Raw genomic sequence first — 288,358 nt, 5'->3', positions numbered from 1 at the left:
TACTTAAAATTTTGTCGTAATTGCAAAAAGTACTTTACAAAATCTGTCAGCATAACAAAAACTTTACATTTTAACTGCGAGAAGAACTATGTGTATCTTATAGTAAGGTGTGTGTTATTAAGTAAAAATAATTAAAGTTTGGTAAGAAAATATGACAAACCGGCCCTTGATTTTTATTATAACGTACATATATATATTTTTTTTTTGTAAATATTTTGCTCATAAAATCATAAATTGAATCACATACGAAAATTTAAAATAACTTGTTATTAATTTTGGAAGAATTTTTTTTCATTTTTCGATAATATTTATGATAACTAACGAATGAACCAATGATTTTCATTATTTTAATTTAGCGAAAAGAAAAAATATAAATTTTAAGAAGTCATCGTGTCGATACCATCAACCAATAAAAAAAATTTTTTATAATAATTCGAAAAAATATGAGTTTTATTAAAAAAAAATTTGAAAAAGAAAATTTATTGAAAATTTTTAATTTTAAGGTTTTTATGAAATAAAAATTCTGATTCGAACTATAAAAAAAAATTTAATTTGAGCATCAACACTTTAAGAATATTAGTGAACATTTAAGAATATTTCCGTAAATTCTGAATTATTTGAAGAATCTGTGAATATTATAAAGTTAAAATACCCAAGCCCTCAGACCACAGTGGTTGTGAACTTGGGTAACAACACATATTTAAATTTTTCAATATCTAAATGCATAATTTAAAATTTGATTCAATTCTGCAGTGCTCCAACAAAAATTTTTAAAAGAGCTTATTGTAGCTTGTAAAATCATTAATTTATTCCCATTAGGAATAGAAGTTATGGGAGAAAACTAAATTCCCCAATCCACGTAATATGGTATTTCCGCGTAATATTATATCTGAAACTGCATATGCCACAAAATAATTTGAAAATTAAAGTAATTTTTCTCAAATATTCTTACAGTTAAATTAAAAATATTCAATAAATATAATTCCTTACAACTACATAATAACAAGAAAATTTCCAGTGAACTTGGAATATCCTTGTATAATTACTAAGTGCGAAAAGAAGAAATATATATTTTGAATACACAGAGATGCAGGCATGAACTTAGAAGTTCTTAATATATCCTTAAATATAAGTGCCTAATAATAAAATATACGTAAAATTTATAAGTGCTAAACATATTGTTTGCATATGGCTGCATTCACTAATACAGAAGAATACTAATTGTTGTTAGTTTCCTGAAAACAATAGTAAAACAGCAATAGAACTACCTGTATTTGCACACGTTCCACAGCATACGACAACACCAACAAACATATACCTATAACCTACTTATAAAAGGTCTCTTAAGAAATTTTGTTTTTACCTAACAAATCTATCAAAAAATTCTCGGAATTAACAAAATAATTATAAAAAACTTGTACAGTTCTAATAATAATTCAAGAACTACTTACCTACACGGCACTACCTAAATATATATATTTAATTTTCATGCTGTCTTATATAAAACAATTTTTTTTTCAATTTTCTAACATTTCAGAATTAAAGTGTTATCGGTTCAGTTCGTAGTCAAGAGTGAACTTATTTAAAATATTACATTTAAATATTAAAAATTTTGTGAAAACAATTTTTTTCTTTTAAGAGTTTACAAATAAATATGGCAAAATATTTGGATATTATTGGTCTTCTTACCAACTTATTTATACCATTTAGATTTCAAATTAATAATGATCATCACAATACCGAATTTACAAGATTAAATCAATTAAAAACTGAAGAAAAAGGTAAAGAAGCAACTGAACAAAATACAATGAATTTAGATGAACGTGATGAATTTGATGTATTTGGTGAAAATGTTGCAACAAAATTACGTATGATCCATAGTACAGTTTTAAGGGAACAAATACAAAATGAAATTGATAATATAATTTGTGATGCAATATTAAGAGAACAACAAGAGAATCAAAATAAAAATCATTCAAAAATTTATATTAGAAGAAGGCCACATAGAACTTTAGAAATTAATAATCAAAAACATGACCAAATACAAGATACCATGAATAATGAGAATGAATTTTCTAAATTAGATGAAGCATCACAGCAATCACAATTAAATGATCCTAATATTACAATTACACATGATGATGGGAATGAAACTATTATTAAACCATTTTCAACAAAACTTCCTACTGTCTATTATTAAGTAAATAATATTGTAAAATTTAAAAAAATGGAAATTGTGATTTATTGCCTTTAAATATTAAAAAAACAAAAAACCTTAAGTAATTAATTAATATAAATTGAATTAAAAGAAATGTGTTTAATTATTGAATGTGAATAAATAAATCTTGACTTAATGTTAAAATGTCTTTAAATTAAATTCATATTTTGTGGTTGTTACTGCAATTATTAGGGCACATACTTAAAATAAATTAATATTTGAATTTGAAATCACAAAATTTTTCTATATTCGATGGGATGACATGATTTTTTTTTAAATATTTTGCTAATAATTATTAAAAATTGGGAAAAGAATCTTAATTCATCATTAAATTATGAGAAGATGTAAAAAATATGCTTATTGCTTACAAATTTTAATACACTATGATTGTTGCTTACAAATTTTAATACACTATGAGATTATAGACTATGGGTTAAATGCTCCATCTAAACTAAGTTATTTATGACTTCGAAATCGTAAAAAATGCGAAAGTTAATACATAAATCAGCAATAAATCAGCTTCGAAATTTCCGTAATTCAAGCATTTCAATGCAAAAAAATTATTATTTGAAAATCAATCAGTTAATAATTTCTACATTGACATGTAGAATTTGTAATACCATACATAAGGCATTTAATTCAAAATTTATTTGTTTTTGAAATTACTCATAACGTACATACATACATATAACAGCGTGTTTCGTATAAGATGACAAATAATTTCAGTGAAGATTCTTTAATCAATTTTTTTTAATCAATCAGAAAAAAATTTGTATGGTGCAAATATATATGTTTTCGAGCTTCTGCAGCCTGTTGAAAAAAAGTATTACCAAATTTTTCCTGTTCCGAAGCTATAAATGCTTATAACATCGAAACCATGCAACATGGTATAATCTTCGGGAGCTTGTTTAATTTGCAGTTAATTGCTCTCTACTTTCGGTCCTACAGTCAGTCAGTTGAGTTACAGTTTTTTAAATAAAGCTCGCCAAAATCAGAATTTTGGTTAATTTTATGAATTTTTTTAAAAATTTGAAATTTCTCGAAAATAAAAACATTTATAAGTATGGTATGGTCCGTCCTTCTCCACCCCCACACCTTCAATTTTTTGCTCAAAATTCAATCAAAAAATCATCACTAAAATTATTTATTACCTTATTGTGCGAAACATCCTGCATAAAATAAATGTGTATCTAGTGTCTATAATTAAATAAAATTTCGCGATGAAACAAAATAAAATTAGTAAATTTATTCTCATTTTTAATCTCAACAACCTGAATTAAGAAATCTTAAGAGTATTACATGTGTACCTATTGTCAGTATGTTATGTATGCAATAGTGTACGCGCAACATAACTTGAACATCTTATTAAAAAATCTTATCGATTTTTTTAATTTTTTTACATTAATGTTGTAATCAGTCGACTTAAGATTTTTACAATTTGTTATAATATTTTCCACGTCCACTTCTATTTAAACTGGTTATTGTAGATTATTTTAATATTTTTAATTAAAATTTAATAACGTTTGATCAATTTTTATTAAATTAAGGTGTAAATTACGGATTATGTCACGACTAAATAAATTTATCTTAAATAAAATTTGATTTTCGTTGAATTCGAAAAATTTGTTTTAGTTTTCATGATATTTTCAATTTTATTAATCTCAAGTCTTATAAAAGGATTTCGATAACGAATAAATATTATACAAATATGGTGTGGTATAGAACAGGTTGCGTTAATTTGTGAAGATTTTAACAGTAGACAGTTTTTTTTAAAGCTGTGAAATAATAATTAAAAAATAAACTAAATTGTATTAATAAAATGGTTAACAATGAGGTGATAATTTAATAATGCTATTTGATTTGAATTGTAAAAAAATTAGATTTTGGCTGCTAAGATTTCGAATTTAATTAATACAACAACATCCTACTGAATAATTTAAAATTTACTAATCTCATTTTAAAGTTAAATTGAACGCATTTTAAAGTTTTAGAGAGTTTTTCCAAATCAAACAGCATCCGTAAGCCAAATGACACAATTTACTTAAATTGTACATTAATCGACCGCACTGCATGCAATAAGAGAGATGATGTGATGACACCAAATTTCGAATGTCGAGTTTTCGTTGTGAACGTACTCCGTTATAGTAGGGAAGCGTAAATAAATAATTTTTAGACAATTTTGTCGGTCTGTCTGCCTGACTGATCGGTCTAACTGCCGGTCTGTCGGTCTGAATATGTACACGTGTATTTCAAGTTCAGCTAAAGAGATTTTAATAATATTTTCTATAAAAGTTCATTTCGGCTATGTTACAAATTATACAACTTTTGGGATATGTCAGGCCGCCGGAATATAAAATGACATTTTACTAAGAGCCAAATTTATTATAAAAATTTCAATTTTTTCCGGGTATGTTAACTAAAAGTTTACGAATTTCCTTAAAATTTGATTTAAAAGTAATTTTCATAACATTTTCTTCTGTAACATTTTCTAGACTAGACTAAGCCATACACATTGTCGCCGGTTATGTGTTAACCACACATATATTTTTAATATAGATCATTCTTATAATAATCATGAGACTATAAGAGGTGTGATTCTTCTAAATTAAATAAATTGAAAATTTTTTTCTCACAACATCAAAATTAAAATTCAAATTTAAAATAAATTTTGATTTATTTCAAAGTCAAGGAAATTTTAAAATTTTCATTTCAAAAAACCATAATAAGTTTTATTATGCCAATCGAAAAAATTGAATATTTTCAACCAAAATTCACTTATCTGAGCATTCAAGACCTTATTGATTTATCAGTAACTCCAAATTATATTAATTTAAAATATTTACATGCTATTCTACATTTAATTTCTACAAAATTACCAATTGGTAATATTGCTATCGAACAAACTCAACAAAATTCTGAAAATACAATTCAAAAATTTATTGAACCAAAAATTTATAAAATTCTTCATGATGGTAACACTGAAATAATTAAGGCGAAACGAAATCGAACTAGTTGTACAAATTATATAATGAAGATACCAAAATTTGAAGAAAATTCCAAATTTAAATTAAATAAAATTTTGGTCCATAATAGTAGCAGCGAACATTTAAACTCAACTAATCTTGAAACCACAAAACAATCAATTGAAAATCGTTTGAAAATCTTAGAGAACTCCTTAAATTTTTTAATTTTAGAATTTAAAGATTATGAGCAATGTCAAAAAATTAATCAAAAAGTTATTGATAATACAAATGAGATTTATGAATTAAAGAAACAAGAAATATCAATTGATAATGATATTAAATATCTTGAAAATAAATTTAATTGTTTGCATCAGCAATTTATTGGATTGGATAAGAAAATTCTTGAACTAAATAAAATTCATAGCATTTTTCATGATATTGGTAACCTATTTGAATGGCAAAAATCTATAAATTTTCAATTGGAAGTTGCTAATGAACGTTTTGAACTTCTTAAAACAATTAAAGCTGATCAACAAATTGTTCAGGAACTTACAAATGAAAAAGCTGATAAAAATGATTTATTATTTTTCGTTGAATTGGAAATGTTTAATTCTGTACAAAATAATTTTTACAATAAATTAGGAAATTTGCATGAAAAAATTTATGAAAATGAAAAATTATATAAGAAAAATTTTAAGGAATTAGAAGAAAATTTAAAATGTAAAATAAGTAGAACAGATTTTGGGGCTGTTAATGTCAATTTACAAAAAGAATTATTTAAAATCAAAAATAAAATAAGGATTTTTGAAAATTGTTACAAAGAAACGCAGGGAATGTATAAGAAATTTCCAAATGAAGAGAAAGCTTTGTGTAAACCATGAAAGGCGTTCCAAGTAAAAACTAAATGTAGGCGAACCAAATTACAAAAATAGAATTCTGTTTTTCGATTATATCAAATTTGTTCTAATTTTAATACCATTAATTGTCTGTAGACACTTAAAAAGAAAAGAAATTGTCTATTTTGCACCCATTGCTCTTGTTGCAGCGTTTCTTTTTTAAATAACATATGGCCCGGAATGCTTGTATTACACATATTTACACAAAATTTTTAAAACATTCATTTCGAATTTTAAGATTTTTTTAGATTTTAAAATACTCAACTGATTGCCCATGGCATTACACATGTATACCTCTCAATCCTCTCAATAGAATTAATAGATTCCACAAAATCCTTAATACTTTAAGCATTTAATTTCAACTATAGCTCTCATTGAAAAATCAACAATATTCACTCAAATCAGAATTCGAATCTAATTACCATTTCAAATAATTTTTGAAAATAAATTAAAATTTCAATAATTTTTTGTATGACAATTAAGAAAAAAAACTTATAATACAAAAAATGTCATCAAATACTAAAATTATTTCAAGTAATATAAAAATATTTACCATACAAGACACAATTAATTCAATTGCAACCAAATCTGAACTGAATCCAATTCTCTTGCATAACATTCTCCATTTATTGGCTAATAAATTAAATTTTCAAAATTATTTATTTAAAATTTTAATAAATGATCAACAAGAATTTGAAAATATTAAAAAATTTACAAGACCAAAAATTTGTCAAAGAAATTTTTATAAAACACAAAATGGATTAGAAAATCTAAAATTTATTGTAAAAATGTGTAAATTTCGGCAAAATAAATCAAAATATGATCAAGAATCAAATGAAATCCTGAAAAATTCAAGCAATATCTCTAATTCAGATGATTGGGAATTAAATATAGAAAAAATTTTAAATAAATTAGAAAAACGATTGAAAAATTTTGAAAATGCTTTTAAAAAATACGAAAGGACACAACATTTAAAACCAAAAATTGATAAAAATATGAAAAATATCTGCAATTTAAGAAAAAAATTTTCATCACTCAAAAATTTTACAGAAAATTTAAATGAAAAATTGAAAACTACACAAGATCTAATGAACGCTATTGAAAGCAAATTGCTACTATTAAATAAAATTTCCGAAATAAATAAAAAATTAAATATTTTAAATGATTGGAAAATTTCAGTAAATCAAAATTTTCAATTACAATCGGAAAAATTTAATAAATTAATGGAAAATAAAGCGGATCAAGAAATTGTTAATGAATTAAAAGAAAGCAAAATCAATCGAGACAAATTGAAGAAATACACAACTACAAAATTATTTAATTTTATGAAAGAAGATCTTCATATTGGTATTGAAATTGCTATTCAAAAATTATCTGAAAATACCAAAGTATTGTTGGAAAAATTCAATGAAATAAAAAATTTATTAAATATTAAATATAATAACAGTGAACTCTCGAATATCAAAACGGAATTCAATTTAAATTTTAATGAAATAAAACAGAGACTAAATGTTTTGGAAATGGAACAACAAAAATAAGATACCAGCGTATTAGTTTTGTCCCACCAAATTTTAAATTTTAATCTAGTTATTCTAAATTCTTAAAAATTAATAATAACTGTACGAATTGAAAACACCTGAAAAATTTTTTAGTTATGTTTTGGAATTCTTACGAAATGTGTTAATAACTCTTGAGTACTTCAGCTAAATACAGGATTTGTAAAAATAAATATCTCAATAATAGAAGATGAAAATCACTAATTTATGGGAATTGCTTGTAAAATAATTAAATTGCAATTTTATAGCTAGAAAACAAAATTATTCAATTACATTTTATTGCATACAGTTTACAAAGCAAACCCTTAAGGCCTAATCTTATATCTCACTTACATATTGAGTAAAAAGATCGATCCGTCGAGAGGCCTTTTAATATTGGAACTCACCTGCATATGGGATCCCACTGAAACGGTTATAAACAGTATGTTAATTGTAACTTGTATTACCGCAACTCATAAATTTCTAGTGTCTTAAACCTAAAAGACACCCTGGAAACTTGCAGCTTTAATGAATCCGAGAAATTTTCCGGAACTGATGTTCTTCACTATTCTTAATAGTTGACTGTTTTTCATATTTTGTGAAAAAACAATGCTCTGTTAAAAAATTCAGGAGCATTTTTAACTGATTTTTCGTAATTTGAGAGCTCTAGATGGTTTATGTTTAGCTTGCTCCATTTACTTTCTGCTACATACATCAGCTTTTCACTGATACAGCTCAAACATGTAAGCGGTAAAAATACTATTGTTTCATTGAACAAGTATTGTCCTCCCACTTAACAAGCACTCATTGCAATATAAAATATACAAAATTCTCTTTTTCTCCTCTCAAAATTCCAGCTCCTACAAAATCTTCTCTAAATACATAAATTTCATATTATGTTCGTTAGATTCATTCAAAATGTAAAGGAGATTAAAAAATTCAAAAATGAAAACCAGTTTTTGCTTAACTATTTTATGAATTTTTATTACTAAAAATCCTTGTTTCCTGGTTTTCGTTTCGATTATTTACATATATTACAACTACAATTGATTATACTTAAAAATGTCACCCTGTCTGTTACATATTTATATTAAAGAAATATATACATGCATCTAAAATATTTCTTCTATACATCTTATACTTACAGTATGTGTAATTAAGATTATAATCAACATCCGAGGCTCATCGTCTTCATGTCATTAAAAAAATTCTATTCATATTAGCATAGACGCTAGAATTTTGTAATAATAAACTGTGCACTTTATATAATTCTATATATAGGAATAATAATTTAACTATAATATTTAAGATTAATTAAAATATGAATTTTATGAACAAATTCTACATATGTAAATTAAAAGAAACAAGCTGCTACCAGATTTGTTACTAAAACTTAAATCACATTTATATTATGTAAATCCTCACTTCTTTTCAGACAATTTTGCTATGTACATACATGAAGTGTATTTCGTATGAAGTGTGCGTTATTCTGATAAATTGAAATTGATTAAAACCGGCTAATACTCGTATAGACACTTAGAAATGACAAGAAAACTAAAATTGTACTAAAATTATATTAAAAAATTATTTTAATAGTTTTTATAATGCAATTTTACATTATTATTCAAAAATTATGATTTTTATTTTATTAATATAATCTTATATATTTATTTAATTAATTAATAATCTAAATTAAGTAAAGTTAGCCGCCTTAGCGCTGTAAGACTCATACGAAAGAATAGTGTTAGAAAAAAGTAGTAACAACTACCTTACGAATAGGCGAATAATGAAATATTTTTGAAATTTGAAACAAACTGAGAAAATTTTATAGAAATGCCTTTATATTTGATTATCCGAAATTTGAATACCTTGATAATCTCATGAACTTAACTGAATAATTGAAGCTAGAAAGTAATCAGAGCGTGAATTCAAAATTTCCCACTGAATTACATAAAATTTTATATTGCAGGCTACTTTTTTTTTTTGATATTACAAGAGAAACTACAAATTTATCAGGTCCCCACGAATATTTGGCACGATAAATGTTCCAACACGAGTTCGAACAGGTGTAAATATTTAATAATTTGTATATATACATTTCAATTTCTTATAAATTATATTTTTTATGTTTACAATTGAGTTTTAATTTTTTTCAGCACTTTAGAAATGGTAGAGTAAACGTTGCTGTTTCAAAAATAATTGCATATTTTTTTTAATTTTTCTCTGTTTTTTTTTCTAATTCATTCAAAGAATTCATTAAAAATAAATTTTAAAACAATTTTAGCATTGATCTAGTACTCGTAATAGATTTTGAATTTTCTTATAGGAACACGATTATTTTTAATAATAAATTATAAAACGAGCTCTGTTTTACAATTGCCATCGCTGTCCTCTATTCGTAACTAAATATGTATGTATGTATGTATCAAATATTTTCGCAGTATATAAGAGTCCCTTTCAAATTTTTTGACGCTTCTACATGTATATACAGATTTGTTGCACACATATTCTTTTATAATTTGCGTATATTACTCGAGAGGTCCTCTCTCTCTCTCTAAAAGTTGATTTTTTACAATTACCATAATTACATAATTAATTTAAATTGAATAAATTAAATTAAAAATTGAGATTTATATTAAATTTTTTTTGTAAATAAATTGTTCCAAATAATCAGAAATTCCAAATATGACAAAATTCCAAATAAACAAAAAAAAAATTATCAGAACCACATGTGCTTAAAAAAAAACTAAAATCTTATACTTGTTCCTCCTACGTTAATATATTATAGACCCTGATACAATAGCTCTAATACACATGCTCTTTAGAAATCTTAATTTAAATATTTTTTAAGAAAAAAAAACTAAATTTCTCCAAAAAAAAAATTAAAATTCTACAAAGGTACTCAAAGTCATATTTTTTATCCAAAAAAAAAAAAAATAAAGAAAATATTTTAGAACTCTCATTTTATATACAAAGAGAAGTAAAATCCATAATATTTTCCTTATCATAAAATAGGATCAATTTGGTATCAATAGACGAGGAAAGTTTTCAACAAAAAAAAAAATCAAATTGTGCAGCATAAAATAATTTTCTTAAAATGAAATTGCAAAGAATAAATTTTATTTAAACATTTTCTTGTTTTCCCTGTTTTATTTTTTCCCAAAAAATTCACAAAAATAAAAATAAAGTTTTAATCATAAATTTAACTGAGATTTAACACGTATTCTCCTGTTCGTAGTTATTTAATGGACTTTCCCAAATATACATGACGTATGGTTCTCTATACCATACAGAATACACAAACTATATTTACAAATGTACACACGCATGCACTTACACGTAAAATATTATAAAAATGGTGAGATGAAAAACGTATTATAAAAATATATTCACCCTTCTAAAATAAAAATATAAAATATTTTTTAAAAATAAAATAAAAATAAACTGTTAAATGTTTTTTTAAAAACAAATTTATTCCCCCCTCACCCTGTCCCTTAAAATACAAAATAATATTTTATATTGAGTGAATTTGAAAAAAAAAATATTGAAAGTGAAATAGATATGAACCTACTTGTTTTCACCTACTGGACAATAGTGTAATTAAAATAATAATGAATTTTATTATAATTGTGAATAAATTTAGAATTAAGCCAGAATTGAAAAGTGAGAAAATTAATACGTCTATGGCAGGATATTAAACAAAATATCGTAAGTCGTGATTATTATTAAGACAATTTTAAAAATGGAAATTTGTACAAGGCTTTATTGTATGTATTTTTATTTAGATCGGAGGCTCAATAATGTCTTTTAATTCAAGATTTAAAAAAATTTTGCTTTTCCGATTCGGACAATTACAAATTTCAGATATAATTTGAGAGTTTAATTACGAAATTTGTTAATTTGAGCTCATATGTTCATTAAGACCCTATTAGCTGCAAATTCACTATTGATTTATTCTTTGACATATTAAATAGCAGCTATATGCAATTATATATGTGTAACACCGAAGCTTATCGAAATGAGAGCATTTTTATTATCTGTCTAATATTTAGAATTAAATTAAATTTAAGCCCATTTGTTCACGAATTTTCAGCTACGCAAATATTATTGAGTGACTTTCCATCAACAAATTTTTATTGTTTTCAATTGAATTTAAAGTACGCAATATTGGCAATTCACCTTACAAAATTCTTTATAATGTAGTTGATGTCCCCAATGAGACTACATTCAAAATTGTGTATCATAACAAAACAAAAATATTTTTAAAAAATTTTATAGTCCTACAATTGGATTGGATACTTTAGAACAAATGCTAATACAAATCTTAAATTTAATATCGTAAAAAAATACAACAACAAAAAATTGTATCTAAGTACAAAAATTTTCATATATGATTGTGTGATTGTATGCATATTGCTGTTTCAAAATCCAAGTTATGTGATACATGTGTAAAATATATAGAAAAATCAGTATTAAATTTTTTTTTTTGAAAAAAAATTTCCAATATTTTTCATTTTTCCATTTTTTTTTTTTTTGTTTTTGTTTTACTCTATTAGAAAATTTAAATTGTATCGGGAAAATCTTTTAAATTCACTATTATATTTTATATATCTATATGTGTGTATAGTATGTACACTACAATTGTATATATATATTAAATAAAAACTTATTGTTGTTCAATTCCACTATAATTTTTATTTATTTTTAAAATTTTTGTCACGTTCTAAATTTCCTCAAACATTCATTTATATTCTATGTACTTGTATGTATACAAGTATTATTAATAGTAACAATGTTGCAATAATATTTGTATATATAAACGTATTGAACGTATAGAAAAAAAAAACATCAAAATCTTTAAGAAATTTTTTAAGATAACCAAATTTTTATAAGAAAAATTACAATAAATGTTAAGTTAATGATAAAGGGTGATTCAATTCCAATTAAAAAAAAATATCTTAAATAATTTTAACAATAAGAACACAATATTCACAAACATTCATGTGTCAGTTACACTTCGGAGTTGAAAATTGAAATAATTTACGCAAATTATGGGCCCAGTAAGTTTGGCAACTAAAAAACAATGTTTGAAACATATTGGGTTGAATAATTTAAAAAAAAAGCATTTTGAATAGCTTATTGTTACCTTTTTTTGCTAGACGCTATATAGATGTATATCTAGGACTCAATGAGCTTCTTAAGAACCAAAAGGCGATTTTCAATAAGTTCGCTTTCCAAATTATTTAAAAATTTTTTCAACTATTTTTTTATACGAAACTCATATTGTCCTTCAGAATTCTTAATGAATCTTAAAATTCTTTAGACCCTCTTTTTGAGATGTATGGTCCAACAAGGCCACTGCCAAAAATTTTACAGAACTCGATATTTCACACAACTCACAACATGACTATTTTACTCCAAACTACAGAGATCCTGATCTCAATTATGTACCAGTTAGTGCTAAATTTGTTAACAAATTTTCTTCATATTTTATTACCCAACAACTCCAAGTGACCCTTTACTACATGTACGTAATTGTAGAAAATTATCTTATGATTTTACTTAACTTCATTGATACAAAACAACTGTTTTTTTATTCTTATTTCCCTTTATTTTTGTTCTCTCATTTTCTTCTTCTTTTATGTTGACTTAATTCTTCTCTTTAATTTAGTTCCGCACCTTTTAATGTCCAATTCAAAAGAATGATTATCTTAATGGTTATTCATGTACATTATCTTTGTACATTAAATTTTTATATTTAAAACTAAACTAAAAGAACAAAAGCGATATACAGAAGAAAAAAATAAAAATTATCGCAGCTACCTACCTCTACCTACCTACCTAATTCACTTTCCTCTACTTCTTCATCATTTATACTTAAATTTGCTTTAATTTTATTTTCGATTACATATTTTCCGATTGATACAACAGAGTGGTAAAGAGAGTGAGAGAAGGAAGGAGAAAGCGAGAGCAATGAAATCTAATTTTCATTTATTTTAAAATTCGATCAACGAATCGAAGATTAAAATTTAGCTCCTTATACTTACAAAATAATATAAAAATCTGAAAGGAGGTGGTGATATTGATAATAATGGTAATGATATTGATAATGATTTTAATATATTATATATATATCAATGTTAGTATATACAGCCCTATGTAATACAAAATTGGTAATGGTAATTTCCCCATTTTCGTCTTTTTGTGTGTGTGTGTGTGTTCGTCATCAGTTTTGTACACCTTATATAAAAGTATAATAATGCCATTAATTTGAATTTTTTGTTAAAGGACGATTTGATTTTAAATGCTCGCTACTCTAAAAGAATATTTTATATTTATTGAGAGTTGTAGAGGTATTCAAAGTTAATATTCTTGTATAAATTTTAAGAACAACAAAATAAGAAAAAAAAAAAATTTTTTTCAAGAAATCTTTATACTTGTTTAAATTCACTGAAAAAAAAAACGATTTAAGGATTTTTTTTATGATAAATTCGAATATTTTTTTCTTTCTCTTTTTCTTTTTGTTCTCTATTCTTTTCTCGATTTCTTTAAATGAAAGGATAATAAATGTTTTTATTCGTAAAAGTAAAAAATTTATCGTCTGAAATCCTTTATAAATTTCATGATTTATTTTTTTATGTGAAATGCTTTTTAAATGCAATTGTCATTAAGGATTTTATGTTTTTGTTCTTCTGTCTCTTTCGTTTTTGTCTTGTGCTATTCTAATAATAACATTTATATAACAATTTTTGTGATATCGTGCATTACAATTAATTATTACTAAGTATATTTGTTGCAAAATTGCGACAAAAAATTTTAAAATATTCTGTACAGTGGGAAGCTCTTTTAGCCATGTACAGTGGGAAGCTCTTTTTGGCTTAATTTAAGTTACTTACTTAAAAGAAACAGAAATATGTTGTAGTAGAGTGTTTGATAGATAAGTTTGATTGATTTTGATTTTGATAGTTACAAACGCAATTTCAAAACGTAATATGTTTGATTACGGTATCAAGGAAATTCCTCAAATCCAGAAAGTATTTTTTTCCTTTTTTACATCTTGTATAGCGATATAGAACTACTACCTGAAATCATAGGAGTCATGTTTAATAAACTAATTGGATTTCATTAGCTGGGTGACATATTCTGGTACCTTTATTCATTTCTTATGGACACAAACTTCATAATGGTTTATACTGTTAATAAATTTGCTATTCTATCTGTTAATGTTAAATACTTCTGCTTGACGAAATACAAAATTATCAGCTTACTTGTAATTTTGTAATTAAAATTTAATTTTACAAAGTTCCCAAAAATTTTCCGAAATTTTTTTTTGAAATTGCTTCAAATTCTTTTCTTATATACTCGTAAAAATTTCAAATTAATTTGCAATAATTTTCTCTTTATAAATTATTTTATAATCATTTTTAATGCTTATATAAAAAAGCTCGTAAATTTAAATTATTAAAATATATTGTTAAAATTTTAAACAAAATTTTCATCTTCTGGATTTTATGGTTAAAAAAGTACAATAATCTTTTGAAGATTATTCCAAATAATCTTTCTTTAATTTGTTTTCAAAAATTCTTTTTTTTTTGATTTATTGTGCATTATTAGAAAATATTTTTTAAAACAAGTTAAGAGCACGATTTTTTTGTAAATAATAATAAAATAATGACTTAGTGGATTGAGTACAAGGATAGAATTTAAAATACATCGAACTGGAACGTTTCCAAGCAAGTTAAATACTATATATTTTTAAGTATATTATTGAAAATTTCATAAATTCTTATGTTAGAATTTGCATGATTTATTATTGCCTTTTTAAATATTTCTAAGGTTGTGAAAAATTGTGAACTGTACCATTTGAAAATTATTAAAAATTTCATTGAAAGTAATTTTGTAACCAAGTCTTATTGCATTGCTCAGCTCAGACTTGCCAATATTTTTTCCCACTATACTACTTCTGTGTAATAAAAAAGAATTTATGCTGCGTAATATGAATACGGATTGTTACCAATATTTAAATTAATTTATTTACTTTTTCTTAAATTTTTAAAATAATTCCATATTTAATTAATCTTACGATTTCTTTTATTTACAAATAATTATTAGCATGTTGTCCATCACATTATTTTAAAATTAAAAATTCTTACAATAATCAAATGAAAATTCACAATTAATTTTATAGAAAAATTGAAAAATTCATATTTCAAACGACATAGCTAGTGAACAAACCCTATAATTTTTAATTCGCCAACAAATAGGTTTTTGTATTAGATTTTATTTCTCAACCAAATATATCTTAAACAACAACCTGCAGGAATATTGATATAATATTGTTGAATATTTTTTGTAATTGTTGAAAGGAAAAAAAACAATTACACTAGAAGCATTGTGACATCTAGCAGTTAAAAGAGAAATTATTTTTAGCGTAAATTTATTTATAGCTGCGTTCTTTTCACATTAAAAATTTTAGAATTATTTTATAACATTGAAAATTTTAATTTTTATAAAAATACAGAAATAGAAACCAAAATTTTTAAATCAATTTTTTCTTTTTTAATTACCTTATTATTAAAAAACTAATAGATTCATACAATGTATAATTGTTATTTAATCTGATTTCAGTAATTTTGCAATATGAAAAATTTTAAACTCAATTGGAATTGTAAAAGTTAACCAGAGCGATTCTTTCATTATTTTTCCCTTATAAATTAAATTTGGGTATAGTTTACTCACCTGTAATTTTAAAGTGTCAATATTTTAGGACAATTTTTAGAAACAATAAAAAAGGATGTTATTAGAAATTTTCTTTTAACACTTTGCCGAAATAATTTTAATTTCACCTGAAAATCAATACTAAGACATCTTCCGAAACTTTTTTTGATGATTTGATTTTTTCTTTAATTGTAACATTCTTTATATTTAAATTTATTTTAATTAATAGTAATAAACCGGAAATCAACAAAAAAAAATATAAATTTAATAAAATTCTTATAAAATGTTTTAAAAATTTGATCTCAAACAAACTTTTATACAATCTATAAGTTAAAATATTTACATTTCTTAATAATTATTTTGTATCTAAAGTTCTTAATTATGCATAAATTTATAAGAAAAACACAAAAGACAAAAGAGATTCAAAATAGATAATTTAGATATTGTAGATATTCGAAAGATGGTTAGTAACTCGAAAATTATTAAATTTAAATATTGAATTTTTGAAAATTAATTTTATAGATAAAAGTTAGAACGTGGTTCATTTTTTTATTATTTTTTTATCATAATATTATTGATACACGATTAAATAAAAAAAAACACAACTAAAAATTTTGGCCAAAATTATTATAATTTACGGTTGGGATTGACTATGTCACTTCAAAATTAGATACTCACAATACAGAATATGTTCTCAGCTAGTTTACCAATTTCTATTTCGTTTCTACTAATATGAGTAGCTCTGCTCTATTGATATTTGTACTAGCAGCGTACTAGCATAAAGGCGAATACCCATTAGAATTATTTCAAAAACCTCCTATTGTATTTAATCCGAAACATATCATACAAATTGAAAGCAAAAGTGCAATAATCTAATTTACGACAAAACTTATTTTGAATAATTGTTAAAGCAAATTAACAACACAAAACAAAAAACAAATATATTTGTTAATAATTTTTTTTTTTCTATTTTCTAAAAACATTAGAAAAAAAAATATATAGAATTAACATCACAGCCTTGACGACATAAAACGTCAACCTTCTTCTTAATTTATTTTGTAACTAACTACATATACGAGTATACACTAATACTCTTATATTAATTGTGTGTGTGTAATTAAAACAACGTGAACTTCCTTATTAGCACTCTTTTTTTTTTCATTTGTTTTTTGTTTAAAATTTAATATTATAACAATAGAATTATAAAAAAAAATAATAATAATAATTAAATACATATTTAACAATTTCATTAACAGCATTTAGAACAAATTTTAATAAATTTTAATACATTTGAATATTGTTTGCATATATCGTACATCAATATGAATTGCTTTAAATCATGTGAGTTTCTAAGCTTATTTAGTAGATTTTAATAGTTTCTTTTTTTTTTGCTTGAAAACTTTCAAATACGAGTACAAACTATCAATTAAATTTTTAATCTACTATTTTGTAATATTCTAAATACACAAGCAAGTGCCTATTATATATTATTATACATATACACGTAGGTCCGGTTACAATGTATATAATTATATACAAATTTCTTATACTAATATGTGATTAAATATTTTTACATCAATATAAAATTCTTATATTTAATTGATGTAACAAAAATACATTGTAAAATTGGCGTAAAAATGATAAATCGTTAAAATTATTTTCCTGATATTTCAGATCAGGAATTGAAACTTAATAATTTACTAAATTTTTTATAGTTTTATTAACGCATAAAAAATTTAATTGTACTTGTATTAATTTTAGAATGATATTGGCAGATTACATAAATTAATTTAAAAAAATTTGTGTGACTATTATTCAAGCCATTCAGAAAACACAATTTGATTTTGAACATACTACATACTATGTAGGCACTAAACTTCACACGTTGCCCGAAATTACATTAAACTTAATATGTATAACCATTTACGATAATATGAAGAGATGTCCACCTTGTAACAGAAACAACACTTTGTAATGGATCTATCAAAACCTTTAAGCTCTTTTACGCAGAGAACTTGAAATTTTTTAAATTGAAATACTGAGAAGCATACTTACTAAAGAATCGGTGACTTCCATTACTAATTCAGAAAATTTAAAAAATATTCTTGCATTTTCAATAATTTTATCTTTGCATCTTTTATTTTATTTTTTTTTATGAATATTATATTTAAACATAAATTAATAACATATTTTTTTTATAATTAACTTTTAAATAATCACCTTGCCTATCACATATTTAAAAGAAAAAGTTTGACAATTAACGACAATGCGATATAGTGTTGGAAAATACTCCCAACTATTGACAATTGAAAAAATCAATAGTCTGATTGTTGCTCGCTTTTTGTTCACTTTCAAATCAGAATTATCATTTTTTCATAGAATACAAGAATTTTTATTGTTCCATCTCATCCGATAACTCATTTTTTCTCAAATTCCGTATCGTCTAAACCTATAAACAGCTTTAAAAACTGAGTGAATTAATGTTAAGTAAATTTTTTCTATATGTTAGAAAACACGAAATACGCAATACGAAAAAATTCTTCTCACTCGAAAATTATGTTATACAAATATAGGTTAGTTATTAGTAACTCACTTTCTTCTCACTTGGCGAGTAAAATATTGAGAAAAAAACTTGAAATTTGAGAATTAAAAATGTGCAACGTTGCAGCATTGTAAAATTTTTATCATCAGAATGTATAATTTAAATAATATCAAATTTGACGTTTGCTTATAATTTATTTTATTTTAATAAGTTTTATTATTATTTTTAAAAAGTATTTGACATTTTTTTAAACATTCGCCCTTTTGACAATTTCGCAAGTAGTTGTTTTTAATATTAATTAACATTTATGCAATATTTTTTATCATAATACTGTTATATTTATGTATAGTTACGTGTAATACCCTTTTATTTTTAAATATTACACATAAGAAATATTTTCAAATGAAATCCTTTATAAGACTCTTTAACAATATTACAAATATAGTTTATGAATAATTTTAAAAACAAAAATTAATATGTAAAAAATAAAATATATAAAAGGAAACTCTAAACTTTTATATATAGTTCTTTATAACTTTTAATGGGCTTACGAGATAAGTTAAATGTGTTATATGAAAATAAATAATTTATAATGAACAATTGCATTATACATAATAACAAATAATAATTTAAAAATCAATAAAAAAATTATATCACACATATTATATTCTGTCTTTTATACCTCTTATATACATAGCTTTCCTATATTATGCATAATTAAATGTTATATTCACATATATTTCTTAAGATATAATTCATATTCAATATAAAATTTTAATTAAGTGTTATACAAAATTTATGTTTATAAGAATCTATAATATACACAATACACCTACATTTTTACTATAAATTCCTATAATTATAAAATATACAAGAACTCTTCTTCTGTCACTGAGTGAAGTTTTTTTTTCTGCTTTTTTTTTTTTTTGTTTTTTTATTCAAATTTAATCGTACAAATAGAATTACGTAGTATAAATATTGATTGATCCGGTTATTGTATTTTCTTTTTTATTTAAAAAGAAGTTGATCGCTTTCTATAAAGATGCCAATGTGGTTAATAATTAATAAACCGAAAAATAAAGAAAAAAGAAAAAAAAAAAACAAAACATTCTAAAACTTTAATAATTAATTTCTGACGCTACAAATCATTAACATAATTTTTTTTTTTTTTCAAAATCAATATTAATTGTGGTTAAATTTAGGTAAATTACGTTTTTTTTATATAATTTTTAAGAGATTTTTGAGGGGTTATTTTATTAAGCTTGGATAAAGCTCATTATAGCGGGTATTTTTTTTGTTTTTGACAGAATTACTAGGTAGTACAGGTAGTATACACAAAATTAATGTTGATTAAAATTTAAGAACGGTATTTTATATATTGTGAACCACTGATAAATTTACTCGAGTATATGCAAACCCCTTCTGGTGAAACGGGTGACTGCAGAATCGGCCGTACGCTAGAGAGCTGTATCACAGTAATTCGATGGTTCCGTGGGACACCCGGCTGTACTTTGAGATAATTAACTACATTTCTCCTGCCCTTTTATTTACGAAGGGCATTTAATACTTTGATACCGCCGACGCAAAACTAGTGGGCGTAGATCAAACATATGTTGTGGATCTATCCATTTGTACACCGATAAATCTAAGCTGAATAACAGAGCTGAGGCGGAAATCTAATCCGAGCAACTGGGCATGTAGATCTCCTTGTGTTTTGAGACAATTGCAGCGTCTTTCAGGGTAGGGTGGCTGCGATAACACTGTTCCTTACGGACTACGGTCTTAGCGAATATAAATACCAGGGACCTTAGCTGGTGTTTGAAATTTCCACCTTCAAATTTTTGTGCAATCCGGCGGTGTCAAAACGAGCCTATCTGACCTATGTGTACCTTACAGTAGTTGCGTTATCCTAACCTAACCTAAACAAAGAAATAATTTTAGAACAAAAAGAAGTAATCTACACTGTGAGTGTGTTAAAGAGTTTAATAATATACCATTTATAGTTATTTAAATTTTCAGCCTGTAAGAAACTTGAAATAACATGTTACTCAAAGCACAACTATTTTAAAAAATTTAATTTATAATTCACTTACTTTTTTAATACTTTAAAAATAAAAATAAATTTTTAATTTACTTCTTACTTTGAATTTCAAAATTAAATTCGTCCAACAAAATTGAATGTTATAAAATTCTATAGAGAATGAGTAAAATTTTTGAGCAAAAAAATAACTTACCAAAAAAAAAATCTCATTTTTGAGAAAAAAATTTTTAAAATGTCAAAATTTTCAAATCAAAAGAATTAAATTTTGAAAAATTTAAGTACACATAAATAGTTGGGCATTTTTTGTCAAAAAATAATTTTTATAAAATTTTTGAAATTTAATATTTCTTTTTTTATTATTTTTTTCTTTTATTTTTAGATTGAGCGGATTTTTTTCAGAATTTATAAAGCCAACAATAAGCATTTTATCAAAGCATTCCCACCGCATCCAAGAAACAAAATTGCATTTATCATAATTTTTTTTACAGGAAAATTTTGTTAATCAAAGCTGAAATGTTTAAAATTTTAACAAATGGAGTTTTATTAATTATTATCAACTAAATATGGAATTCTCCAATAAGTATATATGTATGTATATACAATATATGTATGTAAGTAAATAAATCGTTTTTATTTAAATAATAAATTTAAGATGCCTTCAGTATGTACATATATGTTTTAATTATCATCATTAATAAAGTTAATTACTTTAATTATATGTAACCACAACCTATAGTACTTACAAATTGTTCTCCTACGTGAAAAATTCCTCATATAAATTTCACACGTTCACCTCTTAAAAAAAATTCCATAAAGTTCTAATACAAAAGTATGTATGTAAAGAAAAGAACAAAAAATCAAAAAGAAGATGCGAAATTTTTATAAATTAAATTTTTAACCAAATTTTATATTATTTATTTACTTATTATTATAAATAAGTAAATAAATAATATAAAAATTGATTTATATAACAAATAACAATAATTTACTTGACTATGTAAATTAATGTCTGGTTTAAAGTTGTTTTTATTTATTTACAATTTATATATGTACATAATTTAACATATTGTATATTGATTTGTATTTATGTTCTTAAATCACTCTTATATACATATATATTTATATTGTATGTATGTACATAAGAAACATGAAAAATTTTGTATAAAGTTGCTAAATATTTATTAAAATTTTTCTAATTAATCAAAATTTAGTATGTATGTTCAAATTACAAGTACCTTTATAGATTTTAGTTATAAGAAATTTCATTAAACATTCATCAAGAAGTCTTAATTGAGAATATAAGGCCTCCATACAAATCAAATATTATTCTGAAAATGCAATTATTTTGCACAAAAATGCCAAATTATCTGTAAATGTTTAGAATTATTCACAATATTTTTTATAATTGCCAATTTATTCCCATAAGACAACTTTCAATTGTCATTAACTTCAGATTCCTAAACAATATAAACCCTTAGTTTAAAGTTCAGACAATTAAACAAAGGATGAAATTTTGGAATTTATTTCGAAATCTAAAATATTCAAATAAATTTTAAGAACGCATAAAAATTTTTATTTTGTAATTTTTTGTTTTCTAAAATTTCTTTAAAATCAAAATTCTTTTAAAAAAAAAAAAAAAAAACAAAAATTCATTTTGATTATTGATTTAAGGTTTATAGTTCAACATTTTATATACCAATATCTATTATATAAACATATACATATACACATATTATACTCGTATTATATGTTATAATTTTTTTTTCTTCGCCTTTCTGAATATTTTGTGTGAACTAGATGTTTTAAAAAGTTGATCTGCTACTTTTTATATCTAAAAAAAAACAACATCCGTTTCTCATATAGTATAAATTTTAAACGTAATATAATATCCTATATAATATAAATTTTATATATAATTATATAAAATATATACGATAATATTAAATTGAATAATTAATCTATGACAAATTTTAATATTAAAAAAAATAAAATTAACATAATGGTTCTTATTGAATTGAAATTAAAAACAATATACATATGTTATATATATATATATAAGAGGGCAGATCATTTCTTAATGGCCGGTCTATAATTTTATAAAATGAAATGAAATGAAAAAATAAATATTTAATATCAATTAGGTAGAGAAGAATAGGATAATTTTTTTTTTTTTTTTGATTAAATTTTGTATGTTTGTATAAAATTTCTTTAATTTTATTCTAATTTATAATTTAATGCCTGTATACAAACCAGTTGTATGTGTAGATTTTTAAAAAATTACAATTTCATTAACGAAATTATTATTACCCTGAAATTTTTATTAAAATGTCCAAAATTTTTTTTAGAAGTTAATCTAAATTTATACTTATGACACCAATTTAAAAATCAAATTTTTATTTATAATAATGCCATTAATATCTACTATGATACTGTGATATAATAAATTTTTGTTATACTTTCAATTTTTATATTTTTATAAATTATATCTAGTGTGTTTACATAGACGCGGTCATTAAAAAACCCCCATTATCTTCTCTATATTTATGATTAATTTAATATGCTAATGAGCTATAAGAAAGAGTATAATTTCTCTATATACATATACTCTCGTACATATATATATTTAATCAATAAATTCATTTACTCATATAGAATAAAAATGAGAAATCAATCATTTCACAATTAATAAAAATGTTCTTCTTTTGTTATATTTATGTATATTAGATATACAATATGCGAGATTTTAAAAATTTTTGGAGCACTTTTTGGAGCATTTACGATTGTATAATTGTTAGTCCCATTAGCTTGTTTGTTATATGAAAACTATTAATATTACAATGTTAAAATCATTAGTAACATTACTTACAGATGTAAACATGCCATATCGATTTTGTATAAAAAAATTTTGAATCAAAATTCATTATTTAACTCTAAGATGTTGCCAATTGCTCCCATATATTTGTAATAATAAAATATTTTATTAATTCTAAATAAATTAATTAAGATGCAATTAACACTGCACTGCAGTTATTATAAAATAATAATTTCCAAAAGAGTATATATTTAATTAAAATTCATTAACCTCAACAAAAATTCAGCTGCGTAATTAAGGATACTAAAAAATACAAAGCGAATTTACTTAAAAATTTATTATTTTCCTGTATGTGAGATTAATGCTACAACTACATAACTTGAAAATTTTATATTTTCAGATAATTAATCTAGGCATTATAAAATCGAATGCTCTTTCATCTGTGATCAATATCTAAGCTTAAAAGTATTCTTAAATACCTGAAAATGATAATGTCAAAACTAGATGTCTTCATTATAAATTATTTGCTAAATTTTGTATTTTTAAAAGTCAATATCTCTAAACTAAACCAATAATTGCGCATTGTAGTTGTAGCATTAACATCACGATATATAAACCCCTTGTAGTTATGCAATATTCAAATTTTTAACGAAAAAGATTTTATTAATTATTATTGTACAATCTGGTAATTCTAAAAAAAAATTTACATGTTTGAAAATAATTGATTATTTCTAGTTTTAACCGAATATTTTAATTTGCTTAAATAAATAATTTGAACTTGATTGTTAATTTTAATGTGATAACAAAAACAAAGTATTCAATTTTTGAATTGTTTGAAATTTCTGATTTTATAGTTGAATTTTTCTGCTACTCGTACTTATGTATTTTACCGTTAGCATATTATGTAAGTTATTGAATTTAATATTTAGCAGATATAACATTAACAGATTTTAGTGCACACAAATATTATATAAAATCGCAATACGAATGTAATTAAAAATTTTTTAAAATTTTAAACGTATTTAAAATTTTCGTATACTTTTAATAAATAAAGAATTTATAGAATAATTTAAAATATTGTAAATTGATTCTTGATTTTACAATCTACAAGTAGAAAACTTAATCTTAAGCACCCAAACTCATCTTCTTACTCTTTTCTATATGCAATTCTATTTTTAATAGTTTAATCCAAAACCGCATCAAAAGAAAATTATGTATTAATTCATATAAGTCTATTCTCACAATAAAATAATACTGTTATACCATAGTTTACCATTACTCTGTTATACCATTTTAAAATAAGTCCCACATTCATATTATTTCTAAATATTCAAGGCATATAACAGAATTTACATAATATATTTGCAGTTTTTGAATATAAACACAATACAATTTTATATTTTAAAATTCTATTTTATATCGGATTATATATACTATTATATAGGGTATTAAATATATTCAATAAGCAATTTTCATGTAATTTAATTAAAAAAAAAAACATAAACACGTATTAAGTGGCTTAAGTCCACTTAAGTGTAAGCGATGCAGAAAATATATAATAAGAAATATTGTAATCCGTTATACTGTTATAATACATTTCTACCACAAAAGCATGAGGGCAATATTTATTTAAGGTAGCACGAAATTTGAACAAAATATTAGACTGACTCATGACAAATCTAGGCCATTACTAAAATGAAGACAGTAAATTTCAAAATGTAAATTCTCTTGCAAATATGCATGCGTAATAAATTTCCAGAGATTAAAATTTTTAATTCTTATTACAAATATTTAATACGTATAGGGCGTATTAATTCGAAACTAGCTACATAGGACTTAAAAAAGGTTAACTTACGAAGGGCTATTAATTTTATTTTAGTTTAAATCAAAAGAGCATTATTAAATTCTTATAAAAATACAATGTATTTACTTTATTCATATAATATTCATTAACAACCTATATATATATATATAGGTTGTTTGTTTCATTTATTACTTTACATAAAATTTGAATCAAATTTCATAATTATATTTTAAACATAAAGAATTTCAAATTTTAAAGAATGATTAATATTAAACGCTTACAATAAATAACGACAATTAATTAAGAATATCTTTATTGAATAAATATAATTTTATGTATATGAAAATTTCAAACTGAGCAAAAGAAAAAAAAAACAATATCATAATATAGAAATTATTTATAATTATATAATAAATATTCTATATATATATAAATCTATATTGTATATAAGTACTTTATATTATACATATATATATATACATTAAATGAATTTCATTCAAATGATCATTAATATTTATACTTTTGTTTTTTTTTTAATTTATTTAATTAATTAACAGACTGTATTTGTCCAACTTTTCTAGCTCTTGATGCAAATCCTTTACTACCATCTGGACCAATTGGTGTTCTTACAAGTATTTCAGCAGCAGTTTTATGTTGACTTGGTAATATAAAACTATTTGCTCTTGATCTTGGTGATGTACTTGTTGAACTAATATCAGAACTAAATGATAATTTACGATCATAACCAGAATCAGTTGAAATACGACGTCCATTAAAATACTGATCGGTATAAGATAATTTACGATTTGGATCAAAACCATTTGAATATTTTCGATAATGATTATCACAAATATATTGGCCATTTTGTTGTTGCTGTTGTTGTTGATTATTAATATTATTGTTATTATTATTATTTAATGTATTATTATAATTATTTATATTATTATTATTATTATTACTATTGATCGATGATGAAGATATTTTACGATCATAATTGGAATCAAATGAAACACGTCTCATTGTATTATTACTATTCATATTATTATTATGGCTATTTGATAAAAGTATTGGATCATTTGTATTACTATATTGTCGTTCAAAACCATGAAATGAACCATTTGAAAAACGACGATTTGGTGATGAGCTAACAATGTCAGATTGTTGTGATATTTTACGATAAATATCTGAACATTGTGATGTACGTCTAGAACATGGACAATAATCAGAGCAACTGGCTGATGTTTTTCTTGATGATGAATCTTGAGAAGATGATGTTAAAGATGCACGTCTCGAATAATCTGAACAACTGGAATAACCTTCAGAACAAGATGAATATTTACGTGATTGTAATTCATTAACTGAACAATTACTTAAACGACGTGGTGAATAATGACTAAAATGTAAGTTATTATTGTTGTTATTACCAACGAAATTGCTTGTATTAATTTGATTATTCATATTATTCATATTTTGAATATGTTCTCGATTATTTTCTTGATCATTCACTGAAAATCTTCTCTGTGGTATATATGGTGGTTGATATATATGATTTTGTAAATGTGATTCTTGATTTTGTTGTGGTTGTTGTTGTGAATTTCGAACATCATAATTAGATCGTAATTTCGGGCGATATTCATTTTCAAAATTACTATTATTATTGCTTTGTAATATTTGATTGTGATTTAAATTATAATGATTGTTGTGACCTTGTTGATTGTTACTATTGTAATTAATATTTTGCCCGTGACTACTATTATAACTTTGATGATAATGGTGGCCATTTTCAATACCGCCACGTGTACGCTCATAATTTGCATCTGGATATTTGTAATTCTCAATAAATTTCGTAATTGTGGTAATTGATTTTTTACCAGTTTTCTTTTTAGGTGCAACCATTTCGAAAATTTTATAATTACCTTGCATTGTTTTAGCAAAACGTGCTGATGCTGAATCAATAAATTCAACTAAAGCACACTCTTTTTGTTGCATTTCCGGATATTTATTCATAAACTGACGTACATCAACTGGTATTTGCATACCAGGTTTTAATATTCTTACTAAAGCGATTTCACCACATTTCGAAAAAATATCAGTTATCTTATCAATTGATAATTTTTCAAATGGTAAATCACATACAACAATTGTTCTTGATGGCATTGTTTCATCAAAATTTGGTAATGGATCCAATCGACGAATTTTTGTACCAAGAGAATTTAATTCAATTTTTTTACTTTTACGTTCAATTGCAATACCGACAACACGCCAATCTTTTGTAAATTGACGTACCCGTTTGAAACTTGATACCAACTTTAAGCTAACAAATCCTTCTTTATTACGACGTACATGTTTTAATAAGAATGCATCTTTTAGAATGCTATCATTTGAGAAATAATATTCAACTTGTTCGACAATGTCTTCACATAATTTATCATCTGGAATTTCAATTGGTGACAATGTATCAATTTCACGAATTTCATTTTCTTCTGATTCTTGTTGCATTGGATTATATGGTACATTATTAGCCATTATTGGAACACCAGTAACAGGAGTAGTCGCTGGAGCTGGTGGTATTGGTTCAAATTGTTTTAAATGAATCTCTTTTGTAGATGATTTATTAATGAATGGTTGTGATAGAGTATCTAAACCAGAATCATTATAATCTTCTAATGAATTTTGTGACATTGTTGTTAAATCACGATGATCAAATTGGGTTGATAAATCACTATCAGTTGAACTACAAGTGTTACTATTATTATTATTACTGATTAATCTTTTATTTAATAATATATCATTATAGCTTGGATTTTGTTGATATTTATCATTACTATTATTGTAAACAAAGAATTCATGATTAACAACAATTGTATGATTATCTTGCATCAATGGTTTTAATTGATCATCTTCTTCTGATTCAGAATCATTTAATACATTTGTTGAACATAAAGATGAACCATTATCTGATGATTGAGCAGTATTACTACCATCAAATTCAATTAATTTCTCTTGTATTTCTGTTACTGTTGGTTCAACAGAATTCAAATATTCTAAAACACTTTCAGTTTTGGAATGAGTTCTTTGTAAATTTAATGAATTTTTTAATGAGTTTTCAGTTAATAACTGTTGTTCACGTTTTTCTAATGATTCATTAAGTTCCTTTTCTAATTGCTCTTTTTGTTTTTGTTGAGATATTTTCTTATTAAAATTTTTTAATAATTCTTCTTGAAATTTCTCAAATTCAACATCTTTTAAATTATCCATTACATTTTCATCTGTTGAAGAAATTGTTATAACATCAATATCAATACCTTGATCATCATTATCACTTAAAACTTGTTTATTACTATTATAACATTCACTCTTACTTTCATTATTTTCATTATTACTACAAACAGCTGATATTAAATTTTCAAGTTTTTCTGCTGCTGTTGCTGCTGCTTTTGCCGCTTCCATTGCAATTGTTGCTGTTGTTGTTGGCAATAATTCATTATTATGTTGCTCTGGTGATTGTTGTTGTTGTTGTAGTTCAAAATTTTTTATATTATCACAATTAATTTTTTTATTATTTTCTTCTGTTTTTTCTTTCATTTCATACATTTTATTAACATTTTCATTTCTCAGAGCGTTTATGCTATTATCGTTGTTATAATTTTGCTGTTGTTGTTGTTGTTTTAAACTTTCACTTTCTTTAGTTATTTCAATAATAGCATTATTTGTAGTTTTGTCTTCTATTGTTACTGGTATTATGGCTGGTGTTGTTGATGTTATTTCAATTACTGACGTTGTCGGTTTATCATTATTATAATTTTGTACTTGTTCAATTAATTGATTATTTTCAGTATTTAATATTAATACTGATGATGATGATGATGATGATGTTGATGCTGATGATTTTATTGATTTATTTAAATCGATCGATGATGATAATGGAATTAAATTAATTTTATCTTCAATATTATCACTATCAGTTTGTTGTTGTAAAATACATTCAGATTGCAATTTTTGATTATTTAATGAAGATTTTGTAAATTCTAAATAATCTCTATTGATTTGATTATTGTTTGCATTCAAATCATCATTCAACATAATTGAATTATCAATAAATAAATTTTTATCTATTGATTGTAAGGGTGGTAATTCTTGATTAGTTTCGTAATGAACAAATTGATTTTCTTGTTGCTGTTGTTTTTGCTGTTGTGAGTTTTCTTGATTTTCATTAGCGATAATGTCAGTCTCAGAGTTATTAACTTCATTTACATTTACAATCGAACATGTTTTATTTTTTAAATCCATTTTAATCTGATTTTCCATTTTAAATATATTACTGCTGTTATTGCTTTCCAAAAAAGATAAATGGATTATTATATGATTTTATAGATTATATATGTATGTATATGTATATGTACTTGTATTATAGTTCGAATAGTTGAAAAAATTAAAATAATTTTTGGAGTACAAAAAAAAATTGTTCACTTAAATTATTGATTGTTATACACGAAAATAAAAAATTAAAAAATTTTGTTACTTTTTTTTTTCTTTTTTTTGTTGTTTGTTTTTTTTTTTTGATTATAAGAAGTTCACTCGCTTCAATAGCATTAAGAAAAATTATTCCACGTTTTTTTTTTCTTCTTCTTTTTTGTTCGGTTTCTTTTCTTTTAACTTTTATTCGTTTATAAGTATGTAATATGAAAAATTTTTACTTTCACATTTAATGGTTTTTATGGTCTGTTGCGAAATAAATCATACATAAAATAACTATCTCTATATATACACGTAAATCTATTTATCTATATATATATATATATATACAAGGTATATACAGTCTTTCTTTTTTAATTTCTTCAAAAAAAAAAAATTATATAAATATATATTTATATGTATGTATAATTTTTTTTTTATTTTACAAAATTTTTGAGGTGAGTAACTTTGTTACCGAATGTTTGCTCTTTATTTTTTCGTGTTTCTTAAAACGTTAATAACCAAAAATAAAGTTCAATATTTTAATAAATCCATTATCGTTGTTACTGTTACTGTTGTTGTTGTTGTTGTTGTAACAATTGTTGAATAATTTGGTGAGACTTATGTAATTTGAAAATTTTTCAAATTTAATTATAATTAAATTTTCCAAATAATTTTAAATAATTATTTTATTAAATATTATTAATTTTTTAAAAAAGATTTCTTTTTCTTATTTACTTTTAATTGTGTTTATGTTTTATTAAATATTTTTAATTTAAAAATTTAATTACTGATTAAAAAAATATATAAATTATAGCACACAGAAATTATTTCGAAGTATCCACTCTCTTAATTTTTCATATGTTGAATATTTTATCCAAATTGTTATTTGTTCATACAAAAATTTTTAAATATACTTCCTTTCTTTTCAATTTTTTTTTTCAATTTTTAATAAATAGCACCAAAAATATCACATCAGAATTTTAATATTATCCAAAAATTATTGTTAATTTTTTTATTTTATTTCCTTCTTCTTCTTCTTCTTCTTCTTCTTTTTATTTGTATTATTTTTTGCAAATTATTATTTAAATTAATTCCAGTATATCCTTTTCTATAATTAATTATATGGTATAGTATTCGAGTCTCGAACTATATGAATATTAAAAATACAAAATTATTTTTTAATAATGGTTAAGGCATTAAAATTTTAATTTCCAAAAAATTAATAAAAAAAAAAACACATACGTAACAAGATGAGAATATTTTTTTTTAATTTAAATTTTAATTGTTAATATAAAAATTTATTTATTAAAATTTTCTTTTTGGAAATATATTTCTTTTATTAATTAAATGTGAAAAATAATTTTGAAAAAAAAAAAACGAAATGAAATAAAAGCGAACAAATAAATTAGTATCGAACAAAATAGAGCTTTTTAAAAACCGTTTTGTTTTTCTCAATTTTTCTTTTTCTTTCTCCGAAGTTAACTCGACTGTGGTAGCGAAAAGACTGAAATTATTGAATTGTTTGAAGCCGGTTATATACTTTCGGTTCATTATTTTCTTTCCTTTTTTTTTTCTTCTTTTAATTTTTTTTTTTCTCAACAGAGCTTTTATTTTGAGTATACGTTGCATGATCTACTAATTTTATAATACATTCACTGTTATTGAAAAGCTTTTTTTTACTTGATTGTGATTGTAAAATTCACTTCGAAAATACAAGATAGTTATTAAATTTATAAAAGTAGTAAAATTTTTAATTATTGAATATTTGGGAGTACGCCTCTGAAAATGCAATAATACATTTAATATTGAGTTGGGTTAGTTTTTTTTTTTAATTTTTTTTTGTATTTCAAATTTTGTAGTAGTCGAAAAATTTATTTGCTCTTATATTCTCTCTGTCTCTCGTTGTTTTTCGCGAGCTTTTGTTATTTTTAATTTTATTATTTGTGAAAATTTTTTTGATTTTCTTTGTTTTTGTCAATAAACTTGAATTTTTAGAAACTGAATAAAAAAAAAATTTTTTTTTTTTTTTATGTCATATCTCAATTGCCTTGATTTTAGTCGACTTTTTTTTTTCGGGCACTCATTGTTGTTAGTTAATCACATAATATTTTTGCTGTTAAATTTTGAAAAATAAATAAAAATATTTTTATATGTTGCTTATTATACTGAGATTTTTACTAATATAATATAAACTATTTGGTAAGGATTAAATTTTTCATATAGGGAAAAATATAAAAATGAGCATTACTATATACTTACGAGGTATAGGTGAAAATGTTTGCACAATATCGAATTTTTGTTGTATTCTTTTTGAAATTCACTTGTAAAAATACAAAAGGTTTTAAGTCTATATACTCGTATGGTAAAAATATAATAATATTGTTAAATAGAGTAGTGTATCCTTGACTAAAGAAGATAATATGAATTTAAGCTATTATAATGTAAATAATTATTATAATTATGTATAAGAACTAAACTAATTTCATATACTTATGTAAACATAAAGCCCTAAGCTATATTATGCAATATAACTTGTAAAGTCCTAACATTCATTTGGACTCCTGAGTGTATTGGATTTAAATATGTACGTATGTTGGATAAAATATTGTAATACTGTTTGTAATACTGTTTTATTGTAATACAAATATTGTAATACACGGCAAACAAAAATGAAATTTTAAAAATTAACATATTCATATGTTGCAAGAAAATATCGGAAAGGAGTGTCTTCTAATCACTTAGCATTTCATTTTAATTAAACACACGCTCAATATATTTACATGTAGTTTCAATTATTAAGATTGTGTAAGAATATATGAAAAGAAGTTATAAAATTTTTTAATTTATAACTTCTTTTCATATCTTTAGATGACCTCGACCTTTTTGTTTTCCAAAGGATTTCTTAAAATCAAATTCAACTGATTTAAAATATAACAAAGAATTAAGGAAATTTAAATAGCTTAAAAATAAATAGTTACTAATTTTATTGCTCAATTCCATGCAACATTTTCACAATAATATAATATAAGCCTATATAAGGGAAATAGGTTTCATAATAACTTACATACAAACATCTTTTTCTTTTTTTCTTCTTTTACAATAATTGATGTAATTGTTTTGTAATGAAAATTCAATTGAATTCATAATTATATTGTGAGTAAACGATTATTATATTATGCATTCTCAATATATTTCATTAAATTTTTATTTTTTTCAACTATCACAAAACTTTTCAATAATTTAAAAAAAAATCTATTAAATATTTTATTCTCCAAAATGCAAATTTTTTCTTTATTATTTTAAATGAGAATGCGAAAAAGAGTTTTTCTTTTTAATCTCTCTTTTTAAAAAATAAAATACTATCATAACACAATACGCAACACAACACAACACTATACTTAAAACAAAATGTGTGAAAGGTATAACATTATGTATATAAAATTAAAGCTTTTTAATTAAACCACGTGTTCTCATTTAACACATATACAAATAACACTTCCATACATATATATATTTTTATTATTATATTGATATTTACAAAAAAATTGTGAATGCAATTTTATAAAAATATAAGAAGAATAAAAATTAACAAGAAAATAAAGAAAATATCAGAAAATTTAAGAAAAGAAAAAATCGCGATATAATTAAAAAAAAATCGTGGAAAACCTTGTTTTCTTTAATATATGTACACAACGGTTACGCACAGTCAATGCTATTTTATTATCTCATGCAAATAAAAATAAAAAAAAAAAAAAAAAAAATACTTTAACAAATAAAATCATTCTATTTAGACTAAAAAAAATTCTGGTTTTTTTTTATTTTTCTTAGCAAAATTACGAAAAAATTTCATTTGCTTGTTACAAAAAATAAAAAAAAAACTTACTCCCCAAAACTTTGATATTTTGGTGGTGTGTAAATGAAAACCATTTTACAATTAAAAATCACATGAAATTGCACAGGTGTTTGTTTATTTTCTTGTTTTTTATGTACTAAGGTGATTGCAAAAAAAAAAAAAAAACAAAACATGTTTTATAAAAATAATATTGTATGCATAAATTTTCTAACATACCCTATAGCTGTACACACAAATAACACACAAATTTTATTTCGTATAATTTTCATACATATGCTTTTGTATTTCAAAAAATAAATAATTTCAATGACATAGCAATCATTTTATATTTGTATATCCTTTAAATATTACGAGTATTATGGTAGCGTAATATATAAATCATTGAAATTTTGAAAATGATCGTATTTATGCTAAATTTTAATTCAACACATACAATAAACATGTTGTATATTACACTGTTCATGCAGTGCAAAAAAAACATTCAATTCGCGGAATAGATTACAATAAAGTATAGGTGTAATTAATATTTTGTGAATATTTTCGAAAATTACAATAATTTACATTCAAAAAATGATTTAGTTCTTTAATTTAATTAATATTAAATATTTAATATTAAAATCAATTTAGTTTAATATAATGAATATTAAACAAAATTAAAATTCTTGTAAACAAATTCTAACAATACAAAAAATTGCAATTTGTTTTTAGGTTTGCTTTTCTAAAATAAATACATACATATATATATCAAAATTATTCAATAATTCTATATTTATTGTAGGCATAAGAGAATGAAGCAAGATTTAATAAAGTAGAATAGGAAAATCGTTCATAATATTTTAAAATAAATAAATCCTTTGCCAACACTTTACAATAGATCATTATGAAAAGAATATTGCAGAAATTTTACTAAAAGAAAATATTTATCTCATTACGTATACGTATGCAAAACTTGTGTATAATAATGAATGATGAAAGATGGTTAGGTAAAATATCGAATTTTCTATTGATCAGTCAGAATTGAACAATCTTCATAATATTTAGTATTATAGAATAAAGCAAAAGTCCTTACTTCTGCTAAAAATAATATTGAAAATTGTGTTCTTTTATAAAATATTTTGTGTTCGTAACACATGCTTTACTGTCGACAAAGTTAAAATTCTATAACAAATTTCTTTGATAATTATTTCTGTATAATTAAAACTGTAATCAGTTTTTGGACATTTTTCATAAAAAAAAATTATATTTTAATAAATTCATGAATTAAATTCTTAAATAAAAAAAATTTAATCTATTTAACTGAAAATTTCGTAGCACAACAATATTTTTTGTTATAATTCCAGATAATATAAGCAGCTGCCTTACCGTAATTTCTTTATGATTTGTTTTCGACCCATATTAAATGAAATTTTATATTTGATCCGAAAACTCCTTATATTTAAATTAGAATAATAATCATTAATATTTTATTTAAATAAAAATTTGCTTTTAAAATTTTTAAAAATAAATGTTAAATATAAAAAAAAATTACTTTAAATATTAATTAAAATTTTATTCAACTATGAATTTGTTGAAAAAAAAAATTAAACAAGATTAGCTTAACAAATTTCATTCTATCGAATTTCTAACTCATTTAATTACTTATTTAGAATTGTGTATACAAAGTATAATTCAGAGGAAAATTGTAAATTTTTCATATTATCTATTAACTTTATACTCGTATAATATTGTACATGGATAAATAAATTGAATTAATTTGAAAAACACTTGTTTACCTAAAATAAAATAAAAAAAATTAATTATAATAATTAAATATTTTTAGGAAAAATTCTAAAAACACATGTACGTAAATGTGTTGTTTATAGGCAATTTATTCCTAATTTTAGTATAGTTATTTTTTTGAGCTTAAAATAACAATTATTATAGTTAAAAAAAAAAAAAACAATTGAAAATTGTTAAGATTATAATTTTTATTTTTAAAACAGAAGAATTATTATGAACACTGTTATTTTCTAAATAACATCTTGTTTCGATATGGTCTATGTAATAACAAGTGTTATTCGCTAAATGAAAAAGAAATGAAGAAAATATTTATTGTAATATGATAAAACATTATATACATATTTGTATACATTTATAATTTTTATATTTTAAATAATTTTATTCATAAATTTAACCCTGGAATTCCAACCCACTTTTGTGCTCTTATTTTTCCAACTGTGAGTAAATTTTACTTACACATGAAATTTCCAAAAAAAAAAAAATACTAATTATTAAAGTATAATAATGCTTAATCATTCAGGCAGAATTGTAGCCCTTATTTTTTTACGCTAATTGCCAACTATGAGTAAATTTTACTCACACAATTCTAGAGGTCCCCTTTTTTTGGATTTTCTTGTTACAAACGAATATAATGCATTAATAGCAAGAGCGAATATATTATAGAATGCATGCAGAAGAGACAACAAAATCAAACACGACGCTTTTAAAGTGAGTAAATTTTACTCGTGGCTGGCAATCTAGGGTTATCAATTCAAAATCACTACTACATTAAATAAAATTAGAAATTATTCTCTCAACTTTGAAAACTTCATATGAATAATTTCAAGACCAAACAAAAAAATATTGTTTAATTTTTTGTTTCCGATCAAATTTTTCATAAAATATTCAAACTATAAAAAACGAAATATTTAATTTTTTGAACAATTAACTTAATTCACTTAAAATATTGTTAATTATAAATATTAAAATTTAAAAAACAAAAAAAAAATATTTACTTAAACTATAGCATACATGCATATTATAAGCACACAATTGTGAATATGCAATTTTTACTTGCATATAGAAAAAAATAACATTAATTACAAATATTCAAATTTTTTTTATGATTTTGAAGTAATTTTTCATATCTCCAATTATAAAATTTTTCTATATAATATATACATGCATATTAAACAAAAAAAAAAGTGAATAATTAAATAAAATTTTACAATGATTTCAATTATAAGCACACATTAGACACACATCGCATACATTATGCGATTGTGTCTAATGTGTATATGCAATATATGCAATACGACTATTTAAAAATTAACTTTTAAATTGCATTTTAAACTGCAAAATTTTTTACTTTACCAGTAAAAACTCATTATTATATTATTTTATAAATTTAAATCATATAAAATTAGCATAAAATTTAATTTTACAGCAGTAGGAGAACAATTCGAAATTTTTGGTGCTATTTCGAATTTGTGACGTGTAATATGGTTATGATATTCCAATTCTGGAATATCCGGCGAGAAAACAGTCATTGGTCTAGAAATTTGTCACGTAAATTTGAATTGCATTTAAAAATCTTCTTTGTCAATACAGAAATATGCCATTTCATTATTAATAATTTTCAAATTCCCCCGCCATTCCTTCAAATTGTACTATTTCTTAATACTTTATTTGTATAAGTAAAATAATATATATTACTTGATCCGTATGCCAAAACAATTTTATATGAGCAACTTTTATACCATAACAAATTGATTCGTTATCGATCTCATATATATACACATATACATATATATGTATAATTACAGCAATATAAATGCGTTCAAGAGTCCTAAAATTAATTGTTACCAAATACATATAATTTTATCATTTTATTTTTTCAGTTTACTTTCATTAAAATCATTATTATTAAAGTAATAAATTTATATTAAAATAATTTTTATACTTTAAGAGATATGCAGGGTGTTTCGCAAAAGGTGACAAATAATTTCAGGGTAGATTCTTTGATCAATTCCATCAAAAAATTGTATGATTACTGGCAAAACTATAAGAGATAGATCTTATCGTATCGCATCGAAAAATTTTGAATTTTGTAAAAACAATTTAAAATTCTGACTTTGACGAGTTGTGTCTCGAAAACTATGGCTCAAATCAAATTAACTATAAGACCATAATAAAATTCTTATTAAAAATAAAGAAAAATCAATCGTCTGTAAAAATAACTCCAAATGATAACACTATTTTGTATAGTTCTGAAGTTATAAACATTTTTTCAACAGGCTGTAGCTAGAAATCGAGTATATCTGCATACTCCCAACCATACAATTTTTTACTGGAAATCAATCAACGAACCACCCCTGAAATTATTTGCCACCATATGCGAAACACTCTGTATAAGAAAAATACATATAGTTGGTATATATTTATTATGCATTATACGGAATGGTGTACTTTTCGCGGAATTCATTTAAATTTCGTAACTGCACGCAAATTTCAACAGCTTTTCGTGTTATTTATATACAAACGCAATTAAATTAAGTTTTCAAACCTTGTACAATTTCGTGTTAAATATGCCTAATCAGTTTATATATCACACTTTTTTCTACAACAATTATATTTCATCTATGTATTGTGCAAAAATAACACGGTATCTAGCCTTATAAGCCTGATTTAAATGGGTAGGCTGTTTTTCGCACTATTTTCATGTTATACAAAATTGAAAAAAAAAAAAAAATCTTTAAAAATTGAAATTTTAAATGAATTTTTTAAAAAGTTTTTAGATTAATTTTTGATTAATTCAATAAAAAATAAATAAATTTTTTTATAAATTGCACTTTAGGAATTGCATTGCGTTTTCTTATTTTTAATTTTTTTTTTGTTTTTTTTTTTTTTAAATATAGAATGTGTATCTACAAGATATATTGTAATTAAAAGTAAAGATTTTTTTTTTGGGGTTGATTTACAGTTATTAGATTGCAAGGAGACAAAAACAAAAATTTAATCGAATTTATTATAAATGAATTTTATTGTGTATATTGTACTCATATGCATGTAAAATATATATATACATATATATCTACATTTTACATACACATATTATTACATAAATTCATTGTAGATCTAAAATATATAAACAGAATTAGTAAAAATAGACAAAAAAACTCGAAATTATGTCAATAGGACTGGTTTTATGATTCGATATAAAAAAAAAGAAACCTGAATTTGCGTACGTATTGGAATATACTTATACGTATGTAATTATAAGATTTATCCCCAAACTAAAAAATAAAGTAGATTAAATGTGATTAAATAATTTCTTTAATTTCAAAATTCTTAAACATATTTTTTCTTATACAGTATAGGAATTATAATTTATTTAAAAATCGCTCTAACAACCGACGTACTAAAATATTTTGCGTTAAAAATATGAATTTCAAATTATGATTAGCAATCTCATTTTAAATTCTGGCAATATTATTTATGAATTTTAATATTAAAAGAATCTCCATATATGCTATTACAATATTAAGTAATTTCTAAATTCTATACACAACGTTTCTATAAAATATAGACCGATCAGAATTATAAAAAATAATTAAAAAACAAAATAAAAATCTTATGTGAAAAAAATTATAAAAATTTACTTTCAACATTTCTTTAAAATTTTTAGTTAAAATTCCTAAAAAAAATATAAATTTAATTCTTAGTAGAGGTTCATTTTATGCTATCAGAATTCCTTGCAAATTTTTTCAGTTATAGTTCCATTTGGCAAAAAGTGCTCAATATTAAATTTCGGCTCAACAAGAAATTCTATCAATTAGTTACTAAGATTTGGTGGAATAAAAAGATTCGCAAATGAAAGTTTGGTTTTCGGGTTGTGATATTCCCTGATTATAATTGATTATTTTTATCTTTGAGCGAGAAAAATTTCCTGTAATGCCTATTTGGGAGAGGGAACAATTGTATGTTTGTATACTCGTATTGAAACGCATTTAACGCGGTTGGTAGTCAATTAAATTAAATTTTTAATTTTAAAACTCTTGTTTTAAAATTTAATAAAAATAACTCAAAATATTAATATTTTTATTTTCTTCTCTTTTTAGATCAGAATAACCCTCATTTTGCATAATTACCCTCTCTTTCACATTTTTGATTGCAATAAAGAAAAGTAAATGAGATGAGGCGTGGTATTGCAGCAAAATATCAAAAAAACAAATGCATTAAACATTTTATAACTTAATTAATTTCTATTTAAAATTAAAATGAGTTTCATATTTTAGAATCAATTAATTTGTTTTTTATCCTTCATTTAAAATACCCATAATATTAATTTTCTATTCTATTCTTTCTATATGTTAAAACAAATCTTAATTCATTTATAATAATCTGTTATTTATTATCAGCTATATAAAGTATACATATAAAATATTATAAAATAAAAAAAAAAAATTTTAATAACCATGACTATTAGAACATTATAACGGTACATTAATAGATTTCAATGTTCTTGATATTTTGCAATTATTATTGAATTGAAAGCTTTTCTATACTTATTTTATTTTTATTTTGTTTTTTCGTTTTTTTTTTTTGTAATAAAATTTTCTCAACATTTTCATTTTTATTCAACACGGAAGTCAGGAAATACTTCCATGATGCACTATTATAAATATAAACATGAACGTATTATGTATGTTTGTATAAAAATTCAAGCACATTTATTTAATATATTCCAATTTATAAAAATGGGAGAATAATATTAAAATATATACAATATAAAATATAAACAGAAATTGTTGAATATGTATATACACTATAAATTTTATATGCAATTATATCGGAGATTTGTAAATATTCGTTAGGTGTAGTAAATTTGCTACAATATTTATAATATAAAACAAAATTTCGATTATGATTAAAAAATTCAGATTAAATTGTTGAAAGTTTATATTTAATTTACACATGTAAATAATATTTCGTACCACACTCGGTCGCCCAGATATATATGAAGTTATTGGTGGGTGTACTCACTGAACATTGCCCCTCGATGGTTCATTTGAAAAGGATGGGCAAGGGGAAGGGCGAGGTCTGCCGTCTCTGCCTGGAAGAGGACGAAACGACGGATCATTTATTGAATGAATTCGAGCGGGTGAGTCGCCTACGATTGAGATCATTTCGATGGAGGTCCCGCGGCTTGAGGTGGCTGTTATGCTGTAATTTATTAGTGACCGAGATATAGTGCTAATATAGATGAAGTGTTGCTGGGAAAAGCTAATAATAGTTGATTATTAATATTATAAAATAGTTGCTGGCACACTATTATATACTCTGTAGATGAAAATCAAAATCAAATTATTATAGTTACGATAAAATATTTGCCAAATAAGAAAAATTCTTTAAGTTTTTCAAATTGATTGAGTTCGAAATTTGGTTACACTTATAGGCTTAACTCCTTCAACTTATACAATAATTTTGTTTTGAAAATGTAATGTTCTAAGAAAGTTGCAATATACAAAATGTAGTTTGATAAAGAAAAATAAATAATTCTTATAGCATGATATGAGTGCGGATTAAGTTGCACTAGAGTCTTTTTGGGTATAACAATTTGTTCTAAATTTGTTTCGAAAATTCTATTTTGAAAAAAAGTGGAATAATTCGCTGATTCTCGAATAAATTTCCTTTATTAGTAAAATTATCTAAATTTAAGCTACTTAATTTTATTATTGCAACTTTCCCTCCATTGTCATTTGCTTTCGTTTAACATACGCAATAAAATGCAAGCAATTTGGGTTGTCGTTTATACAACTACATATATTAAATAATTCAATTATACCTTAAAGTTGAACTGAACAATTTTTAATATATTTCCTCATGATATTTTATATAAATCTAATACATATATACAATTTTATAATTTAAATTAAGATCGCTTCACCTTGTTCTTAGATCTCTCGGAATTGCCGTGAAAACTGTAAAAATAGAAATTGTTTTCATCTTAAAAATACAAGTGAAAAAAAATATATGTATATGAATATGTAAGAGTATATGTATGTATAAGCAATATAAAATTAAAAGGAAATTATTTTACAATATTAAAATAAATAAAGTATATTGTTTGTATGTTTATTGCTTTATCATGCTGCATTTTGCTTTATCTTTGTCTAAAATATTATTGAAGAATATAAATTGCATTTTATATATGTGTGTATGTATATATATAAAAATATCTCAAGTACAAATCAAAGCTTTGATATTGGATGTTTTTGTTTTTAGATTGTTTTTTTTTTTGTTATTTTTTATGGAAATTTCAGAATTTGCTTTGTTCTAAAAATTGACATTTTTAGTAATTTTATTTTTTATTTTTTTCTTACTTATATTGTATTATGACAAATTAAAAATATTATTGTGTTAAAATGAAAATTACAAAGAGTTTATCTTTTGATTTTTAATATTCTTGTCCATGAGATTCCAAAAACGTTAGATTATACATCTATGCAAATATAAAAGGCAGAAATTAAAAGTAAAATAAAGAAAAATAATTTCTTATTTTTAATTAAATATTATTAGAAAATAATCTGCCAAAATATTGATTGATAACAGAAACTTCTTAATAAAAATATAGATTAATAAATGTAAATGAATTCCTCAAAGTCTGTGGTATGTATAGACTGTTATAACAATATTTTTCATATTTTATGGAAATTTCATTTGAATTTCCAGACAGAAGTGACATTTTTATGTTAAATAAAACTTTAATAATATTGTGACATTTATATGTGAGTTCAAATGTAAGAACAATAATAAAGTTCCTTATTTTTATAATGCAATAAATAAAAGGTCTCTTCATAAACGCAATATATTGCGATATATAGCAAAAACTGCAATATATATGTGTTCATAAACAAATGTTGCTAACCTAATTTCTTCATAGACATTGCTTTTTTTTATCAAAATCATGATCGTTTGGCATTACAGTTCGAGGTAAATTTTAGCCTTGTTCACAATATTTCTCCAGACAATTTTATCCTTCGCACAATGTTGCCAGTTCTGGACACCATATGAATCATACGAATAATTCCGGTTTATAATTTACGAGTTTCGATTGTCTTAAAAGTCGTTTTGATTGCAACAAGTTCTAATTATTCGTATGTTACCGTTTTTAATTAATACTGACAGATATGTGAAATTTATCACACCTTTTATTCTTATATTTTGGGCGGACCTTCTATGTTCTTGTTCCGACATTTTTAAATATTTTTTTTTCTTTTAATTTATTTTCTATCCTACTTATTTAGGCTTTTCTTCTAATATCACGAATATGTCTACCAATGTCCTGTGGTTTTTCGATATAATTGCAATATCATCAGCTTATGCTACTATTTGATAGGATTTTTTAAATATATTTCCACCTTTGTCCATATAGCTCTTTCTATTATCATGTTGAATTGATAAAGCGTCACCATGCCGCACTCCCGAATTAATTTCAAAATTTTCTGAAGATGAATTCTGAATAGTTTTGCTTTTATATAGAATACAATAAAAATATATTTAATATTTATGACGTTTTGCTTTTGTAGTATTGCGGTTCACAGTCATTATTTGCAGTATTACGTTTATGAAGAACTCTAATGTTAAAAGGGGGAAAAGTATTAATATTAAACTGTTAACAATTTGTAAAAAAACGTTTATTAGTTTTGTTTCTTGAAAAATTTTTAAAAAAATATTCTTAAAACCTAATGTTTAATTTAAAAAAATTGCATTAATAATAGCAGTAAAAAAAATCACTACTTTTACATCATAACAAAAAATAGTAGAAAATATTTATTTTTTTATTATTTAATTTCAAATAATAATATTCAATTATAAAAAAATGTTTTATGCGTCTGGAAAGTAAAAACATCGTGACTATGAATTTTTTAACATTCTTTTCTCAAATAATTAAAAATAAAGTAGTTATGTACATAATTTTTTACAAATACTTATTTATTAGCTCTTCAAAATAATTTATTAAAATATTATTATTAAATTATAATTATATTATACAATGTTATTTATCGCATTCTTATAAGTCTGTTATTTAATATAAAAATTTACGTAATTTATTCATTAGTATAAGTTTTTCCATGTATTAAAAACTACAATATTGCACATTAATAATATAAGAATAAATGTTCATACATATTGAAAAAATGTGCGCCTTACGATATGCAAATTTAAATTTTTATTGAATAATTGAGAAAATATAATAAATAAGTTAAAATTATTTCAATCGCATCACTTCATAATCCATATTTTGAAGGTGAATATTAATTATTTTAAATTGAAATTGTAAAGATGACGTTTATTTTATTACTTTTAATTATATTTTTATTATTTCTATGTACAAAAATATACAACACAAGTTAGGTATACTAACTAAGCTTAATTCTAAAAGTAGTTTAACTTAATTACTAGTTAGGTGAAATATTTACATAATATCATTATACTATTAGTTGAACAACTAAATCTAACGGTAATTACTGCTAGTCGCGATCATTGTTACATAATTATGTAAAAATAAATTAATTGTTATAAAAGTATATTTAATTTATATATTATAGAGGATATTTCAGTTGAATTTGATCATTTTGTTTTCAAATATGAATAAAATTTATTATTTTTTTTTTGTAAAACTTTAAATATTTTTGTATTTATATTATATTTTATACTTTTCTTTAATTGTATAACATGACCTAAAACAAAGTCTGGTAGGCTCAACCATGCCGAAGAGTTCGAGAGGGAGGTCTGAAAACCAAGAGAATATCAATGGGCGTGAAGCAATGGCACTAGCCTGTCCTTAATAAGCCCCACCCTCACAACCAATGGTGTTATACCTTCCGTGCCCAGTGGACTAGTTGGCATTCGGGGGATATAATGGCTGTCGCGAATGGAGTCTCGCCTTATAACACCGAAAGTGTTATGACCTTACTACGTCATCTGGGGCCCTAACGTTGCGAACAACCCTTTCCCTTGCTACTCGTGGGACCAACATATGGATGGAAAAACAAAGAAAAAAACAGACAATAAGCAGGACAGTATGGTCAGAATTCAGGAAAACGGCGATGTGGCAACCCTGAGAAAGGGCAAGTCTGAACAAAGCCGATCATATGAAAAGTGGCGGGAGAGATCCGCTTGAGATGGTTGAGGACTTGAAGCTGACCCCCTTAGTCTGAAGCAGCCATCTCAAGATGATGTTGCTCCGATGGAAGATCACCGTCTCGGCACCCAGAAACAATGAAGAACGGGGCACCAGGGTGGGCCAGGGGAAACTCCACAATGACAAGGTGGCATTTACTGTCTTGGGAAGAATATTCACGAAATAACATGTGGTCATAGCTATGGAGCAGGAGCCTTCGGTATATAACAGTCATCAAGATTTAGAATTGATCTAAACTTTGGTAAAGATCTTTATCATCAATAAGAAATCAAAAAGTTTTTATTATAATAAATCCTTATAACTAAACTGTTTGAAAGAAAACCACTATAAGAGCTTGTTTGCACTTTACATTATGTTAAATTTAATTACTAATCCTTAACAAATTCAATGAGAAATAATCAGATAGAGATGAGAATCAGACAGAGATACATTCAGTAGTTATTATGCAAAGAACATATTTTAACAGTTAATAAAAAATTAACACATTTTTATTTATAATATCCAAAAATAATAAGCAAATTTGTTATTGTAAATTAAATGATAAAGGCTATTTGCTATTTATTCTATGTACTTATATAATACAAAAATAAATAGTTATACAATAAAAAAAATTCATTTATTTATAAAATTAATTTCTACTTAATCACAGCTGTTGTGTATCAAAATGTGATGTACAAATTATTTATCAACTATATACGAAAAATAAGCAATATAAATTAATTATTCCATTTGTAATGCTAAAAGATATAGGAATACAAGCAAATTGGGTATAAAAATTTTCAATATGCCAGTTAAAATTTAGTCAATTCTAGTGTAAATTAGAAATTTAGTTGCTCATACAGGCTGTTCACATATTCATTGGATCTTGTTTTAATTTGATGTTGAACATCTGTACGATAAAGAGATAATTCACATGTAATTTGTTATCAGCATTGCAAATGTAGAAAAATATTTTTGATAATCAAATCTTAAGATAATTACCTTAAGCCCCGTACTTGCGATATCATAATAAAATTGCTGAATTTTGTCCAAAATACATATTGCATATTAATTATTGCTCTGAGTTTCATGAATTGTTCCAACCGAAATATTATCAAATTAATTATAAATAAAATCATATAGATATAACAATAACCTTGATTATATTTAAAAAAAATTATTTATTTCATGATTTTTATGATTATATAAAATTTGCCACCCATCATTAGCAAGTTTGTTAAAAAAAATTTATAAAGAAAAAAAATTGTTAATAAATTTTAACAATTAAAATTAGGAGTTTTTTTTTTTTGCATTCTATTGAATATTCACTTATTAATTGAAGAGGGAATTATGTGGGTAAAGATTTTTATAATAAACTCATATTATTACTTCTTTGCATAAAATTTATTATTTTGCAAATCATTTTGCAAAAAAATTCAATATCTCATAACTTAAATAAATCTCAGTATATACAAATAAATGTTATTAATATACAGTGTACATAATTATAAACAGTAATCTATCTAACATAGGAGTAAATTGTAATTGTGATAAAAAAAGCACATTTATTTGAATAATATTAGTTTTATATTTATTTTTACGTGAATTCTTTCTTATCTTGTTATTTTTCTATGAGTTTTCCGGTATATGAAAATGATTCCGGATTGATTGTATATATATATATGTTATAGAGAAAAAAAATGGTACGAAATAATTTTATAAAAATTATTAAAAATACTCGTAACTTTTAAAAATAACAAAAATAAATCGAAGGTTATTGAAAGAACCAATAAATGATTTTTGCCGACAAATTACCCAAAATTTTAAAAAAAATGTAATTGTGTCATTATAATATAGGACTATATCTTAAAGCATAACCATAAATAAAGCAATTTATTAAAAATTATCAGTATAATAATTGTTATACTAAATTTTAATTGAAATTTTTATCAATACACCAAATTTTTATTATATTTAAAATTTCTTAATTGCAATTCAAAAGGAAAACTAAAAGTATAGTTATGTAAAAAAATCTTATATGGTTCGCCACATAACCGATCATAATGGGATTTAATAACTTCTTTAAAATTTTAAAGACACTAGTAATTGTTTGTGCCGTTCAAATTCCCTGAAAAATTCGCCAGTTAGTTTCGGTAACAACCAGAACTCAAATATTAAATTTCAAGAAATTCCTTCAATTATTTCAGTAGATATGGCAAAAAATGTAAAATCGGTTTCCAAATAATGATTTTTCCAAAAAATATAAAATTTACTTGTTTTAATTTCGACCTGAAATAGCCTACGGGTTGATCAATCTATGATATAGTTGAAATAAACCAATATACAAAATTTTAACAAAATCAGTTAAGGCAAACTTTAGATACAGACGTTCACACACAGACCGATAGACCAACATCTCTCTTAAAGTAGTTTATTTACGCTTGCCTACCTATCGAAAATTCGACATCCGATATTTGGTGCCATCACATAACCTCTCTTCAAATAATTGTATGCAATGCGTAAAAAAGCGAAAGGAAATCATAATAATGCCGTATCAGAATCATATTAGTCAATAAAAATCTTTGTATTCCAATATCATACAGTTAATTTAGATACTTAATTACTGAACTGATTTTAACCATAAAATTTAGAATTCAAGGAAACTTTTACGAATTTTTTTTTTATAATTTTTAAGAAGTTTAAACATATATTAAGCCGTGGAAAATTACACGCAATTCTTGGTCAGAAAATGGAACAAGCTTTCAAATGAGCTTCAATTTTTTTAATATTTTGCCGAAATGAAATTAGTTTTTTGCTCGGTTCAACATTCTCAATTACACCCGGTAACATTTTTCGCTATTTATGTGGTATATCTTGTGTGAGAATATTTAACAGCCTGTATTTCTTTAATTATTTTGCTGGTACACACTTCCATGTAAATAAAAATTATATTAAAAAAAAATTTAATTTTTTCAGTTAAAATTTCTTGAGCAAAGCTTTTTTTTTAATAAAGCAATCGAATTTAATTTTATATAAAAAAAAATTTGATATGTAAATGTAGAACACTAAATTTTTAACAGAGTTTCATTAAATAAAGAAGATAACTGTGATTTATTTGCTTTAATCATTTTTACACCTTCATAAAAGAAAAAATAAGCAAAAAATAAAACGGTTTATCCGAGCAACTTAAGGATAAATCGAAAAAAAGTTAATTTCAAGAAATTTGGTAAACAAATTTAAATTAGAAGCTTCTAATTACAACAATATACTAGAAATTCTACAGGTATTATATAGGAAAATAATTTTTAATTAAAAATGGGGATTATTTACTAGTATTACTTTGATATTTAACAAAACATTTAAAATTATTCTCCAATTTTCATTCAGAATTTTCGATAAATCATAAGCTCCAACAATTTGCAAATTTTCAGAACTCTTAATAACATATTTTTCTTTAAACCTACTTTCCTCCTGGGAGGAGCATAGAGCTGATGGAAGATATCATAAATAGCCATGAACCAATTTCTTGCTTCTATACATATACTAGGCAGGTGACGAGCCTACCGTATCTTACTAACACAAATGGTCAACTAAAATCATAAAATTACACGGAAAATTTTCGCTTCTAGCATTACAAATTAAAAGACAAGCTTGTAATACTCACCCGATATACACTTCTTCCAATTTATAAATAAAAATGAACATAATTACAATGTGTATATTTAAACAATATAAATGTGTATAATATCCCGATGTTTGGAAAGCAAAATAAATATACATACATAAAATAAATAAAATTACAAGGCTACCATTGACCTAATTGATAAGAACATACACAACAGTGTATTGTATATGAAGTTAATTGGCAAGCATATTTGTATATTTGTACACATATTATTTACAAAATTAACGTATGTTTATCACATGTGCAAATATTTAAATAAATAAAGCTATATATAGGTAAGCAATAAAATAAGTACTATATGTTTTAGGAAGCAGTTAAAAAAAATGTTGATAAACATTTTATTAAATAATTTCCTTTTTCTTTTCGTGATTTCAATTTATCGCAAAATTATCTAGAGTAAATTTTAATTTTACCTTGATAATTTAGTATACACATTAAAATTACACACATCATTATTTTGTAAATATTATTTTTGGGGCACTTGGATATTACTTATGATAATGAATGTCGATAAACGCAAGAAATTTGGTGTTTTCATCTATCTTGTTTTGAGCAAGTTACTAGAATTTTACGATAAAAATTTGTAAATTACGATATAACATTCCAAAAAAAATTTTATACGATATAGTTGTATGAATACTTAAAATCATATAATCAAAAATTTTAATACGAAGTATGATATACTTCAAATTCCCGATAAAGGTTGAGTTTTCTCGGTTCAGATCCTGATTTTCATAATAAATTCTATTGGAGAGTAAAGTGTGCTGACACCAGAGATTCATGTAGTATTGACCGAAATTCGTCACATCTACAAAATAAAGTCAGATACATTTTCGATTCATCCAAAATTAAGACAAAAATTTGAAGGAACAGGCTGGTCAGCAGACACATTTCTATAAATATAATTTTCTTCTGTTTCTGTTACGTACAGGTCAAATCTCGACATATCAAATTTCGTACCATTATAATACCTTATTCTTGGTACACACAACGCGATCAGTAAAAGTTATTATTAAATTAATTTATCTATTTTATTGATACCAATTATAATAACTGAAAATTACGTTCTTCTTAATATTCACTTGTTATACGTGCTTAGTAATATATTAAGAGTTGTGTTACAGTGTGAAACAATTTGGAATTTTTAAAAATATGTACAAAACAAATAAAATAAATTGTAATCACGTGCTCCTAAGAAAAATTCATTATTTACAATCCATTTTAAATATTCATGATATAAAAAATAACTTCCCCAAACAAAATAACAAAGCAAAGAGAAAAAATTAAAAACACTTCATATTATTACAAAAATAGTAAATTCTAATAATTTTAAACTAGGAAGTTTTTAATCCAATGTTATTAATATCCTCGTATATAATATTGTATTATATACAAACATAATACATATATATACAATCATCGAATTACTATAATTTTAATTTAAACAAAACATATTATTATGAATCAACGTTGTACATACATACATAAGATACGTGTTTATATATACATAGATAATAAGTAATATACACTTATACTCATATATGTATTATTGTATGCGCTTATTATATTAATTCCACAACAATAATATCTCTTTCTCCCTCTCTCTCTCTCTCAATATATACAAATATTATATTATATTTTATACACTATAAACTAAACTTAACCAAGGTCAATGTCAATATAAACGCATTTATGTATATACACTTGTAAAAAAAATAAAAAAAATGTATACTATATAAGAGTATATAAAATAAATTTTCATTTTTTTAATATTAAATTAAAATTGTTTTTATATATATATAAAATTTCTAAGTTTTATTCTCATGATATTTATTGTATAACATTTTACATTTATCTCATAATAAATAGTATGTATAACTTTTTTAACTGAAAATAGCTTTCAATCTATACAATTTATTAACATACATTTAAACATATTATATTTGTATAACATTAAGCTCATTTGTATAAACATATATACTCATAAAATTTAATGTAATAAAATAAATAATAATAAAAAAAAAACAATATTATAATAAACGACGCGCGCATTTCAATTTAAATCTAACTACAAATTATTTTTTATAAGCATAATAATTATGTATGCACATATATGTAAGTGTACAACCAAAATACACACTATATCAAACTAATACAATACTATATGTATCGTGTAAATTACACTCACTTTAAATATACAACTAGAGTAGCATCCATATAAAATATTATGTGCAAGTTTTATTATAGAAAAGGCATTGAACGATGTCTAATATAACAAAATAATATACAAATATAATATAAGTAAATGTATATATAAATAATTTAATTTAAATATGAGTAACATGAAATCATATAACATAGGTACATACTCATAAATGTTTTTTTTATAACTAATAATAATTTAACTGGAAAAATACTAAATAAATAAAATATTAAAATTTGTTAAGGAAAATATGTATACATATTATATGTATATGTAAATGTGTATGATATAATATCAGTATATTTAAATAAGAGATCAGAATAAAAGTAATTTTAAATAATATAAAATTATGTTAATATATTAATCAAGCTATATTTGAAAAAGAAAGAAAAAGACAAACAATTCGCTCTTAAAATAGTTTTTACAATAATCAGTTTTTAAAAAAAATAAAAGGTTTATTACGGATAACAATAGGAAAAAAAATATTAGAAAGAGAAAATTTTCTGCATAAAACTTGAACAGAACTGAAGATAACAAGTTTTAATGATGACCGAATGATCGGGAAAAGCAATAACACATGTAATTTATAATTATTATTTAAAGTATAACTTACTCAGCAAATCGACAATAATATCCACCTAGAAAGCTGTATATCACTGAATGTAATTCAATGATACTTCGTAAGATCCCCATGATTGAGTATTTTCTGACAATATATAACTCATACAAATGCATTGAGTGTCGGTCGTCTAGCCTAATATTGTTTAAGAAAAGTTTCGAACACAAAATAATCACGTAAATTAAAAACTTAATCAACATAATATAAAAGAAGTTCCTGTTCTACAGCTGATCTCTTAAAAATTCTCAATATTCTTATATGAAATCGATTTATGTTTAATAAACGACGGTGTTCATTCTTAAACGATTTTAAAAGTGTCTGCAAAAATGATTTGCAATTAAAAAGTGAAAATTAAGTAATAAGCAATATTGTAAATTGTATTTGAAAAATCCTTAACGAAAATTTTCACAAAAGCTTTAAAATATATTTATTGCATAATTTTAGGCAACGCAAATAATTTCGTATTTTAAAACTCTCATAATGAACTCGAAATTAAAATTGAATTTTATCTAACACAAGATTTTAATTCAATTACTTAATACGTGCATAAAGCTTATAATACCTATTTAAAATCAGCAAATTTCTACATAAATCTCGAAGTGTATAGATACACATGTAAGTATGAACATACTGTTTTATACAAAATGAATTAAAAAGAAAAAAATAAAAAAAAAATAAAAACAGCAACCAGACATCATTGAACCCCGAGTGTACTGAAGGTAATCGTACAAAATTTTATGTTTGTTTGTTTTGTTTTTTGTTTGACTCTTTTTTTTTACCAGACGTGATCGCGCGACGAATCACGGTTTGTTTTGGGTTTTTCTTTTAATTTTATTTTTTCTTATATTAATTTTTTCTTTTTCATATGTGTGCCCATACATAGCATACAAATTATTGGTGAATAAACACCGTTCTTCAAATAAAATATAATTGAAAGTTTTTGTTTTTCACTATGAAGCTTTAAGTACCTACATAGATAAATTTTTGCAAATTAATGTGCGGTTTCATTATGGAAAAGATTGTTTGTGTATATAGAATATAAACAGTAATAGAATCTATGTATCATATAATTGCAACAATAGTTATGATTAATTTTTGTTGATTTTTGAGCATTTACGAATATTTACGAGCATTTACAAACATTATAATTATTCTTTATGTTTTGATTTACTTGTCATTTTGATGATCGGAGGCTTTTATGGTAATTTTAAATTTTTTTTTTGTTTGTTATATTTTTTTAAGAAAAATAAATTAGAATTAATAGAATTAAGTTAAAGAAATATGAGTGGAAAGAAAATATATAATGTATAAATATTTTTAATATGTTAAACTAAATTAATTTTTGACTTCAAGTTGATATAGAAAAATTGTGATTAACTAAATATGCTACAATATAAATTGAACCTGTGTAAGATATAAATAATGGCAATAAACAACTTATTCCTCAATGATTTGATATTGTACGAGTATACTTGCATGAAATCATTCCAATAAGGCAATCGAAGACAATTTGACTTATTTATTGAAAATTTGTTAACAATTAACTGATAGGAAGAAAGAAAATTTTAATTTATCAGCCCTATCATGAATTCCATTCGTATATCTTTGAAATTCGGTGGAATTTGTGAATTCCGAATTATTAAAATTCTACTCCGAATATTTGTAATAGATTCGTAATATACGTACAGTAATCATAAATTAGGGTCGTATTAAAAAAGAATAAATGCCAAAAATCTACGAAAGAAATAATCACACATAACAACCAATACAAAAAGACAACCGTCTTAAATTTTTAAATTTTGAATTTTCTTTTTGAGTTTGAGTTCCTCTAATACAGCTATCGTGAAGGGAAATGAATTTTAATTCTTTTAAAAAATATCTTATAAAAATTCACTCAAATAGCAATAAAAAAATAGAAATAAACATTTTAATATTGAAATAAAATGCTGATTTCGATATTCCGAAAAATGGTGCTGCCATTGCTGATTCATAATCTCTACGTTGTAGCTAAGTTGTAGGAGTGGAATTCATATAATAGGGCTGTATATAATTTATTTAATAGCTTAAAATTATTGTATATCATTATTAAATATTAAGGATTAATTTCATATTTATTTCATATTTTTAAATTTTAAAACTTGCTCTAGAAATGATCCGATTCAAATCACTAATTTATTATATTCATTATTTTAGGGTTTAAAAAATTTGATGAAATTATTGGATTATATGCCAAGAAATTTTATTAAAATGAAGTCTGACCCGAAATTTTAATAAAAGAAGAATCAGAAAAAACAAGACAATACAGAAATGAACTCTAAATTTTAAAAATTTGGACCTATATTAATTTTAGAATAAGTACATTATATAAGTGAATTGTGTATTTTAAAATTATGTATTCAAGAAAGTAAACCAGCACTGCTATTTCATGCAAATAAACTTAAGAAATATTATTAAATTTATTTTTTAATACAGAAATTTTGGAATTTATAACAAATTCCAAAAAAAAATAATTTAAAGTTGTTGTTTTTTAGCATAATATTAATTGATATTTAAATTTCAATGTACTTCAAAATAGGATCTACATAATGCAAATTTTATGTACACAAAATCCTTGGCCTCCTTAACACATTACAAGTTAAACTAATTTTCGGAAATTTAATAATTAATATACATAAATAAATTTTATTATTGATAATTAATTAATGCTAATTTTATAAGGTTACATTTTTTATGATGTCATATTAATATATGTATGTAAGCTACTCAGGCAGACATGCACATTAAATGTAAAGAACATTTTATAGGCATTGGTTTGTGCATATGCACAAATTACAATATTAAATTAATTTATTAAATCAAATCCACATCATTTTTCAATAATAAGAAAATAAATTTTCTATAATAAAATTTAAATTTGTGGTAATGAAAATTTTTTTTGGTGTAAATTCAATTTCTTTTTTTTTTTAAACCATTTTTAATAATTTTTAACTTTTAATAAACTAATTAATTAAAGTTTTTCAATAAAAGCTACCGCAATTGCAATTATTCAAGTTGCAAAAAAATATATGCAAATTCAAATTAAACTAATTTCCATAAAAAATAATTTTATTGTTGAAGGACTTATTTAATTTGAGAAAAAATAATTTAAATAAAATGTGTAGTTTATTAAAATTTTGTCCATTTAAATTATATTTATAATTATTTGTTGCATTTTAAGTACAAAAAATGGGCTTGAATACACATGGAAATTTAGCAATTAAAATTGAGTCAAACGACATTCTTATTTTTATAGCCAAAATTTTCAATAGTCATAACTTAGTTTTTAAGTCATCTCTAACAAAATTCATAATGATTCTCTTAAATAAAATCAAAAGAACATGTTATTTAATTCGAAACACACAGAATGTATCCAATCAGGCGATATGAAATAACACATTTTGAGTTTAATTCTTAACAAGGGTTGGTGTTGTTTGTAGCAACTCAGACAGTTTTACAGATGGAATATACTATTATAATTTCAAATAGATCACTAGAATTTGGCAATATCTTACTTCAAATGTAAAATTCAAAACATTCCTTTTAACGTAATACGGCGTAAAACGTCATTGACCAGAATTATGGAGTAGTTGGCGCTGTTTCCCGTACGAGTTTAAATAACTCACATAATCTTACAAGATAATTGTAAAGTTTTTGCACTAACAAAATAATAAATTTATAAATTTATAAATTATGGATAAAAATTATATTTATTATACTATAATTAATAAATATATTAAATAAATATATGTTATTAAAAAATCCATTACCACAGTAGAGGCTTTTATTGGCAAATTAATATTCTATGTAGTATTTACTGACATAGGAAGGCCAGAAGTAATTACACGGAGTATCCTGTTTGCCAGTCGTGTACTAACCATTGTATGCACCGCATGACTTGACGATCCCCATACCCTTACGTAATTTTTTTTAAAACGTATTAAGTATAGAATACCATTGATTAACATACTAGAACAACTTGATTAAAAACTCATCTTCATTAAAACTGCTTGTATGTATTTACAAAATTTTTTTCAAATTGTATTAACATCATTGAAGCTGTGCCAAGACCTTCATAACACAATTCAAATTGAATTAAATTCAGGAAATAATTACTAAGACTAACATGAAGTACTTTATCAAATATCTTTAAGTATATTTAAGATTTTTAACAAAAATAGATTTAGAAGCAAGAAAAAAAATGGCAATTCGATTTACATTGAATTTTTTTTTTCTATTTTTTTTTTTTCTAATTTTTAAATCCAAAATTTATCTAAAATACATAAAATAACGCATAAAATGAAATTATAATTTTTTTAATTCGAAATTTTTATATCGTAAATTCATTTACTTACTACACAAATTTATAATATTTTTTTTAATTGATTCTTGAAAGTTCTCGATCTCGTTCTAATTGATATTGACATTCATTGGAGGTTAAAATTTAAAAACTAAAACAAAATGCAATATTAATTGATTTTAAAAAATTAAATAACAAAAAAATCAATTTACACACATATCGTGCCAAAATTTATGTTTTGATATTTTATTGCTTTTTTGAATATAAAATACTTTCAGATCCAAGCATAATAAAGTCGTGTATGTGAACATGTAATGTAATTGAAGTTTTAAATACAATTACATTTAAAGTGTAATATTTAACCGGATTTTACTTTAATAACCATATATGTTGCAGTTTTTTTTTTTTTCAAAATAATTAAGATTTTAATCGAATTTATTGAAAAATTATTGAACACTTAATAAAGAACTCTCATTTCACTAAAATGAAATATTTTATTTCGAAATTTTTAATTAAAAAATAATGTGAGAACTTTATTAAAATTTTGTTACTGCAACAATTTAAAGCTTTAAAAATGTAAGAACTCAATTCTACTTTTCAATTTTGTTAATTATTTTTTATACGATATATCAATTTAAACCACAAAATTAATAATAAAATTATAAAATTATAATATTATAATTTTGTATAAAAATACAAAATTAATAATAAATTAATGATAAATTTGTATACCGTAAGCAATAACTCATCACCTTATTTAATTAAAATGAAATAAAATTTAATTATTATTTCAAATATACTAAATATTTATATAGCTCAAATAAATTCAAACTAATTTATTGATTTGAGTTTTCAGAGATGCATAAACGGTGATGACTTCAAACAATACTTATGAATATATACAAAACACCCACAACTCCCACACTCTAAAATTTAAACGAAATTTTATATGCTACTCTAGCATATATATATATACAAACATATAATATAATAAATATCATTAATTGCCACTGTTTAATAAACATATTTATTAACAATATAAAATAGAAAGTCCCCCAAAACCATTAAGCTGAGCCGATGAATTAAAAAAAGGAAAATATAATATTAAAAAAAAAATTCTTCACAAAATATGCCCACACATAAATTATGTGAATGTATAACAAAAAAAATTCATAAATTATATATTATATACACAATTATATGAATAGTTATGTAATGTATGTCATATAATATAAAAATCTCATTTCAACATCGAATGAATTAATTTATTAGGATAGATTGTGGTGGGCATATAATATCGTTTTATAATATACTAATGTATAATTTCAATTATCAATATAATGATGTTTAAATCGAGGTAAAATAATTACATGAAAGATTTATTAAATCCAAATAATGTCAAATATAATAATATGTAAATTATATTAAATTTTCAATTATTCATACATATATGTATAATTATGATTTGATTAATGACAGCTTATAAATTTTTTGTAAATAATTTATCAATTGTTATAAAAATTTTTACATATCTACATATACATATCAATAATTAACTTCTAGAACAGTTAGTTAGTGATTAATTTAAAAAATTTTTATAATGGTATACAGATATATGTTTCAAAAGGATTAGGTATAAGGAGTTGGATATCAAATATTTGAACAAGACATTCAAAACAAATTTTTAAATTATTTTTAAATTCATGTTATGTAATTCCCAGAATTTCAAAAATATTTTATTTGTGATAATAAAACAAAATATTCGCTAGGCAAGTACAATACATTTCACTTTGTATCATTGCATACAACAGGGCGTATACAATATTGTATCATAATCTTGTCGTATATTTCAGGTTTCGTTTTACAGTAATTGAAATAAAATTTTATCAAATAAATCAAAAACAAAAAAAAAATATAATTATGAAGGAAAAAAAAATAATTTTTCGGCATACAAGCCATACTGAGACAAAAAGAAATGACCAATACTGGAGTAATTTTAAAATTAATTTTGAACAAATTTAAAATAGAAGTGGTTCACATCTATTATTAAAAATATTCAATTTACTCTTTGAATAAAATATAAGTATTATTTCTACGTATTCTTCCAAAACAGAACTCTTCTTTGAGAATATTGTTTTTTCATAAAAAAAACTACATGTTGAATCTGAAAAATCGGCCAAATGAGTAACACTTTTTCAGACTGATCAATTTTACACCTCTTGCTTTTTCTTTTTTAATTACGAATTATTTAGCAAAACTTTCTCATTTTCTCTCATATTATCTGTGCCTTCATACTGTTATATGCTCTCTAATTTGTTATCGTGTGTACAACACTTACAGGAAAACTTATAAGGGAATTGTATGACCTCGAGGAATATGTTAAACAATTTCACTTCGTAGATTTATAAGCTATAATATAATGGGTTCAGAACTTTGAACTCGTAACACACAAGGGTTAAAATCATCTTTAATCCTAAAAAACAATTATATATATTTTTGTTTAATATAACCAAATTTTTCGGAAATTTGATTGCAAAATTCTCTTAAGAAAAATTTTAAATCAAACATAAAACACCATATTCGAACCAAAATCCTCTCTGTTATTTCCCGAAAATTTAAATACATATTTTATTTTTCTTTTGAAATCTTGAATAGAAAACAAAATTTAACAAAAAATTAATTTTCAAATTTATGTTTGTCAACAGTTTCTTCCTTATATTTATAATAAAAATAAATAAATACATATACATATATACGTAACAATATTTTTCAATAACAGTTTGTCAAAAAAAAAAAAATTAAAAAAAACAAAAACCGCACTGTAACTTTCAAACAAATTTAAATCTTCATTATTAATCAGATCGGGTTTTTTTATTGCTGTTAAACAAATTATTTAATATTTTTATTCAAAACAATTTACTTATGTATGTAAGTATATATTATATATAATTTGTATATACATGAATACAAAAAGGTCAAACTATTAAAATGTCAATTACCTCGCGCGTTTTGTTGAATTTACTTTTCACTCACTTTAATGTAAATATGTAGGTACGCACGAAAAATAAACAAAAAAAAAAACACAGAAAAAAAAAAAGCTGCTTCAAGCTAAATTATGACTCTGTGGATCATTTTGAATTTTTTTTTTTTGTTTTATTTATTTCTTTTCCTAGTTACCTACCAAAATATATGTAGTACATATACAGATAAAATCGAAATCATATGCATATACCCTTATATAATAAATTGAAATAAATAAAAAGAAAACAAAAATCACTTGAGAACATTACGTAACTTTTAAGTTCAGCCGACACTCAAAGAAATAATGGTAAAATTTTTATTTCTCTTATTATTTTTAATATAAAATGCAAAAAAAAATAAAATTATTATACACGATTCGCGAAAATTCTGAAACACAATATTAACTGCGAATAATAGTGTCATTGAAATGCATACGCAACTAAATGAAAATTCATTAACCATTAATCAATTGTCATGAATTCACTTTTGGTATTTTGTATAAGGTATAAGAAAAATGTCTACATGTAAATAAAATCAACTACAAAGAATTTAACAAAATGTTATACAAATTTAAATTTTTGGTTTTTACAACAAATTAAAATTTGCAAATTCTTACCCATGAATACGAAATGCGTGTATATTATGAAGGACAAGAATCTTTTGTTTATTTAATATATTGATGTGATATAGAGGATAGCATGGCAATTTATTGATTTTATACAAATTAAAAATATTACATTCTGTTATATTAAATATTATATATGTATGTCTTTACCTATTTATCTTAAATATAGCATGCTTAGAAAAGGTAAAGACATGTTGTATTTTTAATAGATGTAATATATTTAAAATTTTCAATAATTATTTGAAAATTTTTAATTCAAACTTTTCAAATGGGAATAATAAATTGTAATGAAATCATTTTTGAAATATAATAAAATTGTTGGTATAAAAGTATAAAGCATACATTAACTTGTATAATAATTGTACAATTAGGCAATTATATAACAAAATTATTGTAAAAAGTTATATAACATACACCTATTAATACAATTCTGGAGTTATTTAGTTCCTCGTAAAGAGTATATAAAAAGGAATTGAATGCCAAATATCGAATTGTATACATATAGGTAATTATGAAATTGTTGATAAACATGAATACAGAATAATTTAAAGAAATTTGCAGATTAATGTAAAAAAATTTTGCCCAGATTCCTTAATATATGCTTTCTGTAAAAAATTAGTATAACACCTTTCATTCTTATTTATATTTAAAATATAAAATGTAAAATGACATTTCCTATATGTGTGAGTCACTTTTAAAAATTCTTTTGATTTCCATTCGCTCCATTTTTTCCCTTCCTTTTAAATAAAAACTTCTAATTAGCCTAAAATAAAGTGAAATTTATATAAATATATCAAAAGTATGAATTTCGTGGCCTAAAATTTCAATATGTGAAACTGTAAAATGCTGGTAAATGTCTTCTTATGAGAAATTAAAATGATACACTTTTGCTCATCTTATATTTCAACCGTATAATCTCATCATTGTGTTAATACCTTTTGTAAATTTTATTGTTATCCTAAAAGTATGCAATAAGGATATACGTTTATAATAACGGAATAATAGAATGAAAAACCGAGTTTGGATTGTATATTCATACTGAACGGTTGCAAAAACTATTTTCCTCTTACAAAGTAAAAAATTGAATTGATAATATATTAATAACTTCAATTTTTTTTTTTTTTTTTTCTCTTGGTTTTTTGAAAACAAAAAAATAATATTCTAAAAATTAAAAATATATTAAATTTAAATTTTCAATAAGATATTAAACTAACATTATACTATAAAGTGTGCATGTGTATGCATATACGCTCTGTGGATGAGTGTGTCTGTATAAAAGCACATGGTTAGTAGTGCACCTATTAACAATGAAAGAAAAAATAAATTATCTGGTAAAATAAAAACGCATATTATTATGGATAAAAATGTGAATTCTGCTAGAAAATTAGCAGATAAAAATAAAAAAATACGAGCACTTTCACTCGATAACGCAAATTTGAAACGTGAATTAAATAATATAAAACTGAAACTTAATAAATTACTTAATGAAAATGCTAATAAATCTCCAAATCGTTTTGATATACTCGACGAAATGGAAACAGAAAATAATGCTAAATCACTAAATGTTGAACTATCTGAGAGCATTAATGACTGTGAATTGGTACATGACAACAACGATGAATTCATCGAGGAACATGAGAACAACAATGATTTTATAGAGGTACTAAAAAAAAAAAACACCATAAAAAAATCAAAAAATAATGTACAGCAACAATCTAAAGCACATAATAATAAAATTAGCAATGAGAATATAAACACAAAAAAACCTACTATTAAAAAACTTCCACCTATAATAATCACTTCTGAAGACATAAATACAATAAAAAAATTAATTAAATTGCAACTAAAAATTGATAATTTCATAATAAAATCTAATAATAAATATAAACACGTTTTATATGCTCAAAATATTGCAGAATATAAAAGTATATTTGATGCACTAAAACAATCAAACGTAGAATGCTATTCGTACACAACTAAAACCGATAAACCGATAAATCTCGTGCTAAAAGGTTTACATGACAATTACGAACCAGAAGTAATACTAAAATTACTAAAAGAAATGAATATCGAAAATGTTAATTTCACCAAAATAGTGAGAATGACAAACAAGAAATCAACAATTGAAAATGTAAAGTTACCAATATATATAGTCCAAGCGGGACCCGAAAGTGTTGTAGAAAAAATTTTGGCAATCAAAGTTTTAGACAATCAGATAATTAAATGGGAAAAATTAAAAAAGAAATCAATTGTACAGTGCACTCGATGCCAGCGATTTAATCACTCTTCATTCAATTGTAACATGCAAGCTAGATGCGTGAAATGTGGACAAAATCACAGTGCAGATTTGTGTGAAATAAAAAAGAACAGTCCGGCTAATTTATTGTTTTGCGTTTTGTGCAATACAGCTGGTCACCCATCTTCTTATCGACAATGTCCGATATACAAAAAGAGACGGGAACAAATAGAGATAAGTAAACAAAAAAAACAAGAAAATGATATTAAGAGAATTAATGTTGTTGATAAATTTATTAACCCTCATATTTCTTTTGCAAATGTAGTATCAAATAGTAAAAATGTAATTAATAACAATTTGAATAATAATGTAGATTCTAATACTAATAAAAATTCATATCCCATTAATATTCCCAATAATAATCCGAATTTTATAGGTAATATGATGACCATATTAGATCAACTTAATAAAAACGTTACTACACTTTGCGAAAATTATAGCAAATTAGAAAACGAAATTAAAAATCAAACTTCTAGAATAGATTTTTTATTTGAAAAACTGTATGATTAATCACAATTTATTAAAAAAAAACATAAAATTTGTATCTATAAATATAAATTCATGTCGTTCTTTGGGAAAGCAATTATCACTAGTCGATTTTTTAAGTAATAACGATCCAGATATAGCAACATTATGTGAAACTAAGCTAAGTCCAAATCAAAAACTAACCTTAAAGCATTATAATATTATACGAAGTGACAGAATAGGTGAAAATATAGGGGGTGGGACAGCTATCTTGATTAAAAAAAATATTAAATATGAAATTGTCTCTCTAGTTGCTCTTAATAACTTTATTTGTTTGGAAAACTGTGTAATTAAAATTCAAATGCAAAATAGAAAGTTGCTATATATTGTGGCAATGTATGCTTCGTTTAGAAATGACCATTTATTTCAGACAGAATTCTTGAAACTTTTTGATATTTTGAATTTGGGAAGCACTGATGTTTACTATATTTTGGCAGGGGATTTAAACGCCAAGCACTCATTGTGGGGTAATTCAAAACATAATCCTAGGGGTATTTTTTTAAATAGATTTTTGCATGAGAACGCTATTCAGTATAGAAGTACCATATATTCTTCTATCATACCATCATACACTAGGGGTAACTCATTTCTAGACATAATTGTGGCTGACTGTAGACTATCCCTTAAGGCAACAAACAACAAGTTAGAAACTTTAATATATGACAGTGATCATTTAGCTATTTGTACAGAAATACTCTCTATAGACAACGAAAACTTTATGTATGACGTACCACATAGTAGAAAGTCATTCGTATATAAAAAGGCGAAATGGAACCAATTTAAAAAATACATAAGACATGAAATCAGATTAGATGAAGGACTTCATAACCTCCCAAATAATAGAAATTTATCAATAGCTGAAATAGAAGGGTCCTTGGAAAAAATTAGCTTTATAATAAAAAGTGCAATGAATATCTCTATACCAACTTATACAAATGAAAATAACAGTGTTGACAAATATTCCAATCCAATTATAGAAAGATTAAGAAAACATAAAGGTCAACTACTTTCAACCAAATTCAGACTATTGAAATCAAATACAAATACTAATCATTCTCAAATTGTAAGAGTTAATTCACTTCTTAAAATTATTTCTTCTTTGATTAAACAAAATATTAAAAAATCTGTTAATTGTTATTGGGAAAACCGACTTAGAAACATAAAAATTTCGAATAATAAAAGTTTATTTCCTGAAATAAAAAAAATTTTTAGAAATTACAACCAAGAAAATATTTTGCGCTTGAAAATTCCCACAAATAATTGTTCCATTTTAACAGAAGCTAACATAGATACGAATTCATTGCAATTAGATGACGGAAAATTCATAATTGAAAAGGAAAATGACTTGGTAAATACCATGGCCTCGCATTTGTCACAAATACATAACCAAACAGATCGAAGACTTTCTTATATACATGATACCGTTAATAATACAATAAATAATTTTAATAACTTGTTGTCAAATTACACAAATAATAATAAATCACTCGTTACTTTTAATAACACCACACGATCAAATGAACTAAAAGAAAATCAAACGCACAATTCCTATTTTACAACATTTAATAACCTAAAAAGCATATTTTCAAACTTAAAAAACAAAACTTCATCAGGCATGGACGAAATTCCAAATATAGTACTAAAACATTTACCGGACGAGGCTATAAACAGATACTGTATAATTTTCAATAACAGTTTAAATTTAAGTTATTTCCCGAAATCATGGAAAAAAGCGAAAGTTATTACAATAAAGAAGCCTGGAAAAAATGCAAATAACCCCAACAACTTTAGGCCTATAAGTTTACTGCCTAATATAAGCAAAATATATGAAATTATAATTAACAGATACCTAACTGAACAGACCAATGAAAGAAATATTATTCCCGAGAATCAATTTGGCTTTCGCTATAAACATAGCACAACGCATGCCATGACGAAGTTTTCCTCTGATATATGTAGACATATCAATGGTAACAAATGCATTGCAGCTTGTTTTATCGATTTGGAAAAGGCCTTTGATACTGTTTGGTTAGACGGCCTTATTTATAAATTACTAAAATATGAATTTCCACTTCATTTGGTTTTCTTACTTGCTGATTCGATACGCAAGAAATCCTTTAGTGTAATTTCTTCTAGTGGGAAGCTTTCTAAAGAATTTAACTTGACCAATGGATTACAACAGGGAACTGTGAATTCCCCAATCCTCTTCAATATATATGTAAGCGCTATGCTGGATTTTCTAAACAACGGTTTAGGATTTAATTACAGCATAGCTTTTGCTGACGATTTACTCATATATTCTGCCGACGAAAACGTAGATTCTGTTCAATTTAATTTACAGAGTAACTTCAATAAGGTCATTAAGTATTGCGAAAAATGGAAATTAAAAATAAATTATAGCAAATGCGAAACAATTTTATTTAGGAATGTCATTAATAAAGTTAACAACAATATAAGAAGGAATTGGAAGGATTTCAGTCTGAAGGACAAGGATAAAAAGGATATACCCAAGTCGAAAAATATTAGATACCTGGGGGTCCATTTTAATCATCTATTTAATTTTAGAAATCATGTCGATAACCAAATTAGGAAAGCGACAAACGCCTTTTTTAAACTAAAAAAGCTATTCTACAACAAAACGCTTAATGAAAAGGTAAAACTACTGTGCTATAAAAGCTATATCAGACCAATATTGACATACGGATGCCCAATATGGTTCAACATTAGTGCTTCTACAATGGAAAAGGTAAGATTATTTGAGCGCAAATGTATACGCGCTTGTACCAATCTTAACAAAAAACCTACCTCAGACTATCTACACTTCTACTCAAACAAAACAATTTACGAAAAAGCAAATATCATTAGGATTGATAACTTTATAATACGTCTTATTCGTAATCATATTCAAAGAAGTTCAGAGACTAGTGATAACTCCTTAATTTGCCACCCCTGGTACGAAGATGAATTTTATATTTTAGAAACTCTTAATACGGGATTTATTCCGCCTGAAGGATTTATTTTCCTTGACCGTATCAACTGTGTAGAAAAAAACAATTTTATTCCATTAATATATCATTATAAAAGACACACGAATGATAAAAGAATACCAATAGATTTAAATTTAATTCATGATAGGTCTACTGAATTATTCAAATATGACACATTTATTCCAAATTCAAATAAATTGAATAATAACATAAAATATTTTTGGAAATAAATGAAAAATATTAGGTTTAGGTTTTAGTTTTTAATTTAGATTAAGCTTAGTTATTAAGTTTTATTTTACCTATAAAAAAACTTAAGTTTGTTGGTTTTTTTTAGGGAAATTTTTCCAACACAAATACCAAAACAATAAAATTCTATAGTAGAATAAAAAATAAAATCAATTTGCATAATATAAATTTAAAAAAAAAATTATAATTAAGGATAAGGATAAATTACTATATTAATAAATGAGAGAGCTGTAAATTTAAGCCATGTGCATTTTAAAAGAAAACAAAAAATAAATGTAAATTCTTTTAGTTTTATTTTGAATTATGTACAAATATAATTAAATCCGAAATAAAATAAAACATTGAAAGAATGAAAAACCTTGTTTTTAAAAGAAAATATTTTTTATTAGTTAAAGAAAATGTGCTAATTAATAAAACTTTTACTCAATCCGATTTTATTGAATATGTTATAACTCACATAAAGGGAAAATTATTATTATTTAAACATGTGTAAATGGGTTCAAAACTAGGGTTATTTATTTTAGTTAGAAATAAATCTCTTATGAGATTTATGATTATGAAAAAATTAATTTTTTAAACAAATTTACATTTATGTCAAATACTCAATTCATTTCTTCTTTACCTTTTTCCTTTCTCCAAAAATTGAAATTTTTCTTTTTAGGATATTATTAATCTTTTTAATATCATTTCTCTTTTATTTAATTTAGTTTTCGTATAAAAAGAAAAATGCAGAAAAAAAATATTAACACAAAATTTTATAGCTTGTTAAAATTATTATCACAAAATAATCTTAATTTATTCGTAAACATGAGGTGAAACATCTAGATATTTCGATTTTTTTTTTTTAATTAACAAAAAAAAAATATTGATTAAGGTTTGCATATTTTGCGATTGCATATTATGATTAGCCTTAAGCTATTTTATAAATCATGCTAAATTTGTCAAAAAAAAGGGTAATATTTTTTTAATAAACACATACACACACATATTCTTTTTCGTTTATATGTTGTTTTTCATATGTTAATAAACAGGATTAATACATTCACATAAACAAATAAAATTTTCATAGCATAATAAAAGACTTACAATATTTGCAATTTTGCACATTGCACGTGTATACTTTGCTTTGTGTAATAAGCTCTGAATTAGGGGCTGCATCTACACCACTAACGTTTTGTTTAATCACCACTAATTTTACATTATTGAAGTTAGCACATTTGATGTACATTACAATAAAGATATTAAATTATTAGAGATTTAAATTCACCACATAATTTTTCACGAGATTTTCTAAAAGCATAAAACATGTTAAAAACCTATTTATTTAGAAACTTTATTAATCTTTCGAATAAATTCTATATGTACGTATAACAAATACAAGTACAAATTTTTTTTTCATAAAATTAATAGATTAAATAATTTGTTGTTCTATAATAATAAAAAAACAATTTTTTTTTTCTATTCACGTACTTTTTTTTTGTATTATATTATGACTTCCGCATAATTTTGTATTATTGGATAAGTTTTTGACACCTTTTTCAAGTTCAAAGTTATATTTACTTATATTTCAAATATTAAGTTCATTAGATAAAATATTTATTATGAATAACAGCAATGTATAATTTGATAATAATAATAAAAAAAAAAAATTTTTTTAATAACTATGCATAATGCGTATCGTATACCTACTTGAAAAAGGGCCATTCTATTATTTGTATGTAAAAAAAAAATTATTTAATCTTTAAAGCTTTCAATAAAATAAAAATTGCAATATAGATCAACACAATTTTTTTTATATTGTTCTTGCATATTATTATGTACAGTTATTTACAGTTATGTTAGTGCCACAATAAAACGTACAAAATAAAACAGAAATTGTCAAGAAATTTTAATGTTATAACATTGTAAAATTACAATAGTTATACATTTTATACACAGTACTACATGGTTTACAGTCAAATAATTTTAGATCAAATCAGTGATTTTTAAAATATAATGTCGGCAAACGCATAAGTTTCAGTAAATTTTAAATTCAGGGTAAATATCTGAACTTGTGAAAAATTTTGTTTAGATTTCATATAAAAAGAGCTCATAAAAAGTCTATGAAAAAGGACTGAGAATTATTTATACCGTTACGAATTACGACATGCGAATAGAGACAGATATATGTACGTTGCCAGCATGAAAAATTGTCAGGAATTTCTAACAAACATTTATTGTTTTTATTTTATTAAACCATACTTGAAATGAGTTTTGATTTATAGACATTAGATTTAGGCGAAAATCGTTAAAATGCCTACATGCAAATTTTAGGGTGCTTCTGCCTTGAAACTACTTCATAATAATATAATAATCCCACTTCGCCCTTAGGTTAGGTTAGTTCCACCTGCCTCCGCAAATGGTCACTTAGGCCATATAGGTCTCCGTTAGAACAAGCCCGAGTTTCTCAGGAACCGAACAAGGTCCCTAGTATTAACATTCGCTAAATCCGTAACCCACTGAAGGAAGTAAGACTTAGGAAACCTCCGTCTGGATTTTGTCAGTACCGAACATGAGCACTGCAGGTGGGTCACCGTTGCCTTTTCTTCTTCGTCACCTACAGAGATCGTTTGCAAGCCGGCCCACTAATCTTATTACCGCCCCGAAATTCCCACATTGAAGAGATATCAGATCCCTTGTGCGATGCAAACCTAGCCTTGCCCAAACTTCCTAGTTACATGTTGTTTCATTATTTCGCAGTTACTTATTTAAAAATATTTTTTGTTATTATAACATTGAATTAAATATAAGAGCAATTTATATTTTCATAATCAAAAGTTTGAGAGCCAATTGAATAATATATGTATGTTTACTGAATCATGAGTAATTTTAATCCGATATGAAATTATCTTTTTCTTTATAAATTACATTTGATATAATTGCAAATAATTAATTTATGTGTGGATATAAATTATTTTAACTTATCCAATATATATACATTTATATAATATTATTTAATAATATTATAAATTATTTTATCATTATTATGTTGATAATTTTCAATGTTATATGTTAAACATAAATCATTAATTAAAATTTCACTCAAAGAAAAATACATACATACATTAAATGAAATCAATATGTCAATTTATACACCTTCTTGCGTTTTTATGGATATAAAGGTTAGCGTTATACTTGCAAGTTGACATTACGATTTATGAAAAAAAAACGTATTGAATAAATTTATTAATCGATTAATATGTGTGATATCGATTTAAACGTGTGATACATGTAATTTAAAATTTTAAACTTAAATGCCCTTTAAGAAATATAATATTTATTATGTGTCATAATATATGAATTAAAAAATATATATTTTTTCGCAGTTATAAGTAATATGCGGGAGCAAAATATTATATAGAATATACACAATTTTAAGAAATGAAGGGCAAATTGTTAAAAAAGAATGGAAATTCCGCGTAAAATGCAAAAAAAATTATGAAAGCAAAATGCAAAATTCTGTTAAATGAGAATTTAAAATCGAAAATTCCAGATTCGATACACATTATTATGGACAATATTATTTACCATTACATAAATAACTCCGTTAACAAGAGTATGATTGAATATTATAGAATTTTTATAATTTAATTAAAATATTATTATTTACTTTGTTGTACAATATTTATGACTCATTTTAATAAATTAAGAGGTAACCGTATTAAATAGTACATTAATCACAATTATAGCCTAAAAACTCTTAACTTTAGAACAATTTCATTATTGTCAATCGAAATAGAATGAATCATTTGACCAATCTTTCATTTTTTGTAAAGTAGTTATGGAGTAGACCAGCAAAGTAAATCAATAAATTATTTTTCATTCTAAAATCAAGAAATTTTCCACTCTAAAATTTATAATATTAATTTATACCATTGAAAATATAATACCTTCTTTTCATAGTAATAAATAAATTTCCTTATTTTGATCGTTCATTAATAATATAAAAAATATACTGATAAAAAAAATACAAAAATTTAATCAACCTTATACTCGTATTGCAATCTATTTGTTCATAATATTAATAAATTTTTACTAATTTTATTTCTATAATAAAATTGTAATATAACATATATAATAAGGCTTTTATTTATTTAATTAATTAAATTATTAAAAATCCGTTTTTAAAATTCGAGTAAAATGTTGTTCTCCGAAAAAGAAGAAAAAAAAATAAATTTATTTTTACATTTTATACAATTACGCATCGTCGCCAATATTATAATTTGGCATTTGATTGACGTTTTTTTTTGTTTTGGTTGAAATGTCATCGTAAAATTAGATTAATTCGGTAGAGGTTCAATGTTGTAAGAAATTGTTGATAGAAACAAAAAATACAAAACAGGCAGTTTAATCGAAAACAGGTAATTTAAATCATATAAACAATTTGATATTTTGATTTATGTGTGAATGTATTTAGTATAATTCTCATAATACATACCTATGTGTTCAAAATATATATATATGTTGTACATAAAAATAAAGAATTTTCTTTTTACTTATTAGCTGAAATACTTAAAATTTTTATATTAATTACAGAACTTGAAGGATTTTAATTTTTCTATATGATGAAAATTTTTAAAATTTGAAAAATTATTCTTAATAATGACAAACTTATAAAAATATGATATACATACATTTTATTCATATTATACATTATATAGATTTACACATATTATGTACGAGTATGTAGGTTACATAGATGCTTTTCTGTGCAAAATAGAACAAAAAATTGATGTACACTGATGTTCAAAAGTAGGTGAAGGTTAATAGAAACAAACACAAAAATAAAAATTTGAAAACACTTTGTGCAAGTTTATAAAATGAACAAAAATGAATGTTAGTTGTTGTGTATTGAAACAATAAATAAAAAAAATATATTTATTTCCGATATTTTTAAGAAAAATATTTTACACTTCAATGTTCTTTAATATAAAAATTAAAAATAAATATAATAGAGATTAATGGGAAAATTTTTGTGAATAAAAATCTACTTGTGTATTTTGATTAACAAATTGAATAATATTAAAAAAATATACAAAATGTTCAATATTCTTAAAATTTATTGCTATTTTATTTTTAATAATAATAATTTCTAAGATTATTAAGTGTATATAGTTAGTTTCATTACCATTATATCTATTAGAAATTCAAGTTTTAATTATAGAACTTCATAATTATTATAAATAATTTCACTGGAACCGTTGTGTATATTAGGTAATAGTGATATATAAAAGATAATTTTTGTAATTACACATTAGAAGTACTGTTTTTGAGTGGCGCTGTTGTGTTTATAAGCGACTTACTATTCTTGATTAGTGCTTACCTATGCGACATACAGTATACGATTTAATGTGAGTCAGATGAAACTTATATAAGTTAATCCTTATATTCAATCTCTGACTTTATCTGGCGGTAAATAATAAAAATTATTCTATTCATATCTATTCTACTGACTACCTTTAAATTACATATATGTCAGCAATACCTTACACTACTTATTAAACATCAACGATCAAACAAACATGGCGTGTTTGTCAAAATTTAATTAGTAAATTTTCAAAACTGTGAACCTTACCTGTAAATGGTAAATATCTTGCTGAAAGGAATGCTTTTTATTGCCTAAAATACAATTATTATTAAAAAAAATATATAACTTCATTTATCACTTTTAGTTATAAATAAAAAAGTATTAAAAATTTCTGAGGAAGAAAATTAAAAATAATAAAAAAATTTATTCCTTGTTTTTTTTTTTTATTATATAATGCAGCATATATTATGCAATATTTTGAATTGGTTTTATAAACTTGAAATACTTTCAGATCGTAATTTTCAACTAAAAAATTTCACCTTGTTTCGATTATAACTTATTGGTGTGCTTCTTTATCCGTCTATATTTCTATAGTTTACTTAATGCAACGTGTTGAAAGATCACGTAAATTAAACGTACAATATACGTTATTGATGTATACCGTTGCCAGCTGCGCCAGCTTATAAAAAAGGAGCAATTAAGGGGTGTTGTTACACGAATTTGTAGCGGTTAATTAAATTATATCACCTAAACTTATGGACTAGTAATTCACTTCCATATAAAAGGGTTCGCATTTTGAAACTGTTTCCAATTATTCCGAAATAATTAGGAGTTCTGAAATTATTCTAAAAAAATGAAAACAATTAAGAGGAGTTGTTACACGAATTTATAGCGGTTAATTAAATTTTATCGCCTAAACTTATGGACTAGTATTCACTTCCATTTCCATATAAAAGGGCTCGCACTTTGAAACTGTTTCCAATTATTCCGAAATAATTAGGTGTTCTGAAATTATTCTAAAAGAATGAACTTACACATCCTCTTCATATAAACATGAACTCTATAAGAGAAAAAAACGCTTCATACGTATGTAACGAAAAGAGAGCGCAAAATGAAGTGCAAAGTTTTCAATGCGTTTGACTGTGTAAATTAGGGGTATCGTGCAACGCGCTAATGTACATTTTGCATTCATAAATGCAAAAAAAAAAGATAAACGAAAAAATTTGTGACGCACCTAAAATTTTTAATTTTACTCTTAAGTACGTATAAGAATACATAAAATTTATACCTTCAAACAAACAATAAAATTAAAAAATAAAGTGTATAATTATATATACAATACAGGTATGTACACATATGTACGTTTGTATATATAAACTATTCCTAAATATTCATGCACCTTTCAATAAGAAATGCGCTAGCTGATCGACATTAAATCAAGAAAATTCAAAAGAAAAATAAAAATTTAAATAAGAACAATACAAAAAGAAAAAATAATCAAATTGTGTCAGACCTTGTGACTAAATTACAAAAAATCTACATTTATGTATTTATAGTTGGTATTATTAATATAGATATTAATTACCGTGTGCACTCACTTATTATATATTATATTTATCAAATATATCTATATATATAACACATTTATATTCAAGTTTTATAGTTCAACTTTTTGTTTTTCATTTTCACTTTCAATCCTATCTGGCTAAAAGAGAATATAAGAATAATGTTAATGTAAACTATTGTGAATTAATTTTTAGATGTTTTGAAAAGAAATGTTCTATAGTTGACATAATTCAAAAGACTTTTTGTATTTCAGACCGAAAGTAGACAGTAAAATTATAAAGTTATAATTATAATGTAGTTTCAGTTGGCTCTTTGTCTTTAATTTGACGAATAATTTAAACAATTTTCTTTAAAATTTCTAACACATAAAAACGCATATACATACCTACACATACATTATTTTTATTAAACATAAACACTTCTACTGACATTTATGCTCTACTTACATTAAAATGCTATTAAGGCCGAATTTTTAATAATGAACACCTACATTTAAATTTTTTTTTTATACCGCTTGTACATACATATCCCCTTACATTATACGTATATGTACATACGAAATTTCATTAAAAGTTTTTCAAAGTCAAATTTATTTATAATAAAATTTAAATAATTCTTTTTCTAATACATTTTTCTTGTTTGTATTTTTAAGGATTTTTTCAAGAATTTTATAAATAAAATAATAGTTTTGATAATAATTAAATTTCTCTGTATACGGTTCAAAAAATTCATGTTAATTGTTTAACTCTCTCATTTAAAATCATTGATTTGTTTTACTCTTAATCTTTTTTTTTTTTTGGAAATGTTAAACAATTTAACTCAATTCTTTATTATATCAAAATAAATTATTTTAACAATTAGTGAGTCATTGACATTTTGAGAGGTAAAGAATAGCACGTGCAAATGAAAGTGAACAAATCACTTAAATATTTTGAATTTTTCAAATATTATATATACTCGTATATATATATATATATGTAATTTATAGTGATAACATATGTACATACAATATGTTATACTCGTAAGTATATATTATGTATATACTCGTATACATATTTATAGGATATTTACACTCTATATGTTTATGTAAAATCAAAAATAATGTGTAACATTTTTTGACAAAGCACATATTAATTTTATAATTTGCAATTTTACTCAATGTCAATTAATATACTGACATTTTATATATATATATACATATTTACATAATTATGGTAATAATATTGAATATGACAATGACAGTAACAGTATTATAATTTTTCTTACTGACCTTTATTTATTATTTAAGAAAACTGTGAATATAAACCGTTTATTTTTATTTTTTTAATTTATGTAGAAAATAAATAAAAATGTATAATTATTTAAAATACTTGTGCATATATAATTGAAATTAAATTTCCGGAAATTATTAATTTATAAATTCTGTTGTTATTTTAATATTTTTCTCCCGACTTTTTTTTTTCTCTCTCCCTCTCTGTATCTGTTCAAAAACAATATTGAAAAAGACAACGACAAGAAAACTAAAAAAAAAAAAAAGGAATTAAATTTTAAAATGTGAATTTTATTATTTTTAATAGCTTTAATTATAATCGTGATATAAAATTAAAGTACATACTCGTATGTGTATTATATACGTATAACATACAAGCTACTACTCTACTCGTATATCCATGATAAATAAAATTAAAATAAGATGTGATCCTTGAATTAATCCGTATAATCATGTTTTAATTTCATTATTTTATATAAATTTATATACGGTGTATGTGTGTATATATTTATTTGGATTTTATTTATACTAATTATTTCTATATATACATATACGCAATGTATGTACAAGTACATAAATAAGGAAGTTTACTTTTTAAGGTTATAAATGCACAATTTCAAGTTATCGTATATTGGTATACATATAAATGAACTGAATTTTAATTTTTAAAAAAATATTTAAAATTATAAAAACAAATTTAATATAAAATTTTAATTTAATATAATTATATATATAACTGATATAATAATTGAAATAATTTTAGTAATTAAAGAAAAATTTAAGGAAAATTTATTATTGCAATGTAATTTAATTCCGTTCTAGTTCTTCATATTTAATATAAAAATCAATTTTGTATAATTACAATAAAATATAGATAAAATAATTTTCATATACATATATGTTTCAATTACATTATAATATGACATTGAAAAATTAGTGCAGTTTGCTTAACAGAAAGTTAAGGATAATGTAATAAATAATAATAATATAAACTTTCATACTTCATTAGTAGATAATTACCGAAATTAGCCGAAATAAATTTTGTGCTCACAAATTAAATTGTCAAAAAACTCTCAATATTAAAATTTTTCATTTGCATTTATAATAATCATTCGTTAAATTATTACCCGATTCGTAATTTTCCATACGATTATACTCGATTCGTAAGAAATTTCCTTACGAATTTTGTACAGAACACATATTTTATATACATGTACATCAGCAATACTATCTTGTATCTACCCATATCAAATTTACATTAGAATTTATTAATTAATTCATATTAGTTTTTGACATTTCAATATGCAAGATTTAAAACGAATGTGAATACGTACAACAATGACATAAATATTCTCAAGTAATAATATTAAGCACGAAAAAAATAATGTTTTGTTTACGAGTATGAAGACACATTTGAATTTTCCATTTAAAATTATTGAATTTAAAGCTATTATATTCTTACACTATTATTTTTGAAAAATCTTATATATAAGAATATCTTTTAATTCCATACTTTTTTAGAATCTATTAAATTCAATTCTATACGGATATTCATATTGTATAATATAATTTTGAATTAAACAAATGTACGACATTTATAAATTACACTAAACCAAACATAGTGTCTTAAATCCATAAATTTTAAAAAATAATTGACAAATTTTGTATATATAAAAGTATATTTTTGAAGGTTTTTTCATATTTCTAATTATTCGTACGTACATATATATACAAATATGTATGTAGTGTAAAGAGTTAAAATATATAATAATAATTGTTAAAGTTAAGTACAGATTAACGAAATTAAATCTATTGTACCTTTATACAAGTAACAATTGAAATATTATTTTGCATTACAATGATACCGATTAAATTGTTTGGGATAAGAAACAACATAATTTCAGAACTTTTCCCCATTTATAATTCCCTTTAAAATATTCACATATATTATCATATGTATATATATTTTATTTTTAATGCAAAATTACACACTAGCATGCAAAATTAAATGTATACTGCATTTATTAATTCCTGTGATTCCAGTTTTCCGAGAAATTCATATTAAAATTGTACAGAATAATATATCCTAACTAAGAAAATGAACCTATTTGAAAAATACTCCAATATCTAAATACCCAAAATAAATATACCTAAAATTGTGTAAATATAGAAATATATATATATATAGTTTCTTGTAATATTTATGTATCTTACAATCAATAGCTTTACCCATAAAATGGTCATTGGAAAAGAGCAACGATTGCAAAAAGAATTGAATATATTCACCTATATAGCATAATTGAATCACCTCAAGTTCATGAACAAAAAATAACTATTAGGTTGGCACTTTTACCTTATTTAAATTGTCATTTATTATGTTTATTAGATTAAAAAAATTTCGTAATTTATTTAAAAGATTGCCAAATTCGAATTTCTAAGAAGTTTAAATAAAAGCAAATATACTATATTGTAATATGTATATATATTTTTGTAATTGCATATAAAATATGATTAATTTTCCATTTCTGTTGTATAACAGTTGGAGATTTAACGATTTCAACTTTTTTTCAAATCAGAAAACCTGCCACTAATTTTGTTTTTTCGTTTCAGATGTTTGGCACAGCATCTTAAAACATATTTTAATTTACATGCGGTGGAATGGTAGAGCAATTCTACATATATACTATTAATTCCGAACATAATGGAATATGTTAATTGAACTATTTAATATATATTTGGTGTTGAACTGGAAACGTTTTGTGATATTTACAATACGAGTAATAATACTTATAATGTGAGGAAATGGAAATCACAAAAATAAGGTATACCATCTTATATGCAAAAACAATTTGGTAACCTTAATTCAAGAACCTAATGATAATACCAATTATTAAAGATTGTGATACAACATTTTTCAATATATCATGCCAATACAGGGTGCTATACAATTTAATTTTTTAATTCTTAAAATTCCTATATGTACATGTATACATTTGTCATGCATTTGACGTTAATGACATTAAAATAATTATGCTTTTCTTGTTTTAACTAATAGTCCTTCAACTAACCATGTTTAGTTAGAATAGTTGAAAGAATTTCGTAAATTTAATTTGTAATTCGTAAATTATATGTTGTAAATTTTTATATTAAAATTTTTTTATTTTGGTAATAATTTACTTACAATTTACTATGAATTTAATTACAAATTTATTGTGAATTGTAAAAAAATTCAAAATTCAATATTACTGGACTTTACAAATAGTCCAGTACACCCTATATTTAGATACAATAGAATATTATGAAAATGTATTAATCTTATTAGAAAAAAGCAAAATAGCAAAATTATGCAATTTGATTTTAAATAATTTCACTTTTTCAGTAACCTGTTAAAAATATTGCACTCTTTACAAAAAATTTTCTGTTATATAGAATAACATTGACTTTGAAAATTTTTAAAAACAAAATCAATAGTTTTGTATACATATAAAATGTCATACACTTTCTATTCTTTTATTTTTAACTATATAGAAGGATTAACTTGTTATTTTATCATTGTATATTTTAAAGTTATGTCAGCTCTTTTGACATAATAGCAAAAATTAAGAACAAGTCATATAAAGGTGATAAATTATGTATACTCGTATTTTTAATAAAAAATTAAATTTAATAATTGCAGAATATGAACTAAAATACAATTACTTTCTAATATTATAAGCGAACAATAATGATTCATTATCAAAACACACATAATATACACATGTACATAATATGTGCATAAAACAGTCATATAAGTGTTTATTTAACATTTTTATGACTTGGACTTTTACGGATAGAATTAGTTGACCCGTATGAAGGTTTAATTTTTATTTTATTTTTTTACTTTTTCATTTTCTCAGAATTTTTTCACTGACTATACAGAATTTTTTCATACATCTAATACATACATATAGAATATATATTTTTTTTTAATTACAATCTTTGAATGTACAATTCATAATAGTATAAAAACTAACTTAGAAAATTAAGTAAAATATTCTATATGAGTAGAAAATAATTGCTAAAAAAAAAAATAATCAAACATTATTTTTATTAATCTAATATGGAATTAAAATGCTAGTGTAAGCTGACATTGAAGAAACTATATGAATATATTAGGAATACATACATACATAGATATATATGTGCCTAGGTGAATAGATTATGAAATGAAAAATATATGTGAACAAAATCATGTCCATGTTTAATATATTTACTTGGAATACTAATTGCAATTATTATTTTAAAAAATTATATAACATTTAATATAAATACATATGTATATAGTTTAATAAATAATATATTGTTTAAGATTTAATTATCAAAAAAAATAAAAATGATTAATTATATAAAAAATAGTTAATTATTGCAGTTTTAAAAAGGAAGGCTCAAAAAATAATTGAAAATATAAAAATAAGATGAGTTTTTTTTATCCTATAAATTCTAATCAATTAATGCAGGCTTTTATTTTTTAGAATTCTCACATATGGGAGCTTTGCATTAAAACGGGAAAAAATAGAGTTGATGGTGACAACTATGTGATAGCCATACGAATTTGTTATCCTATGTGCGAATAAATATGCCATAACTGACTATGGGACAGACTATGACTTTAAGTTGCTATATTACCATATTCATTTATGCAAAATTTCAAATTTTTATCACACATAACACGCCTTAATAATACACTTGCTTTCACGAGATTTCTATATAATAATTTCAATAATTTCTGAGATAATGCCAACTATTTTTTGAAGTTGTATGGCAGTTACCAGAAAGAGCCAAGAAATTTCGACGAGTATAATCAAACATATCGGCCCTACTTATAGCCAAATAACTTTTGAAGTTGTATGGCAGGTACCAGAAGGGGCCAAAAAAATTTCAACGATTTTTATCAAACACATTGGCCCTACTATAATATATTCGCTAGTATGAATTTCAATATAACAGCTTTTATAGTTTCTGAGATATAGTCAAATAAATTTTTAAGTTGTATGGCAGCTATACGAACCAGTACCCCGATCATGTCCAATTTAAATAGGGTTCTGGCACTTACCGCAATAAATTATTTGTGAAAATTGGGTGAGCTTAGCTCAATATGTTTTTGAGTTATCGCTGAGACAGACGGACGGATGGACAGACAAAGCTAAATAGACTCAGAATTCGATGCTGATCAAAAACATACATTTCAGTCTATATCTCAGACCATTATTTCTTAACATTACAAACGGTAAGGCAAATTTAGTATACTCTTCGAACATACTTTCGTACGGGTATAAACATACTAAGTTATTTCATCCATTTACAAAAAAAAAAATTAAATGAAATGCAAAAATCTTATTACATTTTTTTAATTTTTACCTTTATGCAAATTGATCCGGGAATCCTATGAATTCTGTATTCTGTATATATTTCTTGTATTTCATTGAAAACTGGCACTGCTCCATAAAATTAAGCATTTTTTCCTCCGTGAAGTTAAACCACTCTTTATTAGCCTTGTTTCCGTGCTTTTTTGCTATATTTCTCCTGAATGTATGCAATTTTAAATTTAAAATATGTCGCTGCGCTATATGAATTAATTGCGACAAAAGATGAACTATGTTTTCATGCAAAATATTATTTACGTACATAAATAATTTTTTTCAAAAAAATTATCCCCAAAATTTTATGAAATTAGGTTTGAAACAATTTGAACTTAAATTAAAACAGAATGTCATATTGTTACTTTGATTTTAAAACGATTTTTCATTTTCTATACAAAATCAATTATAAGGTGAAATAGACACACTTTTAAACAACACATGTTCCCCTCATATTATTTCAACAACAATTTTCCTAAATATTACTAGTAACATATTTGTAAACCATTAATTACCAAACAATTTTAAAATACTCGTAAATATGCTAATAAAATCATCTAAAAGACTAATTACATTATAAATAACTTGACTTTGACATAAAATACCATACGATGTCATTTATTTAGACAACCATATGACATTCAAATTAGTTGTATTTTATACAGTGAATCTTCATCATCAATTTCTATTCACAATTTGAATTTTACTAAATTATATATAGATATTCATAAATATGTATTTAGTTCTTCCAATACACATCTAATTTAAGGGTATCTGTATTATATGTATATATATTAATGCATTTTATGTTATACGCAATGCACTTTATTCTACATATACGCAAAATACCGATTTATGAAATGTGGTGAATATTTTTGGCACATATTCAATAATTTCGCACTCAAAACAAACAAGTATTAAACTTATGACTATGACAAAAAATACACAAAATGCATATTCTTTTCCTGATTTTTAAATGGGAGCGTTAAAATAAATTATATATATGCACATATGTATCTAAAAAGCTATAATTGGCCTTGTCCTCGTACTTTTTCACACAACAAGCAAAAACAAAACAAAAAAGCAAACCAAAAATAAATTTTCTACTTTAATTCTTAAAAAAAAAAAAATTAAAAATTGAATTGAAATTTTTTTTTGTGCCAATCAACTTAAGGTTAGGAAGGAAATCTTATATATATGTACGTAATGAAAAATATGGTTAGTCCAAATCAAAAAAAAGACACTTAATCTGTTAAGTTGTAAGGAATTGAAATTTAATTATTACTATTTATTACTTGCAAGGAATTGAAGATTTAAAATTTAATAGATTACTTTAGATTTGATTCCTTTAATGATACAGTAAACAAATTTATTAAAATTAGAAATTGTTTTGTTCTATCTTCTTCGATTCTCAACTTGATCATCCCTCAAAATTGTTAAAAATTCCAATTTTCAACAATTCAGTTAATCGAACCTAAAAGCAAAAAACGGTAAACATCTTCTTGTTACAAAATATAAATTATACTTTACTAACATAGTAAAGTAATTTCTAAATTCCGTCTTTATAACCTTATTTATTCTTCTCCTAAATATATGCAATTAAATAACACGTCTTATTTTTTTGGAATGGAAAGATGTTTTTAGTAGTTTAACAAGTATGATTCTTCACAAACTACTGATTCATATAAAAATATTCTGTATTGAAACTATACTACAAATGCAGTAGACTGCATCTTCAGTTCGACTGCTTTTACAATAAAAAAAATCCCTAAATGACATTTCAAACTAAAGTTCATTTCAATTAGTTTAGTTTTTAATTTTTACTAACGCAATCGACTGGTCGGTGGTTGAAGAACATTATAGATGAGGAAACTAGAAGGAACGAGAACTTACTTTAGGATGGCGGGTGAACTTGTGGAACGACCAGGGGCCCTGTGACCAAAGAGGAACGGTGCAAGGACGAGAGAATTTCTGACATTAAGCAGCGAAGATCACAGTATTGCATTTTGATTCTACTTATTGTCAAAGATTGCTAGAAGGCTGGGCATTTTGTTATCGGATACATGCCAGGGATACTGAGACATCGGGGAGGTAGAAGTTTGATGAATTGAAGTAGCTTTTGGCGGCGTCCCATGAAAAAATTAAATAATTTTTTTCATGGGACTTCGATGGATTTCGCAGACAGAGGTACGTTGCGAAGGGATGCCTTCTATTGGACTAGTGCTGGATAGCGACATTGAAGGTGCCACCTCCCCTGCCTAACTAACTAATTATTAATAGTCTTTAAATGCATCAATATCTGTACATACTGTATACATTTATACGAAACAATTAAAAGGACAAATATTCGAATAATTGGATTACATACATATACTTTCCGGAGGTCATCAACTATAAAATACGAAATTCAATTGAGTTCACAAAATTTTTTTTTCTATATAAAATTCATAAAAAAAAAAATTTATAATAATATTATGTTACAATCCCCATAGTTATTGTTAAATTTATTTCCTTACATCAATTATATTTCATTGGTCAAATGAAAGCCGCAGCCATAGCCTTTTTGGTTTACTTTTTTGCTACAGGAACTGTTCATTACAACATATATAAAGAATAATTGACTTTGAACTATAATGGTTTGAAAAATTTCGAAATAATTGTCAATAAATATTCATGTTAATTAATTGAAACTGGTATTTTTATAATTTCATGCTACTTGTTCTTATGTAATACTTTAAAGAAAAGATGCCTGCTTTTTTTGGGTTAACACAACAAGAAATAGTTGAATGCACCTTTTCATGTTCATAAAATAAGTAATTTTTTTCTTGTTGCTTTATGTTCAGTACGTGTGTACCCATTGGACATATGCGTATATCCCAATAAGCTAAATGATTCAAGACTGTACGAGTATGTTGCCTGTTATATAACAATAATATGTGATGTTGTGTTATGTACATACATAAGTAGGTTTGATAATCTTTGAAGAACAATAATAAGAAAAAAAAAATGAAAATGGTATAAACAAACCTGTTAATTTAAGCAATTGATTTATATTGTGTGATCACTTTATTGGTCAAGGATTTCTGGTTGTAAAATCAGGCGCAAAAATTGAAATACAATTTTTGTTGTTACTGTTTTTTTCTACACGGATGGTCTTAAGACTTTAAGACTTTAACATTAATTTTTTTTTTTTTTTTGTAAATGTGATAAACCCTTTTATGTGCTCCTTAAATATTTTTTTGTGTTCTTCGTATATGTTGAATAAATGATGTTGACCTTATTGGTAAAGGCTTGTTTTAAATTAACACAATTTTATGTATGTTGGTAAATAATAACAATATGAAACGGGACCTTGATGAAAAATGAATACACAACATAAAAAAGCATATAAAGGCTTACTAATTACGAAATTATTGAAGGTCCTTATTAAAAAAAATGTATATTTCTTTGAAAATATAGAACTAAGACAATTCACTTGATTAAATATGAGCACATTATATACTTTGTGAACATTATTTATGTATGTATGTATGATCGTATTCCCATAAATTTGTAATTTAATAAGGACAATAATGTTTTCATTAAAATATGGTTACATTGGTTCCTTGTTTAATCCAAAGAATTTAGTTATAATAATAATAATTATGTGGATTGTCATATGAGGGACCTTCAAATATTGTAATAATTAATATACAAGATCGCGTATACTGGGTATACGTGGCAATAATATAAAGAAATGTGTATATAATATTATGAATTATAAAAATAAAATTAAATTCTATTTAAACATCTTGAGTATAATGAAAAATATTAGCTTAGTACATTTGATGAGTAAAATTGAACTACGCAAGAAAATTGTTGACTTTTTTTAATAACTTTAGTTTTAATTTTAGTTTTAGTTGCCTTGCCATCTTCTTTGACTTTCTTTAGAAAGTCTATATTCGGGCTTTCCAAATCCAAAGGAATTTCTTCGGTTTCGACAGTAGTAACAAATGCTTTACCATCTTCTTCAACCACTTTTATTTTTCATTACAGTAAAATTGTAGCAATTTAAAAAAAAAGTAATTTTTTTGGTTAAATATGAAAATTTGCGACGAATATTTTTCAATATTTTTTTCTAACGCAAAAATTTGTCGTAAGAAAGCATTTAGTTTGTACTCCTACAGTTTTACCATAACAGGTAATTTCTACTTTCATTTTTTCAGTTATGAAATTATCTTTGATCTTTCTTAAGTCGTGATCTTATCTCATAGGCCGATTATTTTTTGAACTCTTTCAAAATGTTATACATATTGTACATATTAATACAGGATTTCTCGTATCTAATAGTATTTAGTAGTTAACTCTCGAAAATAGGTTTCGACTTTTTGTAAATTCTGGAATTATTTATATACATAATTTAATTCGTTATTTATTCAATTACTTATAATGTGCAATAGTTGCACAACTTTTCGTCTTTTTAATTATTCTATTTATTTTTGAAAGTTTACGGCACAAATACTCCTTATAACTAATACCACAACTTTTATTCAACTAACATGCTATATAAATAAAGAGAATGCAATATTGGGCAAAAATTTTTATAGATTAAAATTATCACTTATAAAATTTAGATTATAACTGAAAACTATCCCAAAAAAGTATATCTCGGATTAAATTCAATCTTATAATTTTCATTTAATTTCTGAAATAAAAATAATTTAATGAAATAATTGTTAGACTGTTTTGTCTTCTACGCTATGACCCATATTAGTAGCAATAAGTATTGTAATATTGTAAAACTTAAGTAGCCTAGTCGCATAGTGTAATAATGCACCATAATACTCAAGACAGAGGTCAAAATTTCATCAAATAATATAATAGCAAAACGTAATTTCATTAATTTTAAAATTTATTTTTTACTTACTATACTTTAATAATGAAATGGCATGAAAAAAATTTGAAAACGGTGTGGCACAAAAAAATTTTTACCAACTTAAAAGTAAAAAAAAAGGATTTTTTTTATAAAAAATTTTAATAAACACTTGACGAGCTTTAATTTAATACAATAAACTTATGCATATAAAGCCTTGCATCACTTAAATGATACGCGCATACATACAAAATGCATTATTCTGAATGCTAAAAAATTTCTTTTCAGAAGTTGAATTTTATATACACACATACATATTATATATACTGAAAATTTTAAAATAATCAAATTCAGAATAATTTTCTTAACATTACCAATAACCATAATAGTATCTTGTCACATTATACGTATACACATACATATACATGCAACTAAAAAAAAAGACTTGTTTCGCCCTTGACTGCACCTCCGATTTTTGTATAAACTTTTTTTTAAATATAAATTATTTTTTTAAAGTCATGTCAATCTTTTACAAATAAAAAAGAAAAAAAAAAACTTAAAAATTAAAAGATAAAATGTTGTGATCACTGCACCTAAAACAGCTTGAATTTTGATATGGTGCATACAGCAAACATACATCAATGCACAAAAAAATGACAATAAAATATTTGAAAAAAAAAAATCGCAATTTTTTATATGAAAAAATAAAAAAGCCTAAAACAAGTTCAATCAAAGAACTTTTTTCTTTTTTAAAACTATACGAGTACATTAACATGTTATATGTAAGGCCTATGATTGAATAAATGCAAAAATAATGCGTTTTCCATAAGTATAATGAAAAAAAAAAATAATGTGTAAGCATGGGTTATTCCACATAAAATTTGTAGTTTTTTTTTTAATTTAATTATCCCTTGTTATATAAAAATGTATTATTTTCAATCAATTGCTTCTTATTTATATAGAAATATTGAGGGAGTTCTAGACAGGATTAAACTGTAATTAATTAGTTTTGAATATACTGTACTGCACAATATTAGTCGCGGTAACATCAATATTCATAAACGATCAGTTATGGACAATTATTTGTATATTTACTACTGTGTTAGTTACATGAACTGTTTGCCTCAATTATTGCCTTAAATTTGACACAAAAATATAAAATTATTTTATATACCTAATGTATGTTTGTCTCATTAGTCTATTTAATTAATACCCCTTTCACTTGTATTAACAACTCGGTTATCTGAGTTCTTTCTGACGTTTTTTGTCGTAGTTCATATAAGTGTGAGTCTACTTTATTTGTATTATATTTGGCAAGTCTAATGTCTCAATAATAGAAAATTTAACATAAAGTACCCACAAGCTGGTTTTAAAAAATACAAAAATTTCGGACAGTTACTTTAAAGTGCATATGCATGTATAAATATGTATATCGATATGTCAAATTTTTTTGAAATTCCAAAATCAAATTTCAGTAGGTACCAATAATTTAAAAAAAATGTTTAATTTTTTCAAAACTTACTTTTTTAATGCACTAATTTTTATGTAATTCTACAAATTCTACAAATGACCCCCCTACTTTCCAAAACCAAAAATATAGCTTACTATCAACTTTTATTAAAATTCAAAATTTAGAATTAATTATAAAATAGTATTTTTTTTTTCTAATCGAATAATTTCAATTGACTATTTTGAATTTATATTTGAACTTTTCACCTTATTATCAACTTCATTTAACTCGAAAAAATTCTACACAATCTTTATGTTTTATAATAATTTACATATTTTATTTACATATTTTTTTTTCCAAAATCAAAAATTATAATGTAAAATTTAATTTTTTAAATACCAATATATATTTATAACAAAAATATATAAGATTTGTCTATTAAAAAACTAGAAATTTTCAGAAAAAAACAGTTCCATGACGTCATAATATTATCGTCACGCGATTACTTTCATTTTATTGTTAATTAAGAAAATTAAAAAAAAATATTCTTAGCAGATACTTAATTAGGTAATAATTTCATAACTATTTATTATAAAAAGCTATATATATAATTACGTTTACCCTATAATTACACACACCATAAATAACGAAAATGTGTGTGTGTGTTTATGTATAAAATTTGCTATCCACATTATGACAAATAATTAATTATTATAGAGAGAATCATTGATTTACTATTGGTATGCAATTCTACTTTTAATTTAATTTTTTGTTAACTACATGCAACTGAAAAATATTTGTATATTTGTACTCATTTTTTGTTCCACATATCCGCACTACATGCCAATACATGGCTTTTTGAGAATTCTATAGACGGTTTTTGATTATTCAAGAATTCAGTAATTGGACTTTTCTAGCACCTATGTATGCTATTCTTTCTGTTCCTCATCTACGAGTATTTTTGCGGCAAATTGAGGTTTTAATAAATTTTCAATCATCCACCTTTTTCATCTTAAACATATCGGATTTATTTTACTGGTCACTTAAAATATGAACCTTATATCATAAAAGAACACTTAATATATTTAACATAAGATAGAATGCAAATACTGTTTTTCTCCGAAATTATTTTTAATAACATATGATGGCTTTATTTTTATGTCCACCACTGTATATTTATAAAAATTAAAAAATTTTAAAATTTATGTGAATTTTAACTAATTTTTATTTAAATATGCAAACCTCGTAAATATTTTTATTTCATAGTATGATGATTCATTAAAAATTTTAAAAAATTAAACTGTAACACAAACATATGTACATATTATAAAATTATTTTACCCATATTATAATTTTAAGGTTGTCTATCACACCATTGCATTATTTAATTGTCTATAACATCATAAATATTATGTCAAACCTGTCTATCAAAATCACATTCCATTATTGCACTCTTCTATATTCTATCACACATCACAAAATTTCTCAACTAATCTATACCTTATACCTTTGACCCCTAACTATCAAATTAATATTTATTTAAACTTATAAGATAATGACAAAAATACTTAAATACTAAAACATGATTTATTCTCTTTGAAATTTGAAAAATTTTTCAACAATGTCAAGATCATTGATCATTTTATTATCTGCTGTTGTTAAACTACAAATTGTTATGAAGATTCTCTCACTGCATATACATATGTATGTACATTTTTGTCTGGTCAATCTCAATTTATTTTCTGAATTACCTATGTATACCTTAATACTTATTGTTAATGAATTCTCCGTATTTTAATATAAAATATTTGTAATTTCATAATAATTTTGTTTTTATTTTTGTTTTTGTATTTTTTTTGCTCAAAACACCTTATTAACGATGATTTCTTCAACTCATAAAGTGTTAAGTAACAGAGCAACATTTCTAAAAGCGACAATACTTTTTATTGTTTTCTTTTTTTAACACAATAACTGCTAAAATATTTAAGAATATTCAGGGATTTTCTACCCGCAAAATTTAAATTTCATTGGCTACAAATATGTTGCTATTATTGTTATGACATTGTCTTTGATTATTAATAAGTACTTAGCTAGTTAACGTTTACAACTTGAGATTGACGCTTAATTTGAACCGCAGTCAACTATTTAAAAAAGCACATATTTAAAAAAATTTTTATTTTTTCTCCCTTTTTTTTATTATTAAAAATAAATAACAACAGATAACCAGTTTCAAGCAGGTTATCTTCATATTAAATACAAATAAAAAAAAAAACATTAAGTATTTTGATTTGTTTAATTCAACAAAAAAAAAAATCTCTTTAGTTTTTCGAAGAAACCAAACAAAAAAAAAGAGAGGAATTAAAAAACATTTTAGTTTTTCATTAACAGTAGACGACTTAACTGTTCATAATTAAGGCGATAAAGACAAAACAAAAAATAGCCATACTACATTAAAAAATGATTAAATTTATTCTATTAACAATTTTATCAATAATATGTGTTCATTCAATACCACAACAACAACAACAGCCACAGCAACAGGATTTTGAAAGAGTCGTCCAAAGTATATTTAATACATCAAGATCATCTGGTTTTAATCAAATTGTTTTACCAGAACCATTAGGTCCAACTGAAGAACCACAAATTTTTATTAAAGATAATGTACAATGTCGTTGTGTACCATATCATAGATGTGATCCACGTAATAATACAGTTATAAATGATAGTCCTGACGGTAATACCAATGAAGATGAACAAATTGATGGTTTTGGATTACTTGATATACGATTTGATTCACAATCATGTCAAGATGTTCTTGATGTTTGTTGTGGATATGAAAAAATTAGTGAGAAACCATTACCGGTTAAACCGGTAGTTACACAACCAACAAGACCAACTGGTTGTGGTATTAGAAATGTTGGTGGTATTGATTTTCAAATAACTGGTAATACAATGAATGAAGCTGGATTTGGTGAATTCCCATGGACATTAGCTATTTTAAAAAATGCTGATGAAAGTTGTGTATGTGGTGCATCATTAATTCATCCACAAGTTGTTTTAACAGCAAATCATTGTGTACGTAAAATGGTTAATAATCCAGGTTCACTTAAAGTACGTGCCGGTGAATGGGATACACAAACAACAAAAGAACGTTTACCATATCAAGAAAGAGTTGTACGAAATATTATAAGTCATCCACAATATGATATTAGAACATTAGGTAATGATATTGCATTATTAGTTTTACAAACACCATTTACATTAGATGACCATATTGGTGTTGTATGCTTACCGCCAGCAAGTAGTGTTCCAAGTAGTTCAAATTGTTATGCTAGCGGTTGGGGTAAAGATATTTTTGGTAAACAAGGAAAATATAGTGTTATTATGAAGAGAATTCCATTACCAATTGTATCATTTGATACATGTCAAAATGAATTAAGAAAAACTCGTCTTGGTAATACATTTCAATTACATCCAACTTTTGTATGTGCTGGCGGTGTTGAAGGTGTTGATACCTGTGAAGGTGATGGTGGTGCACCATTAGTTTGTCCTGCTGGTAATCCAGCAGATAATCGTTATGCACAAAATGGTATTGTTGCATGGGGTATCGGTTGTAATGAAGCTAGACCAGCTGTTTATGCAAATGTAGCATTAGCAAGACAATGGATTGATACACAAGTTAGAGGATTAGGATTCGATCCAAGTGTTTATTCTTATTAATATGTATATATTTAAATATATATATACCTAAATGTTTATAACTTAATTTAATCATTTAAAAAAAGAAAAAAAAATTGAAATGAAAATGAAATAAATTAATAAGTGATAAAATGAAATTTTTTTTAATTAATTTTATTTTATAGATAATCGCCGCCGTATTCACATTTGAGTGATAGATGAACAAATAGATTAAAAAATAAATTCATTCATGACATGCTAATTATTGTAATACTTAATTTAGAAAGTATTAAGAAAAAGTACTACATTTTAAACAGCTGAAATCAAGTTTTCAAAAAAAAAACACTCAACACATTAAAACTACATAAGTTTCTTATTACTTAATTAAACACCGACACGTCATGAAGCACAAAAATAAAGCAAAAAAACAAGTGGCAAATTTTTTTTCATAATGTTTTCTTAATTATTCAAAAATTATAAAAAGAAACCGAATGAATCAGAACAATATTAAGTCTAAATTATTATTAATAAAGAAAAAACCCAAAAACTAAAAAAGTGAAAACAGTAGGTAATTTCTTATTCATACGTTAATTGTTAAGTCAAAGAAAACAAAATATAAATCAGCGATTAAAACCAATCGGATAAGCTAACAAGCTATGGATATAATTTTTTTCAGTTGTATTGGTATAAACATACTATATAGTAAAGCGAGTTGGCCAAGAATTAATTGAATATTTTTATAAAAATGCCATATTATTCTAGATAGTTAGCGACATTCCTTTAATATTTACGGTATGTACAAATACACGGATTAAATTGCAATTATTAAATTTATGTACACATTTTAATTCCAAGTTAATTTTATAAAATAATTCTGAAAATTTTGAAATTAATGTTCAATTCAATGTTATTAACAGTCCAACATGTTAACTCTTATTTAATTATAAAATTTCTATTTCATTCTAATATATGAACACATCTATTCTTAAACAAGTTTATTCTAAAGAAATTAATACTAAAATTAAACCAAAATCACAAAAACTAATTTAAGAAAGCTAAATGCACTTCATAAGATTCGGTAAGACTTTAAATGAATTTACGAAATAGCCACTAATTCCAATGCGACTTGACGTATGCATCATAAATTCCAATACACGTTGCTAACGCAGCTGTTATTTTATTTCAGTTTTCTTTAAAGGAATAAGCATAATTTTTACAAAATTAATTACGAAGAAAACATTTTTAATTTTGAAATTTTTAATTTTTCGCTTTACTGAAATAATTTTTAAGATGCAGATGATTGTCATTTTCAAAATTGAGCGAATCAAGTGATTAACATGATCGTCAAACTTTTGACATAGCTACTTAGAAACTCCCATAATAAATTCTATTTTAATTTTTAAAGTTAATTTGCTAAATATGAAGAAATTTCTGTCTACTGAAAAATACAGTATGTAATTTGAAAATTATTTTATGAAACACAACTTATTTAATAGTTAGGCTAGGCTAAAGGTGCCAGTTACACATCAGACTACATATATCTACTATAATCGAATATGTTTCTACTTTTCTAATCAGATTTTATCTGATGTCAGACTTCTGATTACACATTAGATTTTTATTAGATTCAAATTAAATCGTATAGATTAAATTTGATGTGTAACACACACCTAATAACAAAATTCTTCGAAACTTTATTCTTAAAACTGTTGTGTATTAATTTCTTTTGAAAGCTTAATAAAATTTTTAATTAATTATATATATTTTTCTTTTTAAAATTATATAAATTTCTATATTTAATAATTAAATTTCTGTATTTAATTAATTTCTACGCATGAATTATTTTCAGAATACGAATGATGTAACAAATTACTAACTATCACTACTTATTTTGAATTTTTCAAAAATACTATACCTATTTCTTATTCAATTAAAATAAATTAATATTATTATGTGTGATTTGTAAAATATTCTTAGATAATATCAATTGATTAATTGATTAAGCATATAAAAAATATTAAGATATTTTTATTACTTACATTAAAAAAGCATAAATTTTTTACAAATTTTTATTTGTTAATTTTAATTAATAATATATGGCAGGAATGAATAAATTATATAAGATTTATTTAAATAAATAATTTCATTATTCTGGTAAATAATATAAAATGTAAAGATTGAGCTAAATTCAAAATATTTTGAATTAATTAATAATTTTTTACATTTTTCGTTTAAATTTAATATTTTCTCATATACCAATTAAATTTTACAGTTATTCCCTTTAAAATTATTCAAATTTAAATAATAAACTTAATTAAAATTTTAATTTGTTCAAATACTTATACACATAAACACCTAAAAGTATATTCTTCCAAAATTTTTGCAAAAACAAAAATTAATACACATACTGTACAACAATCCACGTAGAATACATATACCAAATTATATTCGTAATTACAATTTCAATTTTGGGTTTTATTAACTTTCACCTTTTCCAAAATTACTCAACCATATACAGTCAAGAGTTTAGCTTTATAAAAAAAAACAGCAAATTAATTTGCAAATTGTACCAAAGACATACTGTTAATTTTTGCAAAAAAAAAAATCATTTAAACATTTCCAAAATAACAATTTCAGTTCAGGCCGTTTAAAATAAAAATTTGAACTCTTTTCGTTCTTCTTGATTAAATTTCATAAAATTAGTTCGTTCTGATCCATTGGCAAGTAAAGTAGTTCAAAATTAATGTATGGATAAAATAAAAAAGAAATGTGACAAAAAAATTTTTATCACTTTAATTTTTTTTATAATAAAATTTTCTAAAATTTTTTTTTTCTTTAGGCTAATGAAATGAAAGTAATTATCAAAATATTGCAAAATATTTTTAAGTAAAATTTATTTTATATAATTTTATTTTATATAATTTTATATTTTGTAGTTAAAATTAGTCTGTCTATTAAAGCAATGTACAAAGAATAACCCATGAATCAATAAAAATTAAAAACGAATAGAAAAACTTGTAAAAAACGGAAAACCGTTTGTTCTTTTTTTTTTATCATTTATACACTCAAATATTAGAAAGAAAAACTAAATAATAAATTTTTCATTAAATTTTTGACCCGAATACCAAATATATGCGAATTTGTACGTGTATTATTGAATGTTCTTTACATTGCGTAGTTATTAGATAATTTTTTGATTAAATGAAAAATTACGTACCTAATCCACCAACACTTTTTATTTATGCAATAAATATATTTTATTGTGTACATATATATGTATATTATGAAAAATGTTATAAATATAATAAATATTGTACACAATTGTACATATATTTATGGCCTCGGTTTAAAATTAGAAGCGGTGTACTTTTAATCACTGCGTTATTAAACTTCCCTACTGTTCTAGTATCAAGTAGGCCTTGCTTCCATACTGTAAAAAAAACGTTTTCGTTGCGGTGTTTCATGTTTTATAACGTACTTATTTCAAAAACTTTTGACGAAATTGTTTGGAATTTTCAAACGATTGAAAATACGCAGGAAAAGTAGAGAGCGCCTCGAAAAATGTCTGCTTTTTATAAATTTTGTTTAAGCGGTACTGCAACTGAATATAACACTTAAATATTATTTAAACATTATCACCCTATATATCCCTGCAATGTTTCAGGTTCCTGCAATTTGAAAAAGATTGCTTAAATTGTTACAAATATCAATTGTGAATTTAAATATTTACATTCTAAAGGAATTAATGGAATTAATTTTAGACAATATGCCCATTTTCCCTGCTCGTTTTTAACTTTTAGTTAGAATCAGCAAAATCTGTCAGACTTTGAAATTAATCTAGAGTCAACCCCGTAGACTTTCATAATACAAATCAGTGGAATCAAATAGAAATTTTTCTATTACAGAAAGAAGTCAAAACTTAGCAAATATTGGCTCTATAATTTATAGAAATTCTTTCTTATGTACATAATTTAAAAAAATGTATTTTCGGAAAAAGTTTCTTTATAATTATTAATTTCAATATCTTGTTGAAGTAAATGTAGATAAAAGTCCTCTACTTCCAATAAGTTTTACTGTTTCCAGATTCTTTTAGTAATAAATAAAATTTTTTACTACATTCATTTACAGTGAAAGGAAAGTTCTGGTCAATATTTTTTTTCATTTTCCAGAGGCATAGGCGCCATAACACTCTTTTTTTCACTCCTTTTTTTCCTCTGGAACTCTTTTCATCTACTTCTCTACCAGTTCTGCTAATTTTCATAACCAAAAGAAAAACGAAGAAAAAAATAAAAAAAAAACAAGAAAAAAAAATAAAAATGTGTTTTTTTTTTTCTTTTATTTTTAGTACGATTCTTTTGTAATTATTTTTATTATTTTCTATTAATTTTTACTTTATAATTTTTCATTTTTTTTTTTTCATTTTTTTTTTTCTTTTACTTTTTTTTTTTTTATTTTCTTTGATATACAATAAAGACCAAAAAACAAAGAAAAAAAAAATAATTTTAAATTTTTTTTTTTAATTTTTTTATTTGATTTTATATATATATATATATATTTATATATATATATGTATATACTGTATATATATATATATATATTTTTTTTTAATATTTTAATCTTAACTTCTCTTTATTTTATAATTTTTTTTTCATTCTAATAATTAAGACATTAATTAAAGTATTTACCCTAAACAAAAAAAAAAAAACAAAAAAAATATGTATTAGAAATTAAAGTAAAACAAAAATTATTACAAAATAAATTTTTTCAAAATATTATTAAAAAAAAAATTAAAAAATAAAATATTGAAAACTTATAATAGAAAAAATTGATATCTAAAGAATAAAATCGAAAAAAATTTTTTTTTCTGTAGAAATAAAGTTTTTTTTTTTTTTTAATTTTCATATTTGCAAAAATTTCAATTTTAGAAAAATTTTGCAAAATACCTACACTTTTTGTTTTTTCATCTTTTTTATTGTTTTTATTTTAATTTTATTAATTTTTTTTTAATGTTACCATTTTTCTGTTGTAATTTTTAATAAAATTTCATATATATATATATATATATATACATATACTATATTTGTATATATATAGTTTTACATATTTGTTTTAAAGTTTTATATTCAATTTTTTTTTTTATTTTGTTTTCCTATCGCTTACAAAAATTTTATCCGATTTTAAGATTTTCTTGATTTTTTTTTTAACTATTAATTTTTTTTATAATTTTCATTTTTTTTTTTTTACATTTTTCGCACAAAAATATTTAATATTAAATTTTTAATTAATAATTAAGTGTTTCATTGAATTTTTTCTTCTCTTTTTCATTTAAATATTGATTTTTTTTCATATTTGGGTTCTGTTTTTTTTTTTTTCATTCATTTTATTTATTGTTTTTATTTATTATCCTTTACTATAAAATAAAAAATAAACAAGATTTTTTGTTGTTAATTATTTTCTCTTTATTATTATTATAATTTTTTTGTTTCTTCTTATATTAATTTATTGTTTTTATTACAATTTAAATTTAAAAATTATTAAAATTTTATTAAATTTTATTTCTTTTGCAATTTTTTTTTTTGTTTTTTTTTTTTTTTAATTTTATTATATTTCTTGTTCTTTTTAATATATACATACTATATTATATAAATATATATATATATATATATCATATATATATAATTATATACATATACATATTAGCTTTAATTTTAAATTGTAATTTTATTTTCTAATTTATCTTTGTGTAATAAATGGGATATTTTTTAATATTTTTAAATGATTTAAAGAAAAATGAAGGTGTTTTTTTTTTTTTTTTTTGTGGAGAAGGAATTAATGCTTAAGTTTTATGGAGGATGATGGATTTAAAAAAAAAAAAAAGGATAAGAAAGAAAGAGTGAGTGGGTGAGTGTGGTCAGATTCTATTTAAATGTGTATTATTATAATATTAATTCTTATAAATTTTTATATTTAAATTATTTATATTAATTTAAATATTCTATAATATAGAGTTCTATATAAATATATATTGTATATATGTATATATATAAAGTTTTAATATATATGTGTATATATGTACATGAAAAATTATGTTAAAATAAAAATTTGTTAATGTTTATTATTGGTATTTATTTTTTTTTTCTATTTTATTTCATTTAAATATATTTTAATATATTTTTCATTTTTAGTTAATATTGATTTTAATAATTATATAAATGTTACGTGCTGTTTTCTATTTTGAACAAAAAAAAAATTAGAATTTAAAAAATAATATTTAAGTTTATATATAATAATTATATTAATAATAATCATAATAATACATAATAATAATAGTTAAGAATCATAATAATAATAATAATAATATGTAATGTTATGCATTTTTAATATATAAATTTTATTTATTTATTTTTTAATTTTTTTCTTTAATATACTTAAATTTTCTTTTTGATTATAGTTATAAATGATTTTTCTCTTTATTTATTTTTGTTTCTTTGTTATTATTAAAATTTATTTTTCTTAAAATTAATAATTTATTAAAGTAAAATAAAATGATAATTGGGAAAAAAAAAATCTTTTTTTTTATTTTTAATTTTTTAAATATTTGTTAATTTATTTATTATATATTAAATATTAAATATATTGTTGTATTTAATTTTTTTTATATTTTGATATTTTTATATTTTTCATATTATCTTTTGATAATTTATTTACTTAACTTTTATTAGCGTATATTTTTTTTATTGATTTTGAATAATAGTAAATGAAAAATGATTTATTTTAACATAATTATAATTACTAAAATCATTTATGAATTTAAATTAACTATTTTGTAATGATTCAGTTTTAAAAAATAAATATACTCTATTTCATTATTAAAAAAAAAAAAAACAAATTATTTTAATTTTAATTGGTTACCACTTTTTTTACATTATTAAAAAATAACTTTCCTGATATTTTGGTAACACCAATAAACAATTTCATTACAACGATAAATTATCCGGAATCTTAATTAGAAAATTTTCTTTGCATTTTAAAAAAAAAATTATTTCAATTTTTGGTTGCTATTTTAAAATTTTTATTACAATTTTTTTTTAACTATTCTATTTTATTTTATATTTTTCTATTGCAAATTATATATAATTGAAAATTGTTGGCAAGAAAGATGGTAAAAAGAAATATTTTATTATTATTTTTTAAAATATTAAAATAGTTTTCATAAAATATTAAATAATATGTAAAAATTAAAATAAATTGAAGAAAACAATATGCAATGATCTAATAATTTTGAACTGAATTAAAAAGAATTTTAAAAACAAGTATAGAAAAATATATATTAATTAAATTTATTCCTTAAAATGGTAATTTATCACTTCTAGGTGATTAAACAAAGTGCTTTTGATTGAATATTTGTGTTATTTATAATTAAATTTTGATTATATTGCAATAATTTAAATATAAAAATCTTATGACAAATGGTAATATTTAAAAAAAAAAAAAGCAATTAAATTCAATCAAATTTTTAAAAAGGAATCTTAAGATTTTTTATAAAATTTTAGTTATTCTTATTAAGAGCAAATTTAATTGCAATTCTATCAAATGATTAAAACTCTTTTAATATACGTGTATGAACGCTAAATTATTACAACAAAATTAACTTTTGAAAAATTGAAGTTTTTTTTTCTATTATAGTTTTTTTTTTTATCTTGAAAAATTTTTAAATACAAACAATCCATACATGATACTTGTTAATTTTTTCTTAATATTTTTATTAAATATTCATATTTTTTAAAAATTTTCATGTAAATGCCAAAAAGAAAAAAAAATCTGCAATTTAGTTGCAATTGTAGCGGCAAATTCAATACGAAATTCTTGTTCAAAACTAATTGCAATTGAATCTAATTAAAAGAAGAATAAGAAACAAAAAAAAAATACGTAAAAATAACAAAACACAAGTCTAAATTAATTATAGTAAAAAATTTTGAAAATTTATCGATAATTATTTATTTTTTAATTTGAATTTTAGAAACATGATTAAGAATATTAAAAAAATCTTGTGTTTTGCTTTTATTTCAATTAGAATTATAATTTGAAAATTAATTATTTTTATGAGAAAAAAACAAAAACTTTATAAAATATAAAAATCTATTTTAATATTTTTTTTAAGTTTTTGCGTTCTTTTGGTTTTTTTTTTTTCTCCATAACTTCTTAAAGAAATATGTTTTATTGTTTGTGAAAATAAAAGTGAAAAAATATAACATGAAAAAAATTTTTTTTTAATAAAATTGCCAGCTTTAATTTATTTTCTTTTATTTTTACAAAAATTTTTACAAATAATTCTTAATAATTAAAAAAAAACTAAAATAACTATTTTAGAATTTTTGTTTTCTATTTTTAATACCTAATTTTTTTAATAAAATGTTATGTGAAAGTGTATGTTTATACATTAATTATTAAATTATTAAAAAAAAAAAATTAATTATTTAATCAGATATTAATCACGAATTCTACAAATTGACAAATTTCCTAGTTTATATATATATATTGAACAATTAAACAAATTTATTTTATAAAATTTTAATAAATTTGTAAAAATTAATAAATTTTAAATATTTAATGAAAAATACTTTTATTTATCAAAATCAATTTTTTATTTTTGTTGCATAAGAGCACATATTTTTTTTTTTTTGTTTTCAGAAATTTGACAGTAAATATATATTATTTTTTCGTCATTTTAATGAAATTACATTAAAATTATTTTGTGTATTTGTATACGTTTCAATTTGAAATGAATCCGTGATATATTATAAAGCCACTATTTATTTTACTACATTAGGAAATAAAAAAAAAAAAGACATAAATGAATAATAAAAAAAAAAAAATAGTAGAAATATATAAAGTCTTATCTGATATCATAATGATTATAATGAAACAGAAAAAAAAAAATAATTTTAAACTATACAAATTGTTTTTCCATTTGTATAAAAATAATTAACTAAAAAAAAAGCACAAATTTATTATTAATTTTTAAAAAAACATGTGTACTTATACACATATACGTATATATATATATATATACTTAATTACTAAATATTTGCAATTTTAATTATTAAAAGTTTGTTAATTTATTCATAAAATTTATTTCTTTTCCTTCTTTTTTTTTTATTAAAAATTATTTGTAATATAATATCATGTAAAAAATAATTGTGTATTTTTTGATAAAACCAGCTTTTTATTTCTTCGTTTTTTTTTTTTATTTTAAACCAAAGAAAAAAAAAAGAAAATAAAAATAATTATAAATTTTAATTCTAAATTATGATTGGATTCACAATAATTATTTTTTTTGTTTTTTTTTTATTTAATAAATTATCGATCTCATTTCTTTTCTTATAAATCATGAGTTTAAATTTAGTTTTCATCTTTACATTTTCAATTATATATTTTTTTTTAATTAATTAATTAAAGTTTCATATTTATTATTTATTTTTTGTTATAAAATTTAATATACATCCATAAATTGATGTACAAAATAAAAAAAAAAAAAATTTATTTATTGTATTTTTTTTTTAATTTACTTATTTGTTTTATATTATATAAAATATATTTGTATATATATACATATATATATGCGTACATATAATTGCGTAACATTTTAAGTATGTATACATGTACAATTATTATATAAATTTTCATGTGTTTTTTTTTTTTTTGCATAAATAACCTCACCTCATCTTTTCCAGATATAATTTTTCTATCTGTATGATTTTTTTTAATGTAGTAAATATTTTAAATTTATTTAAATAATGTTTTTTTTTTTCTTATATTTCTTGTTCTTATTGTTTTATTGATGTTTTTTTTTTCTTTTTTTAATTTAAACATTATCAATTTTTTTTCTTTCAATATTATTTTATTTATTATAATTAAAATGAACTTTCTGTTTTTTTTTATATAGCAAAAGAACATACTTTTTATTAAGTTTGTTATAACAATTACTTTTTTTGTAATAATTATTTTGTTGTAAAATTTACTGCTCATAGCACAATGATATTATTTATTTATTTTTACATACATTTATATATATATATACACATTATATATTTCGGTTTTTTTCTTTTTCAAGAAATATAATATTTCATTCTCAAATAAATATATACACATATTTACATATTTATTTTCATGTATACATGCATATATTTTTTTTATTTATTTATTTATTTTTTTTTTTGTGTGTGTATATATAATAAGAATTTTAAATTTATTTTTTACTTTAGTTATGTACTTTAGTATTTATTATTAATTAATAAATATAAATTTTTTTCTTTTTTTCTCTTTAATTCTGTGCAGTCCAATATGAAGGTGAATAGCCTTGTTTTGTTGCTGATTTACTTTGAGTAGATGTTTGTTGACGCTGTCCAGTACTATTTGAATCCTGTAATATAAAAATTATAAAAAAAAAAATTATAAATATAAAAATTTTGTATAGTTTATAATTTATTATATACAATTACAAAAATTTAAGAACAAATAAATAAAAAAAAAAAAAAACAAAAAATTAACAATACAACATTTTTTTCTTTCGGTAATAACTAGGATTAACGACGGTAACAATTACAATAATAAAAAAAAAGGGAATTATAAAAAAAAAATTTCCTCAAAAACAAAATAAATAATTTTTACATTTGCAATAAAATATAAGTTTGCATATAAATTTTGAATTGGTAAAATAAATCTGGTGAAATAATTAAATTTTTTTGAAAAAATTGAAAGATTAAAGAATATAAATTAAAATTAAATTTAACGTTATAATAGAAATAAAATTAACAACTTAAACAAGACCTCTATTTTTCTTTTTAACTTTGAGGACATTTTGACTAGTGAAGATTTTGTTTCTTGACATAGAACAACTAAAGTTTAAACGAATAATAAAATATTTTAGATGCTGGATTTAACTTTCAATATTACAATTTTTTAGTTGGAACACGCATAGTAAAAAATTGCGTTTTAGTGCCTAATAAAAATGTGACCTAATCTAATAGAAATGTGATAGAAGAGCTAATCCTTTTAAACAAAAAATCAAAGGTATTTTTTAATTAAATTTAAATCATACAGAATTTTTTTAACCCTAAATCAATTTCATTTATTATTTTTAATATTATTAAAATTAAATATTAATTTAATTGCATTGAAAATTATCAAAAATTTAAAAAAAAAAAGATAAAAAATGTTTTAATAATTTTTGAAAATAAAATAGTAAATAGTTAAGAAATTTATAAAAATTAAGATTGAAAAGAAAATTTATTTTAGAAAGGAAGTAGAATTATTTATATTTTATATATTTTATATTTAATTAATTTAATATTTGAATTTGTTTAAATATTAAATTAAATAAATGTTAATTAAATTTTAATGTTAAAATATTACTAACTGAAAAAAAAATAGTAGATTTATTACAAAGTTTTATGAAACTAATTAACTACATAATAAGTACAACATTTAAATTTAAAACATAATAAAACAAAAAAAAAATACAAGAACAAAATTTCAAAACCTCAAAAATATTAATAATAAAATCTACATATATATATTCTCAAAACTATATAAAAATACTTATATATATATATATTAAGTATAATACAGTAATATAAGTATAAAAATTACTTATTAAATTAAATTATTAAATTTACCAAGACATTAAGAAATAAAAGCGGAACTGAAAGCGTAAAATTTCAATTAAAAGCTCCTATTAATTTAAAGTTTATTATAGGTAAAAAAATTTAAAATTTTTTGTTTTACTCTTTTAATCTAAAACTTTGTCAAATTATTTCAATGCCCATACAATTTAAATTACATTTGTTCAATTGCATAATGACAAAAAAGCAGGCAACGAAAACTGAAATTGAAACTTAAAAAATTTTTTATTTTAAACGTAAACGCAATTAATAAAATAAATTTAATGCGATTTTAATAAGGTTTTTTTTATAATATTATTGTTGAAGAATTCCAAATTAATTTACTTAAAATTTTAAAAATTCTTTAAATTATTTAATGTATTCTATTAAATATTACAAAAATATTTTGTTTAAATAATAAACCGAATATTATTTTAGTATTTAAAGGTATACAAAAGTATTATTGAGTATATAAAATATGCCAAATGTTAAGAGATTATTAATGATTATTCGTTATTCCTAAAATAATACAAAACTTTTATTAACGTAATAAAATTAATATTAAAAAAAATATCGACCCAATTACCAGTAAATAATAACATTAAATAATTTTTTGATCCTTAGAAAATTAAATTTTTCTTTTGAATTTTATTAATTATTTTTCATATTAATTCGATTTTAAGGACGAACATTTTAAACTTATATTACAAAAATAACCAATTGAATTTTCTTGAAAAAAAAAAAAATATTTTTTATAGAAATTATTTATCTATTGTTTCTCTACTTGAGAATAATAATGTTTTATTATTTAATTGGAAAATTACATTTAAAAACAAAAAAAAAAATTACCACTTAACAAATATTTTAAAGGATAATCACCTACATTTTCGCTTAATTTACAAACAAAAATTATAAAATTAAAAAAGAAAAAAAAAAATGAAAACCTAAATTTTATATTATTAAAACATAATTAAACTAAACAGAAACAAAGAAAAAAAATAAACAAATATTAAAATGTTTTCTTGTAATATTTTTTTAACTCAAAACTTACCCGACGTGATGAATTATGAATTCTGCCGTCCATCTAAGACGAACGAATATAAAAAAAACCAAAAACAGAAAAAAATGCATGCAATAATAATAAATTTTGTAATTTCTTTCATTTTACTTTTTTTGTATTTTGTTTAACTTGTTTGTTTTATTCTTAAAATTTAATTTAAATTTTTTTTTTATAAAATTTTTAAGCTTTATTTTTTATTGATTTATTTTTTTAATTTTTATTCCTAACTAATTTTAAAATTTATATATAAATATCAAATGTACAATGATAATGAAAATTTTAATATCATAAAGTGAATATATTTATTTTATAATATATTTTTTTTTTCTATAAACCTAATTAATTGATTATATTAATGAAAAAATTTATGTTTTATTATTTTAATGAAAAACGGCAGCGAAAGTTTTGCAATCATTTAAATAAAAAATAAAATAATTTTTAAAATTACAACAAAATTTTCTGTGTAAAAAAATTTAATACAACATAATGACATTTGGATGGTTTATTTTAAAAGTAAGCTAAGTTCATTTAAAATAAAAATGAAATATTGTACTATTTGAGCTAAAAATTACTAAAAATATTAGTAATAATACTTATTTGCTTAATAGTACGTTTATTTTCCTATCCAAATAAACAAGTTTCAATTTAAACTATTGATAATTTCATTGCATTGGAAAGGAAAACAATTTCGAAATTGCAAATCGATTTAGGTTTCTTTCAAATTAAGCCATCCATTTATTTAAAGCAAATTCCAACGTGATTTTATTTTTCGTTATTAATAATAACTAATAGCTCATAATTCGTCTACGAATATCAGAATGTCAGAAATGACTAAAATATTTTTATAAAATTAATTATTCAAAATTTCATTTAATGAATATTATTTTTTTTTTTAAATTAGTATTGAGTTTGTTATTAAAATGTAATATTATTCGAACAATGCAAGATTATGCACATGCATAAATCAAATTTTATGTGTTTAGTAAAAAGATATAAAATAAATTTCAAAGAATAAAAAACTGTTTATCCTCGTCTTTTTATCTATATCAAAATTAAATTTAAAAACCTATGCCAAAATTTCAATTTAAAAAAAAAAAATTGCTAAGTATTCGATTTAACTAACAATAAATTAAAGATGAAAATGACCTTTTCATTGTGATATTTTGAAATAATGAATTTTGATTGAGTTGAAAAATATTATCATTCAAATAAAATAGAATCGGTTTCAAAAAAATTTAACTTTTATTGGATATATGAGGCACGATTTAGCACATTAGTGGCCTACTTGCAAAAATGACATTTCGAGTAAATAGCGATTGAAATACTCGAATTAAAAACGCAAAAACGAACTTATGTCAAAATAGAGTAAAAAGAAGAGTAAACTAAGTATTTTGAAAATATAGAACAATTCTTTAGTTAGGCCATTATATAGCTCTATTGAATATAATAACTCATTTTTATAAAATCAAAAATTTTGGATGGGCCACTAATATGCTTAGTGTCTCACATGAAATTTAAAATCAAAAATTTTGGATGGGCCACTAATGTGCTTAGTGCCACAAATAAATTTAGCGATTCAATTATCAAAATAAATTTAGCGATTTTGGCAGTGTAAATTATCACGCCGGAAATATTTTATTTTTATTCGAAACGTTCCATTCGTTATGTTGTATATAAATTTTAAATTTTAATAGGAAAACATTTTATAATAAAACGTATTATAAATAAATATTTATATTAACATAATAATCAAATTGCAATCAATTTATTTTTAGTTTCTCATTAAAAAAAAAAAAATATTTTTTTCTTTTTTTATAAACTAAATTTTTTTTCTAAATGTTATAATATTATTATTATTATACTTCTACTTCCTTGCACCAACACCAAATGACTAAGAAAAAGAAAGAAAATAAAAAAAAACAATAGATAAGCTTGTCAAAGAAATGAAACACGAAATTTTGAAAAAAAAAAAGTTGTAGTAGATAATTAAATTTTGAAATATAAAGGTAAAAACTAATTATTTTAATTTTTTAAGAATTAAAATATAGTAAATTTACATGCGTTATTTATATGGGATACAAAAAGGCTATGGTATGTGCTAACAAAACTTTACATTTTTTCATTTTGTTCTAAATTTTTTTTTCGACCTTTCATTATTTAAAATTAAAACTATTTGACTAAAAAAAAAAAATTCAATAGAAAAAAATAATTAAAAGTATTAAAATAAAAATACTAAAATGAAAAAAAAAAAAATTCAAACTAAAAATAAATTTTATGAAACTACCTGATGAATTGGCTGGTGCATATTCATATTATGTGGAGCCAATGGTTGTATATACATTCCATATGGTTGAGCAGATGTTGCTCCAGCAGTCTGTGTTCCCGTCAGGCTAAAAGGTGGTGGTGTAGCTGAATGGAAATTTTGTTTTTCGTATGACTACATAAAAAAATTTCAAAAAAAAAACCAACATTAAAAATATATTTTATAATAAAAATTATTCAATATTTTTGGTTTAACATACATTGACTTTATTTAAAGCTACATGGCTTTTTCCATAAATAGATGAAGTAATATCAGTTCCTGATCCAGTTGGTGCCGGATTTGATACATTTTGAGATTTTGTTTGTTGACTAACACCAGAACCTGGATAAGCACCCTTTGTATATGCATCCTGTGATGCAGCTTGTGTTAATGCATCATAATTTGCTGAGCCATAACCACTATTATAGGACGGTTTTGGGAATTGGCCCCCAGATGTTGCATTTGCAGTTGGAATTTGTTGCTAAATATATTAAAAAAAAAAAAAAAAAAAAGAGTTTATAAAATTCAATTTTAATACAAAAAAAAAAGGATTAATATTATTTACAGGATAAATAGCGGGTGTCATATTTCCATATGCTTGAAAACCTGTTGGCATAACATTTCCACCATAATGATAATAGAAAGGAACGTTAACATTCAACATTTGGCCACTTGGCCCAGAAGGTTGTGACATTGTGCTAGAAACCTAAAATTATAAAATATAAAAATTAATTTTTAATATTATTTTAAAAAGTTCACAAGGTCTAGCCAAGAAAACTTCACATTTCGCCTTCAACTGTTTCCATGAATTGAAGAATTAAACTTAATTATATCATTTTAACGATGATAATAAATTATTAATAATGATAAGAAGTATATTATCATTACTTTTATTGTATATGATATACTTACATTACTAACTGGACTCGAATTATTATCAGTTCTTGTAAATCGACCATCCGTCATTGCTGAATATGTTACTGACCCTAAACTAGCATCTCTGACTCCAGCTGCACTTAAACTTGTTGGTGGATAATTTATATCATAATATTGAGCCTAAAATATTTTTATAAGAAATATTTCCATAATATTAAATTTAAAATAAAAATTAATGTTCACATTATTTGATGATGGTTATGTACATATAATGCTTCATTCTTTTTTTTTAGTTTCTTCTTTTAACCAATTAAAACAAAAAAATGCAGAAATGCAGTTTATTAGTAAATTTGGAATGCGTAAATGATGATTTTGAAGTTATTAAGTTTATGTTAAAATTATTCTGTGCACTTGTAAAATAATTGTAAAATGATGCAAAACAAAAACATAAATTATGTATTCCTTTTTTTCTTTTGTTTTTCATTAAATTTTAACGATTAATCAATAGAATTTAAAAATATTCTCTTTAATTTTGAAAAAAGAAATTAATAATTTTTCTTGATTTAGAAATTAAAACAAAAGTTTTAACAAAACTAAAATTTAAATTATTTAAAAAGGAACACAAAAATTTGAACATAAGAAAACAAAATTGAATTTTATACAAAAAAAATGTAAAAAAGTAGTATTAAAGTTATTTTTCTCTTTTCTCTCATTTTATTTACAAGTACAAGTTGAGGTAGAGCACGAACTCACCACATGAGGCATTCTCTGTTGCATCATTTGAACTTCCTCGTATGAATAAACTGCAGGCTGCTGATAATATGGCATTCCAGTCTGAATATATTGACTAACCATTTGTATATTTGGTACCATTCCACTTGCATTACTACTATTTTTATTTGCACTACTGCTTGTGGAATTATTTCCACTAACACCAGTTACACCAGTACCGCTACTAACACCACTACCAGTTACACTATTGCCACCAGATACACCCGTTGATGATGATGAGTTTGTTTGAACTTTATTACTTGCATTATTGGAAGCATTTGCTAATGCACTTAATGCCGTTGAGTTCATGCTATTGTTTGCGTTTGATGTAACAACTGAAGATGATACAGAGCTAACAGTACTACTAACACTACTTGATGTCACATTTGATACACTAAAAATATAAAAAGTATATAAAAATTAATATGTAAATATAAAAACTACATTTGTATTATAAAAAAGCGAAAAAAACTTGAAATATTGGAAATTGATAAATTTCATGAGAATCAATTAATCCCTAATGTATAGATAATTCTTCTAAATTTACAACATTTTTATTCATGTTTTTAGGGATTTTGGATGATAAATTCAATTAGAGTTATTAAATGAACTCTATTCGGTAAAACAAATGATTTATAAATTGATATATTAAAAATTCTGAGAAAATTTAGTTATGGTTTGAATTAGAAAAAAAATACCAATTACTGAAACAATTTTAATTAACTTAGTAAAACTTTATATATTCAGTATAGATTTTACAGCAATGTTAAATTTTTTTGATAGCTATCATTTGCTTTTATTGAGGAAATTGTTCAGCAAATCCGATACAATTTAAAATTTATATTGCTAGCAATATTTAGTTTTTTTTTCATAATTATAAATATTATATGAAACATGATTATCTTTTTAAAATTAATTATTAAGAAATTAATTAATATTGAATGATTATTTTACATTGATCAAATAGCAAAAAGCACATGCAAAATAAATAAAATACATAATTACAATGATTAAAATTTACTACAAAAAAAATATATATGTATATAAGTCACAGAAATAAAAAAAAATTTAAAAATTAAAAAAAGAAAGAATAATCGAATAAAATGTTTGCTCACCTGTCATAATGGGAACTCGATGAAGTCGAAGTCTCCTTTAACTTAGAACTACTGAAATTACCGTATTGTGTCGATGATGTATTTGAATTACCGGTATTATACCTAAGATATTTAGATTATTTTTTTTAATAATGCATTTTTTATTAGTGCAGAACAAGTTAATTAGAAAAATTAACGTATTTAGTTAAGCCATAACTTAAAAACAAAAATAAAGTTAAAATTCTTTTTTATATTTTCTGTCCATAATTTTTTTTATGTTATTCTTTATGAATTATTAACATTATTATAAAAAGCAGCTATTTTAGAATGAATCAAATCTTTATTAGACAATTATTAGAGAATTTATTAAAGAATTTATTAATCACTGTTGCTTGCTTAATTGAACGACAGTTTACAACAATCAAACAGTTCACATTATATTTGACCAAATATAATTAAATATTAATTTTTATAAATACATAATACATACTTTTTATACTTATTGTTTCAAAATTCGATTGAAATGATTTGATTGATTTTACACAATACATTTTTTTTGAAATCACAAAATTCATTCAAGAATTATTTAACAAAATTATGATTAAAAATTAAACACACACATTGTTATAAGTTTATGAAAATAAATAAACATTTACATTCAATAGTGTGATGGAATTAACATAAGTAATTAATGAAAGTGATGAGAAAATAAAAAAACAATTCTTTTTCTATCAAACGATTATAATAATAAAAATAAAATATATTCTTAAATAATTATAATTATATATTCTTATATAATATATTCTTTTTGTTATCTTCAGAAAAATGGAGAGTATTTGGAATTGAACTTCCAAAAAAATGAAAAAAGTGTTAATAAATCACAAAATAAAGTTTTATTGAAATATGATTTAAAATTTTATTTTGAATTATAGGTAATAACTATTTTGTTTTGAATAAATGTGTTATGAAAAGCAAAACAAAGCATAATAATTATTATGATTAAAAAATCTGATTACTTACATATTAAAATACTGAATTTAAATATTAATAATTATATTTACTTACCCTGAACTATTAGAGAGACCTCCAGTACCTCCATATACACTTTGACTATTTTGGTATGCACTTTGTTGAGTTGGAAACGCTGATGTTGTCTGATTACTTTGGTACTGGCTAGATAAATATCCACTGTTTGTGTTAGAACTATGTATTTGTTTTTTTTTTAATATTACGATTAGTAATTAGAAAACCGAAAAAAAACGAAAAAAATAAAGAATGTTATGATAGGAAATTTTTTGTGTAATTTTAATTTAATTTTTTTGTATTTTTATGTTGAAATTAATTATTATTATTAAATTAATAATTTACAAAATAAAAAAAACTCAAAACAAAGACAAAGAAATATTGAATTTGATATGCTTAATGTGAGTTAATAATGAAAAAAAAAAACAAGTACAAAAAAAATTTGTCTTACGCAAATGTTTGGAACACGAAACAGAATAAACAAAATACAAAACGCATAAAATCAAAAGGAATTACCTTGAATTATTAACAGAATTGCTATTTCCTCCGACAGGAATGTTTTGTGATGAATTTCCACTATTTACAGCACCACTAACAACAGAACTGGATGTATTATTTCCTGTTCCAGTCGACTGTTGTTGATACGAATTGACAGAATTTTGGTTATATGAATTATATGAATTCGCTGAAGGTTGATAGCTATTTCCAGATGAAACCTAAAATTTGTTTGTATAATGTATAATTAAGCTAATATGCATATGTCAACAATTTTCTAAATATTTTGAATGTGTATACAACATGGTTAACATTCTGAAAATCTAACATAAAATGTATTTTTATAAAAAGTTCGATATGCCAAATTTGACACAAAATTTTTTATAATCGTGTAAGTAATAACAAAATATCAAACATGAAAATTAAATCAATTTTTTGTTTCATTTATCAAAAGTTGAATTATTGGATTATTTAATTTTCAATAAAATTAATCTTACTTATAACTACTTTTCAAAAAAATGCAAATTGTAATTAAAATTAAATAAATGGCAAAGCGATAATTTTCTTAAATTCCAATTACAAAACATCAACAAATATTTTGTTTTAATATCACACGTTATATATAAAGATAACACCATGAATTCTCGTTTCTCTATAGTTAGGAATTCGTAATTATTAATAAAATAATACTTACTTGCGTATTAGCATAACTTGAACTGCTGTAACCTTGATTCGCACCAGATGATTGATACGCAGTTGTACCTTTATTAGTAGATTGATTGGAATTATATGAACTTGGATGTAACAAATGATTGCCAGTCGTGTTTGTTGAAGTTACATACGGATCATTCTTAGTTAATTGATCTAAAGCATTAGTAGCGGTCGAACTCATAGATGCAACATTGGAATTTTGTTGAACATTTGCAGATGCTCTTTGAGAATACGTTGAAGTTAAATTATCATTCTAAAATAAAAACATTATTTTTAAGAATTAAATATAGAAAAATTGAAATAAGATAAATTGATTTACGATTTGTGAAGATTGTAAACCAGCTGCCGACAGAGCAGATTGCTGTGCTGATTGTTTCACTGACTGATAATCATTTGCAACATCTTGGTTGACATTTTGTTGACTATCTAATGTAGTAGCTGCATTAAATTTATCAGTTATCGTATCAAAAGAGTCTTCCGCACCAAATGCTAGACCACCAAATTGCACATCTAAATAACCAATATTATTTAAAGTATCACCAGGCATTTCAACTGCAGATGATGGAATTTTAGATGGAGGAGGAACTTTAGCACGAGTTCTTCTAACTGATGTCTGTTGCTGATTTTGTTGAGCTTGCTGTTGTTGTTGCTGTGATGCTGCTACCACACTTTGATCACTAAATACATTCCCATAAGTATTTGCATATTGCACATTACCAGAATTTGTATAGGAATTAACAACCGATTGTTGTTGTTGCACTTGTTGCTGTTGCTGACTCTGAGCATTTTGAGCTGATAAAGAATTAAAATACTGAGATTGTTCTGCTGATAGTGTGGCAGATTTTAACTGCTGTGCAGCTGCAGCCGCTGCGGCATCCAAACCTGTCAGACCACGTAAATGCTGATTAGAAGTGGGATTCGCTGAATGAATATCCGGAAACTGCACTGGATTCACAACATTTCCAACGAGATTTCCGGTCGCGGCTGCAACTGATCCCGCCGTCGCAGTGCTTGACACCACAGTTGTACTATACTGTTGAACTAAATCATCAGTAGCATAGTTTGATGATTGGGCAGAATTATTTAAGTGCTGCTCTAAACCAGGGGGCGCTGACAATTCGGACGCAATGCCACCGCCTGTAATACTAGTTCCAATATTTCCAGCAACTATACTCGAAGTAGTATTTTGCAAATTACTTGTTGTAAACACCTTGCTGTCTTTAAGTGAACCAACATATTCTTCATTATCCCAATCACCCCAAGCATCATCTTGTTGCTGCATTTGCTGTTGTTTTTCTGCATTTTGGGCTATTGTATTGTCCCAAGTATCCACTTCCTGAGGAGGCTCTTGATCCCTTCGAGAATAACCTCTCCCGCTTCCCCGATCATCCCTCGATCCCATTCCCCTCGGACCCATTCGACCACCTCTACCACCACGACCACCGAAGCTTCCTCTTCCGGTTCCACGTCCGCGACCACGCCATCCACCACTACTTTCATTGCGATTAATGTCTCGACTTGTATCATTTCCGGCTGCATTACGATCATTCTCACGAGCTTCTCTTCCACGCCCTATAATAATAAAAAAATACGTATATAATCCATGTCAACTACTTTTAAAGCTTATTAATTACATCCTCGGCTATCAGAACCGCCACGTCCACCTCTATTACTGCTACGATTTCTTGTTTTTTCTTTTTTATCTGTATTTGCATTACTATCTACAGACCAATCCCCATCACCTCCAGCTTCGTTTCCTGTAGTTGCAACACGATTCTTTTTCTTTTTTGACGATGTTTCGAATGCATTCTATATAATAACACAAACAATAAAATTTAGATATAAAATTTCAATATTTTAGTGTCGGTAAAATTAAATACAAGTAAAATAGTTAATTACCACTGGAAGCGTTTCTAAAAGAAATACAACAGCCCTCTCTAAATTATTATCGCACTCATACAATGCACAACAAACATCTTCTTCTGACCGTTGCGTCATCTCAATTAAAGTTGTTACTTTTTCGCGCATTTTTGGATCTTCATTACCACTACTGATATCAGTTATTTGAGCAATGCGCATCTGTTCAGCTGTCGGCTAAAATAATAAACAGTAAAAATTAATCAAATAATTTTTAAAACAAATAAAATGAATTATACTTTTTGTTGTGGTTTCTCTTTTTCTGGTTTGTTTGAATCTGTTTTTTTATTATTAACAGATGTTGAATCACCTCCGCTACCAGTACTATTACTGACACTGTTTGTCTTCTTCTGGTTCCGGCCGCCACCGCCCGATGATCGTGCTTGTGTGCTCATGATTTATTATATATACACTGTATTTACAAGATTAATTTCTAAAATACAAAAAAAAAAAGAAAACATGAATAATCGAAAAATTTTCAATATATAACGAAAACTTATTGAATGATAAAGCTTTCGCGACAATTATTTTATAAAAGTGCGTAATAGAATTTAAAAAAATCTAGGTAAGATTTGGAAATTGTAATATGTGTTTTCTATTTTCATCTAGGTATTCAAATTATAATTTTCATATGATTTAAAAATCACAAGAATTGAAGTTGTCTAAATTTTTTGTTATTAAATCTTAAAAACAATGTGAATAACCCCTTGCCTACCTTCTGAAATATTTCAGCAAACAATAACAAAATAATTAATTTTAATGAAATTGTTTATGTAGAATATATTAATAAATCACTTACAAAATAATAAAATATCTTGAATAATAATTTGAAAAATTAAAAGAAATTTAATTTAGTTTTTTATAAAGAAAATTGACTAACAAGATAAGTATATGCGTGGGTATATACATAATTATATTATCATATCTAGCCAAGTATTAATTGGTTCTTACCGAAATATTATTTATTCAAAATTAAAATTTATAAAATATAATTAAATAAAAAAGAATTATTCAATTTTTATGAAAGTTTTTAAATAGTTCAAATTCAAAATATTTTCCTATTTATATTTGTACACGAATATATTATATGAAATGGGCCAAGTTCATTAACTTTTAAAATTTACACCGATTAATCAATGGATAAAAACCGGTGATTCAATTTAAAACATACATACACGTACCTACATTTAAAATATTAATATTATGTATATATGTTTAAATAATCACCATTTTTTTTAATTCTTTGAATAGGTGAAAAATTTCTAGATTAAATTTTTAGATTAAAATAAAAATATAAGTTTTCTTTTTCAAAACTCTAATTATTTGTCAAAGAAAATGTTCACAAACTGAAATTTTCGGAACTAACAACAAAGTCTTACAAATAGAAGAAAAATTTTTTTAAAACTTTCTTCTTTGTTCTTTAGTTTATCAAACCTCATCAACTAAAAAATTTAAAGCAGAGAAATCGCTTGCATTTAATAGTTTTTTTTTTCTTTAATGAGACCGCAATTTTTTCTATCGTACAAAATTAGAAGTTTCAATATTAAAATTTTATATACCTACTACTTTTAACTTTTTTATATAAATTATCTTTTTAATAATAAATTTAAAATGAATTTTTAATTGAAAGCATCAAAATTTTTGATTATTTTAGTAAATAAATCTATTAAAATTTCATAAACCATGTGCCAATCGTTTCATATACAGCCAGACGCCATTTCTATATTTATGTAAAAAAAAAAAAATTAAACACTTTTCACTATAAATTTCAACAAATCAAAACGGTTATGGTGCGGATAAGGGACATCGCTATTCGACATTTTTACGGGTATGACGATTACTTTTTATAAAGAAATCTATAAACTAAGATTTTTGATTTAATATGAAAAAATAATTTCACTTTTATAAAACAACTATTGCTTGAAGTAAATTTTAATATTTTATATAATTTTTAATAATTTTTTTACCCAAAATTAAAGACAGAAAATCTTATAAAAATACTATCGTACCTGACGAAAAAAAATGCGCTGAGAACGCATATGAAAGTACGGGAATAACTGGAATTGAAATTATTGAAAAGTAATTTTTTGACAACCATTTTTTTTTGTATGTAAAATCGGCATTTCTTTTTCAAAATTCAATTTTCTGTGATTCACAATTACCATTCACAATTACATTGCATCGTTGGATAATTTTAAAAATTAATTTATAATCCCTATATTATAATATTTTAGCATCAAACGTTTTTTATTAGATTTTATTTAATAGGAAATATGAAATTCAGATGGACGCTTATTGAGATAACCAACTATCATACACAAATTTATTCATAAAATTTTTAATAATAAAAAATTATTTAAAAACTATGAAAAACCCTGAGTATCAAAAAATGGTGCTTAAAAGCATAAATTTAATTTTCAATTTTATTTATAAATAGAAATTGAGTTTTTTTTCATATTTCATAAGTTCTTCGTACATTTCTTAAATTTTTTTATCTAAAATAATTTAGCATACCACTAAAATTTTGAAATTACAAAAGTTCTCAATTTACAAGTGAAACAAAAAACATTTTTATTAATTAATGTCTGAAATATTTTATAATTTCTAACTGTTATTTGATCAATTTTCATGATAAAATTTAAGGAAGTTTTAAAACAAGTTATCGCGAACAGAAATGTCTAATTTTCATGGCTTTGATTTAAATAAAATCATAAAATTTAGCTTGTTATTAAACTAAATTTGATGTCTATACTAGTTATCGAATGTTTTGAAATTTTAATTGATATTTTCACCTAAATAAGTATGTTCTATATGGAAAAGTATTTGCTCGATAATCTAACACATTGAGCATTGTGAATATGCTTCAAAAATTTACGTCGTTGTAGATTTATTTCAATAAGTTTGTTGGGATATTTTGACATTAACCTATGCGTCATTATTTTCTTTCACTGTTTTTTTTTTATATCAAAGAAAAATAAAAATTTTATTAAAAGCTCAAAGTAATTAATAAAGACATTCAATTAAGTATTATCAGCAATGCAAGATAATCGTCCAGAGTTATACGAAGAAGTTAAACTTTTTCGAAATGCAAGAGAACGTGAAAAATATGATAACATGGTAAACTTGGTACAGTTTTTTACGTTCAATATTTTTACAAATCCTTATTTTTTAGGCTGATTTATATGCTTTAATAAACACATTACAAAATTTAGAGAAAGCTTATATTTGGGATTCTATATCAGCTCAAGAATATACAGCAGCTTGTTCAAAATTACTTGTTCAATATAAAGTAGCCTTTAAGCAGGTACAAAGTGAAGAATTTCCAAATGTTGATGCCTTTGTAAAGAAATTTAGATTAGATTGTCCTGCCGCTATGGAACGCATTAAAGAGGATCGACCTATAACAATAAAGGATGATAAAGGAAATACAAGCAAATGTATTGCTGATATAGTTTCATTATTTATAACAATAATGGATAAATTGAGATTAAAAATTAGAACAATGGATGAATTGCATTTTGAATTAAAAGATTTGGTTGATACAATGAATCGACTATCATTAATACCAGAGGATTTTGAAGCGAAAGCAAAAGTAGAAAATTGGTTAGCCACTTTAAATGAAATGCAGGCATCTGATGAACTGAGTGATGCACAAGTCAGACAATTTTTATTCGATTTAGAATCGTCTTATGCCGCATTTAATAAATTATTGCATACAACATAGGTTTGTTAAAATTGAAAATGAAATTAAACACACATGCATACATATTATATATTTAATATTTTTTATTTATGTTACAAAATATTATTAATCTAAATTTTATATAGAATAAAAATTTTATTCAGTATAAATCTGTCATTTGTCTTGTATTCTTTTAATCAATCTTGAAATTGACACAGAACCTATCTAGTTAAATCAATTTTGAAATTAATCAATTAAAATTTAAAGATTTTTGAATATACACTAAGTCCTCGAGATACGACATCTTCTAATACGACATTTTGAGTTACGACATGATATAAATTTGGATCATTTTTATTCGGCTTACGACATTGTTCCTAAACGACATTGAAAATTTAAAAAAAAAATTGTTTTTTTGACAGATTTTACTGTTTTTTGAATAAAAATCTATACCGTATTGTCTTTTAATAAAATATCTTATGAAATAGAAACCAAAATCTGTTTTTCTTAATCTCATATCTTTTACTTTTAAAGAATTGTGATTTATTAGTCATTCAATCTTATTTCTATGCCAGTCGAGTTCTTGTCTCTTTATGGTTCCTCATTTTATTAGTTTCCTTTAAAAAATTTAGTTTTTAAATTTCAGTGTTCTTTTTTTATCCAAATTCTTGAAAGTAAACCTAGTCTACTAACCAAAATTCAAAAAAAAAATTTTTAACTTTTATTTAACATTGGTTTCTATTTAATTTTTAATACATATATGTACATACTAATGTATATTTATTTTAAGAATTGCAAATGAAGTAATCTAAAATAAAAAGATAGATGAAACTGAATAGCTATTATCATTGTATATAAATTTACATACATACATACTTTATAGTTCCATACAGAAGACAATTTTTGTAAATAAACAACAATTTATTTTTTTGAGAGGCCCTGGTGAATATTAAGTTTTTTAGTTTAATAATGAAAAAAAGTAGTTCTATTGTGTAATTACAAAAATTATTTTACACAATGATATTAAAAAAGCACATAAGTACATGTTATATAACACGTACGTAAATAATTTACAGTCTAAACTTCAGTATCCCACCCAGACCAAAAATCCAACCCAACCATGAAAAAAGTCAAATATTTTGACATTACTTTGCAGAAATTTATCTTAAATGTCAAAACATATGTCAAACATTATTTTTATTACTTTTTGAAATGAAAACTATTATTAGAGTAGATTACAAATTTTTATTTTTAATTTAAAAAGTGTAGAAATTAGAAATTAGTGTTCTTTTCTTTTTGTGTCTATTCTATTTTAAAAATGGTTTGTGAAAAGTGTGAAGGTAAATAGTATTTTTTAATTAATATATCGAAAAATTTAACAATAACTTAAAACAATTTTTTATTTTGTTTATTTTTGCTCTTGTTTTTCTTTTGTACTAGCGAAACTATCAAGGATAGCTACTCCAGAGGTATGGAAAAATGATTCCAAAAGGAAAATCAATGAAAACAAGGCATTAAGTAGTGCTAGAGCTAAATTTAATCCATTAGGTAGCGCATTGTTACCTTGCAGGTAAAAAAAAAAAAAAATTAATTTATAAATTAAAATTTACCTTATTATTTTAATTAAAACTTTTTTCCTCTGGGAATAAATTTTAGAATTTGTCGACAAAAATGTCATCAAGCTGGTTCACATTATTGTCAACAATGTGCTTATAAAAAAGGAATTTGTGCTATGTGCGGCAAAAAATTATTAAACACAAAGAACTATAAACAAAGCTCTGCTTAAGGACAAATAAAAGAAACTATTTTTCAGGGACTTTTTAGTTATATATAGTTAAAATTCCGTCTTTAATATATGAAAAAAAATGATATGAAACAAATAGCTTTTTCGAAATAGCTTGCAATTTTTTATAAAATATTTTGCAAACAATTTTTGGAAAACTTTTTTATAAAATTCGTAAAATCAAAAAAATATAAAAATCAAAAAAAAAAAAATGAAAACACAAATAAAATACTAATTTGAGATAGGGTAAAAAAAATAAAGGAAGAAACTTATTATATTTTATATAATTGTACAAATTACAAAATTGAATTTAAGTAGTGTGTAAATGTATCTATTAATTTTAATATTTAATATTTTTCAATTTTGTTAAATTTAAAGTTATTTCCACTTATTTTTTTTTTATTTCGTTAGAACGAATGTTTAGAGAATTTTAATGTTAAAATATGTAGATAAACATAAAACCCCTTTAATAAGTGTTATTTTCTAATAATATTTGTATTTTTATTAAATTTTAAAAATATTTTTCGAAAAAATAAAAAACCAAAAAAAAAAACAAATATTTTTATATGTAATTAATAAAATTATATAGTCGATGATTAGTTTTTAGTTATACCTACATAATAATGTATATAAGTTATAAATTTTGTATTTAATCTATTAAAATTACTAAAAAATAATATTTAATTTGTAATATTCAAAAAAAAAGAATTTCGAAGTTGAATACTATTATATTTGTTATTTTTTTTGTAGGTATATTCCTACCTACATAATATATAATTATCTGTATGTGGGTAGATACTACCACTGTTTCAATAACTATTTAATATTATCAGAAAATTAAAAATTTTGTTCTCTTCTTCAAAAAAAAATTTTTAAAATTACTTTCATTATTATTCATATCTTTAAAGGTTTTCAATATATATATATGTGTATATAGTTATATACTATACTAACTATGTGCATACTTAATATACAAAAAAAAAAATAATATAATAAATGTAATTAACTTTCTCCCCGCAAAAGCTTTAAATGTACAATAAAAACAAAATAAATAAAATAATAATTACAATACAATTTTGAAATAAAAAAATTATATAAACGTCCAATATTATCAATTTTTAAAATAAAAATAAGTAATGAATTAAAATTAAATTAACCGTAAATTGAAAAAAAAAAGGATTTTTTTATAATTATAGCTTAGCAAAACGAAATTAGCATAGTTATTTATGGTTTAAAAAAAAATATTTATGTACCTTAATAAAAAATAAAAATTACTTTATTTGCATCAAAATTAAAGTTTTGTATTTTTATTAATAATACCGATATAAATCAAAATCCATCCAAATCAAGCTATCGATTCATTATAAACCATACATTTGTAGCTAATACGGCGATATTTATAGTTAAAACTATAATAATGGTATTGCAATTGCAGAAGAACTACTAAAAGAACTACTAAAGGCATTTGATGTATAATATTATAAATGAAAAACTTAAAAGTATTTTAAATGAGGATTACAAATGGAAGATTAATGAACTAATGATTTGTAACTAAGACGCGTTACTAAAGCTCATAATTAACTTAAGAATTACAAGATATAATGGAAACAACAGGCGCTAGAGAATTAAAATATTAATAATTTAATATTTGTAATATTGGCATTTTAGCATTTTTTCCTAAATGGTAAGAGTTCATAAACTTAAAGTTAAATATGTATATACTTATATTCAATTTCTAACCTCAGCAAATAAAATAATTCTTACATTACTTTAAATAAATTAATGTTCTTAGCTTAACCATTAATATAACAAAATTGTTTTATGAAAAATTAAACAGATTTTCTAAATTATTATTTATTATTTTCTTTATTTTATTTTTAAAATATATTTATGTATGTATATATTAAGATAATTTTTAAAAATTAAATTAAATTCTAATTATATGAGGAAGCGATAATCTATAAATTTTAATCATATGTATATTTTTATTGTATTCAATTATGTATGTAATTATATTATAAAATAAATTTTTTGAATTTCGTATATTATTATCATTATTATTATTATGATTTTATTTTTTTTATATACTAAAATATATTTTTGAATTTTTTATGATTATTTGAATTGACCTAAATTTTTAAATAATTATGAAGATAATTCGTTATACGATGACACGTCAATAAGATTTTTATTGTTTTTTGCAACTTTTTCACATTGATGAGATTTTTTCTTAGATTTTTTACGATTTTTAGACAATTTCTTTTCTGGTATATTTTCAATTTTTTTCACCAAATTTCTACTTGTACCTAAAAAAGTTGATTCATCCATTTCTTTACTATCATCCAACTTTGACTTTTCATCATAAACATTAGAACCACTTAGTGTATGAGATTGATAATAATCATAATTAAATGCTTCAGATTCAATTGGTACATAAGAGGAGCTATGTGTTAACGTAGATGGTGATGTAATACGATTCAAAACAGTATTTTCAAAACCACCTTGATGTGTATTATTATAATTTGCCGGTCAGAATTTTAGATCTTTAATAGCTTGAGGTAAATCTGGTAATTTCATATCTTTTATCTGTTGCGGAATGTTCATTGATTTAACTGCACTTACAGCTCTTGCTGGTGCCATAGATAATCCAGCCTTAAAATAAAATTAAAAATTTTTAATGATAAAATTATTAAAATTAATAAATATTATAATAAAAAGTTTTATTTTTTTACCTCTTGTTTCATTAATTTGTTTTGATCTTCAATTCTTGATAATATATCCGACATATTTGTTTGTAAAACCATTCCTCCCATTACTAATTCAGCTAATATATGATGAACTGAATCTGCATGAAAGATTAAATCTAACTCACAAACATTCTCAAAGCATTTATCTAATGTTTCAACAAAAACTTGAATTAAATCTAAAATTCCCAATTCACTTTCTGATGAATCAACGCAAAATACAAAATAAAGAGTTGCATAATGTCGATAAATTAATTTATAATCAGATCCCCCAATTAAACTAAAATGTATACAAAAAATAAATCAATTTAAAAAAAGAAATAACAAAGTGTTTCATAAATATTTACATATATAAAATAAAATGTATAATATGTGTTAAGCATTTTAATATCATTGTACCATAATTTCTAGTTTAGGTATTTATGTATTCAATCCAAATCTTACCTTCCACCTTCTAAAAAATTACACACATTGTCATCTCTTTTTGATACTAACTGGAATGTTTCTTTAATGATTTGCTGCTGCATATCTTCATTCTAAAAAGAAAAAATATGTAAAAAATTATCAATAAATTTCTCTCGACTTTGATGACATCAAAACTTACAAAATATTGATAGAACTTCGATAATCGTGGTTTACCATGATTATTGAAAACTAAGATAGCTTTAATCATTTTAGTTATATTAAATTTTTCAATAACTTTCACCAATTACTTAATTTTCTGTTTGTTTTGGGAATGCTGAATCTTTTGTGGACGTCTTTCTTTTGGCTTTAAAAACCCAAAGAAATTTTAGTTCAATGTCAACTAATAATTGTCAAAAATAACAATTAAATCTGTCTGTCATAAAGATATTGTAAATAGAAGTTAAAATTCACATTTACGAAATTCAAATTTTCATTTTCAGATTCGAACAATATTTTGTAAACTTTCACAAATTAAATACTAAATACGATTCTCTAATCTATAATCTTTTTTTTAAATAATATCAAATACTTTATTTGTCGCGGCAAGTGATATTCATATGTTCCAAGAATTTATTTAAAATTAATTAGAATTTTAAATTTTGAAAAGCTGCACAGATGTCAGAAATCATTTAAGCTAGCAATGATCTTGACATAACGAGATAACATAACAAAATAACTGAACGAGATGCAAATATTTTTAACCTCGAATCTTTCATTGAAAGTATGAATGACGAAGCGAGAAAAATCTATAACAGGAAAATTTCATAAAGATTGTTTGAAAATTGAATAGTGGAAGGGAGTAAAAAAGATTTTTTTACGTTTCCTCGCCTTTCACAGTTGAATAATGAAAAATTGTATTTTAGTTTTTAATTCGAATATCGAAATTAGTCCAAAAATTGTTGAGTGGCAGTTAAGTCGCTCTAGTTCTGTGTCGCTAGCAAAACATAAAAATCGCTTTTTTTTATTTTAATTTCCATTTTTAATTTTTTTTCTGAAATATTTCATATTTGTATACAAAATTACACAAATTTTTTTGATAAACCAAATGTTTTTAAGTTTTACAGTATATAAAAATTAATTGAAATTTATTAAGTAATTAAAAAAAAAATTAATTGAAAAGAAAAAAAAAAGGTTTGATATACGAAAATTACAAAAAGGTGTTTTTTTTAATGAAATGAAAAAAAAAAATTATTTTGTGAAATTGAAAAATAATATTGTGTGAAAAAGAATTGTTTCTTGTTGTAATTTATTTAAAATAAGTAAAAAAAAATTGAATTCTTTGGATAAAATCTTGAAAGACTTTAAAAATTTGAATACAAAGACCTTTAAGTACTCTTTAGTGTGACATCAGACATTGCTTTAGCTTAAAATGTGGAGCTTTAATTTCTATATTATTAAAAAATATAAAATGAAAATTATCTAAATTTATAAATTATAAAACAAAATTAAATTAATCCTTTCAGTTTTTTATTTATTTTAAGAAAAACAAGTTTGTTTTACAAAAATTTTAACGCTGTCTTAAACTTTCCCCACCTTAACACATTTCAATTTCATATAAGTAAAAAAATTTTTTGAGAATGTTTCTTTCATGTACCAGTACATTTCAATTTCAACTGTTTGTCCTTGTTTCTCGAATATTATATGCAGCAGCAGCACAGAAAAGCAAGTTCAAGGGAGGAGGCTTTTCAACGTCTACAATTATTTTTGTTAAAGAAAATACCTACATACTTATGAGCTTCTACCTAAATCTAAAATTAGTCTTCAATTTTCTACATTATATTTATTCATATTAACTAATTTAAAAGAATTATTTTTATTCTATTCCCTATTTTTTTCAAAAATATTACCGGTGTAAAAAAAAAAATTAATTTTCATTTTAATATAGAAAAATTTAAAGATAAAAATTTCTCATCTCACCGTAGTTCTCTTAATTCAATTTAAAAAAAAAAATGGATTTATCTGTCAAAATCTGCAAAAGAATTTCGAAAATCAATTCGAAAATTAGAATAGCACAACTATATATTGTTAGCTTTCTCTAACAAATGAAATTTAACATTAAAAAGCCGGACAATAAATTCTTTTTGTTTTTTCTATTTTTTTTTTTATTAATTTTTTCTTGACTCATTTTGAAATAAATTTATAGTAAAAGTCAAGTAGGTGTAGGTAGGTACCTATGAACCTACCTAATAAGAAAAGATTTTACAAATAAATATATTCTAATAAGAAATAAATATATTTACATATATGTATATAAGTGGTTCTTAGTTTGTGGAATGAGTCATCCCTAAATAGGAAGCTTGTTTTAAAACTAGACTTTGAAATTTTGCGCTTATTTTTTAGTTTTATTAAATTTTTAAAAAAAATTATAGGTAGCTTATCCAAATCAGAAGAAAAAAAATTAATTTGTTAATGAGAACTAATTTTAATTAAAAAAAAATAAAAACTAATTTGTGTAAAGTAAATGGAATTATAAAAAAAAAACTATGTGGTAAAGAATTTATAAGAAAAAAGGAATACAGAAAAAAAAAAATTTACCTTATTACAAACATGACATAAAAACGTGTTTATAAAAAAAATTTTTATTACACCCAAATCTTAAATAAATTTTTTTTTTTTTTTTATTAAAAAATTTATAAAAATTTTATATTTTTCAATGAATACAATGAATGATAAATATTTGACAGCTAAAGTTGGAAAAACATCTGAAAAAATTGTTGAAAATATTCATATTGTTGCAAATGAGCCATCTATGGCATTTTATCGTATACAAGAACATGTTAGAAAAGTTTTACCACCAATAACAGAAAAAAGGACTGAAGTATTAAGATTACAAAATGATTTACGTGGAAATTGTTTTGATGTTGAATATGGTGTTAGTGCTGTAAAAAGTATTGAAAAAGCAAATAAATCATTTTCAAAAACTGAAGAATTATTAAAAACAGCAATATTTTTAAAACAACAATTAAAATACGAGGGTTCACGTCAAAAACCAAGAAAGAAAGTATCACATAATTCTGTATATAAACGTTTTTCAGCTCATATTGCATTAGATTTACCAGATTTATCTGATATATCTGGTGTTGTACGTGAAACTAGTAATAAAGTTGAAAGCATGACAAAAAATATAACAAATCAATCTGAATTACAAAGATCGCATACAACATTACATTAATTTGAAAAAAATAAAAAAAAATAAAAAATAAAAATATGTATAACTAATATAAATTTTTACTAATCATAAATTCCATATATACTCTTACTAATTCATATATTATGTATTTGTAAATTCTGCTCTTATACTAATGTACTTTATTAAATTTTTTGTTTTGGGTAAAACTTACATAATATGTACTAAAAATAATTTGAAACTAATTTAAATAACAGGTAATAAATTTAAAAATAAAATCATAACACTCACCGTATTCCCACTTTTTTTTTTTTTTTTTTTTTTGTATGTTTATTGTCTACATTGTTATATTTACGTTTTGCACGAAATTTTATTTATAATTAGATCTCGAAACTTTTTGTTTTGTTTCATTATCATTTTCAATTTATTATTTTATATACAAGTACATGTTCCTATTATCCTACATACATTAGCAGCACCTTATTCGCTAAAAATTAAAGGAGAAAATCTTCCAAAAGATGAAAATTTTTAGAGTTTCGAGCCACTTTTTAATATTGTAAAAGTAAATATTCTTTTTGAATATTGTATGTAACCTCAATTCAATTTTTATTACGAATTTTCTTTATGCCTTCAATGGTATGAACTAAGTGAATAAAATAATTAATTAAGAATGAGGTAATGATAAAAAGAGGAAATTCTAAATGGTTTTTAAGTAGATACCTATGTAGGTATTTTGTTATTAAATTTTAATTCGAAAATCTTTTAATAATGAAATATTTTAATATGCCTTCATATACAAATTCTCCATGTATTTCAATTCTCTCTAAAGTGGTTATGCACCATAGATGTAAATATAAATTTTTAGTTTCTTTCGTGTCATATAAGCTTTAAAATCTAGATATGTATCTACTTATGCTAAATTAATCAATAGAATAAAATAAAATTCGGTCAAACTGTGTAACATTTCATGACGCTTTCAATAAAGATTTTGTAAATTTTAATGAAAGTAAGTTATTTACACTGTCACACAAATTTTCTAAATAGGTAACACATAGTACTTAGCTAAAAAGTAAAATAAATTTTTTTTGTAATTTTTAATTTAAGCACAAAGGTAATAGGTACTTTAGCATTATAAACTAGAATTCCCATTAATATTGCTTTATTTTTTATAATAATCACAAATTAACTACATACATAGGTTAGTTAGAACAAATTATTAATTTAAATTATAATTTTATTTTATTTCAATACTTGCTTACTAATTTTTGTTTTTTAAATTTTGAATTGTTTTCAACGTATTTTTTAAAAATTTTTTATTTTATTTTAACTATTAAAATTCTTATTTTATTTTTGATTGCCAAAAATAAAATTAGAAATTGCTGAAATCTTAAACTGTGAAAACGTTTATTAAAAAAAAAAAAAGAAAAATGATAGTTTTATTATCCAAAGAATTCTGATAAGTAGTGAATAAATTTTTGAATAAAGAAGAAGAAAAACGAAAGCACTTGTTTTATAATCTTATTTTTTATTTAATTTTTTTTTTATTTTATATTTAATTATATTTTTATATCCTTATAAAATTTATTTTGTTTATATTTTACAATTTTAAAATCATTCGCATCATTTTGCACGATACATAAAGTTATTTAATAATATTACAATTATTTTATAAGTAATTTTTTCAAAAAATTAATGTTATTTTATAAACAAAATTGTGTTTTATAAAAACAAATCATAATATTTTTATTTAATTTTTTATTTTTGTTTTTTTTTTGCAATTTAGTCAAGAAAATTAAACAACATAAAAGTTATTAGAATTTCATATTATAAGAAAAAAATTTAAATATTATTTAAAGTGATTTTAAAAAAAAAAAAAAAATAAATAAAAAAAACATCGAAAAATTAAATTAAAAATTTTAAATTAAAAAAAAAATACTTAATTACAACAATATATTTATATAAAATAAAATAATTCATAATGGCAGACGGTTTCAATGATCCTAATGATCCTGATTTAAAATATTTATCTGTTGAAAGAAATCCATTCAATGATCCAACAACACAAGCTGAATGGACTCAAAAACGTCTTGTTTGGGTGCCGCATGATAATCAGGTTAGTTAATTTTTTATTTATTAAATAAATACATATAAAACAATTATATTGTACATTTTTAAATTATTATTGAAATTTATTTAGAAAAAAGGATAATGTTTCATTAAATAAGTTCCGCCATTCAAAATAATAGCGTGCTGTTCTTTTTCACCCGAAAATATTTAATCTGTATAATATAAGATTTAAAACATGAGTTTTAACTGAAGACTCTGTTCTTCACTACAACTGAAGGTTTTGTTCTTCTTTACAACTGAAGATTTTGTTTTATATTCCGAAATTTTCAAATAATATTACAATATAAATTTCAAGTGTTTATCCGTAATGCATTCTGACCCTATACCTCAACCTAGTATTCTTCAATGCGCCATTATATTTTACACCACAAAAAGCTATTAGTTTTTCTAACTATACTGCTCGATATTCCTAAAAATTATAATATTTTTAATGTAGGTGGGTACTATACTCAAAAAGGCTTTGACTATTTTCAACTATTTATTCAATGAGTAAGCAAAGGGCAGATAATTTTATTGCTGACAGATTTCTATACTGCATTCATTTAAGCGAGAAGAAATATTGTAATTTCTTAGCAACAAGTGAATTTTTCATGACAAAAATTATATGGAAAATTATAATTCGTGCGATAGTAACGATAATCTACATACATACATACATGTATGTACATATTTATTTAATTATATCTATAATTCAAAATTTTTGTTCTTTTTCTGACTTACAAATTTCAATTGCTTATCTTTTAATTAATAAAATAGAATAACATTGTTTTTCTTCTGTTTTAAAATTTCTATTTTTGGATTTAAAACTTTTCAAATAAAAAAAAATCTTGAAAATTAAGAATACTCGTAAGACCAAAAATTTGAATAATTTTTTTTCTTATTTGAATATTTTTCTTTAGCAAGTATTTTTCAAGTTTATCTTTTTTAAATTTTCTTATTGCTTCTTATACTTTTTTGTTTTATATCAAAAAATTTGATATTAGTTTCTTTCTTTCTTATTTATTAAAATTTGAAAAAGGAAAACAATTTTTGATGATTTTATAATATTTTTTTTTTTGTTTTTTTTTTTTGGTTCCAATATCTATTATTGAGTCATTCACTTTGAATATTTGAATAGGAAATTTAAGCCAGAATAAACAACATAGCTGCAAACATAAATGAAGTATCGCACTCCTGTAATAAGATTTTCATATTTTTCAAAGCTAAGTTTTGTGATTTAGTCGCTATTAAGTCAAGATTTTTACAATGTGTTTATGAATCAAAAAAATATGAGCGTATATCAAAAAACAAGACATTCACTTGACATAACTACATAAAGTGATTAAACTGTAAATGGAGTAATGGCAGTATTCTTTATAAAATTATGTAAATTACATTAGAAAAAGGGCGAATACCAGTTTTCATCAAAATTTATTTATTATAAGCCTTAATTATGAAAAATATCTCTCATTTATTTTTTGTGACATTGTTATTTTTGGGGTGCGATATAGAAGAAGAGAAAAAAAGAAGAAAGAAAAATTTTTATTAATTTTATAAAATATAACAGATAAACGACTGACTACAACCACAAACACCAAATAATTCGAAATTTTTAAAGAAAGCGAAGAATTAAAAAAAAAAAATTTATTTTTTGTTTAATTTAAATGTTCTTGATTTCTTGATTTTATTTTTATATATGGCAATAATTTGAAATGAAAATTACCATTAATATCCAAATCTAATACTTATGAAACTAAAATTTAATTTTGCTTTTGAATAACAAACTTATAACTCCATTTATAATGTTGGAAAAATTGAAATTTATTAAAATATAATATTGCATTATAAGGAAACTTAAAAATAATTCTTTGTCTTGTTCAATATTATAAAATTTTTTAATTATTAAAAATGTTTTTATTAAAATTTATATTCTTACTTGGAATCAAATTTAGAAACTTAATTAATTGTTAACGTTATTGCTAAAATCAAAAATGGTTCAGAAAAACACATAAAAATTTTAAACGATTAACGGTACGCATTTTAATGGCGACTTTTAGTGAAAATGTACAACAAATCAAAAGTGAGTTTTTAGACTTCGCAAATGAATTCTTTGTATTGTTACTATTCTAGCATGAATAGATTTAAATTAGTCATTGCCTGTTTATTCACATATATGTGTTTATAATATCTTTTAAATTATTCCTTAAAATTTAATTTATTCCTTAAAATTTGATATAAAAATAAAATATTAAAAAAATGCCGAATAACAACTTTTTCATTGCTGTATGGCTGGCTCTTAATGTGAATGATTTCTTTTGTTCAAATTTAAAGAATAATAGAGAAAAGAATCTTATTAATTTAAGTAGGGAGTTTGTTTTTAATCAACTTTGTTTAGAAAAAAAAAGGTAGAAAAGGCACATATTTCTAAGAAATTACCATTCAATCGGATGACATCAATTTTCTTTTTTTTTTACCTCATATTAAGAATAAATATTTTGATGAACCATATTTTTGCGAAAAATTCTAATAAATTTCTTAAAAACACAATTCTTAAGTATATTTACAAAACAAAAATAAATATTTTGCTTCTCATGACAATTATTTTTTTTTTTTAGAATCGCCCATCGCTTAGATAAATATTATGTTTCTTTATCGTATTTTAAAATCCCCAAAAAACACATACATATAATATACTTACTTATACTTATACTGTACTTATATAGTTGCTAATGCCTGCATTAAGGAGTTTACTAATAAAAGTTTATTGTATAGTTTATAAAACAAAATTGAAAAATATTTTACCTGCTATTAAATTAATTAAAATATTAAGGTATCTTCTTATTAGTTGTTATGTATGTTTAATTTTTATCAATTCACTCCAATTTCAATTTAAAAGCTGGCAAATATTATTTCATGAAATAATTTTTTTCGCATAAGTACGTTTCTTAATTTTACCATTGTGTATAATAGTTAATATTAATATACATAAGTAAAACAGAAGACAATTTTTATAATTACAAAACGAACCACTTATTTTGAGGCGCGCTAATTAGTAATAAATTTTTTAATTTAAAAAAGTGTAAGTATTTTAGTAAAAATACTAAAAGTAAATTCTGTTGTAGGAAAAGATCAAAATTACAATTTGAATATGCAATAATAATATACATATGTAAATATTTAATTATCAATCTTTTCACATAAAATTTAACAATGAATAGAACAGTTATTTGGAATAAATAATTGCAGAAAAGGGTACATAAGTCAATTAATCAATTAAATATTTAATAATTTTCCTCAACTTATATTTGCAAATGCTCTGCACGTCTATGTGTTACATCACACCCAAATCCATCACATTTGATTTTTTTTAACTACCACTTAATTATTACATAAAAATATTTATAAATATTAAAATAAAATACATAAGATTTGTTATATTGCACTTATCGTTGAAATTCTAGTAATAAATTTCAGTTTTTAATTAACTAAATAAAATGATATTCGTAATTTAATTGATTTAAATGAAAAAGAATTACAATATATGATTGTGATTTGATACTTATGTAATTTTAAATTTTTCTGTTTTACATAACCATATACTTATATGAAAATACATGGATTTAAAATTAATACTACCAGTAAATATTAAAATGTATAAGCGTAAAAACGTATATCTAGTGCTTTTGAAAATATTTATAGAAGAATATTGTTCTCTGATTAATTTGTAGCAATAAAATCGAACGAAAATTTCTTGAAAATTAAAAAAGAAAATTAAAAGAAAAAAAAAAAGAATATCTGCATAGCTTATATACATATAATATGCTGTTTTTTTTTATATATTACAAACTTTTATGTATAAAATCACTTTTATATTACTTATATCACAGCATTTTACTTATGTACATATAGAAAAAAAAAGATAAACACAAATATAATTTATTCATATTATTGCACTAAATAAGCACATTGTACCCAAAACCGAACTGAAACCCCATTAAATATTATGGATACAAGAAAAATGAAGAAGAAAAAAATCAGGAGAAAAGAAAACAATTTTTTTTTTTATGTTCGCTATCTATATCCCTTTTAAGCACCTTATCCACTCTATTCTATCTCTGTCTTTCATTTTTTTCTCTCAACGACGTTATCATTTTTACAATATTTGTATTTTATATTCCATAGAAAATTGATTTTATAGTTACATACCTCTATATTTAGGTTCATATTTTGAACATACATACATACGTATAAATAAAAATACACAGTAAAATCCTTTATAACGTAGTTATTTTTCAAAAGTTTTTCAATAAGCCCTAAAACAAAACCAAAAATAAGCCAATCAAGATTCTTCTCGTTTCATTGCCAATATCTGAATTGATAAATTAGGTTCTTGATTACAGCTAAATTTCCTTATAGAAAGAATTTGAAAAAGTTCAGGGGAAGAAATATTAACAAGAATTGATGATAAGAACAGAGTGAAGATCGAAAACACTATAAGTAATTTAAAATGTAAATGGAACTGAAGTAAGAGGGAAAATTTACTTACTAAATCATTTCCTTTCTTTATTTGTACACTCAGTTCTACACGATCGTGCTTTAAGAACAGCACATTTTAAACCCTTAATAAATAATTTTTTTAAATTTAAAGTAATTACTTAAGTACCTCCACTTTTTTTTTGTAATATTAGTCAAAACATTAAACATAATAACATAAATAATTAAAATTTGAATTTTAACAAAGCCAATATTTGCCGAGAATCATCAAAATAAAAAGGAGTCTCTTTGTCTTTTAAGGCAAAAAAACAATCGAATTGATTGCCCAACTCAATTTAACTTCAAATATTTTTACATTTCGTTTTAGTTCGGAAAATTTACTCTGGTGCTTTTGTGTGACACAATCATAATATTTAAAGAAACAAAAGCTGAGACGCTAATTTCAACTTTTTATATTAAGATCTCAATTACTCATAAATTTTAAAATAACTGAAAAATTATTTTAATTGGTTGATCTGACAATAAAATTTACGGCAATTCATAAAAAGTTCAAGATTACTTCTAATATAGTTAGTATGACTTTTGTTTTAAGAATATTTACAATAGGGGTCTACTGTCTTTTCTTTTACGAAAAATTTTTTGAATGTACATATAAGGCAGTTGTTTTATATCAATGAGAAATGAGATATCAATATGTTTATATAAGCATATTAAACAACACAACTACATACTTTTATAAATATTTCTGTATATATTTATGTATATATTTACTTATTCATTTCATATAACTACTCTGCATATATTTTCGTTTTAGAAAAAACGTTTTCGTAACTTTTAATACATTATATACATATATTTATATATTAATGTACACAGAGTAAATTCAAACATACATATGTATATACATATAATGTGTATCATGCCGGCAATCGGCGGCACCGGCATTTAAGTAAAACTTTTATTTCATTTTCTCTTTTTGTATTTTTCATTGTTTATCTTAATTCTTTCCCCTTTTATTTTTTAATACCATTCGGCATTCACATTATATACTAGTATATCGCATAGATTAAAGATATATTTGTGAATGTGTATAAATTAAATATTGAGCGAAACATATTTATTTTTTTTTTCATAACTCTAACAAAAAGCGAAAATAAATGTTTAAGTATAGTATAGAAAGAATAAAAACGTGCAGAGAATAGGTCTCAAGTTTTCAAAGTATAGAAAACTTTGTATATTGTACTTTAACTAGAAGATTTTTTTTTTTGCATACATCGACGACAGTAACGAATTTATGTAGGTATATGAATTGTATATACATTAAGCATGTGTGTATGTACATATATTTACTTTTAATAAAATAGAAAATGGTTTTGTATTTATATTATTCCTCCAGTTTACTATATTTCTATGTATAAAGTATAAGAAAAAAAAAAAAGTTCGAAATTTTGAAAAATAACATTTATTAGAAAAGAATTACATAAAATATTCGAGAGTTGAAAAGGGGTAAATCATTATACATATGTATGTATATAATAATTAGCACTTAAATTTTTGCACACTCTATAATTACGTTTAATAGTAAATTTGTACGTGTGTACCATAAATACTTAAAACTTTTATTTTTTATTACAAATTTATTACCCGATATTTGTATATTATCCTATTAATTTATAATTAAATTATTATTAGGACAATTTATAAAATTCATATGAATGCCATTGTTGTGAGCATATTGTTACGTCATTACATAATAGAGAAGATCAAATTGTAGTTAATACATCATATACATATGTTTGTACGTATTTACATGCTATGTATATATTTATAAATGCACTCGTTGTATTATTTTTTTAGTAATGATTATTTGAAACCTTTTAAAATATATTTTATAACTATCCTTGTTTTTTAAATAAATGAGCTGAAATATGTATGTTAATCTTAAAAAAGAAAAAGTAACAGGGCAAATGATAATATTGTAAGTGGTGATATTTTACTTAAATTCTCGTTTAAATTACTTTCTTCTCACATTTTACAGAAACTAATATACTAGCTAAGTAAACAAAATTATTCAGATTAAGTTAAAGAAAAAAAAGATTGAGCTTATAGAAATTTCGAAGTAGAGAAGTTTGATTGTAGCTATAATTTTATTTCCACTTAACCCATTGCACTCGTTTAATTTTCAACGTTGTTGCGTGTCAACTTGTACAAGATCTTGAATAACACAAATGAAAATTACAATTATTTAGTGCTATTGTCTATAGATATACATTAGTATTGCCACCTCTAGAATAGTAAATTTGTATTGTCACCTCCTGTGTGACATATGGGTGTAAACTGTTAATATTTAATTTCTGGTGTTTATTAAAGCTCTTAATTAAAAACAAGAATTTAAGACAAAATCGTTTGAACTATCATTTGAATTTGAAATCGAAAATCAAATTTGAGTTTTTTCTTTTAATTTTCTTACTCGCATTTCGATCATTTTACATAAATGTATGAATATTTGCATATGTGCATGTGAACCGTGAAATAAATAATAAGTATAAGAATTCTTTTATAATACTTATAAAAGAAACTTTCGAATACTTAAGGAATAATTACAGCACAATTTCAAGCTACCAATATTGCAGATTTAAATAAAATAAAATAAATAATTAGTTTCTTAATTACAAGCAACACTGATCGAGAAGGACGTCAATAAGCTAGTTAGCTAGTTGGTCTTATACGCTCTCTTAGCATTAATTTGTTAGCAAAAACTTTATAAACAATATAACATCAACATAATCGTAGGCAAGTAACTATCAAATACAAAATATAAATATGACCACAATAGGATATTCAATTTTCTATAAAAAAAAATATTTTATAACTCCATTCTGTATTATATAGTATACATATAGATATGTATGTACATACATAAGTACGTGAATAACTATAAATTATTTACTATTTAAAACCAGATGTCATAATATGTATATGTTGGCAATATTCTTTATAAAAATATTTTTATACATTCAATATTTGTTATTGTGAACTTGTCATTTTTTTTGTGAACATTTTGTGCCACGACATTAAATTTGATAAAAGTTAAAAAAAGGATTCGTACACATTGTATTTATATATGTATCGCACATTCGGAAGAATAACAACGCAACTCAAAAATATAATTTCGACTACCGGAATTCAAAATACATATATATAGCCAAGTGCAAGTAACTATCGAAAGCTAACAAACGTTAGTGTAGAACTATTCTACAAGTGAATGAAAAAATTTTCTGTATTATTTTGTCACAGAATAGCAAATAAATTATATAAGCAAATTTGCATTCCTGCATTTTGACTTACATATGTCATTGTTCTTGCAAATGTGCGATATGTAGATAGATTCATAATAGGTTCTTGTATGTGAAAAGCATATTAGATTTAATTTTTCTAAACAATTTCCAAATAGAATTTTGAATTTATTTCTTTTTTTTTGTGATATATTTATAAAATGGCATATTGCTAGTTTTGTCGGAATTTACCAGAATTTTTGTCAAAAGTATTTTTTTTTTTATTATTAGTTTTTCATTTTTTTTTTTTTGTTCTTTTTTGATTTTGGATCGATTTTTTTCCTATTCAGTTTTTTTGATTAAAATATTGTAATTTTTGAAGGGAAAAGTTTTTTTTAAGGTTTAAGAACTTTTTTTTCTATTTTGTTAAATCAAAACTAAGTTGTAACAAATCAATTTGATTGAAAATTGAATAAATTTATTTTTTTCCCAAAATTGAGAAAAAAAAGGTTTAAAATCAATTCTTGAATCTTAAAAAAAAAAATTTTTTTTTTATTGTGAAAAGGATTTTTACTGGCTACAGTGCTTATATTGTTTCCATTTACTAGAAAATTTGAAAGAGATCAAATAAGTTTTTTAAAATTAAAAGGAACACTGTAATTTGTCAAATTGAGTTTTCAAAATTGTTTAACGTAGAGTAAATACCAGTTTGATTTCTGTATGTATATGTTTTTGTGTGAAAAATTAAAGGTACAAATTAATTAAAATTTAAATTTAAAATTTTTGAAGTATAATCATTTATTTTATTTCAAAAACATAAGCTGCCATCTTACAATTTTCATATTAGAATTAAAAAAGTTTCATAATTTTTTTGTAAAACAGCAAAATCTTTAGATGAATTTTTATTGTAAAGACTCAAGTGTTTTAAATTCTAATTTTCAATTCGATTCAAAAATATTAGTTTGTAAACATTTTTTTTTTTTTTTTTTGCCTCAAAAATTCCGAGGTTACCATATGCAGGCAAATAAAAAAGAAAAAAAAAATTTTTAATAAATTTCACTAAAAAAAGCTTTCAAGTAAAATTTTCAAGAATTTTATTTGTTAGTTTTTTATTTGTTTGAAAAGAAGCGAAAAAAAAAATAAAAAGAAAATTTTTTTTTATTACTTTCGATAAGAATGTGGTGTGGCAAATAAGTTTTGTGCGAGAATTCTTTCTTGTTTTTTTTTTATTCAAACTTCAACACAACATTTTTATTTATTTATTTTTTAAAGGTGTGGTACACAACATATATATATACACAATACTTTTTGTATATGTTTGTGATATTGTGAACTTATGTTAACTTTGTAATTTAATGTGAATGTCCGTTTAAGTTTATTTTTGAAGAATATTAAAGAAATTAATTCTTAGTCACACCAATTTTTTCTTTTTCTCGTATGGGTACATAAATATGTACATTCTTTGAAATATTGGGTATTTACTATTGTTATTTTTAATACAAATATATTTTAGAGACATTTTTAAAATTTCAATTCTGATTTTTACTGAACATTTATCCTTGAATATTATGCCCAGAAAGTAATATCCTCATATATTTAAATTCTTAAATAATAACCTAATCAACTGCACATTTATTATAAAATTGTCGAATAATTAATTTAGAAATTTGTGCAAATATCAGTATATATATAAACATATTTATTTTACTTAAACTTGATCAAAAATATTCTGTTTAATAGACTGTTACTGATTTCTGATTCTTATACTCTCTTATTCTAATTCTGAACATAATTATCTTGATCCAATAAAACTTTTCTTAATTATTTCCCTTAATTTTATTCAATTCCAAATGCAAATTAAAAAGAAATACTTGAGTTTGCCTACAAGATCCGCTGAATATTTATTTATTTATTTATTTATTTTATTGCCAGGACGTATTAGATTGTACATTTTTACTACAAATATTTTTTTAAGAGTTCATACATTTTTAGTATTTACAGCTTTGTATAATTTTTGTTTCTTAAGACTAAGATTTTTTATTAATTTCAATTTAAAGGAAAACGTCAAGAAAAAAACCTTTTGAAAATCCGCTGAATATAATTATTGGTTTTAATGTGCGAAATTGTCAAAATTTTGTGCATTGTAAAAATTTATTTAAAAATTGGTTACGAAAATTTGGGTATTGAAGAGCAAATGCAATAACACTGTTAAATTACTTTTCAATTTACACTTAAATATCTGTATATACATACTTATATACTTTTTATAATTTTAGTATTTTTGTGTAACTAAATATTGTACCTGTATTTTTCAGACCAGTTTTGTTTTTTTGTTTTAGATCGGAATTTTAATATGAAATTCTTTTATACTTATTACAATTTTTTTTTTTTTTGTAAAATTATGAATAAATTTGTAGACTTTCTTTTATTTTATTTTTTTTTATTTTAAATATTTATACACATACAATATAAATGTACATACTTACATATATACATATGTACATATATGTGTATTTCCTTTTTGTTTTAATTTCTTGTTACTAACATGTTGTTTTCAAAAATTTATATTTCATTCACCCACATTTTATATTTGTATAGGTGTATCACATTCAAAATATATCATCGTCATACAATACCAAAAAATATATGTACATATATCCATACTAAATACAACACAATAAAAAAAAAAATAAAGAAACGCTGTTAACCATTAATATAGATTTATCTTTAGCTTTTTGTCTATATATATATACCATATATGTATATTTTTCTAAAGCAAAAAAATAGTGTTGCCAAATAGATTTTTTTTTAAGCTAAAGAGGGATTTGAATGTTTTGAGAATGAAATTTTCGATTACTTGCTAAGAAAATAATCATATTTCTGTTAATCTGAATTAAAATTGAAAACTCTGAAAATTAAAATTTTTTTTATGAGAAAATATTTCTGTTTTCCTATATAAAACAACGTTATATTTATTATTTATTGGTAATATTGGTGTGCGCTTTATATTTTTCTCTCTTAGTTAATATTTTCTCTTTTTTTTTAATTTTTATTAATATTGTTTTTTTTTTATTGCACATTCTCGACACCGAGATAAAATTAAAGAAATCGGGTTAAATAAATCTTATGATTAGTTGTAATTGCTTCTGCATAATTAATATTTTAACATGAGAAATTCAAAAAGCGAAAATTTAGAATATAAGAATTTTGAAATTTTACTTAACTTTTTATAAAACTTAAACCCGGACTTAAAAATTTAATTGCTTAATACTGTATTGGCGCAAAATTCACCTTACATACCTATTATGATTTCTAAATTCCCTTAATAAGTAATAATATATAACAGCAAATTTGTCGTTGCGGATAACAGCAAATTTGTCGTCATAGTTGATTATAGTGCAAATACCTAAGTAAAGCATCCATTTAATTTACTTCAGTAGTTTGTTTATTTTATAATCAATAACCAGTTACTACTTTGCTACTATTTGCTAAATTTTGTGATTTTCATGATACATTTAAATGCATATTTACTTGACTAATTAGATTAACGGAATAGATCCTTTTTGCTATATCGCTAAATATTTTAAAACTTTCCTCAATGCATAATAGAAACAAGTGATTTTTTAAAAAGAATTATATACATTCTATAGAATTTTTTAAGAATTTATGAAGAAAACACTATAGTAACTACCTTTGTCCTAGATACTGCATACTTAATATTAAAATCCAAATTAGAAGGGTAGGAAAGTAACGCAGAGATGCAACTTCCTCGTATATATTTTTCTCTCTTTTTTTCTCTCTCTCTCTCTTGCTTAAATTTTTTATGAGGTGAAAAACTAAGACGAAAAAAAAAAAAATTATTCTTATTTTTATTTTACCTCAACTGTAATTTGTAAAGCATCATGAAAAATTGATGAGAACATAGTAATAAAAAATGATAAATAATTGCATTGTTAAAAAAAAAAAATAAAATAAAAGCAAAAAAGCAAAAAGTTGAACTAAAAAGACATGTGTTTCTTCTACTGTAAGGTAAATAACTTTTTGGTTGATTTTGATTTGTTGTTCTTGTCTCTTTAGAATTTAAAAAATATGATTTTTATTTTCCTTCTTCTCCTGTGTTCATTTTTTGTTACTTAAGTTTTTTTTCTTTTTTATATTTTACGTCTCGTCAAATACAACTTCATAACGCTACATTAAAAAACGTATATGCACATAATTTTCTTTTACATAATTTGTATGGTTGTATGCTCATATGTTAATATTAATGTACCTTTAATTTAAAATATATATTAATATGAGTGCATACTTACATACAAACATATTGTGTTTATATTTTGTATAAAGAATATTAATGAGCTTTTAATTCTTTTATTTCAAATATTATTTTTATTTTATTGAGTATTTTTCCTTCATTTGTCTTCTTATTTAATTTTTTTTTGTAAAATAAAAAATTTTTAAGGCATTTTTACACGCGCATATTATTGTGGTGTATATTCTTTGTTTTATTATTTTTTCAACTCAATGTAGTAGATCTACATTAAGGAGAAAATTAAATAAAAGCAAGAATATCAAGTGGGAACGCATGCATTTAACAACAGAAAAAAAAAAATTAAACGAAATTCCATAAATTAAATTAATTGTTATTTTATTATACTGTATACATATGTACATACGTACATAATGTTCTTTTATATTATATTATAAAATTGAGGGTAAAGTAATGAATAAAATTTTTGATATGTAGATTGAATTTTTAAAATAATAATAAATTTTCAATGTACCTTGTACTTGAAATAAATAATTAATTACGAATATATCTATATATATGTAAGTGTTATACATACATAACTCAAATCAGGCAAAAAATTACAAAAAGAATTATAATTCAAGAATTTGCAATAAATATAAGTAATATATTTTGCATTACTGTCATACTAATTAATTGACATAACTATATCTACATATTTTTATATAACAGATCTAATTGAAATATATTGGTACATATATTTATTATGTATACATACATACAAACACGTGTTCATGTATGAATGCTCTTTTGTATATTTGAAATAGAATAGATTAAATATTTTTGATTAAATTCACAATAGAATTTGAGAGAAGTTAACGTTTTTTTTTAACATGTTTTTTTTTTTCTCTGTTACAAGATATTTGACAGTAAATAGTTGACACACTTGTAATAATAATTTGAAATAAATTTATTTTACGAGTATCTGCATTCTGGTTACAAACATACATACATATTGTGTGTGCTTTTATTATGGAAATGTGGTTTAGTATAACAATAATAACATTAGTATTTTTAACATGCTATGTCAATGAATCAATATGAAATTAGAATTTTAACAATATGTTAAACGTGTATATTATAATAATATACTGAAACTGAGCTATTATTAAATTTCATTTAATTTATTTATATTAGAATATTGTTTACATACGTACACATACATACATATACAGTAAAATCTGCCAAAGCCTTTGCTTTTTTCCTCTGACAGGTTTACATTTATATAGTATGTATACAGTTTTTCAAATGTTAAAATATTTAAACATATTTTATTAAAACGCGATTTACTAAGAAATTTAGAAAATTGCATTTACATATGTAATTATAATCCTTAAATAAAAATTTTCGCCTTAATTCAAATCATAATTCAGATTTTGTAAGTAAAATCGAATAACTGTTATATACGCTTTGAATTAATATGACACATACCTGTAGTAAAATATAAGTAATATAAAAACATATTCAAAATAAAAGTGACGTAACAAAAATGCCACAATAAGTAAGTATATGACTAATTCACTTATCTTTATGAAATTTGAAACCGGTTTCATTATTAATTTACTACTTACTTATATTAAGTTTTTAATTAAAATTCACTTTCTAACAGAACATGTCAGTTGTATTAAAATTATTGAATATTTAATTAGTATGGTTTTTTGGTTTCATATTTAAATTTCATAAAATTCAAATTTTGCATTTACATTATATACGTATTAAATAAGTATTCAAATTACTCTAGCTATAGTTAAAAAATACTAGTACGTGCTTTTGAGAAAGAAGAACTGTTATATTTAAACTTATTAAGTTAGAAATTTTTAGCTAGTTTGTTTTAGCAACAAAATTTTTATTTATTCTTCCGTTCTTTGCTGTACCTAATCGTGTTACATTTAGCTCTTGAATTGAAGTATCGAATTCATTTTCTAATATTTTCCATAGTAATATTTGATACATTTGTACTTGACTGGAATTCGCGCTTTAGGTAGACTTTTAAGAATTTGTTTGCCTGAAATTAATAAATAATTTAATGCTTTATGGGATAAACCAAATTTTATTAACATATTTTGTAAATTAATTTAATATCACCGTAATCTTTGTAAGAATCTAATAAATAGACTTGTCTCTTTTTCTTTGTCCTACAAAACATTTTTTTTTTGTTGCATTTTTAGTACATAACTGATGACAAAGTATTAAAAAATGACAACAAAAAGCTTAAAAACTTCAGCAAAATGCACAAAAAGAAAAATCATTTTTGTTAGAGTAAACAAAAAAAAAAAAAGTATTATAAAAGAAAATTAAAAAAACCAAAAAAGATTTTCATGAATATTTACATAAAAAAAAAAATCATTTATGAATCACAGACAGGCACACCATAAAGTATGCAAAAATTTTCAAAAGAAAAAAAAAATCCCTGAAAGCAATAAACATACGACGGACTTCCGCAATTCTGGTTAAATGTTGCACTTACATAAATAAAATTGTGTACATTATTCATAATGAATGTTTGACTATACACTTGAAAAAAAAAATTTCCTTCTTTATCTTTCAACCTCTTCTCTTTTCCTTGGTATGTATGGTTGTTGTTTTGCTATATTGTCGCTTTTTAAAAATTAAACGAGAAGAAAGTGTTAATAAAACATTTTTTTTTCTCTTCATTTTATTTTTTTCATATTGGGTACATCCTTACATTTATTCTCACTTTGCTTTTTGCATTGTTTCATCTTCTTTTATAAACAATAGTAAGGAGAGTATTCGTTGCAAATGTATATACATACTATTAAAATAATCCCTTAAAATATAATTAGGTAGGTGTTTACACATTGACAACAATATGAGGATGATAATAATTAGTTATCGCTTTTTTTAATATAGCAAATTTAAGGTGTTAAATGTTGTAGATCTCTCAGTAAATACGATATTTACATTTTTTGTATAAGTTATGGGGAGATTGCTTTCAACTTGTTTTTTTATTGCAGTAAAATAATCTGTTATTTGGTAAAATGTAAGTAATTTTATCATTTTTCTATAATTTGTATTGAACGAAATTTTAAATAAAAATTTTGATACAATCATTAAAACGATTACAATGAACACAATGGTTATTTAGGAAATAAAAAAAAAATGGGCAAAATTTTGAATTTAAAATTTTAAATTTTACTATTTTAATATAGTACTTTGCAATTTTTGCCCAAATTTACCAGTAATATTGGAAAGCACTACCAAAGTAAATAATTTTTCGAAATCACTTATTTTTACGAATTAATACATTCTTGTCGCCTGGGCGCACGATATTCTTTTTTTATATAGTTTTGCCCAGCTACTTAAGCTTTAATTTAAGTCCTCAAACATTAAAAAATATTTTATGATACGGAAAATTTATCACAAAAATCCTTTCCATGTCAAGATTTTAAAGGCCCTATTTTTCACTATTTTTGATTTTTATTAAACGCTGTACCTATCAACTATCAATAATTTTGTATAACGAGAGTCATTAGAAAAAACAGTTGGCATTTTTAGGTGCCGTTATTTTGATAAAAAAGTCTAAATTTTAATGTTTTTATTGGAATGTAACAAGCAATAATAAAATTGAAACGAAATTTTATACAAACTTTTAATTTGGAAAACAAAAATTGATTTTAAAAAATTTGAAATTTTTGAAAAGAAAAACTAGAATTTTGTATTAGGAAAAAATTTTTTTCGAAACTTTTCTTGGTAAAAAAAATTGATAGGTTTTTTATTTTTGCCAGTTTTTATAAGAAATGGTACCTATATGGTTTGAAATTTTTAAATGCATTTTTCTCAGATTGGGTGCAATTTAAAAATTTGAAAAAAATATTTTCGGAATCTAGACACCATTTGGCATCTTAAATTATTAAAATTATTCAGCTGGAGCGAATTTTTAAGGACATGCCATACAAATTTTGACATTTATTTTAATAGAAAAAATTTTTTCTTTTTTAATAGAAATATTCAATTTTTTTATACAAAATGGAATTAATAAATAATTTAATGGGATTAATTGGTAGCTATACGGTGGATGCAATTAAAGAGTAATTCCAGTAAAGCGATTAATTTGAAATAATCGATTGAATAGAAATAGATTTGAAAGAAGGAAATCATAATTTCATAATTTGGTGAACTTCATAGGAAAAGTTGGTGATTGTATTTTTCCAAATTTTTTTAAATTGAACTTAATTTTAGTTTTATCAACATCTGGTTTGATTTTAATTGAAGAATTTAATTTAAGAAAAAATTTCAAGGTTACAAAAAATTTCTTACGAAATTATCTAGTTAAAAAATAACTAAAAAAAACAAGGAAAATTGTGATTTTGCCTAAAGTTCGAATGCTTTGTATTCCGAAGATACATAAAATACAGAATCAAGCAACATGTTTATTTTAAGCCCTTTATACTAGGCCATTCAGAAACTGTTTGTCTGAAGTTTCTAGGTTTTTTCAAAACGAAAGTTATAATCAAAAAAACTTGGATAACTAAAAATTTCGTGAAAATTTGTTAATATTCCTAGAAATCGGAGACCCTCGAGATTTGGCACATAGTCCGGAACAAATGTTTTACCCATTTTCGATCCTCCAACGAATGGTATATGCTGTCGTATTGTTTTTAGAATCACCCTGTATATGTATACATAAATACAGTTGGATTACATATGCAAATTGAAAAGCTTTCAATTTGAACTTCGAAAACTGAAAAAAAAATGATTAAAAGGTACAGAGATTTATGGCATTCATATTTTGCATACTTTTTGTTCAAAACCAACTAAAAAATTTTAAAAACATACATATGTACATATGTATATGTATGTAAATATACCTATTGTTTTTATTTTAATATTTTATCTGTATTTGAAATTACCATTCAACAACAAATCATAAATTTTGGAATACACATTCATACATATTTTAAAAACTTGCGTAAGTTTCTTAAAATGTTCAAATATTTTTCTGAAATTTCAATGATTGTATACTTGCTTACATACACATAAGTTAGTTTCTACATACATATATTTTTTTTTGTTTCTCTCTTGAAACATGTTTTTTCTACAGAAAAAATTTCATCAAAATTTTAAAATAATAATGAAAAATAAAAAAAAAAAAAAACTTGTCAGGCAAACAATAAAAAAAAAAAGTCAATCATTTTTATTTGGATTATGAAATATTAAGGTAAATACAGGTGAGAGTTAAGAATTTCAATGTTAAAAATTTAAAAAAATAAAGTAAAAACATACATGCACACAAACATACAAATAAACATATTTACTAAACATACGAAACTGTAAAAAAATACTTATAAGCAAAATAATAATAAAAACAACAACAAACGCCCATATACCAAGAAAATGAAAAATAAAAAAAATTCTTTACTGATGATAACATTTTTTTTTTATTTTTTGTTATTTTAACCCCAAATGATGAAAAAATAAAAACAAATAAAAAAAAAAACAAAAAAAAACACTCTTAAAAGACACTCAATTTTTTCGGCGTGTTTGCAAAATATGAAAATACCAATAAGAAAAAAAAAACCAAAAAATACAATTGGTACTTGGTACCGACGGTAATGGGTTAACTTTAAAATTCATAAACTTTCGGGACTTTGTGCTAATTTAATGCTTAAAAATGCAAAAACCCCAAAAAAAAAAAGAAAAATTCTTTTACTTGAAATAATGACCAATTTAAGTTTTTTTGTTTTTTCTTTTTTCTGAATTTAAGTACAGTAAAACTCGTCAGTACAGTAGTACATATAAGTACAGTAATAATGCATTTAAAATCTTTTAAGAATTAATTAAGATTTTTCTTTTTGGTTTCTAACTCTAATACTTCCGAGTACGTATAGGAGTAACTTCGTATTTATAAGTGGAAATAACGATATTTTTATTCATTATAGTTTATTGCAATTATTCGAGACCTTACTGTACATTTAAATTTTAAAACATACTTTAATTTATTAAAAAATTTACACGTTTATAATATCAATATAAATTTAGTAATTGCAAATGACTGAATCATTTTAGATAGAATTTATTAAAGGAGGTAATTTTAACATAATTCTCATATTTCAAAATTAATAAAGTTTTGAATATGCAGAGGTGAATTTGACAGTTATTATGTATATGTATATATATATATATGTACGAAGTTGTCGGAGCTACATATATTTCTTGTTTAATACAGATAGACTTCGAGCTATTAGAAAAATAAGTATTATATAATTACGTACAATTGTCGCATACGTAAAATCCTTCATATTTCCTGAAATAACAAATTTCTAATATACATGCATGCATGCATGCATGCATGTATTAATTAAATATCAGCGGGAATAGAAATCCACACCCGCATATTTCATTATAAGTAAAATTCTATGCATATTATTTTCGATTTCTAAAACTAATTAATCATTAAAAATAATGACTTATGCTGCAAGTATGCAGCATATATATTTGTTAACTATAATTTTGTATGAATTTTATTTGTTATACTTTAAATGCAGTTTAGTGTTATTCAGAACAACGACATTTTATGTTTTAATTTCCAAAAAAAAAAAAAAAATTGTTTGCACTCGTGTGTGTAGTTTTCTTTCATTGTTTTTAAATTATTTGTTTTTTTTTTTGTTTTCATTATTATTTTCCGTCTTTTGCTTGCAATTTATTTTTTCTCTTTCTTTCCCATTTTACTCTTATAATATTTTTGTACAACATTTTTTTTTTGTGTGCATTTTTAAGCTTTTTATTTTATTTTTTTTTTTTTGTTTTTCCTTGGTTTGTTTTAATTTTCTGCTTATGTGTATTAATTTTGTTGTTTTATTTTTACGATGACGGTGAATTTCCTTTTGCATGACTTTTTGGAGCATTCAAGTTTTATTACATTTCATTTAGAATTAATTGAACAAGAACTAAGGTGTGTCATTGGACTTTGAACTTTTTTGTTTTTTTTTTTTTATTATTTTTATTTTGTATTTTAAGAATCATATTTTAAATATAAAAGACAAAATATAAGTAATATTTATTAAAATTTATTTTCTTTCTTATTTTATGAAGAATAAAATTAAGAATCTTTTAGGATATTACTAATACAAACATTCAGATTTACATACATACATATGTACATACATGCATGTATAATATAACTATGTATACATGCATGTATGTATATATGTGCATTTTAAGTTTTTATTAGCAGTGATTAATAACTCTTTTAAAATATTTGTTAAGATATTATTCGATGACCTAATTTTTTTATAAAAATGTTGAATTTTTAAAAACGTGATAAATACAATGGTACAAATTATGTTCGGATGTGTTAGGAAATAAAAACAATTTCAAGTCAAGTCAAATTTAAAAGAAATGTCTTCTCTATGTGTGTGAATATTATGTGCATATGTATATGTAGGTGTGTATGCATGTTTGTAAACAAAAAAAATACAAATTGTCAAAAATTTCAAAAGTTATTGAATTTTCAGTAAAATTAATATAACTAAAATTAAGTAGATTGGTAGTACTTTGCCTGTTTTTATTATGTGTGGTAGATAACAATAGAATTATTAATTTTCAATAGACACAATTGATATGAACACTATATACAGGATGATTCAGCAATAAGATAGATACAATAATAAACGAGTATCTTCGGGTATTGTAACGAGTATTAAATTTGAACGAGTATTTTATTGTAACGAGTATTTTATTAAACCATTAAAAATGGTAACGAGTGTTAAATTTTTGCTCAGAACATACATACATATGTATGTAGTGTCAAATCGGAAACATTTTCGAGCTGTAGAGGTTTTAAAAAAATTTATCGAAATCTAATCTTTTTATGCTTATAACTTCCGTTCCAAGAAAGATAGAAGCTTCAAATAAACAGCTTTTGAAAATTCATGAAAAATGTTCGAATTTTTGTAAATTATTAATTTATTTTATTTTGTTTATGAACTTTCAAAAATTGTATTGATTTTGGATACCCATAAAAAGTAAGTAGGTATGTACATATGTATATATATGTATGTACTTAAAGAATTTAAAATATATTTCTTTTTAATACCTATTTTTCCAAAATTTTGTTTTTAAATTTTGAAAGAATAATGAAGTATTAGTTTTAAATTTATATTAAAAATATTTTCATAATGCAAAACAGTTATGATTATGCAAACATAACGTATGTCTGTACAGATATACATTCATACAAATGCACTTATTTAGTGTAATTATAAACTTCAGACATATATGCATATACATACATATATAGATATATATATATATTATAATTTATGCATAATAATTAAAAAGGAAGAATGAAATATCATTGTATCCAATATTAAATAAATTCGAATGACATACATTCGCACTCATAAAATTATACATCATATACAGAAATACTTATATTGTAATCTGAAGATTCATCATAAATTCTTTAAAGATTAATGAACTCAAAAGTATTTAAAATATTTTAGCAACTTTAATTTTAGCATTTTTAACAAATTTTTAATTTTAATACACCACGTACTTATGTATGTTTGTGTACTTATTATGTGTTATACATATATAATATTTTATGCATTAAATGGATACTTATAACATATTAGGTATATAATACTTACTAGGTAATACTATATAATACTTATTAGGTATATGTACATCATATTAATTTTGCATATATCGTTTACGTCACAATATAGTTAAGTAGTATTAATGGACTTATAATAATGTATTAGTATTAATAATGCACTATAGATGTCACATGTATTTAATTAAAATTTTAATAAGAAAATACATAATGTGTATTTGAAAATGTTGTAATACAACTAAAAATTATGACAATTAAAATTAATATAGTTACATTTACATAATATGTATGTGCATATTACTTTAAAAATATTAACAGTTACATACATAAATATAAATATATATGTAAGTGTGTTTAAATTAAATTTCGCCATTAGTATTCCGTGCATAATCTATATGAGAAGGGTATTTAAGAGAAGTAAAAACATTCCTGTGTCTTATGAAATATTACAGTAGGTATTTTGTAAAAATTTTGACTATATCTATGAAGTAGAAATTGAAAAGAAGGCAATTAAGTTTTAGAAAAATTGATTAATGAACAAACAAACAGAGAACTGAACTGTTCGAAATTAACTATGTGCTATTTGGTAATCGAAATTAACTATTTGATAATGCAGAGCTGTTAGAAATGCATAATAAAAGCAAACGACACAATTTTTTTTATCATCATTTCTCTAAGCCTGAATTTTTTTACAGTATTTAATTTTTAATTTTATTTTAATTCTTTTTTGTTTTTGGTTCCCTTTTTCATTATGATATACATACATACATACATACTTCAAATTGGTTGGTCTTTATTTTATAGATTTTTTTATTTGTTATTTATTACCCTTTTTCATTTGTGCCTTACTTTTCTTTCTCGTATAGTTTTTTTTTTTTTTTTTATATTTTTATCATTGAAATTTTTTTAATTTCTTTTGCACTGTTTAAAAAACATAAGAAAATACTGATGATGCAATAAGTATGTTTCCATTTTAATATAGGCACATAAAAATTTTCAAAAATTTAATGAAATTTTCGTTTTTATTCACTTCTTGCCATAGTTTTCTGTGTTTTTTATTTAGATATTTTAAATAGATTAACTTAATTTATTTTAGAATGTCTTTTGCAATAATTGAAATTATAATTGTTGGAGAAATTTAAAGAATTTGCATCTTCTCTTTTTTTTTTTGTTTTTGTGTGGTTTTTTTAGAAAACAGGGGAAAAAATAGTTCAATGTAAAGTTCAAGGTTCCATTTATTCTTATTTTTCATTACTTTATTTTTAATTCCTTTTAGACTTTTTTTTTATATTGTAAGTGTATGTAAGAAAATAAAATGTATTGGGACAGGGTATCTAAACGTATATAGAAAAATTCTTTTAATTCTTCAACAATAAAGTCGCTTTTACTCACTTATACATTTATATTACAAATGTTTCTTTGTGGTTTTTATGGGTTTTATGACCTAAAAGAAACATAATTTTATTTTTTTCATTTTTTTTTTTTTTCAAAACATGAAATCAAAGTTAAAATAAAAGAAAACTGTTCACGAATTGCAAATAAGTTAATTTAAATAATTTTTTTTTTTTTTTTGCTTTCTGTTTTTCTTTTTTTTTTTTTAAAGAAGACATCATCATTTTGTTAAAATTTTACATTTTTATATTATTGTACTTGTACCCAGTTAATACATTTATATGCAAATTAAAAATGCATGAGAAATTTTCTTCATTAGTTGAAAAGAAAAGACAAAACTAATTGCAATTACAGAGAGTTTTTTTATAGTGCCGAACTTTTATAATGTAAAAGAGAATTTTTTGCCGTCATTTTTTGTAATAAATGACAAATAAATGTTAATGACAATTTTAATTTTAGTTAAAATTTTGTTAAGCTCTTGAATTTAAATTTGGATAAAGTTTAATATTTTTTAATGAGAATGTAGAGTTAGAGTATAGGAATGTTGAGTTCAAATATATGAATTACTTATTTAGAGTCAAATCGTAATAATTTATATAATTTGAAATTTTTGATTAATTTTTTTTTTTTTTGAGAAAAATGTAAATTTGTAAATTCTTATTTAATTACAATGCTAAAAATTTCAGTCAAGGCAATGAGTTGTGAATGATAATTTTTATTAAGTTTACATATTCATTGAACCTTAGAATTACATAATATTGACAATATTACTTAAATATTAAAAATGTAATTGATTTTATAAAAAAAAATGGAATTGAAACGAGAAAAGGCGGTCGATCGGACTCAGTCCACTTTATGATACACTAGTGTAATAAACATGTCTTTTGCTGTTAAACAATTGAAATACCTATATATATTAAAAATTATATCATTAAATTTTTACAAAAATTTTCTATTTACTCAGTTGAAATTTAAATTTTTTGAATTCCTAAATTATTTTCTTGAAATTTCACTCTTATTTACAATATTATTACAAATTTTCCAATTTAATATTGACAATAAGTATTGTATTTGTTTCGCTCTTACATTTTTGACCAATAATATTAAAAAAAAAAAATTCCTATATTTTAGAAAATTTATGTATTTCAATGAAATACTTTGGGAAATTTCAAATAAAAACAAATTACCTACAAGTATACATGACTCTTTATGTACTAATAAATTTTGTCTACTTTTTTTTTTTAGAACGTTGTCTGGTTATGGCTTTTTTTTTATATGAGTAATTAAAATTGTATTATTCGAATGATTCATTGAATAATTTTATTAAATTAAGTAAGTATGTTAATGTTTATTTTAAAAATAAACAATAATAATAAAAAAAAAAAGAGAAAACTTGAAATTCTTAAATTATTTTTAGAATATTGTCTGATTTGTTCAGGTAGAAAAAAAATGTATACGAGTAATACAAAATAGTTGTTATTTTATTAAAAGAAAATTATGAATTAAGTACTTCTTCTTTTAGTATCCGGTTTTTTTAGATGAAGGTTTTTTAAATATTAAAGAATTTGGTCTGTTTTACATAATATTATGTTGTCTGCCTGTCTATAAATTTCGAATTCGAATTTTCGAACGAATTTTTTAAAAAAGAGTAATACTTTATGAAAAGTGTAAGTATACGATCAAATACCTGCTTGATACAAAATATAAGAGACAATTTGCCTGTTTAGAACAGAATTATTTTAAATCACAATTTGCAAATTAGAGCAGATTAAATTAAAGGTCGAAATTCAAATTACTATTCAAATTATCGGAAGATAGCTTTAAGCGAAAAAAAAAACACTTGTATAATTATTAGTTTTATATGAAAATCCTATGTCCGCATTAATACAATACATGTGAATATAAGATTAATACAAAGATGTGAACATGATTTTTAAGTCGAATTACTTATAGTGCAATAACAAGGTGTACACCTTCCCGTTCAGTGCTTAACTGAAAATTGGTTTAAAATTTTTTTTTGTTTTTTGGATAATTTTTGGATTAGTTGTGTTCTGAACAGCAGAATTGCGAAATTGATTTGAAACTCTCAACAGAAATGGAAACTTGTACTTATTAACAGAAAATATTAATTTCAATGTTTTCTATGAATTGAAGTGAATATTTTTAAAGCTATAATTCACACATTGTCTTAAAAATTTTTTATTAAATCAAAATTTTATGAATTTCATCATAAGAATTCTCCTCTACTTTTTAATTTTAATTGAGAAATTCGGTATTTGTGTTTTATCAATTAATTTTTTTCATCAATAAAGATTTGTTAATAAAATTAACCCTAAAACAAACCCTAAAAAGTTTTATCACTAAAATTAAATTTACTAATAATTTTAATTTTGGTCAAGAAATAAAATATAAAGGGTAATAAAAAAATATATTCTACAACACGTTCCTAATATTGCAATTTCATCTGAAATAAATAAATAAATTTACACATTTTTCGAAAATTATTCTGATTTTACGGTACGATACTACAAAATAATATTGATTTGTGTGTGTTCTTACGAGTATATGTACATACAATATACATACGTACATACACAAATTTTTTTTATATACTTATGTATTCATTATATTCTTGTCATCCTTCATTAAACATCAGACGGACAAAATTTTTATATTAATGAACTATGAATTTCTTGGAAACGCAAAAATTGAAAAAAAAATTTTTTTTTTTTTTTCTTTTTGATTATTTATCAGACAAAATTCGTTATAAAAAGAAAAGAAAAGAAAAGGAAAAAAATTAAAAAAAAGGATATCGTCATTCTGATATTTTCACTAATATTTTTTCTAACTACAATTATATTATTGTGAATACATAAATGTATGTATGCAAGTATATAGTGTATTTATAAAATATTTCAAATAAATATTTATGTATTCTTGAAGTTCGAATATATAAAATAATAATTATTATATGTATATGTATGTATGAATTTTTTTTTGTCTGTATATGAAAAAAAAAATTCTCTTATAAATAATTTATTTTAAAGCTTTACTAAAAGTAATACAATAATAATATTGTTGTTCAGAGGGGGCTATTGAACCCCAGTTTTTTTTTTTTTTGTTCTTTTTTAATATTTTTCTTCTTATTATCTATATTTTGTTTTTTAAATTCTAAAAAAAAAAAAAAAAAACAATAAAGTCAAAAGAGAGAAACAATAACACAAGATATACAAAAGCTTCCAGACCTAATATTATAATATGCTCGGATGTACATACATACATGTATATATATACATATATATGAATATTATCTTATGAATAGTTGGATATTCTGTAAGTATATTGTTGAACATACAATAAATAATATCTACATTTATACAAAATATACATAATAGAAAAATATGATAAAATTAAAAAAAAAAAAAAATTGAATATGAGTGGCGAATGCTTTTTACTTATTAATTTTTTGTATTTTGTACATTTTTTATTCTCAAAATAATGTTTTCCTATATGAAATGACATAGCGAAGAATAGGTTTTCATTTGATGTTTTTTTTTTTTTTTTTTGAGATCTCTTCAAATATGAAATAAACCACATGAACATTATTATGATAATTGATATTAAATGTATTGTTGTTGTTGTTTTGTATTTTTCGGATCGATTTTGTATTAGAAATTATACCAAGTATACTTAATATTTTTATGTACAAATGTTAGATATATACATTATGTTACAGATTTGTAGGTTTATTGAAGATTTTATAAAAAGAAGTTCATCATAATTAAAATTGATAAACAAGTATGTATTTGAATATACTGCATATATGTATGTATAGGATAACAATAATGATTGCCATTATATTGAATCAATTAGGAGAATTGAAAAATTTAAAATAGGAGCATTACAATTATTTGTTTTCGAATAATATTTATTACAAACATATGTACATACATAATAATGTTGTTAACCGACTCAATTTTGAATTGTTATAAGTACATTAAATGTTGCAATCGCGTATACTTATATACATAAATATATAACTGATCAGTGTATTTTATTTTTACTATAAAACCTCTTACTAAATTATATAATTAACCAATATTTAATTAAATTTAAATCCATAAATTCTAAATTATTACACTTTGGGCGACTTTTAGTTAAAATTTAATAATGAAAATTTTGAAACTTTCAAGCAATTTCACATATTATTTAAAATTACATAGGTAATGAATTACATAAAATATACATTATTTATTGGCAAGTTGAGGTAAAATGAAATTACTCACGAAAAACACTAAATATTGTGAGTAATTTTAGAAAAATCTAAAACAAAGTGCTGTTTTTTCTAACTTTCATGTTTTTCATGTGAACGCCATTTTCAAAATTTTATTTGTTAAATAAATTTTTCATTTTGAATCTTCTGTGGAAATTCATTCAAAATTTTTAATACTCAAATTTTAATTTTTGTTAATTTTTATTTCCTAAAATTTTTGAACTAATAAAAAATTATGTTACTTAAAATACCACTTTTAAACCCCAAAAGGAGTATTTTAAAATTTTGTGTTAAATAGTGGCGTAAGAATCAAACTATCTAGTTCGCCTTGTAACATGATATTATATACGAAATCTGTGAATTGTACATACATATATACATTCCCATGTTCAAATAAGTCTATCATCTTTGTGTACTTGTACTCATCAATAATTGTCTAATTGCTAATTTAATGCTTACATACAAATTATGTACATTTATCACATTCATTGCTCTACAGTTAAGCACTTACAGTTGATTTCTATTAATTTCTATTCATTTCTATTCATTTTTTCAGTACCTGTAAGATATGTGTATAAACATAGTATGATTTTACTTATTAATATTAATTCTTATCTTTTCTATACTGCGATCTTATCACACAATTACCTACATTTATATGTATTCAAATATCATAGTAAAAAAATTTTATTACGTAATGTACAAATTTATAGTATCATGAACTAAAAAACACCTGTACCTACGATAAAAAAAAAAAATTAAGCATTACGAATTGTTTAACATAACTTTCATTTGCTATTTTTAAATATGATAAAATTGAAATTAAATTTTTTTTTTGTAGAATTTTCATATCATCGTATGTCATATATATTCAATATTGTATAGCATTAATATGTAGATGTGTACATGTAGGATCATATATATTGTGGTATACGTCTATATATCATACACACATGAGTGTATGTATAAGTACGCACTGACGCACAATATTTAAAACATATAAGAATGGTATTATTTTTCGATAGTAAGTTGATACGAAAAATTCCTATTCGATGAAAATATTAAAATTTTAATTAAAAATATTAAACGTTTGTTGTTGAGCATTTTGTAAGATTAATTCTAAGAAATTAAACTAGAATGTGTTGATTTAAAAATTTTGTCAAAGTATAATGAAAAAATTTTCTTTGTGCCTCTATAATTCGATTCTTAAAGTGATCATTAAGAAAGCTCAAAGTAACTGGCTCAATTCTATCTGAACTCTTCATTGGACAACTCTGTTGGCTTCTGTTTTGCGCATTTATATGTTTCATATTTTCAATTTTTTTCCTATAGCATTTTTAATTAAAATTTAAAGTCTAATCGTGTCATTTTTTTATTCACTTTCAAATCAGAATTCTTCGTTTTTCTAATGGATATATTCATTTTTCCAATAAGATTATGTTATTTGTATCGATATTTGTATATTTTCTCAAATTATCGAATTGACCGTCTCACTTTCAAAAACAAAGTAAATAAATTTTGTATCTCGTCTTTTTGTAAAATACAAAGAAATTTTTCTCATTCGAAAATAACATTATACAAATATATTAACGTTCTCAACACTCAGTTAATGTACTCATTACTAGTTGCCGTGTAAAATAGCGAGATAGACGATCAGACCTTAATATACCTATAAATTACCCACGCTTAGAAAACGTAATCATTAATTCCATTTCTCATTTTGCTTACCTACTTCTTTTTATTAACATATAACACTTTTGGTCCTATCGAATATGTATACATGTACATATTATTATATAATCCTTTAAAAATGCTCGGTATTTTTTGGTCAAATAGAAATTTGTTTGTTACACTAAAATTCTTATCATAATTTAAAACTTAAGTATTATAAGTAATATTTTTTTCTTTCCATAAATGGTAATTATTCTAAAAATGGTAATAATCTTTACAGGCACAAATGCGTTTATAGTTGAATTTGTGTTAGTATTTTTATACATGAACGTGACCAATATAAAAATTTAATTTTGTTCCTTCTTTATAAAAATATTAAATTTCTTTACAATGGTTCTTTTTATTACCCTTTTTTACTTAAGAAAAACTTACTTCGTAAATATTTATTTTTAATTCAGAAGGAATTTTCAGTGAGAGTGAATTTTATATGTATTTATATTTAATCTATGAATTAATTCTAATATTGACGTAATTTCAATAAAAAAACACAATATAATTCTTTGATAAGAAAAGGAAAAGTAAATGTTTTAAAATTTAATTTTGGCATTATACCTACCTACCTACTTACCTATAAAATGCTTTTTTTTTTTTTGATGACAGCTTCATTTCTTTTGTTTGAGGAAACCTCTTAGTCGTGAAAAATATTAAAAAAATAGTTACACTTTGAATACGTACGCTTACGTATATATTAATTTATTACTTTTTTTTTTTATTAAAAATTAAAATAAAAAAAATTGAAAAATAAATAAAAGTATTTTTATTATTTCAAAACCATTTCTCATAAATAGAAAACCAACATTTATTAAAATTAAAAGTTTAAGGAATTTTATCTTGACATTTTATTTGCAATACGCGGCACATATTTCCATACATATGTATATGTATTTATAAATATAACATAAACATGCACATTTATTTACACGTCATGCCTATTGTATAATGGCAAACACATGTGTAGGTACGGTACTTATTGTTTTACAATTTTTTTGTAAATATTTTTTTTTTGCTGAATTATTTTATTTATGTACGTACTAATTAAGATTTATTATGCTTATAATTTGTATATTTTTAAATTAATTTATAACTAAATGGAATTTCTTAAATATTTATTTATTTTAATAATAAAAAAACATACTTAAATAAAATGACTAAGGACATTTTTAAATTTATTTTAATTATACTTATTTAGTATATTGTAGAGAGAAAGAAAGAAACAGAAATTTAAAAATTTATTTTAAATAATAACTTATATTGTTGAAAATTAAGTTAATTTTTTTTTTCAGTGCAAGAGGAAGTTTTGAAAAAAATAAATTGGATTGAAGCATAAAAACGTTTTTTTTTAACTTACGATCATGGTTATTTTTCAGATCCTCGGATTTGGGAATAAAAATCTATAATAGAGTTATAATTGAATAATGAATAGTACTAATCAAATCCAGGACCGGTTCTCACTTATCTGGCGCCCTACGCGGTATTCCAAAAGTTGTGCCCCCCCCCCCATAATAAATTGCGCATAATAAGCCGCTTTTGTGTGACTTTATCACGCTGAACGCAAGTTTAGTTATACAATTAAAGTCTGGAGTTAAACTCAAAAAATTTATAAATTTTCAATGGCGCCTCTATTATATTAAATTTCAATATTAATATTATTATTCAATTAAATTTTGTATAAAAATATTTTACATAATTAATAATTTTTTACTTTTTGTTTTTTTTTTTTTTGCAATTCCTAATTATAGTTTTATATTTGTATCGCATAAATGCACATCCAATCCCAGCTATTTAATTCGTTTTTTACTTATAACAATTTATATCTCTTTTTTCCTAATATATTATAATCGTGTTCAGTATCTAATTAGAAATATGCATATATGTATGTATAACAATTCTATGTTATTAGAAATACAATTTAGAAAAAAAAATTTTGTATTAAATTTTTCATTTTAAAAAAGCATAATATGCAAACATGTATAGATATTTTGTGCAATATGTTGAATTGAATATCGAAATTTTTTCGGTCAATGAACACCATAAATATAATATGTTAGTATGTATATACACTTGCTTATCATATAATATATATATTCATACATATATGTAAGTGTGTGCTAAACTATTCCATATATAAAACAAATTTAGTATTTACCACACACATAGAGCTAATTTCAATTAAAATGAAGTTATCATTAAATATGCATATATCATTTGTATAAATCTATGTATAAATGATTATAAATATGTAAGTATGTATTTCGGTATTATGTTCTTGTATATCACTTATTAATGTATGTATAATATCTCGGGCAATTTGTCATTGAATGAATTATTTCGGCATTCTAGAAATAAAAAATCTCAATTAATTTTATATTCTAGCTAGGTCTTATTCAGGACTAAGGTAAACATGCTATTTTTAAATTTGGAATTAGTGCTTGATCTGTAATCATCTATGCAACTAAATTATTGTGTTAATTCAAATCGAATGCGTTAATTAAAAATTGTAATTAGTTTTTTAAGAAATTAAAATACTGTTGCATGCGCGCCCGCTCTAACATAAAACTATGGAAGACAAATAAGCAATTAAATAGTTGCGCAAAATTAAAAATTTTATGTCTGTCTAAGCCTTTATTTTTAATAACACTTTATAAAATTGTAGATAATTAAATAAGAATATCTTAAAGCATAAGCTAGTTTGTAGTTACATTTTATCTTTTAAACATTTCTCTCATAAAGACAATTTTAACTAGCTAATTTTGATGATTGCCCGATATACTTATTTGTGATTTCATTTTTTCACTGGTATATCGGATTATAAGTTTAAAATAAAACCTTCATACTGATACTATTTACTTATATTAAGACACCTAAAATCTAATTATATAAGTACTTAAAAATTAATTTTATAATTATTTTTTCAATATGTAAATTCGAAATCATTATCGACTTCAATATCAATTTTGAATTCAATTTAAAAATTGTTTTAATTTATCTTGCCGCTTCAAAAAAGGTAGTTTGTTACTTACAAAATATTCGGTATTAACTGTAATCTAAATGCCAAATCATGATAGGTAAAGATACACACAGTTCTAAAAAAAATTTTTACTAAAAGAAAACTACTTAGGAAAATATTTAAATATTCTGAAGAATTTTAAAAATTTGCTTATGGAACATACCTAATTTGCGATTTTCTAAAGAGTTAAAATTTAGCTCTTTGAACGTATATGTGTACACTACGGGAAAATACAACAACAATAACTGTTGGAAATGTGTTGGTTATTTTTATTAATGTAAGAGAGTTGCCGTTCGAAATATAATTTCGAACACATTCCATTTATACATTTGAAATTCTAATAAAAATTTTCTGGGGTGACAAGTAAGGATCTGACAAACTGTTCCCTCAAAATATCTCGAATTCAATCTTTCTTGAAACCTAAATAACTATGAAAAACCGTGAAAGAAAAGTGTCATTATGCTCCAAAAATGTGGAAAACATTTAAATTATGTGTGATCTACAGATAATAAGGTTCATCATTCTTGTTGACCTTTAAAACATTGATGGTAATAACACATGAAATTAGAGTAGGAAAATATATTTCACACTCCAATGTTTGTTTTAAATCTGAAATAAATAACAAATTTACTTATAAATCCCTGATATTAGACACATAACAAATAGTGTAATTTCCTCTATTTTTTTTGCAGTGTGTGCATATATCTATGTATTTGCAAAAGTATATGTGTTATTTATCGAACTAAGCACATATTCGGTGCTTTTCAATTTTATTTACGTTTAGCGTTATAAAGTAGAATCTACTTATACCTTCCATTTTTTTGTAATTTATTTTTCATTTTGTTATTCCAAATTATGATCTAAAATCTAGAAATGTAGGTATCCATGAGTATATCCGACAAAAAATGAAAATTATACAAATAAACCTTAAAAAAAAAACAAAACCATAGAAAATCTAAAAAATTCCAAACAATGTAATTCATATAAGTAGATCATGTGGGCGCGTTTCATTTCCTCACCATAATAATGGTTATAATATGTAATAAATAATACCTTCAAAATATATATCTACTTATATATTGGTTTCATTTATATATATTATGTTTAAATACATTTGTTATTAGAAATAAACATATTCAGTTTGTACATAAATGCAAAGATATTTACATATTTACATAATAATACGTGGATTTTGTATTTTATGTATGTAAGTATGTCATTTAAAATTTTATCTCATAATCATATTACCTTTTGCTTTAATTTTATGCTTTTCTAATTACTTTTCATAGAATGCGGCTATTATGCAACCCCATAAATAAGAAAAACAAAAATGCCAGCATAATTAGTTAAAAATTTCGAAAATTTTTTTTATTGATTTTTGTTAATTTAAGTATTCTAATACTACATTGTAAAATGATGATTCAATGTTATCATAAAATTATTAGGATTTTAAATTAAAAAAAAATAAAATTCAGGAATTTATGTTGTAATGCAAATCTATACATTGTAGCTCATTTCAAAATTTTCCGCGAAAGAGAGTTTACCTCCGAAATCCAATCTATACAATCTAGAAAAATCCAAGAAAATTTAATGCAGTCCAAGAAAAATTATATCAATTTTGTGATTGGAATTGTGTTAGAACAAAAACATTTATAGTCAAACCTCTATAACACGAACTCCCTTAAGATGAAATTATTTTTAAAACACAAACTAACAATCCTTCAAGCAAATTCCTAACACGAACTAATTTTGTTGTCGAATAGTGATTCGTGTTATGAAGGTAATTTATTATATTTTTATAAATTTACTTTAGGATATTATGAACATTTTTAAATTTGTGATGGCTTACTTTTCATGGAATGTGATATACATTAGTATAAGTATATACATTCTATATGAATATGAGTAAACAAGAATAGAATTCGTATTTGTATAGGTAGATGCAAATATTGTGAATATATTTTTTTAATTGATAAACAACTGATTCAATATTTATTTTATTATTATAACGTATTTTCGGATAGCATACATAATCATATTCATTTATAATCTATTAATGTTTACTTACCAAAAAAAATAAATAAATCTATTTACAGTAAAGTCTGGATAATTGCTCTCGAATAGGCAACAACAAAATTCTTTTTCACTATAATGTTTTGACGTTTCGAATTCTCCATCGTAAAAACAAATTCTGTAAATTCATATTTATTTGCCCTAATTTTTTCAATTTTAGTATTTACATATAAACACTATAAAAGAATATTATTTTAAGTACACGAAAAATGTAGGTTAAAAAAAAATTATCTGTCAACATTTTCATATAAAATTTCCTAGTTTCCAAATTGTAAAAAAATCAGTTTTAAATTGCCTTCAAAGAGTCTGAAACTTGATTATTTTTACATCATTGTTACAATGTAAAAGTTAACTGAATGCATACACTCAATTCAATTGGCAAACTCAATTCAATAATTTTTGATTATTCAAATGAATCAGAATATTGTCAAAATAATCTTTTTGAACATTTGCATATAATTTGACAACTTCTTGATATGATATTTGACAACTTGTCTTAAGACTTACCAAATTTGCAAACTTATGCAAAAAATAACGAACAAAATCAAAAGCAAATAGTTTATGGCTGAAAAATATAAAATTAGTCAATTGTATTTCCAACTTGTAGCACTAAAATTTTCGAAAACATTTAAGCAAACTTTACTGTAATAAAATAAGTAATAAGTTTTGACAATTTTTAATTTTTTAAGTGAAAAATAAAAATATTGCGTATACAAATAAAAAGCATACCAATTTTATTACAATTTGAACAATTTAAAAGACAAAAAATGAATAAAACTCACCAAAACAAAATAAAGAAAAAAATAATTTACAAAAAATTTTAATTATTTTATTATGCAAATAAACGTTTAATTGTAGCGGTATTTTTAATAATGAAAAATATTAAATAATAAATTTATTTTTCCTTTTTATAATTCTAATACGGTAATAAAATTATTTTAACATGACACTAGAGTTTTTTTCTGTTTTTATCATATCTACCTCCACTTCAGTGTTTGCGTACATGCAGTAAAAATATGAACGCAATTCAATCTATAAATTATTTTTATGTTTTTTATAAAATTTTAAGAACAAAAGAAAAAGAATTTTGGAGATAGGTGTTAATTTTTGCATAAAAATTCGAACATGAAATTTAATATTTTCAAAATTAACACAAAAGAAAGTTAAAAATAATGTTAATAGTGTTGATCTTACGTTTTTGTGAAAATGCTAGCATGTTAATGTTTAGCAACCTTTGGTTTAATTAAAATCTGATAAGCAACTTGATAATAGTTTCCTTCTTAAATTTCTATATTTAAAATTAACTAACATTTTTCGGCATTACTAAATAACATTGTTCAATGAGTAAATTATAAAAGAACATACATAAGTAATGTTAACTAATAACTAATTGCCTTGTTGAAGATCAAATTTTATTGAGTCATAATATTTAAAGCTATGACAACTTTTTGCTTTCCTTTTCACGCATATATGTACATACTCACTTACGTCTTTGAATTATATATTTTTTTTGTTTCTATTTTTAAATTTATGTTTCATTATTTTCTTGTTGTTCAACATTCTTTTCCGATTTTATTATAAAATTTTTATTTATCTTATTTATCTTTTATTTCTTTTGTTCATAAAATAATTAAAAAAGAAATGAAAATTAGATATGTATGTGCAAAGAATGAAAAAAAAAAATTGTATGTGATCAACATATAACCGACTTCCCAAACTAATCCATTCTTTCTAATTTCAAGTCAAATTCTCAAATTTTCAAATTTCAAGAGTTTTACTGAAAAAATTCAAATTTAAATTTACTTTAGAGTGTGATTCAATCGATATAGAAGTATACATAAGGTCACAGACCAGAGTGATTCATATACCTTACTAAACATTACGATGGACCTTCTTCTGTTGTGTGAAGCTTTGATCTATACCAAAAGAGAGTTTCTGAGTGGCTCTGTTTTTCTTAGCGTAGGAGCTGCGAAGAACTGATTCTCCCAAGGCACTTAATGACCCACCCTATGAGAGGTATGTCACCCTGTTCCTACAATTTATAACAGTGCATTTTTAATTTTGATTTGACAACAATACCTTCCTTATTGTATTCTATGCGATCGAAAAAAAAAATAATAATTTATAATCGTACATGTCTTAATATGTACATGTATGACAATTTATATTTGATACCTAGTAAAAAATACCGGTTACTGTTTAGTTAGTCAGAAAGTATTTGTTTTTTTTTTTTGTATTATTTTTGGTATTTCTTTTAATCAAGAATTGACACAATGAACACTGATAAATAGATGGGTGGCCTTGCCTTCAGAGTTTATAATTTTGAAGGCAATGGTAAGTTATTTTACTAAAATTGGACAATAAAATATATAGATATACGTATATACATGTATATAATGAGTATGTGTATACACGAGAATATGAAAGGTAAAAATAATAGATAATGACTTTATACTGAACGAGAATTAAATAAATATGACCGAACCACATTCACTGTATTTGTACAAAACCGATAACATGTTACATACTTAAAATGGTGTGTAAAATGTCCCATTTGCTCAATGGATAAAAGACTCTTAGAGTACAATTCTAATTTTTTTTTTTTAATGAATGAATTATTACAAGCAAAAATTTATTATAAAAATTCATTTTAAATTATATTTCATTAATTGAAAATGAAAATTTAAAATACAATCCAATGATGTGTAGAAATACGATAAAAGAAAAAACAGGAATTAAAACAAATTGACTTAAGTTTTTGAAATTTATTAGAGTAAGACAAGACTTGTTATACAATTTGTACATATACATATGTGTGTATGCATGGAAAAGTTCCAATTCATATATGTGCATATGTATGATTTAAAATCAAGACTTTATAATTTAAAGTCAATAAACGTATATAATATATAAAAGTGTAGATATAAAAGTGTAATATATAAAAGTGTATGTTAGATTTATAGACAAAATTATATAATAATAAATTTCGATTGTATATACATATGTTATACGTATGTATGTATGTTCTTAATTAAATTGAATAAAAAAATTACCCTTTTAACTCAAAAACTTTTATTTTGTGTATTCAATTTAATTATTAATTATAAATCTACATATATATATACGAAAAAATTTCGGTAATCAAAAATTTACTGGGAAAATTAGGTTTTTCGGTACTGAGACTGAATTATTTTAGATGCAACCTATTTTAAGTTTTATTAATGAAATTCTAAAGATTAATGAAATGTTATTAATGAATGAGTCTAAATTTAATTCTTAAATAACATAGATCAGAAACTAAGTTGCCAATATAGTCAATAAAACAATTCCGTAATGAAGTTAATAATTACCATGTCTAAAACCACTAAAAAGAAATGAATTTTTGTTGCAAATTTTACTCATTAAATTGTTTCAGTTTGTCACTAGTATAACAATACGAATATAAGTATTTCCTTTATAAGACAATGTATATGTGAATACTTTTAACTGCGTGAATTTCTAAAGTCTTGCTTTCCCTGAGCTTACATATATACTTTACGTCCTTTTCAGGCATATTAATGGTAAAATCATTTTAATTACTGCGCAAATCAAGGTTATGTTGCCTCCTTGTAACCTGCCAACATTTTAAATCGAATAATAGCCTCAATTGAACAACTGCATTGACTATCTCGGAGCAGGTTATTCGCCCTTAATTATTGTACATTGAAAAATTTGAAATTTTTTTCAATATTTTTATTTTAATCATGTTATTTTGTTTTATGACATTACAATTTAAATATTTTAAAAAACTTAGAGAATATAAAAATTATAGAAAAGAATTATTAATTGCTATATTAGCTGTAGTTAGGCTACAATAAATGGATTTATTTATTAAATTAAAGATCTTTAAATCGAAGAACGTAAGCGATTCTAATTTGCATACATATGAATGTATGTTTCTTTTAAATGGATTAATTTTAATTAAAATAATGAATTTTGACGTAAAATATTAAACTTATTTTTACTTACATAATTCACTTACATACATATGTACAGTATATTTACATGAACACAAACATATTTTAATATAATATAAATCTTTTTTTTATTTTTTAGGGCTTTGTTGCTGCCAGTATTAAACGTGAACTTGGTGATGAAGTTGAAGTTGAACTTGCTGAAACAGGCAAACGTATTAAATTACTTCGTGATGATATACAAAAAATGAATCCACCAAAATTCGACAAAGTCGAAGATATGGCGGAATTAACGTGCTTAAATGAAGCATCAGTTTTGCACAATATTAAAGACAGATATTATTCTGGTCTAATATATGTAAGTACATTTATTATTAATAATTATTTTATTTACTATAATTATTTACTAGAAATGCAATTGAAATTCAATATTTAATAAATATTATAAGGTTCCAAAATTGGTTAGAATACGATTTGGATAAATTATATTTTATTTCTTCTGGAATCCGTTCGATTTCATTAAAAGATTCATATTTTAAAATCCCTATAAATTTACTTAACTATAAGATAAGGTAAGCGAAATAATTTCGAGAAAACTAAACTCTGAAATTGTAGTACTTGCTAAGTACTACAAAAAATATAAATATTTTAATTTAAATAGATTTCTACTATTGTACTTCATTTTTTTTGGCAAAATGACCTTCTCTAGCCGTTTTATTGTGTCATTTTACTTCCCTGTATAACAAATTATGTTTAAAACTGTCTTATTTCTAAATGTGTATAAAACGTATAATAGTGATTCTTATTTTTAATTTACCTCTTTAGTTTATTTATTTAAACTTAACGCCTACTATTTAATATTAGTAAATTACAAATATAATTTGCTTTACTGGTTCTGTTAAAGAAAGAAGTTAGCTATAGTTAAATTTGAGAAAATCATGTTGAATATGTAAATTCTTTTATACCTTTATGCAATAGTTAATCGAAATGAAAATATAAAAAGTAAAAATCAACGAAGTGAAAAAGTAAGAAATAAAAAAAAAAAAAAAACATTCTTATCTGTTTCAATTGTAAACCATTGTACGTGGTTGCTGTTGTGGCGTAGCATGAAATGGTGGTTAACATTACAATAAACCTCTTTAATCTAATTTCTAATATTCAAAATGTTTTTGTTTATTTGTTTTTCCACCACTTTACATTTACTTATTACTATCACGTACGACCTTTGTTGCTTATTGAAATTTGAAAATAAGAGGTGTTTAAAGCAAAATAAGTTTTACAGAAAAAAAAAAACTTGCAAACTAACAATTTTATCTTTTGATTGTAATTATTTCAATATTTTAATTGTTTAAAATTTTGAAATTGATTTTAGTAGAAGTATAAACAAAATTTAAGCAACAAACTCTTTTAATAATTTTACTTTCTTTAATTTTTAAATTAATTATATTGCGTTTTCATATCAAAAATTATGTGATTCCTGGCTTATTCTATCACATCAAATACTCTGTTTGGAAGCGTTTACATATTAAGTAAAGTTTGACAATTTTATTTGATTGGATGGAAATTTGATAAAAATTTGATGTGTAAATGTCCAATTTAATTAAACAAAATTGAATAAGAAAAATAGAATCTTGTCCAATTCTTATCAAATTTTTTTGAGAGAAATAAAAATATAATCAGCTTTGATCAGTTTTTTTTTTTTGTGGACAACTGTTTATTGTGGTCAGCAAAGTTTCACAACTATTTTATAAATTATTTTTTATTGTTAGTAAAATTATTTTTTGAAATTTTATATTAAAAATATCTGTATGTATATTTCTAAACAAATTCAATGAAAACTAATATAACTTTAAATTTTTAATCTTTTTCTTAAATTCTTTATTATTGACTTATTTTTCCTTTGCAAATAAATCACTCACACTTTGACATTTTATGTACATAGACATACTTCGATATGAATAAAAAACAAAATTTAATTTGACAGCATATTTGATCTTAAAAAAATTGAAAAGTGTAAACAGAATTTCCTACCCAAAATCATGGTTGTCAAATTTAATCGTGAAATTTTGTTTGACGTGTAAATGCTAACTTAAGTTCTTTTAATATGATATTATTGCAGTTGATAATAAACGGATTCAAATTCTTTTCAACAATATAATTATTATTTATATTTTTAAACTTAATTATTGTTAATTGATATTAATAATTGACAGTAAATTTAGTAATTACTATTTTAATTAGTAAATTAGTAATTGAATTTGGTTTGGTAAAATTCATATAAAGGGAATTCATATTTCATATAAGGGAGAGGAAAAAATTCATATATAAAGGAATGTTTCAATTTGTCAACTCATACAGTCTTGTTCTAATAGTCTTTCCTTAAAATTGGCCTATAATTTATATGACTGGTGGAGGAGTCGTGCATCACCGAACACCTCAGCCCCCCCCACCCCACCAAAATTTGAATTTTTTTGTAATCATATAAATTTTTTGAATATCGGTATTAATTATTTTTCATAATGAACTTATAATGAAAAAATTAATTAACTTCTAATTAAATAATTTGTTTATTGTGATCATTAGAAACTATATCCTAATTACCATGCTTTGACTTAAAACGATAGATACTAAAATATACTAGTATATTTTTTATGTACCAAAAAATATTTAAATAAAAATCATATTTTTAATTTGTTTTATTTTTTATCATACAAAAATCAAAAAAAAATTACGCACAATTAGAACATATACAACTGCTTAATTAAAATTAATTTATGTGTAAAAAATATTAAAATAAAACAAATTAAATGAAAACAAACATTTTACTTAAAAATCTCTTTAAAAAAACATCATAAAATTTTAATTAATTCGTTATACTCAGATTATTATAGACTACGAGTATAAGTAGTATGTAGAATGAAATGTATTAGATTGCGTTTTCATCTCAATTTATTATTTTATATTTTAATTGAATAATAACCATAGCTAATAAAATCATAATTTAAATTTTAAAATGGCATAATAAAATATAAATATTATTTTTTCTTATATTTCCATACCATATATTTATATATATATATGTATGTATGTATATGTACATACATATGTATAACTTACAAGTTTAATATTATTTTTTATACATTTTGTTTACTTTTTATAAGTATTAAATTAAATTTATGCGGTCAATTAAAAGAATAAGTAAACAAACATTGTATAAAGTAAAAAAAAAAAAATCTTAATTTTTGTCATTAAAACTTTTTTTTTTAAAAGATCAGCGTCTCTGCTTTGTTATACTATTGTTTTCTACGTTTTTGTTCATAACATACACTCATAAACTCTTGTAATCTAAAAATTAATTTCATTTATTTTGTGTGTTTTATTTCAAAGGTACACCAACACACACATGTGAATTAAAAATCTTAAAATTAAATCTGTTTACAATACAAATTTGAATATTACCTTATTTTTTTCCTATTATCTTTTATTTTTTTGAAAACGTTAAGAAACTAAAGAAATTTAACAAAGTTAAAAAGATAAAGTTTTCGTTTCCAATAAGCATCTACATACTTATATATGTATATTTACAGCTTTTAAGTACAGAATACATACATAAATTATTTTAAACACATAAGTACTATAAATTTCGGTGTAATTATCACTAATACAGCAATATATGAATTCTGTATTCTATATTTGATCACATCACAATTCACATGCTTTTTTGCAAGATATATAATATAACGCTTATATGTACATATGTATATGATATATATATATATATATATATATAATATTAAAGGTTCATACAAAATATTTTTTTATTTAAAATTAAAACAAAATTTTAACTACTATATAGTATTATATTATATACATATGTACAAAATACTGAGCTATATGAGATCTAACAACAAAATTTTTTGGTATTTAATTCATAAATAGAAATGTCACATTAAATTAATATATGGGTAATATATGGGTAGAAAAATTAAAATTAAAGATTTTAACTGAAATTCAGAAGATCTTTCTTTGTATTATAATATTATTTGAGAATGTTTGTTTGATATTATGTCTTTGGCAATGTACATAGCAAGATTTATGTTGTGTTTCATTTTTGTTATTAAAATATTTTTACATGATCGCATTGTATACAATAATGGAAGTTACATTGATGTGATTTAACTGCGAAACATTGCATAGGGAAATCGAATAGCTAAGCTAAGAGTGAACCTCTACTAAGAATCAAATTTAAACGTCTCTAAGTCCATTAACTAATATCTATATCTCTAACAAAGAAAATAATAATTTTATTTTTAAGAATTTGGTTATTTTACAATTCGATGTTTATATTTTCATTTCTCTACAACAACATTAATAATTATTAGGATAAATATTTTTTCTAAAATGTACTAAAGCGAATTTTAATTTGATAATTATAATTATTTAATTTTTCTATAAAATTTTGAAAATAACAGAAAAAAATGTGGCATCTTATATTTATTATAAATACAATATTACGACAAAAGAGCGTATATGTACATACATACAAATCTATTTACTTTTAAACTAGAATATAAATGACTAATTTTTGTTTTTCATTCTAAATAGTGTTTCTATATTGAAATTAAAGATTATTTATTGGTTAACCTTACAAAAGAATAATGAATATTTTAATACTTTTGTTTTTGTATACATACCATACATACTTACATATTTATTATTATGTAGATTAGGTGACATACTTATAGCAGCGTGCGCTATTAATTTTTGATAAATATAGGTACACACATTACGCATACATAATAAATGTATATGTATAATTTATAAATTTAAATATATTTATGTGTATGTACGTGCATTTACATACATATCCATATATGTATATATTAAAATTCATATACGAGTATTTCTTTTTATTATGCAAATTAACCGCAAGATAAAAAAAAAAAAAACTATTCCGCTAAAATTGTATCTTTGTTGAAAATATTCAACTTTTTTGTACTCAATTTTTATTTTTTTTTTATATTTTCTTTCAAATGACATTTTGTTGTTACTATATCGAACACTTATATTTGAAAAAGAAATCAAAAGAAAAAAAAAAAAATTGTTACATTCGATGATATTCAACCGCGTTAATTTCCAATTCCCGCTTGATATATGAGCTTTTGTTTATGCTTTGAGAATATTACTACTAGATGGCTATGGCAATACCATGTATGTACATACTCGTATATATATATTTTTACATACCAATACATTGTGATGTTGTATATATATGTATATATATGGCTATATATGTACATTGTATATGTTTTTCGTATCGTTTTTTTTTAATTTTTTAATTTATTCGATACAAATGTACATTTAAAATATACAAATACACATGTATATACATATTTAAAAAAAATACAATGTAAACTGCACCCGCTATATTTTGTTTTTTTGCCTATATAAAGTAAATTAATATTTTTATAAAAAAATGTTTGTATTTTTTTTTTTTTTTTGAAAATTTGAACTGTATTTTTATGTAGATTTAATTGTATCTACCATAAATGGAAATTTTAAGTTTGTTCAATCCACAAGTACTATAAGATATTTAATAATCGTAATTCATTGCAAATACAATTACAATAATTTTGATTTACTAATATTAACTAGTTAATAATTTAATTATGAATTTTTTGATATTTTTTCTGTACCTGCTTTTTTGGCAATTTCAAACTCAATTTTCTCTAAGTTGATATGAAATAAGCGATTTCTAGCTAGTATTTATATTTAAATACTGGCTAGGAAATTATACTTTAATTTCTAAAAAAAAAATCAAGTGCTTCATATTTGATTAATAATTGTATATGGACATAATTAAGAGCCTATTCAAAAGATGATAGTTCAGCTAATCAAAATATTCGTATCGTCATTCGCCTAATCTCTATGAACCTAATACTTTTATATAAAACATACTTTACATTATAAACAATAAGTAAGTTTAAGGTATGTTACAAGAAATTTGTATATGTATATATGTATGTCTAACAGTATTTTTTTTATAAAAAACTGAAATTGAATTTTAGAATACCACAAAAAGTTATTAAATGATAAAAAAAAATGAGTTAGATCAGTAATTAAAAAATGATCCGATTTCAATAACAGTATATTTTAACAATAAAATAGATAAAAAAATTTTTAATGCACACATACTCGTACATATGTAAACTCTTGAATGAGTATTTCAATTAAAATGCTTTTTAACAATGTGTTATTTTACGATATTATATTTCCTACATATATGAGCTGAGCTATATTCGAATTAAATTTACAAAATATGTACATATACCCATAATAATTATAAAGCAAAAAAAAATATTTAAAAAAATAATTTAGAAAAATTCAAATAAAATTAAAAAAAAAAAAAATTGTATTGGGGGGCGTAGGTTTTCTGTTTTAGTAAATATTTCTTTTTCATTTGTCTTTCAATTTCCTTTTCTTGCTTCTATTATTTTATAGTAGTTCAAGTTTTTTTGATGGTGATAATGATTAAGGGATCCATTTACATACAATACTCTATTGAAAATATAAAAAAAAATCATTTTAACTACTTTGTTTTTTATTTTTATTAATTTAATTTAACAGTCGAGTTCCAATTAAATTTTCTATAATTTTATAATTATGTAGGCAACAAATTATTACACATACTTATATATTTACATATGTACGAAAGTATAGATTTCTATATATTCATACAAATGTAGATATTAAGTAATAACAATTTGTATATAAAATAAATATAATAAAATTATAAATATATAATATATTTATAAACGCTAATTACCCATAGAAATTATAAACATGTACTTTTTTAATATAGAATTAATCATTTAATGAAATGAATTTGAAGGTGTTATAAAATTATATGGTAAATTGTATACATTATGTAAATGGTAATAAATTATAAAATATTTTTATAGTTTTCTTTATCTTATTCTTTATTTTTAATGATAATTACGTGGTTTTACTTATAATTATCAAAATAACATAAAACTTATATACAACATAAAAAAATAGAGTTTTGTAAATTAAATAATCGCGTGAAAATATTAATGTTATAGGAAAAAATAAATTATTAATAAATATGTATCTAATAGAAATTTTATATGGGCAATAGACACTATACTCGTATAACTGGTCACCATATTTAAATGTACGAATAATTTTGATCAGTGCTTTTACAAATCAGTACATAAGTACATAAATATGTTTGTTTTTTTCTGTATGGCAATTCCGAATCACTATATTAATATGAGTGAATTCCTTGCCATATTAAAATTTGATTTTAACAATACGTAAATCAAATACTTAAGTGTAAATTAAGCTAGCTTCAAAATTTTTTAATAATTTTTTTTTCAGATTCTTAATTTTTTTGGAATTATTTTAGCAAATACTCGCACTCTTATTTCAAAATGAACACTCAGCTTGTCATCCTAAAATTTTATTCGAAATTTATTTATTTTCTTATACATATATTTTTTTAAAAAATTAATAAAATTATTCAAAAAATCATCAGAAAAACTGTTATAATTTTATAACATTATACTTTTATGTTTTTACCTTTCAATTTCATCAATTTTTACATACTACTCGTATGTATAAATGATTTCATTTATATTCTATTCTAACAAAACTGCAAAATTTCAGAGTTTCAGAATTTTTTTTTTAAATTTTATTTTAATTAATTTCTTTGATCAAAACCGCATTTCTTTTGATCTTTTAATAAAATTAAAATTGCGTTTTATTTAAATTTTTCATTTTATTTTAAATTTAAATTTTATATAACAGTATATCCCAAAATTTTTTTAAAAATTTTTGATATTTTTTTTCCCCATTTTCCTTAACATTCAATTAAATTTAATTTAATATTTTTTTTTTTAATTTTAAATTAAAGTCTCGTGTCTCTCTAACTTTTAGATCTCGTTTGTTGTTATTCACAGCATAGGGTCCATTAAATTGAAAAAAGTAAAATTAATATTAATAATAATTTTTGTTCTATGTTTAAGATCATTTGTTTTTCAGTTTGGTTTTTATTGCTATTTTTTTTTTATATATTAAATTAAAATAAGTCACGCGAGGCGACACATAAATCTTTCTATGTATATTTTTTTTTATCTTTATTATTTTGAATACGAAAAATTTTATAAAGGGAAAATTGGCTATGATTTACCCATTGAATGCAAACATAGGAACCTTAATTGTATTTATGTACATTTTTTTTGTTCTTTGCAAATAAAATTATTTACAATTCAATTTAAATACAAATTTAATTTATTTATATTTACTATGTACTTTATTTAAGTACTTGCAATTAATATAATTTTCAATTTACATTATTATTTCATATATGCTTACATATCTATTAATCTTCTATAAAAACTAAATATTTCCGAATGTAATTAAAAGATCATTGAGCTCTTTACATGAGTGACAAAAAAAAATAATGTGAACACCCAAAAGCACAACACTAAAATATTATACTTTAGTATGACCTCACATTGAAAAATAAAATTATACGCAAATTTATATAAGTATGTGTAGATTATGTAGAAAAACTTAAATTCACAATGGAGAAATATTTATGTAGGTATGTAGGAATAAAAAAAAAAACAATAGATTCTACTTGTATAGAATACAAAAATATTCTGACAGTTTACTAGCAAAATAAAACAAAAAAATTAAAAAAAAAGAATGAAAAATAAAAAGGTCATCAACAGGTAAATTTTTTTTTTCGGTAATTTAATGCTATTATTTTTAATCGTTATTATGATTATTACAATTTAACATTTAGACTAAAAAAAAAATGTTTTCCTAGAAACTTAAGTCTGTATACTCTATACAAACAGTATAACACATACATGCATGAGTGTATAACAATTTATAAAGGCATTATAATAACAACGATAACACTAAATTAGTAAATTATTTAGCTTAGTTCATAGTCTAGGTGATTAATTTGACAAATTATCACTATATACATAAACCTGTAATCACGTTCGCACATTAAATATGTACTCACATACGTCAAATTGTGTGAAATATTTTAATCACTTCTATTATATTGGGTTCATTGTATAAAAAGCCATGTAATAATAAATCTATAAAAGTCTTGTACCTTTAATGAAGATAAGGAACTGTTTCAAAAAATTAGATTAAGTTTTTTGTTTTAAATTTTTGCGGCAATATATCAATTAAAATATTTTTTACATTTCATATATGAATTGTTTGAAAATAATATTTGATTTCAAAAGTCAAATACTAAAATATTAATAAAATTATGTTACCTATATTTTTTAATTTCCCCATATTTGTTTTTAATTCTTACAATTTTTTTAAAGTTTTGAGTTCTAATAGGTGTTGCGAATTGATTAGCCCAGTTTTGTTTTGCGCATTATTATAATCAGCCGTTGGCAAAGTTTTTTGGCACATATATGTATACTGTGCGAGTTTGAGTATGAGCCACTTGAGTTTCTTACATTACCTACTTACAGGAAAAATGACATTTTCAACTGAGTTTATTAAATGTTTTGACAAATAATAAATTTCTGTGAAATTTTATGTTCCTATATCTATTATCTATGATTGAATTCTCAAAATTTTTTTGAAAAATTTTAATAGTTGCAGTCGAATATATTTTCTCTAGCAAGCAGTATTCAATTTAAAAATCTGGCCCATAATTGCTGCTCATGGGCTGCACTTTGCCGAAGCCTGATACGGCAACCATTATTTAATAAATTAATTAGTTGAGCTTTGAAATAAATAATTATTTTCACTTTAGAATCTATTAATCGTTCGCCGCCATTAATTATTGTTTTGAAAATCATTATTGAATACGCAATTAATTGCGAATAAATTTTGCTCAAAATTTGATCTTTCATAATTTTGTGTGTTGTATTTACATAAGATTATATTTAAAAATCAAATGGAGACGATTAATTTGTCAGTCAAACTTCATATTATTGTTCGTAAATTTTGTGTAATTTTACAATTTTTCTGTATGATATTTTAGATAAGAAGAAGAACAATTTCAGCTTTAAAATTATGTATTTATGTATAAAAATATGTATTTGTGTGTAATCCAAAATTCTATTAATAGATTTTCATGTACTTAATAGTATATATAATTGTATAAGTAACGATTAGCCCTTTAAAATACACTTCAATTTTTAATTATTTGGAGTATCATATCAGTACCATACCCATATAAACTATGTATTAATTTAATAAGTAAACAAGAACCTATACATACTTTAGATATAAGATACTAATTTCAGTAGTAAAATTAATTAAACAAACGTAAGTGTTTGCTATTGAATCAAATTATATTTTTAATTTTCTACTTTTCACAAAAATGGAGTCATTCTTTCTGACAAATTTTTAAATTTAAAACAAGTACAAAAAAAATTAAACATTACCTACTTATTCATTTTAAGTACATATGAATTTTTTCATATACGCTTATCTCTAAAATTTTCTTATCAGAATTCCCTGTAATAAAAAAAAAAAATTTTTAAAATGTTTTTAATTTTTTTTTTATTTTATGTGTAACACCTTTTCAGAATTAAAATGATAACCAAAATTTCAATACATTCATACATAATTTCAAGTTTTATATTAGACACTTATAAAAATTCGAAAATTCTGAACTTTTTTTTGAAATATGAGACTTTTGGCGCTTTTAGAATATCACACCCTTAACAAACACATACGTATGAGTCTACTGTTTGAAGTAATTTTTTTTTTATTCGGTTTTTTTTGGGAATATTTAATTTCATTATAAAAGTTAAGCAATTCAGCTTTTTTTCCGTTTTGTGGGTCTTACTAAACAAAATTTTTAATTAAAAACTACTGATGAATCATAGAAAATAATTTTTTTTATTATCTCTTGTATTTTTGTATTTGTTTAAATGTTGTATTAATTTAATTCCATAACTGGTTGCTAAGTTCATGCTACTGATTTATATTATGTTTCATTTTAAAAATTTAGGGATATGCAAACTTTTAGTTTTTCTATGGCCCGCAACAATTTTTTTCTTATATACTTATAATAAATGTGTATATATATATATGAATGAATAGTTCAGGGTTTGTCATTATTGACATAACGTATAGCCCAATATTGCGTCATTCTGTATCTCACTTTGTCAGTCACTTTTTTCTGCTCACAAATTAGAATTTTTAATTTTTTTAATTAGATACACTTCTAAAATTACTCATTTGTTTAATTGGATATTATCATTTTTTCGACTAAAGTTACGAGATATCGACATATGTATATTACGAGAAAATTATGAATCGACTAAAGTTTCTCGTCTTTGCAAAACAAAGTGACTGAATAGTTAGTGAATTTTGTTATAATACTCGTATAATTGCAAAAAGTGACGAATTACATTACGACAAAGAATACGGAAAACATTGATAATTACATCTTACTAATACTTGACACTTGCGCAGGGTTTTATCAATCTATGAGTTAAAAGATGTAATACAAAATGTATAGTCCGTTTTTTAAATGATTAAAGTAATAGAAGAATTACCAGTTTTTTGACATACTAAGGCATAAATTATGTTGCTTTGTCAAACACAAAATAAGCTTCGAATTATTTAAAAATTCATAAGATTACTTTAAATTTAAATAGTTGCCAGTATTTGATATTATATTTGATTTTGATTGAGATCTAGTATAATAAAGTGATTTTATTAATTTCACTTTAATAATTTTAGTATTGTGTGATTTAATTACAATGTACATATAAATATGTATATTTGTGTACTTTCTTTAATGCGCATAAGCGTAAAACAAGTTGGACATATCTTATTATTACGGATTTAGTTAACGCGCTCTTGTAAATATTATTAAAATGCACATTGTCGAATATTCCCTTGTCAATGTTCTTATTCATATTTTCTATATATGTACATATATATATATGCTTCTTTTTATTATTATTTTTGTTGTTTTTTTATATAGATATGAAATTTTTATATGCGTTATGGCTAAAATATCTTTATTATTAAATTTATTTATTTTTTATTTTATCAAAAAAATTCCACAGACATGAATGTCTTTTTTTATGTACATACATACATTCATCATAATATAGTGCATAACTTACATAAAAAACGAACTTGTAACAGGAAAAGTATTTAAGTGAAAGAAAAAAAAAAGACAACACCAACAATATAAGAATGTTTTCCTTTCAAGAAAATGATAAAACCAATACGTATTTGTTAATATGTGGAGGATGACTAATAATGATATGAATCTTAAAGAAAGAGCGTATACATGAGTATATTATACAAAGATAATATTATAGAAATTATATAGAATTGTGTGTCTTTTATGAATATTTTCTATCTGGAAAGCTAGATAGAAAAATTATTTTGTATGAGTAGATGAACACAAAAATATCCTTGGAAGAAGTAGAAGAATCATACCAAAATTATGAGTCACATTTTTTAAGATAAAATTCTTTTTTAAAAAATCATATAAACAAGTATGCAGCAAAGAAAATAAAAATACATCACATTATTGCTTGAAGTAAGTCACCTGAAGATGAGTAAATCTTACAGTAATTATTTTATTAATGATTTTTTATTTTATTCGGTGTACGTATATATAAATATTTATAGAGTATTTATAAAATTAATTTCTGACTACATGGTGTAATTATTACTAATTAATTTTAATTTTTACCATAATATACATACATACGTATATTGTTAATCATTCTCAATTTGATTTCCTTAAATTCTCAAACAAATGGTTCATATTGGAAATAGAATTTTATTATTAAAAATATAAATTTGTCAATACCTTTGATGTACATACATAAATGACCTCTATTACCGCTGGTAGATCTGTTAATGACGATAATGATAATTGAAAGATATGAGAGAAATTATAATCAGAAATAATATGAAAATGGCGGCATTTTCTCATCATAGACAAGTTTTCTATCCTAAAATTTAAACTAAATTTGCGGAACTTCTTAGCTGAAAGTATAACGAACAGCTCTATAAAAAATTTTATTTTACACATCTAATGATTAATTTAAATTTGTAGTATATTTTTGATTATATAATACTGCATTAATAAAAAATTCTTGTAAAATAACCTCAAATCGGAAAAAAATTGGTGTCGGTAAATGACAAATTTTCCTTTGAATATTTTTAAATTGGTGAACAACTAATACACACTTACTTACGTTAATCATTTCAAGTGATAATTTAAGATTTTTTGTTTTGATTGCATGTACATGTAGAAAATATTATAGAATATTAAAATATTACAATTAATTAAAATTGTTTTTATATTAATTTTTATTGGAAAAAACTATAAAATATTTTTATTAGAATGGAATTTTAAAAAAACTCAACGTGATCATAAAAATTGTGTTAAAAAAAAAAAACAAGTCACATCTTTTTTGTACTCAATTTACATTAGAATTTGTCAATAAAAAAATTTCTGATAATAAAAATTGTAATTTTAATAGATTTTTGCTTCTACATACTTTACTTTTTAGAATTTTTTTTTGTAATATGCAAATAAATTTAATCAGTTTTTTTATTTATAGATAAAAATGAGAAAAAAAATAGCAAAACAGTAGCTTTTTATAGTTAGTATTGAAAATTATCATAATTGTTTTTTTTTTATTTTTTGCTTTAAATTAAATAATTTTAATTGTTCTTTGTACATATACTCTGATTGGTTTAAGTAGAACTCTATAATAATCTGAATATATTAACTAACACACGTAATAGTTTTTGTATATATGTACACAGATTTAATATTCAGGAATATTATTTAATAATTATTCAATAACCTTATTTTGTTTTATTAAATAATAAATACTTATTGAATGCGATAATAAAAATTATTTAATGAAAATTATTTTGAAGTTAAGGTCGGTTTAACAAAATGCCAATAAATTTTAGTTTAATATTTGAATGGTTTATTTTAAAAATGACCCAAGTCCATTTGCAATCTTAAAACTCACATTTATTTCCAAAGCAATGATATAATATCAATAGTTGGAATTGAAACTCATGGATATAGGAAATAAACATAATATAAAGCAAAAGGTTTATTTAAACCTTTGAGTCGAGCAAAATTTCATTTTTATTTGAAATGGACCTAAGCCACTTTTGAAATAAACCATTCAATTTAACTTATTATTGACATTCTTTTTTAAAGGCATCATTTTATTTTTTACATTTCTCAAATATAAACTCTCAATATTTTTTTAAAAAATTTATAAATTTTAGCTTGTAGGATTACTATGCGCAATTTTATGTAATATTTGAGCCATTTGATTTGAGAATTCCCATTATCATTTAATATTCCTTACAAATATTGATTTTAATTAACGTTTTTATTAAAAAATTCACACTGCTCCCCAACGCATTACAATAATATGCAAATAAATTTTAATGTATTTTTTTTTTTAATTTAAAGTCTCAATAATAATAAAATAAATTTTTTTAATGAAACCAATTATTTTAAATGTGCTGTTTTTTTATTTGCATATTTTTTTTATTGATTGACATTTTCTCTTCATTTTCAGTTCATTATCAAAAGTGTCAATCAAATTTAACATATTTGTCAAATATACATTTGCTCATTTGCTAAAAATGTCTAGAAAAAAAAAATCAGAAAAATGGGAAAAATTTCATTTTTTATATTTTTTTTTTCATGTTTGTAAAAATTAATAAATTTTTTAATTTTGCATAAAATTATTATATTTATTATACCTACATACATATTTTCTTTATTTGCATTTCTGGTTCTGGTTCTGGTTCTCAAAAAAAAATTAATTTTTTTTTTACTTTTATAAACATATATTTACATACATATACACAGTGAGTATTTCATGTAATTAAGACAATTTGTTGAAAGAATTTTATTTGATACCTGTTTTATTTAGAGAAACCTATGCAAATGTTGTTCCTACTACCATTCGTTTAGAGTTTTAGAGTCTAAAATAAAGATATTACTAATACAATAAAATTGTTATAATAATAATAATATTAATAATAATAATAATAATAATAATAATAATAATAATAATAATAATAATAATAATAATAATAATAATAATTTTGTAGATGGCGTTACAAGTCATTACATACTGTTTAAAAACGAACAATAAATCAAATGTCAAATTTTACTAGAAATAACTACTTAATTGTAATCACAATTGTCTGAATTTTTTTTTATTGAATGCGAATACAATTGGATTCGAATTTTTTTATGAAATCCGATTATTATATATTATAATACAGTCATGAACATTTTAAAAAAAACAAAAGAAAATTAATTATTTTTAATTTTGTAAAAATTTCAAAAGAGCCGACCTAAAATAACATGTAATTAATTATAATAGTATTTTGTTCCGGCGCATTTATTTAGGACATTTAAACGCATTAATGTATAAATTGAAAAAAAAAAAATAAATACTCAAATAAATAAATTATTATAGCTTCAATATAATAAATCATATAATGCTATTATTAGATGTCATTTTCTTTTCTTGTATGTAGTCATAAATGCGTGCATCTTGCACTTGAAATATTTTGAAATTTTTGCTTCTAAAATTTGTTTTTTTTGTAATTATACTTACATGTAAATAATTTGAATGTTATTCAAGAATTTTTAATTAAAAAATATTTGAAAAAATAATGAATAGTATGAAAAATTTCTTTATTATTAAAAGAAATATAGTTATTGTTGCTAACACATATGAGATGGCCAGTAAATATACTAGAAAGTGTCACTTTCCGTTTTCGAATTTTTGGGGGTATCAAAAATTAATTGAAATGATTTTTAATCGCAAAATTTTGTAAATTTTCATTTTTCTAACTCAATTCATAATTTTATTCTTGTGCTGTTTCAAAAACGAGTCAATTGAAAATATTTGTAATTCTTTTGCTTAACAAAACATTAAACTTGTAATACAAACTTAACCTTTTGACACAGAAAAAAATGACATTGTCCTTAAAAAATTATGTAATAGCATTTAAATAATATTTTTCATATTTTAATAGAAAAAAAAATGATGTCATAACATTTTTATAACCAAAATCTTCTTATGCTGTGTGCACTTACACAATTTAATAAAATTATTTTTTATTAATTTAATATATAAAAAAACATGACTGGTTACATTGAGAAAAAATTTATTTGCTTAAATTTATTTTCTTCAGCAATACTAATATTGCTGTAAAAATTCTTCAGCAATACTAATAATTCAATTGCTGAATAAATTTTACATTTCTAGGTGTAAGAAAAATATCTCTCCCAATATTCGACTATGAACATATATCAAATTTTTTAATTTTCTAAACTGAGGTAGATTAACATTAAGCACGACTTTAAAATTTGCAGTAAAACTAACGTTATACAATTCAGAATCTTCAAGTACCAGTACTTTACAATTCATAAGTACTGATACAATCTGGACATCTTACTCTACAGGGTATAATAAATACGATCAGGATAATGTAAGGTTATGGCAATGTCAAAGAAATTATTTTCAAAATGTATTGAAGGCAAACCGACGAATGGTTATGTTAACATCTTATTGCAAAAATCGAATGGCCAAAAAAAAATTTCTCTAAAATTGAAACCAATTTAACATAAGAATGTATGTGTGTTGTGTATATTTTTATGTACATACACATTTTTATGCATATACTGAGAAAAATATGACGTAAATTTGTAATCAAAATTTAAAAAAAAAATTAATCTTACAAAATTGTTAAAAATAATGAAAATATTTTTTCTTTTTATTTTTATCAAAACAAAATTTTTAAATTTGCAAAAAATAATATTGAGAACGTATAACAGTGTGTGTGTGTATTTGAAGAAAATCGTGTTTTTATAATTTTTGCTCATTTCATTTTGTTCATTCCAATTTAAATATGAAGATGTAATTATTGTCATTGATTCAATTAAAATGTTCAACATTGATGATCTTTTTGATTCAAGAATATTTTAATAAGTTCTTTTTTTTTTTTGTTCAAATTTTCTAGGTTAAATTTTTTGTTAAAATAGAAATATTTCATTAAAATTAGAATGAAATTTTTTCATCCCCTCAAAAAATTTATTAAAATTTTGAAAAAAAAAAATGATTGAATAATAAAAAAAATTTTTTAAAGAAATTTTTAAAAGAAAATTTCGAATTTCTTTACCTTACCCTATGCTCTGAGTCATAATATTTTTGATTTGTTTACATTCAACTAATCTTTCTGCGAACTCTTATAATATGCTTTCAAAAAATTTCATATAAAATTTAAAATTTCTTTATTATTGCTAATATTGAACTAAGGTATGAATAATAATAATTTTGATATTTTCAAACAGATGGCACTTTCTTTTTTTTTTATATTTTTATACATATTTTAAGAAATTTAAATTGATTTTTTTTTAATGAAGAAATTGAAAAGGATACAACTTAATTATTAATTGCATATATAAAGGTCAAATATAAGACGTCATTAAATTCCACAAACGGTTTTTTTGTAACTATATAATTACTTGTACAAAAAATATATGTACGTATATGTTACGTGCGCCTTGTAAGTCAACAAAAAATAAAAAAGCTGTTATACAAAATTTTGAATGTGATAATTATGAATGGAAATTATTATTCTTTGTTTCTTGTAAATTGTTTTAATTAGTCATCTGCATATTTGTACTTTTTGTGTACTTATATAGAAAATAATGCTAAAAAAAATTTCCTAAATTTGCACGTTTTTATTTCACACGAGCAAAAAATATTCAATCGAATAACATTCTATGATGTATTACAAACTGTTCTAGAAATTACAGTGCGGATTGTAGAACAATGAAAATTTAAAAATGTTGAATTCTCTTTAAATTACAGCCCTGTGAATTGTCCTAATTTATACTTTCCTTTCTACAATTGCTTCTTTGTGATTTTTTATAAAAGTTCAAGATTAGATTTTGTTTATTATATTTTATCAAGTTACAGGATCTATTCAAAATATTTAATATGTATAATATATGAGTTGTTTGAATATTTTGAATTTCAATGCATTTCGAATTTTTATAAAATCACATTATAATTTACATATATACTTATATATTTGAAAATTATAAATTATTTTAATTTCAATTTTTAAAATTTTACAGACATATTCCGGTCTTTTCTGTGTAGTAGTTAATCCGTATAAAAAACTTCCAATTTATACGGAAAAAATTATGGAAAGATATAAGGGTATAAAACGACACGAAGTGCCTCCACATGTTTTTGCTATTACAGATACTGCATATAGATCTATGTTACAAGGTAAGTTTTGTTTTTTGAAATAAAAATAAATTTTGTATACAAATTTTAAGTAAGTATGGGTCTTAAATTGAAAAATAAGATTTGTGTCAAATTCTAACTTGTAATTAAGCGTCTCTCAGATAAAATTAGTGTCAGGAATTTATAATAATTACAGTTGCAGTTGACTTAAAGATTATAAAGTTTAAAAACTGCTATTATAGTCTGATGATATGGTTTCGAAGTAATTCCAACCCAAGTCAAAGTGCTTTGGTAGAATGATTTTTAAAATTTGAATAAATTGAAAAGAAAATCCTTACGCTGGTTTCGCTGGTCCTATAAAATTGCTAATGAAATTTTTTCATATACTAGTTATTTGAGAAATTATGATTCAACAAAATATTATGCAAATTTTTCATTGTCCCCAAATAGAAATACGTGCATACTCTTAAATTGTACAAAATATGCTTTGAAATTCATAAAATATTTGTTGTAGATTTCTGATTAAACACGATGACTGATTTTTTTTTTATCATCTTCCTTTGGTTGGTTTGTTTACCATACATATAGAAACAAATAACTTTGGAAAAATATAGTCAGATTTGAAATAATGTAACTGTTATACTTTAAATTTATGATATTATGATTCATTATCGTATTTTGTGTTTTCCCCCCAATTAATATTATAAATCATCGTGTAATCTACTTTTATGTATATTAACAGTCTGAAAACCATCCAATTGAACTGAATAAATATAATGAATTGTGAAAAGGTGTTACATTTTCACAATTCAAAAATGACTCATTTTTAGTATGATTTCAATTTTTAACAATAAAAAGAAAAAAAATTGTAAAATATAATACATATATGTGAATGTATTTACTTATTTACATATGTAATATTAATACCAGTTGAATGGAAAAAAACGTAAAAAAAAGAAAAACCTTCCAGCATTAACAATATTTTATTAAAAAATAATGTTAAATTAGGGTTAACTTTTTGTTTTCAAAATCACCATTAAAGTGTCGGATGCAATTTGAATATTTAAATATGCTTTATATACATATAGAAAACCACAAATAGCACACTAAAAGGAAAGAGTCAAATAACCTTGAATATTTTACCTATTAATTTGCATAATTCAACTTTCTTTGTTTAACTTCAGTCATTTATTTAAGTAAAGAGTGTATACATAGTATATTATTATGTCCATATACATATATACAAATGTATAGCATATTGTACTTGCATACTTATGTACCATACGGTTTTTATGTGAAAATTCGAGTTTTAACATTTTGTAATTTATTTTAGATTTGTTAATATAGTGCAGGAGGAATATTTAATTGCCATGTAATATGAAAGTTTAATACAATATAAAATATTGCATCGTTTCTATTAAAATTATAACAAAATATATTGTGCAGCTCAGTATATTTGAAAGTAAGAAGAGACAATGAAGACATAAAAAAATTTATAATAATTTTAGTGACCAGGATCACTTGACGTTAATTAATTATCACTACATACATTTCAGTTTTAATGATTATTTGAATTTGTATCAGTTTCGTAGAACATTAGTTTTATTGCATGCTTACACTTTTAAAAGATAGTGGTGTCAGTAGTTGTCACTTGAGAGATAGTGGTGTCAGTAATCTTTTCTCAAAATGTGATATTTATAAATATTCCACGTTGTGATTTTAATAGTTACCTCGAAATTTTCACATGAAAAATAAATTTTTAAATATTTTATTAGAAAAAAGTAATGTGATCAAAAGTTTTCAAAAACTTTAATTCAATTTCTTAAACATGTACATAACAGTGTATTTTATCTTTATTTTTCAAAGGCAAGTAAATACAAAAAACAAAAAAAAATGTTCTAAAAATATTTTCCTATCACTTATTTTCAACATAATTTACAACTTAACCTAATATTGGAGCTACTTCGGCAGCTACAGGCAAATTATAATTAGCTGAATATGTTGCTGCAGCACTTAATCTTAATGGTGCAGGAATTGCTGTTATAATTGGTGCAGCGATTCCATTAAAATTACGTGCTTGAAATTGTGAACTTCTAGATGTAACAAAACTAGGTGCATGTACTGCTAATGGGGCTGGCCCTACTGCTAAAGGTAATGCAGCTGGTCCTGCTGCTAATGGTAATGCAGCTGGCCCTGCTGCTAATGGTAATCCAGCTGGTCCTGCTGCTAATGGTAATCCAGCTGGTCCTGCTGCTAATGATAATGCAGCTGGTCCTGCTGCTAATGGTAATCCAGCTGGTCCTGCTGCTAATGCTAATGGTGCTGGCCCGGCTGCTAATGGTAATCTAGCTGGTCCTGCGGCAAATTGTAATGCAGCTGGTCCTGCGGCAAATGGCAATGCAGCTGGTCCTGCAGCAAATGGTAGAGGTGCAGGTCCTGCAGCATATTGAAATGCAGCCGGTCTTGCGGCAAATGGTGAACCCGCTACAGCGGCTGTTAATGGTAATGCACCGTATGCAGCTGCAAGGGGTAAGGCAGCAGGTGCAGCTGCTAATGGCAAACCAGGTTGTGGACCTAAAGCAAGTGGAGCAGCAATTCCTGATGGTTCACATGTTGCTACAACAATGAAAGCGATGACAACTGCAATCTAAAATTCAAAGTAGTGTTGAAACTTAAAATTCCATACCGGCCTGGAATATCCTTAGCTCAGAATACTTACATATTTGAACATTTTTAATTACTTATGTATTATTTGTTTGTTTAAAAAAAAAAGCTAACTAGATACTGTTAGTAGTAGCTACTAAAATTGACTATGTTTTCATTTAGAAATTACAAACCTTTTATACCTATTAAAGAAAAAAAAATTTTTTCTTGAATTCCTCATAAAATTCGGAATATAATATGGAGTAAAAAAATTTTAAAATAAATATATAAAAATGACATATTTGTTAAGGCAATAAGTATTTTAATTGAATACTAAAATTTAAAATTGAAGAGAAAAAAGTGTAACCAATATTTCTTTTACAGAATTTTAATTTGGCTCACTTTAAAATAAAAGTGTGAAATTTTTTAACATAAGTTAATAATTTAAATATGTAATAGTAACGTTATATTAGCACTTGATACATATAAGTAATTGCTGGAACGTATACGTATTATGGATTCAAAAATTTAATACTATAAAGTTGATATTCAATAAATTATATTAAAAATATTCTTTCATTAAACTATTTATAAAAATTTTTTAGTAAATTTTTTTATAAATATTTCAAATAATTGATTCGAATTTTTTTTTTTTATAATATTTTATTATGTTGATCACGTTTCAAATAACATTAGCTAATAGATTACGATTAGAAATATTTAATAAGTACATTTGTTAAATTTTCCGATATTTTATTTTGATTTATATTTATTATATTGCATTCATTAATTTGTAATAAAAATAAAACTTATTACTCGTGTTTTACATACTTTTATAAATTACATAAAATAATTCATTGAAAAAGTACATAATTTCAATGATTGCTTATAAAGAAGTTTATTATTTCAGTAAATTTAAGAATTGTTATCCTCTTTAAAGTGATAGGTTAAGGGATTTTGCGTGAAGTTCTGACAAAAACGTGAGGTTCAAAAGAATTCTGTAATAAAATTTTAAAGCAATATTCTGGTACTTTTTTTTAGAAAAAAATTGCATATCTCTAGGCTAGTTAACCCATTATTTCTCATTATGTATATTAATGTTGCCACATATTGTTTTAAAAAGCAATTTGAAGAGCAATCGTACAATGCAATTTTAATAACCTAATCCGAAAATTATAATAGTTATTTAGCACTAACATACGACGTATACTTGGAAAAATTTATTTTCCAAATATGTTCTTTTTTGCACTTTATATCCTTGTATATTAATTGAATGTTCTAGAATCTAGTCTAGACTATTTAAATAAGCATTTCCGTATTATTTTTTCGTATTTCTGTATATCATTCCGATTAGAGAATTATCTATTAGAGAATATTAGAGATTCATCTTTTATAAACGTCATTCATTCTACATTCGCTGACCAATTCTTATACGTAAATTATTTTAATGTAGGTGATTAAAAAGAGTGAATAAAAATTGTGTCATAACTATACGTAAACATTAAAATTATGTTGACATTTTTTTTATTTTCATTTTTAAAAATTTTTGTTTAAAATCATTTTGTACTTAAAGACATTTATAATTATAGACTACATTTGATGAGTTCATTTAAATGATTAAAATATTTGGTTATATTTGATTTAATCTATAAGAAAAAAATCTATAGCAAAACAAATCTTAATCATTTCCTGATATATCACATAAATATTAGAAAGAGTAACATCTATATATGTACGTACATATGTATGTACATTTATTTTAAAACAAACAACACACGGACATATGCAAAAGGTGACACATTTTTCATATATGTGTATAGTAGTTGCTGCATCAAATGAAAGAACAATAAAGGATCAATGACAAGATTCCTCTTTTTTAGTTACGTAAAGGTCATTTCTCTAAATGGTTTTGAAAAATATAATACATAAACAAACATATTTATATATTCATATTATAAGATACAAAAGAACGTCTCAAAAATAGTTCTTAAAAGGAAAAATACCGTCATCAGTTCAACTTCAATTATTATTCAAATAAAAAAATATTTAATTTAAATTCTCTATTACAATTGAATCTTCAATAAATATTTGCTATTTTATTGAATAAATATTTGTTCTACAGAATTGTGAATCTTCAATTCTGAATTGTGTACACACACGTACGTATATGTTCGTTGATATTCAGATGAAATTTTAAAAGCTATTGATGTTTATTAATTTATCATCAAAACTTTACGTCACTTAAAATTTGGAAAACTTAATTTTTTAAGATTATTTTGCAGTAGAACATAATATTTTACAGGATAATCTTGCTTAGAATTTTATATTTGCAGACTGAACAGATTAACTAACCTAAAGTCTTGGTTTCTGCCTGGAGCAATCTATAATCCTGGAACTCTATATTTTCAATAATTTGCAGTTAAAGAGAAGTAAAAATGCGATGTTGCGGGAATATTGTCCTAATTTTCTCTGATATCTTAGAACGATGTAGAACACTCAATCAACATTTTTTTCTCTTCATCATCACATTTTTGAGTGTCACTATACTATCATTACTATCTACTTCAAAACGAGAACTTTCACCAGTATCATCCTACCAATATTAGATTTGCTTATTATTATTTTCTGTTAGAATCCAATCTTTTTCCTCATTTACAAACAATTCAGATTGATATCACCTTCTGCAATAAATATCATGTAGTTTAGCTGTTGTTGCTCGTAAGTCATTTCAAAATTCAAAAAAAATTTTGTACGAGAAAAGTTGTCTTCAGTTATTTTTTTACTTTGCCGGAACAACATAAATTAATTTTAATTTAAGAAAAACCAAAATCAGAACAACAAAACTTATCGGTCTTCTATCAATTTTCAAACTCGAATGTTGAAAGTATCATTTTTCACAATGATACATATAACATTACACTATGAAAAATATATGAAATACCCGGGTACTACAGGTATAAACTTATAGTTAAAAGTGTTTATACACAAGGGTTAAAAGAACAGCTTTACGGTTTAAGGAGTTCTTGTTAAACATATACACTGCAATTTAGTATTAAGTTAGAACTGCGTTTTGAAAAGAACCTTAACACATGCATATATAATTTGCTTGAAAAATCTATTTGGATTAATTAAATGTTAGCTAATTGAAAAACACTTTTGCTTTAAATTTTAAAATTATTTTTAGTAATCAATTTTTATTTTTAGTCATTTGAAAAATATGATAAATTTATTTTCACACCAAAATCATGTGTATATACATACACGTACATATATATTAATGTACTTTTATATCGTTTAATTATTAAACTAAATATGGTTTGAAATAAGGTTGTAAATTTAATGAAATATTTTAAATTTATGAAATATTTACTCATTTTGTTATTTTTTTGTTAATTAACATAAAATTTTTCATAAAAATAACGAAAATTAATTAACCTTATTGATATTAAGTGAATTATTAAATTACTTTTTAGATTTTTAATTTATATCTTAATTCAATTTTAAGATTTAATATTAAAAAAAATATCCAAAAATTTTTTAAACATATTTTTTTATTTCTTAATGGAAAAATCATTTTAAAATTATTTTTTTTCCATAAAATCTTATGAAAAATTAAATGACTGGATTTGACCTTATAGAAAAAAGATTACCATAAATGGATGATTTAAAAAAAAAAAATAAGAAAAAAAATTAATATTTCCTTAATAGTCATTATGATTGAAGCTATTAAAAACTTTAATTTAATAACAAAACTCAGTTACTGAGTCTATTAACTCTATATATACTTATGTAATTTTTTTAAGTGCAGTGAATTGCATTGAAAAAACATTAGAAAAATGAGAAAAAATATTATTACAATGATGCAGCTTTCTAAGACAATATAATGAACCTATTTGCGTAATATTTTAATGCAAGATTGAAAATAAAAAAAAAAATGAGAAACTAATGCTACAGATTTATTGTAAATTGTATATACATATAGTTATTAAATTTGTATAAATACCGATCGCAAGTTATCGTATACTTATAAGCGTGTATAGAAATTCAATTAAGATTAGTAAATAAGATAAATTTGTTATAAATATTGAAATTAATTAATCTTAGAAATGTTACTTAAATTTGTGTTTGATTTGATTGGTTTTCCAATTGCCTCATATGCGTACATATATGCTCTTACATCATGCGAATACCTGTAAAAAATGTTCTAACGTACGACTTCGAAAATATTTTTTTAATTAAAAGTTCAAATAAATGTTCTTCAATCGAATTTCGGATATACTTGCATCATAATCTTCTTTATTTGTATAGTTTTATTAAATACTAACAAATTAATTTAATTGATTAATCAAATTATATTATTTATAAAATTATTCAGCATAAACTAATTGTTCTGCATAAACTTTTTATGAATACCAAAATTTAATAATTAAGTCTTATAGTTATTGTTTACTAAGGGTTATAGTTTAAATATACAACAAAATATGTGATTTTACTCTGAGTCTCATAAAAATTGTAATTCGGCAAATGATAGAAATATATCTATTCTCATTAAATTTACTGTTAGATTTTTTCAGAGTAAAATATTGACAATTAATTTAAAAGAATATGAACAGCGATTAACTAATTTTTATTTTGACTGTAATTTCTTAGGAATATTTGATCAAATTCTGAGTATCAAATCACTAAATGTTAATGATATTTATAGTAAAAATTTCAAAAATATTATTATAGACACAGATCATTTGTATGAACTAGTTTGTGTTTACAATAAGCATATCGAACTTAAAAATTCGATACTTAAGAGTAAGACCCATTATTAAGTTTTGATGTAAAATCTGAGCTTCATCAGATAATTTCAGTCTGATATGTAAAGATTAATAAGATTTTATCTTAGATTTAATCTTAAATTTTATTGTATACGTAGACCTTTATTATATTTCTAAATTTATAAACCTCCGGAGAGCTTACTGTTAAGTCTGAAGTTTAATTTTGTCCAACTCACAAAAACAAAAAAGTTGCACTTTTACATTACCTTTTACGATAAAAGTTACAAACCATTAAGTATTAAGGGTGTTAGTGGCTCTACATAAATTTAAAACCGATTTGTAAATTTTAAAACAAAATTGCATATTTTTTCTTTAATTAATTTTTTTTTAATGAATTAAGCTCTAGCTCCTTGAATTAATTAATTAATACATGTGAATTTATATTATTTCTGATAAAAATATTTCAATTACAATTTTAATTAAAATTTGGATATTTACAAAAATACATTCATTAATATTATTATTACAACAACAACAACAAATATCAATTACTAATTTAGGAAAGATTTTTAATAGATTTGATATTGATTTAATTACAATTTTCATGTCAAATCTACACAAATGGAAAATTTTGATTGATTGATTTATCGTTTCATTTTTATTCTTTCTTAAATTGATTTTTTTAATAATTATTTGTTTTACGTATAATGTGTGTAATTCCATTTGTTGTGATGACAAAATATTAAAATACACACATATATTAAATTATTTTGTAATTTTTTATTTTATAGTTGTATATAAAATAAAAAATTTTATAGTTATTATTTACAAGAAAACTGTAAGAACTTCATTCTATACGTGTATTGCATATTTGTGTTATGTTTTTTGTGTTCAATCAAAAATAGTGTTTTATTGGTGTCATGAGACTAATTGATATCTCATAACAAAAGTTTTACAAGATTGTGTCATAAGAAAAATTATGAAAGGAATTTACTTGAAAATGTGCGTGCCACTATATTGTAAAAGCTTTAAGTGCTATATGATTGAAAATTTTTAATAAAAATGAATGAATAAACTTAAATTAGTTAATAATGATTTGTAGAAATGTTATGTACGAGTTGTTTTTGCCTTCTTCGGAGCCGGTTCTTCCCTACTGGTCCATTGTTTCGACTGCTCTTTTGTTTCAGGAGTGTAATGATGAACCCATGTTTCATTCATTGTCATAAATCGACGCAAAAATTCGGGCTTATAAAAATAAGACTAAATAATACTAAAAAGTAAACATGGCCAAACAGTGCATTGAAACATCCTCACGATGTTGTTTGTGGTCGATTGTGAGTAAACGTGGTACCTATCTTGCGCAAAGCTTTTTCATGTCCAAATTTTCGGTCAATATCCGATGTACAGCACTTTTTGATAAGCCTACTATATCAGCTAACTCACGCACTTTCAATCGACGGTCGTCTTGTATAATTTTGTGAATTTTTTTAACCGTTTCTGGCATGGTGATCTAATTTGGTCGACCAGTCCGATGTTCATCATCACAGCTCGTACGGCCACGTTTAAACTGCGCTGCCCAATTTTTAATCATTGCATATGAGGGAACAGACCCCCCTTGTGTAGAATCTGGTTCACTTTTGAAAAAAAAAAAATAAATTAAAAGTGTGACAGTTAATCCTTAAAATGATAGGGCTTTCTGCCAGGCTTATTTTTTTTTTCAAAATTTTTGTGCTTTCTTGGTCAGGCTACCTGATTCTGGGACAGCCCTTGTATACATATAATGAAATGTTAAATGCATAATTATCAATTTTCTATATTCATAACAACAATTCATCATATTATATTGCAATATAGTCGGAAATATATGCAGCTCGTCATTCCTATCCAGTAATATATTTTTGAAGTCGATTAGTCGGCGTATAAACGTTCAGTAAATTTCGAATTCCTTCAAGAAATAATGAATAATGTGGTCGTGCAGAATTTTATTCAAAAATTTTTATAAATTTTTTATAATTTTTTTTTTTGTTCAGTGACATATTTTATTATCGGACCAGTTCATTAGTTTTTTAATGTTGTGCTTTGCAATTTTATTTTAATAGAGAAATGTATGTAGGTATTTTAATTTTGCTAAAACTCAAATGTAATTTTGAATGAAAGGATTTCTTGAATAAGAAGCAAGAATTTGTGAGGCAAGTTTGATTGTGAGATTTTTGAATATTTTAGAAATTTATTGTTTCCAAACCAGGGGGGAATAAAAAATGACAAAATCAGCATTGTAATTAGTACACTGTATTGGCAGCTCGTTCATTTGAATAAAAATCAGATTAAGAAATGTTATACATTAAATAACATTAACATTAATGTAAACATTTAATGCGAATTTGAATATAATTTGTTTTAAAATGAAAACTCTATTTGTCCTTGGTATTATTTAATTTATTCGTATTTAATTTATATGTTATTTTATTTTTCTTTTTGCAGATCGTGAAGATCAATCAATTTTATGTACAGGTGAATCAGGTGCTGGTAAAACCGAAAATACAAAAAAAGTTATTCAGTATTTAGCTTATGTAGCTGCTTCAAAACCTAAAGGATCTGGAGCGGTAAGTTATTTTTTTTCAATTATATAAATAAGAATTAAAAAAAAAAGAAAATCAAAATAAAAATTTGGATTAAAAAAAAAATGTAAAAAATTTTAATAACAACGACAACACTTATATTTTAAATTTTTTCAAATTAATTTTTTGTTTTTCTTTAAACGTACAAAATTATTTTTTTCTTCAATTCTCACTATTTATTTTAAATAAATTTTTTTTATTAAATCAATGTCTAAAAATATAAATTATTTCAATTTATAAAAAAAATATATTTTTTAATCTAATTAAAATAAACTTAAATGTTAAAAAAATAATTATGAATAGAAAAAAAAATTACATATAAAGAACAAAACCTTGTATTAAGCCTTTTTTGAAATGATCGTAAGTACCAAAAGCACAAAAGTTAAAATTAGTAAAAATTTAATAGTAAAATTAAAAATAAAAAATTAATAACTATTTTTTTCTTTTCAATTTTTTTTTTTAATTTTCCATTTATTTAATTTTTTTTTTTAAACTATAATAAAACTCAATAATTTTCTTAGTTTTATTAAATTTTTCTTTACAAGTCATTGTGCGCAAATTAAAGCTAATAGAAAAAATAAATCAAAAGAAAAATTTTTTTCAATTTATTTAAATAGTTCTTGTTTAATAAAATATACTAAATTCATAAACATGCATCTTAAATTATTGTCACGCAATTTAAATAAATAAACAAGAAAAATTAAAAGAATTGAGCGTCAAATTTGTATAGGTAAATTAAACTACGAGTATATTTAATTATTTGTAAATAGAATTAGAATTTAATTATATAGATTTAATATAATTCGAATAAAATTTTAATATTAATTAAATAAATATTATGTCCAAAGTAAAAAATAGTTTATAATCACTTTATACTTATAGCGCTACACAAAAATTCATTTAAGAAACTTAATATTTGAGAACAGGAACAGTTGTTTAATTTTTAAATTTTATAGAATTAAATTGCATACTTCGAGGATTGAAATCTATATAATATGTAGTCCATTTTTATGATATCACTTAAGAAATTATCCTTGAGATCTTATAACTTAGATTATTTAAACCTGTAAAAATTAAACATGAAATAATTTTTAATTTGCATATAAAATATTTTTTTATTAAAATCATTTTGTTCTAAATAAATTGATGCGGGATATACTATCATTCTACATAAAATGATCCGTAATGGGATTCGAATTTTTAATTCCCAGGGTCCGGTATAGTCCTATACAGTTTATTCTCTCAATATATTCTATTTTTACATAATTTCTTATAAATGCTTTGATAAAATCATTTAAATATTCTTTAAAATACTCTATTAAATTGCTTTAATTAATATGTCACAGTTTAAATAATTGTGATGTGTTAATTTCTTAAATACTACACATACATATACATATAAATATTATTATATAACATGTATATACATACATACATATGTGTGTATTTCTAAATATTATGATTTATGCAAATTTAATATTGTATCCAATTCTTTGTAATATCTTATAAATATTATTATAATAATCCATTCAATTAACAATTTTATATTTGATTATGAATTACGAAAACTACCATAACACAATTACAAATTTGCACGAAAAAAAAAAACTTATTATGTCAATTTTTATGCCTACTTTAATAAACATTTTTATATATAAAAAAAAAATCTAATTTTTTATTGCAATTTGTATAGTGTACAGGTATTCCTAAAGAAACCCACGTAAAAAAACTTTGATATTAATACTTTTTCTCAAATTTACAATTTATACTAGAGGCGGTAAATTTATTCATTTCTGTTGTATTTCAAATATAAAATAACAAAACGACAAAATCAAAAATGGCAAATTCATAATATTTTTTTTTTATTTTATTCAATACTAAAGCCGAAAGATTAAAATGAAAGCATTGTTGAGATGTGCAGAAAATAATTTAGTTAAGAATATTGTAAAAAAAAAAAATATTAAAATGAAACAGTAAAACTCTCTCGTATGTTGCTGATTTTAAAAAATTTTAAGAATTTCAGAATAGTTTTGTACGTTATTCAATTACGCCAAATGATTTTTTGAAAGTATTAATACGATTTTCGGATTTTTAAAGTCGGTAGAATCTTATGGTAAAAAAAAAAAATGGAATGATCATTTCAACACTCCTTAACTTTCAATTCGATATTCTTAAAGTTAATTGAAAAATTAAATTTAAAAAACAAATTAAGAATCGTTTAGTGAGCGTAAACTTAAATTTTCAAATTTTTTCTATAACAATTCAAATGGTGTTCGAACTGGTATTACCAAAGAACAAGGTTTACTGTATATAGTAATCAGTTAATGTCTAAATTTGTAAAGAAGTATGAAGTATATATTCGTAATACATAGAGATAATAAATATTTAGTCTATATGCATGCATACATATATGAATGTATATATCTTATTAAATTAATTTTTATATTTATGTATGCAGTACATTTTGTATGTGTTATCATCCTACGCAATTTATTCGAAATTAACTTTGATTAAATGTAAATTCCTCTATATGTTTTTTTTTTAGTGTTCTTCAAATAAAAACAGGTGAACATAATTATGAGAACCGGAAAACGATAAAGTCTTATTGGGTTCATCGCATTTATTATATTAAATATTATAAGGTGTTTCATTTGTTTTACATAAAATATTGTTGCGTATACGATAAAATCTACGATATCGTCGTATGCTGCATTATCGTAGATTTCGATGCAGACAAAATCTCCGATATCGTCGTATGCTGCATTATCGTAGATTTTGTCGTATCCGAAATTGTCACATATAAAAGATATTGTCTATACGACGTATAAATAAATCTACGATAATCTCTGAAATTATTGGTTTACATGTCAGACTTTATGACAAAATTTAACAACGTTGCTAAGAAAATTTTAATAACTTTCCCTCAAAAATTATTCCAGAACTTCAAAAATTAATCGTTGTAATTTTGCTTTTGAAATATCGGAAAGTAAAGCTGATTAGAATAGAGTAATTTCCGTTTTTTGCCGTCTAATTTGAATGCCAGATAGTGTTTACATTTATACGAATTTCATTAGATTCATATTAAATCTTAGGTTTCGTCGTAAATACATACATGTATATGCAAGTAAATAGTAATTTATATAATTTTGCTAATTCAAAAAAAAAAAAAAGTTATCAAGGGGTAGAAAAACTCTAATAGATTAATGAAAACCTCATAATTTTAGGAAATTTTGATATTATTTTCTTTCTTTAGATTTTATTAAAATTACATATATTTATGTATGTATGTATGGGCACAATATTTGCATAAATCTACATATTTTTTTTATACATAAAGAACACAGAAATTAAATTTTCTTTGAAAAATCTAAATAAATTTATCATTATGTAGCAAAGAAAATTGGCAAACAGGCAACTTTCCAATTTTGTCCATTATTCGCTATTTTTCAGTCAACATAAATGCATGTGTACAATATTTACAATATACTAAAATATATGTAAATAATACAATTAGCTACATATATGTATATTGAAATGTAATGATGACGATTAAGATAAGCAATTTTTATGATTCACATTTTTGTTTTCTAAATTTAGACATTAAAAAAAAAATATTAAATATTTTGAAAACGTTTTATATTTTGCCGCTTAATTACTTATCTATATTGTTGTGCTTTTATAATGGTGATATGTAATTAACAATGAAGAACAATATATATATGCACATAAGTGTATGTATGAAAAGTAAAATTATTTATTAATCATGTTAAAAGTGTGTAAAATTGGAGTAATTGAGAATATTTCATAATTATATAAGTACGTTTCATAAAAATGGAATATATGTTATGGTATATTTCACTAACCCAATGCACACACTTTAAAAACTTCAAAAATGAAGGGAATTTCTAATCCAATTGAATAATTCTTTTTATATATTTATTAATATTGAAGAGTTTAATTCAAATTGTTAATATTAAATTTGTTTATAAAACACATTTTTTATTATTAATTCAAAATTTTAACTGTTACCAGAGCATTATTAACAATACGAGTATAAGCTTGGAAAACTTCCAACTTCATTAACACCCATATTCTCTTACGCGCATTACTTGACGTGATGGGTTGTTACTCAAAAATTTGTAGTTTTACAAAATAAAATCAATTTGAAAATTTGAAATCTTCTAAATAATTTTACAAAATTCTGAAATTTTGAACTTATTAATTTATTTATTACATTGTATAAAATGACAATAATAATGAAAGCAATTTCAAATAACTTATAATTATTATACAATATAACTTTAATTACATTTTATTATATTTTTTTTTTTTTGTTATACAACTTTAAAACTCTTATACTTTATATAACTTCCTCCCTAAATAATAATATTATAAAACGTTTATAAGATAATTTTATTAATTATTATAATTATATCTATAAAACATGTTATGAATTTTGGAAATACAATTTTTTTAGGAAGTCAATTAAAAAATGTTACCACGTTAAAATTTAAAAGAAACAGTTCTTTTTTAAATACTACTACTCCAGGTATCGATAAAGATAAGATAATTTTTTAAATACACATTATATACGTATATTTAGATACATAGAAGCATATTTGACATTTCACTAATTACACATACATATGTATACATATTCATGATTAGTGAATAATGTATAGGTATCCAAACTTGTTTTCTGAGCTAATTTCTATTTTCCGATTAAAATGTGTTAAAGTACAAATTCTAAATTAAATATTCGAATATTATCTTGACTGAATAAACAAAATTAATTTATTTTGCCACATTTTTTTTATGGAAACAATATACAAGTACTTAGAGTTTAGGTATTTTTTTTTTAAGTAATAGCATTAAAAATATTAAAAGTATACAGAGGAAAGTAAATAAATTTGATTAGATAGTAGAAATTTTTTAAGCCAAAATTTTGTTTATCACTGAATATTAAACGAATAGTTTTAGTTGCAGAATAATTTAGGAAAAAAATTGTGTTTGATCCCTTATTTAATTTTAAACTATAAATTCGAATTCAATTATTCTTAATGCATGTAGATTTAAATAGAATCAAAAATTGATTGTTAACACTTAACGAATGGGGCCCGTAGGTTTGGGTTTTTCCATGAATTTTAGGCACGTTGCGTTAGTTTTTTTATTTTATGCACATTGTATTATTTTTTCTTGGTGCCATTGTTTATTATACACTATCTGCCTGTTGTTCCTACAGTGTAGTTTTGATTTTAGAAAATATTTCTTAATAATTTTATAACGGTAAAAATGGCAAGTACCAAAAAGTTTTTAGAAAACATATTCTGATTTGATATTTAGTTTGAGAACTTTGAAGAATAAAAACCCCTTTTATAAAGACTGTTATGAAATATTGTAAGAAATATAATTGATTTAACAAAGTTTTATAAAATAGTTACAACGATTTAATTCTATATATAATTGTTTATTTAATTCCCATGAAAAATGCCCGGAAACTACGAAGGACAGAGAAGATTCGATCCCGTCCGTTTAGAGTTAATGCTACAATTTCAATATTTTGCAAATTATTACAATGTGAAATTAAATTTTAAGATCAGCTTTGATTTAATTGCATTATATATATAGTTAATCAATTGCCTTAATATTTTGACTTTAAATTACAAGATTAAAATTAGAAGCATTCAAAAACAAAATTCTTAAACCAAATTTATAATTAAATTCTATAATTATTCATAAAGGCTCATTTAATCTCGTACAAAACAATTTGAATATTCTGAATTTGAATTTTCAGAATAAATATTGTAAATCAGTTTCAATAGCTCTTAACTTAAACTTTACAAGAGTTGCTATTCTATTATTATGTTTTTAATTTTATTTTTACAAATTTGGTTAAATTTTATGTATATTGTAATTCAAATTAATAATCATATTTAATGAGAAATATTTAAAACATGAATTTATTATTAGTATTTTATTTTATATATGTACAATACATAATATTTAATTCCATATTTAGAATTACAAATTTATTATAAGAGAATCTATTATTAAAATTTTGCTCATACACAAAAATTATGTTTTCTTTTTTTGACATAATACCAAAAAAAAAAAAGATAACCATTTTTAATTTTGACAGATTTTGTAATTAGGTCCCAAAAGTAACCTGTCATATAATTTAAAATTTATTAAAAACAAAAAAAATTAAATTATGGATTTGAAAAAAAAACTCACCAAAAATGGTTTATTTTTTGTGTGTTATTCGATTTGAATAAAATGCAATTTTTCTAAAAAAAAAAAAAAAATTGAAATTCAAAAATTTTCTATATACTTTTTAAGGAATTACTTACATGCATTTGTAAATATTTGCATCGTGATTTAAAAAAAAAAAATTTCCCAAGGATTTTTTTAATACATTAAATACAATAATAAATTTTAATCAAATTTGACAGCTAAACTAAAAGCAATAAATGGTGTTGCCTTTCTTGTTTGTTATAATATTGTTCATTTAAACTTGTCAACTTTTTGTAACAAAAAAAAAAAATAACTACTTAAAAGAAAATTAAAAAACACGTATTACAAGAAAAAAATTTTATTTATAGTTTCTCTCATAATCAAGAGCAAAACAAAAATGTCACTAAAATTAAATTTAATAATTACTTTACCAAATATAGCCACCTTGTGGTGATAACCAAAAATTTAAAATTCTCATACACTTTATTATTAAATTCAATATTTTATTTATATTTTGTCTTTTTCCTTAATTATTTTTATTTTTTTATTTTTGTAATTTCAATTGTTTTCGTTAGAATTTGTGAAAAGAATTGAAATGTGAAAACAATAATAAACAATACAAAATTATTTTGATTTCATTTTTATAAAAATGTTAAATGAATTGCAAGGGCTTGCTTAACTTGATCTCGTAACATTATGATAATAGATTAAAAAAAAACTGGAATATAAATGATTTATTTTGGGTAATTAAGGTTACATTTAAAAATTCATTATTATAAAAATTCAATTGTATTATACTTAAATGCTATTTATTATTAAATAAAAACAAAATAAATAATTTGTTTGCTATAATGATGATGAAGGCTCTATTTATTTTTAAAGTATTGAATTTCTGATTAATTTTAAATTTAATTTTTAAAGAAAAGGTTTAGAATATTTTAAAATGATATTATGGTAACAATAGCCATGTTATCCAAATTGCAGTAGTATAAAATTTGACTTCTCAGTCTAACAATTTTCAATCTGTAAACTGTGGTAATACAATCTTCAATTTTAATGTCAGACTAAATTTTTTGGCCCAGAGTTGTCGTGGTTGCAAGGTATCAATATTTGATGTGTTATTATATTGATAATTCGCATTTAGCAGAAACAATATTTTTAAAATTAAGACCTAACGCATAAATTTTCTTCATATCAGAAATTTGGAGCGAGTTAAAGAACCAATTATACATTATTAGGGATTTCTAAAAATTTTATGAATAATAATTTGATAAATCTACGTTATAATTTTACATAAAATTCTATTTTGTATTTTATTATAATCAATATAATAAAATTTGAAAGAAAAAATAGATCTATATTTGGTAATTAAAAAATACGCATAGAATTTTTAAAAAAAAATAAGAGAAAATGTAAGAAAAACCTTGGTGTTTTCTTGTCATTTTAAATGTGAATTAACTTTTGTTTTTAAAGCGATTTATTTTCTATATTTTATATTTGTGTCAAAATAATAACGAAACTATTAAAAATAAAATAATATTAAATCACCTTGATTTTTTTTTTGAACAAGTATAGAAGTTAGTCCATGGTTTTAACACGAAATTAATATAGAAAAAAAATAACAATTTTTTTTCTTTTTTTTTTGTGACATACTTTTTATTTTTTCAATTTATGAAAAATCCTTACCTAATTTGGTAACTTGAATTAAATTTTAATTTGGTTCTTTTGTGGCATGTTCATACTAATACCAATATATACACATGCATATACTTAATGTATAAGAGCTTATGTGTCCGTTTATTGATTTATTTAACTTTTATAAATATGGATGTGTGTGTGTGTGTGATTATATTCTGATTCATCAACTCAATAAATATTTTTGTTCTAAATGGATTAAAATTTAAAAAGTGATTTTTTTTTTTATATTTTATATAAAATTTTCTTTTCTTATACAACTTCTATTTATAAAATCTTTAAATTAAATATTCTACTTTTGTTATATTTTGACAACTATAAGGCAGATTATAATAGAAAAAATTTTTTTTCAACGAAGCTTTAATTTTTGATTGAAAATGTGATATTATATGATATACTTACTATGTTTATCCAAAATATTATTAATTTTTATGTACATATATTCGAAAATTTATGTATCTTTATTAAAAAATTTATATATCTATAAGTTATGTGCAATGAAAATTGAAGGACTCAGTTAATGGTTTTATTTTGTATAAATGTATACACACATAATTTGCAAAGTCATTCTTTTTTTTTTCGTAGCTTTCAAATAAGAATTCGTAGAAAATCAAATAAGAGAAGAAAATCAGCTTTGATTTTGACTTTGTATGTAGCGCACGAAATATATTAGCGAAAAATAAAAAAAAAAGTATTTTATTCCGAATAAAAGGAAGTTTTCTTTTCATACCAATAAAAAAAAAAAAAGAAGAATTCTCTCTTCTTTAGACCTGATATTTTTCAATTACTCATTTTATTCTCAATACGTACATAATGTAAAAAATTTTTACGCTGGATTCCTGCGAAAAATAAGGTGACTACATTTTGACTAAATTTCTTGTAATATATGTGTTTTTAAAAAAGTTCACCGCATATGAACACGAATATAATATTACACAGCACCACACGAATATAATATTACAATAATCTTATCGAGGAAGTAAAAAATTGGTGACACAAAACCCTAATTCTTTATTGTTGACCTTAGTAAAAATATTATGATCTACAATATTATATTAGCTATATTTATTAGTGCTCCGTATGTTTTTCAAATCTATTTTACCTAATGAAAATCTAAGAAGATCTTATTTTAAAATATCTTTGAAATTTTGTAATTGAATTTCATAAAGGTATAGTTATTTATAGTCTCTCATTGCCAATAAATTTTCTGATTCTAAGCAGCAGAAATCTTCATTAAATATTTCAAAATTTTTCAAACTACACATATTATGTCAAAATTACACTTCTTCTTTATATACAAAAAAAAATAAATGACATTCTAAACTTAAAACTTAATAATAATTAAATTAAATATAAAGATCAAATAAAAAAAAATAGATAAATTAATCGTTTACAACACTTCAAAGTTGATTGAATGAAAGCTTTAAATTTTTAAATACATAAATTTTATATATTATGCACGCATATAACATTATATACCATTTGTATAACAATTTATATTCCATAATACATAGTAAATTATTATGCCCATAATAACACAATTTGTCTATAATTTTGGGGCCTCTAAAATTAAAAAAAATAATATTATAATAAATTAATTTGTAATTTTTCAAGTGTTTTGACTGCAACTTATGCTTTTCAAAAAAAAACACAATATTCACATATATATGTACTTACATATGTACATAATTTGATTGAAAGAAAAATAAAATATATAATATAAAACATCTTGATCCATTGATAAATGTTAAAAGGCCATTAGAAAATCCAAAAATAGTTTAAAATTTTCCTATTTTCCAAATTTATAATTTTATAATTACATAAGACCAAAAATAAAAATATAAAAATCTGTTTTTATTAGAACAAGAATTTTGGTATTCATTAATAATTCAATTAAATGATTTTACTTATGTATGTAGAATTTTTTTCTCTCTCTTAGTGATCTATACACTTTTGAGTCTATATAACATATTAACGTACATAAATATATTAAATTATGTTAAATAATTTACTTGATTTGAATTCAATTTTATTCATACATATGTACACCTAATCATATACTATATAGATTATATAACATGATAACTTTCCCAAGAGATTTTTTTTCATCTCTAATTTTGTTATAATTACTGAATATTATGAGTTTTGTTTTTTATTAAGTTATTATAAAGTTCTTTTTACTTAATTTAGAATCTCAATAATAATTATGTCAATTAATTGTGTTTTTAAGTTAAACAAATATAAAATAAAATTTATGTATTTTTAATTGTAATTATAGTAAATGAATTCAAATGAAATCTTGATATACTCGTATGTATGTTAGTACGCGTTTACGCTTATATTTAATATTTGTCTCATATTACATTTTCTGTCATCCAATATATTCTTCAACAATTTTCAATAACAAATATATTTTTAAAATACATTTATATATGTATTTTGTTATATTGCTATAAAAATATTTTAATTATGTCCAGAATGATAATGTTATAATAATTATTATGTTCAAAATTATATAATATTATTAAATAGTGTGAAATTTTTTTTATAATTACATACGCCAATTTAAATTGAATTAATCATTTGGGAATACATTTTAAAATTATAATACCATATTTAAGATTGATTTTTGAAAATGATTTAATATGTGTTTATGTCAAAATTTGCTGTCATAATATTACATTGAATAGAATTATAGTGAATTTTTTCATTATGCAAGTTGTTAATTTATAGTTCATGAAACATTTAAATACTATTCCATTTAAGGACGTATAACACAATAAACGTATAACAGTTTTTGTATATAATACTGTCAACTATATAAGAGTAGAGAAGTAGTTATTCGATTTCTTCACATTTTTATATGGGACATAAACGTCCCAAAAAAAAAAATCTTCAATATTATAATTTATAAGTAAGTTTTTTGCTACTGCATAACATGTTATGTTTCCTATAAAATTGCATTATTAGTCTACATCCAACTACTCGTACTACAGGGTAATAAGAGTTGTTGCTCACGTAAATTATATGGAGACAAAAGTATACGTATTACAATTTTATTGAAATTAGAATTCTAAAAAATATATTAAAAAAAAAGTAAATTTTATAATTAATTTTAATAAAATTACTTCATATTTTGACGCTCAATTTATTAGTTTTCTTATAATAATTTTAAAATAATTATACATTTAAAGCTATATAATATAATATAAAACTTTTGTACTCGGGTATCTTACACTTTTGCCTAATTTTAAATAAAATTATATTAATATAAGATTTCATTTTAGATTTATATATTTACCTGTACAAACTGTTCATGTTCGAAAGTGATTTTAAGAGAATCTGTTTGTGTACGTAAACTATAATAAAAACTATAATAAAAAAAAAAAAATAAATTAAAATTTGATTTAGAATAATTAGAATTTTCGGTTCTTTTCAAATTTTTTGTTATAAATCTTGTATAAATCGCACAACATAAATAGTTTGTACAGATATGCAAATATATAAACCACGTTCATATTTTTTTTCTATTTTTTTTTTTTTTCATTAAATACACTTAAATTTAATATTCTTAAATTTCTCAATTTATAATAATTTTAGTATTTTAAAATTCCAAATTTCACATTCTCCATTAGATTTGTTTTAGGAAATTGAACACACAATTTTCTTGCAATAAATATTATCACAAAAAATCGAATACAAAATTTTCAAAAATATTTTATTTTAAAAATTTGCATCAATACTTCATTTTTGTCACATTAATAAAGAAAGATTTTTTTTTTTTTAGTAATTATTTACAATTTAGATATTATAGTCATGGTATATTCGACCAACAGCAGATGAATTTTTTTTTATAAAGTAAAAAAAATTCTTAAATCAAATTTTGTAATTAAATTTAAACGGTATGATTTTCACCTTTAAATTTTATTGCTGTCGAATATACAAAATATTAAATATCTATTAGAAAAATATTATTAAATAAAATAAATATTGTAAAATATATTATGCGACACAAAAGTCATTTATGTAGTAAAGGGTTAAATATTCCATTCTTTATAAATATTCAATAGAAAAAAATTAAGAGAAATTACGCAGATAACATTTTACTCTCATATTATACCGTAAACAAAAACAATTACATATTTTATCATATCAATTAAATATGTAGCTTCATATTTATAAACATACAAATAAATACATACATACATATAATATTGATATATTTAATTTAAATATGATTTTCTTTTTTAATATTAATAATTAATTTTTTTTTTTATTGAATTTTAAAATAAAATATTCAGTCCATATCATGCATTTCATTCGTATAGAATCCTACGAATTACCAACTACTCTATGATGTAGACTTTAAAATGATCAAAAATTCCATTATCGAACAGATTATGAATTAGTAATGGCAGCATAATTTTTCGGAATGTTAAAATCAGGATTTATTATTTCAACTGTCAAATATTTATTTATATTTTTTTGCTGCTATTTTGAGTAAACAACTTTCATACAAAAGGATATTTTTTAAAAGGGAAATTTTACAGTTTTGTTTTAGTTTTTGAATTTTTTTTTGAAAAACGGAAAAAAAATTAACCAAATACGAACTTATGTATTTGCCTTTATGGTAGCTGTATTACAGGAACTCAAACTCAGAGAAGATATTCAAAATTTAAAAAATTATTTTTACTACGAATATTTATGATTACCCTAATGCGAATATTCGGAGCAATATGCAATTCGGAAATAATACATAATGGTAATTATAAAATTCCGAATTTCAAAACTACAAATGGAATGCATGATAGGGCTGAATATTAATAATTATTGTTTTCTTTTTTTTTTCATTTATAATTTTTTAAAAGAAAGTTATTTATAATTTATTTTTATTTTATTTTTTATTTTCATAATTTGAACTTCTGTTCCGCTGCGTTTCTCAACTTCAATTTTATGATTTTTATTAATTATGATTTTTTTTTTAAATTTGTTTTTATTTTTCAAAAATAAAAATAATTTCAAAATTCAAACAATAAAAAAATCTAAAAAAAAAAAAAAAATCATTAAATTTTTTATTCAAAATTATTATATCAGGGTCCCCATCCAGCTTTAATTATTGTAAGTATATAATAATATATATTTTAATAATTTATAAAAAAAAAAAATTAATTTTTGTTTTGTTTACTGTTTTTAATTTTGTTCAGATTTTAATTAATTTTACAAATATATATATAAAAATATTTTTATTATTTAAATTCGAAATACATAAATTTACTAACAAAATAAAATTTATTTACATTTTTTTTTTGTTTTTTTTTTTTCTCTTTTCTTATCATCATCATTATATTTTTTCATTTTTATGTAACAATGCTTTAACTACTCTATATTACCTGTAATTTACCTGTAATAACCATCAAATTATGCTACTAAAACATTTAAACAAAATAATACCTATAATAAAAAAAATGAAATTATTTAATATGTGATAAAAAAAAAAACAATCATAAAAATGAAACAAAAAAAAAAATCATACCATCATCATCAACATCATCATTATATCGGCTCCTTTATTAATAAACAATAAATATTTTATTGAATTATAATAAAAATAAAACAAAAAACAACGATAACAAATTTTTACAAATTAACACCTGCTGTTGTGTCTTGTGTTCTTCTCTTCTTGTTGTTGTCTTCACCTGTGATGCTGATTTCGCGTCATATACACATGCATTTTATTTTTATTGAAAAAAAAAAATTTATTGTTTTTCATTTGTGATTAAAACTATTTTTATATAAAAATATAATTGAAAATCATTGCATATTTATTCAAAAAAAAAAAATTTAATTATTAAAAAAAAATAAATTAAAAAAAAAAAAAAAAAAACATTTTTTGACTATATTTTCTTTTTTTATACTTCATTCATCTACAAATGAAAATTGTTTAAAAATATAAAATATTAAAAAAAAAAATTGTAATAATAAAAAATATTTAATAAATTATTAATATAAAATAATAATTAAAAATAAATAAAATGTTAAAATAAATGTTATAAATTAAAAATAAACTTATTTTTATAAATGTTAAAATTAAATAACAATTAAAAAAAATCAGCACACAGAAAAGACATTAGCGGTAAAGTATTCAAATTAAAAGAAAATTATTTCCTTTTTTTTTTTTTTTGACTGAATTTTTTGTGTGATTTTTTACTAAAAAATATAGTTATTTCAATTAATAATATTTATTTATAAAAAAATGAATGCAGTTTTGCTTTTTATAACTTAAAAAACTAAAAATATCAATTATAGGAGAAGTCGATAATGTCAAATGCCAGTCGACAATCACTAAACCAAACGGCAACCCAGAATTTATGCTAAAAAAATTTTTTTCCATATCAACTTTTTGTATAGAAGTTTTGAGTTCAACCGGTTGAAAATTGCGTTAGCAACAAATTTTTGATAATTTTTATAAATGGCATTTTACTTACATACATACATATATTAAATTAAGTAATCCTCTTCAAAATTATTCATTTTGCACAAAAAAACAAAATTTACAGTTAATTTTTTTTATTACAAAAATGCCAAAAAAAATGTTAACAATAACGATAAGACAATATTGACATTATTAATTACGTGACATTTTGTTTTTTATATTATTGGTTACATCACAAATGTAAATATCTGTTGAAAGCATTTAAAGTACAATTGTACAATGTTTTTTTATTAATTTTAATGCCGAATAAATTACAAAAGAATTCAAAGGGTACTTGGCATTATCGATTTATATCTTATGATTGTAAGTTTGTAAATATATATATGTACATATATTATGTAATTATAAAAATTTAATATTGCGTTTGGTATTGCTCCTTTTGTCATAAATTTGCAAAAAATTTTATTATAAATCAAAATTAAGAAATCAAATCTTAAAAAAAGAATTATGTTATATTATATTAACATATATATTTCTTATATACGTTACTGGGAACATGATAATATACACATAACTCTTCATAAATTTTTAAAAAATCAAATTAAATGATTTTTTTTTAATCTTTTTGCACTTTATTACAATAAAATAAAAATTTAGATTTACTTACGATAGCAACTAGTTCTTTACGGTTTTAAAAAATTGTCAAAATATTTTCTAATAACCACTTTTAATATATTTATTACAATAAATCATGCAATGCATTTAATATTTTTAAATTAAATTTAAATATACAGCAAATTTCTTGTTTTGCAATTTTAAATTAGCAAAAAAATTTATATAATAATATAACAATTAGTATATGACATTATCGAACGCATAAAATCAATTTGAAATTCTTTACTACATAAATTATTATTTTTATTAACTTAATTTTTGCTTTTCTTTATTTCTTTGCATATACTCGCCTTCCATTGCATTATCATTTATATGTATTAATTTTTTAATGATCTAGTTTTAAATCATGATGATCATAATCAAATAATACTGCTTTCAAAGATAAAGCTTTAAGTAAATTAGAAACGTTTTGGTTAATCATTATGTAAAATTAACTTTTAGAAATTATCAAAATCAAGATAGTTTTTATCTAAAAGTCCAAAATTTGCATTAAATTTAAATCACATTTAATTTGATTTTTAAGAAATTAAAATTTTCTTTTAATAATGCTATTTAGAAATATTTTATATATTGTGTATACTACACATTTAAATTAATGTAAAATTTTTGTCATTAATTTTAACTAAATCATGTAGATCAAATTTTATTATGCACCCATACCCCAATTATAAAAAAATTAAACAAATTTATATGAATAATTAATTTGTAAATTATTCATAGATTTTAAAAATTTAAAAAAATTTCATATTCAACAATTCAATAATGTAAAAATGAAAAACAACTTCAATTGATTATGAATCATTTAATTTTTCTGTCATGACTTCGTCCCTTTGATTAAGTCATCCTTTTGTTCTTCAGTTGTATTGCGATATTTACATTATTTATTTCAATAAATCTTCCAAAAAAAATTAAAACAACTCAACGTTGTTACTGCTTGTACTTAAATACAATTGAAGTTCGAATTATAATTATTTTATATTTTAATGATATTTTATTTTTATTTGTGTATTTTATACAGCAATATATTTTACAACAAATTTTTAAATGTAAATTTATTGATAATTTTTATCAACATTTGAAAAAAAAATTTATAATTTGCAATGAAGAAAAATTGGAATAATTCTCTTAACCCTTTAAGATTTGTACGATTTTTAATACACTATTTTTTAATTGCACAAAAAATATGATCCATGTTTAATAATATGATTTTCAATTAATTTTGTAATGACAAAGAATAATTAAAAAAATTTTAAAGCATGTTATGTATTTTCCTATATAGCCACAAATCTTGCCATATTTAATCAAAGGGTTAAAAAAAAAATGTACACGATTATTAATTTTTACACTATTTTCCTAATGTATATTGTGTGTTTGTAATTTTAAATTTTTGTTTTATTTTTGCTGTTGTTTCAAAATTTTAAAAATTTAAAATCAACTTTAAACACCCATCTCTACTTGGGTATTGGTATTATTTTATAAAAAAATGCCTCTTCTATATTTTTGCTTTTTGCATGAGACCTTATTAAAATTTAATTTTATTTTATTAATTTTGCGGAAACGTTACCCAAATTTCAATAAAAAAAAATTTTTTGTATATTCTTTTTTGTTGATTTCAAAAAAAAAATACCATAACAGTAAAATTAATAAAGTATTTTGTTTTCTTTTCTTTTTTTTTATTATTATATTTTTATTAGGGTGAACTTGAGCAACAATTGTTGCAAGCCAATCCAATTTTAGAAGCATTTGGTAATGCAAAAACTGTTAAAAATGACAATTCATCACGTTTTGTAAGTATTAAAGAACAAAAAACCTAAATTTAACAAATTGTTTTGAAATATCTTAAAATATTTTGTGACTTTAATTAATTTAATTAAAAAAATTATGTTAAATCAATGCAAATTAAATAAAAATGAACTTCATAAATTTACAAAGAACAAATCTAAAAAATGTACACCGTATTTTCAAATTTTATTAAAAAAAAAACCTTAATGTTATACTAATCAGGCCAGCGTGCCTATTATTATAAAATCTAAAATTAGTCAAAAATTTGCAGTTTTAAATGAAATTAAAAATTAGCTTTAAAATATGATTAAAGTTATTTTTTAAACTTTGCAACACAAGATAATAAAATTTCGAAATGATTTTTATAATAAAACAATTTTTTTATTAAAAATATTCTTTAATTTCTAATTAAAAATTTTTTCTTTTTGTTTTTTTTTTTTTTTTGCTTATTATATTGTTTTCATTTTTAAGGGTAAATTTATTCGTATTAATTTTGATGCATCTGGTTATATATCCGGTGCCAATATTGAAACATATCTATTAGAAAAATCACGTGCCATTCGTCAGGCCAAAGATGAAAGAACATTCCATATATTTTATCAGTTATTAGCTGGTGCATCACCTGAACAAAAAGAAAAATTCATATTAGATGATATAAAAACATATAACTTTTTATCAAATGGTTCAGTTCCAGTACCTGGTGTTGATGATTATGCTGAATTTCAATCAACTGTTAAATCAATGAATATTATGGGAATGACAAATGATGATTTTAATTCAATATTTCGTATTGTTAGTGCTGTATTATTATTTGGGTGCATGAAATTCCGTCAGGAACGTAATAGTGATCAAGCTACATTACCAGATAATACAGTAGCTCAAAAAATTGCCCATTTATTAGGTTTAAATGTAACTGATATGACAAAAGCATTTTTAACTCCACGTATTAAAGTTGGTAGAGATTTTGTTACAAAAGCACAAACAAAAGAGCAAGTTGAATTTGCTGTTGAAGCAATAGCGAAAGCATGTTATGAAAGAATGTTTAAATGGCTTGTAAATAGAATAAATCGTTCATTAGATAGAACAAAAAGACAAGGTGCCTCATTTATTGGTATATTAGATATGGCTGGTTTCGAAATATTTGAATTAAATTCATTTGAACAATTATGTATCAATTATACAAATGAAAAGCTTCAACAACTGTTTAATCACACCATGTTTATCTTGGAACAAGAAGAATATCAACGTGAAGGTATTGAATGGAAATTTATTGATTTTGGTTTAGATTTACAACCGACAATCGATTTAATCGATAAACCTGGTGGAATTATGGCTTTATTGGATGAAGAATGTTGGTTCCCTAAAGCAACTGATAAAACATTTGTTGATAAATTGGTATCAGCTCATTCAATGCATCCAAAATTCATGAAAACCGATTTTCGTGGCGTTGCAGATTTTGCTATCGTACATTACGCTGGCAAGGTTGATTATTCAGCTGAGAAGTGGTTAATGAAGAACATGGATCCATTGAATGAAAATGTTGTATCATTATTACAAGCATCACAAGATCCATTTGTTGTTAATATATGGAAAGATGCTGAAATTGTTGGTATGGCGCAACAAGCTTTGACTGATACTCAATTTGGTGCCAGAACACGTAAAGGTATGTTCCGAACAGTATCACACCTTTATAAAGAACAATTAGCAAAATTAATGGATACATTACGAAATACAAATCCTAATTTTGTGAGATGTATAATTCCAAATCATGAAAAGCGTGCTGGTAAAATTGATGCTCCTCTAGTTCTTGATCAATTACGTTGTAATGGTGTTCTCGAAGGAATACGAATTTGCCGCCAAGGCTTCCCAAATCGCATTCCTTTCCAGGAATTCCGACAACGTTACGAGCTTCTTACTCCAAACGTCATACCAAAAGGATTTATGGACGGTAAAAAAGCTTGCGAAAAAATGATTCAAGCATTAGAATTAGATCAAAATTTGTTCCGAGTTGGTCAATCAAAAATATTTTTCCGTGCTGGTGTTCTAGCCCATTTAGAAGAAGAGCGTGATTATAAAATAACTGATTTGATTGTAAATTTCCAAGCATTCTGCAGAGGATTTCTAGCCAGGAGAAACTATCAAAAACGATTACAACAATTAAATGCCATTAAAATCATTCAAAGAAATTGTGCTGCTTATCTAAAATTGAGAAATTGGCAATGGTGGCGTTTGTACACAAAAGTGAAACCGCTCTTAGAAGTTACAAAACAAGAAGAAAAATTAGTTCAAAAGGAAGATGAACTTAAGCAAGTTCGCGAAAAATTAGAAGTACTTTCTAAAAACACACAAGAATATGAAAAGAAATATCAGCAAGCCTTGGAAGAAAAAACTGCTTTAGCAGAGCAATTACAAGCAGAAATCGAATTATGTGCAGAAGCTGAAGAAAGTAGATCTCGCCTCATGGCTCGTAAACAAGAATTAGAAGACATGATGCAAGAATTAGAAGCTCGTATTGAAGAAGAAGAAGAACGTAGCTTAACTTTAGCTAATGACAAAAAGAAATTGGAATTAAATATTCAAGATCTAGAGGAGCAGCTTGAAGAAGAAGAAGCCGCACGTCAAAAACTTCAATTAGAGAAGGTTCAACTTGATGCAAAAATTAAGAAGTTTGAAGAAGATTATGCCGTTACTAATGATCATAATCAAAAACTGCTTAAAGAAAAAAAGGTTTTAGAAGAACGGGCCAATGACTTATCCCAAACTTTAGCTGAAGAAGAAGAAAAAGCTAAACATTTATTAAAACTGAAAGCAAAACATGAAGCGACCATATCCGAATTAGAAGAACGTTTACATAAAGATCAACAACAACGCCAAGAATCTGACAGAACGAAAAGAAAAATTGAAACTGAAGTTGCTGATCTTAAGGAACAACTCAACGAACGTCGAGTTCAGGTTGAAGAACTTCAAACTCAATTAGCCAAACGCGAAGAAGAGTTAACGCAATCATTAATGAGGGTTGATGAAGAATCTGCAGCTAAAGCGGCGGCACAAAAAATACAGCGTGAGGTTGAATCACAACTAGTCGAATTACAAGAAGATTTGGAAGCAGAAAAAGCAGCACGTGCTAAAGCTGAAAAAATACGTCGTGATTTAGGTGAAGAATTGGAAGCTCTTAAAAATGAACTATTGGATTCTTTAGATACCACTGCTGGTATGTTAATACTCTTTTATTTAAAAAAAAAATTTTATGTATATTCTTATAATTAAAATTTTAAGCTCAACAAGAACTACGTTCTAAACGAGAGCAGGAATTAGCTACACTCAAGAAAAGTCTTGAAGAAGAAACTCAAAATCATGAAGGATTTTTGTCAGAAATGAGACATAAGCATGCTCAAGAAATCAATGTTATCACAGATCAATTAGAAAATCTTAAAAAAAATAAGGGCATTTTAGAGAAAACGAAGCAGACCTTAGAAGCAGAGAATGCTGACTTAGCAACAGAATTAAGGAATGTAAATAGCTCTAGGCAAGAAAATGATCGCCGAAGAAAACAAGCAGAATCGCAAATCGCAGAGCTGCAGGTAATTTTTTCTTTTTTGGTTTTTTTTCTTTTACAACTAAACCTCTTTTATAGAGCTTTAAAGTAATTATCAAGTATATCGAATGAAATATATATTTGAAAATTAGTTTCAAGCATTAAAATTACAGTAAAATTTTCTTGACAAACAACATTACAACAATATTTTATTGTGCTTAGCAACAAAAAATTTTAACGTACTGATTTTTTATTTTACTTTATCTTTTTTCTTAAAATTTAAACCCGCTCCATATTTTAATATCTAATACATACTAACTTTTGCAAGATAATGCGGTTTAATTATCTTATTATTTATCCATTTTTCTGTAACAACCGAAATTCAATACCATTCTTGGTTTTCCATTTGGAGAAAAAAGATTATAATAATTGAATGGTAAAAAAAATCAATTTAGAATTTACTTTTATAAAAAAAAGCTTTGACATTATAATGTTTATTGAAATTAATTAATTTGTATTATTTTTTAGGTAAAATTAGCCGAAATTGAACGTGCCAGATCGGAGTTGCAAGAAAAATGTGCAAAACTCCAACAGGAATGTGAAAATATTACACAACAACTAGAAGAAGCCGATTTGAAAGCTTCAGCGGCCGTAAAATCGGTCAATACTATTGAAAGCCAATTAACAGAAACTCAGCAATTGTTAGAAGAAGAAACACGACAAAAATTATCTTTATCTTCAAAAATAAGGCAATTAGAATCTGAAAAAGAGGCATTACAAGAACAATTAGAAGAAGACGAAGAAGCTAAGAAGAACTTTGAAAGAAAGCTTTCTGAACTTAATGTTACAATGCAAGAATATAAAAAGAAAGCTGAAGAAGATTCTGATGTTGTTAAAGAGTTAGAAGAAAATAAGAAGCGTCTTAATAAAGAAATTGAAGCTTTAGAACGTCAAGTCAAAGAACTTATTGCACAGAATGATCGTTTAGATAAAAGCAAAAAGAAAATCCAATCTGAATTGGAAGATGCTACAATTGAATTGGAAGCTCAGCGTACTAAGGTTTTGGAACTAGAAAAGAAACAAAAGAACTTTGACAAAATTTTAGCAGAGGAAAAAGCAATCAGTGAGCAAATTGCTCAAGAACGTGACACTGCTGAGCGGGAAGCACGTGAAAAAGAAACAAAAGTATTATCACTAACTAGAGAATTAGATGAAGCGTATGAAAAAATTGAAGATTTGGAAACAAAACGTAAAGGTTTACAAAACGAACTTGACGATTTGGCCAATACCCAAGGTACTGCAGATAAGAATGTACATGAATTAGAAAAAGCTAAACGTGCTCTTGAAAGTCAACTTGCTGAATTAAAAGCCCAGAACGAAGAACTTGAAGATGACTTACAATTAACGGAGGATGCTAAATTACGCTTGGAAGTTAATATGCAAGCACTTCGATCACAATTCGAACGCGATATTCAAGCAAAAGAAGAACAGGCCGAAGAAAAACGTCGCGGTTTAGTTAAACAATTACGCGACTTGGAAGCCGAATTAGATGAAGAAAGAAAACAACGTGCTACTGCAGTTGCTATGAAGAAAAAATTAGAAGGTGACTTAAAAGAAATGGAAACTACAATGGAAATGCATAATAAAGTAAAGGAAGATGCTCTCAAACATGCGAAGAAATTGCAAGGTCAAGTTAAAGATGCTTTACGTGATGCTGAAGAAGCAAAAGCAGCAAAAGAAGAATTGGCTGCTAATAGCAAAGAAGCTGAACGTAAAGTTAAAGCATTAGAAGCCGAAGTAATGCAATTAACTGAAGATTTAGCTAGCTCTGAACGTGCTAGAAGAACAGCTGAAACAGAGCGTGAAGAATTATTGGAAGAAATTAATGCGAACACAAATAAGGGTTCGTTAATGATCGATGAAAAACGTCGTTTAGAAGCAAGAATAACAACATTAGAAGAAGAGTTAGAGGAAGAACAATCAAATTCAGAAGTGCTATTAGATCGTAGTCGAAAAGCTCAATTACAAATTGAACAATTATCAACCGAATTAGCAACCGAAAAATCAAATTCACAAAAGAACGAGAATACTAGAGCACTGTTGGAACGTCAAAATAAAGAGCTAAAAGCTAAATTAGCTGAAATTGAAACAGCTCAACGTACTAAAGTGAAAGCAACAATAGCCGGTTTGGAATCAAAAATATCAAATTTAGAAGAGCAATTGGAGAGTGAAACAAAAGAACGTCTTATTCAACAGAAATCCAATCGAAAATTGGATAAAAAGATAAAGGAATTAACAATGAATATTGAAGATGAAAGAAGACATGCAGATCAATATAAAGAGCAAATTGAAAAAGTAAAAAAAAAAGAAATATAAAAAAAATTTATTTCTAAAATTTGATTTTTTATTATTTTGTAGCTTAATGGTCGAAATAAAATGCTTAAACGGAATTTAGATGAGGCAGAAGAAGAAATTCAAAAAGAAAAAACACAAAAACGAAAAGCACAGCGCGAATATGAAGATATGTTGGAAAGTCATGAAGCACTTACAAGAGAAGTTACTTCACTAAAAACAAAATTAAGGTAAGATGTTAATACATATAACGTATTAGTAAAAAAGAAACACTTTAACATTTACATAAATTAAATCAATTATTTTTATTGACCTAATTTTTATTTTACATCATAATTTTATCACGTTTATTTTTAATTTTATCAAATTTTAAGCAATATTTTTGATAAATTAAAAAAAAAAATGTTAATATGTAGTTAAGTACGGGAGAAATGCAACAAATTTCTTTAAATCAATAAAATAGAAATAGGACCACAAAATTATATCAAACATTTTCATTTGAACCAATAATTTTTGACCTTACAATAAATATTATAGTAATTGACTTTCTTCAAAATTTTAAATTAAACTTTAATTAAATTGTTGAACATGAAATATAATTTTGTGATTTTCTTTATAAAATTAGAAATGAACATGAAAAATTACCAAAAAAGTCACAATTCTCAAAGATACATACAATACTATGGTATTAGATATTTAATTTTTAATTATAAAGTCAATATGAATAAAAATAAAATAATAAAAATAAATAAAAATCATTATTAAAGAGCAATACAAGTAGCTGAAACTGAAAAGGCTAAAAATTATTCACCAAAAAAGGATGCTAAATTAATAATGAATTGCGAGGGTCTGTAAGTAAAATGTAAGCCAGAGAAATTTACTTAAAATAAATTTTATAATTCCAAATACCGAGTATGAAAATCCTAATGGATTTCTTGTTGTGGTTTGGATTTAAGTTTTTACCCTTTGTTTTTAAATTAAAGAAAAAAAAAATCAAATTTTTTTTCTTCCCATTTTTCTTTTCCTTCCCGTTTTTTACTGTGTGATTTACGTGTATTACAGAAACGAGCATTAAATATAAATTCGTTTCTATATTATATTATAATTAATTTTGTAAAATAAGTATTTTTTATTGATAGTATTATTAACACTTAGTTTGAAAAAAAAAATGCACAACTATAGTAATTTTTCCACTAGAGATCAAAATTAATGAAAAAAATATATTTGTATACAGTAATCTTTCGCTTAAAGTCCGAAATTTTCGGTTCCAAAAAAGTCTATAAGCTAGGAATTACTGTATATTATCAACTGTATATAATAATTTTTTTAAGGGTTTCATAAATCCAGGAATTTTTGAGATTGATATGAAAAGAAAAATCTCTTGAATAATTGATTTGTTAATTAAAATTTGCCCAAAAGAATTTTATTATATTCATAATAGAAACGCCAAATTAAAAAAGAAAATATAAAATATATAGGAAAATATAGAATATTTTTATCTAGTTTTTACATTAAAAAATGTAAAAACTTTAATAGTATGGAAAACAATCGAATATCTATTATAAAAAAAATTATTTTAACAAATTTTTAAGTATTTCATGTTTAGTACATCGGTATGTTAATTCGTTTATTTATTGCTATAATGTGTACAGAAATTTTTATTAAATTATTATTAATTTTTGCCCAAAACTTAAGAATATATTTTGTAATTTTTTAATAATGTATAATATTATAAATTAAAATATTGTTAGAAATTAATATAAAACTATTAATAATTTTATTGTTTACAATTGTAAGAAATGCGAACCTAAAATTTAATATTAATTATTTCCTTTTTTAAAACTATTCGCTTACAGTTTCTCCAAATAGAATTTCAAAATCATTATCTGATTCTGATGTTAAATTTTATTATATTAATCCCTGTTGAATTTTATGGCTGTCACAAAACTTATAATATTACATTATACCTGATTTTATATAAAGTAAAAAATATTATATGTATAGTTTCATAATATTTTTCATATAATTTTATATTTAGTTATTTGGTAAGTGAGTTCATTCAATATACATACATAATAATATTTTCATGTGTTTCTTATTTCTAAAATGTTTATTAACCCTATTTCAAAATAAAAGGAAAATGAAATAATTTGTAAAATTTTATTTTTTAATTAAAAAATATGATTTACCTTAAAAATTAATTTTTAAATGTTTAATTCAAATATTTTATATATTTAATAACAAACTAATAATAAAATGAAATGTCAAAAATAATTTAACCTTTACGTAATATTTTCCAAAATAATAACTATTATATAATTAATAATAATGTATAAATTTCTTTCGGCATTATTTTGATATTTTTTAATATTTAATTCTTTTTGAAGAATTTATTGCTAGTTAACTAGATGTATTAATATAACTGAATCATAATAGTATTGTCAGATTTTTAATTTTTTTTTTTCTTTGAAAGATTCTATTTTTATTTCTATTTTGTATTAATATTAATATATTATTTAATGAAATTATTTTGAAGCAAAAAAAAAATTTTTATTTAGAAATACACTATTTTTAATATATAGAACATTACTGTTCCAATAATTTATTATTAAAATTAGAAAAATAATTTAAGAGGCAAAGAAAAATAAATTTTAAGCAGAAAGTAAAACTAGATATTCTAAGAAAGAAATAAATTTTTTTTTATTAAAAATTATATATTAAAAAAAAATTGGAAAGGGAATTGTATGAATCTTCTTCGTATTGAATAAGCGTTTGATTACAATAAGATACTAATAGTATTATTCAAAAAGTAAAGAAAAAGAAAATAAATTTCAAATTTTAAATCATTAAAAACAGAAACTTGGCGCTGTTAGAAATTGTTCACCTTCATTAAGTTATAAGTTGTCTATATAATTTTATTTATTTTCGATTTTCAAATTTTTTTTTGTTAATTGTGTTTTATAATTAAATTTGTATTAAAATAATTTTAAAACAATGTACCTATGTAATTAAAATTTTCTTTTGTTTTCCCTTTTTTAGTTTTATTTTTTTTTTTTTTGAATTAAGTATGTACTCTACGCCTTAATTGATTTTTTATTAGTTTAAATGATTTTATTTTATTGTAATAATTTTTACTTTGCATGATATTTAAAGAAATATTTTATTTTGTTTATAAAAAGAAGTTAATCTGATTTCTTCTCAATCAAATAACTTGTTTTTAATTAAATCTATATAAATATTTTATAATAATAATTTATAAAGGGCCAATTATGATTTTTTAATTGCACTACATAAATCGAAGATTTTCATTTATAAATTAAGAATAAAAGTTTAAAATAATTGAATTTTCTATCACAAAAATAAAATTTACTCAAGTAAATTTATTTTTATATAATGTAATTAATTAAAATTTAATATAATTAAATTTATTTACTTTATTTGTTTTAAAATTTATTTCTTGTTGTTCATAAATTACGTTTAAAAATATTTCGATTTAGTACTAATAAAAATTCATAATTGTCACTTATAAAATATTCTTTTTTTTTATAGAATTTAAGTATACATATTTTCCTGTTTTTTATGACCCTATATGCTCATTACATTATGTCCATTAATCATTAACACATTTCCGTTAAAATAGTTAACAAAAAAAAACTAATTTTATATAATGATTAAAATTAATTATATTTTTTTTTAGACGTACAACTGGCGGTATTGGCTTGAGTTCGTCACGTATTTCATCTAAACGTGCCGGTGGGGTTACTGGTGGGGGTAGTGGAGGAGGTGGTGATGATAGCTCATCAGTACAGGATGAATCAATTGATGGTGAAGATTCAGGCAATTGACATAACAACATCAATGGTCATTGTAACCAACATTATTAATAATATATACATATATAAAATAATAATTATTCCTAATAATTACAAAATTAAAACAAATAAAAGAAAAAAAAAAAAACAAAGTAAAAAAATTAAAAAAAAATTGTATAAGAAAAATATTTTACATAAATATTCAACAAAAAATATAAAAAAAAAAATAAATTACAAAAAAACAAAAAAAAAATTTTTTATTCATTATAAGAAAAAGTTATTTAAAATAAAAAAACAAGTTGATTATATTATTAAATCAATAAAATTAAAAAAAAAATCATTTTTATAATATTATTAATACAAAAGAAATACAATTAAAACATTTATAAATATATACATTTATATTTATTATATGTATGAAAATTAAATAATTCAACAAAAAAAAAATATAAAAGAAAAAAAAAAACCAACAAATCTTTTTAATAATATTAAGTCTTTAAAATCATATAATACAAAAACAAATTAAAAAACAAAAACATTTAATATTAAAATTATAAAAAAAAATAAAACTATAAATAACAATTATACGAATATTAATTAAAATAATTCTAATAAAAATGTAAACATGAAATCAAATAAAATCCAATTCTTAATTGATATTTTTATTGTAGTTATAAAATATAAAAAATAATTATAATAAGAATAATACTTTGAAATTTTATAGTAATTCATAACAAAATGCATTTATTATTTTTTGAATTTGGAGAGTAAATTATAAAATTTATTTTCTTTTATTTTTTAACTTGGCTTTTTATTTTCTTTCATATTTATGTTATTTAAATATCATCAATAAATAATTTTTATATTTTGTTTATTCCATATTATGCTGTTTTAAATAGAACAAAATTTAAAGTAATTCCATTTAAAAATTTTTTTTTTCTCCTCGGCATATTTTAAATTTAACAAATTTTCCATTTATTTTGTTACTTTTTAATTACAAAATAAATTTGGTTTGTTCTATCAATTTTAAGTATTTTGTAAATTTTTTTTTTTGTCTCCTAATGTTTTTGTTTTCTATTCTTAATACTGCTAAATTTATTGGTATATATTAAATTATCTACAATTCTTAATTGTCGTTTAGCTAATTTCTAATTTTAAAAAATACAATCATTTCCAAAAACAGATATTTTTTTATTTTATAATACATAATTTTCGTCTCTAATATAGATTTAATATTAATTTTTTTTTTTGAAATTTTATATTATTATTATCTTGCTTTCAAAATCATTTTTAACTTTTTTTTAGAAAATTAAAAATATATTTCATATAAAATGCATATAAAATTTTTTATGCATATACATATATATATATTGTATTATTTTTTGTTAATTAGTTAACACATAAATAATGTTAATATTAAAAATAAGTTGAAAAATAATAAATTTAAACAATCAAAAATTGCGGTTCTAAAAAATAAAACAAATAATAACACGTATTTCTAAAAAAACTATTAATTAAAATATATATTTATATATATATATATATATAAATATAATAATTCCAATCATTATAAATTAAAAAACAAAAAAAAAACAAACAAAAACAAAAGCTAAAAAGCTATATATATAAAATATAAATAAGTAATAATAAAGTTTTGATTTTATTCTGTATAATAACTTCTTTTTTTTTAATGTTCAATAAAATAATTTTATAAATTATAAATTTTATAATTTTTATTTATATTTTTAATTTTCCAAATGAAATCCATTTAAATGAATCAACTTTAAAATTATAAAATATTAAATAATATTAATAAAATTAATTACATTTACATTAAAAAAAGTATATATATATATATATATATATTACTGAAAAGTGCCATCTTATCTGCTTTTACGTAGTTACCAGCTTCAAAATAAATAAAAATACAGAACAAATAAAGTAACTAAACGAATTTAAAAAGGGTTTTACTTTTTAATTAAAGTAAACTTTTCTAGTTTTTTTCACACTCTAATAACTCTCGTTTTAATCTTTCTTTCTTTTCCTAATTCCTATTATATGTATATTTTAATTTGTATAACGGCTTTAAAAGAAGAAACTTTTCTCAATTAAATCATTAAATTGAAATATCAAGAAATTCAATAATTATTTATGATTTTTTTTGATATTCTACCAACATTTTAAATATTTTTCACAAAAAAAATTTTCTTAATTTAGAACGATTTAAATTCATATTTTTCTAAGAGTTTTGAGCTTACAATTAAACTTTAGTTAAATTAATTATTTAAAACATAACTTCCTGCAAAAACAGTGAGCACCAGTTTAATGCAACATCAAATAAAAATTATTTTTACAATTTTTCCACATAAACTTTTGAAATGGGAAGTACACTTAAATAGTTTTTATATATTCACTTATTAATAAAAAAGAAACAGAAAAAAATCATAAAAATCAACAATTTCCATTGCGTTAAAAAATTTTGCCAAACAAAAAGTTGTTCCAATAAAATATTAAAAACTTATAAGACATAGTTGAAAAAACTTAATTAGTCAAATAATTAAATATTCAAAGATTTTAGGTTGCTTGATTTGGAATTGTCAAGAAAATTTTTGTTATACTTTTTTTTTTGTTTTTGTGATCTTATTTTACTTGGATTAAAGTAAGTGAATATATAATGTATATACCTAAAACAAACATTCTAACTAGAAATTTTATAAAACGTTATAAAAGAAAAAAAAAAAACATTTTTATTTTGTCTATGGTGCTTTGAGTAAGCTGACAGTAAAATATTAATGTAGAGCACATAATCCGGTAGACAGATCCGGTTTATTGAAGTATACAAAAGTAATACAGTCGAACACGTTTATGTACACACGTCGAACACGCTCTGAATAGCATGATTTTTTGTGCATTTATCAATTTTTTATTGCACATAAAGGAGTTTTGCTATGTGCATGTTGCAAACGTGCTCGACTGTATGTCGTGCAAATAATGAAAAAAAAAAAATTGCTATGGTATTACGATATTTTGTAAAAATGTCAATTTCAATCGTTCTTTCATAAGAATTTGTGAAATATTAGAATATTTTCCTTTATTATATTGTGGTACATTTGATATTAAATTGAAATTGAAATATATATTAATGAAGATATTATTATTCTATTTGAATTTATATTCCTATTTTAAAAATTAAATAAAAAAATATGAAAAAATAAAAATATAATGAAAAGCTGAAATACGATTCTTTTACGTTTCTTTCTCTTTTCTTAAAAATAGAAACAAACATAAAAGATTCATACGATTCTTTTATGTTTCTATTTATATTTTACTAAAATTAAAAGTTTTCTAGAATCAAATGTAAATTTTTAAAGTTTTTACATCTATTCCTGATTTAGCCGTAATATTATAATTTTATTAGTTTATATGTTATTACAATTCAAGAAAGCTAATGTACTTACACAAATAACAAAATCAGTATTTTATGCAATTATTCACAAAATATTATGTTTGGTTGTTTACCAAAATGAAATTTGAAAGATTCTCACTTTAGAAAATAATTTTTTTTACCGAAAAGAAGAATACAAAATTGACAGCAAAAAGTTCGCTAGTTGCCCTAAGTCATATGAATAATTGTGAAGATAATTAATTATTTTAATTGAAATAAAATCGATTTTTCATTTTTAGTATTTTTTTTTTTGTAAAATCAATTAATTTTCTTATGAAATGTTTGAAATATTTCAATTTAAAAAAAAAATCATATCGTATTTCAATTAAAAAACATTCCGACTTTTTTTTTTGTTTATTCTTATTCATACTTATAATATAAAATAATATAATTAATGAGCATGAAGTTTTATATAATAATATTATGTATATTATATTTTAATAATATAATTTTTTTTTTGTACGAAAAAAATAATTTATTGAATTGACAATCATTAATTTGTTTTCCCTTTTTTGTTAGAATTCAATATGGCATAATACCGAGTTTTAATCCTTTTTTGAAAAGTATTTTTCAGATAGATTTTTCTGAAAAATTTTTTTCATTATAAAAAATATTTTAAAATATATTAAGGAAAATGTTAATTTTAAAATATGAGTCGATTGTTATTGTACTTTTCAAAAAAGATAAAAGAGGGTAAATTTATTAAATAAAATTAAATAGTTTCAATATAATTTATGTAATTTGTGCTCTAATTTTTAATTTCTTCATATTATTATTATTTTTATAAGATATATTGATTCATCATTTATAAGAATAGCAAATGAGAAGAGAATATTGAAAAAATTTTGCTTTATTTACAATTATCCCTCGATAATCTGGTACATAGTCTTAATAAGAGTCACTAAAGTTTTTATTCTATTTTCCCAATATCTGTATGTACCTCTTTCAAATTAAATATTCGTTAAAAGTTCTTTTTAGACAAGTGTAGACCAAAAAATAAAAATTAATTGACATCGATTCTTAATATGTTTAAGAGATATTTATGTATGTATATAATATTAGGGTTAAAACTTGGAAATTATAAAAAAATAAATTTGGTCAGTTTATAAATATGGTCTTAACATCGTTTTTTTTAATTCTTTTTGTTCTTTAATTACATTATATGGATATTATTAACAACATACAAAAGTTATTTTAAGAAAAAATCAAAGGATGCCTGAATCTACCATAATACATAAAAAAAACAGTTTGCAAAATATAGATAGTTTTTTTTTTTTTAATTTTAACCTTAATATAATATATATATATATATATATACGTCAAGTTAATATAGAAATTAAAAACATTAAAATTAAAGAAATTAAAAACATGATTACATTACATGAAAAAGCCATCGTATTAAGTAAATTAAAACAATTTTAGTTAAAATTTAAGTACGGTTTAAATTTAAAATGAAAAAATTTTTAATAAAATATACTATGGAATAATGTAATAAAAATATTATTATGCTAACAAATAAGTTATTTTGATATATAGCTATATACATTTTATAGTTGCCCGAATCGCATGAGTACTTATATTCTAATTTTGTAATTTCAAGATTTATGAAGAAAAAACAAAAATTTTTAATATACCTTTTTGATTTATTATTAGGTTTTGTTTCCAAAACTAAGAAATTATTATGTATTATTAATAAAAATATTAACTAAATGTATTATTCTTTCAAATTATAAAAAAAAAAACAAAAATAAATAAGAAAAGCAATTTTTATACTATAAAAATAAAATTTAATATTTGTGTTTTATTTTTCATTATATTATATAATGCATTAATTTGCAATATATGGGTACAATTTTAATTTTTATTTTTTCTTATTTGTTAGTTTAATTCCTTTTTTGCGTGGAAATAATAAAAACATAATTAACGAGTGCAAAAAAAAAAACTAAGTAAAAAAAATTTAATAAAGAAAAAATTTATATTACGCTTTCTATATGAATATAATAATGTATTGTTGTTTTTTAATTTTTTGATTGCTTTCACCCAATTAATTATAATGTATTTTAATACTACTTTATTATGAACCTTTTTACAATTTAAATTCACAAATATAGTTATTTAAATCTTATGTCTTCGAATACAGAAAATTTTATTATAATACGGAACAAAGTAGTAGATTTTACAAAAAAAAAAGAAAATTAAACAAGAAAAATACCATTTATATACATTACATATATTAGAATATTATACCAATGAAACATAATATAATTTCCAAACAAAAAAAAAAAAGAAAAAACAAAATTAATTATGAAAATTGAAACTTTATTGAAATAATAGAAATACATTAAATATTTTATAAAAATGAGAAAAATATTAGTTTGATTTCATATAAAAAATATTTTGTATAATCTTATTCAGCTGGTTTTTCTGAAGTTGATATTGGGTTCGAAGCCTTCAAACCTCTGATACTGATATCATAGACAACTTCTTCAACCTTCTTAACATCATATTTTAAAGCATCATAACGTTTACGTAAAGAATCATTCTTTAAATTTAATAAACGAAATCCAGAATTTAAATCACCAATAAATCGAGAAATTTGAAGTGGACGCTCATAATCACCTAGAGTGACAGAATTTGTCGCAAAACGTGAAAGTTCTGAAGCCATTTGCAAAACTCCCATTAAATAATCTTCAATATCTAAACTGAAGCCTTCTTGTTGTGAAGTTTTAACTGAAATAAAAATGACAAATAATAAGTTGATTTCGTTCTTTCTTTAAATAAGGAAAACAAAAACAAAAAAAAAAAAAAAACTCACGGCCTAGTATGCTTGCTGCTTCTTCTCTTGATACCAATGTTCCAGTTTCTAAATAAAAAGTTAAAGCAATTAAAAATATTATCCTTTGTGTTGTCCATGACCAATGATCGTTATATCTATAATATTGACCAATTGGGACAAGTTTAGCCAGATCTGAATAACTGTTCTTACAGGTTTCGAAAATTTTTCTTGCTTCTATACAAGCGTTTCCAACTACATAGCACAAGAAATGGGAATTATTAATTCGTAAGGTTTTAAAAACAAAATAAACTTACTATTTTGAATATCACTGTGAATTACTTGCAATTGGATTATTGCTTCTTTGCTGTGTTGTTCCAATTCTATATGGAAACAAAAAACATAAAGTAAAATAAAAATAATTTTTTCAAAAACTAAGTGTTATTCTTAATGCTTATTACACATTTGTGCTATTGATATTATACATGAAATAGTTTTAATTAGAGATTTTTTTTTTTAAAGCAGTAAATAACTTACCTCGAGTAACAACACGTATTTTCTAAAAAAAAAAATAAAAAATTTTTAATAATGAATATGAAGCTATTTTAATAAAATATTCTTACTTCACGTAATTCCTGCTCGTTGTTGAGGTAATCTTGATATTTTCCAAATATTTCATTTTTAATAAATTCACTCATATTTACCTTTGTTGAAATATTTATTTAAGGTGGAAATGATTATAATCTTAAATCGTAAATTAAATAATATTGGTCAACATTTACCGGTGAACAATTCTTTCAGAACCAAAACAAACGGGTCAATATTTTGAAGCATTAGCAAGAGTTGCCGTTTTCAATTAGGTTGAAATGAAAAATTTTTAATGGATGCATCGCACTAGTTTGCTACATTGCACAAACTGTCAATGTTATAGGGATGTTACATTTGCAATGCTGTGAAACGCAAATTTGAGCTTATTATACATATTAAATGAATTACATATATGTTTTTTGATTTATTGATATTTTTAAATTGATCTCAGTCTTAAGAAAATATTTTAATGTATCAACTCTAAAATCTATGAATACCCCTCCGTATAAAGATCCCCTCAAGAAACAAAAAAAATACTATGTTTTAACTAAATTGATTTACTTTACTATACATACGAATTTGAAAATCGGTAAATTTTTTTTTCTTTGACAGATTTTCTTTAATTAATCAGAGAATTACAAAAGTAATAAAACCTTATTAATTTTTGTTACACTGTAATCCTATTTTGTCAAAAACAAAAATAAAAAAAAGAGAATTTAAAGTCTCTTCAAAGACAAAATATACTTTGACCTTGTCAAAAGATAGCTCACTTATTTTTTAATGTAGTTATTCTAAAATTAGAATCGTGACTATCTTATTTCATTTGCTTGCAAGTATAACAAACTTTTTTTATTAATTTGTTTTTGTAAATTTGTTTTTTATAGTTGAGAATTGTACATAACAAACGAACGAAATGTAAAATTGGTTGATTGTCATGAAATGACAACTGAGTTATTTCTTAATTTTTGTCTCGTGGTTGAACTTAATTTGAAATTTTCTTTCAAAAGAGCACGAAATATTTATTATAGCTCAATGAGAAAAGAAAAACTAGGAAATACAAATCATTTCCATCAAAATATTAATCACATATTTGTCAGGCATAAATAAATTTATTAAATTGTTATGTATTTCGGCAACATAAGTTTTGAATTTGGAATCAAAAAAATATCAACCCCAAAACCATTAAACGATTAAAAATTTTTTAAAATCGTTTACATGCTAATGAGAAACAGGTTTCGAATTTCGGTCATAAAAAATCCTCATCAAATTTTCGAATTGGAAACACATGGCAGTACCAATTTTTAATAACGTATTGGAATAAACAATTCAGCTTCGCTACGGGAATTCATACGAGTCCGTATTTTTGGTAATCGCATGTAATTTAGTTGACAAATATATGATCGGTATTTTATGGAAATGATTTGTATTTCCCAGTTTTCCTTTTCTCATTGAGCTACGATAAATATTTCATGCTGTTTTCAAAGAAAATTTTATATTAAGTTCAATCACGAATTAATTCTTACTACTTAAAATGTTTTCAGCAAATTTAATTGAAAAGAAATGTTTAAATTAAATTTTACACGCCCGTATTTTTTTCTTTTACGGGAATAGCAGTAATGTTTTAAAGCTTATGTTGAATTTTAAGCAGGGCTTACACTTCCAACATTTTGGTCAAGTGTCAAGTTTTCTAAAGGAATTTCTATTTCAGCCCTGACTGTCATATGTTTTTGTTTTGTGTTTTTTTTCGTGAAATTCTTAAAAACTAAAAACCAAGAAATTTCAACAAAGAAAGTGTGCAAATTAAACTAACTTCTTATTAAACATTTGATTAATTGTTAGGAAATTTTAATTTTAAGTTGACATTTTGTGCATTGAAATAAAGTTAGCCAATAATTAAATATATATTTAGAAAGTTATAAGTATTTATTTACAAATATAAATAAGTTTATCTACGTAATTTGTTTATTATATTTGTGTTTAAAACAATTGTTAACTAACAAAAAAATTAGTTTGAGTGCTAAAAATTAGTAAAAATATCCTTATGAACAAGTTTCAAATATTTTTGATTCCTTTTAAAATAGTAGGAGCAAAATAATATCATATGGGAAACCATCCTTCAAGCGTTATGGAAGATGACGATTTATTCGGATATGGTATGATATTAAGATCTATTATAATTAGAATTGTGAAATTCGTTAAACTCATATTAGTAATACAATATATAAAGGTAATTTCACGTGGTTTTCGCTAGAATTAAGCTCAATCTCTAGGCAACAAATTTAGTAACAGATGAATGACCTCATTGTACGTTTTATATAAGCAAAATTTACAAAAATGTAGTTTCCAATACATTTCAAGGTTCTCAAAGAACAGATTTTTTCATTTGAAATTACATTTATGGCATAAATTATTCAATATTAACTATCCTCAAGAATCATAAACATATCGTTTTATTTGATAAACACCCATAATACCTATATTACTAACACAAATGGGTAACTGGTTTGTAAATATAAAAATTAGAAACTAGTTACTTTTATCCTTTAACATAAAAGTTGATTCTTTACCATTTTTCGAGTTTTCAGAATAATTTCCTAATATTTTTTTAAATGTCTAGAAATACTTCCTTTAATTTCCTAATGTTTTTCTAGCTCCTTCTGATATATCTGATTCTGATGATAATTTTAGAACCGATGAAAGTTTCATTCATTATTTACGAAGGTATGTATCTTTTCATGGGTACGTATTCCTTTTAAAAATTAATGCATAATATTGACTTATTGTTAGTATTTCTAGCATAATTACAAGTAATCCTGTTCCGAGCTATAGCAGTACAAACAAAAAAATGCCCTTTATACGAAAACGACCAGATTTAAGTACATTTAAGGTAACCGAATACAAAATAATGATATTAAATAAGCATCATTAGAATTAGTCTGTAACCAGCAATTTATTTTATAGGATACAGAATTATATCGTGAAATCAAAAGAAATTGTGATATGGTAGCTGATAATAGTTTACCCGATGATAGATGGTCTTTGGAAAAATTAATTAGAGAACGGGAAAATGGTTTGGGAAGAAAACCAGCTGGACAATTACATACAAATACGTATCGCCAAATATCTAATTTGTACATTCCAAATCATAAATCGCAACGTTTAATGTCTCTAAATAGACAAGTTTATGTCGCTAAATTTAATAAAATTGGTAGTAGGCTTGTAATTGCAAGTCAAGGTGAATACTAAAAATAAATACACATATTTGCTTTGATAAGTTTAACATAAAATAATTTTAATTATAGATCATTTTATTAGAGTGTTTGATTCTTCGAAAGGAACGTATCATAGAATTAATAAAATTCAAGCCCAAGAAGTACACTGGTGTATAGTAGACTTGGATTTTAGTCCTTGTGGCGAATATTTTGTTTACTCAACATGGTCAGACTATGGTAAGAAATGTAGGCACAATGTTACCACATATAATAATTCTTTTTTTGAAATTTTAGTGTTTACGGTTCCGTTACATGATCGAGGCAATGATGAATTTCATTGGCATCATATGAATCCTGAAGGTATTCGTACCTGCATATTTTCAGTACGTTTTTCACCTTGTGGTAATTTTTTGGTTGGTGGTTCAAATGAAGCTTCAATCCATATGTATGATCGGACGGTGGGACGAAGGGTAGCCAAGCTAACGGTAATTAGATTTAATTTTTATAAAGTGGAAGTTCAAATGTAATCTCTTATACAAATCTGTTGAAAATCTTTAGACTGATACTAATGGATACAACGATACCAATGCTATTAGTTTTCTTGGAGATGATCCAAATATATTTGTTAGTGGATGTGAATCTGGTGTAATAAAATTGTGGGACAAACGATGCTTTACATCTGGTAAACCAGATTTATCAGTGGGTTTGTTTGTTGGCCATTTGGATGGAATAACATATATAGATCCAGCAAATGATAATAGACACTTTTTAACAAATTCAAAAGATCAAAGTATTAAGTTATGGGATATACGAAGAACATCTCCAAGGGAAAAAGAATCAGTAGTCAAAGTAATTAATAGCTGGGATTACCGTTTTGACAGAGTGCCTGCAGAATGTAAAATTATTTCTTTAATATTTTAAATTACTTTTAAATTGTATCTTTTATGCATATGTATTTTTAGTTTATAATCCAACTGAAAACTTAGATGGAGATTCAAGTATAATGACTTATCGGGGTCATAGAGTAGCAAAAACTTTAATTAGAGCAAAATTCTCACCCAAAGAAACGACAGGGCAACGTTACATATATAGCGGTTGTGGGACGGGTCGTATTATAAGTAAAATACAAAATTCATTTGTTTTAATATAATGGGTATTTATGTGTTACTCTTCTTTTAATTCTCTGTAATTCTTTGTATACAGTATATGATGTACTTACCGGATGTATAAAACAAACGGTTGATGGTCATAAAGATCTTGTTCGTGATCTCGATTGGCATCCAGTAAGAAATGAAATAATTTCGAGCTCTGTAAGTTTTAAATTTTTATGTTAGGAATTTCATTCAAGGAATAAATTTTTTTCCACTTACAATAAATTTTAATATAATTTTAGTGGGATTCTCATGTAAATTTAGTCGTGTTCAGGCGTAATGAATTAAAAAGACGCCAATCAATGTCATCAGAAGACCCATCGAAATTAAGACGTTCAAGGCGTTTAGCACAAAAACGGGCTTATGAAAATTATGAATAAGATTTTCTATAGAATTAATTTATATATTTTCTAATATGTATAAAACTTAAATAAGAATAAATAATTTGTTAGAGGTGTCTTCTTAATAAAACATTGTTACCATAAGTGAATTAAGTTTTTCTTTTTCTTGTTAAGAATATTTAATTTCTGAATATTAATTTAATAATTAGTTTTTTTTTTTTTAATCACAAAAATATGAATATAATTTGGCTTTTAGTGTTTTTTTTTCCATTAATTACAATTAATATTTTACGAATTTGAATTAAACAGAAAAATTGAAAAATGTAAATATTTATTGTTTTTGATTTTTTATTTTTGTGAGAAAAATGAAGCAAAATAAATTTGGAAATTTTAAGAGTTTTTAAGAAAATATGAATAATTTTTTATTTCAGAAATAGTGGATAATTTTTATTTGTAGCAATGTTTGAAGATATAAGCAATGGTTTTATCTATACGTTGTACAAAGATACAAAGATTTGTACTTCTAGATATTAAGTTAAAATTTAAACTGAAAATGTAATTCTTAATTCAACTTATTCTTTTAAGATAAAATTTTATTTTTCAATTTTTTACATTCAATTCACTTCATATTGTCGTATTTATATATCGATCCCAAATACATTTCTTTTACCCATAAGATGCTGAATTAATAAGCCAAATATCTCAGTATTTAATTTTGATGCAAGATTTTTTGTACAGTTTTTTTTTTACTTTTGAATTCAAAAATTTATCCTTATCAAGTTGTAATAGTTTTTTCATACTCTTGGAAGGTTAAAAATTCTTTGTATTTTTTTTTTCATTTTAATTTGATAAATAAGAAATAACTATTTTAAGTTTTCTTTTAATCTCTTCTTTTATTTTATGAATTATTTTGTTTTTTTTTTATTTTCATATCAATTCTTTTCTTTTTAATTTTTATTCAGATACAAATTACATATTTGCTCAGATTATCTTCATATCTTTTGTTCAAGATATAAAACGTTATTACATCAATGATTTAATTCTTAACCAGCTTCATTTTTAATTAATTTTACTCTAAGTTAAAAAATTGGTAAAATTTTTTGTCATTTTAATATTATCTTCTGATACATCTCTACATTCATATAATATTTCTTATGTAATAATTATTAAATTTTTAAGATGTCAAAATTGCAATTTATTTACAAGAAATGCTAAAACAAACAATGTAATTTTTTAAAAAAAAAATCTTTTCCATAAACAAAGCTTTAAATAAATATTATTTTCCATTTAAAAATAAAATATGTTATTTAAAAAATGAGATGTTATATAAACAATTATAACCTTTTTTATTATTTGAGCGTCTTTGACAAATATAAATTTAGTTCGATGGGGTCTTGTTAATTAAAATAATAAGAAAGGGCGTTCGTTTTTCAGAACTAATTTTGCAAATAACTTTAATTTGCTTTTTTTTTTCTATTGTTTTAATAGAACTATTAAAAAGTTTTTACCAATTCAAAATGTTTTTACAAATTAATCTCAGGAAATTCAATACGTTTAAATGGGATAAAACTAATAAGAAAAATTCAAAAAAAAAAAATGATTTATACAAATCTTTAAAGAATAAAAAATAACTATAATTAAATGTAAAATTAATATTCATTCATTCATTTTTATAAAAAAAAAAACACACATCTTTCCACATAAAAATTGATAGGGACTCAAATTTAAAATATATTACATATTTAATATCAATTAGGGAATACTAGTTTAGCAAAAAGTGCCTACTATTAAAAGGTATATTTTGCATTTTACTGCTTATTAACATCATTATTTTTAGTAAAAGTGTTTGACCAAACCGAATTCCAAGATCGAAATGGGTCGAATGGTTGCATTTGTTGCTGTTGTTGCAGTAAATGTTGTTGTTGATTTTGTTGCTGTTGTTGAAGTAACAAGTTTTGAGACGTCTGTTGAAATAATTGAGAATTCGAAATATTTGGCAAATTATTCATGTTGTTTTGTGAGTGAATTTGCTGTTTTTGTTGTTGTTGATGTTGTTGTTGTTGCTGATGTTGTTGCATTAAAAATTGTTGAATTTGTTGTTGATGTTGTAATTGTTTTTCCATTTGGGATGATGGAGAATCTCGTTTAGGTAAACTTAAACCTGGTGGGGGACGAGATGAACCCACAGATTGGGATTGGTTTGATTGCGCCTGTTGTTCTTGTGTCCAAATTGCAGAAATATTATTACGTTCACTTTGGTAACCCATTGGAGTCCAACGTCGATTATCTTCTAATGGCCAATTGTTAGGTTGTAATTTAATTTGTTGTTGTTGCTGTTGCTGCTGCTGTTGAAGCAAGGTTAAAAATATTTCATCGGATTGCCATCTATTTGTGTTTAACAAATTCAATAGTTCGGTAGGATCACCTAAGTTTTAAAAAAAAAATTAGTATATTCAAATAAAATGAAATTATTAAAGAGCCATTACCACCAAAAGAATTGGGTGTCAAACAATCGAAATTATTCCCATTCGAAAAAGTGTTAGAAAAAAAACTAGTATTATTCATACTTGAAGAATTTATATTAGATAGACAGGGTTTAGGGTTTTCTAAAATAGCTTGTTGCAGTGGTTCCCAAACTGTTGGTGTTGAAGATGGCGATTTTCTTGTGCCGATAGGACCTAGATCAACTGAATTTCTTTTATTTTCCTCATTTTGATCACACCCAAATGTTTCATGATTTTTCAAATCAGCTTCATTCCAATCATTGTAGTCGTTAAAAATGGAAGTTCCAAAAATAAAATTTTCTTCCGATGTTTTGCCATCGAAATCGCATTTAATATCATTTGTGTTTAGCAATTGATTACTTTCTGAATAAGGAGAAGCTCTTCCATTTTGTGCAACAACGTGACTAAAACTGGCTTGGTTGGAACTCCAAACATTATTCAATAAATTTATGTCATTAGATGATTTGTTCGAAGGATTCATGCTTGAGTTACCATTTGAAGTAATAGGCAAAGTAAATTGGAAAGCATTACCCTTAAACTTTGGCACTTTTCTTTCAGAACGTTTCGATATTTTTTCAGTATCTTTTTTTCTTTCTCTTCCAGGAGTTTTACCATACTTTTTACCAATTGAATCACTTGTTTTGTTATCACTTAAACTGTGGACATCAGTAGATCCCAATAAATCTTCGTTATCACTAATATTTGTTGTACTACTTCCGCTCTTATTAAAAAATGCAATTTCTGTTTGCTTAACAACATCTGGTAATTTTTCTTTAGCTAATTTAGGTTTTAATTTTGATTCGATATCACATTTATAAGGATTTACAGGAGAGCCTGAAGTATTGCTAGATGAATCATTCGAAGCTGGTAGGGGAGCTGATTTTGTCTTTTTTAATGCAAATCTTGATCTTTTACTGTCTGCATAAGAATCTGAATTTTGTTTTTTTTCAGTTGGTTCAACAAATTTTTTGTTCTCTTTTGATTTTTGATCTAGAGATGGCTCTTTTAACTTTGTAAGTTTTGGTGGAGTAACTTTTTCACCAATTGAATCTTTCGCTTTTGTAGAATTTGACATTCCATAATTCGTAAGTTTTTCGGCTGAACCTTTCGTATTGTTGTTAGATTGATCATCTAATTTTTTTGCAGCTGAAACTGAAAAATTTTTAACCAATTCTTCGGCCCAAGTTTTATCTTTGATAACATTTCCAGAGTATGTATTTCCATTTGACACTTTTTTTGAGGCTCGTTTCTTCAAATTAACATTGATTTTTCCATTTCCTAAAAATATTAAGAATTGTATGGATATATTAATATTAAAAAGCAAATTAGTTTTAACCTGAATAGACTTGATGTTTATCTGCATTAGCTATACTATTTGCTTCAGCAGAAACGCTGTTATCTTCCTTTTCTGTGCTACAACGCATTGCTATATTTCGTAAATCTAGTGCAGGAAGAACGGGACCTTTATCTTTTGCCATATTGTTTACGTGATCTTTAAGAATTTTATCTGATTCAAAAAATGCCGCAACCAAAACAAGTATAAAAGCTACAACTAAAGAAACAATTGACATTTTTTGTATGTAATATTCCCAGCCTGGTCTTATTATTAACATTTTGGAGCACTGCTCTAATGACCCAGAAGGAATAGTTGCCACTAATGTGTAATTCACAGAATATGAAAGATTTGTTTTTAATATTAACGGTAAAGTTATTCTAGCTGATGTAAAATCAGGTGTAAAAGCTATATCAATTTTCTTTGAAGAGTTTGCTTTTAGTTCAAAACTACTACAATCTATTATTTTGAATCCATAACCTTCACAAATTTTATCTCCAATTTGAAAGTTTTCTATCCAAATAGGTACTTCTCCTGTGTTGCGTGCAGTAAAAGTTCTCTTAGTACTAACCATTCTTATAACCTTACGTAAAATAACGTCCTCCTGTTCTTTGGCTTTATAATTTTTCAAAAATTCAATTCTATCTTTATTTTGAACTGCTTCTTCGCAACTTGTTAAATGTTTTTCATTAATTTCAAATAACAAGGGTGTTAAAGAGCCAGGTTTTCGGTTTCCGAAGCGAAATTGAGGCTGAACTGATTTTGTAGTTATCCAAACAGCTTCATAAAGTGTCAAATTATTACGTATATGTAATAATGTAGAAAAAACACCTGGATCTACTGGATTGAATCTTATATCAACCTCTTGATACTGATTAGGTTCTATATATAATTTTTTATCATCTAATTGAAATACGTCTTGATCAGTTAAGTAACAATGTACACATATTTCGACTACTTCTAAAGGCAATGAAAGCCTCGTAGCTTTTGCTTTACGAGGGTCTGATAAATTTATTTCTGCTATTATAGGTTGATCTGAAGGATTGCTTATTCGTATTTTAGCACTATAAACTTGCCCTACCTCAACAGTCGGTAAAGTTTGAATTCCATTAACTAATTTAGGCCATATAATATCTACAGTAGACTTAAATTCAAACAAACGAACCTCGCTTGTATTTAACTTGAATACAATTTGTTGTAAATTCCATTTAAATCGTCTAAATAATTCTGTACGTCTTCTAAGTTCTGATTCATCAAAATTTAATGTTTCATAAGGAATGTAACAATTTTGTGCACAAACTGCTTTGGGATCAAAATATATCCGGCCAAGGTTTGTTATTGCGTTTGCTGTTATGTTAGGAAAACTAGGTTCATCAAAATCTAGACCAGGAACATTAACCGTAATAGCATTTACTCCCATTGTTTTCAGAAATGTTGAATGAATTGATATATCTGCAGAACATCGTTTTCCCTAAAAAATCCACACACATATTATTTTTCTCTATAAATCAAAATTTATGTAATTTAAACAGCTTACCGGGAAACAGTCGCTAAAATGTAGCTTACTTTGATCAATCTCCAATCTACCCATCACAGTAACAAATTTTACATTGGTAACTATTTCTTCAAATTCAGTCCATATTTTAAATAATGCGGAAAATGCCTTTACATTGAAAGATTGGACACCTAACCTAAATACGGCCATATTATTCGACGATATGTTTTGGCACATAGTAAACTCCTCACGTTGAATCGACCTAGATCTAATCTCGATTTCTTCACTTATTTTAGTAATATCATTAAATATTCCTCTTCTTAAACAACCCCAAAATGTTGAATGATAATTAACCCCCGTTGGTGCAATTATATTCCACTCAAGAATTGGTATAGGAAATGGATTTAAATTTTTTAGTAAAATAAAACCTGAATGAGAATAATCACCATAAGGTACTGTACCAAAATCGAGAGTGGCTGCATCTGGTAATGAAATTAAACTTTCTTGATCAAAAGATGTATGCATTTGTAGTTTTCCACTTGCTATTATAAATGGTATTTCATGAACAGTTAAATTAGTTGCGATTCGCAAAAATGAATTTAATGTTGATGTTTCATTTAATATACTTATACTAAATAGATCGACCTTCTGACTTGGTTGTATTGTAATGGGAAATTTTTGTAACTCTACAATACTATATACATTTGTTACATTCACTTCCACTGCATAATTTATAATATTTATAGGTACATCAAATTTATTTTCAACCCAAAAAAATCTTTTTGCTTTTGTAAAATTTTTAAATCCCGTTATAAAAATTGTAGAACTTGAATTAAAATCTAGCGACCCTTTGAAAATTTCAGCTCTAACAGGGACTGAAATATTAAATGAGTTATTAGATACCTCCATATCACTTAATGTCTGTTGTAATATTAATTCCCCATTAATTATGCAATTCGTTTTAGCACTTTTTGGGTTAATTGTTAAATTTAAATTATTTTTATCAATTTTTATTAGACTATTAACATTTTTTAATTGATAGTCTAAAATTTTAAAAGACTGCTTTCCTGTCGAATCAGTTAAATTTAGTTTTATTGATTTTATTTCTTCCGTTGTTGTGATACGGCCAAAATCTATTACAGGATTAGAGGAAAATATACCATGATTTTCGTATACTTCTATTTCTACTGGTACAACAAGTATATGATTATCTTCTACAATTATTGTTTTTTTACTATCTTCCAAATTTTCAGAAGTTAAATTTCCAGATGCTGTAAGTTTAGTCGACTCACTTTCTGAAGAAATTTTTATTCTAATGTATGCAGTATGATTTCCGGGGGCTATTGCATGAAACTTTATTCGTATAACAGGTTTTGTTGATAATGGTGGGATTTCCCAGAGTGCCTGAGGCCCTTCTTGACCTCCACTTGGTAATTCTAACTGAAATTGTCCACCGCTACTATAAACCTATAATTTACATTTTTTATATTACCAATTATTATATTTTTTGTTTTTGGAAAAATTTGAATTTTACCTCTAATATTTGAATAGGTTTCGAATGTGGATTGTACATAAGTATTTCTGGCCTCAAAGTTGCATTAAAAGGTGACTTGATTCCCACTAATGGTTTTAATCTATAAGGACATTCTTTCCCTACAAATCATAAAGTATTACGAGAAAATAATTTTAAAGAAAATAAATTATGAAACCTTGGCCTTTGACGAGTAACTTAGCTTGACCAAAAGAAGTATGAATTAGTAGAGATGTCTGCACACTATCATATGTTCTTGGTAAAAATACAACATTGAATGTTGTATTCCCTTGAGGAGGTACGATTTTATCTTCGAAAAAAGAGCTATAAAATGTTGCTGTTTTTCCTGATATTGAACTTAGATATACACTACGATTTGTGTTTTTATTGACTAGCATCACCATTTGAGATTTTGGAGAACCAATTGGCGCCGAACCAAAATTAAGCGTTGGTGGGTAAAACGCTAAACTTTTATATAATTCTGATACCAGACTGTTGTCTTCGGAATTAATATTGGGATGAGTTTCAGCATGCAAATGATCTTCTGCAGTAACGCTACTCTCACCTCTGTGGACAATATCTAATATGCCGTCAATCATATCACTTTTTACCATGTGACCACCAATAAAAACATTTTGCAATGTTATAATTAATGCCAAAATAAACATTTTCTAATGATCAAATAATTCTATGTCTTATACGAATAAAATAGTTAGGTTTAAATAAAAGTTAATTTTATGTTTTATCTTTGGAAATTCTTTAAGTTTACTCCTTTCTATATAACAGCGTTATTTTCAATTAAAATATTTTCTCAAAATTAATATTATTATTATATCTTATGTCGTGCTTTTTTATTTGTTCCATTAGTATTTTTTAATTAGTACAAAATCTTTGAAAGAATATAGCAAATAAATATTAAAATAATATTTTGATGAATATAAAATTTATTATTTTTCCTTCTCTTTAGATTTTTTTCAATGATAATTTTTGATTTTACGCACACTACATAAATTAATGTTTTGACGTTTAATGACATTCAAATTTCAAATGCTTGCTTTGTTTTAAGTTTTGCAATGCAATTTCGAACTTTAAAAATAAGAGCTTAAAGGAACAGCCCTATCAATATGCAACTTGTTTATACTACTTATAGAAAATTTAAAATGTAATGTTTGTATCAAAATAAAATTATAAAATAAAAAACAAATGAGTAACTATATAATATACCTATATTGTTATTAATGGCACAAAATATTTCCTTGTATTTGGAAAAATGTAAGTAACTTCCGTAATTTGTAATTAAAACTAGAGGTAGCAAAACCGAAAAAAAATGGAATTAATTTTTATTTGATATTTTACACGTTTAGATTTTTTTTAGAGCTTTTACTAATTTAAATTTGCTATATTTACAACGTTTGATTGCCTCTACAACAAGAGCTTAGTATTTATAACAAGAGCTTAGAGTTGTAAATCAAACACTTATCTTTAAGTAAGGTGCTGGCAGACATGCAATTTCAGTTTTGCAATCACTGTTTGAATATAAAATCGAAAATTGAAAATTTTGTATTTAAAAAAGAATATTCAAATAAAAATATTTGATTCTTACTTGGATAATTAAAATGCTTTTTATATTTTATCTAAATCCTTTGCAAATTTCAAAACTCATAAGGTTATTGAAAATGTGCAATTTCAATTTAGTAGCATAAAAACAAAATTTAGTTTATCGACTCTATCTAAAGAGCAGTGCTGCCTCTTGTATAAAAAAATATAAACTATCCGTAAACATATAAAGTTCTTTTCGAAATTAAAACGTCATATTTGTTTTCATTTTAATGTAAAGCCAAAAAGCAAAAACGAAAAGATTACATTATTTTCTAATAGCGGCAGTGACGCGGCGGCACTTGCTAATATATTACCATTTTGTTCAATAAGCGAAGGCAAGGAAAAGAAGAAAAAAAAATACCTATAAAATTTAAAATAAAATTATAATATTTTAATTATCTAGTAATCCAAATTCACCAATATGGTGTTAATGAACTTTTAAAGTTTAAAATGCCATCATTTAAATATAAAAGTTTTATTTATTTTTAAAGGTAAAAAAAAAAACAACAAAAACAAGAAACTAAGTGCATTTAAAATCATAAACCGTATGAAATAAAAATAATTATTTTCCGAAAGTAATGCAAGTGGAAAGCGTGAAACAAAATAAGAAATATTGAATAATTTTGACAGGAAAATATCTAAAAATAGCTTTAAGTATAAAGCATATATGAATATTTATAGACGTGTGGTCTTACAATTTTTGTACACAAAAAACAAAGACCATATGCAACATGGGGGCTATACTTGCAAAGTTTCGGGTAAGATATTTACATTTTTTTCTTGCTTGAGTTGTTTTTTAATGTAAAAACTCTTTGTCAAAGTACATCGTATAAAGAAAAACATGATTTCCAAATTTAAATAGTGACTAAAATTTTTTGTGTGTTTTTATACCTTACATACATATGTATCTTAACCAGATATTGTTTTACGTAAAAATAAAAAATTTGAGCTAGGAAGGCACCTACCCACATAGGCAATTGGAAAATTCAAGTTACTTGAAAAATGCTAAATATTCATAAACATTTCATATAAAAAAATTGAAATTGACAAAAACAATCGTGCCAATCTATTTAAAGGTCATTTTGTTCAAATTTTATATACAACCTTTCACATAAAATGCTTTAGCTTTAACATGGATTTAAATTTTAAATAGGAAATAAATATTATTTTTATTAATGTATACTTGCCTGACCATGTTGGATCTTAAAACATGAATCATGTTTGCTTTATTTTACAAATTAAATTATAAAAATTTTTCCGGATCTGAAAACTCGATTAAAAGTCTTAAGAACCTGCTTATCAAGATTCTATAGTGATTTGCTTCTATTTTTGTAGTTATTTAACTAATTCTAGTTATTTATTTTGATAAGAAAAAAGGGCTTAGTTAATTTTGAGTTGGAGCATTAAATAATGAAGCAATATTTTTGTGAATACATCAATAGAATTTTGTTATATACCTAGTATGAATTAATAATGTTTTCCTTTTATCAATTTTGTAGAAAGAAAAAACCACAATTGAAATATTAGAGCGATTGGATGAAGAGATAAAAGAGATAGAAGAATATACAATATCAACGCAAGCTAGACAAAAAAGATATGTTGGAAATTTATTAGTTATTTCAATAGGATTATATATTTTATGCTTTATAGTATTTTATTTTGCATTTTTTCCGCCAACATGGATGGAACGTGTAACATATTCAGTTCCTTTATTAATATTTCCGTTTGTGTAAGTCTTTAATAATTTAATGTAGTCATATAAAAATCATCTAAATAATTATCATGAATTTCAACATAATCAATTTTGTTTTTAGAATTTTCCTATTAAAACACCTCGTTGCGTGGTTTTTCCAAAGAAAGTTAAATGATAAATCGATAAAATTAAAAAAATTAAGAGGAGAGAAGAAAAAGGTGTTAGAAAAAGTTATGGATAAAGAAACCTATAAGGTAAATTTAAAGAATTTTAGTTTTAGTATTCTTATTACATATCGGAAAATATTAATTTTTTTTAAGGTTGCATTAGAAATTTTAAATAGATTTGGAGACAAATCTAATGGTCTAAAAGGAGCAACTCCAATGCCGCCAAAAATTGAAGGTATTTGTTTTTTTTTTTGAAATGCAGGTAAAGGAACTTTTTTTTTCTTTTAAATCAGTGTCTACTCCTGCCAAACAGTCGCCTTTACAAAATAAGCAACAGCCAAATTCACAGTCACAAGTTTTGATTCGTAGATCAACTCCCGTTAGCCAACAGCAACCGCAGCTTGTACGTGGTCCGTTAGCATTTCCAAATACGCCTGGGGGAATATCGTCGCCTTCAACTCCTCTCTCGCATTTACAAGCCATACAACAAAGAGCATCACCAATGCCAATGCAAATGCAACAGCAAATTCGAAGACGAACACCTTTTCCTTTTATTAATCCACATAATAAAAGTGTTTTAGATAAATTTGTCGATTATTTAATAGGTGATGGCATTCAAAATCGTTTTGCGATGATATGTAAAGAATGTTACAGTCATAATGGTAAAACTTTTTGCAATGAATTATATTTATAATATATGTATGCACATATCCTTCAAAATTAATATTACTTATATTTGTAGGAATGGCGTTACAAGATGAATATGAGTATACGCCTTTTAGGTGCGTTTATTGTAATGCAATAAACCCTTCTAAGAAGTCTCGACCGGTAGCACCAAAATTACCTGAAACTACTGGATCTAATGTCAATTTAAGTCAAAATGCCACTGTCAGTAGTTTGCAGAGAGATGAAAGTACTGATAGTGAAAAAGTTTCGTCTTCTGATAAATACTCTGGTTAGAATTCGTATTTTAATTATTTACATGAGTAATAACTTTGAAATAAATCATTAATTTTTTTTTGCTTATTTTTTTTTAAAGGCTCAGATACAGAAGATGAAAAGTTAAAATTAGCAACGAAAGAAATTAACAAAGATGTAGAAGAAGAAATTTATGAGCAAAATATTGGAAATAGTGAAGATATTGAAAATAAAGACACAGTTACAGAAAATCCAATGATTGAGAAGGAAGACTAAACGTTTCATTGTATATAACAATAACAAGAAAGAAATTGTTAATATATTTAATTTGAAAAAAAAAACATTTTGTATATTTTACTATACGTACTTGTAAATAACAAAAAAAAAATTACGAAGTTTATAAGTTAATCCATGCAATGATATATTTTGGATTGACAAGAAAAAAAGTAATTAGATATAAAAAATAACACTAGTCTAGACTAGCCAATTAAATTTTAAATTATTTTTTATATTATTTATTAAAATTTTCATGTTTTGCCGAATTTACGAATCTTCTTAATGTTTTACTCTTGTTTTTTTTTATTTGATTTATTCTTTTAATAGTTTGGAAAATTTGCAGAAAAAATAACGTAGTACTAAACAATTTTAATAGACTGTTATGCAAGCACTTAGTTATCAAAATAGTTATATTGTGAATTATTATAAATTATTATAAATAATAACATTGAAATAAGTAAACGAAAAATTTATAAAAATTATTTTGTTTATTTTTATTGTAATTTCCTGGTTTTATAAAAGCAATATTCGTGTTAAAATATACCACCACATGGAAAAGACGTTTTATTAAATAAGATTGAAAAACAATATTGAATTAAAAATATAATTCTCTCTTCTTTTATAGATACAATAAAGTTATATTAAAATACGTTTTAAATAAAACTAACAATTAAAAAAATGATTTAAAATTTTTTATTTAAATTTCATTCAAGAAATTTTAGGAAATTGTAATCACACATAACCATTGTAAATTATCTGCGATAATATTAATTTATGTATGCTTTGAAAAAAACACTTAAATTGCTTTCCAACTTACTAGTTCCAATATTATTAATTTCGGCTGAATTAGAGTTGTCTGTCACACAAATAAAAATTACTCTCGTGTTTTATAATATGTAGAGTAACATGTTAGAAAATTAATGGCACAAAAAGCGATAGCAATTAGCAAAATTAAAAGTTCAAAAGAATGTTTTGGACTAGCGAAGAGGAAAAATAACGAAATATAAACAATTTCTTTATTGTTGAATTAATTGTGAATGGAAATTGAAAGAATATGAAGGGGATAATTTCAATAATTTTTAAAGTAAAATATGTAAGATTTATTTTTTTATATAGAAGTAAATGGTGTTCTTTCAATGTAATACGATTACCAGTGTATAATGAACAGCCGGATAAAAAACATACAGTTTAAAAATTTAATTTATTTTTCTAAACATGCTTAAAAATATATGTATGTATCTGCGTGAAAATCTGGGAATATTCTCTCATAAAAATTTTGATTTTGCTATTTTTGAAATTTATTAAGCAACATACTAATGTTTAATTTTAGACATTAAAAAGCAAACAGAAAAAAATTCTTGGCTAAGATTTTTCGTTTATAAAGTTTGCAAGTATTCCAATATCCCAAATCCATTTTACATGAATTTTGTCTTGTTGTTATTAATTATGTATGTAAATACATAATAATAAATTTGTTTGCTATTGTTTTTAACATTATGTAATTGAAAAATTAAAATTCACAAAAACTTTATATGTTTTATTAAACTTTAATAAATTTCTTGTTGCATACATATGTTAAAATTTAAAAGGTCAAAGAACTATCTCTTATTTTCAATATTAAGTACATTGTACGCGTGATTTTTATTAATATATTTAGTAGTCTTGTTAATTATCTTCTTCAAGCTGTAAGAATCATATTCGAAATATATATAAATTCGTAAAAAGTAATTAGAATTCTATAAAATTTTTGGCTACCACAAATTTTAGATGACAATATGATTATCTTTTGATATTTCTGGTTAAATGATTTTTGACTTGAGATGTGAATTTTCTTTTTCGAACATTTTATAAAATTATTAAAATATTAATATGAAGGTTGTTCTTTGTATATAAAAATCTTTTTATTTTCATATTTTACGATTAATATGCATATGCATAAGCTCTGCCGGTTTTTTTATTGAAAATTAATATTGTTTTAATTTCAAATTTTTATATTATAAAAGAAAATTTAGTATAAAATTAAATAATATAAGAAGTATTAGTATACAATAATTACCAGTAAATCTTGTAATTTACATAGAGAATATTTCTTTAACTTAACAATTTTTAGAATATTTTAGAGATATTTTCATCACATACCTGTTAGACTTCGGAATTTGCTGTAACTGACCAAGTTTAATGAAATTTTGTGTTAATGTGCATGATTCTCGATTTAAGTCAATTTTCTTTTTTATTATAATTATGTTTCTGATAAATGATTCCATAAATAGTTAGATAATGTAGCCATTGAAATTCTTCTTAAAACAATATAAGTGGCTATTTATACAAACTATGGTACTAAATAACTTGAGCTCATATCAAAATTTTCTTTGATGAATTATGGTATTTAGTAAATTATATTAACAATTTATTAATTATGATAATTGATTACTAATTAAATAAAGCAATTACATTAATAATATTAATTTGTTCATTATTCCTTCGACCAATAACAATTAATCTTATAAGTAAAATGTAATTTTAAAAATGATTGTACTCTTAATATTGCTGAATTATTTTCAATTAATTGTTTTTCTAAAATTATAACTGGCGCATAAATTGTATTTAATTACAGCGACCATTATGTAGATATAATTTTTAATTTTATTATAATTTTGTATTTTCGTCTTTTCAATTATGAAAACGACAGATTTGATTTTTTGTTTTGGGTGATGAAAATTTTTAATAATTTATAAATTGTTAAAAGTTTCTATTTATAATTAGCATATCAGGTGAATTATTTATGAAAATATTAATATAAAATTAATTATTTTTATTTAATTAAAATTTTTCATATTAATAACAATTTATATGATTCATCATTTTTAATAAATTCTTTTATAAAATAAACAAAAATGTTTTTCAATTCAATATTCTTTAGAATGATTCCTTAAAATAATAATTTGAAAAAAAAATTGAGATGGCCAACCTTTATAAGAGATGGCAATTGCATGTTTCAAAAAATTGTTTTTTTAATTAAATTGGAAATTTATTTAATTTTCTGGCATTCATTGCTCATTCGTTTTTATTGGCTTATCTTTTAATTGCTTTTCTTTTCATAATTACATATGTTGATTTTCAGATACGCTTTTACTTTGCTTCCAAGTACATATACTTTCCAATCTTGTGTTTCTAATTGATTTTCTAAAAATTTATATTAGTTCCAAACCAAACAAAATCTGGAAGGGCTCAATCTAGCTCAATTATATATAAAAATTTTGTAAATATTTAAATCCATATTTTTGGTAAATAACTTATTTTATGTAACATTATCATAATTACAACTCTCATAAATTAAACATAATAATTAAATTTATAATATAAACTATACTAGATACCATATAATTTATTTTTTTGTTTGCACAACTTTTTAACATTTGGAATAGACCTACATCATCTAGATTGGAATTCCATCCTATTACATTTTCATCACGATTTTGAATTTCAAGCCATGCTTTTAATGGTTGAAAATATTCCAATAATGCATCTGTTGAAATTTTTGATGTTTTACCTTTTGTGAAAAATTTAATTAGTTGATCAGTTGACAAGGAAGCTCCATTATTCATTAAATCTCTAAAATTTAAAAATTTTTAAATTTAAAAATAATTTTATAATTAAATATATATATATATATATTTACACTAAAATACGACCAGCTTCTCTAGATCTATATACATCACAAGTATGTAATGGACCAACATGATTTGATACTGAACACATTTCAGAATAAATTTGAAATTCTAATATTGTTGCTATAAAATATTTAATATATTCTTCATCTGCTATAACATGATATTTAGAACCAGCATCAAAATGTTCATTTTGTCTTATTAATGGTGGTATAATTCCCATATATCGTAAATGTAATTCCCACCAACGTCTATTCATACCAACAGGACCTTTTTCAAATATATGCCATCGCCAACGTTCTAAAGTTAAACTGAATGCCAAAAGTGGTAATTTTTTCAATGCTATAAATAATAAATATTCAATGCTAACCATTGCATTACCACTTTCTGTTTCAAAAGATTTTGCCAATAAACCGATTCTTTGAAGATGTACTGGATTTGAAATTGATAATGCAATAGAATTTGATATGGCTTCATGAAATGCTGGATTTGGACCATCATGAAAAATGTGTGGTTGACTTGCATAATGCATAAAATATTGTATATGAGCAAGTTCTTTATGTGCATTAATATAATCTTCTAACGTTACTTCTGTACATTGTTTAACTCTATACAACAAAATAATTTGATTTTGGTTGAATATTAAATTTTGAGTTCAGATAACGAGAAATATATAAAATGATAAGTATGTATATACCTAAAATCAATATTATTACAAAAATCCCAGGTTGATGTAGAACATTGCATGTAAATTTCATTAGATTTTTGTATCACTGAATTTCGCCAAAATTCTGCTGACATTGGCGGTAAGCCCATTGATGTAAAAAATTCTTCAGCCGCTTGAAATATCCGTACTGCATTATAACCTTGTCTTATCATTTCACTTGTTACATTTGGTGTATCTTTTCGCCCCGGCTTTATTAAATCAAATATATTTTGCCAATTTTGCGCCCACATATTACCAAAAACATGTGCTGGTATAGGTCCATCGGGCCGAATTATTTGTGGACCATAGAATCGAACTAAAGCACGACGTACAAATGTAAATAATTGTTTATAAAGTGGTTGTATATTATGCCAAAGATCTTGTACAGTAAAATAAAAATTTGGATCTTCATAGAGAGATCGTGCTTGTTCTCCAGCATCCCTAAAACCTTTAAAAAGTTATTACACATGATTTTTACAATAAATATTTTTTTTTAAACAAAAGTTTTTTTTTTCAGTTACCATGAATTCTTGCCGCTTGATTAACTAAATCCACATAACGCATAAATGTATTACGAAGTGGAGGCCCAGTTACATCTCTCCAAGCTGTCCAAATATAACGTAGTTCAGCTTCAATTTTCGAATTTTCCATTATCCTTAAAATTTAAAGAATAAAATTAGCTTAAAATTCTTTAAGGTTTCATTTACTTACTTGGTTAAATCATTAATTTTTAATCCACAATATCCTGTTGTCGTTTTAACATAATTATTTGTTATTGGAATAGGATATAAATTTGATGGTGTATAAGTATTTTCTGTTAATCGGTTATTTGGGAAAGGACATATTTTTGCATTATTATAATTATCTTTTAATAAATTTAAAACATGTTGTAGTTCTAAATATTTAACTTCCCCTAATCCACAATGTCCTTGTCGTAATATTCTATCAAATTGTCTCCTTATATTGCCATCAATAGTGAAGCCAGTATTTATTGAAGTAGCTTTCCGCCAACTTATGCAAGCGAATTTTGATGCAAGTGATTGTTGTTCTTTCATACGTCTACGATTAAAATCGGTTGTATTTGTTTCAAAACGCCATTCACTCGATGCCAATCTATTACACATTTCGGATGCTTCACGATCATATTCATGTAAGAATTGAATTGCTTCTTCTTGATTATTGCCGTATGGCTAAAAGTAATATTGTTCTAATAAATATAAGTATAAGAAAATTAACAATTACAAATTATTTTTTTTTGTCACAAAATACATATGTCATAAAACTGTCATAAATTTTTGTTTTTTAAATAAGGTTATTTACCATAAGTATATGCAAATATAATTTTTCATTTGTCAAATAAAATTTGATTCTATATTATACACCCTGTTTGTAATTTTGCGATTATGTTGTAATATTAAAAATAAGGTGATTTAGATAGTTTTTATTGTGCAATGGAAATAATTGTTATATTCAAAATTATTATTAGAAATTTTTAATTAATTTCATTAACAATTAAACTTTTTTTTTTCGATTCTAAGAAAATGTTTTTATATTCAATTTACGATAACGATGGTTACAAGAGACAATTACCTAAGTCCAGTTTGGATGTGTTTTTATTTTATTAGAATTTTGATATAAATTTTATATAGTTTAATATTTAATATGTGAAAATTTTTTCAACATGCTTTAATCAGCTTTAGCTTTGTATAGTCACTTTTGAAAATTTTTTAAAAATTGGTTCATGTTTTAAGTTGCTGATTGTTTAATCTACACCCTGACAAGATTAAGGATTTGATCTAAACTTTTAAATTTAAGTTTTAAGCATAATTTCTTCAATAAACACATTTTTCCGATTTAAGCAATTTTTCTTTTGGACCATCGAATTTATATGAATAAAGTAAGTACGTTACGTACATTAAAACGAAAATAACGACAATTTAAATAGTTATCTGTTCAATGCCGTTAGATAGATCTATAAAATTTCATTGCGTGCAATAAAATATAATATATGTATACGTATATGTATGTGTATATACACATGTATATAAATACACTTTGTTTTGTTTAAATTTTATTTCATTACAAAATTTTGTTTTGAAGATTATTAAATTTTATTTTATAAATTATAATTTATTTTATTTTATTATGTAAGTTATTAAATTATTCATTGACTATGACAATCATAATATGAAAAGATATCAAAATTTATATTAGATGGAGAAAAGTTTCTTATCATTTATAAGTAGGTATACAAAATAATGTTGTTGTTTTACATACCAAAACAAAAAATGAAAGAAAATCGTGAGATAAAATAAAAAACAAAAAAATATCGCGGATTGTTAACTTCTTAATAGTTTATAATAATGCATGTACACACTGTATAATGTACATATATGTAAGGGGAAAAGATATTTTTGAGTTTATACATACATATATAATAATGAAAATATAATTAACTTAACTATAAAGTTGAGTAAGTAAAACAACGCTATTATTAAATAAAATTTCACGTATAAGTGATAAACTTACAATATTTTACCATAGAGTTGTAGCTTTTTAAAGGAACCGAGTGGGACGGGAGTGCTCCGGATCACCGCAGCCATTCGCTACTTCCCCACGACCCCACTTACAATATCCCCGCTCCAAGTATGAAACTGAAGACATCCCCAAGGGAGTTTGAGAGCAGTCCCCGAACGCGTAGGAAACCCTGTCCAAAAAAATGTGCCGCCAGACAACCAGTATCTGGCAGTCGCAAAGGATGTGCACGTCACTACCCCCACAAAATTTGCACAGGGCGGACTTCGATACTTAATTGTAATTTTAAAATTTTCAATATTCATAACATTATTTAATGAAATTTCTAATATAACAATTTTCAAAAATTTAAAATTAGCACAATTTAAAAATAATATATTCTTCAAATAGATAGTAAGAAGTAAAATACTTGTAAGGGTCTTCAAGCAACTTGTAAAATAAAATTGAATAAAGTTGGGTCAAACCAATGGTTTGTATTGTAGCACTTTTCCCTTCAACAAGTGAAAATACTGCTTTTAAAAACAATTTATGTATATCCACCACACTATTAAAATCATTTTCATTCATAAACGAAACTATTTCTAGGATTGCATATATTTAGGATAAACGATTTATGCAGTCTTTGAACTAAAGCAAAAATTAGTATAAAGTGGGGGTTAATATAATGCTCGATTTTAAGGGTTAATTGTATGAGTTAAGAAAAACAATTATATTTTTTAATGTCATGGAATTTATCGTTAGCTTTTTGCGTTTATAGAAATTTGAAAAAGCTTGCGGTTTCGGAAATATAAGGTGTCAAAAATTCAAATTTTACAATGAAAACTCAGGCTTCTACAGGCTGGAGTCTAGAAGATAAACGACATCAAAAATTTGGAAAAAAAGGACTTTCGATAACGGTAAATTTGAACGGCCATTTTGTTTTTCTAAAGTTTAACTATAGTATACCGCGCTAGGGGAAGCCAGCCACTGCCTTTCTGCGTTTGCAAAATTTCAAAAATGCTTATGGTTTCATTGCAACAAATTGCACGGACGGACGGACGGACAGAGTGAAAATAATAAGCACTTTTTTTTCAAAAAAATTTTGGAAAAGTGCTAAAAATACTCTCTTAAATGAATGACCTAATGCAAAATTTAAATTGCAAAACAAAATATGAATGTATTACAGATGACTGCAATATTTAAGTAAAAAGGTTTAGTGGTTCTTTTCCAGAAATATCTTCTGAAATTTTTAAAAAAACTTTCAAACGAATTGTCAAAAAATATCGATATAAAATAAAATTTAAATATTGGCAATTGCCTACAGCTCTACTTTGAAATTCAACTTCAAAATTTTAATTATTTTTTTTTCTGAGTGAAATTATTTAAAGAAGAAAAATACATAAAATGTAGTTAGTAATTTATATTTTTAAAATTTTTTTATAATGATTTACATTTTATATTCAAATATATTTTATGTGCATCACACACAATATAAGAATATATGTAAAAATGTGTTATAAGAAGAAAAAATAAGCGCACGTCTTGTAAGTTCTTATTTAATTTTTTTTTCGTCATAAATATTTTTACCCTATTTTTGACATGATTCAATCAAGCATATCTCCTTTTTACATCTAAAATCATAATGATATTTGCGTACACATACTTACATATGTATGTATATACTATGTTTATTAAAATTTTTCAAAAGTATTTTGGTGTTTGAATGAAAAGAATTCGAGTGCAAGAATCAAAATAAATAAATGATTATGGAATTATGAAATTAATTTGAAAATGAATCAAAATTATATGTATAAGTATTTAAATTAGTATATCGATTTTTACTATTTTTTTGATTGCTAATCAAAAATCGAAGTTATTTTAGTATAAATTTTTTTAATATCTTGTTGAATATTCCAAAATATGTGCCCAAAATTGCATCTAGTTGAATCTGGATTAGAGATACCTAAGTACGTGATGAGAACTTGTATTAGCCGAATTACGTAGCTTTTCCATCTTTTGAGTCTTTTTAACTGTTTTAACATGTATACTGCCTTTATATATTTTAATAATTTAAATCATTTTTACATTCATATTATTCGATATACAATGTAAAACTTATCAAAACCTGATCCTGAGGTGAGGGGAGCCCAATTTTCTTGAAAATGTATAGACATTTTTAATCTTGGTTTAAAATGTTAAATTATTTTTTTTTTAGGAAATGCAAAAAACCTATTTTAAAGAAGGATGCATATTTGACAAAATATTTCTTTCAAAATCAAAATTATCATTATTCTTTTGATTTATTAACTCAAGGAGAAAAGTGTGAATACCGGGACGATCAAAAAATCTGTGTATAATATAAAAACTGTCTAATTCTTAAAGAAGTTTCGGTTCCTTGCAATTCTGTTTCTGATAGGTTTTACTATATATATAAGGGAAAAACTTTTAAAATTACAATTAGTTTTAAAAAAAATTAAAGTCCCCGTCAAAATTAGAAGTACATACTCGACGCTGAAACTAAATAAGTGTGAAATGCAAGAAAAAAATTTCGCGCTTCCTCTTATACAAGTTAAACTGTATATATTTAATAATAATAAATTTTAATATCCAACAACAGTGACTTAAGAACATGGCACTTCTAATATTAGGCGCAGTTCCAGTATGCTATTTCGAGTGGGCTATGTGTATGCTATTTCGATGAATAAATTACCTGTCCTGGATTGTATTCCACATATTGTGCTTCAATTTCATTATTTAGAAACGTTAAATTTAAAATAAATATAATCCAATATTGAAATAAAATTTTATTAGTAGGCAAAAAACGTAATGAAAATAACATTTCTTCTTTCAAAAAATTATTTTGGGTTTTTTATTTTAAATTTCACTTTTCAATTTTGCTTAAGTTTTTTTTTGTTTTTCTTTAAACGTTTTTACCAAAAAACCCCGCAAATATGTAATTTAATTACAATTTATGAACGAATTACAAGTATAGAGGAAAATAAAACCAAAATAAAGGAAAATAATTTTACTATTGTGTAAGAAAAACTTTGTCCGTGACATCGAATCCCGTACTGAATTGTTAAATGAAATCTCGTCAACTGAATTAAATAAAAATCAACTATTAAAGGGTGTCTCCTCTATCATATAACTTAGAAGTAAGTTAACTATTCAGCATACTTTTTGTTTTTTTTATTTTTTAATTTTCTTGCATTTTTCTTTTTCTTTTATTAAAACAAAAAAAAAACAATATTTTTTTGGTTTTATTTTATTATTTTTGAAGAAGTTTTGATATCTTTACAATTTATTCATTGTAATGTACAGAGTATATAACATGTATAGTTACTCTATAAAATTTTGAAGTTAGAAACTTTTGCTTTTCTTTTCCATATCGTTGAACATCACAGAAATCAATCAACGGAACCGGAATAAGTAAAAACTTATATGACGTATAGAATACACACAATCACATGTGTATTGTATGTATGAATATTATATTATTATGCACATATAGTTATACTACTTGTATATAATATTTATATGTAAATGCAACCAAAAACAATATATACTACTCGTATATATTATTAGATTTAATTAAAGATTAAAGTGTTATATGGTTCTAAAAAACGATATTAAGAATATTTGTATATAATGAAGGTTAAATAATATTAAATCAAACGGTTTTAAAAATTATTGAAGAATAATTCTCTCATTTTTAAAAATACGGCAGAAAAATTCTTCTTTAAAGAAAAAGAATTTTTCTGTATTCAGAATTTATTTGAACTAATTTTGAAATTTCAATACAACACATACATGCATCATATAGATTAAAATTATAGATATTCTAGAGTACAAGTCGAAACATTGGAAAACTATGGAAACTTCCTTTAAGTTGCAGAAAAGGTTTCATAAAAATAATAAATATTAAAGATAACAAGTAAAAACGTTAAAGTCGACTTAAGCTGAGTGAATTATACCTTGTACCATGATAATCTAATTATAAAATGAATGCCTACAGAGCCAAATAAACAAAATTTTTGAGGCGTACACACATTATAATTCGACACTTCCTTAACTCAGTTAATTACTTCAATTAATTTTTAAAATATTAAATATAGCTTTTAAATAAAATAACCTTTAGAGTTGTATAGCAGCTTCCCGAATCCCAACCCGTTGTTCGGCTTGGTGTAATAACTAGAGCAGCCAAACTTTTCATGAAACAATTTCTGAAAGTTTGGTTGTTTTCCCTTTTTTTGCGTTTGAGTTATAATGTGATGAACGGACGGACATGTGTAAATTGATGCATAATGTTACGCTAAGTAAGTATATATGTATGTAGGTTCATACTGCAGACGACTCTTTAAAATGGTTACAAACTCCATACTAAAGTTAATATACCACTTCACGAAAGGTGTACAGTCTAGGGTATAATTGCAAAATTGTCTCAAAATATTGAATTTTTTTTGATTAGTTAAGTCTTGCCACCAAATCTATTCTGAAAATTTTTAACAAGAATTATATAAACAGGACACAGAAGGACTCAATTTTAAAGAAATTATTTAATAAATTTTGTTTTAATTATTTACTTCAAATTAGCGATTTCTTCCAAATCTAATTTTTTGCGTTGTTGGAATTCGATATGAAAAAAAAAACTAATATAAACAATTAAAAATTTTTTTCTTATTAATTATTTTTTTTGATTAATTATGCTAACAAAGCATAAAATTTTTTAAAATTGTTAATTTTTTTTTAATTTTTTGTCAGATTAGTCACAAATTAGTCACAAATTTCTTAGAAAAATAATTACTAAATCGGAATTGGAAAAAAAAGTTGTTGACGCTTTCTTTAATTTAATCTAATTGCATTTTATTTACGTTTTTTCTATAATAGAAGAAATTATTGTTAGTAATTTAAATTATTTGAGTGTTAGACTTATTAAAGGTTGAATAGAACTCAAAGGTTGAAATTGCTTGAACGTGTGAAAGAAGAACAACGTTGCCTAATACCCTTTGTGGATATTATCGACTACTACAATTGTAGATTGCAGCTTCTCACTTTCGTACATTGCTTTAATGATTTAGTTATTTTATTGAAAGCCGTTTTGAAGTCAGCGTAGGTTATTTAGAGCGGCGCTTTGAATTCTTGAATTGCCCCATAATTATTTTTATTGTTTCCTCAGTACAGTTTGTTACTTTTTTCTAAAACGTGCCTGTCATATCGAAATTATCAGTCTTAATAGTTCTTAATACGATAATAATAAATTAAATATGAATATCCTATAAATAAAGTTACTATTTCAAGAAATAATCGGTAGAATATTAAAAGAGCCATATGACAGTTTTAATACAATATTATAAAATCATAAAATCGCACTGGTATCATATTGTTGACACGGTCAACTCTATACTTATATTCGTTTTCTTTAAAGTTTTCCGCATATAATATAAAAATAAATTATTTTTAACCTAAATTTAATTATTTTGACAGGAAAATGTTTGACCTTACGTCGTCTAAATACTAAATAATATACATACATCTATTTTTAAAATATTAGTACTATATGTATAAAATTTTCCAAAAATACAATGTACATACATAATATTGAAAAACTAAATAAATTAATATAAGATAAAAAGAACAATATAAATAATATGCATCTGAACATTTTTGTACGTGACGTGCGTATATTTATGTATGTGCTCTAAATAGATAATATATATGTTGGTACGTATAGAGTATATTTAAATTCTTAAAATAAATTTAATGTTTTCAATATCAAAATATACCTTAAATTTGAAATATTCGTTCTCTATTCGTAAAAGTCGAATAAATTGTTTTCTTTTGTTGTTCTTTTAGCAAAAAAAAAAAAAAAAACCGAAATCTTACTTAATATCAGTTCCAGTGAATGATTTTTATAAATGGTGTTGCATGCTTAATGACGGAATTATATTTTACCTTAAGAATGTTTGTATCTATACCATATTCATCTTAACATAAAATAAAGGTGATCTATAGAATTTAATAATTTCATTAACAATGAAAAAAGCCGAATGTAGAATCGCAGCAATTTTGATTACTTTTTCAAATATTAATGTATATGTATGTATGTAAATAATATCATATTTACTGCATACCTCTTGGTTTCGGCGTTGTCAAATTCACATGATTTGATTTACAATCTTATATTATTATATTAAAAGATATTGTGGATAGAAAAATCAATAAGACAATAAGAGCTTCAATAAGAGAAATCATTACTAAATTAGATTGAAACTTACAGTGAAACTTAATTAACTTGAGAGACAAATTCGAATTTTTGAAATTAGAAAAACATTTATGTGTATAACTTTGCATAATCTGTACGAAAATGAGAATTCCGTCACCAGGCATATTCATATATTTATATATTTATTTCAATTATAAAATAATCTGACTGTTCATCTGGATTTTGATCCTGAGCATCTAACTTCTCTAACTCAAAATTAGAGTATTGAAAATTATGTTTTTCCTACTTCCAAAATATGAACGATTTATAGATTTTATTATTAAATAACGATTCACAATAGAACGTTTGAAACTCTTGCAAGGATTGCATATCATATATTCTCTAAATGATTTTAATGTGTTAAAATTCTTATAATACTACTTCAGAAATAAATATAATAAACTTAATTACACTATTATTATACCAAATAGGTTTGCAAAAATTTTTTTTTTTATAATTTCTTTATGTTTTTTATTTGTATTTCACAAATTATTTCCGTTTAATTGTCGCAAAATTTTTAAAATAAAGTTTTTGTTTTCTTCGGCGTGTACGATATACATACATAGAAACTTAATAATACTAGTTACTTAAGTGGTTTGAGTCTTTAATGTTTTATTTTTTTTTTAAGATTTAAGACAGGAATATAGAGAAAAATAAGAAAGATAAGAAAATAAAAAATGTGGTAATTAAAAATTATTCTGAAAATTTTAGTTTAATTATATTTGATTTTTTATTTTGTTAAGCATAGATAAACTCAACTTATATTTCATTAACTTTGATTTACAGGTGGGTGGGTGGTTCATTCAAGGTGAAAACCATTATTTATTAATTACGAATAATTACGGAAATTCTGTACGAGTACAGAACATTAAATATACACTTAACGCATGTCTATTCGTACACATTCTTATACATTATTATACATAATATAATGTATGTATGTTTCAATTATATTAAAATTTCAAATAAAATTGCATGTTATGTGTATATATATATATATAAGCAAATAGTAAGGAAATAAAACTAAATTTATCAATTAAGTTTTTAAAATATAAAATGGGGAAATCGGGACTGATATAGTGGGATCCAAACTATTAATGAAATTAATTGATGCCCCTGACGTCCTGGCTATTTATATAACAAGGTAACTTTGATGTGGGTGCTGGGACATTACGGCATATATACGGAAACAAGAAATGTGATGGTGTAGCCCAGAGGAGAGTGGTAACCATACTTTTGGACACTAAGACAACGGTCCCGCGTGCCTTGAATTATTGGAAGAAATGGGACATTGTCGACCATTCCAACATGGTTTACTGCTAAGGGTCATGGTCCACATATGGTTTATGTATTACTTCAAAGTGAAATAACTTTGAAGTAATACATATAAATTTTTAAAAGAAAATATTATTTCTACTTTTTTTAAATGAAAATGTTCTTATTTTCTAATTTTAAAATGCACATCATCCATTATTATTATAATCTTAAATTATAATGTTTATTAGCGCAAAATTATTATTATTATATCACCCGCATTATACATTCATTGTTGATCGTGTTATATTGTATGTTAATGTTAATCCTCTTTCGACAATATATTCAAAATTTTACAGTTAGTAATTTTGGGTGCAAACGATTTTCTTCTGATTGATCACATCAATTCTAATTAATTTAAATATGTACAAAATAATATTCTTGAATATTTTTCATTGTTATTAGAAAATTTAGAACTTTAAAACTGGTAATATAAAAACTAATATACAATATACTATTCAGAATATGAGAAGCAATTATTAAGAAAAACAAACATAAATAAAAAAAAAGTAACGGGAAAAAGAGTATAACCGCGAAATCAATTATTAATCAATTATAGTAATCAATTTAATAATTTTTCGCATATCTGATCTTATAAAATGAAGTTTATGCTTTTTGCATTTATTTTTGTTTTTTTCAGATCACATTAGATATATATACATATATATATACGAAATTTTTACATAAATTTTACACATTTTGTTAAATAATTATTTTTATGCCTTACATTGAATCTATTATTTTAATGATATGGTTTGGATATAATGACTCTGAAATTTGAGCTCTAACGAAAGTATAGTACTCATGAATATAAGGCAAGCATAAGTAATATACTCAACTACATTTATAGAGCATAATATAAGTGTTTACTCACCATACATATTGCATGTTCTATGTGTATACAAAATGTCAAATAATTTTGTTCTCTTTTTAGGAAAACTATATAAATTCGGATCACAATTTATATAGAGCGCAACATATTGCAAGTTAATTTGATCTTACACACATACATACATTGTATATAATTTTAATATTATGGTAAATGTCAACTTTGAGTACATAATTTTTGAGGTACATACATTTATGTAAGTACATTATGATTATGTACTTGTATGTGGGGTAATCACATAAGTTACAATTTATTATTCTAAGTACACTGAAATCATTTTAAAAAGCGTTTTCAATGAAATATGATTATTGTTTTTATATGCATTATAACATATACAAAGGTGTGTCCTTAACAAGAAATAAGAAAAATAAAACATAAGAAAAAAATTAAATAAAGTAAAACACAAAAATTACTATGTGGTAATAAAGAGTAGCATTTATTGTTAATTTTATTTAAACTTTATTGTAATTGATTTGCTACTAATAAATTTTAGATTAATAAATAGAGAAAATATAAATTATGCATATATATACAACATATTATAAACACGGTGATTCAGTACAGGACTTTTTGTTCATAATCAAAAATGAAGGTATGGAATTTCAGATATCTTTTTCCGTGCGAAAAATGATAGGTTAGTAACGTGTAATTATGAGTGAACAACAGTCAAAGCAAAATTAAAAAATGTTTTCGACATTATCACAACACTTTTAGAAGGGAAATTTGATGAGCTTATAAAATGAGTATATAAAGTTGATGGTTACCCGTCAAATTTACAGAGTTATCAATGAAAATGTAAAAATTAGGCGGTTTTCAGAAAATGCAAATCTAGAGGTCTCATAACCTGAAAAGGAGGGCCCAAAAAAATTTCGGTATAGCAAATATATTTTTGTTATTCTGGAAACATTCTACCTCTCTGCTTTGGGAGTGCTGTCGAATGTTGGACACCCTGTATATGTGGGTTATAATAATATAAGAAATATTTATTTGCAATATTGTACGATAGTAGCGATTATATCATACATTGTGTATACACACATAGTTCATATTATTATATGCAAAATATTCAAGGTGATAATTTTATTTTTGAATTTGTGTTTTTCACACATTTAAGCATAATCATAATAAATTTCATTTTTTTTTATTGATTTTTAATTTTTAATTGCAATAAGTTGTAGGCCTATATGATGCTTTAAGAGTGTTTTATTAAAAATGTTAGATTGTAAAATCAATAAAGAATTATATTATGGGTATATAATGTATATATGTAACTAATTGCATATAGATAATTTATATGGCATTAAACATTTTTAATTAAAAATAAAAAATATTCCATCAACGGTCTGATTTTTATAATTTTACTGATTAATTGGAAAGTGTTCTATAGGCAAGTGTAGAAGTTAATGCATATACTGGAACTGGATATACTATTTTCCCAGAGCTAGTAGGTATAGCCAGTTTAAATTTACAGAAATATTTTATGAAAAGTGCGTAAATCTTAAGAATTTTTCAAATATTTTCGCTTTACATAACTTTCTTTATTCTTATCAAGTATATTAAAAATGAAGTATATACATTTAATATTATCTAAAAAATCGATAAAATTTGCATATCTTAATAATAATATTATTTTAATATTGAATAAATTTTTTAGATAATTTTTTATCTTTTACAATAAAACAATAAAAATTTTCACAATTTGCTTTCTAGAATTTGCTTTCGAATGGAATAATTTGTTTTGTATTCTGTAATACCCACTTTATACGAGTATACAACGAATTATTTTTGCGGTCGATATTCGATAATAATTTTCAAATTTTTATTTCTACTATATATAGCTACATATAGTTTTTATTTTTATGTTAATTCATTAATTTTACGTTCATTAGTAACATTTTATTACAAATCATATCTAATTTTTATTAGGTAATTAGAAAAATATTAAGATATTAACGATTCTATTTATGCATACGTACACAGTTATTGGTCATTTCTCAAGCTTCCCATATTAAAGAAACTGTAACAAGTATTTTTATACCCTGCACTTTAGTGAAGGCTAAATTAATTTTGGTATTGTCACTTTCGAGTTTACAATCACTTGAAGAGGTCGTCTGCTGTATAAACATGTATATATATATATATTTTTGATCAGAGCCAAATTCTGCGTTGATTTAGAAATGTCTGCCTATCGTACGGTAACTCAAAGGCGAATAAAACGAGCATCACCAAACTTTTACAATTTGTTTCTAGTTATTTTCAGTAGGAGATATAAGATGCCAAACTTCACCAATATTCAACGGAATCCACTTATCCTTTAACAGGGAGGTTAAATTCTTGTGCCTGATTCTTGATTCAAAGCTAAACTGGAAGTCTAACATTATGAAAAGAGCGAAGAAGGCAACTATTACATTTTATTTGTGAAAAAATTCATCGGAAAGAGGTCGGGTTTGAAACCAAACATGGTATAGTGGCTATACAAAACGGTGGTTTGTTCTAGTTTGGTAGTCGCCACTCCGTAAAGCTGCAAATTGATTAGCAAAATTCAGAGTATGGCAATGATATGTGTTGATTCGATGTTACGCCACAACCTTACTCAATCTCTTGCATCTACTGCTATTAGATATACTGTGCATTCAGATGATTGTGAAACTTGAAGTACCATTAGGGGCCGTATCACAGTGGCCGCATGGTATCATGGGTCATGCTGCCATTTTACAAAATTGGCAACAGTTGATTTTCTTCCTTCTGTGCTTTCTTTCGTGTAGAATTTTTGGACATTATTCCAAATTACTTGCTGTAGCAAACTTGGCGGGGCAAAGATGTAGTCGAAGGCGGATCCATCCATTTTTACACGGTTTGATTTAAATTTGATGAAAAGCTAGGTGGGAGTAATAATTTCAATTTTCGAATTCTTATTTCGATTTTGGGCATTTTTCATTTATAAATTCTAAAATGAAGTATGAGTTAATTATGTTTGTAATTTGTTTTAAGAAAATAATCTATAGACCTATAGAAGATATTTTGAAAACATACATTGGTCAAATTTTGATTTTTACAAATTTATGTTACGAAAATTAACATGAATATGTAAGTAACTTTGTATGAGTATAACGTATAAGTAATTAAATTTAAAACTTTTAAGTAAATGTGCATTGCATTTTTTTGTTTTTAAATTCTCTAACTTTACTGTTATTTGTTTTTTTTTTGCATTTTTTATTTTTTAACCACATATATTGCATAAAATATATTTCCATTAAATTGTAATTTACATTTACATAATTTTAATTTCAATAAAAAAAAAAAAATTATTGATTTGTGTGAATAGAAATAAAATTTTTTTAATCGTTTCTCTCATAATTTCAATAGTTTATTTTCAAAATGGATTAAATTTAAAAATTTATGAGTTCAAATCAGTATAAAACTTGACTGACCTATATAAAAATATTTTATCACTTTTACATTTTAAAATGCATAATTGTACAATTTTTATTAATTATTTGAATTAAATTAATAATTTATACGTTATGGCATAGCTGTTGGTTTAATATGAATTTATTGAGCATTTATTAAAGGAAAACATAATAAATTTCATAATTTAATGTATTGTTTGATATTTAAATGATTTTTGTGATATTATTAATTTTATATATGTACATATGTAATTGTTAATTTTTTTCTTCAGAGATAAATTATTTTTTTCTTAAGTTAAAAATCTTACCTCTAATAATGTAAGTGAATGGTATTATAATTATATAGCTGATTAGGTATGCGAACATTAGATAAAATAAGATAATTATTATTTAATTTTAATTTTATAGGTTAATAATAGTAGTTATCTTTAGTGTGTAATTGTATCGTAATCCATTATGAATATGTATAATATACTTGTATGTTTTGTGTTTTATGTTAGCCCAAGAAATTGTTTGAGAATATAATTTAAAATATTAGACAATTTATTGACATTTTTATATGAAAATTTAAATTAAAAGGTGTCTATTTTACATATTGACATTTGAATGTTACATTTATTACTTGTATAATAAAATTTATTTTACATTAAATTTAAAGAAGTAAAGAAGAACTTTTAAAATTTTTTTTTTCTGATTTTTATTATAAATGGTCAAGAAAAGAAGTACCTGTCTATATTAAAATTTTTTGTAATTATATACTAATTATTTTACAATTATGTATGTAAACGTAAAGGTGTAATTATATAATTATGAAAACTTCCTATATTTACAAGAGAAATTAAGATGATATCAAATTAATTGCTATAAATAATTGTTGAAAATTGAAATTTATAAAGTAAAGCTTTAATGATTATCTATTACACATAGTTTATTAGGGTTTTCATTAGATACATAAGAAAATATTTTAACTAAATTGCTTAATCTGGGCTTAGAATACAATAACTCAAATTGAAATGCTAAAGAAAAATATAATTTTATTGAAACTTTTTAAATACATACATATTCGTACATGTATGTTCTATTCAAATCTCTATTCAATAGGAATTTTATAATTTAATAAAATATTAAAAAAAGTATAGTAATTAATTAATATTTGTATAACGTAAAATTAATAATATATATATTTTTTTTTAATATCAATATTATTAATTAAAAATTATTTCTATATATAAATTATTTTTAAATTAAATAAAAGTAATAAATTTTATATTACCTTTACAATATTTGCAATACACATATATTTTAACGGAATTATAATAAAATTACCGTATGTATATATATAAAATAAAATAAATATTTTTTTGCAATATTTTAATATTTAAATATCGATTTCCTTATTTAGATCAAGGATAAAAATTAAATAAAATTTTTAATAATTTTTTAATAAATAATTTGTATTACCATTTTTCTTGTTATATAATATATGGGTACGGCTCTCTTGTACATACAGATACATATATATGTATACATACGTATATATTTTTTTACTATCTTCTATGCAAATAAATGTTTATGAATATATGATTAATAAATTAAAAAAATGTGTGAAATAAATAATTTATAAAATTAAGTAAAAACGTTAATTTTTTTTTAATGTTTTTATCAGAAAAAAAAATTATAATTTTTGTAATTTTTTTTTTGAAATTAAAATATTTTAGATTTACTTTACATTAAGCTCAAAATAATAATTTTTTATTTGTTTTTTGAGCGTAGTAATGTTATCTTATTTAAAAAATTTTAAATAAAAAACCAACACTTGTTTGAGGCCTACAATGCACTGGTACTGAAACTAACTGGAGTTTAAAAGGTGATATAGTGCTCAAAGATATTCAATGACATTATTGTAATTTTAATGGCATTTGTAAGGCGATATACGATTCTTTCTTTGGGATAAACTAGTTTTGAGTTATCAATGAGTGTGCATAAATTACTTCAATTTGTTTTTTTTTTTAAATTGATTGATTTAGGCAACTTCATCTTAATTATGCTGTCTCTACTGTTAAAATGGCTCAATTTCAAGAGACTGCAAAAACAATGTTTGACTCTATATGTGTATGTATGTGTAATAAATACTTACTATGCTTAAAGGTTTTTTTCAATAGCAAAATAAACGTTTAACTGCCAGTATAGAGCACTATCATTTACCAATTTATGGTCGCCTAAGTGGAAAAATTATTGAAGTAAAACAAATCCATAAGTTATTCATTAGCATCTTTTAAATCTAGCTGACTTATTGTTCCGCTCTATGGTGTTAACTAATCGTTGGTTCTACTTTTAGGAAAATGAGAAAGAATAAATTGTAACATTCAAATGTGAGTACTGAATAGAAGTTCATGTTTTTTGAGAACAACATTTGATTGATCTGGTCTTAACCATATATTAAAGCTACTGAAGTGAGGTACATCAAAATTGGTCCTGCGTATTCTATTAAATATTATAATAGTTTTGAATAAATTTTAAACTGAAATGAACATTTTTCCTCAAATTGTTTTTAATACCAAGAAAAACCCGGAGTAATTAATGTATTATTTTATGTATAATTATACAGTATCTGTCATATGTATACATGTAACAAATTAAAATGTAACAAATATTATACTCGTACATGTAACAAATATTTAATTTTTTACGTCACACATATTATTATTCGAAAAAACATTAATGACTGATTATTTGTTTTCCCTTTCATTTTAAAATTATAATTATGTGCAAAATTTATACACATACTTTATTTTTTTTCTGGTTAATTTGAAATGATTTAGATTCTTTAAATATTTAAGGTTCATTTTAATTTCTGTATTATCATATACGTAAAATATTTGAATTCCCGACGGTCTAAAAATTCAATTTTTTTTTTCAATTATGAAAATTAATGATTTTAATGTGTCGTACTCTTAGGGTATGTATACTATATAGGAAATTATACAAACTAAATTGTTTATAGAAAAAATTCAGTCTGGTTGTTGTATCTGTCTACAATAAATTTAAAATTACAATATGATATATGTATACGTAACTCATATTTATATATGCATATGTAACTCAACAAGATTTTATTAATTATGAAGGAGACATTGTGATTATAGTTATGTTTATTATTAAAAAATGAGATATTAAAAATGAAAATTGTTATTAAATAGGTGGAATGATTATTATCGTATAGATTTTATTAATTTGTATTATACTTTATTCTGTAATTTCATGTATATGAGAGCAATATCTGATCTTGCATATAATTTTTCGATATTAATTCTTTGGACAGAATTTGTTCAGCAAAAAATATCTTATAAATATTAGTTTAAAATTTATACTACATTTTACAAACGTTATATATAGATATGCCATAATTTTTGAGTTGAATAATTAATATTTCTTTTAAAAGGATAATTTAATAATTTATATATATTTAAGACTAGATATGTACTTGATGATTTGAGTATAGATTTAATGTTAATATAATCTATTAAATGTTACATATTATGTGTGTATTTATGAGATTAACAATTCTTATCCAACATCTTTCATTAAATCTATATGAATTTAAAATTGGATATTTATGAAATCAGAAAAGTGTATACTCAAATGTTATTCATTTTAATGGCTTAATTTTAGTATTTGTTTATAAATGAATATAAAAACAAATAAATTTTAATAATAAATAATCTTTTAATCTTGATTCATACTATTGATGAAAAGTCATTGAAATCATATAAGATTAAGTTCTAGTTGACAAATAATTAATAATATTAAAAGAGAAGGTTTCGAAAATTTATGTAGTGCCAAATATTTTAAATATAAAAAATAAAAGAAAAGAGACAAATTAAATATCTGATATGAAAAAATTTATCATTAAGATTGCAGTGCAAGATCTTGATCTTAATGCTATGGTGAAGGTGAAGGAAATATAATTTTAAACTATAAATCTACAAGAAATGTTGTCAAGCATATATGAATAATGAAAACACCATTTTTAAGCCATTATTTTAATTTTTATTCTTTAATATGATTGAATTTTCACTGGTCGTTAATAATTTTTGAACTTGCATTAATCAATTTCATGTTTTAAAAGAAATTTTTTTTTTACAAAATAAATTATTTAATTGAGTCGATTCCATTAATCAAAAATTTATACTAGATATACAAGTTTGTAATATTTAGTAATTTTGTGTGGCGTAATTGCATAATATAGCGATTTCTGACATTTTATTAAATTATTTTTTAGGATATTTTGAGGATGTTTTGCGGTTCGCAAATATTATTAACAATTACGCATAGTGAATTGTGATGTTACCTGCGTTGCTGCTTATAATAATACAGTTGAAATAATTAAAATTTAAAGTATTAGCAACACTATATTCTTTTAACATTTATGATGGCAAATTATTTTTGTATATAATTATAAGATTAATTCAGTTCCACAGCTTTATAATTTCATTTCAGATGTTTGAAGAATTGAACTAACTACTAAAAATATTTTGAAGGCTTAAAATTAGATTAAAATATATATATATATATATATAACACAGGTGAATGAAAACATACAGGTTTACACAAATATAATATATCTCCGCATCATATGCCCAATATTCTTGTCAAACAGAATTAGAAAAAATAATAAATTGAGCCTATGTGAGCATGATTCAATACAAAAAGAAATAAGAAGGAATAAATATATAAATGGATGGGCAACATATTGAGAACACTTGAATAATCTGTAAAAAAGCAGGTTTTAGTATGGAATTCTCAAAACTAGACAGAAAAACCGGTGGGCCTAAAAATGCATGGCGAAAAATATTTGAAAAAGAAAAGCGAAACTTAGTCAAAAAACATAGAAAGATGGAGAGACTTAATTGGAGCCATGCGTGCTTCTCATATGAGTTTGAAAGGAAAAAATGTTCTACATATTGCGACCTTCATCCCAAATAGGCTTATAAATGGTTCGTATATTAATTCAGAATTGCTAATAATTATATGACGTATTCTCATTTTCATTCCTTAAATCACTGTTACATTGACTTTTGAAAAAAAGAAAATAATTACATATAAGAATTTGCTTCAGATGGGACAGACAAAAAAATATACATTGTATATATATATATATTCCTTTTTTCATAAAAAGTACTGTTACTATGGCAGGAAGAAATAAACGAATATATACTCTTGTAACATAATTACTTTGTATGTCATGTCATGTATTATGTCCAATGTTGCATCAAAAAAACATTAATTTAATTCTTCCGTTTTGTGGTACTGCTCCATTACCTTGAAAAAATTAGTATAATTCTTCTTTTTTTTCCTTTTTAAACTAGTGTGTATATTCATGTATGTATGTATTTTGTAAGATAAAGGTATACATATTATGTGTGTGCGTGTACTCATTTTGAAATTGTATCTTATTACAATTTAAGTAAAATACCCACATTTTTTTTTAATAAATTTAAATATTTTATGAATTTTTTACATTGTTCATATAACGAATATCCTATATATTCATGTCCTTAATTAAATTTTAATGTGGAAAGACATGCAAGTTGCAAGTTCAAGAAAAAGTGGTTCAGATCTGTTTTAGTTTCTTTTTTTGCTCAAATTTATTTTAGTTGTTTTTTCTTTTTCAGTAATTTTTTACTCATGTTAATTGTAATACAGTTTGAATTAAAAAAACTAAAATTAAACCCGAATTTCCTATTCCTTGAAGCATTTTTTTTCTCTCTCTCTCTGGTTTTTTTGTTTTGTGCAGATCACTTTTACATTATTAATTTCATTTTTATATAGTTTCTTGGCCTTTTTTTTTTATATCTTATATTAAAGGTGTATCATTTTTATAGTTGGAGATTGGAAAAATGTTGTTATCTGAAATGACAAATCAAACAACATACACATATATTGCATATACATATATATAATAAATAGTCGTGAAAGCCAAGCCAACACCTTTCAAGACCAGATTTGATAAAAAGGAATAAAAAAAAATGGTAATAAAATAAATATATAAAAAAAAACATTAAATATCATAAATTTTTTTTAATCCTCTCTTGAAATGTTCCACCTATAAGTATGCATATATAGAATGCGCCCCTTTACTTTTTAAATAACAATAATTGGGAATATAACAATGAAATAACTGATTTTTTTTTGTTTAAAAAATGTTAAATGCAATGGCATGCAATAATTTTAGCATCCAGTTATATTTGAGCTTGACCTTGATATTTTTCCTTTTTTCTTTATATAGTGTATGTGCAGAAATAATAAACAGGGCACAAATAAAATATTTTAATAGATTTGTTATATATGATTTTTTTTGTATTTATTATTTTTGTATTGTTATGAATACTGGTAGATAATATTGTTTGGCAGATAACTGTTATATGTACATAATGTTGAATTTTAAATGGGGTTACCACTTTCACAAAAATGGAAATTGTACTATAATTCTTATCATATATGTATTTTCTACATTTTAATCAATTTATAAAATTTTAATCAAAGTATATCATAAAATTTATTTATCACTATTATACTCTCACCACTCACCTACTTGTATGGTGGTGTAACTCACCATCATACAAAAATCTCTCTATACACTCTTATTCCTGTAAGAATTAAAAATGACATCTTTATACCCGTACGAACGTATGTTCGAAGGGTATACTAAATTTGCCTTACCGTTTGTAACGCTAAGAAATAACGGTCTTAGATATAGACTCAAGTGTATGTTTTTGATCAGCGTCAAATTCTGAGTTGATTTAGCTTTGTCTGTCCGTCCGTCCGTCCGTCCCCACGATAACTCAAAAACTAATTGAGCTAAGTTCACCAAATTTTCACAAATGATTTATTGTAGTAAGTGCCAGACCCCTATTTAAATTGGACATGATTGGGGTACCGGTTCGGGTAGCTGCCATACAACTTCAAAATTTATTTGGCTATATCTCAGAAACTATAAAAGTTGTGGTATTGAAATTTCACAAAAAACGAATATATCAGTAGGGCCAATGTGTATAATAAAAGTCGTTGAAATTACTTGGCTCCTTCTGGTACCTGCCATACAACTTCAAAAGTTATTTGGCTATATCTCAGAAACTATATAAGCTATGGTATTGAAATTTCACACAAACGAATATACTAGTAGGGCCAATGTGTATGATAAAAGTCGTTGAAATTACTTGGCTCCTTCTGGTACCTGCCATACAACTTCAAAAGTTATTTGGCTATATCTCAGAAACTATAAAAGCTATGGTATTGAAATTTCACACAAGCGAATATATTACTAGGGCCAATGTGTTTGATAAAATTTGTGAAAATTTCTTAGCTCTTTCTGGTAGCTGCCATACAACTTAAATATTAGTTTGGCACACACAGTATTTTGAAAAACACACAGTACTGAAATTTTGCATAAATTAATGTGGTAATACGGCAACTTAAAGTTATAGTCTGTCCCATAGTCATTTATGGCATCTTTATTTGCACATAGGATAACAAATTCGTACGGGTATCACAGAGTTGACAAGGTCAACTCTATTTTTTTTCTCGTTTTCATATAAATTTATCATGTTTAGCAATTATTGTGAGAGAAAGTTGGTATGCTTTAGATGCCTATACTAATTTTGTCCATACAGCATTTTCAAATGGCGTTCGAAACTGGGAATTCTTTATTTTTTTGTTTTGTACCCATATAGAGTAAAGGGAAAAATTCAATAAATTTTAAATATCGTCTCATAGCTTTTATTATTTATTCCAAGTAATTATATAAGGATGGAAAATATCTGATCGTAAAAAGTTAAATTACGATCGTAAGTTGAAAATTTATTAAAAATATCTAAAATTTTGTTAAAAATAATTGTATCGCATATATTTATTTTCAGATTGTGACTTTTTGAGAATCTTACAAAAAATTTGAATTTCACTTTTAATCCCTTTAAAAGTATTAAAATTTTGCAGTTGTCGGTAACTCTATAATATATGAATATTATCGTATTACGGTAGCTGTTTCACTTAGAACCAAGCATATTATATAAAAAAATTGAAAGTATCACTTTGTACGTTTTCAATTCCTTACGTCATAATAACTATATAGATGCAATTTGAGTCTATATATATTTACGTATACGCTATACCGCATACGATATAGGTAATACTATTATTATATATTTTTTATAAATTTCAATATAATATTTTTTATAGACTAGTTTTCTTTTTCAATTTCAATTAATTTTTTATTTCAACATATGGTTATAATATTATTATACATATATTCTTGAAAGAATGTTAAAATTTTTAACTAAAAATGGAATGAATACTAGTACCTTCTATATTTTGTATTGTTATTTTTCTTTTTATTTTGATGTTTTTATACTTGTTACACCGCAATATTGTTATACTTTGTATATATGATATAATTTATTTATTTATATATATCCAGAAATACCAGTTTATATTAACTATTTTTTCCATATACATATATATAAATTCATTATTACATATACCAATTGATATATAATAAATACTTTAAAGAATTTACTTTAGTTAGATATTAATTAATATTATTTTATAAAAATAAAATGCGTATACCTATACATAAATATAATATATTATAAATAAATTTAAGTACAGTTATAAATGTCCACTTAGAGACTATATTATTATAATATGACAAATATTATTATCACATAGTTACCGCAATTATATGGCTACATGTATTAAAAGTTATTTAAGTGCATGGAACAAGATCAAGAGTAATTCTTGTCATATAATTATTAATTTTTTTTTTTAATTTTGTAATTGTTTTATTGAGTAGGTATTATGAATTTTAATTAATAAATATTTTTTATTGAAAACTTGGTAGATTATTGGTAGTATCGGTAGATTATAATGAGAACCTAATGTTATGAATGCTTCTATTCACAATCATATTAGAGAAAGCTGCAAATTAGAGAAAATTAATTTTGCTCTAAAATGAAAAGTAAAAAAATTGAAATATTTCTAGTTTTGAGAAAATGTAACATACATATTTCGAAATTTTACAATATTATAAATAATGTAGATTTTTGTTATGAAAAAAAAGCTCTTGTGTGTTGAACTATCTTAAAGGCAAGTAAAATTATGCTAAAAATTGCAAAAAAAAAAATAGAAAAAAAAGTAGTTGAGATTGATTTTAAACTTCAGCTTTCCATACCTATTATACATTATACTCTACCTCTCAAGTCCAAGAATAATGTCTTTGCTTTCTTGAAGTTTTAATCAATTAATTATTGTATGCTTCATTCACATACCTCTGCCACCATTCCTTTGTTACATTTTAAAAGCGTAATTATATCACGTTCTTATAATATAAAATAATATTATGTATATATATACATCTCATCGTTGTTAGTATTCAAGTTTAATTATCCATCTGATTATCAAAGATTTTTAAATATATTTAAATAATACCCCGTTAATTTCAAATAAAAATTACTGTTATTATTATATAATTAATTTTTTATATGTATAATGTGTAATTTAATGATATTTATTGTTTTAAGCTTATAATACCTTTATTATATTATTATTAATATTATAATTTCTTTATATATTAATTTATTTATTGCTAATATTTTATTATTGAATAATTTAGTCTATATTTATTATTAATTTTAATCTTTATATTTAATATATTATTTAATATATTAAATAAATAGCATAATTCGATATTATTATAAAGTTGTAAATATCTGAAATTTTAATTAGAATTAAATTTAATGAAACTCAGAAAAAATAAATATTTGGTACATGTTTCATAAAAATGTATTGATTCCCATTAAAAACAGATTGAATTACTAGTACATAGTTTATAAAACTCAAATACTCAAGTCTGCTGTAATTTTTAGTATATTTATAAGAAAGATTTTAATTAAATCGTAAAATTTTTAAGAAATGTACTTACTTGTATATATATATAAAATATTTTCAAGATTATAACGACATGTTAAAAATTTGCTCGAACTATAAACTTATCGAATTTTTGAGAATAATAAACATAATCTTTCATACTGTTAAATTGTAAATAATAAATATCCTATAGTTTTAATACTAAATATTGAAAATTTTTATTGTTATTTTTAGAATACAACACCCACCTATATAACATAGAGTGTAACTTAATTTTATTAATTATTATTATAAAAAGTTTTTAGTTATTTTTCCCGATTTTTTATACTTTAATTTATTTATTCACTATATATAATTATATTGAATATTGTATATATGTACATATACATTTTGATGCAATGCATATGCATTGATATAGATTGTATACATACCAATAGATTTTAATATACTTAAGTATAGTAATTAAAAAATAATTTAAGTAAAAATTTTAAAAACACTATACAAAAGCAGTAAAACGGAAGGTTGAAAAATTAATTAATTTTATTAAAATTTTATTATATTTTCAATAAAGATTTTTATTCTTATGAGGACATACATAATGTCTATGTATAATTCGTGTATATTTTATCTGTTGTTGTACTAGCACATATAATATTGTATAGGCAATTATTTCAACTGCAATCATTTTGAAATTGTTAAATGGATTCAATGAATTTTTCATAAAAGTTAATAAAAATCGAATTAGGTTATAAAAATATTTATGGTTTTGCTACCAAATATTTGGGACTATGCTTTTTGTTTCAAACATTTTGCCTTCATATTTCCAAAAATTCAAGTTATATGACATCCACAACTCATTTTAATATGTGAAAAAGAGTCTGTGATGATTTAAAACAATACGTATTAAAGTTAGTGTTGTAACCTAACTGAAATGTTTGCATATTGTAAGGCGGCAAATTTTTTAATTTTTTTAAATCGAAATATTACGTTATGAACCTATATTTAATTTTAACTTCTTTTTAAACAATTCCTATAGATTTATTTCAATTTTAATTTTCAATTCCTTTAAATTTTTTTATATATTGCAAGCATAATGTTAGCATATATATAAGTATTTTAGCATGAATATACCATGTAATTTACTCGTATTTAAAATTTTTTGATTTGCCGGTATAACATGCATATAGTTTATTGAATATCGTTTAAATTTATTGAAAATTGTACTATATTTTTTATAAAATATAATATTATTTTCAACAAAATGATTTAATGTGTAATTTATAGGTGCTACCAATTCTTAAAAATAAATATAATAATAAAATTTTTATAATAATCACATTAAAGAGATTCATGAGGTTCCGGCTCATTAAATATCATTTATGGAAATGAGAATTTAAGGTATTTAATTTGCATGTAATGCCAGGAACAAAAGAATTTTTAATGTGAGTACTTAACTAGGCTATAAAGTAATGAATAAAATTTAGTGATTGAAAATATCAATTACTAGTAAATTGTGTTATGTATACTTTTATGTATGTATAATAATATTTGAATATAGAGGAAAAAATAAATTGAAATTTTTAACAAAACATAGTATAATGGTAATTTACATTTGCACACATTTTAAGCACATTCTGATAGTACTATATATGGTTATAATATTATAAAGGTAAAATGTGTTATACATGTACTATATGCTCATAATTATGTATTATAATTTACGGTAATTCTTTTGTTCAAGATTTTTATTTAAGATCATTTATTATTTTGTGAAACATTGTATTATAATTGCATATTATACGTACTTTATTATAATTTTAATGAAATTTTTTTGCTCTTTTTTAAGTTATCTTCAAGAAAACTCCCATTAAGTTATTTTTTTTTTTCTACTTAAAAAAAGAATTAAATATTTAGGTCATAAATGCATTTTATGTCTGTATATTATTATGTTGATGGGTGTATATATGAAAATTATATGTGTTATAATTATATATGAGATTTTTATGTTTATACTTGTATATAATATACAATATTTCTTAATATTTATAAGGTATAATCGACGTATTAAAATTTTTTTTGAATTATAGTTAATATTTTATTGATAATTACAGTGTTTGCAGAGAAATTTTTGAATCTCACAAATAATTACTCTATTGTTAACTGTACTTGTATATTATGTACTCTATTATTATAACATTTTTTGGAATTTCTTGATATTTTCCAGGTAAAAATTTCTAATATTGATGTAATTACATGCTAACTTCATATTGTTAAATCTACTATATAGTGAGGCTTACTTTGAATTTCGAATCTTCAAGCGATAGTGATATTTATCGTAAATAGTGCGATATTATTATTGTAGACACAAACCAGTTCATACAAATGTGTCGTGTCTATAGCAGTTTTTTTAGAGTTTTTACGATAAATATCATCAACATCTATAGTGATTAGATACTTAGAATAAGGCCTAATGCCTTAACCTTAAATATTTAAAGTGCATACCTTAAAAAATTTGTTTAACTCTTTTTATGTTCAAAGAACCTCTGTGGAAAAACTGACAAATGATACTTGTTACGATTGCAATATCTCGATTATTGGCTGTCTCTTATCAGTAATAATAAGTTGTAAGCTTTAAATGGCTGAGAAAATCGACCCAATTTGAATCATTAATAATATGTATATATCTAGTACCTAATCAGACAAATTTAATTAAAATTCTTAACTATTCCCTATTGTCACCAATTCTATTTTTCCAAGTTTATATACAATAATATTATTTAATTTTAATTTTTAATAGGTCAAGGTTCAAAATTTTGGAATTTTGTACATTTTTGATATAACATTTAAGGTTACACGATTTAACAATTGTTATACTTAAAAAAAATACAAGCAATTCCATTTTAATAAATATTACAAAATCGTGCAGCAATTTTAATGGAGTATGCAAAATATAATAAAAGTGTACAAAATATCATTTGATCAGTTAAATTCTATATAATGTTCTGTTATACAATTCTATATAACAAAATATTAATATGTTTCTTAAAAGGATTTTTATTATTTTGTGAATTTTTTAAAGAATATTAAAAAGAATTTAAATTTGAAAATTTAAAAAAAAATGTAGAATTGCAATGAAGGAAAAATCTGATGTGGTCAGCACATAACCGACCGCAATATGTTTTGTCTTTTAGCGGAATACTGCAGAAGATTACTAAAATACCTTTCAAATACTTCTTTCAATGAGGACCTTATATATGCTTAAAAATGTAAATTCGCCTCCTAGTTAGATTTGTATTTCCTGATATCTCCAAAAACTTTTGGAATTTCATTATTTTAACACCCTTAATTTACAAATTAAATTTCAATTAAATCGGTTGATTATTTCTCTTTATATGTGCGGAAATGTAAATTTGGGTCGTAGTAAACGTCCATTTTCTGGTACCTGATTTTTTTAAAAAGTTGGGCGTCAGCCGAATTTGAGGTACTGATCTGCACAGACAGGCGGGCAGACAAAAAGACATCCAAATAGCCATCTCTAAAAATAACATAATTACGCTTCCCTTGCATTTCCGCCAAAAACTCGAGATTTGAAGTTTGGTGCCATCACATTGTGTGCAATGCGATTGGGTCGGTCTTAATGAATAAAATTTAAACGAAAAGTTTGTTAATTAAAAATGGAAGATTTTTAAATTTAAACCTAAAATTGTAATAAAGTTAAAATCAATAATTTGAGTTACAAAATTACTATTTTAATGTCAGCAATTTATTGAATCTTAATTTTTATATTTATTTAATAAACTATAATAATAATTGACATATTTAATCAATTAATGTCATAGAATTTAAATATTAGAGCATAGTTATTAATTTAAATAGTTTTGTGATTACAATTAAACATAGTAAAATACATAATTAATTTTAAAAAATTACAAAAATTAAGCAAAGTAAGTTGTTACTTTGGTATATAGGCAATCACTATACAAATCTTTTAATTTCATATAAAAAATTGAATATATTATTAAAAAATAATTAAGTTATTATAAAATTTTTAAATTTTTCTTAAAATCAATGAAAGTTGGCGACATATAATTAAGTATTTAGTATTTAGTATTTTATTTTCAAAGAACAAGAATAGATATTTTGCTATGTCAGTGTAGTTTTATGCAAATTTTATTAATAAACACCTTAATAGTAATTAAAAAATATTTTTATATTTATATATATATCATAAATATGTACGCATATTGTGATGGCATTAAAATATATTGAAAAATAATTAAAAATTTTTAAATATATAAAATTTTTGTCTTATATATGGCGCATACTTATTCAACGTGCAGGCGTTTTACAATGTTGCTAAGAATTTCATTGAAATTTCCTTAATTTTTTTTTTAAACATATGAAAAATTTTTATTAAACGAATAGAGAATTGAATGGAGTTAGCAAAAGTGTCAAAAATTGAATGATTTTAAGTGGATTAGTTTTAAATAGAAAACATTAAATTCAATTTTTTTAAATATTTTCATAAGTGTAACAAAGATTTTAAATATTCTTAATGGCTACAAAATGAAATTCACAGTATATCCTTTATTGTCATCACAACAGGATTGTTGTTATAAATAAATTGTGTTTATCAATACCGCATGTCAAAATTTATTTTAATTTCTAATGAGCTGCCACTGGAAAATTTGAACTGCAATTTTATACATGAGTTTTTCCTTATACTGATGTAGAGGAGCACCTTTTATTATTATTCATTGCTATATTATGCACGCACCCTGATAGAGTGTATCATAATAATAATAATTATTTTAATTATTTTTTTATATATATGGAGGCAAAAAATTATTATAATCATAAATTTTCATTAAAAGGTAGCATAAGGACTACTTTTAAAATATACAAAAACTATTAATCAATGTGAAAGTTGATTTGAATAAAATTAACATAATAATAATATTAATAAAAGTATTTTGCTAACTAGACTTGCATTATATAACAGTTTGGTTTTTTCTTTATTTAAATTAGATTAAAATTCAATAATAAATTAATATATATATATATTAATAATTATTACATATATATATATATATATGTAATATATATATAATAATAATAATTATATATATATATATATATATATATATATATATATAATAATAATAAATATTTACATATATATATATATATATGTAAATATTTATTGTGATACATTATATATTTGTAATATATTGAATGCATTTAATAAATGTGTAAAATTGTAAAATATTATAAAGACAAAAAGTGTTTATAATTATATAAGTAATCATGAAATTTATTTTTCTCGCAATAAATCTTTTGATAAATTTTTAATATATGCAAAACAAATTTAATCCAATTGTTGCTCTAGGATATATAACATTCTACTTCTTTTTTTTATTTGATCCATTCAAATATTTTCATACTCTATATAGTAATAATATTAGTCTATATATATAAACTACTCTCTATTAAGAATTTTTATTTCCTTAAATTTTTCATATAAAATTATGTCTATCAAGATGTAGACATACTCGACGTCGCGCCATTTAAATACAGTAAAAGTAAAAATATTTTTCCTTGGAAGAATTTTTGTTTTTTTATTTTAGAATGTCTTTTGTGTTACATATACAACATTTAAAATACCATAAGGATTTTTTCTATATATATAATTAAAATAAATTGTGTCAATCTATTATATAGTCTGGGAATTATGCAGAATTTTATTTTAATTAACTATTATTGTACTATATGATGAACGAAAATAATTTATTCAAGCATGCGCAAAATTTCTAAGATTTCCGTTATTAAAATACCATTCCTATGTATAGTTATACAATAAAACATACTATTTATAGCGACTGACAAACGATCAATATATTAATCGTGTATTAAAAAATTCATTTCTTAAATTTTGTCGTCAATTTAATCACACCTATGTCTATAAGTCATACTTATAAAATTAACATTATATATATTATAATATATAGAATAAATAATGTTAATATGTCATTCAATAAATGTTATTTATTATACAGTATTCTTACAAATAAGCTATACGTGTACCTTTATCCTGAGAATTATACACAAAAAAAAATCCAATTCTAATTTTATTTTTCATTAATATCGTAATTTTTAAATTAAAAAATTAATTATACAAGCAGTATATTTAATAAAATAAAAATTATATTTCTTAAACAATAGTTTATTAAATAAAAATTTCAACTTCTGTGGTAACACTGTATAAAAATGGTATATTACTATATGCCCACTTACACATAAATTGTTCTTTATTCTACATATATTATATGAGAACTTTTGTGACCCCTTTTTAATTAAATCTGTATACAATGGAACTAAATAAGTAATTGTAATATTTAGGGTTAAGTAATTTTAAATTTTATATTTAAATAAAATAATAATAATTATAATAATAATCATGGAGTACATGAACAAGCAATTTATATCGCCATTTAATTGCATATTATGTACTTATTTAATTTAGGTTAGGTTTTAGAATTTATGTATGTTGCTGATTGGAATTTTAATTAAAAAAAAAAATTTTAAAAATTATATTTTATATTAGAATGATTTATTTGTATGTATGTAAGAATTATATACTAGTATCAATACGAGTAATACTACCAAGTAGTAATATTTATAATTACTTCTTTGGGAAAGAATAATTATGATAAATTCGAATCAAGCACTTTTCGTTTGAACAAAATTCGGATCAAACTAATGACTTCTAAAGTAGCACTTTTCGTTTAAACAAAATATTAAAAAATTATAATGTGTGCGAATTAAAAAAAAAATTACAGACTTTAACAAATTATTGTGTAAGAGAAAAACCGACATAAAAAATAGTTTGGCAGTACATTTTAACGGCCATTTGGTTTTGCAGCATTTCAAAAATGTTCGTGGTTACGATCCAATAAATAGTTCAAAAATGGCATTTTCAAAAATTTTCTTCTATTTTTAAAATAAATTTCTATAGCAAAGAAATTTATTTGCATAAAAAAAATTTCAGTTTTCTATCTTAAATGGTGTAGAAGTTTTAGAATAAAACAAATGTGCGGAAAAAGTGAAATTAATTTTCAATTTCTTCCAAATCGAAAAAAGGCAAAAATTTCATATGATTTTTTTTATTTTGAGACTGTATGATTGTTGAATATATAAAATGTCATGTTTTTCAGTTTCTAATTCAGTTTACTATACAGGTTTGATAAGGAAATTAAATTTATTGTCGATGTTAAACTAAGTTCAATTCAAAGTTTGAAAGAGCAATCTTGTTATGCGAAGGTTTGTACAAATATTGTAAATTATATAATTAATGAAAAATATTTCGCATTTAAATTTTCAGGCGCATGAATTTTGCAAAACTCATTGTATTTTGAAAAAATTGTATTTTGAACAATTAAAATGTTTAATTCTACGTAATAAGTTTGTTTTCTGTCTATGATAACAATATGTGAACGCCTGAATATATGCATTTCATATTCTTTTCTAAATTATTTATAATCTTTATTGTTCTGTTAATATTATTATGCTGTAGCTCTAGCTAATTTCATAAAATTTTAATAAGAATGTTAATTATATTTATTTAATGCTATACTGATTTTTATATTTTTTTTGTCTAGCCTTAATTGTATGTTTTAACAAAATGTAATTGAAAATTTATTACCATAAGTTCATCTTTTAAAGACCATAATTTTTCTCTGTATATATTATTATAACATATAAGCATAAAATGTTGACGTCTTGCTATTCAAACTGCCTATTTCTTTAAATATCTATAATTATCATGAATATTTAATAAACATAAATTTGTTTTATGAACAGTTTGTTCGACACATAAAATTAAATTATTACTTATATTGTATATGATTTTTTCCTCATAAAATTATAATGCTCGTACATTATAATGCAGCGTAAATATAACGAATAGTACAGGGTTAAATACCCAGTAAAAGCTTGGAAACTAAAAAGAGAAAGCCATAATTTTTAATTTATTTTAAAACAAAGTTTAAATTATTAAATTTTTTAAAATGGAACAAAATTAGATCTTATGCTAAAGTAAATCTATTAATTATACATGTTATTTATTATTATGCGTTATTTAGTGTTAATGTAGTGTTATTTATAGTTATTGTTATTTACTGTTTACTGCTAATAACAGCTCTGTAACAAATTTATTGCGAGAATAATTATTTAAACACCTTGTATACGAAATATAAATTCAACTTTTGAAAATTTTAAGATTAGTTAATTCCTAGAGGCAAAATATGTAAATGTTGTGTTGAATATCATACCGCTATATCGAATAGAATTTGATAAATACAGTTCAATATAGATATGCTATATTGCATATCTATATTGAACTGTATTTCAACTTCATAGGCAATTTATATACCCTATGTACATCATATACTATTTATGTACATATGTAGCTATATATATACATATTATATTTGTAGATTTACAAAAGAACTACTTGATCTAATTTAATTGCTTTGAATTCCATACAGAACTATTATTATTTAATAATTTTATAAAATTTATTTGAAAAAAATTAGACATGTAATTTAAATGTAATTTGAAATAAACTTAACACACACATATAGATTCATATAGATATGTGATGCATTTGTAAATATTAGTGCTTGTATAAAATTAAAAATATAAGCGTCATATTATATACCTATATATGGATGATAATTAAAAAATGTATATAATTAACATTATAGTTATGTGATCTAATGTTATAATTAAAATTTATGCTAGAATTTATGTAGTATAGAGTTTAAAAATGAATTAAAAAATTATATAATTTTTTTTTATTCTGATACTTAAGAATAATAATAAATTTTTATATGATACTTAAATCAAGATCAACGTTAAACATTCTATGTAATTTCAATTATGTTCTTTATTCCAATATTCATGCATACTTCCAACATTGTACGAACATAATTAATTGGATTATACAAAATATTTAAATTATTTTCTGAATTAGATATTTTATTTGGAATCAATTAAAAAGTAATTTAAAATTGTATTTTTACTTTTGCATTGATTTAAAACTGTATGTATCTTTGCATCGTAGTCTAAGTAAAGTTCATATATAGTGTGGTATCGTATATAATTAAATATTTAATAAACTTAAAATATAGACTGCTTCAGAAATTATAATGCTTAGTAAAATACACTATAATAATATACTAACTTGAATAATAAAGTAATAGGTGACTTACAGTATGTATTGAATTTTTCTGTAAATTATTTTTTGTTTATGTAATATTTTCTGTAAAATATTTTTCTGTAAATGGAGGAGAGAGATTTTTTCCTTCGACATTCGGATTTTCCTCTCTATACGAACAATTTCCTTAACAAACTTTAAGCAATCACTTTATATTATCGAGAGTTTTAACATCAGTTCTAGACCATCCTGTGAAATTAGCTGCTTTTCGAAACTCATAAACACATTTATTTTAAAAAATGTTCAATTTACAGCATGCTTACATATAGATATACTTTTGTATATCTATAAAAAAATATATGTGTATTTATATATTAAATTGCTTGAGGAGCATTTTTAACAAGAGCATTTGTTAAAAGAGTGGGCGATGTTTTAACAAAATTGGGTTTTAATTTTGTTTGATATATTATGAGTTGAATTATTGACAAAATAACTTGCCGCAGCAGCGTATCGAATGAAGATTAAATTCAATAAGTTGTTTTTTAATTACTATAAAAATTAAAAACAAAAAAAAAAAACAAAACTGGTTTAATTTTTATTACAAAAATTAAAAACTGGAAACCCCATTTTTTTAAAACAAGTAGATATATTGCTGAGAAAATTCTTTAGATTTCAATTGTAAATTATTTAAGACTGCATAAATATGTATGGATATGTTTATGCACTGCATTATTTGTACAGTACACTTTCATACGTACACTTAATTGGCTTGAGAATGTGACAGTGAATTTTTTCTTTATCACCTGTATAAAATTTTTCAATAGAATTTCAATGGTCATAGCTCAACAACAACAAAAAAAAAAACAACAATTAAAACTAAGAAACTTAATATAAAAATCAATAAATTTAAATTATTTTGACCGTAATAAATTTTATCATGTGCTCTACTTGCGTATAGATTTATTTTAATTTTATATAATAAATTGTTTACTTATAAAAAAGTTTTGCTTACTCAAACTGATTTTGCACTTTTCAATTTACTTTTTATATATGTATGTATAATACACTTATAATTCTTGTAGATTTTATTAACTTGATAATATACCTACTTCGTTCATGACCTTGATTATAAACATTTAATTCGAATAAAGTTGAAAGAGAAAAATAAGAACAAAAAAAAAACAAAAAAAAAATAATATTTCATTCCAATAATGTGTATTACTTGCATTTTATTGTATATGTATGTATGTATGTATTTGTATGTAAAAATAATGTTTCTGCAGAAGTAGATATTATGTATAAATAACAAATAAGGCAATTCAGGTCCAGATTCATTCATATTGTTATGTTTCTTCGATAAATGCAATGGTTAAGCAGCTAAATATGAAATTTTCGTTCAGTATATTTACGCCTATTCATTCGTAATTAATTGGAGTGTTATGAGAGAAAGTTGCTTAACACATATTGTTAAGGCAAGTTTCTAGAATCACCGGTTGAAATGAATATGTAAAAATTTATGAAAATTACATACATATATACTTATTAGTGTTCCAAACGATCTGATATTGTTTGATCACCCATCATACAAAATGTATGATTAATCAGATCAAAAACTTTTTTTTTCTATTAATAAAAAATGCATGCTATTTGTCATTTAACCCCTTTTTTTTTGGTACATGCTGTATGGTTAGTTTGATTGAAATTGTTTATTATTATTATATAAACTTTTATGATCGATCAGAATAATGTGATCAATCATATTAGTAATTTTGAAACCAGGTGTTGGACACATAAAATTCAAAAAAGGTACCTTAAATCCCGTCCGTACAGCTTAATATTAGAGATGTATTATGTAATTATCATGTATATCATTTTGTATTCTGTTATTATTATGCTTATGATCATTTATCAGGCTTATTATATTTCTGAAGCTGTATCTGTTTATATATTATGTAGAAAATATGTCATTTTGTGGAATCCAATATAAAACAATAATAATAAAGATCATAACGAGAAATATAAAATTATTTGCTGGTTTAATGTTGAAAATGAAAAGAAAAAATTTTCCACATGTAATTTTAATGGTACATACATACATACAATATAAGAAGTGAACAAACGACAAGAATTAAAAAATGCACCCGCAAGGCCTATTAAAATTAATTTATGGTTTCGATGAAATTTAATTTTTGTATTCGGTTTTTTTTTCCTTTTACACATTATTATACTTCCCTTTTTATTATTGTTGCTGCTGCTGGTGTTGTTGTGGTTTATATTGATTTGGTTTTCTTTTTTACCATTTTTTTATTATTGACATTATATATTTTAATTTAATTATGTAGTGTATTGTGTAGGTGGTATAAAGTGTGGTTGTTCTTGTACCATTTTCATTAATAAGTGGATTAAAATACATAAGGTAAAGGAATAGTAGATGAAAGCATTGTAAAAGTTTGTGAGAAAAAAAAATCAAATTTTCTAAGCTTTATTGTTTTTGATTTTTGTAAAGAGAATGACAAAACAGAAATCTTTTAATAGTTAACATTACAGATTAATTTATATATGGTTTTATGGTTATGCATAAGGCCATGTGTTAAAAATATTTTGTTTTTTTTGATAATTTCTTAAAAAATTTAATGTATTATGAATTTTTAAAAAATTCTATTTTTCTATTTAAAATTCAAATTTATAATACTTTTAGATTCACTACTGTTATACGTTGAATTATAATTTTGATATTTGTTGATTGTTGTGACGACATCATTTTCTCAATCGAATTAAGTTATATACTCTTTACTTTCTTAAATATTATGAATCAACGGTCTGAGTCAGTAAAATAATTAATAAATCTAAATAACTCATTTTTCTAGACATCATTCGAAAATTCAGATCAATTTTACGATAAGAGTCGTACTTATAAATAATTGTTCTGTACTATTATAAGTAAGCTGTTTCTATAAAATCAAAATTGTAATATAACAGATTTTTTCTATTTATGTAGGCATTTTATTTCATATACAAAAGTTGCGCTATATAACATGAATGTCGATCTGCGTGTAATAGTTCTGGTAAAATTTAATAAAAATTTTTAATAGAATTAAATTTTTTCCTATTAAATTATGTGGTTTATGATTACATACATACTTGTATAAAAAATTTTGTATATGCAACATAGTTAAAATATAATTATTAATTTGCATATAATTGATTATGCACGGTTCTGTAATGAATTTTCATTTTATGTTAAACAATTTAAAATTATATGCCTCATAATTTTCTAGGATACAATTATAAATTTTTTTTTATTTTGTTTTATTGTAATTTTCTTATATGAGTATGTTTGTATGAAAAAGTACCTTTTCTTATTTTGAAAAATATTTTAACAATATACAAAATTAAATGGGCTACGGAAAACGGAAATTAATTTTATTGACATTTAAACTCAATTGAATTGCAAACAAAATTGTTATTGTTCTCTTTTTTTATTATTAAGGTATAAAAAAATGGTAGAACAATATAACTTTAGATATACACCAATATTTGGCGCCATACTTGTATATAAATATTTCCATATTGGTACTTTATTAAGGTTTTTGTTTTTTTTTTTTAATTTTTTCTCTAAATTTTTTAAATTAAAAAAGAAAAGGCACATTTTCATGGTTATTTACAAAGTTTTTACTGTTATTGTTGGTAATTTTTTTTTAAATTTTTCTAAAATTTTTTAATCATTTTTACAAAAAATAAAGAAATGTTAGAAAATTGACAGCATTGTCATAATTATATGTGTATGTCATACAGCCGTATATTACGTGTATAATATGTTTTCATTATTATTGTTATTATATAAGATTTGATCGATGGCTTATTTTATATAGGCGTTGTTTACAATGATTTACGTTGTTTTTTTCTATTTTAAGTATGTATAAATAATAATTTTTAGAATATAAAATTTTCAAATAAGTATAATTATAGTTTATGTTTATGCACTTGTAAAAATATACATGTGAGGTCAAAATAATAGTATAACTATTTTTATTTTGTTTTTTTTTTTTTTTGAAAATCACGACCTATAGATTTTTATCTTTTATATAACAATAAAATGTTTTAATTTTTTTCCTAAAAGAGGAAAAATTAAACCAATAACATTCTTGTAAGTTCAAAGTTATTTTAATTATTATGTTATAATATTTTTAAAATACATATAAGATAATAAAAATGTAATAACATAAAATTTAGATCAATAAAATGAATATGGGTTTTTATTCTTAAAAAGATTATGGTAAACTGCACAATAAAAATAAGCAATAAAATTTTTGCAATTTTTAATGTGTAGTCGGGAGCGCATTGAAAATTTTTTTTTTATAAAAAATTATGGTATTGAAAATGGGTATCAATATGATACTGAAACTGTAGAATAACACAGATATTATAATACTGCTATAGAACAGCCGTCGGCAAAGTGCGGCCTATTCAAATTCAAAATTCGGTCCATTTTCCTAATTTTCCTAATAATTTTCTCTTTCGCAAAAAAAATTAAACAAACGCAAATTTACAAAAATTTGCAAGATTTTCATAAATGACAATAAATAAAACTTTATTTTTCTTATATGTAAGAATGTAATGTAAGAAACTCGAGTAGCCCATTCTCTTACTTATATAGTAAAAATTTCCCATAGCCAACAAAAGTTTGCGACCATTGTTCTTGAATAATACTGCCACTGAAATATTACAAAATGATATTAGTAATATGAAATGCGGACATTTTTATTTTAGTTTGAGCCGCTCAGGTTGATTTAAAAATAATATTTGTTAAAATATAAGATGTGTGGATTTTGTGAAGCGATTCGATAAACTATATTTTTCACAAGAGATTTTAGAACTTTGAAAAAAAAACTGTAATTTATAAAAAGAATACCGGTTTTCAGAACTTTTATTAAGCTTAAAGTTAAAAAATTTCATTAAAGTCAAAAAATTTCAGCTAAATTTTTGATGTATGCCCGTTTTATCCTTTAGTTACTTTATTATACAAATATTTTTAATGTATTGTAAAATATACAGTACAATTGCAATTTTACATATTCGGTGATTAAAGGAAGTTAAAATTAAGATATTCATCTCGAAAATTTAAGGAAGTCGAAAAACACATATTTTACTTTGATTACAATTTAAGCTTAAATTAACTGATAAATCATAAATCATATATTGATAAATACACAAGTAATATAAATTATGGAATTGCGCAAGGCATATAGAAAATTTTTAACAATGGGATGATTTATAACTACCTATATACCTTTAATTAAACATTTTAAAAAACAAACAATTTGCCATATTTTTTAGTAATGTGCGTATAAATCTGAAATAAACGCAAATATCAAAACTTGATTTCAATTATGACTATATACACTCATTATTCATATTATATGTATGTATGTGAACTTTTAATTGTTAATTATATTATAAGATATGAGTGTAATATGTTTTTTAATCTATAATCAATACGCATATATAAATTTTATGATTAAATTATAAGTTATACACAGGTGTTGTAAATATTGATTACATATTATTTATTTAATATAATTTTTTTTTGTGTACATGTAAGAAAAATTGCTGAGTAATATTATACATACATTGTTTTTATATTATGTGAATATTATGTATTAAGTATTATCAATTAGTTTAGTAAATAATTTTCAATAATTAAGTAATTATTGAGTAACACTTGATAATTATAAAAAAAAAAATTATTAAGCTTATAGATTAAAGTTTTTTTCCTTTCTTTTTTATTTCTTACATTTTGGATTTTACATATAAATACTAAGAAATAAATATAATTACATATAATATAATTAAATTCATAATATTTTTACTTAATTTCTTTTATTCAATATATGTGTATGTATATGTACTTGTTATATATATACTCGTATATATATTGTTAATTATATTGTTTCATAAATATTTATAAAATTTAAAATTTCTTTTATACGATTTGAAACTAATATATGACATAGAGAATTAAAATTAAATTAAAGGGAAAATAAAAAATTGATTTGCACATATATGACTACATAATTTTAATTATTATACCCATTGATCATACATAATTCAGTAATTTATAATTCAATGGAAATTTATTTGTATTAAATGGTCCCTATATTTAATAATTTACTATGAATCTTGAATTAAATTTACATTCAAAAATTTTTTATTTAAGAAATTTCGGGTACTGTAAAATTTGGATGGCAGATATACGTAGTTATATTTTTGTTTTTTACAAAATTCAATATTTTAAGCACAATTTGTAATTTGATTCTATTATTTTCTATTGATTCTACTCACAATCTAACTCTATGTTAATTTATTATTATTTGCTAAGCTAGGTAAACAGCGAATTTAAAATATGTGTATGGTCATCCACAAAATTAAGACAAATAATTATGAATAAACTTATGTATATATATATACAGAATTATAAATTAACAAATCATTCAATTAAAAAAAATTAATTAAAAGAATATTTTAAAATACAAAAACATTTAAATTGCATTTCTTGTCATCATTATTATTAAAGTAATAAATAATAATTAATTGCTGTTTATTATCGCTATTAATTAAATTTTTATGTTATATATTTGCAATTTTATTATTTGTAAATTATTTATTATAATTTATATTAGTATATTGATTTTAGAACGTATATGTATAATTAATCGGTTCTGATATTATTTCACTTGTTTTTTTTTTTTGTAATAGTTAATTAAATTAAATTTTTTTATGTGAGTTCACATATATTATGTACAATAAAAATGTATATTGAAATATTTAAAATATTACAAAAAAAAAGATATACAAAATATTTGAAATGTTTAAAAATGTAGGCATAAGCACATAAATTTTTTATGAGTTCGGATTATTTGTAAACAAATTAAAAATTTTATGCAAATTCAAGAAAAATATTTTTACATAATATAATTGGTATGATGAGAAGAAAGTGTGGATGAGAAGAAAGTGAGTAACTATCATTATGTAACGTAATTTTCGAGTGAGAAGAATTATTTGGTATTTCGTATCTCGTTTTTTTTTTCCCAAAATGTATACCAAATTTATTCATTTTGTTTTTGAAGGTGAGACACGTTCAGTCGGTAATTTGAGAAAAAAATGAAAAATCCAATTGAAAAAATGAGTATTCTTTGAATGGAAAAATGAAATATCCATTAGAAAAACGGGAAATTATGATACATGATTAGGCTGTTAATTAATTATAATAGTGATTGCACTACGCCATGCATTACTTGCATTATGTCATGTTGCTATTATTTGCTATTTAAAAATCTTGTCTAATAAATCTAATCTTATTTTTAGAATTCCATCATAGAATTCGGTTTATATTATAAAATATTACATAATAAGTTTATTAAGTCTTTAATATTTTTCAAAGCTTTTGATTCTAAAAATATATACAAGCATATTGCTCCTTAATTAAATTATTAAGAAAAAGTAAAGCTTTTCGCTATGCTACATCACATTTATGTATATGGATATAAAATTATATATACACATATGTGTACGAATATATGTTTATAACATAGAAAAATAAACATAAAAATGTATGAACATTTTGGCATAAAACAATTGTTTTTTTTTTCCAAACTCAGGAAAATTATATTTATTTCTTTTTTTGAAGTGTCATTCAATTTACATTTTAAATAAATTTAATTTCAATAAATTTTATTTGGTTTTTCCTCCTCTATAATCACAATATATAACAGTATATAATTTAAAGGACACCTTTTTATTTCCACTTTAAATTTTCGATTTCGATTAACTATTTTCGAAAAATTTATTAATGTGCCAAAAATATTATGTGGTAATGATAAGTGCGTACAATACGTACGTACTAATAATCATCTCTTTTAAAAAAAAAATTTTATCTTTACAAAAATATCAAAATATTAAGTAAACCAATAATTTTAAATTGTGTATAAACCAATATATTATCGGGCATTATAACAATATTATTATTCACATTCACTATCATTTAAAGGAGCGAATGAAAAGTGACAAAAAAAATGTAAAATAATTTAATTGAAAAATTCGTATACCACCTTTATTATTTTACATTCATGTATATCATGTACCCGTATATAAATTTCAGGAGTAGCTAAACTCCTTAATAATTTGAGACATTTTTGAAATTTTGAAATTTTTCGTGAGCCACAATTGAATGCGTATTTAAAATCTGTGCAAAAATGGTATTATTGGGAAGAGTTCTATCATATCTCAGAATTTGGACTGAAATGAAATCTGTTAAAAGGGAGTGCATTTATCTAGAACCATAAATATTTTTTCAACAAGTAGTATGTTAGCATGTATTTTTTCAACAAGTAGCATGTATTTTTTCAACAAGTAGCGGCTAACTCGCGTGAGCCGCAGTTCGGACAACCCTGATCTATTGAACATTATTTGTAATACGCAAAATATAATAAAACAGTATAAAATTATACAACACACAATAATAAATGCATAATATCCTCTTTTGCTAAAACACAAAAAACACAAAACAAAAAAAAAAATCTATTTGTATATATTGCATATGCGTGGGCGTTTTTTTTATTATTATTATTATAATATATACGAGTATATTATAAATTTTAATTTATGTCATGTAAAACCAACAATTTATTCCTCACTTACTTCATATGAAATTTATTAACTCACCAATATAAATGTGGCAAAATTATCTTAAAAAAAATCGTGTGTTATATATACCTACTATACAGAAAAACATTAAAATACTAGAATATAAAAAAAAACATGAAGAAAAAAATACGGAAAAATGCATAAACATCATAATTCAACCAATTATGATATTAAGAATGAAAATGAAAAAATAAAATAAAATAATAACAATAAAAAAATGCAAAAAAATTCCAATGTGATTCTGTTCACAAATTGACCACCTTTTTTTTTCCTCTCTATATAAGTGTTCTTTTAACCTAACCATATGATATTAATACGATCGCATCTATATATAAACACGTATGTTTTAAATATTACACATGCATACACATAAGTACATATATGTATCATATTCAATGTATAAAATAAAAACTAGTTCAAAATACAATATGAATATAGTTCCAATTGAAACAGGGGTGTTAAACGGGGATTTTATGATTTAACATAATACTATGTAGGAAAATATTAATTTTAAACAAATTAGTGTTATATAGAAATTTGATAATTTATTTTAGTTAACTAGAATGTGATGTTAGAGTTCGTTCCGGTCGATTAAAATCTAAAGGGTCACTAACAATTATTTCAAAAGGCTCTTTTACCGATTGATTTTATGTGCTCGAAAAATATAGAATTTTTGCCGACATACATTTGTGAAGTGACGTGAGGTGTGACGCAAACTGACATGAAGTAACGTGGCGTGACGTGACATGACGTAACGTAATTTGACGTGACGTGTAATGGTGTGATGTGACGTTATATAATGTATATTTTGCATCAATAACAATTTTCTATCGATTTTGGGAACTTGGAAGGGGTTGTGATACCGTCACAATCGGATATTGCTAGTATTAAACATTAACGCCGACTTTATCACTAAAACTGTGGTTACGTTAAGTACGGAAAACGGGCAAAATTAAATAAAACATTCATTTTGATCCTTATTGAACAACTCTGTCTCATATAAAATTTTTCTTTATTCTTTACAGATTTTATATTGGCGTAAGACTTAATTGCACATCGTAAGAAGTTATAATTATATATATGCATATATATGTTCACATATAGATTGTATATTAATCAATATACAATATTATGTACGCAAGGCGTTCTTAAAAAAAAAAAATAAAAAAAAAAATTAAAAAAATGTGCAAAAAACCAAAAAAAAAATATATTGAACAACTTAAAACTTTTCCGGACCACTAATCAAGGGCAACATGTTCAGTTTGGGTGCTACATTATGCACATTGGCGGTAAAATGTTGTCATTAATATTATATATGCACTGTAAATATTTTATATACACATATTTAATTAGTGTAAAATACAATATATATATGTAATTATGTATGTATGTAGGTTTTACTGTTGTTCATTGAGGTGAATGCAAGTTTCTAAATGTAGATGTATTTTAACAATTGATAGTTTTTTGTGTTTTTTGGTTTCACTTTTTTTTTTGCGGCTGTTAACATATCAAGTTTCAACTATATACATATATAATAAAGAAAAAACAAAAGAAGAAAATTCATATGTAAAACTGTTATTTATTGCATACTACATTTTATAACTCAGTAAAGGAGTTTTATCACCATCACATAGTAAATATATCACAAAAGTTAACTAACTTTAGTAAAAATAACTAGTATATTATGATGTATGTGTGATTTTTATATTTCTATCCTTATTATTATTGTGTTTTTGTTTTTTTTTGGATAATCTAGTTAAAATATGTATGAGCTTAAAATCAAAATATAGAATCAAATTTATTTTTGGTTATAATATTAAAGCTTAAGAAAATTTAGAGGGTGTTAATAAAATGTACTCGATTAATTTGTAATGTATTCAAAAATGATAAGAAATTCAGAAATAACGAAATCTGTAGTTGATAAATTTAATTATGATGTGAAATATTACAAGATAATTAAACAACTTTGAAAGATTCTTGTGAAAAATGAGTATACTGGAATTATGGTTGAGCTGCATTCAAATTCTATATTCAGAAATTTACGATTAGGTTAAATTTAGTAATTTATTTCTAGA

At 23.1% G+C, this 288,358-nt stretch overlaps 13 protein-coding genes across 27 annotated transcripts; 7 read left to right on the top strand and 6 right to left on the bottom strand.

The window, feature by feature from the left end:
* Positions 1-25,810: 25,810 nt before the first annotated feature.
* LOC129615701 (putative uncharacterized protein DDB_G0277255) lies at positions 25,811-33,978 on the bottom strand. 5 transcript variants are annotated; one of them, XM_055531058.1, is made up of 2 exons: positions 33,871-33,978; positions 25,811-31,133 (listed from the first exon to the last, which is right to left on the bottom strand). In XM_055531058.1, the coding sequence occupies exon 2, from the start codon at positions 29,835-29,837 to the stop codon at positions 26,076-26,078; it is 3,762 nt and encodes a 1,253-aa protein (XP_055387033.1). In that variant the 5' UTR covers positions 29,838-31,133; positions 33,871-33,978; the 3' UTR covers positions 25,811-26,075. The 5 variants fall into 5 exon arrangements, with proteins under 5 accessions (XP_055387033.1, XP_055387031.1, XP_055387034.1 ...); XM_055531056.1 differs by lacking the exon at positions 33,871-33,978 and adding an exon at positions 31,386-31,475; XM_055531059.1 differs by lacking the exon at positions 33,871-33,978 and adding an exon at positions 31,426-31,475.
* Positions 33,979-87,428: 53,450 nt separating this feature from the next.
* Positions 87,429-89,053, top strand: LOC129615707 (phenoloxidase-activating factor 2). Its single transcript, XM_055531065.1, has one exon. The coding sequence runs from the start codon at positions 87,670-87,672 to the stop codon at positions 88,930-88,932; it is 1,263 nt and encodes a 420-aa protein (XP_055387040.1). The 5' UTR covers positions 87,429-87,669; the 3' UTR covers positions 88,933-89,053.
* A 9,700-nt stretch (positions 89,054-98,753) lies between these two features.
* Positions 98,754-112,848, bottom strand: LOC129615766 (protein lingerer). 6 transcript variants are annotated; one of them, XM_055531141.1, is made up of 16 exons: positions 112,770-112,848; positions 111,042-111,235; positions 110,785-110,979; positions 110,520-110,694; positions 109,205-110,457; positions 108,869-109,138; positions 108,196-108,395; positions 107,722-107,829; positions 106,678-106,779; positions 105,545-105,956; positions 104,828-104,971; positions 104,481-104,621; positions 104,136-104,396; positions 103,898-104,050; positions 101,605-101,637; positions 98,754-99,313 (listed from the first exon to the last, which is right to left on the bottom strand). In XM_055531141.1, exons 2-16 carry the CDS (start codon positions 111,195-111,197, stop codon positions 99,215-99,217), a joined length of 3,702 nt encoding a protein of 1,233 aa, XP_055387116.1. In that variant the 5' UTR covers positions 111,198-111,235; positions 112,770-112,848; the 3' UTR covers positions 98,754-99,214. The 6 variants fall into 6 exon arrangements, with proteins under 6 accessions (XP_055387116.1, XP_055387119.1, XP_055387118.1 ...); XM_055531139.1 differs by having other exon boundaries at positions 98,765-99,313; positions 107,722-107,859; XM_055531140.1 differs by having other exon boundaries at positions 98,765-99,313; positions 107,722-107,859; positions 112,812-112,847.
* Positions 112,849-113,742: 894 nt separating this feature from the next.
* On the top strand, positions 113,743-114,661 carry LOC129615734 (vacuolar protein sorting-associated protein 28 homolog). The gene is made up of 2 exons (XM_055531104.1): positions 113,743-113,919; positions 113,975-114,661. Exons 1-2 carry the CDS (start codon positions 113,839-113,841, stop codon positions 114,524-114,526), a joined length of 633 nt encoding a protein of 210 aa, XP_055387079.1. The 5' UTR covers positions 113,743-113,838; the 3' UTR covers positions 114,527-114,661.
* Positions 114,662-115,669: 1,008 nt separating this feature from the next.
* Positions 115,670-117,059, top strand: LOC129615750 (cysteine-rich PDZ-binding protein). Its single transcript, XM_055531121.1, has 3 exons — positions 115,670-115,824; positions 115,925-116,054; positions 116,141-117,059. Exons 1-3 carry the CDS (start codon positions 115,803-115,805, stop codon positions 116,268-116,270), a joined length of 282 nt encoding a protein of 93 aa, XP_055387096.1. The 5' UTR covers positions 115,670-115,802; the 3' UTR covers positions 116,271-117,059.
* A 1,170-nt stretch (positions 117,060-118,229) lies between these two features.
* LOC129615743 (AP-3 complex subunit sigma-1) lies at positions 118,230-119,809 on the bottom strand. Its single transcript, XM_055531112.1, has 4 exons — positions 119,616-119,809; positions 119,456-119,547; positions 119,000-119,291; positions 118,230-118,919 (listed from the first exon to the last, which is right to left on the bottom strand). The coding sequence occupies exons 1-4, from the start codon at positions 119,682-119,684 to the stop codon at positions 118,797-118,799; spliced, it is 576 nt and encodes a 191-aa protein (XP_055387087.1). The 5' UTR covers positions 119,685-119,809; the 3' UTR covers positions 118,230-118,796.
* A 659-nt stretch (positions 119,810-120,468) lies between these two features.
* LOC129615745 (BLOC-1-related complex subunit 8 homolog) lies at positions 120,469-122,849 on the top strand. Its single transcript, XM_055531116.1, has 2 exons — positions 120,469-120,607; positions 121,846-122,849. Exon 2 carries the CDS (start codon positions 122,130-122,132, stop codon positions 122,646-122,648), a length of 519 nt encoding a protein of 172 aa, XP_055387091.1. The 5' UTR covers positions 120,469-120,607; positions 121,846-122,129; the 3' UTR covers positions 122,649-122,849.
* On the top strand, positions 120,470-217,078 carry LOC129615744 (myosin heavy chain, non-muscle). 3 transcript variants are annotated; one of them, XM_055531113.1, is made up of 12 exons: positions 120,470-120,607; positions 124,387-124,716; positions 161,934-162,149; positions 179,991-180,147; positions 189,996-190,117; positions 203,156-203,179; positions 206,864-206,956; positions 207,423-210,162; positions 210,228-210,532; positions 211,015-212,841; positions 212,905-213,068; positions 216,536-217,078. In XM_055531113.1, exons 2-12 carry the CDS (start codon positions 124,582-124,584, stop codon positions 216,681-216,683), a joined length of 5,931 nt encoding a protein of 1,976 aa, XP_055387088.1. In that variant the 5' UTR covers positions 120,470-120,607; positions 124,387-124,581; the 3' UTR covers positions 216,684-217,078. The 3 variants fall into 3 exon arrangements, with proteins under 3 accessions (XP_055387088.1, XP_055387090.1, XP_055387089.1); XM_055531115.1 differs by lacking the exon at positions 216,536-217,078 and adding an exon at positions 213,606-213,829; XM_055531114.1 differs by lacking the exon at positions 203,156-203,179.
* A 5,315-nt stretch (positions 217,079-222,393) lies between these two features.
* On the bottom strand, positions 222,394-223,693 carry LOC129615751 (translin). The gene is made up of 5 exons (XM_055531123.1): positions 223,492-223,693; positions 223,406-223,427; positions 223,186-223,251; positions 222,911-223,123; positions 222,394-222,825 (listed from the first exon to the last, which is right to left on the bottom strand). The coding sequence occupies exons 1-5, from the start codon at positions 223,564-223,566 to the stop codon at positions 222,503-222,505; spliced, it is 699 nt and encodes a 232-aa protein (XP_055387098.1). The 5' UTR covers positions 223,567-223,693; the 3' UTR covers positions 222,394-222,502.
* Positions 223,694-225,257: 1,564 nt separating this feature from the next.
* On the top strand, positions 225,258-228,404 carry LOC129615733 (DDB1- and CUL4-associated factor 11). 4 transcript variants are annotated; one of them, XM_055531103.1, is made up of 10 exons: positions 225,258-225,609; positions 226,108-226,177; positions 226,253-226,343; positions 226,418-226,691; positions 226,759-226,905; positions 226,963-227,153; positions 227,227-227,563; positions 227,631-227,786; positions 227,872-227,978; positions 228,062-228,404. In XM_055531103.1, the coding sequence occupies exons 1-10, from the start codon at positions 225,558-225,560 to the stop codon at positions 228,197-228,199; spliced, it is 1,563 nt and encodes a 520-aa protein (XP_055387078.1). In that variant the 5' UTR covers positions 225,258-225,557; the 3' UTR covers positions 228,200-228,404. The 4 variants fall into 4 exon arrangements, with proteins under 4 accessions (XP_055387078.1, XP_055387076.1, XP_055387075.1 ...); XM_055531101.1 differs by having other exon boundaries at positions 226,108-226,195; XM_055531100.1 differs by having other exon boundaries at positions 226,108-226,195; positions 226,244-226,343.
* A 1,092-nt stretch (positions 228,405-229,496) lies between these two features.
* LOC129615729 (transmembrane protein 131 homolog) lies at positions 229,497-236,014 on the bottom strand. The gene is made up of 6 exons (XM_055531095.1): positions 235,202-236,014; positions 235,027-235,145; positions 233,535-234,959; positions 232,001-233,468; positions 230,647-231,942; positions 229,497-230,585 (listed from the first exon to the last, which is right to left on the bottom strand). The coding sequence occupies exons 1-6, from the start codon at positions 235,689-235,691 to the stop codon at positions 229,969-229,971; spliced, it is 5,415 nt and encodes a 1,804-aa protein (XP_055387070.1). The 5' UTR covers positions 235,692-236,014; the 3' UTR covers positions 229,497-229,968.
* An 856-nt stretch (positions 236,015-236,870) lies between these two features.
* Positions 236,871-240,226, top strand: LOC129615727 (endoplasmic reticulum junction formation protein lunapark-A). The gene is made up of 7 exons (XM_055531094.1): positions 236,871-237,380; positions 238,122-238,351; positions 238,437-238,569; positions 238,636-238,717; positions 238,776-239,144; positions 239,225-239,437; positions 239,522-240,226. Exons 1-7 carry the CDS (start codon positions 237,354-237,356, stop codon positions 239,674-239,676), a joined length of 1,209 nt encoding a protein of 402 aa, XP_055387069.1. The 5' UTR covers positions 236,871-237,353; the 3' UTR covers positions 239,677-240,226.
* Positions 240,227-242,734: 2,508 nt separating this feature from the next.
* LOC129615721 (angiotensin-converting enzyme-like) lies at positions 242,735-257,874 on the bottom strand. The gene is made up of 6 exons (XM_055531088.1): positions 257,821-257,874; positions 244,762-245,240; positions 244,572-244,705; positions 244,042-244,498; positions 243,356-243,952; positions 242,735-243,288 (listed from the first exon to the last, which is right to left on the bottom strand). The coding sequence occupies exons 1-6, from the start codon at positions 257,872-257,874 to the stop codon at positions 243,003-243,005; spliced, it is 2,007 nt and encodes a 668-aa protein (XP_055387063.1). The 3' UTR covers positions 242,735-243,002.
* Positions 257,875-288,358: the final 30,484 nt, after the last annotated feature.

This window comes from Condylostylus longicornis, unplaced genomic scaffold (assembly GCF_029603195.1).
Source record: "Condylostylus longicornis isolate FDR11 unplaced genomic scaffold, ASM2960319v2 ptg000145l, whole genome shotgun sequence".
In the NCBI taxonomy this organism is placed as follows: domain Eukaryota; kingdom Metazoa; phylum Arthropoda; class Insecta; order Diptera; family Dolichopodidae; genus Condylostylus; species Condylostylus longicornis.
This window is presented reverse-complemented; position numbering and strand designations above follow the sequence as displayed.

What these genes read in the sequence shown, in the direction of transcription:
- LOC129615701 (XM_055531058.1), bottom strand. Translation starts at nt 29,837, where the DNA reads ATGGAAAATCAGATTAAAATGGATTTAAAAAATAAAACATGTTCGATT.
- LOC129615707 (XM_055531065.1), top strand. Translation starts at nt 87,670, where the DNA reads ATGATTAAATTTATTCTATTAACAATTTTATCAATAATATGTGTTCAT.
- LOC129615766 (XM_055531139.1), bottom strand. Translation starts at nt 111,197, where the DNA reads ATGAGCACACAAGCACGATCATCGGGCGGTGGCGGCCGGAACCAGAAG. An exon ending in TCGAGTTCCCATTATGACAG is followed by an intron (nt 105,957 to 106,677) that starts GTGAGCAAACAT and finishes TTATATTTTTAG; the next exon opens with TGTATCAAATGTGACATCAA. An exon ending in TTCATAATTCATCACGTCGG is followed by an intron (nt 99,314 to 101,604) that starts GTAAGTTTTGAG and finishes TTTATATTACAG; the next exon opens with GATTCAAATAGTACTGGACA.
- LOC129615734 (XM_055531104.1), top strand. Translation starts at nt 113,839, where the DNA reads ATGCAAGATAATCGTCCAGAGTTATACGAAGAAGTTAAACTTTTTCGA. An exon ending in GTGAAAAATATGATAACATG is followed by an intron (nt 113,920 to 113,974) that starts GTAAACTTGGTA and finishes CTTATTTTTTAG; the next exon opens with GCTGATTTATATGCTTTAAT.
- LOC129615750 (XM_055531121.1), top strand. Translation starts at nt 115,803, where the DNA reads ATGGTTTGTGAAAAGTGTGAAG. An exon ending in GGTTTGTGAAAAGTGTGAAG is followed by an intron (nt 115,825 to 115,924) that starts GTAAATAGTATT and finishes CTTTTGTACTAG; the next exon opens with CGAAACTATCAAGGATAGCT. An exon ending in AGCGCATTGTTACCTTGCAG is followed by an intron (nt 116,055 to 116,140) that starts GTAAAAAAAAAA and finishes AATAAATTTTAG; the next exon opens with AATTTGTCGACAAAAATGTC.
- LOC129615743 (XM_055531112.1), bottom strand. Translation starts at nt 119,684, where the DNA reads ATGATTAAAGCTATCTTAGTTTTCAATAATCATGGTAAACCACGATTA. An exon ending in CGAAGTTCTATCAATATTTT is followed by an intron (nt 119,548 to 119,615) that starts GTAAGTTTTGAT and finishes TTTTCTTTTTAG; the next exon opens with AATGAAGATATGCAGCAGCA. An exon ending in ACAAATTAATGAAACAAGAG is followed by an intron (nt 118,920 to 118,999) that starts GTAAAAAAATAA and finishes TTTTATTTTAAG; the next exon opens with GCTGGATTATCTATGGCACC.
- LOC129615745 (XM_055531116.1), top strand. Translation starts at nt 122,130, where the DNA reads ATGAATACAATGAATGATAAATATTTGACAGCTAAAGTTGGAAAAACA.
- LOC129615744 (XM_055531113.1), top strand. Translation starts at nt 124,582, where the DNA reads ATGGCAGACGGTTTCAATGATCCTAATGATCCTGATTTAAAATATTTA. An exon ending in TTCTTTAGATACCACTGCTG is followed by an intron (nt 210,163 to 210,227) that starts GTATGTTAATAC and finishes TAAAATTTTAAG; the next exon opens with CTCAACAAGAACTACGTTCT. An exon ending in CGCAAATCGCAGAGCTGCAG is followed by an intron (nt 210,533 to 211,014) that starts GTAATTTTTTCT and finishes ATTATTTTTTAG; the next exon opens with GTAAAATTAGCCGAAATTGA.
- LOC129615751 (XM_055531123.1), bottom strand. Translation starts at nt 223,566, where the DNA reads ATGAGTGAATTTATTAAAAATGAAATATTTGGAAAATATCAAGATTAC. An exon ending in ACGAGCAGGAATTACGTGAA is followed by an intron (nt 223,428 to 223,491) that starts GTAAGAATATTT and finishes TTTTTTTTTTAG; the next exon opens with AAAATACGTGTTGTTACTCG. An exon ending in AGCAGCAAGCATACTAGGCC is followed by an intron (nt 222,826 to 222,910) that starts GTGAGTTTTTTT and finishes TTTTTATTTCAG; the next exon opens with TTAAAACTTCACAACAAGAA.
- LOC129615733 (XM_055531100.1), top strand. Translation starts at nt 225,558, where the DNA reads ATGGGAAACCATCCTTCAAGCGTTATGGAAGATGACGATTTATTCGGA. An exon ending in TGGGACGGGTCGTATTATAA is followed by an intron (nt 227,787 to 227,871) that starts GTAAAATACAAA and finishes CTTTGTATACAG; the next exon opens with TATATGATGTACTTACCGGA. An exon ending in ATGAAATAATTTCGAGCTCT is followed by an intron (nt 227,979 to 228,061) that starts GTAAGTTTTAAA and finishes ATATAATTTTAG; the next exon opens with TGGGATTCTCATGTAAATTT.
- LOC129615729 (XM_055531095.1), bottom strand. Translation starts at nt 235,691, where the DNA reads ATGTTTATTTTGGCATTAATTATAACATTGCAAAATGTTTTTATTGGT. An exon ending in ATTTTAGCGACTGTTTCCCG is followed by an intron (nt 233,469 to 233,534) that starts GTAAGCTGTTTA and finishes TGGATTTTTTAG; the next exon opens with GGAAAACGATGTTCTGCAGA. An exon ending in TAAACATCAAGTCTATTCAG is followed by an intron (nt 231,943 to 232,000) that starts GTTAAAACTAAT and finishes TAATATTTTTAG; the next exon opens with GAAATGGAAAAATCAATGTT.
- LOC129615727 (XM_055531094.1), top strand. Translation starts at nt 237,354, where the DNA reads ATGGGGGCTATACTTGCAAAGTTTCGG. An exon ending in CTATACTTGCAAAGTTTCGG is followed by an intron (nt 237,381 to 238,121) that starts GTAAGATATTTA and finishes TCAATTTTGTAG; the next exon opens with AAAGAAAAAACCACAATTGA. An exon ending in TGGATAAAGAAACCTATAAG is followed by an intron (nt 238,570 to 238,635) that starts GTAAATTTAAAG and finishes ATTTTTTTTAAG; the next exon opens with GTTGCATTAGAAATTTTAAA.
- LOC129615721 (XM_055531088.1), bottom strand. Translation starts at nt 257,874, where the DNA reads ATGGATGGATCCGCCTTCGACTACATCTTTGCCCCGCCAAGTTTGCTA. An exon ending in TCAAGCGGCAAGAATTCATG is followed by an intron (nt 244,499 to 244,571) that starts GTAACTGAAAAA and finishes AACTTTTTAAAG; the next exon opens with GTTTTAGGGATGCTGGAGAA. An exon ending in TGTAATAATATTGATTTTAG is followed by an intron (nt 243,953 to 244,041) that starts GTATATACATAC and finishes TTTGTTGTATAG; the next exon opens with AGTTAAACAATGTACAGAAG.